The sequence below is a fragment of the Myotis myotis genome, unplaced genomic scaffold (assembly GCF_014108235.1).
Source record: "Myotis myotis isolate mMyoMyo1 unplaced genomic scaffold, mMyoMyo1.p scaffold_m19_p_3, whole genome shotgun sequence".
Taxonomy (NCBI): domain Eukaryota; kingdom Metazoa; phylum Chordata; class Mammalia; order Chiroptera; family Vespertilionidae; genus Myotis; species Myotis myotis.
Window position 1 is genome coordinate 179,295,961 of NW_023416335.1, and position 244,242 is coordinate 179,540,202.

Genomic DNA, 244,242 nt, shown 5'->3' on the forward strand with positions numbered 1-244,242 from the left:
GAAGGGGGCGAGCAGGCCAGCAGGGGCGACAGTTGGGGGTTATCAGGCTGGTGGGGGGGCATTTAAGGGCCAGCAGCCTGGCGGTGGGAGGCAGTTGGGGGCAAGCAGGCCGGCAGGCAAAGTGGTTAGGGGTAATCAAGCAAGCAGGCAGACAGGTGAGCGTTAGGAGCCAGCAGTCCCGGATTGCAAGAGGGATGTCCAACTGCCGGTTTCGGCCTTATCCCTATAAACCGGCAGTAGGACATCCTTCGAGGGGTCCCAGATTGGAGAGGGTGCAGGCCGGGCTGAGGAACACCCCTCCCCCATGCAGAAATTTCATGCACCGAGCCACTAGTAGATTAAATAAAGATATGGTCCATAAAGTCTCGTGGAAGTGATGGGTGTGACTCTGTAACTAGGCCATAAAAAGTCTATCTTGTCTCTTATATTGCTTGCAGAAGAAGAAGCCAGCTCCCATGTTGTAAGAACACTCAAGTAGTCTCCAGATGAGTTCCACTTGGAGAGGAACTAAGGCCACTTGCCAACAGCCAGTGCCAACTTGTCACCACATGAGTGAGCCACCTTGAAAACAGATCCTCCAGCTCCAGAAAAGCCTTCAGATGACTGCAACTTCATGAGAGACCTGATTTAGTAATACCTGCCAGGCCATCCCCAAATCCTGGGCTCAAAGAAACTGTCAGATAATGAATGTTTATAGTTGTTTCAAGTCACTGGTTTGGAAGCATTTGTTACCCAAAGGAAATATGTTATTTATGTAACAACAGGTAACCCATACAGCCTTGTAGGAATATTGAAAAGGGGGAAAAGGTGCATGAGAAGCCTAAAATGGTGCTTTCCCAGAGGGATGGTGAGTGACTAAGTTCCAGCAATTGATACTCAGTATTCCTATCTCCTATCTGTTTTGCATGCTTACCTGGGTTATATATATATTATTATTAACCATCACAGAAGCTGATAGCCCAATATAAAAGTAAGATAGCAAATCAATTCACTTGAATTCCACTTCATAACAAAGAATAATCTGTTAGTTTAAATTAGATTCTATATTGACGCTTAAACATATTAAATACCAGATATTATTACTCATAGAAAAATAAATATTAACTTGTTGTAGACATTTAAATACATCTTTCCTAGTAGTTAATACATTAAACATAAGACTTTCTCTCAGATAAGTGAGCGATTGAGGATTTCCGATATTATCATCTAAAGACAACTTTATTACATTTTCTAATTGAATTCTCTCTTTGAATATTGGAGATTAAACTTGATGTAGAATAATACATGAATACAATACATATTTTTTGATGTGGTACTTTTAACCTTGTTAAAAATCATTAAATGTTTACTATTTTTTCTGCTGTTATTCTCCAAGTTTTCTAGTTTTGATAATTATTACATACTTCTAATGAAGTCAGTTCAACTCTTTACTCCAATGATAACTCAGCAAATCATTGCAGGTGGCTCTGCCTTTGTTCTCGATGTGAGGCAGAGGGCTGAAAACCAGCAGATGCATGTTTGTTCATGGCCCCAGAGTTAACTGTGGTATGACTTCATGTACCTTCTCTGCACTTGATCTCCCTCAACTATAAATAAGTGCACAGTCCTAAAATTCTACAGAATTGGGAAAATCACTGAATATTGAATCTTCAGTTATCTACCTTGTAAACTGTCCGGTCAGAAAAATCACCAACATTTGTACATGTAAGGTAATAGATTTATAATTGCATTCATGTTCTTGATATCTACAATTTTGTTTTGTATGATGATTTCACTGTTGGAAAGATTTGGAAAATGGAACATTATCCATAGGTAAAATTAATGTTTTAAAATGCTGTTAAGAAGAAGTATATAAAGCCAGGAATGGGTCCATAATTATAAAAATGACAATATATTATATTTGAAAAACTCTACTTTTCAAGAAATTATGACTTAAAATACAACTGAGTTACATGTTAGATATGTGTGAATAATCTACACATATTATCCACAATAATCTTTTCCTTATGTTCTTCCTTATTCTTTGAGTATACAATGAAAAAGTTCTGGAATGCTAAATTGTCCCAATACTATAGCTTCAGATCTATAATATTTTATATCTCTATATCTATATCTATATCTATATCTATATCTATATCTATATCTATATCTATATATTTCTATAGCACACACTGTATATAACTCTCAAGTTAGCCAGCACTTTATTTATGAAGATGCTGAAAAATATTTACCTAAACCAGCAAAAATATTTACCTAAACCAGGTGAAATCATGACCAGTAGAGGTTTACTGTTCAGTACTTGATGTGACAGGAACCAACACTTACCTAGTTTCAAGATGCCAGTGAATTGCATTACATGCTCCATTTCATTAGAGCCACACATCAAACCTACCAAAGAACTGCCACCATCCCCATTTTCAAAACCAAAAAGAAAGGCAAAACAAAAAATAATTATGCATTTTGACATATCAAGAGAGAGGAGGAACTGAGAATTGAACATATAGCTCTACAAATATCGCTCAACCCTTTTGTTAAGCTATGGAATCTTTTCTTAAGGCAGACATTTCTGGGCCTGTGAAAAATAGGAAACAGATAAATTCCTGGATACACTGGTTGAGCAGCTGGTTTTGCTGCTTCCTTGGTCTTCCTGCCTGTGCCCCCACTGCCGTATTACATCCTCAATTTGAAAACTGCTGGATTATGCCCTTATGCCTTGTCATTCTAGTGTTTTTTCAATCGACAATATTCAGTGTCGATTTGGTACACCTATTTAGTGTACCAAACTATTCTCTAGTAACAATAATATTTGACAAACCAGAGCAATACACTTACGTAAGATAATATTTGTCGAACTTTAGATATTATTATATAAGGTAGATAAGATGAGGAGGAGGAGGATGCTAGGACTTATTCTATATAAAACCTGTGCATTTACTTCGTTTCAACATTAAATAATAGCATATGTGCAGGCCTTTTAAGGCACTTAGTCAGTTGTATTGCTCTCTCCTGAAAAGCACCAGAGAGGTTATTTTATAGGTGTGTGACAGGTGGGTTAACCTTGTATTTTTGCCATGTAGCCCTGCTAACTCAACAGAGATCGACATGACCTGAAGACTCATGGCCTATGATGACGCCTGGCAGAGAGGAGTGCCCGTGCTTCTATCTTACAGAGTTAGAGTGTGAAACATCCAGGGAGAGTCAGCATTGAGGAAATGCAGAAGTAGGGAGAAGGAAGACAGGAAACAGAAGCCATGAGTAAGCAAAGCTATGAGGCAGAGAGAAAGTGAGTAGTCAGTAGCAAGAGTTGGAAAAATAAGCAGGTAGAAGGAAACAGAGACAGGACAGCTGACTCATGTGCATGGCAAGAAGCCCAGGGCTCCTATGAAGTCACCAAAGGGTGGCTTATACTTCTAAACTGGAGCTATTACTCAGTTGTTGCTGAGCAGCTATAATGAAAAGTTAGTGTTTCATGTGCCTGCCAATGACAACTTTATCCATCTTTTCTTTTTTTTTTTTTAAAGGAATTAGTTATTTTTTAAAATATATTTTATTGATTTTTTACAGAGAGGAAGGGAGAGGGATAGAGAGTTAGAAACATCGATCAGCTGCCTCCTGCACACCTCCTACTGGGGATGTGCCCGCAACCAAGGTACATGCCCTTGACCGGAATCGAACCTGGGACCTTTCAGTCCGCAGGCTGACGCTCTTTATCTATCTTTTCTACTTCCCCATATCATATCCTTTTTAATAAACCTAAATTAATTGAGCCAAATGATATCTCTGTTCTTTGCACCCTGAAAGAATCTAATTAACACAATACTGAAAGCTTGCACAGTGCCTGGAACTTAAGAAGAGCACCTTATATCACAGCTATTATGGTTTTAAAAGAGGTCCTTTGAGCAAAAGCAAAAACTGCAGACTACCACTCAAATCCAAGCGTCACAGTTTGTTTGAAAGCTTTTTTTCTCTCCTGCTTTAAAGGTTTGTGGGGTTTTTTTAGTTCTAGGAGAAGGCCCAAATTGGATAAGTTTAGGTGTGGAAATAAAACACATGTTCTAACAGTTTGGGAGGGATGGATGAATCTCTTGGGATATGAGGTTTCACAAATTATTTAAATTATTTTTCAAATATTATAGGCTTGCAAAAACAAAATGAGTTTCTAAAAGAATTTCTCTTTTTAACATTCAAATGGCCTTAAGGGGATAGTAATGTACATATTTCTAACCATCTTACATAACTCAGTATTATTTCCTAGGAATTGATTGATGTTAAAAAAGTTTTGAACTCAAAGGTATTTCTGGACAGTGAAACTGTCTCCTCAGAAAATAGCTGAATTAGATGTTTTCTTAAAAGGGTTTCAATGCTTGGCTTCAAACTTTACCAAATTTTGTTCCTTTCTTTGTCTGACAAAAAAGAAGTAATCTCTAAAAAAAAAATCTCCCTGCCAGTTGTGAATAATAAGTGTAATTTGAATAGCAGAAAATTAATGGGCAACAAAGGAGAAACCAACCATATTCTTAATCTAGGTGTTTTAAAAAAGGCTCTGATTAAAACTTAGTGTTACTTTCTATTCTTTTCTTTTTTAAAAATATATTTTTATTGATTTCATAGAGGAAGGGAGAGGGAGAGAGAGACAGAAACATCAATGATGAGAGAGAATCATTGATCAGTTGCCTCCTGCATGTCCCACACTGGGGATCAAGCCCGCAACCCGGGCATATGCCCTGACCGGGAATCAAACTGTGACCTCCTGGTTCATAGACTGATGCTCAACCACTGAGCCACACAAGCTGGGTCAGTGTTATTTTCAATATCTATAGGGTGGATAGAGTAATGGTGCCTGCCTGAGTTGTTCGCTATAAAAATATTTCTTCCATAGCAGTGAAATCTAAGCATTTTTCTTAAAAAAAAATGAAGATTTTATAAAAGTCAAGTGAAAATAAAATGTTTAAAACCATCCATTGTGATTTAGCTATGCACGTTTTATCAACACAGCCTGAAGTATCACTGGTAATGCTCTCTTGAAAAGTCTCTGATTTTCTCCAATTGGCTAGTTGGCCACTCTCACTATTACTGAGTCATATGATCTTATTCATTTCTGGCTGAAATCAGTTGACTGTGGAGCAGGAATGCCAGACACTATGAAGGGTTGCAATTCTGGATTCTTTCAGCTTAATAAGTATGTCAATTGTCTGAAAGAATGGCTATGATTTAACGGTTACATAGTCAAGAATTCTTAAAATAAGATTTTTCTTTTTCCAACCCTGGCATGACTCTGACCCTGAACAGAGTGTACTTGGGTCACTCTGGAGATGTGGCCACTGCCCAAGTGTCCCTGGAACAGATGAAACAGAGACGGGAGAGCTGTAAATGACAGGCTATGAGTCCAGGGATGGCTCTAGTCTTTCACAGAGCTCAAGCACAGAGCTGGAGGGCAATAATAAGAGCTAGAATTTACTGAACACCTACCAAGTGTGCCATGTTTTATAAATATTATTTCTAATTCTTACACAAACCTATGAAAGCCAGCCCCCACTATGTTTTCCATTTTACAGATAAGGAAACCAGAAATCAAATAGGTGAAGTCACTTACTCAAGAGTTCACAGATTTACAATTACTGGACTGTACCATCTTCACAATTTTTATATAAAATTTATTTTAAAATTAAAAGATTTCTTTTGTGAATGAAATACCTCAGAAGAAAATTCATTAAAAAAATAAATTTCTAAAACATAGAATCTGGAAAAAAAATCACTGGACCTAAGAATAAACCCAGTTCTGTCTGTTTGTTTGTTTTTTAATTGATTGAGGTCAACATTGGTTAATAACGTTATATAAATTTTAGGTGTACAACTTTATAATATGACATCTCTAGTCTCTATTGTATGCTCATCATCCAAAACCTAGTCTCCTTTACCTTCTTCCTCCTCCCCTCACACCCCTTCCCTTCTGGTAATCACCATTCTGTTGTCTATATCTATGAGTTTGCCTGTTTTTTGTTTGTTTTATTTGTTCATTCTTTTGTTGTTTTTTTAAACATGTTTTTATTGATTTCTGAGAGGAAGGGAGGAGAGAGAGAGATAGAAACATCAATGATGAGAAGAATAATTGATTGGCTGCCTCCTACATGCCCCCCACTGGGGATCGAGCCTGCAACCCAGGTATATACCCTTGACCAGAATCGAACCTGGGACCTTTTAGTCCACAGGCCGACACTCTATCCACTGAGCAAAACCGGCTAGGGCTCCTTTTTTTGCTTTTTGTTCTAGATCCCACATATGAGTGATATCATATGGTTCTTGTCCTTTTTCATCTGATTTATTTCACTTAATACTCTCAAGATACAAATGGCAATATTCCATCTTTTTATGGATGAATAGTATTCTGTTGTATATATGTACCACATCCTTTTTATTTAATTTAAAATTTTTTAATTGATTTGGAGGGGGGGAGAGAGAGAGAGAGAGAGAGCAAGAGAGCTATCAATTCATTGTTCCACTTATTTATGCATTCATTGGATGATTCTTACAGAGAGGAAGGGAGAGGGATAGAGAGTTAGAAACATCGATGAGAAACATCGATCAGCTGCCTCCTGCACACCCCCTACTGGGGATATGTGCGCAACCAAGGTACATGCCCTTGACCCGGAATTGAACCTGGGACCCTTGAGTCCGCAGTCCGATGCTCTATCCACTGAGCCAAACCAGCTAGGGCTGGATGATTCCTGTATGTGCCCTGACTGGGGATCAAACCCACAACCTTGGCATAACGGGATGATGCTCTGACCAACTGAACTACCCAACTAGGGCTGTACCACTTTTTTTAAAAAAACCCAATTATCTGTCAAAGGACACTCCAGTTGTTTCCATATTTTAGCTATTGTGAATAATGCTGCAACGAACAAAGGGATATATGTGTACACATATATATCTTTACAAGTGTTTTCAAATTAATCTTTATAATAGACCTTCACCCTTTATATTTTAAGAACGATTTTTTATCCATTGTCCATCTCCTCCTCCTTTAACCCTTAATCTCCATTTCCAGATATAAAATGTAATCCTAATAGGATAGGAAATCTTCCACCACTTCAAGAAGAAAATTTGTATCTCTTAGGGTGACCTACCCAGTTACAACCAGCTCATTCGCTTCTGCCCAGCTATTTAAAGCTTATTATACTCTTAGGTGGTAAAAGGGGATTTCCTGGTACCTTTCAAATTACTTTTCTATGTCCATAACCACCCCTATTTCTGCTGAGCCACTATCCTGAGCCCATCTTTTACAGGCCATGCAACAGTGACCCTGTGCCACTCCTGCTGTTCTGCACTCGTGATTCATCATCACAAATCGTTCTCTCTTTGTAGGTTCCACATTACCTATGAATGGGACTCACAACAATGTATTGATGTTTTTCTAACTTTAGGACCGCCACAGACTATATGTCCATTAAACACAAAGAAACGGTTATTCAGTTCAATAAGTATGTGTTGAACACCAGACACTGAGCAAGACTGGGTTGGAACAGGGGCTGAAGACATGCAGAGGATAAGCGACATAGAAAACACAAAGCCACGTAGATCTGAGAAAGTCAGTGCAATAGAACACTGAACCTCTTAGACTAAAACGTACCTGAGGGTAGGGAGTTTGTTTTGTTTTATTTTTACACTGATGTGCCCCAAGTGCTTGGAATAGTGGCTGGGGATTGATATTTGATAATAGACATTTGATTCATGTATAATAGACATTTGATTAATATCTGTTGTGTGGATGAATGAATGAATGAACAAGATATGACTCTTGTTCTCAAGAAGCTTACACTCTAGTACACAATAAATAAATCTATGTAATAATAAGTGTTCCTATAGGAATAAGCAGATGGGAGCAAAGCACCAAGTTTAGTCTTGAGATGGTTTTAGAAAGTTAGGGACCTCCCCAGGTTGCTACAGGCTCCAGTAAGGCTGGGAGACTGCTAAAACAAATTATTTCTACCTCCTATCCAAATGGTTCCCAAATCAAAATTTTCATCTAAGTCAGTTTCCTGCTAGTGTGTCTGTAACTTTAATTTTCTTTCATGGCTAGGCATATCTTTAATATGTCTATTTCCATTGTATTGTTTGTCAGTGAAGTCCAAATATAAATATCTCTAAATAACTTTAATATAATCTAGTTTGTCATTAGTGTAGGCACTTCCCTTTCTGATCAAATATTAAAGTGAAGTAGAGAAGAGGGAAGAGAGTAGTGTAGGTCCTTAGGAATGACAAAACCAGAGAAAGGGAGTTTATGGATTGCTCAGTTCCTAAGGAGACCTAATTTCTGAAAATGGCTCTAAATACTTAAAGGAACATTTTACCATTAGAGAACAGACCAGAAGTTAAAAGTAAAGTTGCCAAAGACTTTCACCACATCATTCTACTATAAACATGTGAATGAGAAAGTTAAGGATCAGACCCAGTTGCTAGTTATGTTTCTATTTCTTACTGTCATAAAATAATCTGTGTGCTACCTTGAAAATCCCTTGGCTTAGGCTTTAAAAAATTGTTTTTACAGGAAAGAAAATTATCTTCTAAAGTGAAATCAAATAATTGCTATTGAATTTTACATCACAGGAGTCTTGTTCCCAAGTAAGCACAGTAGAACATTTCAACTACAAGAGTACCTCTGACTGTAAACATATTGTTAGCTCCCACAGATTCCTGCAAGAGCAATGCACAGATGGTGGATTATATTGAGATTCTTGAAGGGCTCTCCGCATGTTGACAATATTAGTTTATGCACGTGAGTAACATTGCTTAATTTGCAAAGAACAAAAAAACAAGAACATTTAGTGATAAAATAGAATGCCATTTGGACTATTATTGTTTTCATCATAGAAAATGCAAAGTTTGGGGTAAATATGTTTATCTCTGTTAATGGTATGGAAGCTTTGCAACAAAGACTGGCTGACTATAAATTGAGACTGATGATGGTCAGACATTATGTATAATATTGAAGCGCTATTCTACAAAAGCCTACATTTCTTGGGTAACAAAACTTTTAATATAGAAACTCCATAGATAATTTCTGAAGTCAACTCAAGAAACTAAAATAGACAGATCATACACTGAAATAGAGACATCTGAAATCATTCAATCTATTATTCCAGTAGAAAGGTAAAATATTCATTTTTTCATTCTGTTCATGCTTTAGACTAGAATTATTCTCTAAAAAGAGTTGGTGTTGTTTCACATGCCCATAAAAGTTTTCTAACTCTACATGGAACATTCATTTCTCTCAATCTTTCAGTTCAAGTAGCAGTGTTTCTAATGAAAAAATTTCACATTAAATGTATAACAAAATGACTTTGTGTTTCTCCTTTCACACACTGAGGAAATCACGCAGGAAAGGAAAATAAATCACTCTCTTTTGGGGTGAAAGCATTCATATTTGATAAGTGATTTGAAAGTAAAATGAGATTTTACATCAACATTTTACATTTTTAATGGACTTGTCTTTATTGGCATTCTTTTCAGGAAAGAGTTATTACTAAAAGAAATATGCACATAGAAAAATATGTATGACAAAGTATATTTATAGATAATTTGTGCTAGAGAAATGAAGAAATCTTGCAAAGTGAATATGAGAAAGAACCTAGTAATAAAAAGGTTCTAGGAGAGTATTATTAAAGACAAAAAACCCAAAAATGTTTTGCTTTATGTGAGCATAGGACTACAATTTATAAATACTATCTAGAGATATGAAGAAGGGGAAATAGCCAACTAGTCAGAGAGGGGAAAAAAATACAACAGAAAATGTTTTCTAAATTTCTGGTTTTAGAATGTTGTCTGTATCTTCATATGGCCCCCTGGATAGCTGTCAAGTCTGAGCTGGATTAGAAATGTGGTTACGGGATCTAAGATAAACTTTCTTTTACATTCCTGCTCCACCCCTGAAATTCTTTTCTACTGCATTTAAACATTGGTTGCCCATTAACTCAGCCTTTTTTTTTTATGTATTTAGAGGCCCTGGGCTCTAGTGAAATCTTATAAAACTGTTTATAACATATTCCACAGTGGAGAAAAAGCAAACTGACAAACGCCCCATGCCTTCACTCCCACCTCTGGCTTTGCATCCTTCTGGCTAGAGCTTTCTACAAAAACAGTGAAACTCTATTTCAGTGTTAACTGCTCTTGAGAACAGGCACAACACATGACCACCTTAGAGGATAACCAATTACAGATGTACTGTAGAGCATTTTGTAGGAAGGCATAGGATTTATATTCAGGGGATAATCTTGGCATACACTATATGCCAGGTACTAAACTACTCTCTGTCTCTATGGATGATGCAAAGATGAAAAGAACACAGTTATGTTTTCAAGGGGCTTACAATCATGTAGGGGATGTGAAATATTACAAGCAACTATAATAAAGATATATCTGCTAAGAAGCTTTGATTGCCTCATTTATTCATAGCCTCTTTCAAAGAAAAACAGCTTAAGATAGTTTCTTTATGCATATGGTATGCATATTCGTCACAGTGCTCTAAGATTGAATCTGAGACCAACACTGAAACCCAGAAGTGGTCTCAGGCACAGCTCTTCCAGAGAATGGAGCTGAAAACCGAGTCCTTCAGTGGCTCGCTTGATTACGTTCACCTTCCGAAAGTTTGAATGTGAGATATGTAGGGAGAGTCAGTTTGTTTGTAACATGGCTGGAGTTGAAGAAGCAGAGATAGAAGGTTATGAAGTTGCTGTGACAGCAGGAAAGTAGAATAAGGAGCGAGCAAGGATGTGCTATTGGAGTTGAAAGAATGGGTTTGGCCAGCTGAGCAGGTGGCTAGAACTTGTCAGCCTGGAGGGTCCCAAGCACTGCTATGTCCTGGATTCAGGTTCTGTTCTCTGCTGATTTGACTGTTGAGACTATTCTTCCTTTTAATTACTATGGAGCTTCACAATACATTCCTAGTAGCTGTGGGCTAACCTGGGTATGCCTATTCTTTGCTCACGGAGAAGGTCCCTCCAAACACTACAAAATAGTAGGAGGGATCAAAGGTTAAATGGTTGGCAGCACAATCCTTATCCTGCAATTTCAACATCAGACACTTAGAAGATCCACAGATATTTGAATGAATATTGAATAAGGGAAATGGGTCAAGTATAATGAGGGTTAAGAAGAGTGGAAATTATTTCTTGCTGAGAGAATCGGAGATAAGCTTTTATGAAGACACATCTGAGCAGGGCCTGGAAGTCAGAGGATGCTTAGTTAGGAGTGAAGGGTGGGACTTCTGCAAACATATGCTCTAAACATGGGACTTTTAAACTGTTTTTAAAAGTATTAATGTTGTCATGAAAGTTTTTAAGGTTACGATGAAAATACCCTGGAGAGAACATTATGAAAATAATAGTTAAAGGGTTGCATCTTTGAAGATATTCACTTCCCCCATAAACCCAAGGAATAGGTCTTACACCTCGGCCTATCCCTCTTCCCCATTACAACCTGTCTTGCATTTATACACATCTTCATTATTTATTTATTTATTTATATATAATAGCTCCTTATGATATGTAACACAGCAACGCTATGCACTCTTCTTTTAATTTATAGCAACGAGATTGCATGCAAGATGCAAAATCCCCTAACAGCTTGTTTCTTTAACAGCACATAAGGAACAATAATAACCACTCCACACATTGTTTACTACTTTGGGCAGTGGTGTTACCAAAACCTAGCCAGTCCCAAATTCTTTTTACAAAGTAATAATTTTTTCTCAGGTGCTCTGAAAATTCTTAGATTTGAAAGAAAACCAAAAGCAACCTACCTTGGGATGTGGAGTTTCATATGTTAATGTCTCAGTGCCTACCATTGCACCTTTGGGAATTTTATAAATTCACATTTCACACTGTGAACGCACATGCATGAAGCAGCCTGCCTCTGACCACCTGAAAGCAAACGCATGATGAATGGTTTTCAAATGTCCCACTCTAGAACTATTTGAAGAAGATGGGCCAACTGTCTATTGATAATGTCATCAAGGCTCTTTTTTTCTTTGTTTGGTAGGATTTTGGATTTTCCTTAGAAAAACGACCTGCCCAATGACTCTCAGTCTTCCTGAGACACAAACAATTGAAGTGATCACATCCATCACATCCTCCCGTGGGAACTAGCTGCCACTCCCACTCAAGAAAGCATATAAGAACCCATGTCAGCCTGAGAAACATGTGCCAGGAATAACTCTGAACATGAATTAAAATTTTTAAAGCCAACTTAAGAATGAAATACTTTAGTATTAATCACAAATGATTTGTGTATCTCCTCACAATTAAACACATCTCAACACCTTGCTTCGGTGAGAACTGCTACACTGATGATGTTATCACCACCAAGCATTACTCAGTGTCAGCAAAGTACACACACACACACCTTACTCCCCCACCATCCATACATGTGCACATTCCCAGTCGTAACCAGACACAGACTATGACACTTTCTCATTCTACCCTCTGTTTTCAAGCTCTATCAACAATTACAGACAATTGCATAGAATTTTGCTCTTTTATTTTTTAAAAAATTATTGATTGCTTTTAGGAAGAGAGAGAGGAAGGGAGAGACAGAGAAACACCAATGTGTTCCACTTATTTATGCATTCATTGCTTTATTTTTGTATGTGCCCTGACTAGGGATTAAACCCACAACCTTCGTGTATTGGGATGATGCTCTAACCAACTAAGTGACCCAGATAGGGCCAGGCTCTTTAATTTTATGTGTGAGTACAGTGAATCACAAAAAATTTTGATTTTGAAAATTAGTTTGGTTACTGAGGACTGACTTTGTTTGTCTGTGTTCCTGAAACTGATTTCAGGGTAATAGATATTCTAAGCCAGCGATGTTCAGCCTTTTGATTCATTCACACTGGACAGCTATTGTTGTGTTGGGTGTTTATTTGACAGACTAAGGGAAAAGAGGTCAGTGCTCCTGACTAAATAGTCAGGTTTTGCATGTTTTAAAAATTCTTGCGGCACACAAGTTTAAAATCGCTATTCTAAACCATCAAGAGAAAACAAGAAATATGCAAAATATGTTCCAAGGTAGTTAAATGCCTTCTCTCATATAACATCATGAGTATTTGCACACTGATCACCATTTTATCTATTAACAAAACACATTTGGGTAGTCTTGAGATTAACTTTTAACAAACAGTACAGCCCTAGCTGGTTTGGCTCAGTGAATAGAGGGTTGGCCTGCAGACTGAAGGGTCCTGGGTTTGATTCCAGTCAAGGGCACATGCCCGGGCTGTGGGCTGGATCCCCAGTGTGGAGTGTGCAGGAGGCAGTCAATCAATGATTCTCTCTCATCATTGATGTCTCTATCTCTCTCTGCTTCTCCCTTCCTCTCTGAAATCAATAAAAATATATTGTTGAAAAAAAGATTCTCTCTTTAAAACAAACAAAACAAACAAACAAAAGAAAAACAGTACAAGCTGCATACCATTCTGCAGCCAGGAGAAAGAGTGGGATGAGGATCCATTTGTCCGAGCTTGTGCAGGTAAAAGCATGTTTCAGGATGATTTTCTGGAAAAACGTATTTATATTTTAACATATTTTCTTGGTTGGCCACATTCTTATTTATTCAGACACACCGTCAATGTGCATTTTAGGATTTCTTTACTTTTTCATTCAACAAATGTTCTTGAGAATCTACTATGTGTTCTACTGTTAGGAATTCAACAGGAATAGAACACAAATCCTAGCTCTTGTATAGCTTAGTTTCTAGTTGAGGAAAGATAGATCTTGAGCAAATAAATAAGCAAAACACATATTGTGCGACAGATGGTGATTCTTTCCATGGAGACAAGAATGCAGGTAAAGGGAAACAAGAGTTCTGGAGTGAAAATTACAGTTCAAATAAGGTAATCAGGAACCTCACTGAGGAAGTGGCATTTCAGCAAAGACCTGAAGGAAGTGAGGGAGAGAATTCCGTAGTGATCTGAGGGAAAGAGCCTTCAAGTGAGTGTCTGCTGGTCTCTCCAGGGGGCAAGAGGAGGCCAGTGTGGCAACAAAAAAGCAAGCAAGGGGAAGAGGAGGAGGACACGTGATTAGGAAGCCAAGGGGGTCCCTGGTGGGCCATTGTGAGGGGTTTGCCTTAGAATGCAACAGGAACCTATTAGAGGAGTGACAAGGTTTGATTGTGACTGTCTTGAACATCAGTAGATGGGCTACAATATAAATACGATGTCACTTAGTGATGACTTCTATAGAGCCAAGGGGTTTTATGGAGCTGAGCTAAGATGTAGTGTCTGCGGAGTTTTACAGTTTTGGTATTTGTCCTGAAAAAAGGAAAGAAAGGAGGGAGGGAGGGAGCAAGGGAGGAACAAAGGAATGAAGGAAGAAAAAGAAAAGAAACCAACGATTGTTGAGACATTAAGAGTAGTAGCTTTCTGCTTGGGTGGTATGACTCAGTGGTTGAGTGTCGACCCATGAACTAGGCGGTCATGGTTAAATGCACATGCCCGGGTTTCGGGCTTGATCTCCAGTAGGGGGTGTGCAGGAGACAGTTGATGAATGTTTCTCACATCATTGATGTTTCTCTCTCTCTCTCTCTCTCTCTCTCTCTCTCTCTCTCTCTCTCTTTCTCTCTCTCTTTCTCCCTCTCCCTCTCCCTCTCCCTTCCTCTATGAGATCAATAAAAATATATTTTAAAAAAAGAAATAGTAACTTTACAACATTACCATGTTCCTGACAAACCTGGTAAATTAAAACAATCTGAAGAACATAGTGTATTTATAGTTACAAAAAAATACATGATAATTCTTTGGTTTTGCTCACAACTTTCCTTTAAGCCAACACAAATTGCTACTCTGCCAGTTAAACTCTCTGCAAAATGCACAAAATTTGTATTTGGAAACATTTCATTGGCATCCTGTAAGTTCAATTAATTAATGTCTGTAAAGTACTTTGAGATCATCAAGAACACAAAATTGACCTAAAAACAAGGGTTTCCAATGATTGCAAAGAAGTCCATTATTTGGGGCATCTGTTTTACCTCTACACATTATCTTAGCAATCATTTCTCCTGATCACCATTATCAACCGATGCTATCTCACAGAGACTCACAAGAGCTGGTCCTGAGAAGTAAAATGATAAATTTAGGAAAAGCTAATTATTGCATTGGTCTCTATTAAATTTGGCCTATTTTATTAGCAAAAAAATAAAAAATAAACAAATTTCTGTTGAACAGTTCTCAAAGTATAGTCCAGGCACCCTTGGGGATTTCAAGACATTTGTACTACACTTGATCTTAGTCAAATGTCTTGAAGCAATCAAGACATTTTTAGGTCTGCAAAGTCAAACCTGTATTCACAATAATACCAAGATGTTATTTTCTTTTTTCACTTTCATTTCTCTTATGAGTGTACAGTGACGTTTTCTAGAGGCTATGTGTGCTATCTAAACAGATGCAGGAGAAGATGTGAGACTTCTCTTTTCAAGCCAGACATGAAAGAGATTTGCAAGCCTGTTAAAGCAATGCTATTCTTCTCACTACTTTTTAAACTATAATTATTTTCATAAAGATGTTCTTCATGTTAAGATGTAATGAGTTTTTGTTATTTTAAGTGAATTAAATAAGGAAGTCAATACACGTTAAGTGTGTGAAAGGATCCTGAAATCCACTACTTTTGATAATCTTTGAACCATTACTTTTGAATGTACACTCCAAGAGGGCAGAGATTTTTGTGTTTTGTGAATCAATGAACAAATATTCCAAAGAGTACTTAGCATATAGTAACTGCTTAATAAACACTTGTTGAATGACTGACTGAATGAATGACTTATTACTATTAAGATGTTAGATGAACTAACATGGGCTTCTTAAGGGCAAATGGTAATATTTATGTTTGTTGAGGTTTGTGCATACATAGAATTATCTTATGCAGACATTACAATTATTTATGAAAGGGATTCAGAATAAAATGAAATAATCATTTATATTTCCATTTGCAACTTCTTCACACATTCACAGACCGCTAATATAAGAATTATGACTCTATCAGTGAAAACAAAGACGTTCCTCTGAGTTTTGAGCATGTGAAAGACTGGTCTTCTATTCTTTTTGGTACATTCACAAACTCCTACATCTTGGCTTTCAAGGGACACTTGACAAGACAAACAATCTTCCACAGAGACTAGAAGAATTCAGCAAAATAGTGACTTGCTTCTTTCAGTTGAGGACATATGGATACCAAATTAGATGTCTGATCCCAAAGGGACCTAATGCCTCTAGACTCTAAAATGTTAAATTGATGTGCACAAATAAAGCTCTATTTGAATGCACTTTACCATGAATGGAATAGAAGCACTTTACAACATATTTAAGAACTGTAATTAAGGAGAAAAGTCAAAAACTAGGAAAATCAGGCTTGTAAGCAATGGGTTGTCCAATGAGTACCTCCTTGGCGAATTAGAAGGAAGGGGTTTTAAAAAATACTTGTGATTTCTAATATTTCTAAAAAGAAAAACATTCAATGAAGTAATGTTGCGTTAGGGAGCTAGAAACAAAAGCAAGAGACTTTAATTGCAAAGTCCTTATTTTGAGTGGATTATGAGTCCTATTATTTTCTTTAGAGCAGCAAACCCACAGATTTTTATTAAGTGACTCCTACTCGCCTAGGTCTCTCTAGATATGGAGGATTCAGTGTTCCCTGGCTCATGAAATTTATATTTCAGGGAGGAAACAGACAAGCAAATACAGAAACAACCACGATAAGTTCAGGTATGATAAGCAGGATTAAACAAGTGTCTGTGTGAAGGAGTGATTTGTTGGAGAGTAGAAGGATAGGGTGGGGAGTGCTGATTTAGGGTAGGTGTTGGGGACTCTCTCCTGAAGTGGCAGTACTATTCTGACACCTGAAAGGCAAGAAGGAGCATCCTCAGCTGAGGAAATTGCTTGTTCAAGACCCTGAGGAGGGAATGAACGTGGTACATAGAGGGAAGAAAAAGGTGGCTAGTGTAGTTGGAGCCTAGTGAGGAAAGGGATCCATGATGTGTTCAGAAGTAGGGAAAAACTGCAGCATGAAATGAGTTAAACGCATTTTAATTTTCTTCTGAGAGCAATGAAAAGCCTTTAGAGAGCTTGATCTGGTCACATGATCCAATTTGCATTTTGAGAAGACTCAGTCTGGCTGCCCATGGGAAATGGATTGTAGGGAAGCTAGTATAGAGCCAGGGATCCATTAATGGATGACTGTCCCCCTGGGAGAGGGACAATGGATGGTAGCTTGGGATGTAGTGGTAGCAGTGAAGAAGAGAAGTGGACGGGTATGGATTGATTTGTTCTTTGTTGAAAGTAGTGTATGGAACTTGTTTGGCTCCTTGAAGGAGTTTAACAAATCGTAACTTATGTCACTGCTCCATTTTTAAGTGCATAGCTTGCAGAGACTCATGGATTTGTGCTAACTCACACAACTAGTAAATTTAGCCAGTGTACAATTCCCACTGCCACCAGGTACTGTTATACCATTCACAAAACCCATCCTCCGAGGCCTCTTCCCCTTCCAATCTTTTCTGCGTTTGTGACTGTTCTACTCTTCCTCAAGCATTGCTTTCATTGTGTTTACCTTGCTGATAAGGACATTATATGTAGTCATTGAGTAATTGCAGTGGACTATGCTTGTGTGGGTGGGTGGGGTTCACACACTTAAGATATGGCTCTCCCCTCTAGGATTTTAGAATTTACTTGGGGAGACATAAGTAAATCCGTATGGAATAATAGGCGGAGAAAAAAAGATGGCATAATTAACAAAGCTTTCATAAAGGAGGTCAGACTTGTTCTAGATCTTGAAAGAGAGGCAGAAAGACGCTGGGTGAAAAAGGAGCAAAGACACAGTAACCTAGTTTTGTACCACAGAGAGGAGGATTGCTTGAGGAGGAGAGAGTACCTGCTTTGGGGAGGTGGGAGACAAAGTCACAGGGCAGCATAGTGCCAGACAATGGATGCTAGCAAAAGCTAGGTACCGCCCTAGCCGGCTTGGCTCAGTGGATGGAGCGTCAGCCTGTGGATTGAAGGGTCCCAGGTTCGATTCCGGCCAAGGGCACATGCCTGGGTTGCGGGCTCGATCCCCAGTGCGGGGTGTGCAGGAGGCAGCTGATCAATTATTCTCTCTCATTGATGTTTCTATCTCTCTCTCCTTCTTCCTTCCTCTCTGAAATATATATATATATATATATATATATATATATATATATATATATATGTATATATACAAATATATATATGTGTATATATATATATATATATATATATATATATATATATATATATAGCTAGGTACCAAGAATTTGGCCTTGATTCAGTTGGATGCAAAGAGTTATTAAGATTTGTAAACAAGATTCACTCTTAGTGAAGGCTTAGCTAAGACCAGCGATCATTCTTCACTAAATTTCTAAGGTATTTATCATCAACTTTAGGTACTAAGCTTATTAATTCTTTGTACTTTTAAAATATATTATCTGTATGAGTGCAGCCTATATGGAGAAGGTACAGAGGAAATATTTGATGATGATGAAAGACATGTATAAGGAAGATTAATTTGGCAATAGCATATGGCCTGCATTGAAGAGAAGAAAGCCAGGACGTAGGAAAGTCATGAGGAAGTTGTTTCAGAAGTGCAGGTGTGAAGGAAAGAATGTGGAAGAGGCAGATAAGAAAAAATGCTTAGGAAACATAATTAAAGGGAGCTGTAATCAATTTGAATGCAGAGTGGGTTAAAAATTAATTTCAGTTTTTGAATATAAAGTTTTGAAGGACCATCATGCCCTTCAGGTAAGATGGAGAACTTGGGAGAGGGTATTAGTTTGGGAGGATTAAGAAGGGGAATTTGGCTTTGGACAGGCATTTGCTATGAGGACAGGGTATTCGTTTAGAAATGATCTAGGAACTGGGCTAGATGAGAATGAAGTGACTTTTAGAGACTGCTGAAGGTTCATTATGATTTCACTCACATGAACAAAAATGTATAGAGGTCCTACAATGTGCAAAGAGCTATAGGATATAGAGTTAAAATCAGCACGGACTTTGAGGAATTAACTGCCCACTAGGGAAAAGAGATATGCAAGAAAAGAATACAAAGTGAAATAAGAGTCAGAGGAGATATATGTTGGGTAAGTGAATTAAATAACACCTTAGTTAGTAGTACGAATTTCCCACGTGAGAAAACGGACTTCGAGTCCATCAAAGTATCCAGAGTTAGTTCCTCCTGTTTAACTTTCCCTGACTGTTGCGGAGCCTTATTCAAGCTCATAAGAGCTTTAATAGGCGAAATTTAGCTACATGGGCAAAGCAGCTGCCTGCTCCCAGTGGTGGCCTGCGAGGAGACTCTACCCCCTCCTGGGACAGGGTCTCTTTTTTACAGGGGGATAATAGTAAAAAGCATATGGTGGGTAGTCACGTAGATCACTACAAAGAACAATGCACTTCTAAGTTAACAGATAACATCACGCGGTTCTCCACACTCTACACATTCATTAACCTCCTTGCTAGGGCCTGACGATTATCTTTGGGCAGCATTCTGGCTTTCTGGGAAGTCAGTCAAACCTGAGGCTACAGGAAGTTAAACAGTCACAGAAAGTTAAACAGAGTCTCCAACATTTCCCAGCTGCCTTTAGTGCTGGAGTCATATTAAATCTATAAAGTGAGTTCCACTATAGCACCCAAAGGCAATGATCTCTAAACGAGGCACAAATAAGGCTGGCCACCAATTAGATGTCCCTTCAGGAAACTTGTGTCCAATAAAGGCCTTTCTTGTTGAAGAGTGAATGACAAGTGTATTCAGAGCCTCTCTCTTGGGGTGTTTTAAATTTAAGTCACAGAGAGTCGTCACTGGAAGCAGAGGTAGCAGAAGCTGAGACCGCTATGAGAAAGCAGCAGAGAGATGCTGATTCAGAAGAACTGCAATATTCTTCTAGTCTGGGCAACAGATGCTTGTTAACGAGGGGATGAGCAAGGCATCCCAGCCTGCTGCTGGATTGCAAGGACTGCAGTTGATTCTTGGAATGAGCAGTAGTTCTGGCTGATGCTATGACTTTCTGAAATGTCCTTATTGCCTTAAAATAAGCCCTCAGAGTCTACGGTGCTCTGAACATGTCCTGGCATTTTACATATCGTAAGAGCCCAACTAACACAAGGGTATTCCTGTGGTTTGCTTTGATTACATCTGCAGAAGAGGGTACCTTATAAAGGAAAGGGTCAGGGTGATCTTTATAAGGCAAGATCAAAAGCATGTGGGCATGTGCATGTGTGTATGTGGCTGCCTTCCCAGAAGAGTGTAATGGGAGAGGGTAGAAATACAGTTGCATCTTAGAGCAAGCCTGGAACCCCCGGGTTCATACTTTTGCTACCCTTCTCACTCTTTACCCATCGTGAGCACAGTCCAGGACTGTGTGCATGTCCTGGGGGAGAGCAATGAAAGGAAGAGCCAGGAAGACTGCTCAATGGAGTCACCAGGCGTGAGGAAGAGAAAGCCCCCAAAAGCAGAAAGTGCAGCTTCCCAGAGGAGAAGAGAGGAATTTGAGTAGTATCTAGATCAGTGGTTCTCAACCTTGGCTGCACATTAGAATCACCTGGGAATCTTTTTAAAATCCTGATTTCTGGGCCTCATCCTCTGGAAATTCTGTTTCTTTGTTATGGGGTGGGGCCACAACATTAGTAACAAAGAAACAGAATTTCCGGAGGATGAGGCCCAAAAATCAGGATTTTAAAAAGATTCCCAGGTGATTCTAATGTGCAGCCAAGGTTGAGAAGCACTGATCTAGATGAAAGTTTCCAATGTACAGACTGCTGATCACAGGTTTAAGATCACATGATTTGATAAAAATGAAGATTTCTGGTTCACCTTAGACCACCTGAATGGGATATTTGGATGAGGGGCCTAGGAACTTGCATTTTTCTAAGTATGTCAAGTGCTTCATGAGTACTTACCTTTGAAATCCACTGCTCTGAGCCCACGGTAAAGGACGTGTTAGGGAGGCTGCTGGCTTCTGAGAAAGCACCCAGGACTGACTGGCGGACAGGCTTGACAGAGCTTATGTGTGCATTGCTGTAGACGGGAAAGGAAGGAAGGATAAAGTGATCTGCAAATGAAGCTGGATGATAACTGAGACCACATGAATGTATTCGGTTTCTGCTAATGCCAGAATTTTCATAATCAGCATAAAAGTGCAATATAAAGCTGCTCCCTCCCCTCTATATTTGTCCTTTTAAGATTTATGGAGGACTAACTCCAGGGAGAACATTGTATTAACAGCTGAAAGAGAGGACAAAAGCTCATCATGTACTTGAAGCTGGACAAAATAAATCAGTGATTCATATTTAAGTGACTACAAAACAACACACAAGTAAGTGAAAATTCATTCACTTAACAAAAACTCACTGTGTCCATTATGCGCCGACTCTTTTCTGGACTTCCCAGGGTGTGGTTTTTCAGGTGGTGGCCTGGGTGAGCTTAAAGGCAGATTTTGTAAGAAGGTGAAAACAGAGATTAGAGAGAGTTTAAGGCACTGGTTCTAAGTGCAGATTTAGAGTCACAGATTTCAGGAGGGTACACCGTCAATATTCCACAAATATTTATTGAGTGCCTATTGTATTGTAGGCACTGGGAATACAGCTTTAGGTAAAAAAGACACCCCCCCTCCAAAAAAAAAAAAATACCTGCTCTCATGGAGCTTATGTACTGGTGGGAGAAATGAAAAAAAAAAAAAGCTTACATAGTATATTAGAAGGTGATAATTGCTCTAGAGAAAAAGCAGGAAGAGAGATAGATTTGGGAGAAGGAGGGAGAGATACAATATCATAGATGATCTTTTGGGAGGAACTCGTTGGGACACATTTGAACAAAGATTTGTAAGTAGGTGTTGGAGGGAGCTTTGGGGATTTATAGTGCATGTGTGTTCCGCTTCCTGTCTTCTGCCTCTTCCACCTGGTGCCAATCGGTAAGAGAGGGAGACCCAAACAAGCTTTGCAGATCACAGCCCACAGAAGGAGTAGGAAGAAAGGATGACAGGTGGTGTGAGGTTGATGAACAGTCATAATAGTTGGGGTTTAAAATAATTGTCTTATTCGTGTTGTAGGATGTGGGCCATTTACCTTTCTAGCTAGTTTATCCACAGCAGATTCTGGGTTAGTGCTAGCAGGTTTAATTGTCCCATTGTCCAATGTGTGAACTCCCTGAATGTTAACTGATGAGTCTCAATCTTCTAATTAATGTTTGAGTAATTCTCCTCGGGTCCAAACTATCAAGGACATTTCTGCGTAAAAATAATGAGCCTTCGGATGGTGCCCTCAGGGGCAATGGGTGTATTGGGGGTCCCTGCTTAGAGTGACCTGTGATGAAACAGCAAAAGCAAAACAACAGACCCGTGGAGTGATAAAACGGCTCGCCGGGTTTGTTAGGGCTTGGGGCTAGGTTCCCAGCCCCAGTGAGGCGGGTGAGAACCCAGCCGAGATCTGAAAGCCCTGGGGTGGGGGGGCGTCTGCCCCATCCCCCCCCCCCCCCCCCCGCGGTGGGCGCCTGCCTGTTTATTTACGTGCAAGCAATGGTAGTAAGTGAATGTGAACAAGTGTAGGCAGATCCCGAGGGACGACGAGATCTTCGCAGCTTCTCCGTGCAGAAGCGATAAGGGTGAGGCAGGCTCGCGGACAGCGTGCGTGTGGCCGACCCCAGGCGGCTGGGGTCCGAATCTGCGGCTGCGGGTTGGGCTCTGCGGCGAGAGCCTGGGGGCGGGGCGGGGCGGGCCGCCGCGTGGGTCCACCAGTAACCCCCCTGCCCCGCCGGCCGGCCGGCCTCGGCCCCACCCCCACCTCCCCGCCCTCCGCGGCCCGGCCCCGCTTCTCCTCCCCGCCTCGTTCTCTTCCCTCTTCCCACACCGCCCTCCGCCGCTCCCTCCCCGCACGCCCGCCCGCCGGAGAGGAATCGAGCGCCGAGCGCATCGATAGCCCCCGCCCTCGGCGGCCGCCCGGCCCGGGGCCCATCGGTGCGCTCGGCGCTCGATTTCCCTAGGCGGCGGCCGCGGCGGCGGAGGCAGAGCGGCGCGGTGGCGGCGGCGGCGGCGGCTGCTCGGCCAGCACTCCGGGCCCCCGCCATTTCCGACTGGGCGCGAGCGCGGTGCGGGCACTGAAGGCGGCGGCGGGGGCCAGAGGCGCGGCGGCTCCCAGGTGCGGGAGCGAGGTACGGAGCGGACCTCCCCTCCAGGGGCCCTGCCCTGGACCCGACCCTCCGCGCCCGCGCCGGGCGGGGCCGGCGGCGAGTGAATGAATCAGGGGTCCCGGCGGGGCGGAGAGGGTCGCGGGAGCCGGGAGGGCGGGGGCCGGGCGCGGGGGGCGGGGGGCTCGGGGGTGCGGCGACGCGGGGAAGGAGGACTGGGCGGTGCGGGGCTTCGGAGGGTGAGGCTCGAGGCGGTCGCCGCTGGTACTGCTTCCTGGACGGGGAACCCCTTCCTTCCTCCTCCCCGAGAGCCGGGGAGGCGGCCGGGCAGAAACTCGCGGGCCGGGCGGGCTGCCCCGCGGGGCGGCGGGGTGCGGTGGCCGTCCCTCCCCGCGCGCGGCCTCCCCTCCCCCTCCGCGCCCTCCGCTCCCGCTCCCTCCGCTCCCGCACCTCTCCTCCCCGCCCCGCGCCCGGGGCCTCGGGGCTGCCTTCTCCGCTGCACGGAGCATCTCGAGGGCGGAGGAATAAACTTCTCCCCGAGCGCGGACCCGGCGGCTGGTGGCCCCTTGTCACCGTGGAAGCGGGGAGAGGAGTCGGGGGAGATCACGCTGGGGAAGAGCCTAGGAAAGTGCTCGGAGACCACTGTTGGAGGTTATTGTGTTTGGGGAGAGAGAAAAAAATGCATCTGCAGCCGAGTTCCTGACGGCTCCCCTCCCCCAGGCCTGGCTGTGACATTGCCGTGGCCACAAAGGAGGAGGTAGGGACGGGGGTGGAAGAACAGGTGGCCCACACCCTGCAGTGGACAGCCCGTGACTTCAGGAAAAAAGTTCATCCCAGGAGGTCTGCTCTGCTTTGCTTTGTCAAGTTAAAAACACAACGCAGAAAACCCGCAGAGCAGCAGCGGGGCTTGTCCCTTGTGCAGACAGTCGGAGGGAGCACCGTCCTCGAAGTTTAATTGACCGGCTCTTGTCCTTTCCCTTACCTCTTCGATGTTACCCGCGTCCTGGCAGGTTTGACCCTCATCCCAAGAGGTAGTACTCTTAAACGGCACTCAAAAAATTTTTGCCTTAAAACTGAGCTACAGGAGGAGTTCATTGTAGCAATCTTCCCTCCAGCCAACTGCCTGGAATACCCTAAGGCAGGTGCATGCTATAGCTGAAGTCCTAAATGAACCTTACATCTTAATGTCCATCAAAACAAGGGGTTAAAAACGGAGAGGTGTTTTCTCATTTTTACCCAATGTTACATTTGTAATGGAAACATTCATTTAAAAAGAAATTGTAAAGGTGCAGAATCTGTTCCTAACAGTCATCTCAGAATCAACCATACGAGAGATGTCACTCTTACGCCCCAAATGCTGACTCCAACAGAGACATCCAGTATGGTTGATGGCAGTGCTGCTTGCTTTGAGACTAGCCATCCGCAGGCATACTTGGTTTTAAGAGGTAGGAGATGAGATGATAAATAAAAGTGATTTTTTTCTTCCCTTGACTAGATCTTGTGCTCTGATCACATTTCCACCCCTTGCTAGCTTTTGTAGCTTTGGGTGAGGGGGCTCCTTCTGGCATGTGATCTTCGGTAAGCTTCCTTGGGAACCCAGTTTTCTCTCCTGGACTTAAATATTACTTGACTTTATAATCCAGTTAAAGGAGTCCCCCGTCCCCAGAAACAACAACCACTCATCAACAAGTAGACCAGAAGGTGTGTTTCAGGGTTCACACATCTATAAAATTAAGTTCTAATCCAGCCTCTGTCCACGGGATCTCCGAGGCTAGCAAACTTTTTTGGTGTAAGGGTCCCTTTATATTCTTAAAAGTTATTGGCGATCCCAACGTGTGGTATGTCAATATTTACCATCACAGAAACAAAAACGGAGACTTTTAAACAGTTCTTAATTCATTTAAAAATAGAAACAAGAAGCCCATTATTTGGTAACATAAATAGCTTTTTTTAACTGAAAATAATTTTTTCAAAACAAAAACAAAAGTTAGTGAGAAGGGTGGCATTGTTTAACACGTTTGCAAATCTTGATTATATGACACTAGGAGATATCTGGATCCTCATACCTGCTTCTGCATTCAGAGCACACATCTGGGAAACCACCATACACTTGTGAAAGAACAAGAGTGGAAGGGGTAATTGATAATGTAGAATTTTTATGAAAATCGTTTTTAACCTCTTGGACCCTCTTCCACCAGAGCCTTGGGAAGCCTAATGGGTTCCTGGCCACTTTTGGAGATCTAGGCTATCCGAATTATTTTGCAGGGTTTGGTGGGCAGGGATACATTATGGTGTGATTCTCCTCACCTATTCCATTTGCTATAGTCTGTATTTGGAATAAAAAGTGGGAGCAAACAGAATGAGATACATGTTTGAAGTGGCTCCCACGGTGGCCCTAGACAAGAGCGAGTAAGGCTGTGGTGGCACTGCGCAGGCCAGGGGTCTGTAATATAACAGTCTCTGATAACAGTTGCCTAGCCTGTATGCTCTCTGTGGGAGGGCTCAGGAATAGGGTAAGGAGGTGGTTAGTATATTATCATTTGGAAAACCATATTTTATTTTCCTGTGACTATTTGGTGGATAATTTTTGGCTTTCAGTAAATAGGATGCTGTTTGTATATAGTGTTTATATCTGCACATTCATTTATTTGGGACTACTTTTAATAAAGTGTGCATTTACTGCCATTCTTTCCATGGTTCTTTATTTGTAATAGTATCATGTAGTTATTGAGGGAGAGAAGATAAAACTAAATTCATTTTATTTCAAAAAGTTTGAAACAACTGACTAAAAAATATTTTCTGTCTTGTACTGATAACCTTACAAATTGTCAATATTTATTGCAACTGTTGGGAGATGATGAGATGCAGAGTAAAAGTCATGTGGATTCCTAAGAACTATTCACTCACATCTTTTAAAAAATTTCTTATTAAAAGCAGTGCTTATTTTTAAATTTTATATAATTATATTTTTTTCTTGTGCAAAGTACTATTTTTCAGCACTAATATAGATTTATATGTTGTGATTGATGATTAAATCAACTGTGCTTAATATTTCAAAATTCTCAAAGTTCTCTTAGTTTTTATACCATTATTTTTCCCAGCAGATATTTTACAGATTAAATTGTTCATCAATTATTGTCTTGCCCTAGTCGGTTTGACTCAATGGATAGAGCGTCAGCCTGCAGATTGAAGGGTCCTGGGTTTGATTCCGGTCAAGGGCACATGCCCCAGCTTGAGGGCTCAATCCCCAGTAGGGGGTGTGCAGGAGGCAGCCGATCAATGATTCTCTCTCATCATTGATGTTTCCTTTCTCTCCATCTCCCTTCCTCTCTGAAATCAATATATATTATTTTAGTTCTCAATTTTATTTCCTTAATTATTTTTAATTGATTTTTTATATTAGTTCTCACTTTTTATTTTCTCACTATACAGTGAGATTTATTTGACAATTCTTCCACCCCCACCCCACTGTCTGATTCTTTCTAACTACTCAGGAGAACTATATGATGATTCCTTTTAAAAGTTTTCTGTAGCTCTTGGCTCCAACAAAGACACTCTGCATATCCACTTGTAACTCTTAGGGGCCATAGCCAACTAGGAGAGATAGCTGTCAACAGTCTTGTGTGGGTGTGTCCACAGGGTATAGAGCATTGTGCTAGACACTTGTACTGAGTAAAGTCGTGGCATGTTCCTTTGAGAGCCATTAACTGCTATAGAACAGCAGACTGGCTGTTTAGATAGAACAACCTGAATATATGATAAAAGAACTTTGTACTCTGAATGCATCTTTCTGAAATGTTGAATGGGCAAGTTTGTAAATATAGTGTGATTCATTACAATACACATCCGTACTCAACTGAAGTTTTTATTGAATTTTGTGAGATATTTTGAAATAATTTTCCATATAAAGGTGAGTTTGTGTTAAAAGGTATTGATAGAGTGTTTGGCTTCTATTAAACTCATGTGTGACACTTGTTCTAATTTAGTTACATTTTCATTATTTTTATTATAAGGCCTGCTGAAAATGACTGAATATAAACTTGTGGTAGTTGGAGCTGGTGGCGTAGGCAAGAGTGCCTTGACGATACAGCTAATTCAGAATCACTTTGTGGATGAATATGATCCTACAATAGAGGTAAATCTTGTTTTAATATTATGCATATTGATTTGTGCAGGCCCATCCTTTGGGTACAAAAAAAGTTGCATTATAAGACAATTATACTGAAAATAATTTTATTAAGTTATCAGAAATATATTTAGGCTTTAAAGCTTTACTCTGAAGTTATACATAACCATAGATATGGAGAGCCCTTCTTCTCTTGGGAAATCTCAAGTTTAATGACATTCCTTCTGTGTTTGTATGTGTGCATTTCAGAGTTTTGTGAGTGAAATGTGAATATACATTTTACCTATACCTAGCAGTAATTTAAAAAAAAAATGTGGCTATTATTTTTATGGGTTTTTTTGTTTTGTTATTTTGATGTCACATATTAGATTTGAATTGTACTGGTGAAGTATAATCATTTGAAGGCTGATTTAATGTAATTAGTATCTCCCTGTTTCCTCTTCATATTGAAGTAGTGGAGAATCTACAGCTACCTGATGCATTTTTAAAAGTTCATTCTTTGCATATATAGGTAACTGTATATCTCAGATATATATAAGGGTACCACAACCAATCCTTTGCTTTCCAGCGCTTTTTTAATTTACTCAAGGAAATGTTAGATTTTTTTTATTACAAATTGATTAATAATTTTCAGACTTTTTTATTTTAATGAAAAATCACCAAACTAAAGGCCAACAACAGATAGAATGAAGGCCTGAAGGAGACCTTAAGAGGTCAGGTAGTATCAAGCAGATAAGGATCAATTTAATCCCAAAGTCCTGTAGGAGGGAATGACACAACTCTCCTTGTTAACTCATTTCCAGAATTAATTTATTTTATGCATAATCTGAAACTTCATGTTAAGTTTCACATCAGTGGAGATGGAAAAAAGTATACTGCCTCATCTTTGAAATAGACTTATACTGTTGGATTATTTCTTAGACTTCTTTACCCCGGGTAAAGCAATCCAACCGCCTAGCTTTTATTCTAGGTCTGATATACCAGTTGTTTAAATCAACTTTGAAAAGATTACCAGAACTTTGTCTGCGTCCCAAGCTGCATAATGTCTTTGACTGCACTGAGGTAGGTTCTAAGGGCTTTGGTGGCCTGGGAAGATGTTTATGCAATTTAGAACTGAGGATTGATAAGTTTTATAAGGAAATCTATATATATAAAAGCCTAATATGCAAAGTGTCCCCTCGGGAGTTCGACTGACTGGGAGTTTGATCTCTTGCTATGATGTGCGCTGACCATGACCACCAGGGGGCGGTGTGGAACGAAGGAAGGCCCTGGCCAGCCGCCAGCAGCCAGGGAAGGGAGGCCCCGGCAGGCAGCTTGCAGCCAGCAGCCACTAGGGACCCAACCTGTGCATGAATTTCGTGCACTGGGCCTCTATGTTAAATATTTTTGGTACTACAGGGGAAAAATGAAGAAATAAACGTGTATTTGCAAAGATTTGGTTTAGACAGAGAAGCAACTTTTATTTGGCTTCCACGGTTAAGAATTTGCAGTAAAAGGGAAGAGCCCTACTGAAGTGAACCACCTATATAATAGTCTCTGTGTATTTGCTCTCGATAACTCTGTTCAATGCTGTATGATGGTTCTATTTTGTTTTCTTTTTGTCTTCAAGGAGGATTAAATAGTTAACTTATTTCTAAAGCCAAGGCTACTTGGCATACTTCACCATTTAAATCAGAAGTGGAAGGGAGTTTTAAATAGAATTCAGGTTAAGCATGGAACTGTTCCTGGGATTTTGGAAGATGGTTTTAGCAGAAGTAGCCTCATCTTCTCTGAAAATCTGAGGAATTTCATGACACTGTTTTCTACCAGAGGTCGTGAATGCTATATGTATTATAATGTGATAAAATAAGTTAGGAAACCTTTTGGTCACAACTGTTAAAGTGCAGTATAAATAGAATAGAACTAAATCTAAAAGTTCATCCTTTATTTTGGGGGAAAGTAGAAAATGTTTATAAACTCAAACCCATAACTCTGATTATAATTTCTGTCAAACCAGAAGACTTGACTCTGGGAACATTGATTACCTGTGGACTTTGAAATTGAGGTTCCTCACTAGTTTAGCCACCTAGGAAAAGGTATCATACAGAAATTGTCTCTGAGGCAACTAACACACTCAGCGGTTCTCAACCTGTGAATTGTGACCCCTTTGGTGGTCCAACGACCCTTTCACAGGAGTCGCCTAAGACCATCCTGCATCTCAGATATTTACATTACGATTCATAACAGTAGCAACATTACAGTTATGAAGTAGCAATGAAAATAATTTTATGGTTGGGTCACAACATGAAGAACTGTATTTAAAGGGCCAGAAGGTTGAGAATCACTGCGATTCTTGGTGTATAGTTCAACTACAAGAAAAGCAAAAGAATTAATTAGTTTATTCTAATAAACAGTTAAGCAAAAATGCTATCTTGTTGTTTTTGTAAAAAGTTTAAAAGGAGAATGGGGATATCAGTACTGCTGTTAGGTTTTGATTGGTGAATAATGTAGGTCAGAGAGAAAATGAGAGAGGACATAGACTTTGCACATTTGTACTTCTCATCAGTTTTCCTGCATTAAAACAAATGGAAAGAAATTGAAAAAAAAATTTAAATTAAGTGATACCATATTTTCTAGTGGTTTAAAATTTGCAAAGATTTACATATTATGAGATAGATAAGGAAGGTGGTCATTGTTTCTTTTTATAGATAAAAATGGTCTCTGAGAGGTGGTAACTTGCCTAAAGATTCTTTTCTAGTATGGTGGCACTTTAAGTTTTCTGAAACTAAGTTAAATGGAATTTCCACTCTATTCATGTATAACTCTTTAAGCAAAGAAATAGTTATTATTGGAAGCTGATTCATATCAGTATACCAAAATTTGATCTTAAATACTATCTAATGGCACCTTAATGATACAGAGTTAGATAGGAATGACACATTTGTGGAGTATGTTTATATTTGAGGCTATGCACATGATAACCACCTTCTATTCTGAAAGATTTTACCTTTATCTTTTATGAAGTCCATCAAAGAGTTGTAGAGATGATGAAATACCTCATTAGTGGAGCAATATTACTAAAAACTCAAAGCAATCCCCTAAGCATAATACCAGGCTAGAAATATGTATGTTTTTATAGTTTAGCGATCCCTTGCTATTATGAAAACATGTTCTCTCAGATGTATTTAGCAAGGGAAAATTTGATAGAAAAAGAAAAATCTTGTCTTAAAAATAAACAAGTAGTTACAGACATTGAAATCAGAATGATCAGTTGATCAATTAACAAATATATATTACGGATATAATATACTACTAAAAATAGATATAGAAAGTATTTTTTCCAAGCTCTTAATTTCATTGACATCTGCATGCTTCTGTTAGTGTTACATACTTATAATTCTATAATTCAGTCCGAGTTTTATGCCCTTCTTTGATGAAATAGTTTCCTCCTCAGGAAGAATGGATTCATAATTGGATTGATTTGTGCTATCTTTAGTGCTCTGAGCTGTAATCACCAAGATTTATCAGTTTCTGGTTTTTTTATACATAAACTTTATTTGTGGAATTTATTTTACTAACTGAATAAGATTTAAATTAGAGAAAATTTCTAATATTAAATTGTATTGAAAAGTGGTGTTAAAAAGCATTATGTAAACTTGCAAGCTGTTCTTTTTCTGGCTTTTCTATGTATTGGTAGTTATCAATAAGGAGTGACTTTGCCTTTAGGGAACATTTGGCAATATCTGGAGATGTTTTGTTGTCACAACTTGAGGGGGGAACTGCTGGCACCTGTGGTGGGTAATGCACAGGACAGCCCCACAACAAATAATTAATTACCTGGCCCCAAATGTCAGTTGTGCTGAGGTTGAGATCCTATATGGATAGCCTTAAACATTCTTAAATTGTTAAACTCAAGTCCCTGAATAAGGTGGATGTTAGATTTTTCTAACATAGATTTAAGCTTTACCTTTTCTAAACCAGTAATACGTTATTTATTTACTTAAATATACATACACGTGTGTGTGTGTGTGTGTGTGTGTGTGTGTGTGTGTGTGTGTACACACTAGCTTCCTATTAAAACATTCTGTTTTCAAAATAAGGTAATAGCAGTTTTGTAAATGAAGTTCTCTTCAAGGCTGTGACCAGCTCTTCCCCCCCTTGTAAATGAGTGCCCTCTGCTGGTCAGTTTATTTGCTTTTATAATGAATAATAGTAAAATACCTCCTAAATTTGGAGATTTTTCCTATTTGTGTGTGTGGCTATGATCATTTTATAAGTATATTAATTTTATTTAAAAAGTTTTATTTATTTGTTTAAAAATCTAAAGTATCATAATTTACTCTCTGCTAATATTAAGATGACTCTGTGGACTAGTTTAGCCCAAGTATGTGGGTGAATGTTTTTGACTAAGAAAGGAAATGTAGCCTAGTAAGAAAAAAGAGGGGAGTTATTTTGCTTGAGGGAATAAGAAGTGGCACAGTGGCTCTGAATTTCTTTACATGCATGCAGGAGTGATGTGTTAACTGGGTGTGAGGAAGGGTCTATTCAAAAGTGGCAAATTGTGGAAGTTCATATTTTGTAGATTTTTATAGGATTGTAGAATAGTTGTGATCACCTGAATTTTAGAACAAACACAAAATTCAGGTTCTGTATTTAGGTCAATTTAAGAATAAGTGTTTACTTAATAATAACTATTAGACCTAAATGTTAAAAATTATTGGACATGTGTTATTCTTATTTGAATTTTTATAAATACAAAGCTTTAGAGAAATACAAATGAAAGTTGATAATGGCAATAAGTGAAAGGAAAACAATGTTAATGGGTTAGCACAGCCGTGGGCAAACTATGGCCTGCCGGCCGGCCCGTTTAAAATGAATAAAACTACTGAAATAAAAGACCGTACCCTTTTATGTAATGATGTTTACTTTGAATTTATATTAGTTCACACAAACACTCCATCCATGCTTTTGTTCCGGCCCTCCGGTCCAGTTTAAGAACCCATTGTGGCCCTCGAGTCAAAAAGTTTGCCCACCCCTGGGTTAGCATCTCTTAAGAGGATTCTGGTTTAAACAATGCAATCAATTCTTTAAATTCCGTAAATATTTATCAGTGCCCACTTTGTACCATACAGTCTTCCTAGGGGCTGGAGACACATAAAGGAGCAAAGGGACCAAATCACTGCCTTCATAGGACTTATTAGTTTTAGATGTATTTTGAAGAGCAATGTTTCTAGACAGTGATGCTACTTACATATAACTTAATTTAGAGGCTTTATGCTTTAGGAGGGCAGTAGATTTCTTTCATCTCTTAACGATATTATTTATCATAGTTTCTAGGTTTATGGAACAGTTATAATATTGTGATCTTAAATTAGAGCCCTAGCCTGTTTGGCTCAGTGGTTAGAGTGTCGGCCTACAGACTGAAGGGTCGTGGGTTTGATTTTGGTCAAAGGCATGCACGTACCTTCGTTGTAGGCTCCATCCCTGGCCCAGGTTGGGGTGCGGCCCAGGTTGGGGTGCATCCAGGAGGCAACCATTGATGTGTCTCTCAAATCGATGTTTCTCTCTCCTACTCCCTTCCACTCTCTCTCAAAATCAATGGGATAAATATTCTCCAGGAAGGATTAACAAAAACTTGTAGATATGGGTAATAAAAATAAAATATTTGAGAGGATTAAATAGGGACATAGTGCTTATGTTACATAATTTTTCAACTTTTTATTTTGAAAACTTTCCAATTTATGGAAAAGTAGTAAAAAGTTAGTATAATGAATACCATTTACTCTTAAAATAGACATACTTGCTTTATATATGTGTGTGTATGGCTACTTTCACACTACAGTGTGAGTTGAGTAGTTTCACCAGAGACCAATTACTGTCTGGCCTTTTATAGAAAAAGTTTGTTAATCCTATTCTAACAAGAAGAGCATTCCCTTATATAATCACAATGCAGTGGCGAAATTTAGGAGATTCAACATTGATACAAAAAAATTATCTTATATATAGCCCATAATCTAATTTTGTCAGTTCCCAGAATGTTCTTTTTTAACAATTCCTTTACTTTTTTCTGATCTAGGATAAAAAAATTAGTTGTCATGTCTCAAATCTCTTAATCTAGGACAGTTTCTCAGCTTTTCTTAGTCATTCACGACAATGGTACTTTTTAAAGAATTCAAACCAGTTGTTTTGTCTGATTTTTCCCTCATGATCAGATTTGGTTTAAACAGGTTTGGCTGGAGAATACTACATGATGTTATGCCCTCCTCTGTGCATCAAATCAGTAGGCACAGGTTTGTCCCATTATTGATGATGTTAACATGATTATTAGGTTAAGGTCATGTCTGTTTTCTCTCTGTAAAGCTATCTTTGCTTCCTTTATAATTGATAATGTACTCTGTGGGGAGACACTTTGAGAATATAAATATCCTGTTCTCCAACATATTTGCACCCAGTGAGATGTAGCATACACTGATAATTCTCACCAGAATAAATGAACTACCATAGTGAATGTAAAACGGTAGTTAATTTTCTGACTCTGTCATTACTTCTACATTTATTGGTTAACATCTACCATGAATTTTCTTGTCACTCTCCTTTTTTCATTTGTTTGGTTTGTCATATTTGTACTAGTATGAACTCATGTATTACTTTTTTATTCAATGTGTTAAAGTCTAATACTATATTTATAGTGATTCTCAAATTTGGTTTTTATATAACCAGTGGAATCCCTTTCAAACTGGCCTCTGTATCCTTTTGGCATGTTTCCATCAGTTTTTGAGCTCTTCCTTACTCTGTCACAGTGTGTTCCAGGTTCACCTTGTTCTTTCCATGGTCACACCCTGGATTCAGTCACTGTCCAAAGAACCCGAATTCCTTTTATTTAAAAAAACCTGGATGTTAGGTACATTTATTGCAATTGAGGAGTCACTGCTTCTAGACCTTTCCCAATGGACAGAGCTAAGAAATATCTTGTATTTAAAAATCATGAGTTCATTCTTCCTCACCTCCCTCCATATTTTCATTCTACCTTGTGTAAATTTTAATGTTAAACATTAGACATGTTGAAATGAAAATGATAATGTTGGTCCTAAATTCTTTTCTTGGAGTATTATGTAAATAACACAAATTGAGTGAATTAACATTAAGTTAGCTTCTTTATTTGTATAACTAGAGGTCTGGTGCACAGATTCGTGCACCAGTAGGGTCCCTTGGCCTGGCCTGCGGGGATCAGTGGACCTCTGTGCCGCTGCAGCCTGGCCTTACCTGCCACCTCGCATTGGGCTCCAGCCCGTTATCTGCATTGATCCCGCACAGCGCGAAGTAGTGTGTGAAGCGGTAGGTGGCTGGGGAGGAGCCTGAGCCCGGGCTGGGCACTGTGCCGCTCCCACTCACCCTGGCCCTGCTGTGCCTGGTAGGCTTGCTGCCGCTCCACTGAGGTCTCTGCGCCCGTCCTAGGGCTGTACCAGTGTACCCATGACCACGTCATCACAGCCTCACAAAGAAGCAGTCGTGGGCTCGCACCCAGTCAGTCTCGATGGTGGGACTGGGAGCCATGAGCTTGGTGCCTGTTGATCAGCTGAGCGGCGCTCTACCACCAGGAGGCAGCTCCTGTGTTGAGTGTCTGCCCCCTGGTGGTCAGTGTGCATCATAGCTACCTCTTGAGTGGTCATTTAGTCTTTTATATATATATACACTAGAGGCCCAGTGCACGAAATTTGTGCACGTGGTGGGGTGTCCCTCAGCCCGGCCTGCACCCTCTCCAATCGAGACCCTTTGGGGGATGTCTGACTCTTGGTTTAAGCCTGATCTCTGCGTTGGGTATCCCTCTCGCAATCCAGGACCACTGGCTCCTAACCGCTCACCTGCCTGCCTGCCTGACCTCCCAAAACCACCTCTGCCTGCTGGCCTGATCACCCCTAACTGCCCTCTCCTGCTTGCCTGGTCACCCCTAACTGCCTCTGCCTTGGCCCCCCGCTACCGTGGCCTTGTCTGGAAGGACATCCGGATGGATGTCTGGAAGACATCCGGTCTAATTAGCATATTACCCTTTTATTAGTATAGATAGATTGGGATTAAATATTTTTCTCCATTGAGGAAAGTAAGGATCCTTTAATTTTCAAAATATTCTTAAACCATTTAGGAAAATATTTAGGAAAAGATTGAGCTATTTGACTACATAAAAAATTAAGACATCTTTAACAAAAATACAAGACAAATGGAAGTCTGTGAAAACTATTTGCATCATATATCAAACAGGAAGCTTTATTATATAACTTTTAGAAAACAAACATCAGAAAGGAAAAGGGGAGGGTAAGGATATAAATAGCCAACCTATCCACCAAAAATAAAGAAAGAAATGACATATAACATAAAAAGATGTCATTAATGTAGAAATGAAGTTCAAACAAATAACATTTTTACTTTTATATTGGCTAAGATTAAAATTATAACAGTGCTAGGAAGGTTATGGAGAAGTGTGTACTATTTATGCTATAAGTGGGAGTATGTAATCTTACAACTTTCTGGAGGTGTTTGGCAGTGTGTATTAAAATGTAAGCTGCATGTCCTTTGACCACTTCTAGGTCAATTCCAATTCTAGGAATTTATTGCAAGGATGCAGTCAGTTGGATAAGTGTTTAAGGTGAATACACAGGAATGCTTATTGCAGTATTTATGATTTTTAAAAGTGGAAATAATCTACATATCTACCAGGGAATAGATGAAGTAATTTATGGGTTATCTATAAAAATTATATTATATATAGTTGTTGAAAAGCATTTGGTAGATCTATGTGTACTGATGTTGAAAAATGTCTATTACATAAGTTACACTTCATAATGATAGCACATGATATAGAGCAGGGGTCCTTAAACTACGGCCCGCGGGCCACATGCAAATACAAATATTGTATTTGTTCCTGTTTTGTTTTTTCACTTCAAAATAAGATATGTGCAGTGTGCATAGGAATTTGTTCATAGTTTTTTTTTAAACTATAGTCCGGCCCTCCAATGGTCTGAGGGACAGTGAACTGGCCCCCTGTTTAAAAAGTTTGAGGACCCCTGATATAGAGTATGATTCCCTTTATCTAAAACAATGAATATGAACATAAAGTATTATAGGACATATGTCAAACTTTCATTCTTTGTGGTATTTGGTTTTTAAAAATGAACATGTACTGTTTGAAAGATAAAAGTAAATATTCACTTTTGTGGGAGAAAAGTCCCTCATGTATTAGATACAATTAGATTATTTCATATTTACTGTTTTCCTCCCTTTTAAAGCCTCAAATTGGTAATGGTGATGTATCTTGGGTAAAGAAATTAGTGTCAGGCCAATTAAAGAATAACATAGATATATAATACAAAACATGAAAAGTATGTTGGCATCTGTAATTATTAGGATTTGATCCATGATTGTATAGGCCTCACATTCTGACGTTGGCACCAAGTAACAGTTTATGGGAGAATACCACATGACTTCAACAGGTGACAGATGTGTGCTTATAATATCTTTTTTTTTTTAATCTCTTGTGCATATTTTCCTTGCATTTATTGGGATTTTTGGACCAGTTTTATCTCTGGGCAGTGGTACAAATTCTGTTCTCTCTAATCTTAAACTAAGATTCAATATTCTCATTATTTCAAGCATTTGTCATTGTAAAGATGTTTTTTTTCTTTATCTTTTTAATAAATGTCAATAAAAAATTGTGTCATGATAACGAGCTGTTTTAGCACCTTGCACCCTAGTTAAAACAGAAATCCTTATGACCCTCAGAGACTTAGTTTTCCTTCCCTGGAACTTGTCCTTCTCCATTATATTTACTTTGAAATACAGTGATTGGTTTTGCAAAATATATTCCAAGTGTAAATGTCCAGTGATCTTATAAAGTCAGGATACTATGGTTGTTTTATACATATAGTTAGTTCCTAGTAGCCAGTGGTCTGCCCCCTACCTTTTTGGCTTATAATAACATTTGCAATGTGTAATATATAAAATAATAGTTAAGTTTTATAGTACTTGTCATTTTATGAGGGGATTTTCATGTTATGAAATTCTAATCTGTATTCAGAGTCATGTGTGTTATTTACCCACTTTTACAACTGAAGGGACAGTGGTTAAGAGTAGATGAGAGATAAGTAGTTTGCCCACGCTCATACCACAAGTGAAGTTCGGTGACTGGCCATAGATTGAAGATTCAGGAGTATATCTCTAGCCTTGACTTCTGTCCTGAGCATCAGACCTATATATCAAGCTGCCTACAGCTCATAGCCACCAGAACAATCCACAAACATGGGGAATTCAACATGCTCCAAACTGAACTCCTCTTTTCCTCTACTCTTCCTTTTGTTTCCATCCCTAATCAGTTAGCTCTGCCATTTAAAAAAATTGAGATATAATTCACATAGCATAAAATTCATCCTTTTAAAGTATACAGTTGAATGGTTTTTAGTATATTCACAAAGTAATGCAACCATCACTACTATATAATTCCGTAACATTTTCATCACCTCATAACATTTTCATCCATAACATTTCTTCTTTCAGAAAGAAGCCCCATAACCCCACTTTGTCCTGCCAGCCCCGGCAACAACTAATCTACTTCCTGTCTCTGTGGATTTACCTATTCTGAACATTTCGTGTAATTGGAATCATACAATATGTGGTCCTTTTGTCTGGCTTTTTTAAAATGTAGGATAATGTTTTCAAGGTTCATCTTTGCTGTCATCACATACTTTGTTCCTTTTATGGCTGAATAATATTTGGTTGTGTGGATATATCATATTTTGTTTATCCATCAGCTGATGGACATTTGGATTGTTTCCTCTTCTGGTCTATTTTGAATAGTGCTACTGTAAACATTCATGTACAAGCTTTTGTGTGAATGTATTTTCAGTTTTCTTGGGTATACCTAGAAGTGGAATTGCTGGGTCATATGGTAGCTTTATTTTTAACTTTTTGAGATGTCAGACTATTTTGCACAGTGGCTGCACCATTTATTTATATTCCCACCAGCAGTGTGAAGTTCTGCCAATTTTACCCATTAAATATTTCTCAAAACTATTTATTTATTTATTTACTTATTATATGTACATATTATTGATTTCAAAGAGTAAGGGAGTTGAGAGAGAGAAACATCAATGATGAGAGAGAATAATTGATTAGCTGCCTTCTTCATGCCCCTCACTGGGGATTGAGCCCACAACCTGGGGCATGTCCAGGAATTGAACCGTGACCTCCTGGTTCATAGGCCCATGCTCAACCCCTGAGTCACACCAGTTGGGCACCTCAAAACTATTTAATTTTCACCTATATAACTGTTGCTGCCTTAGGTCAGATTCTATCATTTCTTATAATAGTTTCCTAACTAATCTCCCAGCTGCCAATCTGGCCCTTTTCTATAATTTGCCATAATACTAATGCTGACAGTGAACCTGGTATATCTGATCCTCCCCTCCTACTTAAAAAACGTTTATTTCATTGACTCAGTCTAAGATGAAGTTTAAAACTTAATATGGCATTCAAGGCCTCCCATAAGTTGGCCTCTGTGTGATTGTCCAGTTTTCTCTTTATCTGTGTACCTGTAATCCCTCCAAGCTAAAGTTGTATTGAACTTCTTGTGCTATGTATGTATTCAACATACTGTTTCATGTTTTTATGCATTCTCTTTGTTCCTTCCTGCCTGGAGTGGCCCTCCCCTCCCCTGTCTTTCTTAATTATGTTATAATTATTATTAACTAGTAGCCTGATGCACAAGCAAAGATGATCGCGCCTTCCTGTGTGTCACCGTTGCACTTTGCCCTGCATATAGTATTGCAATATTGCATTGTATTTTAGTTATCTGTTTGCATTCATATCTTTTCCACAGGCCTGGCTCCTTGCGCTCAGAGACTTTGTACTGTCTGGCACAGTATATGACACTTAAAAGACTTTTAGTAATTGTTCTATGATGTGAGGGAGAAAGTAGGTTGGTGGGGATGAATTAATAAACCTGTGTTTATATATCTCAAATTTTTTGCTTCTTCCCTATTATAATTCAAACCAGGCTATTGTACCTGTTTCTGTGAGAAATTAGCTGTCTATGACAACCTTTGGTGGCTTATAATCAGTAGTGTGGAACATATTCTATGATGGATTCAAATAATCTTTTAGAAGTTACACTTGAACATTAGAGAGTAAAGGTTTCTCATTTTTTCCTATAGGTATTAAGAATACATGAAAAATATTCTAATGCTTGACACATTGAGAAAATATTATAAACATTTCAAGAGTAAATCCCCAAATAATACTTTAGCTGGTATTTCCAACAGTCCTGTTCATATTTATAAGAGCATGAGGATGGAGATTAAATTGGATAATACTTATAATGTGTTTATCATAGTTTTGACATACAAGTAAGGGCTCAGTAAATGTTATAATTATTATTAACTAGTAGCCCGATGCACAAAATTCGTGCACGGGGGTGGGGGGGTGAGGGGGGGGGCATACCCCTCAGCCCGACCTGCACCCTCTGTCATGTTCTGGGACCCTGGCCGCTCCGGGCCTAGGCACAGGACTACAGACATGGGGCAGCCTGGCTCCTGAGGCCCCATTTTATCAAGAGAACAAAGTCGGCGTTAGTTATAGCCCTCACCGAACCCAGTACAGTGCATCTGTGTGTACAACTGCCTCATTCATGTGCCTGCTTCGCCCTACTGAATTACTAACGTCTTAAGGACATAGCTCTGTTTTATCCTGCTTCACCTTCAGTGCCTGGCCTGGTGCCAGGGACCTGAGAGGGTTTGCTGAGTGAGTGAGTGAATAATGAGTAAGTGAATGAGTGAATGAATGAGCAAGTAAGTGAATGAGCAAGCAGCTACAGGGTGGGAACTTCTGCCATGTCGCCATGGCAACGGGGCAGAAATGGCGACATGGCAGAAGTTCCCACCCCTCTCCCATCTGCTTAGTTCCTGCTCCCAGCGGCCCAGCTCCCCTCTCCCGGCTGCTTAGTTCCTGCTCCCAGCGTCCCGGCTTCCCTCTCCCGGCTGCTTAGTTCCTGCTCCCAGTGTCCCGGCGCCCCTCTCCCGGCTGCTTAGTTCCTGCTCCCAGCGTCCCGGCTGCATAGTTCCTGCTCCCAGCGGCCCAGCTTCCCTCTCCCGGCTGCTTAGTTCCTGCTCCCAGCGGCCCAGCTTCCCTCTCCCGGCTGCTTAGTTCCTGCTCCCAGTGTCCCGGCGCCCCTCTCCCGGCTGCCTAGTTCCTGCTCCCAGCGGCCCAGCTTCCCTCTCCCGGCTGCTTAGTTTCTGCTCCCAGCGGCCTGGCGCCCCTCTCCCGGCTGCTTAGTTCCCGTCCTGCTCCCGGCAACCCAGGCCCCCAGCCACTCCTTCAGCAGAGGCCAGGGCAGGGGGGAAGCTTGGCTTCCTCCATCGCGGGGGCAACCAAGCCTGCTTGCTCCAGCTCCGAGACTGCTGGCCGCCATCTTGGGTTTATTTGCATATAGTCACTCTGATTGGCTAGTGGGCGTGGCTTGGGGTGTAGCGAAGGTATGGTCAATTTGCATGTTTGTCTTTTATTAGATAGGATAACAATAGGGTTACCTTTAGTAAAAGTTACTAACTTCTTTTAGGGGTTTTTGTGTACTATAGTATGTCTTCCCATGTCAGGGTTACTGCCTGAATTAGAAAACTAAGCTGACAATGTTAAAAGATAACATACTGAGTAACTGGTTATTAATTATAATAGAAAAATGGCAAAACAATGTCCTGGTCAGTGAATTTAATCTCAGTTTGAATCATTTAGTCTTAACTTTCAAATTCCTCTAATGGAGCTACAGATAAGTTTCTATACATAAAACAACACTTGAAGGCATGTTAATAAACTGGTACAAGTTGAAGCAAAAACAATGAAAATTTTAAGTGGGCAAAGGACATAGAAGATGGGAATAAATATTAAAATAAAACTATACAATATTATTAGTCCTCAAAGAAATGAATATTAAAACAATAAGAATTTTCAGCCTGACAGGAGTTTAAAGAAAAATAAAAATATAAAACCCATGTTGTGAGTGGTGATTAAATGGGCACACTCTTAATGCTGTATGAAAAAGTAATATAATGAACATGTATGCACCAATCAGATTTTTCATATCGTAGCATTCTGCCACTTTTGGTTTAGATCCTTTTTCTTTTTTAAGATGTAAAACTTAATACAATTGAAGGCCCCTGCAAGTGTTTTTAAATCTCTGTATGTATTGTTTGGTTTATATTTTTACATTAAAGGTTTTATATTATCTAAAACTTGATTGACTGCATTCACTAAAATATTCAATATATTATAACTTAAAAATTTATAACTTAATTTTTAAATATAATTTAAACTATTAAACTTGTATTTTGATAAGACAGTTTTATAGTGTCTGCACTTATTTACATTGAGTGGATTCATTTATTAATGGACAGTTCTAATTATTTGCTATTTTCAAAACTTACACACAGTGTATATAATGGTAAGCATAACAGATGTGAGCTCAACCAGCATGGAGTTTAAAACCTAGTAGGGGATACAGACTTAAACAATTACACAAGTAAGTAGAGTTACAGATCATAATACATGATATGAAGGAAATATAGAGGTGCTAAGTTAAGAGAGTGCTAAGTCCTCTGGATTTTATTTTGGAGAATGAAGGGATACTATTCAAGGACTTTAAGCAAGTGGGTGACATTTAAAGTGAGTGACATTTAAAAATAATTACTAGCTGCTGTGTGGAGAACGTATCATTTAAGAGTAACCACAGGGGTCCCTGCTAGGAAGCAGTTGCAGGAGATTGCATAAGACAAAGTGGTATTATGGACTAGGGTACTGGTGCTGGTGGGTGCTTAGATTTAGAGTGTATTTTGAACATAGATCAATGGTGTAAGATTGTAGGTTGGTGTTAAATACCTATGTAATTTTTCTTTGTAAGATATTTTAGGATGCCTGCCATGTTAAGTGTATTTCTATTGTAACTATCATTTCAAAGGAAATAAATCATATTTCCTTAGCATAATTTACCAAAAATGGCATTACTGTGTCAAATGCTATGAGCATTTGTGTGGTTCTTGATAACTACTGGAATTGCTTTCCAAAAGGATTGTGCCTGTTTATTGTATCACTATAAATGTTTAAGTTCTATCTATGATTAGCTTCTGCCAGCATAGTATATTTCATTTAGAAAAGGTTTTGTTTTTAGTACTTACATAAGCATAACAATAGTACTGTAACTGAGAGCGAGAGAAAATATATGGAATAACTTTCTTCCATTTAATATTTTATTATGTTGAGTTAAAGTGACTTTATTTTATCCTAGTTTCCAAAGGATGTTAGTAATCTGTGTACCTGATCTAAAAGTTTATTTGTATTTGAATGGCTGGACATAATACTAATTAAGAATGTTAGGTTTTGATCCTTTTCTTGCTCTATTCCTAACTAGTTTCTTTTTAGAATCTGTGGTTTTTAAAATTGGTTGGACTTGAATAACCTGTACTTTCTCAGGGTGATGGTTTATATTTTAAGTATAAAAGGAATAAATAATATGCATTGAGAATACTTCATACTTGTGAAAAGGCATTTTATTAGCATGGAGCAGGATTGGCAAACTTTTCTATAAAGAGCCATATGGGTCTGTCACATAATCTTTGTTTTATTTTTAAATAACCATTTAAAAACGTAAAAACTATTCTTAGTTCATGAGCCAGACAAAAACAGGTGGACAGGATTTAGCCTGTGAGCAATAGTTTGCTGAACTCTTATTTAGACTCTAGTCTTGGGAAAGACCTTACACTGATGACTAAATTTTTTTCTACTTCCATATATTTCTTCCTAATGTCTAACCTGAAGTTGGAACAGAATCTTTAGTATTTATATACTGTTTTTGTTGTGCTTGTTTTCTGCTTTGTTTTTAAACCTGTCAGTTCTTTTTTTCAGATCATGCTTTGCCTTTTAACATCTTTGTTCTTAAGTTTTTACCAAGTGGCACTGCCTTTTTATATAGCTCAGTGACTACTTAAAATTAACTTTGGAAATAATGAAGTTTTAACCTTCACCTATTATTTTTAATCAGATTCTACTCATTGTTTTTATGTAGGTTGTAGATTACTTTTTTCAATAACTGAATATGACACAGAATTTAGCTGTTAATTATTTTAGGTTTTAGAAGGGAAAAAGTCATAGGAATGAGATAATGGGTGAATAGGGCGGGGCTGCTTTCCCAGTCCTTTCGATGAAATATTCATCATGGAAATGTGTTATGAAATACATAAAGAAACTACAAATATGCCACATTAAATACTTTTGAAACACAAAGTATTTGAAAATTCTATAAATGGGACTTTATTGAGCTACATTTTGGAGGCATTATATATGTGGGCAGATGGTGAGTAATCTCCCAGCCACACCTTAGGTCTAGACTTGTGTGGCTCCAGTCTTTTAATTTTATTGTTGGTAAAACATTTTATATTTAAAGACTAAGGAAACTATCAGCTCTAAGGTTAACTTAGGTTAGTATTGGTAAGTGAAGAACGTGAGGTGACAGCAACAGGCAAGGAAATCTTTTTGATCTCTAGCCATACCTGGGTAATGAATGGGTTGATTCTAAGACACTGTACTTTGCTCTCAATTCCTGCTCTTTATTATACTTCAAAAACACTGGTTTTTAACATATTATGGGAGTTCTTTCAAGTAGTTAATTAAGGGAGTAGGCGAAAATAATAAAATGTCAACCAAATGTTTGAATTTTTAGTAAAGAGCTTCCGGCTTAGAAAATAAATATCCATCCTTTTTTTCTGACTGGTGAAATAATTTTTATTATAGACAGTATGGAAAATGCAGTTTACTTTAAAAGATAAGCATTAGATCATAGTCTAACATGGTAGTCTTTCACACTTTTAAAAATGAAAAGCCACAGAAGGAATACATTTAATAGCATCGAGTACAAAAAAAGATAACAGCCTTTATTGACATTTTTATGTAATACCATAAGTTTTTTTTTTAATATATTTTATTGATTTTTCACAGAGAGGAAGAGAGAGGGATAGAGAGTTAGAAACATTGATGAGAGAGAAACATCGATCAGCTGCCTCTTGCACACCTCCTACTGGGGATGTGCCTGCAACCAAGGTACATGCCCTTGGCCGGAATCGAACCTGGGACCTTTCAGTCCGCAGGCCGACGCAGTATCCACTGAGCCAAACCGGTCAGGGCAATACCATAAGTTTTTAAATATATGTATGGGTACAGCTATACTGATATATACATATATTTTATTGGGATCATGTTACATATGCAGGGTGGGCAAAAGTAGGTTTACAGTTCATATGGAAAATGATACAAAAATAAATAATTCCAGAATAAACTTGCACACTGACAACTTTACACCTACCTTTGCCCATCCCTGAGATATATGTCTGTATTCTACTGTGAACATTTAAAAAATATTTTATCAAAAACATGACCATTAATGACCATTCTCTTTTTTAATGATGGAATGGTCTATAAAGTAATTCATCAAATAAAGACACTTTAGTGTTAAGCCCTCATGTAGAACAATAAGAAACAGTGCCCTTGGTGTATACTTTATACCTATCATCAGCCTGCCTCTTATTCCATGACTGCATATTGTACCATTCCATTTTCCTTATTTATTTATTCATTCATTCATTCATTCATTCATTCATTCGGCTTATTTTGGCAGAGAGTGTGTGAAATCCTTTAGGCATGAGTATAAATCAAAAGTCAAAGAAAATCAGATTTTCATTTTAAGATTCTGTTGATGTTACCCACCCCCTTTCCTTACTCAATCTTAGTGTTGCCTAGGTTTTTTAAGGTATCCATCTATTCTCCCCCACAGAATTTGCCGATAGAAGTTGTATTCATTAGAGTTATCATAATATCCACCTGGCTGTGAGATATTGTTCCCAGGATTTCAGAAATGGATAAGGGCATTAAATCCTCAGTGTAGACCATTTTCTTTGTATTCCTTTGACTATAAGTAAAATAGATGCATGACGTTTATTTGTAAGCTGATTGATTTTTTTTTCTTGCCATCTAAACCATCCTGAATAACAGAGGTGGTAGAGCTATCCCATTTTTGTAAAAACTATTTTTTATAGGAGTTTGGGTCTTTTTATTACTAATATGTGCGCTTCCATTGTTGAATCTCTTTGTAACAGCCTTTTAAAAATTGTGGTAATATATATAACATAAGATTTACTATTGCAGCCATTTTTAAGTGTACAATTCGGTGACATGAAGTAAATTCACAGTGTTGGGCAGCCATTAATTCTGTTTTCATTATCCCAAACTAAAACTCTGCATCTGCTGGACAATAACTCTCTAACCCCTCCTGCCCCAGACTCAGGTGACCCCTATTCTACTTTTTGTCTCTGTGACTTGACTTATTTTAGGTACCTCATGTAAGTGAAATAATAGTTATTTGTCTTTTTGTGTCTGGCTTATTTCACTTAGCCTACTGTTTTCAAGGTTCACCCATGTTGTACCATGTATCAGAATTTTCATTTTTATGACTGAGTAATATTTTATTGTATTTATATATCACATTTTGTTTATCTACTCATCCTATATAATAAAAGCCTAATATGCTAAGTGCCCGGTCATCCAGTAACCTGTTGACTGTTAAGACAATCAAAGCGTAATATGCTAATGATATGCTAAGGCTGCTCAACCGCTTGCTATGACATGCACTGAGCACCAGGGGGCAGACACTCCGACTGGTAGATTAGCTTGCTGCTGGGGTCTGGCTGATTGGGACTGGGCGAGATGGGGCTGGACATGCCCTGGAGCCCTCTCACAGTCCCTCCCCGGCCAGATCGTGCATTGGTGGGGTCCCTCGGCCTGGCCTGCACCCTCTCGCAATCCAGGACCCCTTGGGGGATGACGGGGAGCCAGTTTCAGCCCAATCCCACAGGCCACTCCCCTCGGGAGGGCGCCAGATGCCGGGCTCATGGCTGGCGAGTGCTGCTGTTGCGGTGGCGGCACGCAAGCCTCTCCCAATTGGAACTGATTGGACACGAGCCCGCAGCAGGCGCAGTGGGGCCGGGATTAGCGAAAGCAGCAGATAGGAGCTGCAGGCGGCATTGGACTGCGGGTTTCGACCCGATCCCCACAGGCCACCCCGAGGGACCCCACTCATGCACGAATTTGTGCACCAGGCCTCTGGTCTGTTAATAAACACTTGAGTTGTTTCTACATCTTGGCTATTGTAAATAATGTTGCTGTGATTCCCTGCTTTCAATGCTTTTGGTTATATACCAAGGATTGGAATTACTGGATCATATGGTAATCTTATGTTTTACTTTTTGAGGAACTACCAAATTGTTTTCCACAATGGCTGCACCATTTTACTTTCCCACCAGTGGTGGCCAGGGATCTAGTTTCTTCACATCCTTGCTAACACTTATTATTTTACTTTAAAAAAAAAAAATAATAGCCATTCTAATGGCTGTGAAGCTGTAACTCATTGTGGTTTTGATATGCATTTCCCTGATGATGTTGAACATATTTCCCTATGCATATTGGTCATTTGTCTATCTTTTTTTGGAGAGAGGTCTATTCAAGTCATTTGCCCAGTTGTGACAGATTCTTTTTCTTGAGTTGTGTCTAACACTTTTTTAAAAGTAAAAGGTATCGTAATAATCTAGACTGTGTTTCTCCCTTCTCAGGATTCCTACAGGAAACAAGTAGTAATTGATGGAGAAACCTGTCTCTTGGATATTCTCGACACAGCAGGTCAAGAGGAGTACAGTGCAATGAGGGACCAGTACATGAGGACTGGGGAGGGCTTTCTTTGTGTATTTGCCATAAATAATACTAAATCATTTGAAGATATTCACCATTATAGGTGGGTTTAAATTGAACATAGTAAATTGACATTGAGGACTAATTGTATCTTCCATTTATTGAATCTTCGCTAATCACCATACATAAATTATCTAATTTAAATTTTAGAATAATTATGAGGTAGGTAATATCCCTGTTTTATAGATGAAGTTCTTGAGAATTAGGTAAATTGAGTAACTTGTTCCAGCTTGCATAGGTGGTGGTGCTGGGATTGGAACCTAGGCCTGTTTGACTCCAAAAACTGTGCTTTTAACCACTCTACACCAGGGAAACAAGGCTGTAAGCTAGAGCTATCATAAAAATGAAAACCATCAACAAAAAAATAGGAAAATGTAATTGAGGCAGTGTCACTTAAGTAGCCTTAAAAATAATCAAGTATATTTAGTGTAGAATTTCTTGGAATTGGATATTAGCTATTTAAGAGGAGGAAAACACACCCACAACTTTAAAGTTGTAAAAGACAGGTATTAGAACAATTACAGTTTTTAAAGAAACTGATAAATCAGCCTAAAACTGACTTTTTTTTTTTTTAAAGATAATCACTATTAAGTATAGTTTATATTGTTTCTTTGAGGATTTACAGTTTTCATAAAACTACATCTTCAGCAAATATCCCATTCATTGGTTATGTTTTAACAGCGAGTTAGCCTAGTTAAGAGGTTTAACATTTCTTACAGCATGCTTTCTCTATAGTCTAGTAATACAGGAAAAGAAATTTGGGTGGTTGGTAATATTTTTGTAGAAAAATTGACGTTTTATTTCATGCTGCATCTTTGAAATTCACTTAAAATTTTGAAGGAATTTAACTTTACCACAAATTTTAGAGTTTATGCACATCTTATTGGAAAAGGAGGACTTTTACGGAATAAACAGGGTAGTACACATAGAAATAAAAATCTTTCCACTTGTTGCTCTTTTTTGTGAGAAAAATGTGAAAATTAATGTTATAATTCATGGTTTTATAAAAACATTTTTAATTCTATACAAACATTTAACAGCTTATAGAATATATGTTTCTAAGATTATAATTTTAAAAATTAGGCATACCTTTTTTGTTGTCTAGAATTTTCAATATTTTCTGTTTTTTCATGTGACCTAACTGCTTATATGAACCTTATTAGATTGTAGTTTTAGTATATTTCTAGGTATTAGATCTTGTAAGAGACATAGAAGTTCTCTCTTTAAGATGGAGAAAAACAATACTGGAAAGGAGAAACAAAATTTGGTGTGATGGGAAAAAAGGAATTAAATTAAAAGTCTTCGTTAGGCCATATTTTATAAGAAAAGGTGTGTCCAATTTTTGTATTTCTAATACCTGTCATGCAACTTTTTTTTTCCTCCCCAGAGAACAAATAAAAAGAGTTAAAGACTCTGAAGATGTACCTATGGTCCTAGTAGGAAATAAATGTGATTTGCCTTCTAGAACAGTAGACACAAAACAGGCTCAGGACTTAGCAAGAAGTTACGGAATTCCTTTTATTGAAACATCAGCAAAGACAAGACAGGTAGGTAAAACTGTAATAAATACAAGTCTATTCTCTTATCTGTATCAAGTGATTTTAATTAACCATAGTATACTAATATATCTCCTAATAACATCATTTTGGGGGCAGGAAGGCTAAACATAAATAAATGTACATACCTGAGAGCATAACTATTTTATTATTGAGTGTAATTTATCAGTTTTTCCTACTGCTATACTAAAATAGGAAGTAAAACTAATTATTTGGAAAATGCTCCTTTAAGGATATGAAAGGGCAGTCCTTCTTAATCCAGTCTCCATGCTATTACTTTTGGCTTTGGTTTCTTTCCACATGGAACATTCTCTTCAACTCAGCACATCTTACATTCAAGAAATGTGGGGATTTTTTATTTATTATTATTTTTTTTGCTGTGATGTTTATAAAATGAAAGAACAGGGGAACAAATATTGAGTTCCCTGTTTTGGAAGTGCTTTTAAGAGTCTTATGTCATATGTTTCTAGATTAAATTTTGTTGTATTTGAAGTATTTTACTTTGGTAGAGTTTTTGTAAGGATATATTTTAGGAGAAAGTTTTCAGTAAAGCAAGAGACTATTTAGAAAATAAATAGAAATTTGCAGTTATTCATTTACTGGGTTGTTCTGACAAACATTAATGCTAGTTTGATCTTTTATTTTTAAAATTACCTATAATTTATTTATTAGTTTATTAATTTTTTTGTTAATCCTCATCCTGAGATATATTTTCCATCGATTTTTAGAAAGGGTGGGAGGGAGGAAGGAGGAGAGGGAGAGGCAGAGGGAGGAGGGGGAGAGAGAGAGGAGGGAGAGGGAGAGGGAGAGGGAGAGGGAGAGGGAGAGAGAAACATCGATGTGAAAATGAGACATGGGTTGGTTGCCTCTTGCACACACCCTGACTGGGGCCGGAATCAAACCTGCAATCCAGATATGTGCCCTTGATCAGGAATCGAACCCATGACCCTCTGGTGCTTGGGCTGATGCTCTAACCACTGACAAACACTGGCCAGGGCCAAAAATTACCTAAATTTTAAAAGTAACTTTTCTCTAGGTAAAATAAAATAATTTCAGTGTATTATTTAACCTTACCTGTATGAAATAAAGAGCTTAATGTATTAAAAGGTCCTATTTTAAGTCTTTGATTTATAAGTTAAAGAAAGACTTGATAGACACTTGATATACAGCACTACACTTTACTTTAGAGAAATTAAGATCTTATTCACATTGCTTCCCAGGTCCAGAGGCTGGGAAGAAGTTTGGTTTTTGTCTTCTTTTTATTGATTGTCTCTGACTGGATTCCTTGTTTTCAGTTAGAGGGAAGGTACTCAAAAAACATGATTATAATATTCATAACTTTTTCCCCATCATTTTCTTTTGAAAAATTTACAAATATAAAATTAAAGGAATTTTATTAAAAACACTTGCAAACCTACTACCATTAACAATTTATTAACAAATATTGAGTTCCCTGTAGTGGTTTGCACTAGTTGTAACTTTTAAAAGATACTTTTTGAACTAGTTAACATTTTAGTTTAAATTTTATAAAGAAAAAAACCTGGGAGACTGCCTAATGTAAAGAATTGCAAATAGAGCAGTGTTTCTCATACTTTAATATGCATAGGAATCAACTGGGGTGTTTATTCAAATCTAGATTCTAATTCAGTGGGTCTAGGTTGGGACCTGTGATTCTGAGTATATCCAGCTGACTCTCAGGTGATGCTAACTTTGGTACCTGCACTGTAGTTGTAGTAGAAAGGCAATAGAAGACAGTAAAAGGAAGTCTTATTATACCCACAATGCTGCCTTCCACTTCTCATTTGATGACCCTAAAATAACTGTCTTCTTTCTTTGTTCTGTGGTTACTATTTCAGAAGTATTAGTTCATTCTTAGAGTTTGATATTAGTGCTTTAATATACCACAGCATTCATAATTAATCAGAAAACTACCTGGTTTCCTTTTAAAATAGATTTTTAGGCTTTATGCTATTTTTGAGGGGGGGAGAAAGGTAAGGAAGTTGTATGTAGTGTTTTTGATATGGAGGTGGATTAACTTAAATTTGCTTTGTAGACATTTATGTGGATCATCTAATGAAAATATAGAGTGATGTAAAGGAATTCTTTACTTCTTAACCTTCTAGTGCTCACCTTATATTTATATACTGTTTTATTGGTATCTTTATATAATTTATGTTGCTAAACTATAACAGATATTTAGTTTCTGATCTTTATTACATAGACTTGTTGATTTGCCTTTCAGAAGTTTATTCATCTTCTTCTGTTTAAATTAATTTGATATTTGCATGCTTTTGGAAGACTTTATAAAGCTCTATTCAAGTACTAATTGTGGAAATTATAAAATGAAATGTAAATCTTATAAATTTTGTATCCATTTTTTTGTGTGAAAATTTGAAGCCCTATTTTCTGCAGAGTATTTTATTTGTTGCTTATTTGCTATTATTTGTTATTTGAACAAAATAAATTTGAATATCCTTGTTGTATTTTATAACAACTACTAATTTTCATGCCCTAGATCTTGGCCTTGAGCAGAAACCTAAAACAAACACCAAAAAGCATTATATTTAAGGTAGTAGGAACAGGACATTCATTTAGAGCTTCTCATACAACAGGGGCTGGCACAATTTCTCTGTTCAGGGCCAGATAATAAGCATTGTGAGCCACAAGCGGTATCTGTTGCATTTTTTCTCTTATGTAACCCTTTAAAAATGCAAAAATCATTCTTAGCTTTTGGGCAGTACAAAGAAAGAATGTGGCTACATTTGGCCTTCTGGTTGTAGTGTATTGATGCCCAAATTCTTCGGGGAACTGTATTGTTTGGTTATACATTAGAAGTTAGGGCAGACTTTTCAACTTAAAATTACTAATGTTAGCCTGTAAAAATCTGAAGTAAAACATGCATTCTGTGAAAGGGAAGTAGGAAGGGGGAAAACAGGGAAATTTCTCCTAATATTTCTTTAAGATAAGGGTTGCAGAATATATATTTCATCAACTTTAAAATGCCCACTATATGGCTAGGGTATAGTGAATTATATTTCTTTACAATCATTTTAATCCACATCTGAAAGGCTAAAGGAATGTTTATTTTCTGCTAGTGTGCATTGTGTGTGGTTCCCATGCTCCTACTGTGTAAAGACTGCTACTTGGTTTACATTTATCTGGGCAGTTAGCAGTTGCCAGATTTTCCTGGCTTCTTTGGGCAGTGAATGGCAGTGTGGGCAAAGGCTGTTGAAACCAAAACATTGACACCGTGCTAGTCAGCTGTGTGTTTTCCAGTATGCTACAATCAAAAGTGGGAGGTTCAGTAAAGTGGATGACAGAAGCAGAAGTCTCAGCATATTTGCTACTCCTGATTCAGTGTTTTTTTTGTTTGTTTGTGGTTTTGTGGGGGGTTTTTTTTTTTTTGCTTTCTGGAGGTCTCAATTTGAGCAAAATGTGAAAATTAGTTTTATGAACTTAAAAATGTTGAGTGATCCTGGTTTTTATTGGTAATTTCTGGATACTGAAAATTAGTTGTTTTAAGACCTGCATTAAAGAAAGTTTTTGATCAAATCATTTTAACAAAACAAACCAAACAAAAAACCTTATGTACCATACTTTTGTTTATTAGTAGTTGAATTTGTGTACATGAGGTCAATATTTTGAACTTTAGCTTTTTATGAGTTAAAAATAGAACAGTTACTGAGCACCTCCGGTACGCCATATTTAGCTTCTTGATTAGTGGTATTACTGCATTTCAGTTTTCAAGGCTGTAGTTTGCAAAGTTTTTTGAGAAATTTGGCAATGCACAGTTCCTTTTCAGAACACACCTTGTTCCTCCCGTTCCTCTCCCCCTAAGAAGGCTAATATCTTGCATGTTACTATAATTAGGGTGATAGAATGTTATTTCCTTGAGTTTGCAAGAATTTTTGCAGGTAATAAGCCATTCAAATACTAGCTTAAAATGAAATCTTAGTTGAAAGTATTATAGACCCTAGGATATGGAATGATGCTATTAACAGTTCTTTAGTATGGAGTACTCTATTGCCTTAGTCTCACAAGTATGTTTTCAGATAGTAGCTGAGCTGAAAATATTGTGAAATATCTTGCCTTTTCAAAAATATTTACATGTATAAACTTGTACACATTTGTTCCTTCATAAATATTCCCATTCTTAATGAACTTAAAAATGTTGAGTGATCCTGGTTTTTATTGGTAATTTCTGGATACTGAAAATTAGTTGTTATAAGACCTCCATTAAAGAAAGTTTAATTATTAAGTGCCAGTTAATGCTTAGCAACTAGCCACAGTTGGGTATTGAATGTTCAGCTATAATTTCTTTAAAAATTACCTACAAATTTTGGAATGTGAAACCATTGTTCTGTGTCAATGCCAGTGGTTTAAGGTGCATAAAGGATAAATAATAATCACTGGATGTCAGTATGACCTTAAAGCATATAACCAAGAAATAAGAAGTATTTAAATCTGAGAAAATATGGTAAATAACTGATTCCTTAAAATACAATTTAAATTTTCTATTAGTCACATTTAATGAAAAAGTCATTTTGGAATAACTGTTTTTCTGTGTTAATCATTTTAGCAACTGAGGTGCTAATACTGAATATTTTGGTGGTGGGTAGTAATCTCTTCTTTTTAATCATTGGCTTCCAATTCTCTCTCTGCATTGCTGGAAACAAAATTATATATTCTGGTATTGGTGATGGGGATGTGCACACTTATAAAGTAGACTCTTTCAAACTGATTTTAGAAATAAGTTACAATCAAACTTTGCTTCTGCTAAATTAGTAGAGGACCAAAACCCTGTTTTTCTCCTCTCATAAAATGTTTGAGTACCTCTACATTGACCTTGTAACTTTTAAAAACAGGAGTAGTAAATCTACATTCTTAACAAATATGAGCTTTTACCTGGTTTGTTTTATTTATATATATGTATATTTTTAAATTCTTGCATTAATTTTCAAATTTAAGAAGTATTTTTATGATTTAAAAATAGAATAGTTACTGAGCAGATTTAAAAAGTATGTGAAAATATATTAAATGCTAGCTCATGCTTTACATTTTATGTGCTCTACAAAAGTCATTTTAATGCCTTAAATTATTTATATTATTTAGCAGTGAGAATTTCTAATATATAATTTTTTAAGGACTTAGGAGTAAAAGTAAATCCTCTCCTTGAGAAATAATGGTAAATATAAAATATTAAAAATTTTATATATAGGTACAAGTGGTAATGTAATTTAAAGTACAACATATTTAATGATTTCAGAAAATTATTGGATATTTTTATTTTGTAGTTAGCTAGTGGTTGATTAAATTGATTCCATTAAAAATAAGGTACACATTTTCTAGGGCTATAGTGATTTTTATATTAGATAGCTGAATAGAAATATAAGTAACTTTTGAGATGTACATTTTAATATATAATCAAAATATTATTTAAATGCCCACTTAACTGAAACTTAATTTTATGAATTTTAAGTTAAAGTTTTACTTTAATGGTAAATTACCAACTCTACCAAAGCAGTTGATATATTTTTAAGATAAAAATTAGTGAATTGAGGTACCTTCTTTTCCTTTATTACAAGCAATGGATATGCAGTGACTTTGGCATAAAGAAATTAAGCCTTACCTGTCAGTTTACTACAATTAATACTAAAATTATTTAATTTAAAACTACAAATCATACATTTGGCATGTATTAGCTTATTTATTTATTTATTTATTTATTTATAAATATATTTTATTGATTTTTTACAGAGAGGAAGGGAAAGGGATAGAGAGTTAGAAACATCAATGAGAGAGAAACATCGATCAGCTGCCTCCTGCACACTCCCCACTGGGTAGGTGCCCACAACCAAGGTACATGCCCCCTACCGGAATCGAACCTGGGATCCTTGAGTCTGCAGGCTGATGCTCTATCCACTGAGCCAAACTGGTTGGGCTGTATTAACTTATTAGGTGTTAAGTCCACTTGGTCACATTTGGTTCATAGAAAGACTAATATTACCAGTTTTAGAGAGTTAAAATATTCCAATCTCCATAGTAATTCAATCTCAAAAATTAAAATAAAAAAAAACCAGTAAGCTTGAAGTTAAATGTGCAATAAAGCAGACCAGCTTTCTTAAACACTTCATTCTTTGAGAAGACTACACACAAGTATTACATCTTTTAAGTTAATTTGCACTACATGTAAATGAATATTTGTGTGAGTTTCTCTTTTAGATGTAAGCTTCTGCTTTGATGATATATTTTTCAGGACAAAGCAGCAGTACAGTTAACTAAACACTTTGTCCCACTTGGCTATTGCGTAATTTTCTGGACTGGAAAATATATTGTTGATCTCCATATATAATTGTGTTTGTCGCCATAATTTTCTTCCCATAGCCTTAAGCAGAGGTCCCTTTCTCTTATTTAGAATATTTGAATTAGAATGCTAGAAAGGATAAGGTCAGTATAACTGGATAATGTTCTAGAAATTATTTTTAAGACTTATAAAGATACAGAATGCACTGCTGCTGTTTTTTGTGTATCTTAAACAATTCGCAATGTTTAGAATTTAAATAATGTAGTTATCCATCCACAAAAGTCCCAGTTTCAGCTTCACTTGTCCATCTTAGAATTTCAATGGACAATGTTGTAATTGAAGATAGAACTCAAGATTCCAGTCTCTTGACCTGACTGTATTTTGAGGTGTGTGTGGGGTGGTTTCTTTTTTAAGAAAAACACAAAGGTTAAAATCCTTTTTGTACCACTTTTCTCCTCCCCATCTGGGTTGGAGTGGGAGGGGTGGGGGTCAGTGCTATATAAAACATTTGTTTTCCCTAAGTCAAAGAAATAATTTAAATCTAACTTTAGGTTTTGATTAATTCTGATTTAGTTTAACAAACTAAAATGATTGCACTAATACCTGTACTTAAGTTTTTCAGAATCTCCCCTAATTGCTAATTTGAATTTTCTAAAAAAAAAATCTAATCACATTACAAAACAAAACTGACTTTAAAGAACAAACCAGGATTCAAGCCATATTTTAAAATTGCATCCCCAGTTTTATTCAAGCAATCTGATGTCTGTTTTAAAAAGAAATTTTTAAGAAAAGCTCATAATTTCAAACTTCTTGCACATGGCTGTCCCAATAAATTACTATTACCAATGAAACAGACTTTAAAGAAGTTGTGTTTTACAATGCAGAGAGTGGAGGATGCTTTTTATACATTGGTGAGAGAGATCCGACAATACAGATTGAAAAAAATCAGCAAAGAAGAAAAGACTCCTGGCTGTGTGAAAATTAAAAAATGCATTATAATGTAATCTGGTAAGTTCAGCATATTAATTTTGGCAGAAAGTAGATGTCTTTTAAAAGTAACAAAGGAGCAACCACTTTAGGACTACCTAGTTGTGGGCTTTTAATTTGAAATATTAAAAGACACCTCACGGGAGGAGGGTAGAGGGGTGGATAAAAAATGTGAAGGGGAATGAGAGGTAAAAGAAGAAATTAAAAAAAATTTTCTTGGAAGAATTCAAAGTAAAAAAATGTATCTTTTCTTGAAAAAAAAAGAACCGTGTGGTATGTTTCCATAATTAGTATATTGGAATTTTTAGTTTAATGGGTTTTAATTATAATTGAGGCAGTTTTGATTGCTATAGACTACATTTGTCACAGGGTCTAGGAAGAAAAAAGTAGAAGAAACTATATAGAGTTTATAATAAGGTTGAATGTCCCAGAAGGTAGAAGCCCTTTGCTAATAATTCTACTCACTGGCATCAACATCTTTTTTCACCCAAGTTAGAAACTGGGAAGTCTTCAGGTGACTCCTGCTTCCTTCCTTTTACCCCCATTTGGAGACAACCACAAATTCCGATGATGTTACATTCTAACTTTTACCACATCATTAGTTCAGTCCCCTTTCATTTCCTGCTGGGACTGTTATAACCTCTTATATGGTTTACCTGTTGCTGTTTTCATTCATGGTGCAACCAGAGAGATACAGTGGGGCCTTGACTTATGAGTTTAATTCGTTCCGAGACTGAGCTTGTTAAGGAGCTCATTAACTCAAATTACTCTATCAACTCAATGCAAAAAATCGGCCAAGAGACAGCTGATATCTCAAAAAACTCGTTAGTTGGGACACTCGTAAGTCAAGGCCCCACTGTATACTTAAATATCACTCTCTTATTTTCAAATCCAGTCTCTGACTTCCTATTAACTATGGAATAAAATCTCAAATTTCATAACATCCTATATAATAAAAGGCTAATATGCAAATTGACCAAACAGCAGAACAACCGGTTGCTATGATGTGCACTGGCCACCAGGGGGCAGACAATCAGTGCAAGAGCTGCCCCCTGGTGGTAAGTGCACTCCCACAGGGGGATCACCACTCAGCTAGAAGCTGGGCGAGCGCAGCAGCAGTGGCGGGAGCCTCTCCCGTCTCCACGGCAGCACTAAGGATGTCCGACTGCCAGCGGAGAGCGGGCCTAAGCCATCAGTCAGACATCCCCTGAGGGCTCCTGGACTGTGAGAGGGCACAGGCTGGGCTTAGGGACCCCCCTGAGTGCACCGGGCCTCTAGTGTTATATATGGCTCTTCACTCCTTCCTACCCCTAGCATTATCTCGAAAAACTCCTTGGAAATTACTTTGTCCTTATATAAATGAACACCATGTATTTTCTTACTGTCCCTTGAGTCTTAACTGTTGCTCTTGTTTGGAATACTAGTATTCTTATCCCCTAGTCTTATAAATTAGGTAGTACTTTTTTGTGATTCTGTAATCTGTCTTCTAAGAATCTTTCTTTAAACCTTTAGACTAAGCATAATGCCCTTCCTGTGTATTCCCAGTATCCTTTCTTACATGCTTACCATATTACTTGAAATAACCTTTTATATTTGGTTCCTGTCCAGTAGAATCTTAGCCAGAATCACATTTTTTTTTCATTTTTACATGTCCATGCCTAATGAGGTTCCTGTTGAATTTTATTGCGTGTGATTTTTCAATTTCCTTTCTAAATCCATATTAGATTGGTCTTGCTCAGAAAACCTATGACTCAATAGATGCCATAAATTTTATGCCAAAGCTTTATTTAGATTTTGATATATATTGTTTGTAATATATAATGTTCCGTGAGAACATGAAATAAAACTATAGGATATCATTTATTGTGCTGATTAAACTAAAGGTAGGTAGTCTTTATTATATAAATTTGAGGTCAGAAATAATGTAGCTCTCAAAAGTATGAAATATACATCTGAATAGTAGATTCCATACCAGAATATATCATGTGTTCTAGTACTAATGTAAATTCAGAAGAAGAAAGCATGCCTGACATTAATTTTTATTGAGATTTATGAACTCTTGATATTTTTAGTATCATTATCTAAAGCAGTATCATAATTTGGAAGGTGTGATAAAATTGAACATTGCAATGCAATTTGAAAAGTCAGACTTTTTAAATTACAGTAGCCATGAGCTCGATATAAATGATTAAGTATAATTTTCTATTTTAATTTTTTATTTTCTCCTATTATCTTACTATTAGGTGATTTTTAAAGTAGAACTATTTGGAATAAAATAAATTTTGTGCTTTAAATCTTTATTTAAACAAAGGTGGAATCATACTTTTCTAAAGTTTCTCATTGTGCAAACTATTTTCATTGACTATGTAGTGTGAATATCAAATGATTGTTGGGCATGATGAATTTAATTCATGTCTTTTCAGTGGACATGGATAGCATTTATGTAAAGAAAAAAGTGTATTTGTAATGTTTAACATTTTAAATAAGAATATTTTTATAAAACTTGATAAATAGGTACAAATTAGTTTTTCTTAGCCCTAAAATAGATGAGTTTAAATAAAATAATTACTGGATACTACTTTTGTCATATATGTGTGTATGAGAATAAACTAGTTTCCATATGAAAAAAAGGCATTTACTGCTCTGTTTTGATTAATTGTAACATTTCCCTAATCATTGAAATTATTTTAGTAAGATTGCCTAGTAAGGAGGGTTCTGTGCGATGTGAACCTAAAATATTTGTCAGAATCTTAAAAGAAGGTAATGTTAACAGATTAGGTTTTCGTTGTATCCTAAATACTTGTGTGTTGTTTTAACTTAGATTGTGTTTTTTTATATCCATCTTGTGATTTTTTATTGCTTCTACTTCACCAGTTTAGTACCATTGACATTTTTCTTCATTATAAAAGTTGAAATGGAGTAGATTATTTATGGAATTGTGATCAAAGAGCATTTATGAAAGTTAAGTGAGGTGGATTAGATCCTCTTTTAAGTATTCCATTTTAAGGGTTTATTTTCATAAATTAGTCAAGGGTTGGTGAGCTATAAAATTATTCTTTACTATATCATTGGAAATTTTTTGCTTTTTATTTAAGGAGATTAGCATGAAGGTTTATATATATTAGGCCTTGATTGTATTGCTTGATAAATTGTCTATTACTTTTCCTCACTACTTTGGATGAAACAAAAGCATATGTTATATCAATAATGATTTCAGAAAGTGGGGAGCATTCAATGAGTGCAGCTTGGGGGCTTTCTTGGAGAGCTTGTTTATTCACTAGTGTTCATATCAGTAATGCTGGTTTTTCTTACTATTTGTTTAAATGTGAGTAATCCTCTCATTACCACTCTGTATTCACTAAAAAGATATTGGTGATACTTCTCTGAATTTTAGATTTGTTGTGAAAATTAGATAAGTGAAACTTGAAGAAAATGTCCTGATTTAATTTTGCTGTTATTTTGAAATACTAATTTTGGAAGATTTTAGTAATACAATAAAGGAGAAATCATATCACTTAAATTTTAAATTATTTTTAGGATAACAACAAATGTGTTTATATGAATATCAACAGAGGTGGTTAAAATGAGTAAAAACCTAATGTTCATTGTTTTTAAGGTGACTTGATTTATATAACTTTAATTGTTGGGTATTTGTTTCTAAGATTCCCTCTAGTGTCCAAGCTAAAAAGTATCATTATATTAACAGGCTTTTAAAAATAGTACTACTGAGTTGAACAGATTTAAAAATATATAGAAGATAATATTTTTTCTTTAATTTTATTTTGCTTTTATATTTAGTTTGCTCTAATCGGTACATGACAAGAATTGACTATGTATAGATCTTGTATAATTTCAGTATTGCAGTTAAAAACTGTCCTGCTACTATATTCAGAGTGCCACTTTTCACGTAATGAATTATTAGATTGAAAATTATTCTGACCTAAAATCACTTTCCACCATTACTGATTTTGGTACATTGCTTTGATCACAAATAGATGTCAGCCAAAATGACCAAATATATATTTTTTTGAAGATACAGCATTTGGCTTTCTATGGCAAATTTTTGAATACCTAATATACCAAATAGAAACCAAATAAGTAAAATAGAATATTCTTTAAATTGGTAAATTATACCCCTATTTAAATGATTTCGCTCCTTTTCCATAAATCAGAGTATTACATTTTTCAAAGTAGTGTGTGTGTTGGGTCACTTTAAATTTCTTCCTTACATGATTAAGTAATAATTGAAACTAATGCCTTACTACAGTATATATTTTAAAACTGAAAGTATATTCAAATACTGTTTACTTCTCAGTAATTATCTAAATCTAACAGATTTAAACAAATATTGAACCAGAGCTCAAATATTATTACTGTGAATAATTATGAAAATATTATATACTTGCAGGCTTAATATTTAACATCTAGACACTCAGGGATAATTAAGTGTAAACACATTTTCAACACACGTACACATTTGGATTTTGGTTACCAAGGTGTGCTGATACGTAAAAATTAGTAGCAAATTAAGTTCTGGGAAAAAGCATTTGTGAAGCTTATGTAGGATTCTATGCCTTTGCTTTTCATTTCCTTTTGTTAAAATCAGTGTTTCCATTTATAACATTGACAAAATATCTATGAAGAAGACATTAAAAGAATGTTAAAGGTCTGATAAATACTCATTTGCCTATAGGTGTCCTCTCTCTCAGTATTAATGTTTTCATTAGTGATACACCTTTCCTGTTATCTGTACACCTCAAACCATCATATATATTCACATTGTAATACTTGTTTTATATTTCAGGGTGTTGATGATGCCTTCTATACATTAGTTCGAGAAATTCGAAAACATAAAGAAAAGATGAGCAAAGATGGTAAAAAGAAGAAAAAGAAGTCAAAGACAAAGTGTATAATTATGTAAATACAATTTGTACTTTTTTCTTAAGGTATACTTAAGTGATAATTTTTGTATATTACACTAAATTATTAGCATTTGTTTAACTTTAGCATTACCTAACTTTTTTTTTCTGCTCCATTCAAACTATTAGCTTTTATCTTGAATGCTTATTTTAAAATGACAGTGGAAACTTTTTTTTCTCTAAGTGCCAGTATTCCCTGAGTTTTGGTTTTTGAACTAGCAATGCCTGTGAAAAAGAAACTGAATACCTAAGATTTCTTTCTTGGGGTTTTTGGTGCATGCAGTTGATTACTTCCTATTTTTCTTACCAATTGTGAACTTCAATGTGAAACAAATTAATGAAGCTTTTAAACCCTCCCTATTCTGTGTTTTCACTAGTCACCTACATGGATTAATTACTAATTTTAACTTCAATTGAGATTTCATGATTGGTTTTGCCAGAACATTAAGGGAACACGAATTTCTGAGCTTCCTGTAGATTCATCTTGTAGCCATCATGTCCTGTAGTTTCAGTTGCCGTTACTTAATGTAAATGTACACTGTTCACAAAGGCTTTCTTCCTCTTTCACTGCTATTTGTCATAGTCATGTTCCCAAAAATAATATATTTTTTCTATAAAAGGGGAAAAAAGGAAAAAAAGACAAGGCAATGGAAAATATTAAAAGGCTATTTACTGTCCACATTAGATAAACTCCTATAATACTCTTAATAGCTTTTCCTGTTAATGCAGACCCAGTATGTAATGAGGATTCTAGCAACCATTTGGGGGTATATTTACATGCTACTAAATTTTTGTAATAATTTTAAAAAATTTTAACGTGTATAAAAATTCTCGTAGGAATTAAATATAGTCTCCCTGTGTCAGAGTGCTCTTTCCTACCATAACTTTCAATAAACCTTTTCTTGAACTTCAGTCTTTAAAAATAATTTTAATTCTGGTAGTGATATTAAAGATTATTTGAGTCAGTTAGAGTAGGTGTTAAAGAGACCAAGTTGAAGTCCAGGCCCTGTGTGAACCCCTGAGCTCCATTGTGAGTTTCACAGTATGGAGTGCATCCCTATGGTCTCCCCGTGTTGTCAAGCATTGGTTGGTCAAAAAATGGGGACTGGAAGAGATGTGGCTAGCTCAGCAAGATACGTTCTCACTATGTGGTGGTTCTGCTGACAGATCAGGAACATAACTTAAAAATAACAACAGAACTTAAATTATATGTATATATTTTAAATGAGGTTTGGGGGATGGGGCAAAACTTTAACTTTTTTAAATAATGAAGGGAAAAAGTTTCAAAGTCTCTAGTATTGTCTAGTTCTCTTAACATGCTAAAGTAACATTTCATAAACACTTTACAAGTCTGGTCCATTTTTGTTTAAAGAATAAGGTTTAAAAATAGATAAATTAACAAAATGATTCTTTCAGTGCATTTAAAATGTTGCTTATTTTAAGATATTTAAAGTGAGATGGTACATTTAAAGCAAGAGGTGAAAATATCATTGGACTAGGAGGAAGGTGACTTAGATTTTGGTGTCTTACAACTTTGATTTTGGGCAGATCACTTATCATTTCTTCATGTTAAAATAACTCATCTCAAGGCCATAGCTAGCCTTACAATTATGTGATTTACATTCAGTTTACATAAAAATATACCTGTTTGTCAATCTTGGCATAATTTTTACCTGTGTTATTATCTTCAATACCAGTTTTAGGCAATTATGCAAGAGGTGAAGTTCATTTTTGAATATCCTTTCTCCATATTCAAGACTTTTCCTCCCATATTAGTGTCATCTTGCCTGCCTACCCTTCTATATGGCCAATGACTTGATGCTTTTAATATATCTAATTCCCCCTAACCTCAAGATTTATTGCTGTTTTGGGTATCTCCTTGAAGGCTTCAGATCAAGTCACATCAGAATGCCTTACATCTTATTTGCTCAAGCTCAACATAATCTGACAGATACTACAGTGGGATTTGACCTAATGGCTAATTTTTGAGGTGGTTGTAGCAATTTAATCTTTAACCTTTGAATATCATGTTTGCTGACTGGTCCATTAGTGACTATGTAGGAATTTTCATACCTGCTATGAGTAGACAGAACCCTATCCAATGGAAGAAGAATTTAATAAAGGTAGTGCTGAAAGAATTCCTTAGATAATCTGTAATTAGGACTGTGCTGAAAGAATTCCTTAGATAATTTATCATTAGGATTAACTCTGGTAACAGTGACACATTGCATTGTTTTAATAACTAAAATCTTACAGTGAAAAATACTTCAAAATTTAATTTATAAAGCTTTTTAGCGTGGTTCATTTATTCAACATATTTGAGTGCCTTCTAAATGCCAGGCACTACACAAGGCACCGAGGATATTATGGTAAAAGGGACATAATCTTTATGCTAAAGTAGTCTTTATATTCTAGAGTGGTTTGTAATCTTTGTAAGGCGTTTGGCACATGACCCAGAAATAACCATGCATATTTTAGTTTTGTAGGGAAGGGAGTCGGTCTCTTGAAATTTCTTCCATTTTTGGAATAATTATTTTGCTCTGATTCCAGTGTAACTGTTTAATCAAGCTACTTTATATAAATCATTTTTCATTGTTTTAAAGGAGTAAGCTTGATTATATATTTTTATTTGGCATAATTGTGTGACTCTGTTGGGACAATTATAGTATACATTAAGTTGTATGTAATAATATTAAAATCCCCAAGTGTGTAATATTCTGGTTGGTCTCTTTGTGTAAGTAATTAAAATAGACTTTAAAATTAATAATGAATTCTGAAATAGCTATGTTTATTTAAGGACGATTAAACATATGCCTGAACTAATGGACAGAAAAGGACATTTCTGTGTAAAAATCATTACGATTTCTGGAATGGTTTGCTAAACTAAGGTTCATGGAATATTATCTAGGTGGAGTGTTAAGACTTATATAGAACCTCCTCTTGTTTCTACCCAAGATAAAGAAATGGCCATGCTTCAAGAATAGCAGTGCATAATTGAGTGAGGGGATTTTTTAGGACTCTTGAATTTTTGATGTAGCTGGGAAATTTTTTTTTAATGCAGTGGTAATTATCCTTTATTATCTAAATTTAGAATAAATTGACACAGGTTTGTTTTCATAGAGATTTTAAAAGAGGAAAGATGATCCTAGGAGTAACATAAATGTTATCTAATTATTACAGACTTAAGATAAAGTTGAAGTTGAAAAAATGCTAAATTATAGTCTTAAGACATAAACATGTTTGTGGAAGAATGTATCAGAAGTATATAGTAAAATTTGAATGAATATTCCCAATTGGGAATTCTAGGCTCTATTTTAACTGAGTCACACTGCATAGGAATTTAGAACCTAACTTTTATAGGTTATCAAAACCTTTGCCACCATCGCACAATTTTGTCCTAATATATAAAGAAATCTTGTGAGGCATGTTAAGTTGAAGTTTGCATAAGTTCATCTCATTTGTATTCCAGTTACTGTTTTTTCTTCTAGCCATTTTTCTACACATTGTTTTTGTAGGTAATAAAAGCTAGTATCATTTACATTTGTCCAAAAATAATACTTTCATAGTAATTATATATTGCTGATTTTTAAGAACCTAGCAGTTACTATAAAACTGAATTTAATAACTTCTCTGTTAATATTGGGTAGCATGAAATCTGCTTTGATAAATTGAACAGCATACAACTGGTAGCTGCAAATTCCTTCAGAAAATGAAATTATTTCTTTCTAAAGATATATTCTTAACCAGTTCTTAAAAAATAGTGATAACTAGATTAATACTTATTTTAGTTCAATAGTTTTAAGTGCCTGTTTGGGATGATGCTAGGTAATTTAGATGAATTTAGGGAAAACAAAATTATTACCTGCAGAAATGTCAGTTACAGAGATCGCCCCTCCCCATAGAGTTAAATGGGTAATGTAATGTTTTATCCAAAAGTTTCCAGTTCCACTGTCTTGTGTTTTCATGTTGAAAATACTTTTGCATTTTTCCTTTGAGTGCCAATTTCTTACTAGTACTATTTCTTAATGTAACATGTTTACCTGGAATGTATTTTAACTATTTTTGTATAGTGTAAACTGAAACATGCACATTTTGTACATTGTGCTTTTCTTGTGGGACATACGCAGTGTGATCCAGTTGTTTTCCATCATTCGTTTGCGCTGACCTAGGAATGTTGGTCATATCAAACATTACATTTAAAAATGACCACTCTTTTAATTAAAATTAACTTTTAAATGTTTATAGGAGTATGTGCTGTGAAGTGATCTGAAACTTGTAATATTTTTGTCATGAACTGTACTGCTCCTAATTATTGTAATGTAATAAAAATAGTTATGATGGCTATGCTAGTGTGTATTTTTAAAAAATATATATATTTTTATTGATTTCAGAGGAAGGGAGAGGGAGATATAGAAACATCAATGATGAGAGAGAATCATTGATTAGCTGCCTCTTGCACGCCCCCTACTAGGGATCAAGCCCACAACCCGGGCATGTGCCCTTGTCCAGAATTGAACCTGGGACCCTTCAGTCTTCAGGCTGACGATCTATCCACTGAACCAAACCAGCTAGGGCTAGTGTATTTCTTAACAGAAATTTGAGACATTTGCCCAACAATTGATATGGAATTGGAATAGTTCATAAGTCACAGATACTATAGTGTTTTAGTAAATCTTTTTTTGCAGCTTATAAGTTAGAAATATTTATGAAAGGTGCTGTGAACATTTTGTAAGGTGTGTTTGCTTAAGACCATCTTAGTTTTTTTACAATATATTTTTTATTGATTTCAGAGAGGAAGGGAGAGAGAGATAGAAACATCAATGATGAGAGAATCATTGATTGGCTGCCCCCTGCACACCCACTACTGGGGATGGAGCCCGCAACCTGACCCTTGGCCAAAATCGAACCTGGAACCCTTCAGTCCGCAGGCCAACGTTCTATCCACTGAGCCCATCTTAGTTTTAATTCCATTGCCATGTTAACTCATTTATAAGTAGATGAAAACAGATCTACCTTTATGACAAAAAAAATAACTTCATCACTTTTTATCAAAGAAGGTAATTGATACACAACAGGTGATTTATTTTAAGGTCCAAAGGAAGCTAGAAGCAAAATAATGGAGATATTGAATAGGTATGTATGTAATGCCAATCACTGGCAAGGTATTTCAAGTACAGAAGTAATCTTCATATGTATTATTTCTATAACTGCACTAAAATCATGACCAGGTGCTATTTGTTTTGTAGTGAACCTTGCTAATATACCAGATGGGGAAAAAAATAAGGTATTCCTTCAAAAATTAAAGACAATAAATGTAAAAGACATTATTTTGCCTAGTTTCATGTGAATTAAATAGCATTGTCAGTTAAATGGAAAAATGGACTAAGGATAATTGGCAAAAATCTATTAAGTTACAGTTGTTTTAAGTACATTATTTTTCATTTGAAATTAGGTACTCATTAATCTATAATTTGTAGTTGGCAACGTTGTGTTAGTATAAAATTGTGCATTAAGGGTTGCTGATAAAACACAGTATAAATATAAGTTAACCCTGTTTTAGCTCAGTTAAGGCAGCTTAAGTATTTTTTATATGTCATGTATATGTTGCCATTTTAAGTTAGAATTATTTTTATATTTATACATAAACAGCTGGCACTGGTTTTAGTGAAATTATAGTAATGATCAGTTAGTGTCTTTGGTATCTGAATAATAGCGCTGTTTCATAGCTCTGTATTTCCTAAGGAAATATAAGGCTTCTAGCTCTTTCATTACAAATTCACCCCGTGCAATCAGTTCTCTGATCTTCTCTGGGTCCTTCACATCTTTGTTTTTAAGGAAAACATTCTTCAGACGCCTTTTAAAATAGTCTGCTCCTTTTGGATAGTCTCGTCCAAGGTACAGCAGCTTAAAAAAGAAAGATTATATATTTCTAAACAATCCATGTCTAGGAACAACATTTATAAAGTTGGCAACGTAATTACTTACATTTTTATAAAGATTCAGTACTTCTCCTCTTAAAGAATTGGCCATTTTCATTTATGGAAAATATCCACTTATATATAGCATACCTAAAGAAAAAGAAAGTCTGTGGGTTTTGTTTTGTTTATGTTTTTTTTCCACATAACTGTATTGTAGTAAAAATGAAGAAAAACAGATTTTACATGGTGGGAAAATGCTTTTTTTTTTTTTTAACCCAATTAATATTTTGAGCATTTTTATGTTTCAGGCAATGGGATATACCTATGAACATTGGTCAGATAAGATACCTGCTTTCACAGAACAAACATCTCCTGGGGGAGACATAAAAAAACAAGATAATTATGAATTTTGACAAGTCCCATGAGGGAAATAGGATAATGAGAGAAAATGAATTGTCAAATATGTAGGTATACCTCCTTTTAATACCACAGTAGAATGAATTAGAACTAGATTGGCATGCCAGCTTTATAATGTATAGGTTACTTAACCTTTCTGAGCCTCAATTTCCTTATCATCAAAAGGAAAATTGTATTTTTTCTGCTCTTAAGGCAAGGTCAGATCTGTTTGGAGGACATTGAGAAGAGGCCTGGTCAAATGTAGAAGGGTGCTATCCTAAGAAAGGCCAAAAAGTAGGAGAAACTTGCTGTGTGAGTTGAGCAGGCTCACAATTAATGGTAGATGGGCAATAAGATTGGTGGTAAAGAGGCAAAATGAACAACTCATAAGGGGTTACATGAGCAGGCAACATCTAATGGGATAGATGATATCTCATGTATAATTGGTTAATGAACCAGGATATCCTAAACAGACAATAATTCCCAATACTTGTTATAATTGTGGGGATCCTATCTAATAAAAGAGAAACATGGTAATTAGCTGTACATCCGCTACCCTTCCCGTTGGCTAATCAGGGCGATATGCAAATTAACTGCCAGCCAAGATGGCGGCCGGCAGCCAGGCAGTTTGAAGCGAACATGAGGCTTGCTTGCTTCACTGACGGAGGACTCCAACGTTCCCCGCCTGCCGCTGCTGGCCTCTGAGCTTGCAGTTTGAAACATTGTTACAAATATGGAAGCTAAACAAAACCCCAGAAACCTGCTTTCAGCCTGCCGGGATCTCAGAGCTGGAGTTGATACAGTGTTTCGATTATAGAACCCAAACAAACCAGATACCTGCTTTCAGCAGCAGAGGCCTCAGAGCTGGAGATAGAGCTAAAGCTGGCCCAGAATAAAAAAGAAAAAAAGGAGCAGTTGGGAGCTTCAGTCACCCGCCAGCCTGAAAACAGCCCTCAGCCCCTCACCCAGACTGGCCAGGCACCCCAGTGGAAACCCCCACCCTGAAGGGTGTGTGACCAGCTGCAAACAGCCATCATCCCCTCACCCAGGCTAGCCAGGCACCCCAGTGGGGACCCCCACCCTGAAGGGTGTGTGACCAGCTGCAAACAGCCATCATCCCCTCACCCAGGCTGGCCAGGCACCCCAGTGGGGACCCCCACCCTGATCCAGGACACCCTTCAGGGCAAACCAGCCGGCCCCGACCCACGCACCAGGCCTCTATCCTATATAGTAAAAGGGTAATATGCCTCCCAGCACCAGGATCAGTGGAGCCGCGAGGCCTCCCAGCACTGGGATCAGCGGAGCCGAGAGGCCTCCCGGCACCAGAATCAGCGTGACGGGGCAGCGCCCAAACCCCCTGATCGCCCTGCAGCTCTGTGTGTGACAGGGGGCGGGGCCACAACCTCCCTATCCGCCCTGCTCTGTTCATGACAGGGGAAGGTGCCCCAACCCCCTGATCAGCCCTGCTTTGTACCTGATAGGGGGGAGCTCCCCAACCCCCTGATCGCCCTGCAGCTCTGTGTGTGACGGGGGGAGCTCCCCAACCCCCTGATCGGCCCTGCTCTGTGTGTGATAGGGTGCAGCGCCCCAACCCCCCCGCCCCCCCGGGCCCTGCTCTGTGTGTGACGGGGTAGAGCCATAACCTCCCCATCAGCCCGGCCCTGAGTGTGACAGTGGCGGCGCCCCAACCCCCTGATCGGCCCTGCTCTGTGGGTGATAGAGGGTGGCACCCCAACACCCCCCCCCAACGGGCCCCGCTCTGTGTGTGATGGGGTAGAGCCATCACCTCCCCATCGGCCCTGCCCTGAGTGTGACAGTGGCAGTGCTCCAACCCCCTGATTGGCCCTGCTCTGTGGGTGATAGAGGGCAGCCTGAAAACAGCCCTCAGCCCCCTGATCGGCCCTGCTCTGTGTGTGACGGGGCGGTGCCCCAACTCCCCTATCGGGCCTACTCTGTGAGTGACAGTGGGGAGCTCCCCAACCCCCTGATTGGCCCTACTCTGTGCGTGACAGGGGGGAGCTCCCCAACCCCCTGATTGACCCTGCTCTGTGCATGACAGGGTATGGAGCCCCAACCCCCTGATGGGCCCTGCTCTGTGCATGACAGGGGGCGGCGCCCCAACTCCCCAATCGGCCCTGCTCTGAGCCTGACCAGGGGCTGCACCTAGGGATTGGGCCTGCCCTCTGCCACTCGGGAGCGGGCCTAAGCCAGCAGGTCGTTATCTCCCGAGGGGTCCCAGACTGCGAGAGGGTACAGGCCGGGCTGAGAGACCCCCCCCCCTCCCCAGTGCACAAATTTTTGTGCACCAGGCCTCTAGTTAAATAATAAAATTCCTAACATAAATAGGCCCAAAGTAAATGTTAATGTCAGTTATTAACCTCCTCTAAAATTCTGTAATTCCAATTTTCCCAATGACCTATGAAAACAGTCCCTCATTAACAATTTTTATTTTGAAACTAGACCTTCCCCCAGCTGCTGGCACCGGCTTCCCTCTGGCACCTGGGATCCAGGTGTCCCTGTGGCTGCTGGCAGGCACCCGGAACCTGGGCTTTGTCTGGAAGGACATCCGGTCTAATTAGCATATTACACTTTTATTATTATAGATGAGACCCAGTGCATGAATTCGTGGCCGGGTTGGGTCCAGCTGGCCCAGCCCCAATTGGCGGATCCGGGCCGGGCCTGTCAGGAGGAGGAGATGGCGGGAGGTTGGCCAGCGGGCCCCGCCCCTGATGGGGGGGGGCCAACTGGGGGTGGGGTCGGCCATAGGGAAGGGCCATGGGCAGTGGGTGGGCTGGCTCCGCCCCTGATTGGTGTGGGGGGGGTGATCAGGGGTGGAACTGGCTGGGGGGAGGGGCTTTGGGCCCAATGGGGTGGTGTGGGCTGACCAGGGATGGGGCCAGCCATGGAGAGGGGCTGTGGGCGGTGGGCCAGCTGGCCACACCCCCGAATGGGCTGGGAGGGGCAAACAGGGGCCAGCGGCATGGGGGAGGGGCCATGGGTGGTTGGCCAGCCAGCCCTGCCCCTGATTGGAGATGGGAGGCTGATCAGGGGCAGAGCTGGCCAAGGGGAGGGGCCATGGGCCAAGTGGGGTGGTGAGGGCCCATCTTGGCGGGACTGGGTGGGGGGAGGGGCTACAGGAGGTTGGCTGGCAGGCCCCACCCCCTATTGGGGTAGGGAGAAACCAGGGGCGGGGCCGGCAGGGGCGGGGTTTGGTCAGCCAGCCTCACTCCCAGATCCACCTGGTTCGCTGGATGAAGTGGGCATCATAGCGATCAGTCGTTCCAGTGTTCTGGTTACTGGCTTTTTATATAGATACTAGAGGCCCGGTGCATGAATTTGTGCATGGATGAGGTCCCACAACCTGGCTGGAGATTGAAGTCCATTGGGGGGGCCCACCGGCCAGGGACCCTGGAAAGTTGGCCAGTCGGCCCCCCAATCAGGGCCTATCAGGGGGGCCGGCCAGCAGCAGGGAGAGGCCACGGGAGGTTGGCTGTGGGAGTGCACTGACCACCAGAGGGCAGCTCCTGCATTGAGTGTCTGCCCCCTGGTGGTCAGTGTGCATCATTGCGACTGGTCGACCAGTCGTTCCGGTCATTCGGTTGTAACGGTCACTTAAGCTTTTATATATATATAGGTAGACTATTGGCCTGGTGCACAAAATTCGTGCACAGGGGGAGTTGTCCTTCAGCCTGGCCTGCACCATCTCCAATCTGGGACCCCTCAGGGGATGTCCAACTGCCGGCAGTTGGACATCCCTCTCGCAATCTGGGACTGCTGGCTCCTAACTGCTCTCCTGCCTGCCTGCCTGATCACCCCTAACCACTCTTCCTGCTGGCCTGATCAACCCCAACAGCCCCCCCCCCCACCAGCCTGATCACCCCTAACTGCCCACCCCTGCCAGACTGATTGCCCCCAACTGCCCCCTCCCCCCCACCAGCCTGCTTCCCCCAAATGCCCCCCCATTGGCCTGCTTGCCCCCAACTGCAGCCCCCCTGCCAGCCTGCTCACCCCCAACTGTCCCATCACCCCCCTGCCAGCGTGTGTGCCCCCAACTGCCCCCCCACTGGCCTGCTTGCCCCCACCAGCCCCCCCCCCCCGCTGGCCTGCTCGCCCCCATCTGCCCCCCCTGCCGGCCTGCTCACCCCCAATTGCTCCCCCTGCTGGCCTGCTTGCACCCAACTGCCCTCCCCTGCCAGCCTGATCGCCCCTAACCGCCTCTACCTCGGCCCTGCCATCATGGCATTGTCCGGAAGGTCTCCGGTCTAATTAGCATATTACTCTTTTATTAGTATAGATGATTTCAACCTTGCAGGAAAGTTGCAACACACTACAAATATTTTTTCCAGAACTATTTGAGAAGTTACTAACATGCTGTTCCATCAGCCTGAATACTTTGCATAGCCATCCAATAGAAATATAAGAGGCACTTAGGTAATTTTACATTTTTTAGTAGTACATATCATAAAATAAAATCATTTAATAACATTCTTTATATTTAAAATATTATTTCAATGTATTACACTAGCTATATTTTAAGGGCTTACAGGTACCCAGGACTTAGTTGCTACCACACTGGACAGCACAGCTTTAGAGTGTATTGTCCATGAATAAGGACACTTCCTACAGAACAATACAATGATTGGCATCAGGAAGTTAACACTGCTCTATTACTCCCATTTGATCAACAACCCCTTCATGTTCTGGCACTTGTCCTAAAGATGCCCTTATTGCACTAGGTGCCCAGTGCACAAATCTATGCACCGTAAAAGGAACTGGGCCACAAGTCTGTGGTGGGCACAGGGGTGGGTTTTGGCCCATCTGCGCCCCTACCCAGCCCCTCCCACCACAGTCCCTGGTCCCCTGTCTGCTGTCAGCCCAGCTCCCACCGCCACCGCTCTCATGCACCAGCTCCGCTCACACCTGCTGACGGTACAGAGTGACTGGGGTCGGTGCCAGCAGTGGGGGCAAGTTGTGGCTGCTGCTCTGATTGCCCCTCAGAAGCAGGGGGAGGTGGAGAAGCCCTCAGGGGCTATCGGGCTGGCAGCTGCTGCTCGCATCCATTGACGGTGCTGAGTGATTGGGATCAGCACCGGGCGCCAACAGCAGGTGCGAGCGGCGGCTCCAGCACTGGCTGTGGGTGCGAGTGGCGGCTCCGGCACCGGCAGTGAGTGTGAGCGGGGCCATTGCCAGCAGCGGGTGCGAGAGGCGGCTGCCGGCCCCAATCGCCTCTCAGGAACAGGAGGAGGTGAAGAAGCCATGAGGGGTTATCAGGGCTGGCAGCTGCCACTCGTACCTGCTTATGGTGCTGAGCAATTGGGGCCAGCACTGGCAGTGCAAGCGGTGGCTCTGGCGCTGGCAGCGGGTGAGAACGGGGCCAGTGCCAGCAGCAGGTTGAGCACTGGGCGGGACCACAGCGCACGGGAGCAAAGAATTTTCAGTAACTACCAGAGGCTCATCCTAATGACAGCGACTGGCGCCCTGCCTTGGTCTGGGACCCCTGCTCTCCTCCATCATCCCGCCGCGGCTGACGCCCACCATGTTCTGCGCTCAGCTGCCTGCTGCCGATGCCCTCCATGTTCTGTGCATGCCCCCTTGTGGTCAGCACACGTCATAGCGACTGGTTGTTTGGTTGTTCAGTTGTTCAGCTCTTTGGTCTATTTGCATATTAGGGTTTTATATATAGAGATAACAAAAAGATCGAATCCAAGATTACACATTGCCCATGTATTTTGTAGAATGTGTCTCATTGTGATGTTAACTCATGGCTAGATTAAGGTTATGTAGTTTGGGCAAACATATTACAGACATGTTGGTTTGTTCATTTTATTGTATCTTATCAGGTGGACACAGTTCCAATTTGTTTATTATGATTGATGTTAATTTTGATCACTAGATTAAGGTTTGGATTATCTGTAAAGTTACTCCCACTGGTTTGAAGTTAGTAAGCATTTTGTGAGAAGTACTTTGAGATTACATATACATATTCCTGAAAAACCTTTCATGTTGCAAAAACATTAAAAATAACAGGGTTTTGGAGGGAAATAGGTTTGGGACAGACAACTCAAATCCTATGCAACTAAACAACTAATAAACAGAAACTGGTACTTGCAGAGTTAATTTGGATCACCTGAGTTTCTCTGAGCCTAGCTGGAGACTCACAGAGATGTTTAAACTGCTAAAAATAACAGAGTTAGGGGCTGGAGACGAAGAAAGGATCAAAAGAGGCAGGAGGAAGTCTTTGGGGATGATGGATATTTATCATGATTGTGGTGATGATTTCATAAGTTTATGTATATGTTTGGTTTATCAAATTGTATTTATATTTTAAATAAATGTAGTTTATTCTATCTCAATTATACCTCAGTAAAACTTTTTAAATGCTAAAAGTAGGGCTGGTAGAAATTGAGGTACCATGGAAGTAGAGAGCTATACAGCGGTCGCCAACTGGTGGTCCGTGAGCTCCGAAAGGTTGGCGACAGCTGGTTTAAGGAAACCTTTGGACTTGACACTTAGTGGTCAGAGTAGGTGGTCCAGTCTGCCACCAATCAGTAGTTGCATACAGTGGAGTACGCTTCTCTGGAGAAGGAGCCCTGAGTGTAAGCACCTGTTTAAAAATTTTAAAAAATATACCTGAACGACTCCTGCTGATAGTAGAGCAACTAAGTGAAGACTTTCATTTTATGCTGAAGTTCATAAATCACATAGGAACCAACATTACTTCCATGTTAAAACTTGTATAATCCTCTTCTTTACTAGTTCATGAACTAATTCACATAACAAGCATACAATGTAACAAAACAATTTCTATTCCTTTGAGTTCATTACTGTTAGTTTACTCTCAATTTCTGTTGTTTTCCTTCAAGTTGCTTCCCCCCCTCCCCCCCGGCTTGCTTTTGCTGCATCACTTCTGAGCTTTCCTCCAAAGACTGGTAACCTTTTCTGGCTATTCTTAGAAGTAAAAGGCCAAAAAATGCATTTTAGAATATCTGCATACATGGTTGCAACTTACTTTGACCTTTACCTAGGGAGGATTTGAGTGGGCCCTTTATTGGGGAACCGCTCATGTCGATCTTAGCTCTTTCCTCTTGGGCTGGTCAGATTCCCCAAAGAAGTATCTTCCAATCTTCTGAGGATTTGCCTATTCAGTATTAACAGGGGCCTTGCATTCAGTACTATGTATGCCCACATTCACTTCATTTCTTTTCACTGTAGTTCTCGTGTACTTAGTATGCCTAAAGACACCCCAGTTCAGATTTTGTCCATAAATAAACCTCCAGTCTTCTATGGGAGTGAGAGGGCACAGTCACTTGGAGTTGTTTCTCACATAGCTTTCAGTTAATCCTCTTTGCTTCATTTTTCAATTCCAATTCCAATGGCCCTGTTCCAGTGCCTTTTGAGAATGATGCAGTATAAATGGAGCTCTTCTGGTGTGCTAAGTCAGTCACCTGTTCCGCAGCTTCAAAGTCTTATTGCCATCTCCCCCCTCTAATTTTTCCAATTTATTTTTATGGCCCTTTTAATGAAAATTTAGTGGAGTTTTGGAAGGGAGTGAAATTAGATGGGTGTATATAACCCGCTATATCAATACCTAATTTCATTTAAAAAAATGTTTCTTGTTTGGCTGAGAACCATTTTCCAATGTGGTTTAACCTTATTGAAGAATGGCTCTTAAAACCATGTGCTTTTAAAATAATTCTAAATTCAATCTACATAGGTATAATTTCAAACTGCAAATGATTGCCTGTTTTATTCCTGGGAAAGGGCATAGTTATATTTAATTCACAATCTGTAAATCTGTGAAAGCTTTTAGAGATATGGCTTAAATTGTCCTTTTCAGCTGTTGTTCTTTTTATAAATTAGTAAAGGATTTTCCCAGCAAAAAAAGTAGCTGATATGACTAAGGTAAATTTTCCCCATTCTTTGCTATGTTAATTTAAACAGATTAAGGCAGTGTATCTTTATTATTGTACACTGACATTGAGGCATTTACATGTATTTTAGTTTTGGGGAAAAATTGGTCTCCCTGGGTTTGCAATTGGTGCACAGTTTAAGTGCAGCAGGGACCTGGGACTGCTCCTTAACCTTGCAGCAAGTATGGTGGTTTCTGTTCTTTGTAAAGAGCCAGATGAGTGAGGGATGAAAAGAAGTCCCCCTGTATTCTGAGAATGCAGATGTGCGTAGTAGGCAAAGGCTTCGGGTAACAATCCCCGCTGACAGCTTTTCTAGTGACTGGGCTAAGAAGCTAAGACTTAATCATTAACTCCAGTCCTGGGGTTAAGTAAGAATTGTCATTTTACTGGGGATTATGGCACTCAAAGCTGTTGTTAATCACGCTTCCCCATACAGTTCAGATGGCAATAAGAGCTGAAAGAAAGCTGGCAAAGAGGGCAATGCAATCTTATTATTTACTGGGCTCTGGTAGACTTGACTCAAATAGACGAAGCACGTATCCCCAAAGTAGTTAAACCTAAAAAGCTTCCCACAAAAACCTTATTCCAACACAACTGCCAGCACTGAAGGCTATGTAATCAGGGAGGTTGGTGGCAAGAGATGTTGCTCCCCAAGGCTGGCATACAGCTTGGTCTAGCCCAGTGGTCGGCAAACTCATTAGTCAGCAGAGCCAAATAGCAACAGTACAACGATTGAAATTTCTTTTGAGAGCCAAAGTTTTTAAACTTAAACTATATAGGTAGGTACATTGTTATTAACTTAATTAGGGTACTCCTAAGGCTTAGGAAGAGCCACACTCAAGGGGCCAAAGAGCTGCATGTGGCTCGTGAGCCGCAGTTTGCCGACCACGGGTCTAGTCCGACCTAGAAGCCAGATGATGTAAGTGAGTTGAAAGGAGACGGTTATGTATGTTCAGAACGGGTAGGCATTCCGCCTGTCTGAAGGAAAGAGGAACACTTTCTGACTCTTACGCAGCTTGCAAGAGAAGTACTGGAGGAGAACCAAGCTCACTGGCATAAGCTCTTACAGCGCGGTGACCCCTAGAACACAGTCCAGCTTGTCCTGTCACATCCATAGCAATTCCTGGGGGGGGGTGGGGGGGGGGCGGGGAGGTTGGTAAGAGTGAGAGTTTGAGCAAGTCCTCTCCCTGGAGGCCCACCCTTCTAAGGTAATTTGGAATTATCACCTCCTTTCCCCAATCAGTCCTAGTTGAGTGGACTGAGGTTTTGTACCATAAAAAGTCGTTTGGTTGAAAAACAATTTAAAACAAAAGCTTACTTCCATTCCAAACGGCTTCGGAAGTAGACAAAGTCAACATTTATATGTTCATCTTACTACCGGGGATTTGGAGGGGGATGTCAACCATTCCACAACCTGGATTTCTCTTACAAGGAGGAGAACACTGTAACCCACAAAGACTAGCTCAGTAATATTTATTAATACATTTAATCAGTGACGTTCGTCTGGAGGCCAACGTTGGTCAAGTTACACAAGCCTGCCCAGAGTATTATAAAATTAGAATTCAGAGATGAGAAATGGTGTCAACAATTTTAAAGTATTTCATGCCATGTTATGCTAAAACAGGGTTTGGGGTCCTAAAATCATGGAGAATTCAGCGAGGCTTTGGAAGGCACTTAATTTCTTATATCACTTAATTCTAGTTTTCTGTGGGTCTGAGTTGTCAGTGTCTCTTCATGTGGGGAGGAGTCACATTCTGAAGGTTGTGCTAGCGTTATCACAATTTTTGACCTTGGGCAAATAACGTAATGGCCCTGGCTGGGCTTCAGCGACCTTCATCTGTAAGAAATAAGTTCACCCAGGAATTGTTTCAGATCCTTCCCAGTGCTTGTTTACAGAGGCTCTTAGAAAAAAACGACACACACCTTGCACGGGAAATAAACAGAACCAGATGCAGGAAGAAGAATCCGAAGGTCATGCATTTAAAAATAACGAAGCCACTCGGGGCCAAGCCACCTCTTGTCTAAATGGCCGCACCCGCTGGCCTAAGCTGTGGGGACCCGGGCAGCTGGGCAGCAGCCGGCCTGGGTAGCTGGGGTGGCCCCTGTCCTCCTGGAGGCCCTGACACACATTCGCCCAGCACGCTCCGGGGACAGAGGGAGGGGGGAGACCCGCAACGGCGGCGGCGCTCGGACACTTTCCCACGCCCGCAGCACATCCTCGCCCGGAGCGGAGCGTAACTTCCCCGCCTCCAGACCCCAGGTCCGCAAAGCACAAGGAAGCACCCGGGAGCTGCACTCACGCACTTTCCGGCGCGCCGCAGCCGTAAAGCTTCGCACCGCTTCCACTGTGCGTCTGTCACCCACGCAGCGCCGAGGGCGTGCGGGCGAGCTGTCACGGAGGGGGCGGGGCGCCGGCCGGAAGGACGCAGCGCGACTGCGCGGACCGTGCGGCCGAAAGCGCTGTTTCCCTGGGGCGTCAGTGGGCGGGGCTTGTCGTCCTGACAACCCCAGAGCGTTTAGTCCGCACAGCTCGGCTTCCCCTCTTGCAGACGCACCGCGGAGGTCGTGCTTCACTGAGCATGGTGAGCGGGGATGCGGGGGAACCAGGCGAAGGGGCGAGCACTGATTCTCCTTCCCCGGTGTTCAGTGATGATAAGAGCCCGACTTACGTTCGAGGGGAGCAAGTCGGCTTAGGAAAGAACCCCTAGCGCTGTTGGGGAACGGCCTCCTCTCCATCCGTGGTTTTCCCGTCCGTCACCCGCGGACAGCTCAGAGGGGGCCCTAATCTCACACTGTTGCATGGTTTAAAACGTGGCCTCAGCCGAGTGAACATACTGATGTTTGACTCAAGGTGCGCAGCCTGCCCTGAATTTATTAGGAGAAAGCCTCTCGTTGTTGTGTCTTTCCTTACACTCCTCAGCTGTCTTCTCCAAGAACAGAGGCCAACATATAGCAATGAGATAATATCTTTCCCCATTTTTCTTACATGTGCTTTCCGTCTTCTATGACTGAAATCAGAGGAAGTGGGAATGTAATTAGTTAATTATTTAAAAATTATCCGAAAATATGAAGTTCATTCTTTGTACTTATGCCCTCTGAACTTTGGGCACTACTCGCTAACTGATGCTCTTACGATTTGCAGGGAGGTGAGGATATGTGTTTATCCCAAACCTGCTTCACATTAAAAGCACTAGTGAGGGATGACAATTTGCCCATCTTTAAAATATGGCTACTTGAGGGCAGGGGCAATGCTATTTATATAGTCTGCTGTATAGTACTTATTTCAAAATGAAAGTATGCTAACTGTTGATAGCAAATATGATAATAAAAATGGAGCCCGTTTGCAAAAGTTATGTGAGAGCGTATTCCTCGTGATATCATCTCCAGCATTTTAGAGTGTCATGTATAAATCATTAATAAATGTGCACTTTTCAAGAATGTATAATCTGCTTTGTGCCATTTTTAACATTTATATTTTATACTGTGATAATCTTATGGCTTGAACCAGTAATTTGCCCTGTGTAAGTGTTCACATATGGAAAGTTTATAATCTTATAGTCATGTGATCTCCTACAAATTCCTTGCCAGAAATCTAATGGACACATGGGCCTGATCAGGAAATTACAAATAGTGTAACAGAAAAATACTTCTAATTATTTATTGAAATACTTTGCTTTCCAAAATAATTTCCACATATTGCTGAATTCTGATTCTCTTTCTTATAAAAGCAATCATTTCACAGAAAGATTTTTCTATGAGATCATTCCTACACTTTCAAACTGGAATTAGTATCAACACTCAATGACTTACTGTTCTTTGGAACCCTTTAAACTAGTTCCTTTCTGACTGGTACTCTGGTTAGTGATAGGGCATTTGATTAAACATGGATCATTGAATGATTGTATTAAGAAAGAGTGTAAAATTTACTTATAAAAGATGCTTCACCAAGTGAACTATTTTAGTTTTTCCTAGACTTGCTTCTAGTCTTGTCTGAATTCTTTTTTAAAAGACTTTTGAGGTAATTTTAGATGTACAAAAAAGTTGCAAAGATGGTACAGAGACTTCCCTGATATTCTTTACCCAGCTTTTCCTAATTTTAGCATGTTACATAATCAGGGCACTTTTGTTAAAAGTATTTGATATTTCAAAAAATTTATCAATTCTTTTCTTTTTCCAAATTTTAGAGTACCAAAGCAAAGAAGGTAGGTAGAAATTTTCTCATCACAGTTTTATAATTACTGGCATTGTACAAACAGAATATTAAAACATTTTTAGTTAGTTTTCTTATAGTTTATAGAATTTGGTAAGCTTACTTTGTAGACATTAATGCTGTTTAAATCATGAGGTTAATCCATTCATCACTTCACATAATTACCATTGTGTGTGTGTGTGTGTGTGTGTGTGTGTGTGTCTATGTGGGTGGTAAGAACATTTGAGATCTACTGCCTTGGCAGCTTTCAAGTATACAATACAGTGTTATTAACTATAGTCACCACATTAGATCCCCAGAACTTACTCATTTCATAACTGAAATTTATACCCACTGACCAGCATCTGCCCATTTCCTCCATCCCTCCACCTCTGGCAATCACCAATTTACTCTCTGTTTCTATGAGTTTGGCTTTTTTAGATTTTACATCTAAGTGAGATCATACAGTTTCTCTGATTTAATTCACATAACATAATGCCCTCAAGGTTTACCCATATTAATGCAAATAGCAAGATTTTGTTCTTTTTTATGGCTGAATAATATTCTATTGTATATTTTCTTTTTCCTTATCTAGTCATCTGTGGATAGACACTTAGATGGTTTCATGTCTTGGGTATTTTGAATAATGTTGCAATGAACATGGGGATGCAGGTATCTCTTCAAGAAAGTGATTTCATTACATAAAGTTTACATTCTATCTGGGGATGGGAGGTGATGAAATAATATAAACCTATACAATAAAAGGCTAATATGCAAATTAACTGAATGGTGGAACGACTGGTTGCTATGATGCGCACTGACCACCAGGGGGCAGATGCTCAATGCAGGAGCTGCCCCCTAGTGGCCAGTGCACTCCCACAGGGAGAACACTGCTCAGCCAGAAGCTGAGCTCATGGCTGGCGAGCGCAGTGGTGGTGGCAGGAGCCTCTCCCATCACCGAGGCAGCACTAAGGATGTCCAGCTGATGGCTTAGGCCTACTCCCTGCAAGAGGCTCCCGGACTGCCAGAGGGAACAGGTCAGGCTGAGGGCCTCCACCCACCCCCGTGAGTGCATGAATTTCATGCACCAGCCCTCTAGTTTTAAATAACTTGGAATATGCAGAAAACCAAGGAAGGTTGCAGTGAGAAATGTGTGGTAGAGGATAGTGCTGTTACATATAGGGTGATTAAGGAAGTGAAATTTGAGAAGAGACCTGTATGAAGTAAGAAAGTCAATAATTAGCTGGCATATGACCACTTTAGACTGAAGAAAACAGTTATTGCGAAGTTGGCAGTGACCTTGTGAGAATACCGGAGTGGTTAGAATAGAGTGAGAGAGGTAGAAAGTGAAAGATAAAATATGGGGTGTGGTGGAGGAGATAACAGGAGACAGTTCATGGCCAAGTAGACCAAGATGAGATGTTTGGGTTTTTATTCTTAGGGTAATGGATAGCCCGAGAAAGTTGTAAACTGAAGAGTGACATGATATGATTTACATTTTTTAAAGGGTCAGTGGAAAATTCACTCTAGGGAAGCAAGAGTACCAGTAGGAGGACGAGTTGGGAAGCTGTTGCAGCAGTCTAGATCCAAGTCTTCGCACTGAAATAAATCAAAGTCTAGAAGTAAAGAGGACCCTTAGAGATACACAAAGGTTTTCTAGGGAGACAATGACACAGAGAAGTTTATGGATATCAATTTCCAGATAATCAACTTCCATATTGATCTTTTCCTGGGGAAAATATACAGTTTCAAAGTCCTGCCTTTTGCTATTACACTCTCCCCTTTCACAATTACCCTTTTGCTTTTCAAAACAAAGGCATATCTCTCAATCATTCTAATCTTACCCTCAGGCCTGGGCAATGAAACTAATGGATGATCCAAAACATTTATTCTGGCAAACCTTTCTTTAGTCATGGCACCAAGGACTTCTTGTTTTGTCTTGTAAGTGCTGAAATGTGGCATTAGAAGTTTTGAGATATTCTGTATTTCTTATATATTGTAGTGTGGAGTGGTGGGACTGGTAATAATTTTTGTTTAGTGACATCACCCATATTGTCAAACAATGATGCACAAAAAAACTATCACAATGTAATTCATTAATAAAACATCTAAACTCCAAAAATAACAATTTTTAAGAATAATTCTTTATTGTTGAAAGTATTACATAGGTTGTCCTTTCCTCCCCCATTGACCCCCTCCAGCCTGCCCCGGCCCCCGAACCCAGGCCTTTAGCACCCTATTGTCTGTGTCCATGGGTTATGCATATATGCATACTAGGTCTCAAAAATAACAGTTTTTTTAATGAAAAAAGACCGAATATCAGTAAGCATGTAAATGAGCTTAATAGTTTTACATAGACCTTAAAGTCGTTTTTGAAACTTCATACAACTTGAATTAGTATTACTCATTTCAAAAGCTAGGAAATTGTACAGGACTATAGAAAAGGTTAGAATATCAGGTGCATTGTTGAAAGATCCACCACTACCTTTACATCAATATGTTGTTTTTTTCCCCAAAAAACCACTGCACTTCATAGAATACATGAAATAGCAGAAGACTTTAAGTAGATTGTAGGAGAAAATTGCCTTACAGATTGATGAATACATAGATGATTCCTGTCATTCCAGTTAATTTATAATTGCTCTCCCAGTGAAGAAAATATTAAGAAATGTTGATATTTGAATTATTTTTAGGAATACAACTTGTGAAGAGACTTTACAGAGCTTGGTTTATTTTTATTAGAATTCATTTTATTTGAATAGACTGAGAATAGTAACGAAAAACCTTCAGGTATGGAACTGTACTTTAAATCCTATTGTCATTTAGGACTACAATATTCACAAACAAGCTTTGTTTGCCTAAAATTTTCTTGTGGAGCGCGAGTGACAGAATGACCAGGACTCCAGACTGATTAAAATATGGAGAGCCTTTATTGACTGGCCAGTGTCCGCTCCTCCACGCGGGACGCCCAAGAGAGAAGCGGCCACGACCATCTGCAGAGGCCAATATTTAAAGGGGACAACTACATCCGTGTTCAGGTTCCCATAGCAAGCAAAGCCAAGTTACAAAAGCTCATGCTCGTTGCGTAGTTTTAGCCAAGCTGTTCATCATCCTCCTGCTACTCATTTCTGGGTCACTTGAAGGTCAGGACTGTTCTTAATTGTGATCTGTCTGTGCTTTGTGGGCTGTTGGTCAGGTGTGTGAGCTCATTTCCTAGAGACTTTGCACAGGCTGCCTAGCGGCTGAGGTGGCTGGGTCATTAAGCAGGCCTAAACATTTTTTCTGCTCTGTAGCAATTTGAGTCCTGTTTTCTATGGGACATGCAATGTTGACCCTAAAATATAAATGATGTTAATTAAGTTCAGGTCATTAAAATTGCATCTTTTTAAAATACAATGTGTAAGGAAATGGAATAAACTCATACCTGACCTCATAGTACAAACTGAGGTAGCTTGTCATGAAGATGCATATTAACATGTTTATTTGTATTAAAATATGAAGTCAGACTGTCTTCTGTCATTGTGATGTGGCCGTTTGGTTGAATTGTGAGATGACCAATTGGTTTAACTTTGAAAGCCAGACTTTGCAAATTAGGTAAATAGTAGACACTTTTTATTCTTTGAATGAGCAAAATCTGCAGCTTTAAAGTTTTGATCAACTTAAAATTAAAGCAAGTGGTGAGATAAAATAATTTTATAAAAAATATTTTTATTTTTTTCCATTTCCAGTAATGTTGGGCTTAAAAGATTTTTTGGATCAACTTTTATGCTGAAAACAAATGGTGCTGACTAAAATATACATATAGATCAAAACTGTCATCTTAAAAGTATTTAGCGCTAATAAGATAGAAATTAACACAAGAAACCCTGTATGAAAGCAGAAACTGAAGAAGTAACAGAAGCTCTGCTATCGTGTGGTCATTTACAGACCTGGGCAAACTTGAACTTTGGTCTTAACAGCAACAATGGGAGCCAAACACAGTGGAATAATGTCTTCAGTAAATAACTGCCAATTTAGAATTCTGTAACAATTCAAATAGTTTTCAAAAATAAAAGGGAAATAATATTTTCCCCAGCAAAAATTGAGTTTCCACCTGCAAGACAGATTACATGTATAATGTATAAAACAATCATAATAATAATATGTGGATTCAAAAAATAAACTAAGATGCATGACAACACACAACCCAACATTTTCGTCAGTTGATATCCACATGTTGTAGGTAACGGGAGCAGCACCAGGCGTTAGGCCTGACCTGGGTTTAGCAACCTCAGTACTTGGAAAGAATTCAGAGCCAAGACTCAAACTTTAAGAGAACATTTATTTGGAAAATCACAGAGGAAGAATAAGTAATTTGTAGAAAAAATGGGCTTAAGAAACAAGTTATAACAGTAAAGGAAGGGCCCTTGGAGCTTAGACATGAAGAAGGCAGTGGTAATGCTCCTGGGAGAAGGGAGAGGTTGAAGGAGAGAGGGGAGGGAGAGGCAAAGGTGCATTGTGCTCCTGGGAGGAAGAGTGCACTGGGTCCTCGGTCCTGAGGGTTTAAGGGTGGAGATTTTAGGGGAGGCACCAGGTGACAATTTCAATAGAATATTCGGCAGCTTTCCCGGTGTGTCCATTCAGTGTCTAGGTCTCCACTGGTTGATTGATCCGTGCCAGGGCAGGGCGTCATTATCCAATGCAGTCCATCCTCAAGTCAGCCACGTCAACACTTGTCTGGTTTTGCTGCTTTTCTGGGCTTGGAGCTGAAATACAACTGAGGCCTGGATAGGGAGGAAAGGTCACTCTGGGGCAAGGTCCCATTCTACAATTGTCCTTTGCTACGCACCCAGGGCTTTTTGCCCTGGTGATCTTCTGTACCTGGCATGTCATCCGTGCTCTGCTCATGTCTGTCTAACTGCTTACCACACATACAGTGGAATATTTTTTTTTAGCTATAAAATGGAAATATCAGTACCTACTATGCCATGGATAAACCTTGAAACATTATGCTCAGTGAAAGAGACCAATCACTAAAGACCACACATTGTATTATTCCAGTTAAATGAAATGTCCAGAATAGACAGATCTATACAGAAAATAGATGAGTGGTTTCCTAGAGCCAGGAGGTTGGGAGGGAATGGGGAAGGGTGACTGCAAATAGATATGGGATTTCTCTTATGGGGGTGATAAAAATGTTCTATAATTGTGGTGGTTGGTTGTACAACTTTGTGACTACATTAAAGCCATGAATTGTATACTCTAAATGGGTTAATTGTGTGGTATGTGAATTATATATCAGTAAAACTGTTACAAAAAGATACATGATAACAACATGCATGATTTGGGTAGGGAGAGGGTAAATTGAGTTAAGATGTTCTAAAGTCCATGTAAGGTTTCATAGTAGGATAAATGTAATCATATATTAGTTATATATGTTGACTTTCTAGAATAGCAACTAAAACGATATAAACACAGTATATAAATTCCAAACTAGTAGAGGGAAAATAGTGGATTGACAAAAAATAACCAACAGAAAAGATACCAAGAAAGAATACAAAATGACTGCCAAACAATACCCCGAAATAAAAAAAAGAAAGCTTGTCAGACTGGATAAAAAATAAAATCCACCTCTTGGTTTCTTGGTTCTTTTGGGCTCTTGGCTTTCTTGGTGCGTGGTGGGGCTTTTTGTCCCTGCTCTCCTGCATTCTCCTACATAGCCCAAGGCTGTGTGGACCCCACACGCTATGGACTACAACTAGGCCGCTCCTGGCTCCAACATGAAAAGGAAACTGGACACTGGCTTTGCTTCCAGCTTTCCTGAAACCCCAGCTACACTTCTCTCAAAGGACTCCAGTGGGATGTTGGAAACACAGAGATTTAATTCCACGAAAAAAAAGTCACGAGTTCTCCCATGGGGAAAAATATTCAACAATAATCTTTTTACAAACACTATGCAAATAAAAACACAGAAAAGTTGAAAATAAGATAATGGAAAAAAGGCATGTTATGCAAATACTAGAAAAATGAAAGCTGATATAAAGCTATATTAATATTAATATCCAGCTATATTAATATTTTATACAATAGACTTTTAGGCAAAAAGCACTTCTAGAAATAAAGAGGGTCATTTGTAATGACAAAGATGTGACTAAGAAAATATAATTTTAAATTTGTGTGTACCTAATTACAAAGACTTGAACTATACACTAGAAATTTAGAGAACTAGCAGTAGAAGTAGGCAATTGTAGTGGGAGATTTTCTCTTTCAGTAATTAGAAGGTTGGAATAACATGAAGAACAAATCTAATGAATTAGACATGTTTAGAACATGGTACCCAACAAACAAAAATTTAAAAAAAAAAAAAAAATATATATATATATATATTATCTTAACATCTACCCGCAGTAGATGTTAAGATAATGACTATAAAGGCCTGTCTGTCCAGCCTGGGAAAAGGACCAGATTGGGTAAGGGACACAGAACTCTGGAAGATCTACAACATGGATTGGTTCCGGGCAGGATCCAGCGTCAGCCCACTAGAGCTTGGGAAGTTGATTGGTTAGTTTAAAGAAGTTCCTGGTCCTTCACAAACCCCAGGTAATATAACCCAAGCTTAACAAAGCGCTCTTGCCCAGTGGGAATGGCTCAGTTGGTTCTGTGTCCTCCTGTGCATCCAAGGGTTGCCAGTTTCAATTCCCAGTCAGGCATAGGCTTGCAGGTTTGGTCCCTGGTTGGGGCACCTGCAGGAGGCAACCAGGGCGATCTCTCTCTCTCCCCCTTTCTCTAAGCATGTCCTCAACTTAGGATTCAAAACAAAATAAAACTCCCTCTCTCTGACCCCATAACTCAACTCACACTAGCCGGAGTGCTCATGTATCCTCTCTGGACAGCAGCCATGTGACTTAGCAGCTGCCCGGGGCCAGGGGCGGACAGCAAGTCCTGGCACAGTGCTAACCAGGAGAGCAGCCTAAGCTATCCTGGGAAAAACTGGACTCTATTTCCTTCTTGGGATAGCTGCCCCTCATATCTGAATGTTAAAATTTTGGGGGCACAAACTTAAGTTATTATCTGCTCTGTAAATTTTACTTGATCCCAGCTATTGAAAATAATCTCTCCTTCCTTCAAACTTGCAAAATAATTCTTTGTTTTGTCTGCTAGTCATAAAAATTTCTTTAATCTTTGTAGACATGTTGCTGTATTAAAACTGATTTTACATATATCTTCTTTTAATCCTTACAACAGTAAAATGAGGTTCTATTTAGCACCACTTTAAAGATGTGAAAACTGGGAATGGGGGAGTTACTTAAATTGTACATACTTGTCAGTATTACTCTTGCTGTTGAATAATTTATATGCTTATTTTTTCTTTCTTGTTTTCATACATTGTCCCTTAAGGCACTGAGTCAAGGCTTTGCATATAATAGGTTGTCCTATTTGAATGAGTGAAAGACTGGATTCATGGGAGCAAAACTGTTTTTCATAATTATGTTTTGAGGGAATGTGATTGTAAGTTATTTGGGTATATGTTAATAGCCTTTTTTTGAATGTTGTGGCCTTTGTGAAGACTGGCAATAAGAAAAAGAAATTCTCCAAAATTGAACGACTGAAGCAGCTACAAGAGGAGGAGGAGAAACGACTAAAAGAGGAAGGTACAAAATACAGTTATATACACAGTTATACTAATTTCATATGTAGGTTATACCAACCATAGGTTGGTATTCCTGTAATGCAGTCAAAATATTTTTAAAGAATTTTCAAATTTCTTTAATTTTTCAAGTTTAATTTTTTATAACAGATGCCTACTATTTAAGGGTATCCAGAAAGTTGATAGTACACACAAATCACTTTCAGATATATCTTGAAGTAGAGTTGTCAGAGAAAATACAGGATGCTCAGTTAAATTTGAATTTCAGATAAACAATGGATAATGGTATAATTTGCCCCATGCAATATTTGGGACATACTTAAAAGAAAACCCAAGAAAACAAACAGTTCATTATTTATCTGAAATTCAAATTACAACAGAGTATCTTTTATCTTTATTTGTTAATTCTGGCAATCTTACTTGAAGTATTTATATTTACAGATGAAATAGAGGCATCGGTGCTGATTGTGCAGTGAGAATTCTGACACTGAAATTCATTAAGTATGGGAAATATATGTTAGCAAGAAGTACACACAACTACCTCAATTCTTATAGTTTAACTAGAGGCCTGGTGCATGAAATTCTATGGGGGGGGGGTGTCCCTCAGCCCGGCCTGCACCTTCCCCAATCTGGGACCCCTCGGGGGATGTCTGACTGCGGATCGGGCTTAAACTGGCAGTTGGACATACCTCTCACAATCCGGGACTGCTGGCTCCTAACTGCTCACCTGTCTGCCAGCCTGATTGCCCCTAACCACTCCCTGCAGCTTGATTGACGCCTAACTGCTTCCCTGTCGGCCTGGTTGCCCCCAACTGCCCTCCCCTGCCAACCATCTTGTGGTGACCATCTTGTGATGACATGAGGGCATCATGTGAGGGTGCGAGGACCACCTAGGCTTTTATTAGTATAGATAATACTTATTTGCCAAATTTAACCAAATTTCATTTGTTTAAAATATCTATTAAAATTAAAAAATATATTTTTTAAAATAACAAAAAATTATTTTAAAAATGTAAAGATTTCAAGTGGTTTTAGCTTTTAACATTAAAAACATCTGTGGATTTAGATTCAGGTTTTAAAAGTCTGTCTTCAGGTTCCATATTAATTATTTATGTATAATCATATAAATCCGTTTTAGGTGACTAATGATAAGACTAGAACATCAGGATCTAGGACTTGGGGAATGTTTTATTATATTGGGTTAAACTTATATTCTTCAACATATGTGTCACATTTTCCTTTTGATAGTGAAAGCAAGAGAAGATTAAGGTCGTTGCTTTGATGATGTAGATATCACAAGATTATAGAAATCCTCTGGAATTATTACCTCTCCTTAATTATTAATTATTCATGATATATCTATCATTTTTCTATTGGATAAAATCATTATATGGGCCTATTTTTTTTTTTTTTGCCAGAACATTTAATCATGTTACTTTTTTAAAAGAAATCTAGCTCTTGTCTTATTTCTATCTACTTATGTAAAATCCCTGGGTGACAACCCGGCTGCGCGCCCGGTCCTGGCCGCAGCACAGCCTGCACTGTATATTTGTACAATAGGATTGTTTATTGCCCACCCCTCCCACCAGCCCGCCCAAGCCTGGGGACCAGTCTGGTCCGGCAGAGTCACTTCCTGCATTCAGGTGCGCTGCCCTCCTGCTCCCGTTCGGGCTCCTGCTCCGGGGGTGGTGCCACCTGGGGAAGGGCTGGGAGGGGGACTGGATAGCTCCCCAGCACCCTTTAAAGCCCTACTCCCAGTCGCTCCCCGTATGACAAAAATTAAAAACAAAAAAACAAAAAACAAACCCTGGGTGTAACATCATGGCCAGAAGCCCGACCAACCGGAAGGAAGTCAGTCCTGCAGGGGTTGTCTTGGAAACAGCTGCACCCTCCCCCAGCTGTTTCCTGGAGGGTGAGGTTTCAGGCAGGAACCCGCCCTCGGAGCAGAGCATAGAAGTGAGATGATTTGTAATGGATCTATTATTGAAGCTACCTTTGGAAATACTATATCTATAGACCAGTGGTTCTTAACCTTGGCTGCACATTAGAATCACCTGGGAATCTTTTTTTTTTTTTTTTAATATATTTTATTGATTTTTTACAGAGAGGAAGGGAGAGGGATAGTGAGCCAGAAACATCGATGAGAGAGAAACATCGATCAGCTGCCTCCTGCATGCCCCCCACTGGGGATGTGCCCACAACCAAGGTACATGCCCTTGACCGGAATCAAACCCGGGACCCTTGAGTCCGCAGGCCGACGCTCTATCCACTGAGCCAAACCGGTTCTGGCCCATCGAATTTCTTAATAGTATTATTCCTTTGGGAATGCCATGTCATAAATTAAAATTGAAAGTGGGTGCAATCATCATGCTATTGAGAAATCTCAATACTAAATGGTTTTTTTGTAATGGTACCAGATTTATTATCAAAAGATTACGACCGAACATTATCGAAGCTGAAGTATTAACAGGATCTGCAGAGGGAGAGGTTGTTCTGATTCCAAGAATTAATTTGTCCCCATCTGACACTGGCCTCCCATTAAAATTGATTCAACAACAGTTTCCCGTGATGCCAGCATTTGTGGTGACTATTAATAAATCACAAGGACAAACTCTAGACAAAGTAGGCATATTCCTACCTAAACCCGTTTTTGCACGTGGTCAGTTATATGTTGCTTTCTCTCGAGTTTGAAGAGCATGTGACGTTACAGTTAAAGTTCTAAATACTTCATCACAAGGGAAATTAGTCGAGCACTCTGAAAGTGTTTTCACTCTTAATGTGTTGTACAGGGAAATATTAGAATAAGTTTAATCACTTTATCAGTCATTGTTTGCATCACTGTTGTTTTGATATCATGTTTTTGTTGTTTTGATATCATGTTTTTGTTGTTTTCATATCATGTTTTTGTCATTTTTATATCATGCCTCTGTTGTTATATCCTTTTGTTACTGTTTATTTATTAATAAATTTATATATTATTTTCATATACATTTTACTAATTTCCTTTCATCTCTCACACTTCTATTATAGAGAAAAGGCAAATAGCAATATTAAAATATCTCCACTAATTAATTCCCTTTTTTTAAAAAAATATATTTTATTGATTTTTTACAGAGAGGAAGGGAGAGGGATAGTTAGAAATATCGATGAGAGAGAAACATTGATCAGCTGCCTCCTGCACATTCCCCACTAGGGATGTGCCCACAACTAAGGTACATGCCCTTGACCAGAATCAAACCTGGGACCCTTGAGTCCGCAGTCCGATGTTCTATCCACTGAGCCAAACCAGTTAGGGCAATTAATTCCCTTTTAATGTGCATGAATTTCGTGCACCAGGTTACTAGTCACATAATAAAGGTCATTACTTCTGTTATCATGATTGCATCTTGCAAATATCTGAAGGAACTTTAAGGGCTTAAAAATAGATTGATTTTATCAGTTAAAAAAATGTCTTTTTGTTCTTTAGAGGAAGCCCGTGTGAAATCTGAAAAAGAAGAACTAGCAAGGCTTGAAATAGAACAAATTGAGAAAGAAAAATGGCAACAGCTTGAAGCAAAGGTAAATTAATGTTAATGATGTTATTAGTGAGGACAAACTATATGGCTATCAGATCTGTTGGGCCATTTAATGTCATTCTCCTCCAGAAGCTACCAGTAACATTTAAGCCTATCTGAACTGACTTAACTCACTTAATTCTACCATAAGATTAATGACATGTCATCCACATTTCACAGTTAAAGAAATTGAGAAATCAAGCTAAGTCAAAGCCAGACCTAGACATAAGTACTCTTGTATCTGAGCCCTTGCTTGTAAATATTGTTATTATTCTCAATCTGTTTTATAGATAATTAAACAGGGACCAAAAAAAAAAAATTCAAATTCTACCTCTTCTTTTTTAGTTTCACTTCTCTTTTTCACCAGAATTTTTCAGATCAGAAGTTCTGAAGTATTTTGATCTCAGGAAAAAAACAACCTCGTTACTCTTAAAAATTGAAGACCCACAAGGAGCTTTTTTAATATGAGTTATATCTATCAACATTTACCATAGTAGAAATTAAAACTGAGCGCCCTACCCTAGCTGGTTTGCCTCACTGGATAGAGCGTCGGCCTGCGGACTGAAGGGTCCCAGGTTCGATTCTGGTCAAGGGCATGTACCTTGGTTGCAGACACATCTCCAGTAGCAGGGGTACAGGAGGCAGCTGATCGATGTTTCTCTCTCATCGATGTTTCTAACTCTCTATCCCTCTCCCTTCCTCTCTGTAAAAAATCAATAAAATATACTTAAAAACAAACAAACAAACAAACAAAAAAACTGAGCGCCCTAGCCAGTTGCTCGATGGTTAGAGCGCCAGTGCTTGGACTGAAGGGTCTCTGGTTTGATTCAGGTCAAGGGCACACGTACCTCGGTTTCAGGCTCCATCCTTGGCCCTGGTTGGGGCATGTGTGGGAGGCAGCCAATCGATGTGTCTCTCTCACATCAATGTTTCTCCCTCCCTCCCACTCTCTCTAAAAAATCAAAGGAAAAATATCCTCAGGTAAGGATTAATGACAAAAAATAAGTAACTAAAAAATTTAAAAACATTATATTAATAGACTTAAACATTGTTAAAAAGAAACATTAATAAAAATTAATACACATTAACATTTTAAGGAAACAACTATATATAATTATTTGTACATAATATATATTACTTAGTTATAATTAACATAAAACATTATATTAGTTTCAGGTGTGTAGCATGATTTAATAATTGTATATGTTGTGAAATAATCACCACAATAGGTCTAGTTAACATCCATCACCACACATTATATATATTTTTTTTTAATTAGGAAAATGAGTGGCATTGGTTATGTTTTTAAAATCTCTTTAATGTCTGACTTAACAGAGGACAACTGGATTCTCATATCTACTTCAATATTCTGTTACAATGTGTATTTTTTACAGAAATATATGAAGAAAATCCAGCCTCACACAGATATGTAGTTGAAAAAAAAGGAGGAATATTGCATTAGACTTTCAAATAATTGTGCATATTTTTCTTTATTACTGTACCAAAAATCAATAAGTGGTAGTTCTTAATGTGAAATCTAAAACCATATCAATGGACTTTTTATACTCTATTACACTGAAACATCGATCTATTTTACACTGTGAATAAATCTTGTATTCATGCATGATTTTGCAGTTGGTTGCTTGGAAAAGTTTGGTTCACTGAATTATTTGCTTGCAAATGTGGATACATTTTTATTTATTTTATTATTACTATTTTTTAAATTCTCACCTGAGCCTATGTTGATTGATTTGAGAGAGAAAGGAGAGTGGGAGAGGGGGGGCATGGAGAGAGAGAAACATAAGTCAGTTATCTCCCATTCGCACCCCAACACTGGGGTGGAACGTGCAGCCGTTTAATGTACAAGATAATGCTCCAACCAGCTGAGCCACCCAGCCAGGAGAAATATGACACATTTTATTATTCACTGCAAAAAAAAAGAAAAAACCACAAGCATGCCTTGGCCGATTTACTCAGTGGTTAGAGTGTCAGCCCTTGGACTGAAGGGTAGTAGGTTCAATTCCTTATTAAGGGCACATATCTTGATTGTAGATGAGGATTAAAATTAATTAAATTTAAAAACTACAAACATTAATATAATTTCTAATCAAATCAGAAAAAGTTCTTAAGGATTTCAAAACTCTCACAGTGGTAGATACCAATTTTCTAAAATTTGAAATTTATTTGAAAGCTTGAATTGGCAACAAATGCTTTAAATTATCTCCTGGAAGTGACATGCTCAATTCATTCATTTTTGAGAGAATGTCTGCCATAATAATCAAATAAGTACACAAGAATTTATTCCTCAAGATGGTATTGTCTGTTGATATGCAGCAGACATACTTTATGCTTACATCCCATTTTATCACACAAAATATTAAAAAGACATACACTTAAAGGCTGAAATTGGATAAAATTAATAATCACTTTTTCATCTGGTCAATCTCACATGAAACTGGCAGTTTAATATCCATCCCCCCTGAAGAATATGGCCACTAGTACAATTTGTGCCTTGATTTACGCTAAGTCATCTGCAGTTTCATACCATTTTGCACTATCAGTGCAAATGTGTACACTGTGAGGAAGGCAGATAAAGTCTCAGTATTATTGTGAAAAGGTATTTGACCTCCCACCTCCCAAAAGAGCCTTGAGATACACCAGGAGTCTGCAGACCACACTTTGCAAACCACTGTTTCAGATGAAACCTTTTAGAAATATCAGTTACATTCAAGCTAATTATAATATTTGTTCTGAAACAAAATGCTTTGCCAAGTAAATTTTATGCTACTTATGAAACACAAAGCTGAAATTAAAAATCTATGTATTCCCATGCAACAGGATCTAGGAAGGAAAAATGAAGAACTCGAAGAACTTTATTTATTAGAGAAATGTTTTTCTGAAGCAGAGAAAATGAAACGAGAACATAGATTGTATTCTCAGGTAAGACTTATTGTTATTATTTTTTTGAGATAATACTTTTGTACCACAAGAGGGAGTTATAGTCTGATATCTTTTTTAGTCTTAAGAAATTCTAAATTTGTCTATAAAAAAATTTCTAATATGACAGATTGATTATAGCGAAGTAAACTCATATAGCTTTGCAGACAACTATTTGTCAATAATAAGGTCCTTGAAACATTTACATCCTTTGACTGATTTAATTTTTGGAATCTTTACTGAGGAAATTATCCTAAATTAAAATATAAAAACTGGATTTGAGGCAATCTAGCGTTGCTCAAAACGGCATTAACTTTAGAAACAATATAGGTGATTATCAGAAGAAAAAGGAAAAACTGTAATAGTATGACAAAATATGATTATGGTATAATTTTAAGCAAAATATTTTAAGTACAATATGGTTACAAATGTAGAATTTGCATAGATTACAAAATGACTGGAAGGGTTCATACTAAAATGATAATGGAAACGAACAGTTAGTAATCATTTAAGAAGTAGAAATTAGCCCAAGTGTTGGGTTTTGTAAATATAGGAGCTCTAGGATTAGAGAGGAAAGCAAAAACAAAGCCAGCCCATATATTGTTTTAAAATTAAAATGACAATAAATATGTATTTATTTGAATGCTTGAAAATTATTTTTCTGAAGAGGAATTTGGTTATTTTAGAGATAAATCAAGTAACTGGTTAAAGTCGTAATATATCTTTAGCCTAAATTGGGAAAACTAGGTTATGAGAGCTCATACTTAAACAAGAATTTACTCTTACTTAAACATAATTTACTCTTTGAATTGCATCAGTGTGAACCTTCAAATATTTTTACTCTACAGTGGATGCACTACATTCAATGTGATGGGTGTCCTGACCCCTCAGTAGCCCAGGAAATTAACACTTTCATTAGCTTATGGAAAGAGGAAAAAAATGAGACATTTGAGGACGTAATTGCAAAGAGTAAACTAGTGCTATATGTAAGTACTTGAGTATTATTCTATAATTTTAAATTACTTAAGTTACAAAATAATTCCAAAAATAGAAATTAAATAAAGATGATAGTTGCCAATTAATAACACTGTTGCTTCCTTGGCTATGGAGAAAAATATTTGCTAACCTTTTTTTTTTTTTTTTTAAACTCCTAAAATCCTCTTGATGCCTAAGGTGAGGTCAACATAACATAAATGTGAAGTATTAATTGTAATGTGTATCTAATTCAAGTGAAAAATTAAGTTGCTTCTATTTATGTAAATAATTTAGGGGGAAAGTGCATACTTTTATTATCAGCGGGCATTATTCACTATTCAGTGATGCAGTACACACGTTTTTATTGTTAACTCTGTGCCAGGCACCTACTCATTCAGGCAGGGAAAGTGTAAAGATGATTAGAAATCCTGTCTTCTATTTCTGCAAACAGGATGGACAGACCAGCCTGGAGAATTACCACTTTACAATAGGCTTAAAAATGCTAGAAAACATTTTTCATTTATTTTTATTTTTTAAAAGTTTTCCCCTTCTTTTTGTTGTATTTCCTTTAATCTTTATTGTTGAGAGTATTACATATGTCCCCCCACTTTTCCCCTTATTGTCCTCCTCCACCCAGATCCTGCCCACCCAGGCCTTCACCACCCTATTGTCTGTGTCCACAGGTAATGCATATATGCATATAAATTCTTTAGTTAATCTCTTCCTAACCCTCCTACCTCTTCTCTCTGGGATTCATCAGTGTGTTCCATGTTTCCATGCCTCTACTTCTATTTTATTCATCCGTGTGTTGTGTTCATTAGATTCCTTCATTTATTTTGATTTTTAGATTCAATTGTTGATAGATATATATTTATTGCCATTTTGTTGTTCATATTTTTTATATATTTTTTTCTTCTTCTTCTTAAAGAAGACCCTTCAACATTTCATGTAGTACTGGTTTGGTGGTGGTGAGCTCCTTTAGTTTTTTCTTCTCTGTGAAGCTCTTTATTTGATCTTCAAATCCAAATGATAGCTTTGCTGGGTAGAGCCTCCCACACACTGTGAGGTATTTCACACCAATGGATTCATCATACAGTGTTCTTGCCATTGCATGTGCTCTCTACCAGAGAGGCTGCCATGGTATGATACTGAGCCAGGAGTCTTGGTGCTCTGCCATTAGCAGGGAGGCTGTGGGAGGTAGCACTGGAGTTCGCTAGTGAGGAGCGAGAAGTGGTATCTTGCTGTTACAAATGTGGGAAGTAGCCGAAACCGGTTTGGCTCAGTGGATAGAGCGTCGGCCTGCAGACTGAAAGGTCCCAGGTTCGATTCCGGTCAAGGGCATGTACCTGGGTTGCGGGCATATCCCAAGTAGGAGATGTGCAGGAGGCAGCTGATCGATGTTTCTCTCTCATCGATGTTTCTAACTCTCTATCTCTCTCTCCCTTCCACTCTGTAAAAAATCAATAAAATATATTAAAAAAAAAATGTGGGAAGTACAAGTAATGACTAGTAGGGAAGATGAGAAAAGGGTAAGTGAAAGGAGACAGCAGAAGAGAGAAATCACAGCAATAGGAAACTAAAGCAGGAAGGCACAAGAGCAACAGAAAGGACTGGGTAGCAGAGAACCCATGGTAAACATCAAGTTCCAAGTTATCAAATTATTTCTTTGACAAACTCTGAGATAACGCTTACTATGCCAGGCTTTGGAAAGAGTAACTTGCTGAATTTTCATCATAACCCTGTGAGGAAGGCACCATCATTCCCATTTTACAGATGAAGTTGAGGCAGAGAGATGTTAAAGAACTTGCCCAGGATCACACTGGTAGTAAGAGGTGGCTAGAGCTGAAACCCACTGTCTGGTTTGAGTCCATACTACTCTACACTGTCATGTGGCCTCTCCTAATTTAGAAGTTTTCTATTTATCATCTGTGTCAGTGTTCAGAGCTAAATTCTGCCACTTACTAGTTGTTCCTTTATCATGCTGTGCCTCAGTTTCTCCCATTACTTTAAATATCTTGCCACCCTTTCCTCGCTTGTGTGGTTTATGAGCAGTTGGTTGTAACTATTTGCTCCTCTAAAGGTAAGACGTTTTTCCTATTGGTTTCCATCAGGATTTTTAAATTTATCTTTTGTTTTCTATAGTTTGAAAATGATATGTTTAAGTATAATTTGGCGGGGGGGGGGGGAGGGCATTTATCCTGCTTGATGTTCTTTGAGCTTTGTGGAACTGTGGTTTGACCTCTGACATCAATTTGGAGAAATTCTTAGTCATTATTATTTCAAATATTTCTTCTGTCCCTTCCTCTCTTTTTTCTCCTTTTGGTATTCCCATTATGTGGGGACTGCTCTTAGTCATTGTCTCTCCGTCCTGGGATATTCTGTTCTGTTTTTCTTCCAGTCTTCTATCCTTTGCTTTTGGTTTTCCGTTCTATTGATATGTCCTCCAACTCAGAGATTCTTTCTTCAGCTGCGTGTAGTCTGCCAGCGAGCCCACCAAAAGCATTCTTCAGTTCTGCTCCAGTGTTTCTGATCTCTAGGATCTCTTTTTGGTTCGTTCTTAGGATTTCCATCTCTCTGCTAATGTTATCCACCTATTCTTGCATGGTGACTTCTTTATCCACAGAGTCCTTAGCCTATTATGTTCAACACAGTTGTTTTAGATTCCCGGTCTGATCACTCCAACATCCCTGCCATGTCTAGTTCGAATGCTCTGTCTCTTCAAATTGTGTGGGTTTTTGTGTGTGTGTTTTGTTTTTGCCTTTTGGTATGCCTACTCATCCTTTCTTGAGAGCAGGACCTGATGTGGTGGGTAAAGGAACTGCTGTAAACAGGTGTTGAGTAAGGCGGTGGTGAGGGAGGGCAGGGAGGGGAAGCGTTCTCTAGTCCTGTGATGGGCCTCAGTCCTAGCAGCCCTGTGCCCCCGGGGGCAGGAACTGCACACGTGTCTTTAATTTATCGTACCTCCTTCAGGTGGAGGGGTGACTGCAGCCAGCTGGGGTCGGCTCTTTCCTGTCCCCCAGGTGAGGCAGGTCTGATAAAACTCCAGCGGGTCCCCCAGGTGAGGCAGGTCTGATAAAACTCCAGCGGGTCAGGGTCTGGTTAATTAGTTTCCGGAGCTCAGGCCTCGTGAAGGAGAACAGGATGTCCCGGCGCCTTTCACAACGGTTCCCTTTCCCCTCCCAGTGCCTGAGCACGAGGGGATGTTTCTCCTGCGTTTACTGTGGGGAATGGTGGAGCTCCTGCGGGTCCATGCCACAGTGCCGTGGGCTCCCGCCTCCCTCGACCCTGTCCTCCGCGCTGAGCCTCCAGCAGCTCGTTTCTTACAGCTCAGGGCCCTGGTTCCGGCCCAGGTTCCTGCTCAGTCCGGTCCCTGTATTCACCTGGGAGTCTCTCCAATCGTGGGGGGCAGGGACTTGCCCTGTGTCACCCCCCAGTTATGGATCAAAGAAGAGTTGCTGACTTTCCAGTCTGCTCAGCTCTTTACTTGCTGGGACAGAGCGGTGTCCCCCGAGCTTCTTACGGGCGGAGCCGGACGATCCCGAGTTTTCTCATCTATAAAGTGGGCACCATAACAGGACCCGCGTCACAGAGTTAGGAAGAGGATCCAGTGAATTAGAACACACACAGCGTTTAGACTAGTTCCTGGCACCTGGTAAACATCCAGTAACCGCTGGTGATTTTCCTCCTCCTTCTCGTTGTTCTCACGTTGGTGCGGTTCCTATTGTGCCCCAGCCTTAGGTAGCGAACGATCTGTTGTTACTCCTGCTTGAGAAGTCTTAGCGTGGAGTTCTGGGAGGAAATCACTGTGTTTTTCTGTGCTCTTAAAGAATATAAACATTATTTCCTCTATTTATTTTACTGACAATAAGATCTGTTCTTCGATTCAAAAATATTAGAATATCCCCCTTTTCACCTTTTCTTTGTTTGTCAGAATTGATTTACTTTTATAGCACATTTTTACCTCACAGTTTTTACTTTTTGCTTTATAGTTAATTGATAGGTTGAAATTAATTTTATTGGAAACACCATCTCATGACTTGCAAGAGAAAAGCATCATGCAGTACCAGGGCTCCATTGTGGAGCTGCGGGAGCTCCTCCACCTTAAGTTCAACATCGCCACGGAGCTGCTGCTCAGGGTGAGTGCGCATTTGCTCAGATGTTAGGATTAACTTCTATAAGGGCTAAAATAAGGGTATGCTATATAATTAAAAATCCAGTATTTTTAATTTTTTAATTTCAGAAAAGGCAGTGGAATAATTTAAGGCACATGTATTTATCCACTTTTAACAACTGTAAATATTTTATTTTTAAAGAAATAAAACATCAATATAGCTAAAATCTAGTTTTCTTTTATTATACTTGATAACGTTTACTAGGATCACTATAAAAATAAATTCACAAGACATTATATATTAGGTATTTTCTCTAGATCAGTTGGTACAGGATTACAATTATTGTAGTCACTATGTTTTTCTGAATAACTTAGCACTGATGGTAATATCCAAATAACCATAAAACCATTATTATACCTAAGAAAATTCATAAAAATTCTATAACATCTTCTAATATCCAGTTTTATATTTAAATTTTCCCTAATGCCCCATGGATATCGTCTATAGCTGTGTTTTATATTTTTAAGTCAGAAAACCATCTAAGGTCACATTGCTTTTGGCTATTCTGCCCCTTTTTCTTTTGGCCTAGAAAACAGTCCTAGCCTTAGTATAGTCTTGGTAGCATATGTTCTAATTCCTTAGAGAACTCCAAAGAAGGCTTAAACTTCACTAAATTTATTGTTAGCAATGATATTCATATTATAACTTTGCAACTATTTTATATTGTAAGAAAAAGCAAGTAAGGAAATATAATTATTAGTCAAGATGTTTATTGTAAGAGAAAAGTGATACAGTATGTAAAAGAAAGTATTAGAAAAAAATACTGTAATGTTGCCCTGGCCGGTTTGGCTCAGTGGTTGGAAGTGTCTCTGGTTAGATTCCCAGTCAAGAGCGCATACCTGGGTTGCAGGTTAGATCCTGGCACTGGTTGGGAGCCAATGTGGAAGGCAACCAATTGTTGTCTCTCTCACATCAGTGTTTCAAAGTCTCACACTCTCCCTCTCCTCCCTCCCTTCCACTCTCTCTCTAAAATATCAATGGAAAAAATGTACTCAGGTGAGGAATGACAAAAAAAAGTACTGTAATATATATAAAACAGATATATCAGTATGAACTCTATTTTTATTCCATATAAAAGAGTCAGGTAATTAGGGTAAATGGCTAATTCCAGGTCTGTGGCAAGGAAAGTGAAAGATAAGGTTGTTATTTAAAGACTAGTGGCCTGTTGCACGAAGATTTGCACAATAGGCCTTCCTTCCCCTGGCTGCCAGCACCCGGTTTTCCTCCGGCACCCGGGACCCAGGCCTTTGGTCCAGCTGCAGTGGAGAAGCCAAGCCTCACTGCTGCGGCCAGAGCAGCGAGGCTTGGCTTCTCCACTGCAGCCGCAACGAGGCTTGGCTTCTCCGCTCAGGCTGCAGCAGCGAGGCTTGGCCCCCAGTGACCCAGGCCCTCAGCCCTCCTTGAATGGAGGCCAGGGCCAGCAGGAAGATTGGCTTCCTCCGTTACCGGGAGTGACCCAACCCTGCTGGCTCCAGCTCTGTGGCCGCTGCCATCTTCAGTCATCTTCAGTCTTTGCTCCGTGCCTGCATATGCAAATTAACCACCATCTTTGTTGGATTAATTTGCATACTCGTCCTGATTGGCTGGTGGGTGTAGCAGAGTGACACCGATTTGCATGTTTCTCTTTTATTAGTGTAGGTGAGGTTGAGTTTTCTTGTGCAAGAAAGCAAATAAATGCTCAAAGTCAAATGGAGTCATATCTAGAGGGACATGACTAGCTTAAAGAGTCTCCCACTAGTTCAATTTGGGACAATATGAATATCAGGAAGAATAATGACTAAAATTGATTATAACACACTGAATAAATGAAAATCCATGAGTCTATAGTGATGCTCCAAAAGAAAGGAGGGAAGTGGGGTGGGGTGTGGGGGAGAACAGTTATATACAGAAGAATACTATCTGATAAATGTAGGAGAAATGGTCAGTTAGAAGAACCACCATTTTTCAATCCCTAATGTAATAATTAATAAGGATCATCAATGGCTACCTAAACAGTTAGTGAAAAGTTGAGTTGTTAAGGAACACATTACCTGGTATTCTCATAGTGCCAAATATTAGACCACAGATTACTCCTTACTGATTGGGAAAAATGTACTTTGCAATATGGAGTTGTGGGTAGTTACCACCCTAACCAAGTGATGAAATCTGCATAATTAATAGTAGGATATAATATACTTCCTGAAGAACACAACAAAACCTATGATGCCTTCTTGCTAAAAGTGGTTTCATCTGAATCTAATTAAACCTATCTAGACCTAACTTCCAATACACAAAAAATAAGGAGGTAGAGGAGCAAGTTAAACAATACCATGCGGAAACAATCCAAAATATCCACAATGTGGAACATTTAGACAAGGCAATTATCCTGGACACTTCAAAAAGTTAATTTCACAGGAAAAAGAAGTGGGGGTAAGGGATTATCTCTTTTAAAAAAAGCAATCAATCCCCAATACGTTTAAGTTTTTACTTTATAGCAACCAAATACATATTAACTTATTTAAGCCCTTTAAGAGAGCAGTAGGCATCAAACTATATTAGTCTTTATTAAAACATACTTAAGAACATTCTTAAGTTGTATGTTTAATGTTAGATACCAAGTATTGGACTAGTAAAATATATAACTCATTTGGATTTTATAAACTGGATATTTTGTTTCTAACCTTGATATATTCAGAAATAGGCAACCTTATGCGGTAGCATAATTATGTTTTAATAAGGTGCAGGTAAAGTAGCATGTGTATAGTTAGAATGAAAAGTCATGATAAGGTTAACATTGAAAAAGGTAACAGAATAGTACTCCACACATGCTACCTGGGTATGTAGGGCAACTTTAATCCTTAGACACCTAAGGAGAAACTGAGTGAAAAAGAGAAAGCATATTTAATTAAGTAAATAGATTTGTATCATTTTGAGGTTTTTGAAAGCAGTTGTTTGCTATTTTGATTGAACCTTATTTTTACTCAAATAACTCTTGCAAGTAATGAAGGGAATCCAAACTTAAGATGAAGTAACTTATCTAAGTTGTATAATCTATGAGGCCTCTGATCTTTTATGTTTTCTTGTTCTCTTACAGCAAGCTAGTACTTTAGCAGATCTGGACACTGGAAATATGGAAAAAGTCATTCAGGATGAAAATATTACCCTGTATGTGTGGGCAAACCTCAAGAAGAATCCAAGGTATTCCCACAGGAGATGCAGGAGGCTGAAAGACATTAGAGTCACATCATGGTGGCCAGCATATGCCTGTTGAATCACAGCATGGCATCCTTGGAAAAAAACCCATATTAAGAAATCAACCATGTGGGGTTTTGAATCATAGACCTGCCTTTTATCTTGGGCAAGTTACATAGCTTTGTTGAGCTTTAGTATGTCAACAGTACACTGATGATTATATTACTTAATAGGATCGGATTGAGGATTAAATATTAATGCATATAAAGGTCATAGCACTGTGTCTAATGCAAATATAAGCTGAATAAATATCAGGTCTTCCCCTTCTCTTCACCTCCTGAGGTAGACATGGTAGGTACTTTCTACATGGCAATCTCAAACTTAAAATTTTTTTTTTTTTTTTGTGAACTGTTAAAAATAATTCCACAAAAGAACACTTTCATATGTTTTACTAGAGGCCTGGTGCATGAAATTCGTGCATGGAAGGGGGGGCGCCCCTCAGCCCAGCCTGCATCCTCTCCAATCTGAGACCCCTTGGGGGATGTCTGACTGCTGGGGATCTGGCCTAAACCAGCAGTCAGACATCCCTCATCCCTCTCACAATCCTGGACCTGGCTCCTAATCACTCACCTGCCTGCCTGCTGGGTCGTCCCTAACTGCTCCCCCCCCCCCTCCCTGCCGCCGGCCTGATCACCCCTTATTGCCTCTGTGTGCCGGCCTGATCGCCCCTTACTGCCTCTGTGTGCCCGCCTAATCGCCCCTAACTGCCCCCTCCCTGCTGGCCTGGTCGCCCCTAACTTCCCCCTGCTGCCAGTTCAGGTCTCCCCCAACTACCCCCTCCCTGCCGGCCTGGTCACTCCTAAGTGCCCCTCCGCCCCCACTGGCCGGGTCGCCCCATGCAACCTGCTTGTTCAGTCGTTTGTTCGTCCCTCACTAACCCCCCTGCCAGCCTGGTCGTAGGCAGCCATCTTGTGAGGGTGTGAGGGTTAATTTGCATATTGCCTCTTTATTATATAGAATTTTTAGCTGTTTATGTTTTCCCAATTATTTTTAACAAAGTAATAGCTTCCTGAGGAATGATAGTAGTAATGCTAAATTCATGATCACTCAGTTGCTGCTTTATCTCAAATATTTCAAATTCGTTGAATTAGTACGGCAGTATGTTTTAAGAAAGAATTACCGGAGTAAAAATTAGGAGGTTCTGGTCTCAGCCCTGAAAATATTAGTCATATTACAATGAAAGAAACTGGATTTTATTTTTGACATTTAGTAAAAGGAAGCAAGAAAGGATTTTCCACATTGCATTTGCTACAAAGTTCTCTGTGGTTTACATCTAACTTAGAGACAATGAGCAATATAACTTTTTTTATTATGAAATATGTTATATACTGAAGAGTGAAGAGAATTAATCTTTATAATTTTAAAAGAGTAAAAGGAAAATGAATTGCCGAACCGGTTTGGCTCAGTGGATAGAGAGTCGGCCTGCGGACTCAAGGGTCCCGGGTTCGATTCCGGTCAAGGGCATGTACCGTGGTTGCGGGCACGTCCCCACTGGGGGGCGTGCAGGAGGCAGCTGATCGATCTCTCTCATCGATGTTTCTGACTTTCTATCCCTCTCCCTTCTTCTCTGTAAAAAATCAATAAAATATATTTAAAAAAAAAAAAGGAAAATGAATAGCCCTTTATTAACTATCCAGGTCTAAGAAGAGAATTAGGGGTCCTTTTACTAAGATAACAAGTAGTGGAGGCAGAAAACATTCTGTTTTATTTTGATGGTGATGGTGAGGGGGGTTGTAGGGAGGGACTTGTTGAGTTTGAAGTACCTATAAAATATAAAAGTGCAACTGTCTGAAAGACTTAAGAGAAATCTGAGATTGATTATGGGGAGTCATTAGCATATAAATCAATAGTTCTTAACTTTTGGGGAGTCATAAACTCTTATGAACTTTAAATTATTCTATATGCTCACATATATAGGGTGTCCCCCAAAATGCATCTATATTTTAACAGCTGAGAGCTCAATTTTGAAAATGAAATGTATTTTAATAAACACTGCCTTTATAATTATTCAAAGTGTGTACATACATGTTTTGGGGGCACCCTATATATATAAGGGCATTTTGGGACCTCTGAAAGTTCAGTTAGGATGTTTCTTCTCCCTACTCATCCCGAGGAAACATAGAACTCCTGTTAAAAACTGATCATTTAAATGATCATTGAAGCCATAGAAGTAATATCTAAGGATATTATGTAGAAGGAGAAGCAGAGGGCCTGGGATAGAGAGCTGAGTAATATCAACATTTAAGGGATGGTTAGGAAGATGGCCATATAGAGGAAACAGAGGAGGAGCTGCCCATGATTGAGAAAACAGTTGGGTTATGGATCCCAAGAGTGTGTTTTGAGGTATATAACGTTAGCAACTGGGTCCAAACCCTGCAAAGAAAGCAAGTCAGGGTGGGGATTCAAAACTGGCAAAATTAAAGTGGAGAGATACTGCTTAGGTATAAATTTGCAATGGTTCTAGTGTTTCCCTGAGCCTCATCTTTTTTTGTTACAATCAATTATTAACAGGCACAGAAGTATCAGATGCAATGAAATGCAAATTGGATTTGAAATTCCAAAGATATTAGCATCAAGTGACATTGCTCTACGACTCCTACATACTCGCTATGATCATGTCACGCCACTGTGCCCTGTTCCGATAGTATTAAACGATCACATTCCCCTGGAATCTCCCTCTGTCCAAGATGAAATTAGTGCTGAACAATCAGCAATCAACGAAGAGCTCCAAGAAGAGTATAAACAACCAGAAAATGAGTCTAACTTAGTCCAGGAGGAAGAAACAAAATCTGAAGAACAAGATGATGATACTGTTGGAGTACACTCAGTAAGACACATTTAAATGTATAATTTTTTTCTTTATGTAATAAATGTTTATTAGATTCCCCTGAAGCATTCTCAAGATTTTTTTCCCTAAACAACTAGAAATTGTCCAAAATCCATCTTCTTGCCAGCGGCCTAATTTTGAGTGTGTATTTTCTATTACCGGTCACTGTTCATAGTTGAGCCTGTTGCTTCAACATCCTGAAGTTCCAGATAGGAGCTGCTCAGTTAGTTTAGGGATACTCCTGAACAGCTTTGAAGCCATTTAATTTTTTTGTGTTTATTATACTTCAAATTCACTTTTTGTGTATTTGTTATATTTCAAACTCACTTAAGGGAACTTGCCATTAAATGGAACTTTGTAGTAAATACTTTCACAAACTGAGGGGTTAGCTTATATTACTGTTACTTCCTCAGCTTCTGGTTTTGTAAGAACGAATATTATAAAGTCAAAATTAGTTTTTTAAAACTATTGTACCCCTCTTAAAACTTGACATCTTTAGATATAATAACATATTGAGTAATTTAGTAATATCCCTTTAAGTTTCTGCTTTCCTTTCTTAAGCTACTTACTTATTAAGTTAGAATAAATGGTTTATAATTTAGCTCTTTTGTTTGGCTATAAGCAGTTTGCATTTTAGGGAGGACCAGGAAGAGCAGGTTTTCCTATAAGTGCTTAAGACATGAACTATATTGGTTTATTTAACACAGGTAAGGGTTAAGAATTAGATTGAATGTAAGTTTCAAATCAGAATAGGAATTAAGAACATAGTGAATTGAAAATTCCATTTTAAATATTATATCAAATTATAAAAATTCTATAGCATATAGAAAATGGACATAACATGATGGTCAGTACAAAGAATAGTATTTAGAATGTGATTACAACCTTGTAGAAATTAAAAAGGCATAAGGAGAGGAAACCCAAAAACCTGTATATAGCTGATATTTTAGGGAAAATAAGTGATTTGCTCTTTAAAAATTGGTCACTTAAAAATATTCTTTTAAAAATTTATCTTTATTGTGAAAATATTACAAATGTCCCCCTATTACCTCCCTCCACCCAGCTACTACCCCACCCCAGGCCTTGCCCTCTTTCTTATCTGTGTCTATGGGTTATGCATATCTATACTAATAAAAGGGTAATATGCTAATCAGACCAGACATCTTCCGGATGACCTTCTGGACGTCTTTCCAGACAAAGCCATGGTGACGGGGCTGAGGTAGAGGCGATCAGGCCAGCAGGGGAGAGCAGTTAGAGGGATCAGGCCAGCAGGCAGGCAGGCAAGCAGTTAGGAGCCAGCAGTCCTAGATTGCGAGAGAGATGTCCGACTGCCGATTTAGAGTCTAAACCGGCAGTCAGACATCTCCTGAGGGGTCCCAGATTGGAGAGGGACCATGCATGAATTTTGTGCACCAGTCTTCTAGTCTATAATAATAAAAGGGTAATATGTTAATTAGACTGGACATCTTCTGGATGTCCTTCCTGACGAAGCTGGGGCTGGAGGGAAGCCAGCCTGGGTCCCGGGTGCCTGTGGGCAGCTGAAGGAGGGAAGCAGCCCAGGTGCCGGCAGCTGGGGGAAGAAAGGCCTACTCTTGAACAAATTTTCATGCATCGGGCCTCTAGTATGCATAAAAGTTCTTTGGTTAATCTCTCCTGCCCCTTCTTCCTCCTTCATTCTGAGATTCATTAGTCTGTTCTATGCATCCATGTCTCTGGGCCTGTTTTGTTCATTAGATTCCACATATAAGTGAGATCATATGGTATTTGTCTTTCTTTGACTGGCTTATTTCACTTAGCATAATACTTTTCAGGTCCCTCCATGCTGTCTCAAAGGGTAAGAGATCCTTCTTTTTCACAGCTTTAAGCAATTCTATAGCTTTAAAAAAATAGTTTACCTCTTAGGCAGCATGTTAGCTTTACTAGTGGTCAACAATACTTCCAGTTCTCTTCCCTTTCTGGGACATACAAGACCATTGCATTCCTCGCCCTCTTGAAGTTAAGTGTGACTGTGTGATTTGCTATAGTTGATAAGATGTAAGTAGAAGTGACATACTGATTTCTAAATGGGGGTGGGGGAAAGGGGGTAAAAGTGAGTAAATGGGCCCTGGACTTAACATTATTTAAATATGCAGTAAACAAACACACACACAATCCATTAACTTTAAATTTGACAGGGTTTGTGATTGGCAATTCATGAAAACAAAGAATGAATTTAAAATGTATCAAAATCATATGAAAAGAGTATCTAAAAGTGTTTTGTCTTGATCTGATAAAAATATTGGATAATATCTCCCCTCCAGTTCCTTGATCATAATTAATATTTTACATTATTTTTTTAAATTGGGAAATAATAATTAAAAAGTACATAATGTGAGATATTGTATTTACATGGCAAACACTATTTTTTTCTTTTCACTGATATATTTGCACATATAGCTTATCAGAACCTGTATACTTTTCTATAGTAAGATACCTAAGATGTATTTTTAAGATATTATTTCCATGTTATAAAACTGTATTTGCAATAGGATTCTGCTTTTGTGAGGGGGAAAATAGTTATTTGTGAATGTATAGAAAAAATCTGGATGCCTTGTCATTAGAGGAAGGGAGATAGAAGGTTGGTATTTTACCAGTGATTAAAGAAATTCTATTTACACTTCTTCATTATTTTAATTTTCAGTAAATAATTTCTGAACACACATTACTTTCCGAATAGAAAATAAAATAATGTGTTTTCATTTTTGGTTTCCAAGGGGGAAAAAGCATGATAGGCCTCTAAGACACCCACTTGCTATTCTGTGAAGTTCCCTACCTCTGATCATTTCTTCCACCCTAACTTCTACTCATCTCTCAAGTCTTAAATTTTACATCCACAAAGTTCTGCCCTTATTTTCAGACTAAACCAGATACCTCTTTACTATGCTCATGTCATTCTGTTTAATTCTTTCTTACCTTAAACATGAAATTATGACTTTGAGGGCAAGAATATCTTGGTAGGCTTCAGACTTACAGTAAGCATAGGGCCTGGTACATGATAGGGGCCCAATAAATGTTTATTGAATGAGTAAAGGGATAAGTGAATGAATGGATGGTCAAATGATTAAAAGTAGACCCTGACTTGAGTCTGTTGTGAACAACTTGCATAAGAACAGTCACCCAATGGCAACTGTAAGTGAAAAACTAAAAAATAAATGAATTTTTAAAAAGGAAAAAAATTATCATACAGCGACAACAGCAGCAAAAAAGAACCCATATCAAGAAGTTCAGCCACTACCCGCATGAACATTGCTCTGTGTTTTGGAAAACATTTAAGACCTTTTCAATTACAGTCGGGTGTCCCGAGAGCCATATCTGCCATGTGCAGGGAATCTACCAGCTTGTCCCGGGAGATTCTTGGGACCCTCTGCTCAGCAGTCCTGCACCCCGTAGTGATCTGCCTGGCCCCCTTCAACCCCCCCAGCCGCCTCAGGAACAGTGTGCTCCCTGCATTCCATTTGGAACTCAGTGAATTTGAAGCAGTAGTTATGGATGGTGGTTAGGTTTGAGTTCCTTTATAATCACAGCAGTATCGGGACTATCATAACCCAAAATGTTATTCATACCTCTGTTTGCTTTGGGTGGCAAAAATGTATTCTAAATTTCAAAAACTGGCATAGTGACTCATGAAATGTAACTTGTCTGTGTGTGTTGTACTAGTATATGTGTTTCTCTGAGTGTCTGTGTAAATTGGGGGGCTCCCTGAAAGATCAGTAGGTGCACTTACTATGTTTTGGCTTTAGAGGAAGAGATTTCTCTACTTTTGCATCTTTTTTTTAAGGGTAAACCATTTACCGTTATAATTTTAGGTTAGCATATTTAAATATTACAATTCTCATATCTTTTAAATGAATTCAGAGGCTGATTGCAAGTTATTAGTATAATAAGGTAGGAATTTATGGTAAAAAAATAGCCAACTTCTAATCACAAATACAAATATTTAGTACTTTATAAGTTTAAAAAATAAATCTCTTCTTAGATTTAGAAAATGGTCCAAATTATCTTTTCTTTTCCATGGGTCTATTAAGAACTTTGCCACTAGAGGGCTCTTAATACCATAATTTAGTTAATTTAAATGTGTAATAATAATAACACAGTAACATTGTAGGTATACTGACTTCCCATTAAATAGATTTTACAAACTTTTAGAAAAGCATAATTTATACCACATTTGTGATAAATTTTTTTAAAAAAATTTAATCAACTTCAGCAATATTTTAGTGATCCTAAGGGGAATTCCTGATAGTATGTGGATCTTTGAACTTTTTAAAGTTCAAGTTAAAAAAAAAAAGTCCTTGCCTTTAAGATACTGTTAAACAGATACAAGATTTACGATAAATATGAGTATATATTATATATTTAATGAATGTATATTCATAAATGTATATATAAAAATATGAACATGTATTTATAGAGAGAAAGCATTTACTAAGTACCTCCTATAAGGAATTCAACATGATCATTGTTTTTAATGAGCTAACAATCTTGTGGAGGAGTAACAGTTATTATATGTTCTGATATGTGAAATGAGAGCGATTATGTGTGGGAGTTAAGATAAAAGTATCCAAAAGAAAAACTGGAGTGAACAGAGGGGAAGTCTTCTCTGTTGAGGTGGCATTAGAGCGAAGTCTTCTGATAGGCAAGGAGGAGCTTCCATGTGAAGGCGCGGCAGGTGTTCTGGTCAGAGGGAAAAGTGTAGAGCCAGGAAATAGCTGTAGAGATTTGGGGACTTGTTGGCATCATCACGGACAGATTAAAACTCCGGGACTAGCCCAGGTGAAAAGCCTAGCATTAACACTCAGCAGCGCCCACTTTCCACAAAGTCACTTCAGCCACCCATTTCCATGCTCATGCCCTGGATCTTGTTCTTATTCCTGGACCTTGTTCGTATCTTTTTACTTGGTTTAATAAATGCCTAGCTCTGTATACTAGGCACTGCTCTGGTCCTCAGGGGAGAGAGGTGAAAGGACGAATGAGATTTCTACTCTCATGATGTAAAGACAAGTCAGGAAAAACCAAGGGCAAATAAGAAAAACTGGACAATAGCAGGGAGTCATAAATTGACGTGCACATAATTATAGTAAACAGGCTTATGCGATAGGGAGTTACTAGATTGGGTGGTTAAGGGGGACTTGTATGATGAGTTATAATTTTTTTCTTTTTTTTTCTTTATTGAATAAGATATTACAAATGTGTCCTTATCCCCCCAATGTCCCCTCATCCCCCCAGTCCTGCCCTTCCCCTCCCCCCTGTTGTCCACATCCATCACTTATGCTTATATGCATGCATACAAGTCCTTTGGCTGATCTTTCCCCCTTACCCCCACCCCACCCCCTGCCTTCCCTCTGAGTTTTGAGCATCTGATCGATGCTTCTCTGTCTCTACATCTATTTTTGTTCATCGGTTTATGTTCATTATAACCCACAAATGAGTGAGATCATGTGATATTTATCTTTCTCTGACTGGCTTATTTCACTTAGCATAATGTTCTCCAGCTCCATCCATGCTGTTGCAAATGGTAGGAGTTCCTTCCTTTTTACAGCTGCATAGTATTCCATTGTGTAGATGTGCCAAAGTTTTTTAATTTATTCATCTGCTGATGGGCACTTAGGCTGATTCCAAATCGTAGCTATTGTAAATTGTGCTGTTATGAACATAGGGATGCATATATCCTTTCTGATTGGTGTTTCTGGTTTCTTGGGATATAGTCCTAGAAGTGGGATCACTGGGTCAAATGGAAGTTCCATTTTTAGTTTTTTGAGGAAACTCCATACTGTTCTCCACAGTGGCTGCACCAGTTTGCATTCCCACCAGCAGTGAGCAAGGGTTCCTTTTTCTCCGCATCCTCGCCAGCATTTGTCATTTGATGAGTTATTATTTAAGCTGAGACCCAAATGACCAGAAAGGATAAGCTCTATGATAATTAGGTAAAAATATTATAGTCTACAATTACTGTAAAGGTCATAAGACAGAAATGAAGCTCAGGAAAAAGGCCAGTGGACAGATGGATGGATGGTGGGTAAGGAAGTGGTATGTGATGATGTGAGAGAGGGAAGCAGAAGCCAAATGAAACAGGGAATGCAGGCCACAGTAACAAGTTCAGATTTTATTGTAAATGCATGGGAAGCCATTAGAGGGTTGTAAGTAGAAGAGGGGCATGATCTGATTTATGAAAGGTTATTCTGGCTGCTACGCAGAGATCGAGTTGTGAGGGGCCCGCGGAGGGAAAGCACAGTATCTAGTGCTTAGGAGGCATGAGAGGTCAAGGTGGCTTGGACCAAGGTGGTAGTAAGACATGGAAAGATGGATATGTTTGGGATTGGTTTTGGAGGCAAAAAATCTGGCTGAGTTTTTATTTTGGGAAACAAAGCAGATGGTGGTTTAATTTACTGAGATGGATAGGAATGGGTTGAGTTGGTTGTGAGTAACAGTGTAAAAAGAGTTTTGTTTTGGTCGTGGCAAGTTTGGGACACACAGATGGAAATGTCAATCAGGCAAGCAAATGTGAACCTGGAGATCTGAGAGAAGTCAGACACAGCTGAGGTCCCTGTGCAGATCCTGCACTTTTCTAGTTAAGCAATACAGGGTAAGTGAGGCCTACAGAAACTCACTAGCATAGATTTGGGAACCCCTCGCCTATGGATGGTATTCAAGCTACAGGATTGAATGAGATTTCAGCAAACTCAGGGTAATAATTCTTAGCTGTTACTCAAAATGAAGCAGTGATGCTAAATTTTCAAAATTCATCTTTAATTCCTTATCAAAAGCCAGTTAAAACAATTTATTCTGAAGCTCTGATACAATTTAAATTATCTTCTGATAAAAAAAATTGGATTTCAGATCAGCAAATTCTTTTGTATAGATCTTTTGATGGAATAAAATTCAAGACATTCTATCAAATTTGTAAGGTGTTCATTGCTGACATTTTGCAATGTGCAATATTGAGATCACCTACACCATTCATAATTGTTCATATCAGTCACCTAGTATCTTTTCAGATCCTTGCATGAATTTTGTCACCTTTGATTAGTTTAGTTATGTTTTTACATGTGAGTCTTTTATCCATCTGGACTTTATTTTAGTGTAAAGTAGGGAGAAAGAATATACATTTCTTTGATTTAAAATTTTAGCCAGCTATCTCAAAACACCATGTCAACCTAAGCTTTTCCCCACTGATCTGAAATGCCATATGCTAAGTTCCCAAGTGGATCCTAAGGTTTATATCTGGAATCTCTATTCTGTTTCCAGTGATCTTATTCATGATCCATGTCACATTTTCACATCAAATTCAAATTGCATATAGTCTAAAAGAATTTCCATGTGACAATATCTGCGCATTTATCAAACTGCAGTGAAAAATACTTTGCTATTGTTCCATGAAGCTCTTCCACATCATAAGCCAATTCCTATATCTATTGAGCTTTGTGTGATGGAAAGTTATACTTTTGCTACCTTTTCTGCTTCATATTCTGTCAATATTTCCAGGCAAAAATTTTTAGAAAAATGTTTATTTTTTAGTAGATTTATTAGAAACCTAAAATCCTATATAATAAAAGGGTAATATGCAAATTAACCCTAATGGCAGAATGATTGTAAACAATCAGTTGCTATAACGCACACTGACCACCAGGGGTCAGATGATCAATGCAGGAGCTGCCCTCTGGTGGTCAGTGTGCTCCTCGGCAGTGCTAAGGATGTCTGACTGCAGCTTAGGCCTAAGCCATCAGTCTGACATCCCCCGAGGGCTCCCAGGCTGCCAGAGGGATGTCTGACTGCCAGCTTAGGCCTGATCCCCCAGGGAGCGGGCCTGAGCCAGCAGGTGGACATCCCCCAGGGGTCCTGGACTGCAAGAGGGTGCAGGCCAGGATGAGGGACCCCCTGAGTGCACAAATTTGTATGCACCAGGCCTCTAGTACTTATCTAATAAAAGAGAAAAATGGTAATTAGCATTCAACCGCTACCCTTCCCATTGGCTAATCAGGGAGATATGCAAATTAACTGCCAGCCAAGATGGTGGCCGGCAGCCTGGCAGCTTGAAACTAACATGAGGCTTGCTTGCTTCAGTGACGGAGGAAACCAACGTTCCCTACCTGCCTTGCCGGACTCTGAGCCTGCAGTTTGAAACATTGTAACAAATATAGAAGCTAAACAAAACCCCAGAAACCTGCTTTCAGCGAGCCAGGATCTCAGAGCTGGAGTTATACATTGTTTTGATTATAGAACCCAAACAAACCAGATACCTGCTTTCAGCAGCGGAGGCCTAAGAGCTGGAGCCTCAGAGCTAAAGCTGGCCCAGAATTAAAAAAAAAAAAAAAAAAAATAGAAAAAAAGGAGCGGTTGGGAGCTTCAGTCACCCGCCAGCTTGAAAACAGCCCTCAGCCCCTCACCCAGATTGGCCAGGCACCCCAGTGGGGACCCCCCCCCTTCAAGGGTATGTGACCAGCTGCAAACAGCCATTATCCCCTCATCCAGGCTGGCCAGGCACCCCAGTGGGGACCCCCACCCTGAAGGGTGTGTGACCAGCTGCAAACAGCCATCATCCCCTCACCCAGGCTGGCCAGGCATCCCAGTGGGGACCCCCACCCTGATCCAGGACATCCTCCAGGACAAACCAGCCAGCCCCACCCATGCACCAGGCCTCTATCCTATATAGTAAAAGGGTAATATGCCTCCCAGCACCGGGATCAGCAGAGCCGCGAGGCCTCCCAGCACCAGGATCAGCGTGATGGGGCAGCACCCAAACCCCCTGATCGCCCTGCGGCTCTGTGTGTGACAGGGGGCGGGGCCACAACCTCCCTATCGGCCCTGCTCTGTTCGTGACAGGGGAAGGCGCCCAACCTCCTGATCAGCCCTGCTCTGTGCCTGATACGGGGGAGCTCCCCAATCCCCTGATCGCGAGGTTGGGCGCCTTCCCCTGTCACGAACAGAGCAGGGCGGATAGGGAGGTTGTGGCCCCGCCCCCTGTCACACACAGAGCCGCAGGGTGATCAGGGGGTTTGGGCGCTGCCCCCTGTCACTCTGATCCCGATGCCGGGAGGCCTCGCGGCTCCACTGATCCTGGTGCTGGGAGGCATATTACCCTTTTACTATATAGGGTAGAAGCCTGGTGCATGGGTGGGGGCCGGCTGGTTTGCCCTGAAGGGTGTCCTGGATCAGGGTGGGGGTCCCCACTGGGGTGCCTGGCCAGCCTGAATGAGGGGATGATGGCTGTTTGCAGCTGATCACACACCTTTCAGGGTGGGGGTCCCCACTGGGGTGCCTGGCCAGTCTGGGGGAGGGGCTGAGGGCTGTTTTCCGGCTGGCAGGTGACTGAAGCTCCCAACTGCTCCTTTTTTTCTTTTTTTTAATTCTGGGCCAGCTTTAGCTCTATCTCCAGCTCTGAGGCCTCTGCTGCTGAAAGCAGGTATCTGGTTTGTTTGTGTTCTATAATCGAAACACTGTCTCAACTCCAGCTTTGAGATCTCGGCTCACTGAAAGCAGGTTTCTGGGGTTTTGTTTAGCTTCTATATTTGTAACTATGTTTCAAACTGCAAGCTCAGAGGCCGGCAAGGCAGGCGAGGAACGTTGGTTTCCTCTGTCACTGAAGCAAGCAAGCCTCATGTTAGTTTCAAGCTGCCAGGCTGCCGGCCGCCATCTTGGCTGGCAGTTAATTTGCATATCTCGTTGATTAGTCAATGGGAAGGGTAGCGGACATATGCTAATTACCATGTTTCTCTTTTATTAGATAGGATATTCCTTTTACTACCCTCGAGTATAATGGGATTTTCTATTTACTTGGTACACAGCATCTTTCATTTCCTTGACAGGCTTACCCAAAAGTAGGCTTTGGAATTACTCTATCAGACAGCTGATTGCCCAAATCAAGCAAAATCTATAACTTGGCAAAACCCTAAATGCAAATGTAAACTATTTTTATAGCTTACATTGCTTCCTAGTGTCTCTGTTTTTCACAGGACAGTGTTCAGCAGAGAATCTGAGCAAGCTGGCTCCTGCTTCCGTGAAGTTCTGTGGAGATGTGCTCTCATTTTGATTGGCTTTTAAGCTGTTTTTTTAAGTCCATTTTTATGCCAGAGCAAGTGTTAATTGGGAGACTTAGAATTAAGGTAACAAGCGTCTGCAGTGGGGACTGAAACAGAGGAGAATGGATTTGGGCTGGAGAAGACACTGACAATCACACCCACCTGTCCTTTTGTTTTCTTTAGAGTTCTGTCGAGGAAGAACCTGAAAGCACAAAACAAGGCCTGGAGATGAAAATATTAAATGAAACAGTTCCAACAGGTATTCTTCTAACTTACATTTTGAACTTTATTGGGATTTTCCTGCTTACAAAAGAAAGGCAGGGTCATTGTAAATCCAGATGTTGCAGAAATACATTTAAAGTGAAAATTCTTCACAATCCCTCTTCTGAACTAACCAATGTTAACAATTCTTTTTATTTGTGCTTGCTTCCTCTCCTCTCTCTTTCTCTCTCTCTCTGTATTTAAAAAAAAAATAGTTTTATTGAATTCAGCATGGAAGGGAGAGGAAGAGAGAGACAGAAACATCAATGATGAGAGAGAATCATTGATCAGCTGCCTCCTGTATGCCCCCTACTGGGGATCGAGCCTGCAACCCCAGACGTGCCCTTGACTGGAATTGAACCTAGGACCCTTCAGTCCACAGGCTGATGTTCTATCCACTGATCCAAACCAGCTAGGGCTCTCTTGATTTTTAATAAAATCATGGGATCATATCATACAAATATTTTTTTTCCAACCTAACAGTATTTGTAATGCTAAATCACATTCTCTCTCTCTCTCTCTCTCTCTCTCTCTCTCTCTCTCTCTCTCTCTCTCTCTCTATATATATATATATATATATATATATATAGAACACAATACAGATGCTATTTAAATGAATAATATTTAACATTATTCTAAGTCAGAACTCATTGGTAACCTTATCTTTTTTAGTAGCACTATAATTCCATCCAATAATGGAACATTATTTAAATCGTTATTGATAGATAGTAAGGTTTTTTTTTTTCTTTTTTTAAAATAAACCTTTGTTGTTCAGATTATTACAGTTGTTCCTCTTCCCCCCCCCATAGCTCCCCTCCACCCAGTTCCCACCCCACCCCCTGCCCTTACCCCCCCCACTGTCCTCATCCATAGGTGTATAATTTTTGTCCAGTCTCTTCCCACACCCCCCACACCCCTTTCCCCCGCCAAGAATTGTTAGTCCACTACCTTTCTATGTCCCTGATTCTATTATATTCCCCAGTTTACTCTGTTCATCAGATTTTTTATTCACTTGATTTTTAGATTCACTTGTTGATAGATATGTATTTGTTGTTCATAATTTGTATCTTTACCTTTTTCTTCTTCCTCTTCTTAAAGGATACCTTTCAGCATTTCATATACTACTGGTTTAGTGGTGATAAGCTCCTTTAGCTTTTTCTTATCAGTGAAGCTCTTTATCTGACCTTCAATTCTGAATGATAGCTTTTCTGGATAAAGTAATCTTGGTTGTAGGTTCTTGGCATTCATCACTTTGAATATTTCTTGCCACTCCCTTCTGGCCTGCAAAGTTTCTGTTGAGAAATCAGCTGATAGTCGTATGAGTACTCCCTTGTAGGTAACTGTTTTTCTCTTGCTGCTTTTAAGATTCTCTCTTTGTCTTTTGCTCTTGGCATTTTAATTATGATGTGTCTTGGTGTGGTCCTCTTTGGATTCCTCTTGTTTGGGGTTCTCTGCACTTCCTGGACTTGTAAGTCTATTTCTTTCACCAGGTAGGGGAAGTTTTCTGTTATTATTTCTTCAAATAGGTTTTCAATATCTTGTTCTCTCTCTTCTTCTGGCACCCCCATAATTCGGATGTTGGTACGCTTGAAGTTGTCCCAGAGGCTCCTTACACTATCTTCATATTTTTGGATTCTTTTTGCTTTTCTGGTTGGGTATTTTTTCTTCTTCGTATTTAAAATCTTTGACTTGATTCTTTGGATCCTCTAGTCTGCTGTTGGATCTCTGTATATTATTCTTTATCTCAGTCGGTGTATGCTTAATTTCTAGTTGGTCCTTTTTCATATCCTTGAGGGTCTCACTAAATTTATCGGCGGTTTCCATAAAATTCTTGAAAAACCTTATAACCGTGGTTTTCAACTCTATATCCAGTAGTTTCTTTTCCTCCATTTCTGTCATTTGTGACCTGTTTCTTTGTCTATGTATTTTTTTGTGCTTCCTTGTGTTGGTAGAGTGGTTTTCTGTGCTAGGTGTCCTATAGGGCCCAATGGCTCAGCCTCCCCAATTACCTGAGGTGGACACTTTTGGTGCACCCCTTTGTGGGCTGTGTGCACAGTCTTGTTTTAGTTATGCCTTGATTGTTGTAGGATCACTGGGAGGAATTGACGTCCAGGCCAATTGGCTGTGAGAATCAGCTGTGTCTACAGTGGGAGAACTTCTGTGCTGGAGACACCCCTCTGGGGCAAGACTTGCTTCAGTGGGGCTTTGGTGCTCACTGAGTCTGCCCCCTGAGTGTGTCCCTTATGGATCTGAGAAGTTGTAATCTGGATGGTCCCAATCTGACTACTGGGTACACGGGCTCTTGGATCTCTAAGGAGGTGCTAATTTAGCCTCTGCCTGAGGCTACCCAGCAGGAGCTACGGAGAGATCTGCAGATTCCTCTTCCTTGTTTGGGGTTTGGAGGTGCCCAGATCAGGCCCAGCTGTGAAGCAGTGCAAGCTGCTGTGGGGCCTTGAGCCTTCTTTTGGATGTTCTGTGTCTCTCTGACCCAGCTGCAGTTTGTTAGGTAATTTTAGATCTCAGAGGGCCAGGTTATTCATATGCAAAAGCCTCTGCTCACAGCTAGGGTGGGGCGGGGTCTCAGGGAATCAACAGGGTGGAGCAAACAGCTATGGCTGATCCTCAGTCCTACCCTAAGAGGCCCCGCGTCTCAGTGTCCTGGTAATCACTGCAAGCACCTCTGAGAGAAAGCTGCCCTTGACCAATGCCAGACAGTCCAGTTTCTCCCCGTATGAGTCTGGGTCCCCAGAGACTCACCCGGAACTGGAGTTCAGAGCAGTCAGGAGCATGTGTCTCCCTCCTGATTGAAAAAGACAACTGCATCCTCTGTTGCCAGCCCTTTCCGCGTGCATGCCTCCGTACCTCTGCACTTTACTTCCGCACCTCCTCTGAGTCTCAGTGTGTTTTTCTCTTTCCTTCTAGTTGTAGAATTTCCACTCAGCCAGCCTTCCTGTGGTTCTGGATGATGTCCATTTTGTCTTTTAGTTGTATTTTTGAAGTGGCTGTGCGAGGCAGCAATTTCCAGTGTTTACCTATGCCACCATCTTGGTTTCTCCCCGACAGTAAGGTTATTTCTAATATTTTAAAATTGTAAACAATGTTGCAATGAACATTCACAAGTACACATATACACTCAGAGATTTATCAACACTTTTGTATTCAATCTTACCTGGCAAATAGCAATTGGATATACTTTAAAAGTGTCAAAATGATGGTGATATATCATTTGCAATCTTTTAGTTTGATATTTTATTACATTTTTTACATTAACTTTATTATTATGCTGCTTTCCCAGGAACTTCTAAAGAATCTATTTTCTATATATTTATTAGCATATTTTTAATAACAGTCTTCTTTTCTACTTCTTTACTTTTTTCATCACACTTTTATTTATGCAGTCACCTAAGTTTATATTTTGTAATTTTCTATAACCCTTACGAGGTAGTTTTCTTATTAAAAATGATACTATAGTCAATTCATAACCTCTGTCAATAATACCAAGGTTTTCTACATGATGATACACAATTAATATATCATAAATGTCTAAATTTGGACACAGTATTCTTTTTTTACTTTCTTTTCAGGTAAATGGGTTATTAATTAGACATAATTGAACATTAATTAAAATCTACATTTTATTAACTGTACACAAGGAAAAAAATGAAATTGCTAAACTGGATTTCCTTTGAATATTTCCATTAATTTTCAGTGCCTGATCTCCATAGGTTAAATTCAATGCCATCTCAGTATGCTTCCTATTATGGGAGAGGAAAATAGTAGTGATATATAGATAAGGCTAACAGTTCCTGAGTTTTTACCAGGTCAGACAGCAGTTCTGAACTCTTTACATGTATGAACTCATACCACCCCCAAATTCTATGATACTACTATTATATCCATTTTGTAGAAGAAGGAACTGAAATGTTAATTAGTATATATTGCATAAGGGTGGGACCTGTAAGTGGACTGATTTCCCTTTCTTACTCATTACAGTGTTGAAAGAATTTTAGTGAAAGGCAGGAATGGTCGTAGTGATATGTGACACCAGATATTCCCCTGTTTGTGCATTGAGCATTATGAAATCATAGAATTTTCCCATAAAATTTCTGAACACAAAGATTATCCAATCCAGTTTCTTCACTTTCAAGCCTCCATCCCTGTTTTCCTATGAGCTGGACCTATTTTTGTTGAAAAAAAAATTAGCTTTAATTTTGTAAATGCACCAAAATTAATTTTTTTTAATGATTTTGCTTCCCCCCAGATATTTAGCACCATAAGGTCCAATATTAAGACATTAATTAAGCAGTTATCAAATTTTATATTAAGCCATTTTTTTGACCTTTTAGAATAAAAGGTAGCAGAATATGCTGCCCTCAAATATACCACTTTGGCATAAGGATTATTTTGAGCTGGAAGTAACTGAAAAGCTTTAGATGAAAGAAAAGCTCCCTACCCCTCTGCTATTTGCCTAAAAGTTGGATATAAATTTTCAAAGTATCGCTACTTTCCTCACGACTAGGAAGGACAAAACTTAGTTCTCAGAGATAACTTTAGACCCCATCAGGAGAGGGCACCAGAGGAATCTGCACAACTAACTATAAACTAGCCTTTATCTCTACCCTCAGAAACCTCCAACTGCTTTCCTTTGCCCTGTCATTTTTCCACAACTTTACCATTCTTTGTTGAAAATGCGGTATAAAGCTGGAGTTCTATGCCACCTCTTTGAATTACTCCACTTCTCCCTGGGGCTATCCCATGTATACACGAGGCACTCCTTTTAATCAACTTGTGTTTTTCTCTTATTAATCTTTTTCTATGGAGGTCTCAGCCAAGAACTCACAAGGGTAGAGGGAAAATTGTTTCCGCTTCCCTAAGATATACTTTTAAAGTTTTTCTGTTAGTAACATGTGCTTATTATATACAAAATTCTAACATGTGAGCATATAAAATATGAATGTAGCCCTCCCCTGCATCCTACCATTACACAGGCCCATTTCCACTGGTCAGCTTTGTGAACAATTTTGAGTTAATCGCTTTTTGAAAAGTGTTAGTAGCTAAGTAAAAACTTCATGTGCCAGTGCTAGATATTTTTTGATTTCCCTCCTAAAAATATACAAAAATGTTATGATCTATTTAGAAACGGAATTAACCTGGTTGATTTTAGCACAGCTGTTGCTGCTGGAGAATGCTCCTGAGAGGCTACGTGCATTTGAAGACGATGAGGTTGACATATGCCAGTTCTCAACTCTGGGTGGAGTGTACCACTTGGATATTCTGGAGCTGCCCCCACAGTGTAAACAAATGAAGGGCTGGATGATTATGGAAGTAGGTTGATTCTTAAAACTTATGAGTAAAATAATTTCTCACACTTTTACTTTATATCAACGGCTCTAACACATAATGAATTTTAACTCTATTAAGCAAGCACAAAGGAAAATGTAATTTTATAAAATTTGAATCAGTATTAACAGGAAGGAATCTAAAATAATGTGGATTTTAGTCCAGCTGGTGTGGCTCACTGGTTGAGCACCGACCCATGAACAGGAGGTCATGGTTAGATTCCCAGGCAGGGCACACACCCAGATTGCTGGCTGGATCCCCAGTAGGGGTTGTGCAGGAGGCAGCTCATTGATGACATTTCTTTCTCATCAATGATTCTCTTTCTCTATCCCTCTTCCTTCCTCTCTCTCTAAAAATCAATTTAAAAAAACATAGAATAATATGGACTTTAAAATGAGAAATCATGCATGTTAATTGTAAACCTGTGACATTATGATTACACTAGAGGCCCAGCTCACGAAATCGTGCGGGTAGGGTCCCTAGGGCCTAGCCTCCTGTGATCAGGGCCATCTTCTGCCCATTCGCCAGTCCCCAGGCTGAACGCCGCCTCTGCTGCTGGGCTGCCAGGCCATTGGGATCACCAGCTCATCCCTGGCTGCTCAGGGGCTCAGGCCTGTGGGAAAGCAGGCCCCGGCGACTTCACCTCCATGCACCTGTGCCGACCGCTGATGGAACACGCTGCCTGCTCCGGCCGCTCATGTGGGCGCCCGCCGCTGCTGCTGCTTGAGGCGCTGATGGAAGCTGCAGGGCATGCCGCGACCTACCTGCCCCGCGTGAGCAGCCCCGATCGGGCAGCGCATTCCATCAGTGGCTGGCCCGGCCCACGCGCATGGAGGTAAAGTCACTGGCGCCTGCTTTCCCGGAGGCCTGAGCCCCTGAGCATCCAGGGATGAGCTGGTGATCCCAACGGCCTGACAGCCAGCCCAGTCCTCCTGCCACCCACCTGGGTTCTCCTGTTCACCATCGCTGATCCATCGGAGCCTGCAGGCCGGGGGCAGGGACCAAGAGGTTAGCCATTCAGCCCACTCGCCAGTCCCCAGTCCCGCCCTGCCCCGCTCGTGGGCCTGCGAAAGGGGAAGGGAGGGACCGAGAGGTGCTCAATGCCACCGCATGGTGACCGGTTGTTTGGTCGTCACAGTCGTCACGGACACTGACTTTTTATATATAGATTGTGCCAATTTGGCCTTAATAATGATAGTCTGTTTCAGAGGCTGGAAAATTGTTTCTGTAAAGGGACAGATGGTAAATATTTGCAGCCTTGTGGCTATCCCAGCTCTGGTGCAACTCCTCAGATCTACCATTGCGGTGCTAGAACAGCCATATGTACAGGAATGGGCATGGTTGTGTTCTCGTTAAGCTTTATTTACAAACACTGGTGGTGGGCCAGGCTTTCCAGGGACCATCATTTGTGGATTCTGGTCTAGATAAGTGGTTCCCTACATGTGGTCCCTGGACCGGAAGCGTCAGCATCATCTGGGAATTTGCTAGATATGCAGATTCCTGGGCCCCACCTCAATCTTAATGAATCAGAAATTCTGGAGGCGAGGCTCAGCAGTCTGTATTGTAGCAAAACACAACTAAAGCACCGGTCTGGATGCTTGCTATACAAAATGCAGCCCATTGGTCAGCAGCATCCACACCTGGGAACTTGTTATAAATGCATAATTTCGGGCTTCACCTCAGATCTACTGAAGCTACATTTTAACAAGACCCTCAGGTGATTCATGTACACATCAAAGTTGAGAAGCACAGATCCTGGTAATGCCAGTGCTCCCCCAAACTAATTTTCATGCAGGGACCACACTTGGAGTGGTAAGGATACTGACTATAGCAGCTGTGAGATCATCTATCGAGGACTTTCTCACTCTTGGTTTAGTAGGTAGTAGCATTTGCACTAGTACTGAATTGGTTTCACTTTACCTCACTGTCTGTGTCCCAAATATACCCAGTCCTGTTGTCATAGCCCTCCCCGCCCTGCTGTCCTTTTCCCTTTCCCTCTCCGTCTCCTCTAACACGTCATATTACATAGATTGCCAGGCACCTCTCACCTACATTTTTAGGTTGTTGGTGCATCCTTGTATTAGAGCAGTATTTCTCAGCTTCCCCCCCCCCCCATATCACCTCTCTTGTAAACATTTTTTCCTAGTCACCTCCCCATCATGGACTTTAATACCACAGATAGACTGCATATCTCTGTGTGTGCTGTATGCATATCTGTGCTTTATACATAAAAGAATAAGATTTTTTTCACGCTCCCCCCAAACTAATTTTCACCCTAATGGGGATGATATTGTCACTCCTTTCCCCTTCTCCCTAAAATGAGAATATTTTTATTAGAGCACATCTGGGGGAGAAAATCTGGTCGATAGCCACTTTGAAGAATCTATTTGAATCAATGTTCCCTATCTCAGGGACACTTGAAGGATAGTGGGGAGTCCAAAAACAGACATTCTTTTGGTGACTCTTTATCCATAGGAAGGTCTCAGCCTGATCTGGGGTTTTCAGGATTCACCCAAAGATCTTTGTGAGAATGTCCCGAGACCACCCGTCTGCACTCTCCATTTGAGCACAGGGTAGCCTGCCTCATACCTGTTTTCCTCTCCTGCAACAAAGAGGCCTTCCTACTTTTTTCCAATAATCTTTTTAAAAAATATATGTTTTTATTGATTTTTAGAGACATACTAGTAAGAAGGGAGAGGGAGGAGAGCACGAGAAACATCTATTGGTTGTCTCCTGTACGCACCCCCACTGGGGATCGAACTCCCAACCTGCTATGTGTCCTGACCAGAATCAAATCAGCGACCTTTGGGTACATGGGAAAGACACTCAACCAACTAGGCTACACAGGCCAGGACTTTATTTCAAATATCTTTTCAATAATCTCCCCCTCCTCCACAATTTTCCCCCATCCATTTTCTCTTTCTCTGTTTTGTAACATTGTTAGTCTTTCCCCTTCCCTCGATCTTTCTCTACATCTAGATAAGTTAAATTTAGATAGTGGATGGATCGCCTTTATCCCAGAGAAATCTGTTGGTTTCATTGACTTACTTTTTTCTCCCAGCTTTATTGAGATAAAATTAACATGCAAGTTTAAGATGAACAATGTGATGAGTTTTACTTTCATCCATTCATTTCTATACTTGTTATTCTGCTTATACTTTTTTTCTCTCTTCACCTACACAGCCTAGCAAGGGTATTGGAACATGGTATCTGGGGTCCCATAGCTCTGTTTTTGAGTTCTGATGCCTCCTTGAAGTAATTTTGTAATTATTGGCAAATTACTTGATTTATGGAAATCCCACTTACCTACTTTTTTTTATAAAAATTTTTTAAATTATATTTTACATTCAATATTATTTTGTATTAGTTTCAGGTATACAGCATAACGGCTAGACCGTCATTTACTCTGTTATTATTATTTTTAATTTAAATTCTTTATTGTTTAAAGTATCACATATGTCTCCATTTTCCCTCATTGACCTCTCCCTGGTCTCTCCCACCCCCCAGTACATACTGTTTGTGTCCATGGGTTATGCTTATATGCATAAATACAAGTCTTTTGGTTGATCTCTTACCCCCTCAAACCCCACCTTCTTTCTGAGGTTTGATGTAGATCGTCACATACTTTAGAAAGTGTTCCCCAGCTGGCACCATACATAGTTATTACGTAGGTAATTAAGTTTACATCCCCATGACTATTTTGTAACTGCCAATCTATACTTCTCATTTGCTTTACCCTTTTCACCCTGTCACCTGCTTTGTTAAACATATGCCTGTAGGATTGCTTGCAATAAAATGCAAAGTCCCAGCCTAGAACCTGGCCCATAAATGGGTTCTGTAATTACATTCAAATTTAGTGCTTTCCCCCTTAATCATTATCTTTTCATTTTGTTATAACATTTTGTTAGTCAATCTATAGTTGGGACCAAACTTTAGTACTTATGAAAAATAACTACATAGCTTATTCAGCAATATTTACATCTTTAGCTATAACACCAGTCAGCTTCTAACTTGATGTTGTTTCGGTCATTTTTACAAGATACTCAAAGATGGATTACAGAAATTTGTTTATCCTCCAGCAACTACAGAAGACTTAGAAACAGAAAACGTTTTCCCACCCATAGAGGTCATGCTTGAGGTTCATGAGAACGTGATCTTTTTTGAGAATCCCATGGTGGCAAGGTGGGATGCTGAAGGTACACCAGCTTTGATAATTATGTAATTAAAAGAGGTATGCTAAACAATCAGAAATAGAGAGAGAAATGCATTCTTTCCTCTGGGAGTGTTCAAAGTTGTAGGAGAGGCATATAGAGAAAAACGTCACAACATGATGCAGTGGTGTGCTATCAGAGATGGAAGTGCTGTAGAGCAGAATGGTGACCAAGTCAGTCTGGAAGGTTAAGGATGAAATATTGAACAGGTTCTCAAGAGACTAAGAGAGCATTCTCCTATGAGACTTTGCATGGGCATATCTCTTCATTTCTATTAGGCATATAGCTAGGAGTGGAATTGCTGAGTTGAATGGTAAATTTATGTTAACTTTTTAAGAAACTGCCAAATTGATTTTTCAAAGTAGCTGTACCATTTTACATGCCTGCTAGCAATACGAGTTTTCCCATTTCTCCACATCCTTGACAATGTTTGCTGTTATGTATTTTTTATTATAACCATTGTAGTGGGTATGAAGTGGTATCTTGTGGTTTTAATTTGTATTTTCCTAATGACCAATAATATTGAGCATTTTTAAAATGTATCTATTATCCTTGAATATATCTTCTTTGGTGAAATGTTTATTCAAATCTTTTACCCATTTTTAAACTGGGTTGTGTTTTATTATTAAGTTGTAAGACACACAAAAGACCACCTTTTATATGAAAAGTCCAGAAAAGGCAAATCTTTAGAGACAGGAAGTATCTTAATAGTTGCCTGGAGCTGGAAGGTGGGAATGGGAATGAACTATAAATGGACACAGGGAACTTATCAGGAGGATAATAATATGCTAAAAACTGGATTGTGGTGATGGTTGCAAAACTGGGTCAATTTATTAAAATAATTTAATCGTGTGCTTAAGACAGGTAAATGCCAAAGCTGTTTAAAAAAGATGAAAAGGGGTTCTGTACCAAGAAAGAGCACTGTAGGGAGAAAGAACTGCACGTGCAGAGGCACACAGGTGCATGAGGTTGTTAGGGAAGGAAAAAAGCGGTGGCTGAAACAAGGTGTGTGAGAAGTGGTAAGGGACGAAGCCAGAACTGTGAGCCAAAGCTTCATTTGAAGGTCTTGCATACCAAGCTTGACCTTGTAGATAGGAAGAAAATCCCAGCAAGGTCGGTTTTTTGTTGAGGTTCTATTCTAAATGTAAAAGAGACCTTTATATATATTGCAGTTATTTGGGTTTCATTCAACATATTTTTATATAGGAAAAGAGGAAACTAATGTCATTTGCTTTAATCTAAAAGGTAAACATTGGAAAACTGATGGCATCAGTAATGTAGTTTATAAATCAGAAGAAAGAATTATAACACTCAGCCTGGACACTTTGGGCCCTGTTACCTTGATTCAAGATGCTCATATTAACATGCCATACCAGTCATGGGAACTAAGACCACTCGATGAGAATAAAGTACTTTTGACTGTGACGACAGTATTTGCTGAGATTCAAATACAAATTAAGGTAAATCATTGTTATAGCAAGTCATATCCAAGAGGTAAGCCTCATTGATGACTATAAGAGAGTATGTGAAAGCAATCGCTCACTGGTCATTTACATACAGAAATGTCTTTTATTTTAAGAAACTTTATTTTCCATCAACCTTATTTCCACTTTCTGTCTAAAAGTCTGTGTAAGAATAGCTAAGACCATTGAGTGGTTGTTTCTACCCACTCAGTGGCCTAAGTAGTGAGGGCTGCAGCCCAATCTTCAGTAGGGAACTGCTGCTGAAATGTCTTTTATAAATATGTTTAATATATACTTTGAGCTATAATTTCTAAACAAAATATTAATTAGATAGGAAATAACATGTAAAAATCGAGGCACAAATTTATACCCTAAAGTTACTAGGAATATGCCAATTAATGAAGGTACAAGCCTGGTTGCAGTATGATTTTCAGAGTTTTTGACCCCCTCCTGAGAGGTGTCCGATCTTTATCACCAAGCCATTTGAAACCCCCTTTGTGAGATTTCTCTCTCAAGGAGCCTGTATTACTTGTCACTCATAAATTAGCCTGGAATCTAGAGACAAACAGTAGATTAGTGGTTGCCTGAGGCTGAAGGTGGGAATGGGGATTAACTACATTGGCATGAGGGATGAGAGGAGGATGGAAGTGTTCTGAAACTGATTTATGGTGATCGTTGCACCACTCAGTAAAGCTTTAAAAAAATCACTGTATTATGCATTTGAAATGGGTGAATTTATGATATGTAAAGTATACCTCACTAAACTTGTTTTAAGAAAGAGAGAGCCTGAAATTCTTAAGAATGTGGCCGGAAGACTGGATTTAATCCATCTTTGCTTTTGAAAGCCGATGAGATGTGTGAATTTTGTACACCTTCAGACTTCCAGTTTAAACTTTGCAAACTTCAAAACTGTAAAGTAATTTTGCATTATGTTAAATCTTATGTGTAAAAAATTATCCTTAAAACTTGTAGCATGATTGTTGCCAAATAGCTATTATAATTCAACAGGAACATATGTAGTATTCTTAGATCACAACTTACAAAAGAGGAGATCTGAAAGATCTTTTAGTTCAGTCCCTTTATTGTTCAGATAAAGCGCTGAAAGGTAACATGGAGACTTCGTGGCAGAGCTTTGAGGTTGGTCCTAAGACATACCTGCCCTGCACTCCTTTTAATATACACTGAGTGGCCAGATTATTATGACCACCCCATCAGTACTTCCAAAAATACTGAATATTGAAAACTTCCTAAGCAAATACTCTCAAGGTTTTATTATTATTATTATTTGCATAACTAATTCACTTCATTGTACTGATGGGGTGGTCATAATAATCTGGCCACTCAGTGTAGAATGAGATAGGGTTAAAAAAAAATGGTATAAAGAACCCAAAGGCTAGAACTGGAATGATAATGAAGTAAGAATTCCTTTAACTTGTATGAAAGCTTTTTTTTTTTTTTTTCTCATTGATACTAGGAAGGCCTCTGCATGTTAGCTTCAGTAAACATGGGTGACAAAAAGCCTCTCTCTATTTTGGAAGGAAAATGGATGACTCCTATTTATTTCATTATTACTTTGCAAGAAGCTGGATTGAATATCTTCCCTACTGAATACTCTCATTTTTATGTTGCTACAACCTGTAAGGTAAGCATGAATCTTTCCAAACTTAATGTGATGGACATTTCAAATGCTAGCAAGTATTAAATTGTATATAAATCTTAAAGTACTTCATGGGTTTTCTATATTCATTTATATAAGATTATAGTTAGAAAGGAAGGAATAAATGGCAAGACCAGAAATTCAGAGTTCTCTCAAGTTTAATAATCTTCCCCCAAAAAGTAAGCCTTTAGTATGATCTTCACTTGACAAAAGGAGGACACCCACAACTGGTCGGTGTTAGTGCAAGGGTAGTCAGAGCCACGTCACATTCCATATATGTTCTTGCTTCTTCCAGACTGGATATATCTAAGCCTTCTTAAAAGAGTAAATGACTGAGCAGTTTCCCAAACAGGATAAGTCAGATGAAATCATACACACATACAGACGACTGGTACACAACCCACTTCCTCCCGTGTCTTGGCAGAGGCTCCCTGTAGACATATACAAAACACAGCCTGCTTTGTGTTACTGGTAAGGCTTTAGCTAAATGAGATCCTTCCTTATGAAACCGTGAGCTCTTTGAGGATGGGAACTGTCTTTTGATCAATTTTGATGGATTCTTCCAGCACCTTGCATATTCCTAGAATACAGTAGATGCTTAGTAATATTTGACATATGAATGAAGACAAATTCTCTTCTAATCATGAGAGGTGTTTGGGGCAGAAGAAGTCAATTCTCAAGAACAAGTTGATAATATACCAGAAAAATGACAATATAGGTAGACATTCATGTAGCATCTGAAAATAATTATATCAAGAGTATGTACACGTGTGTGTGTGTGTGTGTGTGTGTGTGTGTGTGTGTGTGTGTGTGGCGGGGGTGGAGGGGGGAGAACCACCTTGGTTTTAGTAACTCAAATTGCCAGTTACTCTGCAAATGCTGAATGTAGTGTAGTCTTCATTTATTCAGAATATTCAAAAATTTCTTTTTCTGACCACCTATATCAGTGGTTCTCAACCTTCTGGTCCTTTAAATACAGTTCCTCATGTTGTGACCCAACCATAAAATTATTTTCATTGCTACTTCATAACTGTAATGTTGCTACTGTTATGATTTGTAATGTAAATATCTGATATGCAGGATGGTCTTAGGCGACCCCTGTGAAAGGGTCGTTCGACCACCAAAGGGGTCGCAACCCACAGGTTGAGAACCACTGACCTATATTCTAGTATTCTAGGCATGTTTTAGACGCTTAAGGATACATTAGTGATTTTTTTAAAAAAAGTTTCTGACCTTGTGGAGCTTACATTCTAGTAGAAGGAGACAAAAATAAGCAATAAGCATAAAAAATGATTTCATGTCAAAGGTAGATAAGTGCTGCGGGTAAAAGAAAAGGTAGATCATGAGCACTGGGGTTAGTGCTGTGTACAGTGTCAATAGGGCATCGGGGGCTCAGGGAGAAGGAAAAATTTGAGTAGAACAGGAAGGTGGGGAGTTTAACCAAGTGGATATCTCAGAAAGCAGCTTCCAGGCTGAGTGGCCTAGAGCAGTGGTCGGCAAACTCATTAGAACCAAATATCAACAGTACAACGATTGAAATTTCTTTTGAGAGCCGAAGTTTTTAAACTTAAACTATATAGGTAGGTACATTGTTATTAACTTAATTAGGGTACTCCTAAGCTGGCCTTTGCTAAAAATGTCCTCAATCTGATTGAGGTACATTCCCTGAGGTCGACCTCTTCCAACTCTTCCATCCACACTTGTTTTGTATACTTGTTTCGTCTATCTCCTTTCATTCATCCTCTCTATATGTCCGAACTGCCGGGAGCCGGTCCATGCTTGCTGTTTCAAGGGACCTGGCATATATGGCATACTGTTCTTAATATGTTTGCTCACCTTCTTGGCACTATGTGTTTTAACCAAGGTCTCTGAGAAAGGTTGTTTCCCCAGGTAGGGATTTTCCCCTGAAGTTAGGGAGGGAATAAAACCTCTTAACTAAGTGCCAGGTGGGTAATTAATCACTTTAACTACGAACAATCATGCTTAAGCTACATAATCTTTACTCCCTGGAATGGAGATAAGAAACGCCCTAACCTTTGTAATAGAGATTGATAGGATTGAATCAACTGGTATAAATACAGATGTAATAAGACAGCAAGAGACAGAACTTAGAACACAGAACTTAGAATACAGAGCTTAGAACACAGAACTTAAACACAGAACTTAGAACACAGAACTCAGAACACAGAACTTGGAACACAGAACTTAGAACACAGAACTTAGAACACAGAACTTAGAACATAGAACTTAGAACACAGAACTTAGAATACGGAACCAAGAGAGACAGAACTTAGAACACAGAACCTACTCAGAACCTAGAGACAGAAGAACTTCGCTGGAGAGAACATGGCAAAAAGATCCTGGACTGAACCTGACTACAGAAATTGGCAAGAGAAACTGACTAGAACCTGGTGACTGAACCTGGCTGGAGAACCTGGACAGAACCTGGCTGGAGAACCTAGCAAGGGAACATGGCTACAGAACCTGGCTGGAGAACCTGGAGAACCTGGTGAACTTCACTGGAGATCCTGACAAGAGAACCCGGCTATGATGATCACCTGAACGCTGCCTCTGTGTCATTCCTTCTTCGCCAATTCCGTCCACACCTACGGGGAACCCCTGGACCTGCTGGGGCTGGACCCTGGCATCTGGCGCCTGAACAGGGACCCCTAGGTAAGCGCCCTGCATTCGGGACGGATAGGACTCCACCGTCGGAAGAGGGTGGATAGTCTTCGCTGACTCCGTCCACACCTTTGGGAACCCCTGGAACAGGATTCCCCTAGGTAAGCCCCCCGCTTGAAAACTCCCACACTCGGGACGGATAGGACTCCCCCAGGGTGCTACAGACCCCCCTATAGAGGATAAATAGGGTAAGAAGGTGGATAGTACAGAACTTAGATTGAGAAGATGTGCCATACTGAGTACAAAGAAAGAAGACTCTGTATTGATCTTTAGATTAAGAAGATGTGCCATACTGAGTCTAAAGAAATAAGACTCTGTATTGATCTTTTAACACATATGCTTGCTAGCAGAGGAATTAAGGTTACTCCCAGTCAGACAAAACTTTTTATACAAGAAGTATGTCCATGCTTTTCTGAGGAAGGAAAGGTAAATGTAAAGGCATGGGAGGAGGTTGGCCCAAGGAGCCTTATCCTTAACCCCACTGCAGCCTTTCCACCCCGGGAAAGTGCAGGATTGGCAAGCTCTCCCTGGGGTGATAGATCAGGACTCAGGTAATAGCGGAAAGCGCCAATCCTACTCTTAAAATGGATACAAGAGAGCATTTCGGGGTTTTCTTTTTAATGCCTGCTTTTAAAAAATAAAAAAGGGGGAATTTGCCAGGAGCCGGTCCATGCTTGCTGTTTCAAGGGACCTGGCATATATGGCATACTGTTCTTAATATGTTTGCTCACCTTCTTGGCACTATGTGTTTTAACCAAGGTCTCTGAGAAAGGTTGTTTCCCCAGGTAGGGATTTTCCCCTGAAGTTAGGGAGGGAATAAAACCTCTTAACTAAGTGCCAGGTGGGTAATTAATCACTTTAACTACGAACAATCATGCTTAAGCTACATAATCTTTACTCCCTGGAATGGAGATAAGAAACACCCTAACCTTTGTAATAGAGATTGATAGGATTGAATCAACTGGTATAAATACAGATGTAATAAGACAGCAAGAGACAGAACTTAGAACACAGAACTTAGAATACAGAACTTAGAACTCAGAACTTAGAATGCAGAACTCAGAACACAGAACGAAGAAGACAGAACTCAGAAGAAGGAACCTACACAGACAGAAGAACTTCGCTGGAGAGAACATGGCAAAAGATCCTGCACTGAACCTGACTACAGAAATTGGCAAGAGAACCTGACTAGAACCTGGTGACTGAACCTGGCTGGAGAACCTGGACAGAACCTGGCTGGAGAATCTAGCAAGGTAACATGGCTACAAAACCTGGCTGGAGAACCTAGCAAGAGAACATGGACACAGACCCAGGCAGGAGATCCTAAGCAGAACCTCTCTGGAGATCCAGACCAGAACTTGGCTGGAGATCCTGGCTAGCCTGCTGATCAACTGAACGCTGTCTCCATGTCATTCCTTCTTCGCCGACTCCGTCCACACCTTTGGGGACCCCTGGACCTGCTGGGGTTGGACCCCGGCACCGAACCATCTCAACATACCTTTCTCAATCCTCAACACTACATCTTCTTTCACTCCACAGCGTTCCCTAAAATTAACTTAATAAACTTTACTTAAAGTTTTAAGTCTTAGTTAAACTATAGGTACATTGAATAAAACTTGATATCATACTTAATAACGATATTATTTATTGATAAAATTAAATTCCTTACAATTTACCTTACAATATCCATAAAATTAAATCATGACAATGACTGACAAACACTAATATGAACAATGGCCTTGCATCTCCTTGGAAAGTTTGGGTAAGTCAGGTTTGTATGTTGTTTTTAATTTTAGTCACGATTCCAGGTTCTCATCAATAAGACGACTCCTCAATTTACTCTTGATAAGGTTCATGCTTGAAAATGATTTTTCGTATAAATATGTAGACCCGTATAAGGAAAGAACAGCAAACACTAGTTTTTTCAGTTGATTATATGAGTCAGGAATACTATTCTAGGTGTTAAAAATCAACATATCTTCCTTCTACAGGTCTTTCAAAGCAGACCACTTGTGCTGTGAACTAAGTTCACATTTGTTTTTCTCCAATATTTCTATATCAGCACAAAGACGTTCAAATTTCGAGCTCCACAGTTCTTTGTTTCTTAAATCCAGCAATTACATTTCAAAGTTGCCAATGTCAATATTAAAGGGAGAAAAATGTTTCATTTTATAATAATAAAGCCACCAACACAAAATAATTACAATTCTTAAATTGATGACAAAAATACCTGTAGGATTTGCAGCTGGTTGGAAAAATACAGGTAACTTTATGCTTCGAGTAGGTACTTTTGTCATCCGCACACGATTTGCGGACGTGACTAGCACTAACCACTGCACATGAGACTGCTGACTGACTGGCTCACTCAACTCGTGCATGAATCGCACGTGCCTCCCCCCAGCTGCGTATTCCGTGGCCCCGCCTGCACCGCCTCTCCCATCGCCTGACCGACCGACACCCCCCACTTCTTCTAATGCCACTTCAAAATAGACTCGCCCAGGCTGAAAACCGACTTCTGCGCGTGGGCCACGAAGTTTCAATCACACTGTATGTGCGCGCCCGCATGTGGAAGAGCCACACTTAAGGGGCCAAAGAGCCGCATGTGGCTCGCGAGCCTTGGTTTGCTGACCACTGGCCTAGAGGAATGAAGGTACAGCAAGGAGGCCAGGTGCTTGAAGTTAGCAAAGGGAGAAGAAAAGATAGGTCAGACAGATAATGAGATGTATGTGGGAGGGTGTCAGATCACGCAGACCCTTACAGATCACTGTTAGGACTTTGGATTCTATTTGAGAGCAAGAGAAAGCCATTGCCCCATTTTGAGAGAGGAGTCATAGAATCTGACTTACATTTTAATGGCTTTTTCTGTTTTGAGAATAAGCCGTAGGAGGCCAAGAATGGAAGGGAGACTTGTTGAGAAGGCTCTATGATCAATTCTATTGACTTTTATATTGACAGGTTCCTTTGGTGGAAATGAAAGCTTATCGACAAATGGCCTTGCTAAGTTCTGCTTTTGCGTTCGGTTGGAGCAAGTGGAATATGCAGTGTGGTTCTGAAAAAGTTATATTTAAGGTAGAGTATGCAAAAACCCATAACACTACTTTGTCCTCCAAAAGAAAAGGTACTCAAAAGCTAAAAGAATATAGACTGTTTTCTCCTCTTGAAAAGGGGGTTGGGGGAATGACACTCAAAATGCAGTTTTAAAACCATTTTTTAAAATTTTGTCAAAAATATAAAGCTAAACTATGTGAAGGGTCATACCTGCATTGCCCATTATGGTACCAAATGCTCTTGATTTCAGACTAGAGTCCTTTTAACTCGTTATAGTAACTCCAGAACAAATGAAAGCCTTTAATGCGAATATGTATCAATGGTTCACGAACTCTCCAATTTAACTTTTTGGCACATTTGCTACTTACCTGATAAATTCTAAAAGCTGACTGATTAATGTTTGAGCATAAATTAGCCACCGTATTTATTTGTCTTGCTTACTGTGTTTCTCCCACTAGAACCTAAGCTCTTTGAGGACAATCATTAGTTACTGATTAATGTTTGGTTTGTTGTTATATTCCCAGCAACTAGAATAGTGTCTGGCACATGACAGTCCCTCAATAAATATTTGTTGATTCAATTAATACATGTTGGGGATTGAGTTGAGCCCATCAACTAATACTCTCCTGCCAATCTACTTCATCGGATTAACAGATTTCTCTAATTTTCTTTCTTTAGGTGAGTGAATGCCTCACTAAAGAACAGGAATGTATTCAGGATCCTACATGGACTCTTTTAATGTTTAGTGGCAACCGAGCACAAAGGCTCAAGATTGAGGAAGACAGTGAGGCATTCTCTGAGGCCCTGAAAGAGGAAACTGAGTTTCATTCCACTCTCTATCACATGATCAAGGATTTTGCTTCTCAAGAAGCAATGGAGAAAACCAAGGGCCCTGACAGCCAGTTTATTGACTCTGTGTGCCACATGCTACTCTGTATTAGAATATTCAGCTATTCTTAACCTCTACTGATAAACTTTATTCAGCGTGAAGAATCAAGCAACTTGAAGAAAAAAATCAGGTTATTTCCTCAATAAAATGTAGCAAGTGACTATATTTCAAACAGGCTCTTAAATAACCTAATCAGCATTTTACACTCAAATTTTATTTTGTAACATGTGGGGTTCTTTTCCTATGAACACTGGCCCACTGAGATTTAACGATGCTTTATTTCAACAAAAGTTAACAATATATATATAATATATCCGCCTCAATAAGCTCATTCAAAGGTCATGGGAAGGTAATCACAGAAAGAGGGAATTTAAAAATCTTAGTCATTCTGAGAACCTCTGGTTCCAGGCTCTCCTTTCCAAGCTAAATGTTACTCATTTACAAAATTCAGATACTGAAACTTTAAAAAAAAATCAAGATACATTAGGACGTCCTACAGTCACACTGGTGGTGGCCCGTTGTGTCGAAGTCTGGTAAATGGCCACAAGATATGTTCTAGAGACATCCAGGAGTCTCCATCCTGGGTGGGGGCGGCATCCACGGACTTCTGGAAAAATCTGCCTGTGAGGAAGCTTATCAAAGCTGCAAACAGTACAATCAACGCGACGGAAAGCCAGAGAGCCTTATTAGCCTTTCTGATGGAGGTCTTGAGATTTGTTGCCCAGGAAGCTATTGTGTCATAGCTATAAGGAAAATACAGATTCAGAATTTGGTCATCACAGTAATCCATTATTAGCAACACTTCTTTTGTCAACAATACCAGTCAAGTCATTGACCAGCACTGCTGTGTAATAAACGACATAATGTGATCTGTTGTCTTGGTTTGGGCCACAATCTGTCCCCTTTTATGATTGTCAGAATTAAAAAAATAACATGTTGTTATGGTGAGAATCTGAAAATGCTGTGATTCAGGCATCATTTAACTCCTAACAAGAACATACAACTATTTATCTCATTCAGGTAAGGCAGTGTGTTCCTACAGTGGAAACAATATTACTTATTGAGTAGAATAGAATATATGTGTATGAACATTTGTATAGATAGGTCATTTATTTCTCACCATACCTTAGCTGTTTGGTGTACTGATATTTAAACTCTTTTTAAAAATATATATATTTTATTGATTTTTTACAGAGAGGGAGAAGGATAGAGAGTTAGAAACATCAATGAGAGAGAAACATCGATCAGCTGCCTCCTGCACACTCCCTACTGGGTATTTGCTGGCAACCAAGGTACATGCCCTTGACTGGAATCAAACCTGGAACCCTTGAGTCCACCGGCTGACGCTCTATCCACTGAGCCAAACCAGTTGGGGCTAAACTCTATTTCTTTTAGAGACACCCACCCCAAAAGGTTATTTACAGCATCATTTAAGTCTTTGAAACTGTGCTAAACACTTTACATGTGGTAATTTATGTAATCGTGACCACAGAACAAGGACAAAGGTACTGGTATCACCCCTGTTTAATAGATAAAGAAATAGGTGCTCAGAAATGGGTGAACGTGCCCAGGCCACACAGCTCATTAGAGAGCTGGGCGTGGACCTAGGCCTCCTGACTGCAGGGCCAGGCTCCTTGCACGGGATGCTCCTGCCTGTTGTAACTCACAGGTTCAGCAATAACCCCTGCAGACCATTTGAAGTTTGTTATTCATCTTAAATTTAGCAGTTTGACAGGTCTTTAAATAAAGTAGTTTAATCCAGGGTAATACTATTAACCCTGCCTTGCCCTTCCCCATTCCACTGAAGTGATAGAATTTGGCAGGTAGACAACTTACATTGAAGAGACATCCCATTTCGATGGATTATTCCTCTTTTCAGAAAGACTTGGCTTTCTTGTCCTTTCTACTGTTTCTTCTCCAGGGGGCTCTGCATCGTCCTTAGTTCTGTAATAAGTGTTGTTGTTTTTTAAATATACAAAACTAAGAATAATGTGCTATGATTATAAAATATTGCTACATTTTACTGTATAAATAAAGATGCACACAAATATTTGTTTTACGTTAGAAATATTTGACAAATTTCTAGTTCTAAAAGCCAAATCACCAAGTTTATTTAACCATTTTGTTTTCACTAAGTATTCTTCTACCACGTGGACTGTAATAACCTATCTTAGTTGATTTTACTCTTTTCTCTGTAGGCTTTTTGATAAATGCTAAATTGGAGTAACATCAACGTGTTATTCTATTTCTCTAAAAATCTTAATTTTAAAACTTTATGAAAATATTCTCAGTGCAAAACTAGTTAAAATATGCTAGCAGTGTTTAGCGATCTGGCAAATGGCAACTGAATTGACTTTAAATAACTTCATATTATCTAGAGAGGGATGGCCTTACCCGAACAGAACCTTTCATTATTATGTTCACTGCTGAGTTCAAGCTCGTGATACCCTCACAATTGCCAAAGGGAACCGTCTCAAAGTGGTGGTGGTTGTTGTGTCAAAAAATACAGGGAATGTATGTGGTAGATTTTAGTTTAGTCTTAAAGGAAATAAACCAGAATCAACTGCATTCTTATAAGATTCTCAGTTTTAGTCTTTTGTTTGCAAAGACTTCGCAGTAAATATCATACTATACTAACAAAAAGCAAATAATACATTGTACTCTTTTGAAGGAAACTCTTGATCTTTTTTCTATCCCAGATCAGTAAATATCCACTATGGTAACTCTTAGAGTTTTCAGTACACGCAGCAGGCTCCGGGAGTATTTTAAAACACAGAGAACTTTAAAGGTAGGTCCTATGTCTTACTCATCTCTCTATTCCTTAGGACTGATGTAGTATCTGTCACACACTAGGCTCTCCAGGAACATGTATAACATGAACATAAAATCATTTCATTAACATCTCTGCAGATGAGGAAACTGAGACCAAGGAAGGTTAAAGCAATTTGTCCAAGGTCACCCAAAGACTTAGAGCAGCGGTTCTCAACCTGTAGGTCGCGACCCCTTTGGCGGTCAAATGACCCTTTCACGGGGGTCGCCTAAGACCATCCTGCATATCAGATATTTACATTATGATTCATAACAGTAGCAACATTACAGTTATGAAGTAGCAACAAAAATAACTTTATGGTTGGGTCACAACATGCAGAACTGTATTTAAAGGGCCAGAAGGTTGAGAACTACTGACTTAAAGGCATTTGTTCATGCTTCTCCTTCCTGCCCTCTTTCTTGTGCTATAGAAGTATATTTTATGTAACTTGCTAAATATAGAGTAGTCATGTAGAGTTTTATGTTTCTCCTACTCTTCATTTATGTAAAGGGAAGATATATATAATGCACATGTATTACATATATGCCTATGGTATATATATAATTCATGTAGTTTTTTAAAAACGATACACATTTCACTCCTGTGGCTTTTTATTCACCGCGCCCCCCCACCCCCACCCCATCCCTGATGGCCAGATAGCTGCCTATACAGAGAAAAAAATTATCTTTACAAATCTGGCAAATTACAGGGCCTTTTCTAACTTAAGACCGAAAACCTTGCAGTTCTGAGCCCTACAAGAGTGAATGCATTCACAAATAGCTTTTATATAGTGCTTTGCAGTTTATAAGTCTTAAACAATGAGTGAGCTTTTTGATGATGCAGCACTGATCTCCTCACAGAGTAAAAGTGATCCCCACTGTTTATGCCCAGCTCACATCAGGTTAACAAACACACGCTTCACCTACTTTAGCTCACATTTTTCTTCTTCACCGTCTGCCCAGGAATAGGTGCTGATAAACCGCTGTAATGAGGGACGGTGTTCACTCTGCTTTGACCCCAAAATACGCCTATACAAAGATGATCATATCCACTTGTCAAATCAAATACATCCATACCCATTATTAACTTATTTCCCACTACCTAACTCAATACAACAATTATACGTTCTAATTATTTTCTTGGCACTCGCATATTGCTTATTTAAAAAGATAATAAAACATTTCATTATACGGCAATATTTATAATTGTTCTGCTTATATCACTTATTTCAAACATTTACTTTAGCACAGTTAAAATTAGGAAAGTTCCCAAAGAGCAACCATATAATTACACTTACCAACTGCATGACCTCCTACTGAATCGGTCATTGTTTTCCATCCCAGCCACCTTTAAAGTTCAGGTGTTAAAGAAATGATAAAATAGGAATTTAATGAAATATTTTTGTATATTTTTCTTCTATGAAAATGAATTTGCTGTTTGAGAACATTTAGAAACTTGCTCACCGTTGCTGCATTGCCAATATTTCTGGGTAGAGAGGCAATCGTTACTCTTCGAAGAGAAGATGGCTATTCAAAGGGGGGAAACAAACATTTAGAAAGTTCTTACTGTTTTATTCTTATATGCAACACTGATGAATATCTTTGTACATACACATCCATGCACTTGACTACTGAGCTAAACAGTAAGCATTTTAAAAAGGATTTTGTTATGAGCAAATTGCCTTCCAGAAATATTCTACTTATTTACATTCACCTTCCCCAACATTGGGTGAGTCTGATTTTTGCCAATCAAATCGAGTATAAGCTTTCTCGTTTAGGTTTGCATTAATTTGACTTGCAAAATATTCAACACTTTTTTTCTATGTTAAATAACCATCTAAGAGCCACCTGTTTATGATCTCTGCCCATATTAATTTTGTTCATGATATTTCGGGCAGAAAATGTTTTCATTGTTAATACAGCCAATGCTCTTCATCTCTTCCTCTCTTTTGTTACCATTTCTTTTAGAAAGATTTTTCCCTACTAAGAGGAGCTATATTTTAGCTTTTTAAAAATTGTTTCATTTTTTCCACTTAATGCATTTAAGGATGGGCATATTACTTTAATGAATGGGTGTGTTTTTAGACTGACCTTGAGATTAGCCCAGAAAAAAAAATGTTATATAGTATTATGTGGTTCTTAAAGTTTGAGTAAGTACAGCTTCAGGAAATAAAAATATTTTAAATGTAGGAAATAAAGTTTTATGTGAATCCTTTTCTTAAACCATTATCCCTAAATTATTTTCATAGGTTAGTTGAGCATCAAGAATATCAACCTGTGGTCCATGAAACCTGGGTTCAAATCATGGTTCTACCACTACATATATCACAACTAATCACTGAACTTTTGTGCTTCTCTTTTTCCTCATGAGCGGAAAAGAGATTTGGATGAAATGATTTTAGAGTCACTTGCTCAAAAATCCTATCACTAAATCCTGAGCAATCCTGATTTTCAAACTCCCTAATTTTTAGTTAGGCATACAGCCTCCAGAATAAAAAACTGTATTTCCAGTCTTATTTGCAACTAAAGTGAAAAGGGAAATGTTTTCCGGGACTTCTAGGAAGTTATTTTTAATAAAGGGCGAGGGAATACCTGTCTTTCCTTTTTCTTGGAATGTGCCTGGGTGTAATGACCAGGACTTGGTGCCTGGGACTGCAGGGGCCTCTCACACCATAGTGTGGAACCAAAGGGCTGAGTGAATGAAGCAGCGAGTGAGGAGGAGACTGGCCCTGTGGATTTTGTGAAGCTACTTTGCTTTTGTTGGACTTCCATTTCCAATTCCCATTTTACATGAGAGACACTATTGTTTACAGCTTCCTTCTCACCACCAAACTTAATTGATAAACCAGCATAACAAGAAATGTAAAAGCATACACTTAAGCAAATATACACACACGTGCATACATGTGAATTACAATAATTGTTTTACGATCTACATTCAACGCTATGTTGCTTCAAATATTTAAAAACCAACCCCCTATAATATTTGATAGACATCTTTAAAGTGAATCAGTAGGTGAATCATTAATTACCTTGGAGTTTAGAGAAGCTGAGCGTTTTTTCACTTGACAGTCATCTGAAGGAAAAACATTTGCACATTTTAGAAACTACCTCTGTAATTTCTGTTAATGCAGTGGTCTTAATTCTTTACAAAGAAAAACAATGGTCAGAAAATACTTAAGATCCTGAAGACTGCTGATGTTATATTTGGTTATTGTTTATTCGGTGACTCATAAAAAATGACCATCTTAACCAAAAGAAAATAGCCCTCTCTGTTACTACATATGTTCAGAATGCTGACCTAGCACATAGTAGGTACTAAATGAATATCTTCTGAATAAATGAACCCAAAATTACAGATAGGAGATACCAAGTATGGTTACTTTTCTTGAAGAAGGAATAGAACATTAAGAATTCTCAGAAGTTCATACTGCTTATTTAACAGAAACTATTATAAGATTTATGCCGAAACCGGTTTGGCTCAGTGGATAGAGCGTCGGCCTGCGGACTGAAAGGTCCCAGGTTCGATTCCGGTCAGGGGCATGTACCTGGGTTGCGGGCATATCCCCAGTGGGGGATGTGCGGGAGGCGGCTGATCGATGTTTCTCTCTCATCGATGTTTCTAACTCTCTATCTCTCTCCCTTCCTCTCTGTAAAAAATCAATATATATATATATATATATGATTTATATACTAGTAAACCTTATATTAAGATATTTTCCATGGCCTTACATGTGTCTCTATTTTTCATTCATTAGTCAGCTTTACTATGCTAGTGTTAGTCCTTCTCTGAGGAATACAAAACCATGGTTGATGAGAACATTCATAGTTGTTCTGTCTTACTTTGTGTGGAGAAAGAACCAATTTTAACATATCCTAAGTAGGAGAACACTAGGGTCAACTTAATGGGTTGGATTATATATATTCTCTGATCTCATCAATTTAAATTTATTCAATGAATTTTTTAAAAATATGTTTTTATCGATTCTAGAAAGGGGAAGGGAGAAGGTGAGAGAGGGAGAAACTCTGATGAGAGAGAAACATCATTGATTGGCTGCTTCCTGCACACCCCTCACTGGGGATTGAGCCCGCAACCCAGGCATGTGTCCTGACCAGGAATCAAACCAGCAACCTTTCGGTGCATGGGATGGTTTTCAATCCACTGAGCCACACCATTCTGGGTGGGTTTAATGATTTTTTTTAAATGTTATTATCAAAGAATCTTTGTCTCCCAGCCTGTTATCTAACTGACATCCTACTTTTGACTATGCAGATGACAGGAATGAGTTCTTCTTTTACTATAACTTTAACCTAAGGGTCTTATATTTAAGACCTAACAAGAAGTAGTAAGAGAGAGAATGAAAGAGGTGAATGTCAGGAAATCATAACTGGCACATCTTTATCTTAAATTTGTATTACCTTCATCTTCCAGAGGGTTAAAAGACCTTTCATTTTGCAAAAGAACCTGTTTCAGTTCTTCTAATTCAGCGTGTTCTTTGGCATACATTCTCTTCAGGTTTTCTACGTGCTGAATCATTACTTCAACTGCTTTGCTAACTCGGCTTTCCTAGTAGAAAAAAAAAAGAAACACATTTATATTGAAAATATTACCCAGTTAAAAGATGGTGATTAGAAACATGCATTTATCTTTATCCCTAAATCCCACTAAAATGGCAATAAAGGTATTTCTATTTAAAAAAGGCCTGAGTCCACCAGGGCAAATAAAAGAGAAGATATAATAGCAATACAAATTTGAAAGCCTGCTAGGACGACTCTTGGTAAATGACTAAGATGTGAAAAAGCTGAACCCTAAAATAAGCAGTAAGAAAAGCCTAGAAGCAGCCTAGGAAAGTGCTAAAGGATCAGGGGATAGTGGCATCTCTGGAATTAAGCTCCAAGGTGGAAATGTGAACAGAAGAGATGGCTGAAAATCCATGTAAAAAGTGATTAGACCCACAGATGCCCTCCCTTACTCAAGCCAGCCGAGCAACTACCCTTCCACCACTTTGGTGAAAAACTACGCAGATTGAATAAAGAGGGTCTGTGGGTCAGGTAGGAAGAGATCGTTGATGGTGGCTCATCCTGAAACAAATGGTTGTAAGTAAAAGTCTGCATACATGCTGAATAATGAGATCCCTAGCCTTATTCTCCCTTCAAGCTCCCAAACTCTGGTAGCCAGGTTTATACCTCAAGGCAGGCAGCTAGAAGATCTTTCTCCAAGGAATCTAACATCCTAAGATGAAGGTCCTAAAACTGCTGACAGTAAGAGCATTCCAACGAAACACCTAGCTTGCGTGAAGCTCAGGGCCAACAAGAACCCTCCCCACTCAACATACACAGAGCTCCCAATCAGCTGTATAATGGTCCTTTAGATGTTGGAGGAAAGCCTCTAGCACAAAAGAAGAACATAAAAACAGAAAAAAGCAAGCTGGAGGAAACAAACCAGAGAAAAACAAAAACTTCAAGGAAACAACCAATATCTTCAGAGTTACAAATTATTATTGCATCTATGAAATAAGAATAAGGTATTAGTTAAAAGCATTCTGAAAACAGAGAGACTGAAATTTAAAAATATGACAAAAATTTTTTTTTATAGGAGAAGACAGGGAGGAGATGATGATGGTTTAAGGAGAAAGTGTGAAGTTGATATTTAGAAGAGAGGGAGGGTGAATCATGGGAGGCCCTAGGGACCCACATGAGGTTTGTGATAATGAATTTCAAGAGAGCTAGTCAGTATATAGGTGTGATGTTTTCTATCTATGCAGGTATGAGCAGGTGGGGAAGTGGATTTAAAAAGCATTGTAGATTTTCTAAATGAGTAAAATAAAACAAGAAAGGGAAAAGTGTTGAGGGGTTTATGCAAAGAAGTGAATATTGCGTTTGTGGAATTTAAGCTTGGTCAGGAGAAAAGAGAAGCCAACAGCAAGGTGAGAATCTGTGAAAAGATGCAAGGGAGCAGATCGATAGAAGAACTAAATATTCATCTTCACAGGGGAACATCAACACATATCTAAAAACTGAAAAGAAATCACTAAGTAACAGAATATGCATGTTAGAGGTATAGATAAAACAAAACAAAAAAACCCTCAAAGAGTTGAAAGCTATATCTCTTGAATGTGGAAAATCCTATCTACTAAAGAGGGAATATGCTAATTGACCCTCATGCTGTCGCAAAGATGGTGGCACCCACAGCCAATAAAGAGGGAATATGCTAATTGACTGCCCCACCCTCAAATATGGCGGTGCCCACAGCCAATAAGGCAGGAATATGCCAATTAGCTGCCCCACCCTCAAAGATGGCAGCACCCACAGCCACAAGATGGCCAGCAGGGGAGGCAGTTGGGGGAGGGACCAGGCCTGCAGGGGATGGCAGTTGGGGGCAACCAGGCCAGCATGGGAGGGCAGTTGCGGGCAATCGGGCCAGCAGGGGAGCAGTTAGGTGTCGATCAGGCTGGCAGGGGAGTGGTTAGGAGGTGATCAGGCTGGCAGGCAGAAGCGGTTAGGGGCAATTAGTCAGGCAGGCAGGTGAACGGTTGGGAGCCAGCAGTCCCGGATTGTGAGAGGGATGTCCAACTGCCGTTTTAGGCTAGATCCCATAGGGCCTAAACTGCTGACAGTAAGAGCACTCCATAGGGATTGGGCCTAAAACAGCAGTCGGACATCCCCCAAGGGGTCCCAGATAGGAGAGGGTGTAGGCTGGGCTGAGGGACACCACCCCCCCCCCCCGCACAAATTTCGTGCACTGAGCCTCTAGTGGGATAATAAGCCTTTATAGAACTACTTAACTTTTTATTTTTTAAATATGTTTTGTTTTAGAGAGAGAGGAAGGGAGAGGGAGAGAGAGAAACATCGATGAGAGAGAAACATCTACATTAATTGGCTGCCCCCTGCATACATCCTGCTGGGGATCGAGCCAGCAACCCAGGCATATGCCCTGGGTAGGGAGTCAAACCTATGACCTCTTGGGGCATGGGTCGGTGCTCAACCACTGAGCCACACTGGCCAGGAAAACTACTTAACTTTTTAAAACTATGTATACATAACTTTAATAAAAATAAAATATTATTATATAGTGAGGGGATAAAAAGCAAGTAGAATATTAAAAGTGTATAACAAATGATCAAACTAAAACTCTCTCTACACTTAAATTTCTCTTTCTTAGAAAAATATATTTTACCAAATTTGTTTAGGTATAGATTACAAAAATTAAAGTCTTCCCACAAAGAAAATTTGAAATTCTACTTCTCTATGAATAAGTGTGCAAAGCTGCATATCTGAGGATATTTATTATAGTAGTGTTTACAAGAGCAAAATATCAAGTATATTCTGAAATGACTAAATATAGGAAAAATAATTTATGATCTATTCAACCAATACCATAAAATAATGTCACTTATGGATTTATACCACACAGAAAGCTATCTGTGCTATATGTTGAGTGAAAAAGAAGCAGATTATAACACTGTATGAAGGCAGTGTCTACAAAACTATAACAACATTTTTATAATGACTGTCACTGGCTAATACTATTATGAGAGATTCTATTTTACATTTTTATTCACATATGCCATTTTTCATTCTTCTGTATTAAAGATATATGTCTTGTACAATAAAGAGTTTTCTAAAACTTATTCTTAGAAATATAATCTATAATTTCAGGGAAAATAATCATTTTAGTAATTTCATTATAACTACAGAAATAGAGAAAGATTACCTGATTAATGGCTCCCAACATCTCAGCCCTACTGGCCACTCGTAATGTGCACTGGCTGAGGAACGTTATACTGTTCTCCAGCTTCTTGATGATCTCCTGGGCCTGGTTGTCATCTTCACAAAGAGGTGTTAACAACTGCACAGAAAGCAAGGCATTAGGAAGCATCCAACCCCCAAATCCAGCAAGCGATTCTAGCGCTATATTGTAAGTGCAGACAGCAGTCAAATCTCAATTTTCTTGGTGGAGAATGAAAAGCACTGCTAAGACCAATAATGAAAGATACTGAAATATTAATACCTTTATTGGTTATCAAGTAGGCCTATGCAGGGCCTCACAAAGCCTTCTATATCTATTCTTGATCCCTTCATCTCAAATTTGCCCCACCTTTATGTGTATTTATATTTTTCTTCTACAATGGAATGGGCGTAATTGGTAATATTAAGAAATATGCTTATAAACGAGTTGAATATATTATTGAGGAGCTTAGTTTGAACTTTTTTAAGAAAAGTAATGAAAATATACTGAAATTAGGTATGGTTCTGACTACTACACTTGCTCTTCCATTGGTGACAAAGTGACTGGGCTGATTATGTGGGTATGCCTTCATTGCCATATGAATATTTCTCTCCAACCTGCGCCCTTCATGCAAAATGATGGCCTGCCCTTGGAGGATCATCCTTCTCATTGAGGTGGGGACAGAATTAAGAGAACAGCGAGTTTGGAAGCAAACAAGCTACTGCTCCCTAGCTGTGTGATCATGAGCATATTTTGAAGACTTGCCCCAATCTAAAACACCATACACTTTGTATAGCAAAAAAAGAAAAAGTTCTACCAATAAAATTATAAGGTAATATTGACTGTAAATTGCACCCTAATTATAGAAAGGTTATAGTGTCAAACTTTCTGATTTACTTTTTCCTCATCTGTCAGGAAAAGACAATTCTATCTCCTTTCCAGGAATACTGTGACATGAGAGGTAATAGATGCCAGTTGTTTGCTACACAGTAGATGTTCAATGAATGGCAGACACTTCTGAAGCAGACAGACATGTATGAGTTGCTAATCAATTGGAATAGCCATTATCAAACACACAATTTCCTTGATAGTTTAAAAAACCACCTTAATTGTAAAGGGGAGAGCATATATTAGTTCTCAGCCAAAGGAAATGGTTTAAGAAAACTGAATTGTGAAGAAATAGACTATTTGAATAAATCAATAACTAGTAAGGAGATTGAAAGAGTTATCAAAAATACCCCAACAAAACAAAGTCCAGTACCAGGCTTTACTGGAGAATTCTACCAAACAACTAAAGAATTAACACCAATCCTTCTGAAATTCTTCCTAAAAATTAAAGAGGAGGGAATACTTGCAAGACATTTCTTTGTAGCCAGTATTATTACACTGATACCAAAACCGGACTACAAGAAAATTACAGACCATTATCCATTATGAATACTTATATAAACATTCTCAACAAAATATTAGCAAACTGAATTCAATAGCACATTAAAAGTTCTGTACCTATGGCCAAGTAAGATTGGTTCTTGGAATTAAGGATGGTTTCACATATACAAATCAATTGATGCAATAAACCACATTAAGAGATTAAAAGATAAAGCCACCTCATCATCTAAATCATTGCAGAAAAATATTTGACAAGATTTAACACCCTTCATACCAGTAATAAAAACATTCAAAAAACTAGAAATAGAAGGAAACTACCTCAGTATAATAGAGGGCATAGATGAAAAGCCATCAGCTAACAATATTTAATGGTGAAAGACAAAATTTTTTCTATAAGATCAGGAACAAGGCAAGATGCCTACTCTCACCACTTCCATGCAGTTTAGTACTGGAAGTCCTTGCCAGAGCAATTAGGCAAGTGAAAGAAATAAAATGCCACATTGGAGAGGAAGAAGTAAAATTATCTCTGTTATATAACCCCAAAGATTCCACAAAAGACTGTTAGAATAAATGAATTTAACAAAGTCATAGGATACAAATCAACATACAAAAATGAATTGCATTTATATACACTAACAATGAACCATAAAAAATGAAATTAAGAAAACAATTTCATTTGCAATAGCACCACAGAAAATAAAATACTTAGGAATAAATCAAGGAGGTAAAGATTTGTACACTAAAAACTATAAAACACTGCTGAAAGAAACTAAAGACACATACAACAAGGGAATGACATCCTGTGTCATATGTTGGAAGACTTCAATTCATATATATATAAAAGTCAAAAGGTATACAGTGAAAAAAAAAAAAAAGATGCCCATACCACCCAAATCAGTCTACAGATTTAATGCAATCTCTATTAAAACGTCAATGGAATTTTTTGCAGAAATAGAAAAATTCATCCAAAATTCATCTGGAATCTCAAAAGACCCCCAAATAGCCAAAACAACTTAAAAAAAAAAAAAGGAACAAACTTGGAGGATTCGTACTTCCTACTTTCAAAACATTACAAAGCCACAGTAATCAAAAGTGTACTGGCACAAAGACAGACATATAGATCAATGGAACAGAATAGAGTGCCCAGAAATAAACCTATGCATATCAGGTCAAATTATCTTTGGCAGTGGTGCCAAGAGTACACAATGAGGAACAGGCTTGTCTCTTCAACAAATGATGTTGGAAAAACTGAATAGCCACATGCAAAAGAGTGAATTGGAACTCTCATCTTATATCATATATAAAAATCAACTCAAAATGGATTAAAAAACCAAAACTATGTAACTCCAGAAGAAAATATAGGATAAAGCTTAATGACGTTGGATTTGGCAATGACTGCTTGGATATGACACCAAAAGCACAGGCAATAAAAACAAAAATAGACCAATAGTAATACAGCAAACTTAAAAACTTTTGTGCATCAAAGGACAGAGTGAAAAGGCAACCAATGGAATAAGAGAAAGTATTTGCAAATCACACATCTTACTGAAAAGTTGACAAAGGACCTAAATAGACATTTTGCTCCAAAGATGATACACAAATGGCCAACAAGCATATGAAAAGATGCTCAACAAACCTAATCATCAGGGAAAGGCAAATAGAAAACCACAATGAGATACTACCTTTCACCCATTAGGATGGTTACCATGGAGAAAAAAAAATCAGAAAAGAACCTGTTGGCTAGGATGTGGGAAGAGCTCAGGAGATTTATCTCAGTGCAGTGGCAGATGCAATGGCGTGAGCGCACTCCGCCTATACAAGCTTCCTCGGCACACCGGGAAGTGGCAGCGCCGGCCTGAGCAAGCCCCCTAGAGCCCCTACATAGTACCCTGATCTTTCCTACCATTGGTTGCCCTAAGGATGGTGTAAACTTCTGATTGGTCTGGAATGTTATATATGTCCCTGTACTTAAACAATAAAGTTCAGACTGCGTCTTGAACCGGTCTCCGGAGTCAGGCATGCTTCGTTAGGACTCCGTCGGCCTCACCCCCGCGGGACCCCCTGCCTCACTAGGATGTGAAGAAATTGAAACCTTTGTGCACTGTTAATAGGATTGTAAAATAGTGTAACCACTATGCAAAACAGTATGGTTGCTCCTCAAAAAAAAACCCACATAAAACTAGAACTCCATATGATCCAGCAATCCCACTTCTGGGAATATTTCTAAAATAACTGAAAGCAGGGTTCTCAAAGAAATATTTGCACACCCTGTTCATAGCAGCAATGTCCACAATAGACAAGAGGTAGAAGCAAGTAAAATGTCCATCAATAAATGAAGAAACAAAATGTGGTATATACACAAATAGAACATTTTATTCAGCCTTAGGAAAAAAGGAAACCCCATCATATGCCACAACATGAATTAACTTTGAAGATAGTATGCTAAGTGAAAGAAGTCAGTTACAAAAAGACAAGGACTGTATGGTTCCACTTATATGAGGTAACTAAATTAGTCAAATTCATAGAAACAGACAGTAGAATGGTGGTTACTAGGGCTGTGAAGAGGGGGAAGGGAGAGCTGAACATCTGTTCACAACAATGTAAATATAGGTAACACTACGGAACTGTACACTTAAAATGGTTAACATGGTAAATTTTGCTAGGTGTCTTTTACCACAATAAAAAATACAGAGTATGGTTCCTAAACTTTTATTTTTCTTTCCCACAATTAGCCCTCTTAGTTTCCCAACCCATCTCTATATTTATTGTGACTTCCCAAAATGGAAGAATAGTAGTTACACTGCTCTGTAACCTTACAGAGGGCTCTCTGGCTTTTTAGTTAATTAGATGGAAATAGACTTTTGATTATTTTCTTTGAATATTAAAATTGATATGATCTCCTATTTCTCAGTTTTCTGTCTGATAACTTTTCTGCCTGAAATCTATTTGAAAATATAGAATGAAGTCAGAGAACTCATACGACTAACTTAAAAGGCATTTATTGTTTATTTCTTATTCTCTCCGATTAGTGAATCTTTTTTATTTTACCCTGATTCTGAATTCTTACCTCCTCTTAATTCACACTGAGAGTGCTTGGTACTTGGTGTCAGTTTCAGTCAAATCAGTAAACTTATATGCAATTTTAAAAACATTGCACAGTCCCCAAATGTTGTAATTCTTACCTCCAACAGCTTCACACAGTTAGTGATTTCTTTCTTCAAATTTTCTTCTGCCAAGTCACGGGTTCTTTCTTCAAGCTTCAGTCTTTTCTCTAAGGTGAACCAGTCACACTTAAATCCCAAAGATAATCTGAGAAATTCGGCCTGTTGTCAAATTAACATGAAGGTCAAGGGAGAAAATTGGATGTAGTCAAATATCTAGTTTAATACTGAATTATACCGAGGCATTTCTTTCTCTTCTCAGCAACATAGCGTTGACACGCATAGACTTGACCTGCACTTTGTCATCACCAAATGTATGGCAGCTGTGCAAAAGTGTGAAGCGACTATACGCAAATGAGCCTGAAACACTTTTTAAACATTAAAATAAAAAAACATTTACTTTAAACTCACCTCTACCTCCTTCTCATTTGCAGAAGTGCTGTAGGATAAGACAAAGAACTTATTCAAACACAGTTCAACAGAAAAGCAAAAAACGTTAGCAGGCTATGTGAAGAAGAGCTTACTTGTCGCTTTGTTTAAAGTTAACCAATTTCACAGTGGTTACAGGAGGAGAGGAAACGGCAGCGTCTATTAAAAGACAGTCAGATATTATTTGGTTAAAAAGGCTTATTAACAGCAACAGCTAAAGGCACATTCAATAAAATGTTATGTCCTCTCATCACTAAACAAAGGCGTTTCACTGAAATATGTCTGAGATGATAGCTAGCTAATAATGCATTTGCTGAAACATAGCATAATGTTATGCTATGCTACTCATTCGGCATGTGAATGAATAGTCTTTGACTCAAGAGACAGCTCAATTTTTTCTCTTTGCATTTGAATGTTGTTTGACTTGATCCTGTGGCTAAATGCATACCTTCCTCTGGTGCCCTGGTTCTTTCATAGCAAAGTGAGAATAGCAGCAGCAAGAGTAATAGTGATTGTAGTACTAGTAGTAAGAATAATAATAGTGTAATAATAATAATAATAACAATACTGATACTGTTAACAATAACATCAACAATACACATGGTCTCAACCATTCAATCACAGGTTTACTACATGCCAGTTCCACGCAAAGCTCGTTATCTGTACTAGTGACACTCTTAACGACAACTTCACAAAGAGGAGAAGTATCAACTTCATCAGGCCATTTACAAAATAAGGATGATATTATTGTTCTATACTAGCTAACTTTTATGGAAACTTCTCTGCCTAACACTTTCCTAAGTGCTTCAAACATAATTTATTCAATCCTCACAGTAAAACGTCTGTGATAGATACTGTTATTATCTGCAGTTCACAGACTAGGAAACCGAATCACAGCTTACCTACCACACATAGGTATTTGGGAGACCTAAATAAAACTATGTACATAAAGAATTTAGCACATAGAATGTTCTCCATAAAGGGTAACATCTTTTTACTCATCTTTTCCATTTTGCAGATGAGAAAATTAAGACTCAAATTACATAACTTCCCAAAGTCAAAGCTAGTCAGAGACTGACCCAGTATAGAGTCTGCATGACCACAAAGCCTGAATTCTGCCCACTACTCCCTCCTATTAAAGGTGAAATGGGGAGGGAAGCTTAGAGCACTTGTTCTTTAAATACTGACTCATGAACTTGGAGAATTTACTCCCAACATTGGCATGGTTCTTAGTTCACAACAGGGCAGTAGTCCTCTGGGGTCTAACAATCAGTGGCAACATTAATGTGACTTTTTGAAAACAATACAAACGGAATCAAGAATCAGTTCTATTGGCTAATTTTATCTAGTGATGCACAATTTGTAGATGCCACATCTGTACTCAGAAAGACTTCACCCATAAAAATGCCAGCAGGGAAAAAAAGTTCACATGGGGGTTCAGAGAGAACATGCCTTACCTCCTGTGACACATTCTTTTCTAGGCTCATTTATTGTTTTGGTTTTCTCTTTGGCTTCCTAAAATCATAAAGAGATTTTATTGTTGTACATCGAGTGGATATCCTTTATAACCAACTTCCTGTCCTCCCCTAACCCTCCCTGGTCAAAACACTAAAAACAAACAACAAACTGTCCTAGGGTTAAAGAAGAAACAGGACTGGCCCCAGGGGGGTTTCCAATCTAGTTGCAGCACGAAGGACAGAAATATATGAAAAGCTGCAAACAGGATACAAGTTACCACTAAGCAAACTAGGATGAATGGCTAAATAAATGGGATCTAGATAAGTAGGTGCATGGCAGAGGAGGAAGAGAGACGCCATGGCAGAGTAGCATGGAAAGTCTCTGCTGACACGCAACATGCGGAAGCCTGATGGAGTGGTAGGATCGGATGGATGAAGAGGGAAAGGGGGGTGGGGTGTTCTAGGACTATCGCATGCAATGGGTTATTGGAGAAACTGTGGCAAAAATAACGGCCAAGATGGTGCTGTTCGGCTTTTACTCCATATGAAATTACTTGGAGGTCACTGATCACCTCTCTTACAAATGTATCTATACAACAAGAATCTCCATAATAAGAGGGTTATATTGCACTGCCTGGGCAATCTGATAGGAAAGCTGTAGGTATACAATCATTTTATGATAATAATTACTCAACATTCTTAGAAATTTTCCATAAAAATGAGTCTAAGTCAAATTTCCTTCGTAGAGCCACTGATAACCGTATCATGTAATTTGAAGGCAGTTGAAACTAAGACCGATAAAATGTAACAATTGCAACACTACAGGTAAAGCACTGGATCGTTCTTGTCAACATTAAAATATTCTTGCCAAAACCGGTTTGGCTCAGTGGATAGAGCATCGGCCTGTGGACTGAAAGGTCCCAGGTTCGATTCCGGTCAAGGGCATGTACCTGGGTTGTGGGCACATCCCCAGTAGGAGGTGTGCAGGAAGCAGCTGATCGATGTTTCTCTCTCATCGATGTTTCTAACTATCTCTCTCCCTTCCTCTCTGTAAAAAATCAATAAAATATATTTTTAAAAAAACACATTAAAATATTCTTAAGTTTTTTGAATCCTCATTCAACCCCGTGACCACTTCCAGCTATGGCATTTTCTCCCTCTCCTGACCTTCATGGCCACGCTGTGGGAGGAGTTGTCCATGGTTGAGTTTCCAGTTCTTTGTGTCCCATTAGTCAACAACAAACTACTCTGCTCCTATACCCAACACACCAAGAAAACTGCTCTCTCAGTTATCAGTGAAGTCCCTACTGCCAAATCCAAAGGATATTCTCCAGCCTTTGTCTTACTTGCCTTCACTGTGGCATCTAAGACAATCCATTACCCTTTCTTTTTTGAAGATGTCTCTTCCCTTGGGTCTGCTCTCCCAACACCTCCCCATCACTACAACACCTTCTCCTCAGGCTCCTCTGCATTGCCTTCTCATATTAGAAAATGGAATCATTGAGAGTTAATTACCCTCAGTGCTCGTTTCCTGACTGCCAAATCCTTGGGAGATCTTATCCACAGACTTGGTTCTTTGCTGATAACTCACAAATGTGTATCTGCTTCTAAAAGTCCCATTGGCAAGTTTAAGAAAATGGGTTTATACTAGTAGTCACATATGAAATCTCCTTACAAACTATTGATGTCTCACATCGGCCTGAAACTTTATTTCCAACTGATCTTATTTTCCCCCACAAATTCTCCTCTTCTTACTCCCTCCCTCCTCTCATGTTCTTGTGTTCATACCTCCTCCATGACATCTCTTTTGGCCTCTCACCCCAAGCATTTTCCTTTCACATCACTCATCGCACTCCAATTATGGAGTAACTGTATGCTTCTTCTCCTAATTAGAACATATCTTTAAGATAGATATCAGTGTTTTATTCAACCTTGTTTATTAGTGCTTTCACTTATTTAAAAGTCCTCTACTGATTGATATTGGGCTTGTTTTCAGTAGACCTTTGAAGAATAAATGAGTGAATTAAAGACTCTGCTGTGTGAGCTGGGACAAGTCACAGGGATGCTTTGGCCTCAACTTTCTTATAAAATATTTGTACAATTACATTCTTCTAACCCCATGATATTTTGAAAGGAGAAAATGAGATAGTGCCTTTAAGAGTATTTTGCAAACTTAAAGGAACAGTTCCACCATTGTAATATATCATTACTTTTATTGTTAACTCATGTATATTTCCTTACCAGTTTTAACATGGTTTTGTTCTCATTCACAGAGCTTTGGAGTGCAATATTCTCATGAGCTGGACTTGCGTCTATGAGAAAAAGAAAACACACTAAACAGTTGGGGAGCTGTATCAAAAAAAGAGGAAGAAATAGTGAGGGTGGCAATATGAGCAGACTAGTGAGTAGCACAAGCCTTAACATGTGAGATAAATTCATACTGCATAACTTTAAAGGTGCCCATTGATTCAGAATCAAGACTAGAGAAGCGGAGGTTCCCAGGGAAGCTAGCCATATAATTAGTAGAAATTAACATCTGTATAAATGGCCTTCAAATACTCCAGATTTTAATATCTTTTTAAAGGCTGCTGCTGCTTTGTTAAAAAACAAGCACATTACTAGTATAATTATAGAAACTGGATGAAGGAAGGATGGGCAATTAGTAGCTTAGTAGCTTTTTTATAGCCTGACAAACAGGTTTTTTAAAATTACATACCTAAGGCTGATAACAGAAGATAGCCTTCTAAAATATGTATCTTTCTAAGTAAAATGTCATCAAACTAAGAAGAGAAGATGGCTTTTAAATTATGCCATTCCTGTGTGTAATTTCCCCTTATTTTTGTGTGCTTTATTTGCATTGTAATGTACTTAATAATGATTTTCCTCTTCACAGGATCCATTGTCCTGAATTTAGCTCAGTGTAGGCACAAAAGTTAACAGCTATAGGTAGGTTTTGTTCCTTTCTGTTTAAGAAAAAAAAAATAGTTGAAGACTGTGTTATATTTTCAAATTTTTATGGAAATAAGAACAAAATGGTAAACACTTCTTCAGAGGTATAAATTTTTTCCCTATGGAAATTTCATTTTCATTTTTCTTTAAGTTTTAAGACAGATAATAAATTCATATGGTCCATACATTTAAAAATTTAAAATGTTTCACAGTGAAAATTTGTCCTCCCATCCATGCTATACAGAAACCCACTTTCTGTTGTTTTAGCTACCCTTCCAAAGATATTTTATACATACAAAAAACTTTTTTCTGTCTTTCTTTTAATAAATTTTTACATGTAATACATAATTATTGGTGAGTGTGGTTTTCTTCTTCAAGAAATAATAGTTCCTAACCTTCCAAGAAAACAGGTTCCTTATATATGTTTTATGAATACATATAAGTATTTCATTACATGGGTATGTCAAAATATATTAACTAGTATTCTATGCTGATAGTTAACTTGTTTTCAATATTTTGTTATTACAGACAATACAGAAAATAAATTCATACATATGTCGTATTGTATGTGTGTACTTAGATCTATAGAATAAATTCCCTGAAATCAAATTGTTTTATCACAAGATATGCACATTTAACATTTTGGTACATATTGGCAAATTCCCCTCCATATTATTTATAATAAGTGGTGTCTCACTGGGAATGGTTGACAGTAACTACTTTATTTTCAGAGTCAAGTGGCAGAAAGGATCTAACATGTCATCTAGTTAGTTCTTTTGCCTCCTGAATGGGGCCATCACTAATTGGTCTATCTCATAACCTAATAGATTCTAACTAGGGTTCTGGAATTTCCTTTGGCTCAGATTCTACATCTGAGCCAAAGTCGAGACCCAGTTGTGGCTAATCAATCTTTGCCATAAAGAAAATTTTATTGAATATATTGTAATTTTGGTTTTATATACAAAATTGAAAAAAAGGGTTGGTAACATTACCATATGTAAAGGCAATACTCATCTCTTGGACTTAATTTCTCTAAATTAAGTCTCCAAATTCTTTTTAAAGGATAATGCTACTGAGAATAGTTACTCTACTAGCTTATAGGCCTGCTTAGTGTTTCAGATTGGAAACCATACTTGATCCCTTTAAGAGCTTACCTTTGACTTTTATCATAGCAGAATCTGATCTTCTATCCTTCTTTTTCTCACAGAGTGATTTACAAGCAAGGTAACCAGAAGCCTTATTCAAAGTTTCTGACAGGAAGAAACTAAGAGCACGAATACTATGCAAAAGTATTTGCCTATGTTCTTTTCATTTGCACACACGTCAGCAGGGCACAGGACCTCAAGCTCACAGTTATAATACTAACACTCTATGTGGATATCTTTTCCGAGTCCACTCACCACTTGAAGTTACAGTACTCTCAGTGGATGACGTGGGTCCAGGAGATGATAGTGTGGAATAGTCTCTGCCAAAGAAGTGGAAGAAATATTTTGAGGTGTCAGGCCCAAAGAAATCTCTCAAAAATTAATTGAATATGCACACAAATTCACACACATACAACAGACAAGGCAAACCTGGACTGTGGCAGGCTCTCAGGAGTCAAGCGTTCAATAGCATTCTCCTCAAGGGGAAAGAAAGGGGAAAAGGAGAAATAAGTCCAACAATTTGACATTTTCCATTCCAGAAAGGTGGTTTTAAGCAAACATTTTCATATAATTTTAAATGAACCTATATTGACTTAGCTCTTTTGGAGAGGATATAGAGATGGGATTACACAGGGCAGATGGATAGGCCTACTTCCTCAATGCTGTACTTGCAAAAAAAATCCAACTTGAAGTATACTTCCAAGTCCAATATTTAAATAAAACCTGACAAATTCTTGGGAAAAACAAATTCTAAACATAAAGGGCAGGTCGAGTTTGCTTCATGTTTTAAGTCAAGTTTTCTTTAAACAGAATATTCTATGTGGACATAAAACATTTCTACTTATGGAGATATTACTCAACCTAAAACTTTTGACCTGGTGGTTTTAAAATGGTTCTCAATTATCTAGCTTGACAGATCAGGCACTTTAAACTTAATCAAATTCTCAAAGATCTAAAGGATTCCCTCTAAGGCAGCACCTATTATTAGGTGCTCAAATGGGCTTAACAAGTCCCAGCCTGCTTGGCCAAATGTTTGAAAATCTCTTTTGAACTTAGTCTCTATCAGGAGTTCCTAATTTAGGGGGAACTTTGGGACATTAGGGGTGATGAGTTCACTTATTCTATTTCAAAAAATACAGTAGAACATAGGTTTCTCTGTAATAGTAATATTTTCTTTTTTTTTTTTTTTTTTTTTAAATTTTTTTTTTTTTTTTTATTGCTTAAAGTATTACAAAGGGTATTACATATGTGTCCATTTTATCCCCCCGCCCTAGACAGTCCCCTAGCCTCCCCTATCCCCCAATGTCTTATGTCCACTGGTTATGCTTCTATGCATGCATACAAGTCCTTTAGTTGATCTCTTACCCCCCTACCTCCTGCCCCGCAACCCTCCCCGGCCTTCCTGCTGCAGTTTGACAATCTGTTTGAGGCAGCTCTGCCTCTGTATCTATTATTGTTCAAAAGTTTATAATGGTCCCTATTATCCATGAATGAGTGAGATCATGTGGTATTTTTCCTTCATTGACTGGCTTATTTCACTTAGCATAATGCTCTCCAGTTCCATCCATGACGTTGCAAATGGTAAGAGTTCCTTCCTTTTTAGAGCAGCATAGTATTCCATCGTGTAGATGTACCACAGTTTTCTAATCCATTCATCTACTGATGGGCACTTAGGCTGTTTCCAGATCTTAGCTATGGTGAATTGTGCTGCTATGAACATAGGGGTGCATATATCCTTTCTGATTGGTGTTTCTGGTTTCTTGGGATATATTCCTAGAAGTGGGATCACAGGGTCAAATGGGAGTTCCATTTTCAGTTTTTTAAGGAAACTCCATACTGTCTTCCACAGTGGCTGCACCAGTCTGCATTCCCACCAGCAGTGCACAAGTGTTCCTTTTTCTCCACATCCTCTCCAGCACTTGTCGTTTGTTGATTTGTTGATGATAGCCAGTCTGACAGGTGTGAGATGGTACCTCATTGTTGTTTTGATTTGCATCTCTCGGATGATTAGTGACTTTGAGCATGTTTTCATATGTCTCTTGGCTTTCTGAATGTCCTCTTTTGAAAGGTGTCTATTTAGGTCCTTTGCCCATTTTTTGATTGGATTGTTTATCTTCCTTTTGTTAAGTTGTATGAGTTCCCTATAAATTTTGGAGATTAGGCCCTTATCGGATATGACATTGGCAAATATGTTTTCCCACACAGTGGGTTTTCTCGTTGTTTTGTTGATGGTTTCTTTTGCTGTGCAGAAGCTTTTTATTTTGATGTAGTCCCATTTGTTCATTTTCTCTTTAGTTTCAAGTGCCCTAGGAGCTGTATCAGTGAAGAAATTGCTTCGGCATATGTCTGAGATTTTGTTGCCTTTGGATTCTTCTAGAATTTTTATAGTTTCCTGTCGTACATTTAAGTCCTTTATCCATTTTGAGTTTATTTTTGTGTATGGTGTAAGTTGGTGGTCTAGTTTCATTTTCTTGCATATATCTGTCCAATTTTCCCAGCACCATTTATTGAAGAGACTATCTTGGCTCCATTGTATGTTCTTGCCTCCTTTGTCAAATATTAATTGAGCATATTGGTTCGGGCCGATTTCTGGGCTCTCTATTCTATTCCATTGATCTATATGCCTATTCTTGTGCCAGTACCAGGCAGTTTTGAGAACAGTGGCTTTATAATACATCTTGATATCTGGTATTGAGATCCCACCTACTTTGGTCTTTTTCAGGATTGCTGCAGCTATTCGAGGTCTTTTTTTATTCCAGATGAATTTTTGGAGAGTTCGTTCTAGATCTCTGAAGTATGCCGTTGGTATTTTAATGGGAAGTGCGTTGAATTTATAGATTGCTTTGGGTAGTATGGACATTTTAATGATGTTGATTCTACCAATCCATGAACACGGTATGTTCTTCCATCTGTTTATGTCTTCCTCTATATCTTTTTTCAACGTCCTGTAGTTTTCTGAGTAGAGGTCTTTTACCTCTTTAGTTAAGTTTATTCCTAGGTAGCTTAATTTTTTTGGTGCGATGGTAAACGGGATTGTTTTTATAATCTCTCTTTCTGAAAGTTCACTATTGGTGTATAGAAATGCCTCAGATTTCTTGGGGTTAATTTTGTATCCTGCTACATTGCCAAATTCATGTATTAAGTCCAGTAGCTTTTTGATGGAGTCTCTAGGGTTTTGTATGTATAATATCATGTCGTCTGCAAATAAGGACAGTTTTACTTCCTCTTTTCCAATTTGGATGCCTTTTATTTCTTCTTCTTGCCGAATTGCAATGGCTAACACTTCCAGTACTATGTTGAACAGGAGTGGTGAGAGGGGGCATCCCTGTCTTGTTCCTGTTCTTAGGGGAAATGGTGTTAGTTTTTGTCCATTGAGTATGATGTTGGCTGTGGGCCTGTCATATATGGCTTTTATTATGTTGAGGTATGATCCTTCTACTCCCACCTTGCTGAGAGCTTTTATCAAAAATGGGTGTTGAATTTTGTCAAATGCTTTTTCTGCATCAATTGATATGACCATGTGGTTTTTTTCTTTCAATTTGTTTATGTGATGTATCACGTTTATTGATTTGCGGATATTGTACCATCCTTGCATCCCTGGGATAAATCCTACTTGGTCATGGTGTATGATCTTTCTGATGTACTGCTGGATCCGATTTGCTAAGATTTTGTTGAGGATTTTGGCATCTATGTTCATGAGGGATATTGGCCTGTAATTCTCTTTCATTGTGTTGTCTTTACCTGGTTTTGGTATTAGGGTGATGCTGGCTTCATAGAATGAGCTTGGAAGTGTTCCTTCCTCTTGAATTTTTTGTAGTAGTCTGAGGAGGATAGGTTTTAGTTCTTCCTTGAATGTTTGGTAAAACTCCCCTGTGAAGCCGTCTGGTCCTGGGCTTTTGTTTGCTGGAAGCTTTTTGATGACTGCTTCAATTTCTTCCATAGTTATTGGCCTGTTGAGATTTTTAGATTCTTCCTGATTGAGTTTTGGAATGTTGTATTTTTCTAGGAATTTGTCCATTTCCTCCAGGTTGTCTAGTTTGTTGGAGTAGAGCTGTCCATAGTATTTTTTAACAATCATTTGTATTTCTGTGGGGTCTGTTGTTATTGTAATAGTAATATTTTCTAATAAGCATATTTTCATTATTATTTGATCTATTTAGGAAAATAAATTAAAATTTAATAAAACTTAAATTATTTGGACATATCAAAAACCTGCACATGTCCAGCCAGCATGGCTCAGTGGTTGAGTGTCGACCTATGAACCGGGAGGTCACGGTTCGATTCCTGGTTGGGGCACATGCCCGGGTTGCAGGCTTGGCCCCCAGTAGATGGTGGGCAAGAGGCAGCTGATCAATGATTCTCTCTCATCATTGATGTTTCTATCGCTCTCTCCCTCTCCCTCTGAAATCAATTAAAAAATACTTTTTAAAAAAATTGTCTTAAAAAAACAACTCTGCACAGACAATGAAAAAATGGACACATTTAAAGTATTCCATAATCAAACATAAAATGTATTAACTGCCACAACCAACAACAGGTTTCAGTGGCGGGATGCTGGGTATCATACACAGTAGTTAGAATCCATCCAAGGTAAGCCTGACCATAGCCACAGAAGAAGTGAAGGTCTACAAGAGTTTGCTGAATGTGTTACCCAGTACAATACCAGCAGCTTACATCTATCTGTTGAGTACATTAAAATTTACAAAAGCCCTTTTATGTATCATCTCATTTAATTTCCCAACAATCTGATGCAGTGGGTTTTAACAAAAAAAGGTTACTTTTTAGGTAAGGAAAGTAAAGCCAATGAATAAATGAATTTCCCAGGAATATTCAGAATGGTGGTGTCAGCCTATAAACCCATATCAAAATAAATATAGTGTCCTCTCCCCTGTAAACAAAATTGTTTCTGAGCCCTAGCAAAGTGTTGGCCTGCAGACTGAAGAGTCCTGGGTTCGATTCTGGTCAAGGGCACATACCATGGTTGCAAGCTCTATCCCTGGACCTGGTCGGGACACATGTGGGAGGCAACCAATCGATGTGTCTCTCACATCAATGTTTCTCTCTGTCCCCCCCCCCCTTCCACTCTAAGAAATCAATGGAAAGATATCCTTGGGTGAAGATAAATAACAACAACAACAAACACACACAACCCCCCCCCCCACAAAAACTGTTTCTGAGATACCCTAACTCAGGCTATTGGGGAGGCAAAGACTTCTAATAAAATTTTTACATGTTCACCTCAAATGTTTAGAAAACTCCACAAACTTTGCAAAGCTAGAATTTGTATCTAATTCTCCTACATATCAATACTGAGGAGTCCTCTCCCTTTTATTTCAGTTCTTCTCTGCTTTAAATATCTTTGGGTCAGATTATATGGGTCAGACTGAAGCCCCTAAAGACATCAGTTTAATTTAATTCAACAACGATCATCAAAGGCCCACTTTGTACTAGGAACAGTAACACACAAAAACAAAGTTCTTGCCCCAGGAGAGCTGGTAGGCCAGCCAGGAAGACAAATATATAAAACAAACACTTCATATATTACAGGCAGCATTCCACAGAGGAAAGTAATACGCACAGAACAGGACAGAGTGGGATAATATTTGAATTAAATTTTGTAGAGAAATTGTACCTTATACTCTGGGTAGTTAAATAATGATGGCCCTATCTTTTAAAAATATTTTAATAACTTGTGTTAGTAATTACTGTATGCTTATTTAACTATATTCCAATATATATAAGAAATAAAGCTATAAAGATAAAAAATAAATATCTTTCAGTTTCATTGAGTATCATACTTCATAAAAGTCAGCAAAGAATGATTCCTTAATAATAATAAAAATCAGGCCCTTTTCACACTCCATAACATAAAAAAATTTGTTATGTGTAGTTTGAAATAACACTTACTATTGGGCTATCATGAATAATGTTTGTTACATGTAATAATTATATTGCACTAACTAAAAGTTAATTTAGTCAGAAAGAGACGTCTTGTACCTGTCAGGGTCATGGATACTTGCGTTTGAATTTAAGAAGTATAATGAGAATGTAGTTATTTCCGCCGAAACCGGTTTGGCTCAGTGGATAGAGCGTCGGCTTGCGGACTGAAAGGTCCCAGGTTCGATTCCGGTCAAGGGCATGTACCTGGGTTGCGGGCACATCCCCAGTAGGAGATGTGCAGGAGGCAGCTGATCGATGTCTCTCTCATCGATGTTTCTAGCTCTCTATCTCTCTCCCTTCCTCTCTGTAACAAATCAATAAAATATATTTAAAAAAAAAAAAAAAAAAAAAAAGAATGTAGTTATTTCCTACTTAATTAAACTAGTTTCCAATATGGAAAGGAACCCACCATTTTGCACACACTTCGATTTTTTAAGAAGTCAAATTATTTAGTGTCAAGATAATGAATAGAGCAAAAATATAGTTTGTCTCCATCATATTACAAATGTCTCCTTTGTCAGAACCTCTGCATAAGCCTCTCCTTGTCCTAAACCTCATATATGAAACATTTTAATGAGAAGCCTTTTGCTAAGCATAAAATATATATTAATTAAATAAATAACAATTATGAGATTTTGGAGAAATGTCATATAGTTGGTAGTCATACATTACTGCATTGTTTTGGAACAGTTGTAAGTTAAGCAATTGGATATTGCTCCAATTTATTAATCTGTATAAATCTCACTGATCAGAAACACACCAATATACAACATATCTCAAACCTAGATTTTCATAAATTTGGTCTACCAAGATTTTTTCTTTTCTTATAAGAATAACCAGACAAAAGAAACATTTTTTTTCAAGTTTAGAGTTATCGTTAATGAAAGTTGGAGATAGAGCCCCTCAGGGAGTGGGGGTGGGAGATAACTCAGCAAAAACTTTTCCCAATTGTGCTCTTTTCTTCCAGCTTCAAAAGTCACCCCTATTGCAACCAGCAGCCTGGACCTCTAGGAGAATCTAACCCCCACACAACAACTGTGAGACCTGCAGATTGTCAACAAGGTAATCTAATGGATATGGTAAAACTAAGGAAAAGAAATTGACTAAAAGCAAGAAAAAGAAATTTCAGATGAGAGACTTACTTACATAGGAGACTGGCTCAAGTCAATGAGTCCAAAACATGCTGAGAGCATACACCAGGAAGGACGGTCTTCCTGTCCCAGCCATTCAAATACTAACCTGCATAACATTTACATGCAAATCCATGGTTCAGCCCATTTGCCTTTGACAGTAAGAATCTAATGTAGGGTGGGGTAGCCAGGTACTCATGGAACAAAGTGAGACAGATTCTCCCAGGGGTTGGGTTAGCAAATGCAGGACACACACACACACACACACACACACACACACACACACACAGCAGTATGATTTCAATATTTAGATAGAAAAATATGAAGAACAATAAGAAATAACCTTTAAACTATTAGTAAGGGCAATGAATAGACCTAGATGACCCCCCCCCACCCCCAACCAGGTTATTTTATTTTTGCTCTTCTAGATGCTGTTCCTTTATCTATAGATTTTCTGATCAGAAACCCTTCCACTAATTCATGTTACCAATTTTTACTATTAGATCTATTTTAAACACTTGATGCTATTCAAATAAATTAATACAACTTTTTGAGAAAAACAAAAATTGAACAAAAGGCACTTAGATGGACTTATTTCATTCTAACTTAAAAAAAAATAACTACCTTGACTTGATTCAGTGTTAGTTTCATATTCTAAAAAAAGAAAGAATGTACAATGAGTGTCAAGAGATTGCAACTGCTGTAACCTAAACAAAACTAAATTGCCTCACAGGTGGTTGGTTTTTTGTTTTGTTTTGTTTTTCCAATTTCTGACTAAAAGGACACCACACCCTCTGATCTCCAGGACACACCCGCCACTGTAAGGTTCCTTTATAATACAGTTATCAATCAACTTCTACATGTCCCTATTTTGCAACTGGCAGTGTTATTTACTCTCCAAGGTTATGAATGCTGCACCCATACACAGCTTGAGAGAACAGGATGGACAATAGCCAGAAAATCTTCTGAGATATTTTTAAATGGATTCTGCCCTTTGCCTCACAAACCACCTCCTCCTAGTGATAGTGCATCTTAAACAAAAACATGTTCTAGCATGAAGGAGACCTCAAAGCGAAGCAAAGCACACTATTTGGTGTATGTGATTTTTTAATCACAGCCAAAAGAAAAACAAAAACTCATCTTTCTATCCCCTGACCAAGATATCCTCTGAACTCCACACCACTGATAATTCCGATTCTGGGTGACAGTTTCAACTAATTTCTAAGTGTTTACTATGAATCATGCAGTACATTTATTAGAGTGTCTTGGTGCAGTCAGATCTGAGATTGGAGTAGGTACAGGGGAGAATTAGGTTAGTGCTCATAGAAATTTTCATGAAATATCTTAGCTCTTGAAGTGTTTGCAGACGCACACAGCTATCTAATCACAAGTCCAGCTTTGCAAAGGTCTAGGCACCCTTTGGTTGCAATTCAGACTTAATGGTAGGAACAGTAAAGAAGGAAAGGAAGATAGGCTATAAGGAGAGACAACTGGGCCCCAGAAAGAAATTGCCAAGAGTGAGGCAGAATTGAAGTGGACACTACGTACAGCTGGGTCTAGCTACTGAGGGAGCAACAATACTTGATTCAGTGGGAAGCTGGGCTCCGACCACTGTTTCTACCAGCCCTACTGGATGATTGACATGCCTTGAAAAGTAGAGGATAATTTTTAAAAATGCATCTCAATGGGTCTACTCAACTAACACCATGGTAAGACCCTGCTCTCCAAGTGCTGAGACCATCTCTCTACTGACCAAGGAGAGATCACCAAAGGCCCCAACAGAGAGTTTCAAGGAGGTGAGCAGTGGAGTAGGCAGGGCCTGTGGACAGTGTGCATGATGAGCAAAAAAACTGTAGAGATGTGAGTGGTGACACCAACTGCCTTCCGTGCCCGTCTCTCAGGAGGTGAAGTATCCCTCCATAGGATGAGGCCTTTAGGACATTGGGATATATTGGGATATACCCCTAGACATACTTGAAAATGTTAAAAAAAAAAAAAAAGGCTTCCTATCCATCAGTAAGGGGAGAAATTGCATCGAGATTTGTCTTTCTTCTAAATAAGAACTACTTGGTATGTTTCCATGGACTAATTAAACCAGAACTTAGTCATTGCAGATATGTATATGGGTATGTATATACATAATTTTTGTATCTGTGTACATGTCTATTTGAATCCTCAAAAGAACCCTGCAAAGTAATACCTCTGTTTCACAGGGGGTAGAACAAAACTGAGAGAGGTTCCCTTTTCCAAGTTCACACAGCTAAAAAGCAACAGAGCCAGTCTGAAATCCAGACCTGCTCAGTTCCAAAGCTTTTGCTAAGTGGCTAAAGATTTTAAGTCCTTATTTGAAAAAATTTCAAACAAATACAAAAGTAGAATGATTAACCTTTGTGTTCAATTATTTAGATTTAACAATATTCGACCTATGCCCAACATTGTTCCACCCATATTATTACCCACTAAACCCACCTCTACAATGTTCTGAAGCTAATCCCAGATATCACAGACATTACTTTCATAAATATTTCAGTCTGAATCTCTAAAAGAGAAGGACTGGAAATAATTGACTACCTTCTTTCCTCTTTACACTAAAATGTCCCGAATAAATAAATTTCCCTGGGTCAATAAAGTACCTTTATCCTCCCCAAGAATGCCCCAAATTGGGCCCAAAATTATGGGATGTTCTTTTTGAGATATTAATCTCATGAGAGTCCTTTTCTGACCAAAGATCCTCTTATGAATACTGATGTTCATCTTTTTTTTTAAAGCATGTTTTTATTGATTTTTAGAGAGAGAGGAAGGGAGAGGAATAGAGAGATATAAACATCAATGAGAGAGAAACATCACCAATCGGCTGCCTCCTGCACACCCCCTACTGGGGATCGAGCCTGCAACCTGGGCATGTGCCTTGACCAGGAATTGAACCAGTGATCTCTTGGTTCCTGAGTTGACACACAACCGCTGAGCCACACTGGCTGGGCAATGGAAAGTTGTGTGTTTTTTAATTGATTCTAGAGGAAGGGAGAGGGAGAGAGACACGTCAATGTGAGAGAGATGATGTTCACTTTTATCTTACACTGTGCTTTCCGAATAAGAGGCTACAATATAGCTTCCTCTATGAATGTGGGAGAGGAACAAAAAATAAACCTCAAGTCCTAGCCATTTTGACTCAGTGGATAGAGTGTTGGCCCATGGACTGAAGGGTCTCGGGTTGCAATCCAATCAAGTACATGTACCTCAGCTGCAGGCTCGATTCCCAGCTGAGTCAGGGTGCATTCAGGAGGCAACCAATCAATGTGTCTTTCTCACATCAATGTTTCTCTCTATCTTTTCCCCTCCCTTTCACTCTCTCTAAAAATCAATGGAAAAATATCCTTGGGAGAGGATTAACAAAAAAATATGAAATAAAACAAAATAAACCTCAAGCTCTCAGGAACACCAGTCTAAAAAAATGAGTCAGAAAGCAATAGTGTTCACTCACAATATCTTAAATAGACCGTGAAGGAAGTACAAAAATAAGTAAGTAAATGGGCATTCAATAATTATTAATGGGAAAGCCACTGTTCACCAAATTCATGTAGGAAGCTAGATGCACATTGGTCAATGGCCAAACAAGGGCACTCTCCACCAGAGTAATCTACTACAGAATTAAATAGAAGAAAACAAAGAACTATAAGGGAACCAGAATATAGGTGACAATAGGGGAGAACAAAGAGAGACTGGGGTCTAAAAGAACTTATATTTTCCCGAGTGGGATAGTTGAGAAATGAAGGCACCACGGCCTGAAAGACATGACCTTTTCATAGTTACACAGAAAAAGAACCAGGGAAAAAACTGGTCTCTTGACTTCTGATGCATTATGATGTCCACCTCAAGGAAGACTAGAGATGCTCACTGTGGACATTTCTTGCTTCCACAAGACAGGTTTTGTGGCAATGTTGGTTTCTGAAATGGGCCTGACAGTCGAATATAATGTGAGAAATGGAGATGTGTACATGTTTCCGGTTAACAGCATAAACAGGTTTGTGTGATATATTCTGACAAGACACTACCTGGCTTGCCTGACATGTAGGGACAAACATAGGCAGTGATGAGGAAAGGATGGAAAGTTAGGTTGTGACCAGATAACACAGGGGCTCAAATGCCAGGTCAAGTTGTTTGTTATGAAGGCTCTCAAGAATAACAAAATTCTGTGGTTTGAAGGCAAAGAGTGAAGAAAACACCATGATTTATGGGTCACTGGGATGAACACAGATTATGATTTTATATATTTCATCTCATATTTAATTCTAATTCCTTGTACTTATTATTAATGAGAATGCTTAGGAAAGCATTTTCTAAGGAGAGCTTTCCACTTGTTTGAGAAATGGGCGTCGGGGCATGGTGGGGTGAGAGGCAGGGATTTACTCAAGGGACAGGCATGAGGAAGTGAATTGTGCAGCGAACAGGCTGTGCAGATTTCAGTGGATCAGAAATCTGGAAATGGAATGGTGAGAATTGGTGGTAACAGCTACAATGTGCAGCCGACAGCCTCATTCCTGGGACTGGAGAAGAAATGTCACAGAAGACAACAGGTAAACCTTCAGGGACCTCCTCCCCCGACCCCACCCCCCACAGTATTTGAAATGAGTTTCTATTGTGATCTCTGTTAGCTTCTATTTTTTAATAGATATCAATACCATAGACAAAACAATCCAGTCACATATTCTAAAGAGAGTGGATTGGGAGGTCCTTTATATACATAAGCCAGAACACTTCTTAGCCAAAAAACTACTTCCAAGTTTACTATGGGTGATTATTATGATTGAAACGCCCAAACTCAATGTTCTAAGAGGGGCAGTGAGAACAGCTTATCCTGTGAAGCTAGACAAATTTGAATTTGAATCCCATGTTTTCTGCTTACTAGTTGAGTAATCTTGGGCAAGTTATTTAACCTCTCTGAACATCACTGTGTCATCTGTAAAGGTAGAGAATACCTACGATCAAGGTTACAGAGAGGATTAATAACACGATGTGGAAATGCTTTCCTACAAAGTACCTAGTTCACAACTGATGTTTGTTTCTTCCTTCTTGGTGAAATCAGTGCCAGATAAAAAGGAAATTACTAATAAACAAACATCCTGTAAGCTTCCCAAATATCCTATATGCTTCCAAGTTCAACTTCCTTTACTAAAACTTTACAACAACTGTTAATAGAAAAAGATTCATTTCCTTTTTTTAAGCTACTCAGTAGGATGGGTACTAAGGAACACAAAGTGTCAGGCACATACACTTAAAAAGAAGAATGAGAACAACTTGTATAACCCAGTAGTAAAAAGAAAAATAACCCCTTTTTTACAATAGCAAAATATCTGGGTAGGCATATTTCTAAAGAAGACATACAAATGGTCAACAAGCACATAAAAAGATGATCAACAGCATTTGTCATTAGAGAAATGCATATCAAAACCACAATGAGGGATCATTTTATACCCACTAAGATAGCTATAATCAGAAAAGATAGACAAGTGTTGACAAGGATGTGGAGAAAATGAGAATACTCATACACTGCTGTTGGAAATGTAAAATGATGTAGTCACTTCGGAAATCTGTTTTGTAATTCATCAAAATGTTAAACATAGAGTTACCATATGATGCAGCAATTCCACTCCTAGATATATACCTACAAAGAACTAAGAGCATATGTTTACACAAAAACTTACACACTAATGTTCACAGTATCCACAATAGAAAAAAGGAGAAATAACCCAAATGCCTACCAACTGGTTAATAGGTAAATAAAAGTGGTATATCCATACAGTGAAATATTATTCAGTTAAAGAAAAAGAATAAAATACTTATAAGATAGATGAACCTTGAAACATTATGCTAAGTGACAGAAGCCAGGCACAACAGGTCACATTGTATGCTTTCATTTATATAAGACTAGAGGCCCAGTGCATGAAATTCGTGCACTCAGGGGGCGGTGTCCCTCAGCCCAGCCTGTCCCTTCTTGCAGTCTGGGAGCTCTTGGGGGATGTCCGACTGCTGGCTTAAGCCTGCTTTCCACTGCCACGGAGGCGGGAGAGGCTCCCGCCACTGCACTCGTTAGCCGTGAGCCTGGCTTCCGGCTGAGCAGCATGCCCCCTGTGGGAGTGCACTGGCCACCAGGGGGAAACTCCTGTATTGAGCATCTGCCCCCTGGTGGTCAGTGCGCGTCATAGTGACCGCTCGTTCCATGGTTCGGTTGATTTGCATATTACCCTTTTGTTATATAGGATATCCAGAATAGGCAAATCTATAGAGATAGAAGTAGATAAGTGGTTGCCTAAAGGTTAGAGTTTGGGGGAGGGGTAGTAAGGATAGACTGTTAATAGGCATAAAGTTTCTTTTTGGGGTGAACAAATGTGTTTAAATTGATTGCAGTGATGGTTGCACAACTCTGTGAATATATTGAAATGTATTTAATTGAATAATTTAAATTGATGAATTGTCTGGTATATGAATGAACGTGGATTATCAGATCCTAAAATAGAACTGTCGGCTCCATTTGATTGAGAAGCTCGTGGAGCTCAGACTGTAGATCAAGGAAGGAGCTCAAGATACATCTTCATGACCTGGAGAGCTCGCCTAAGTGACCTCAGTCCTTTAGTGTTATTCTTTTCTTGGGTGAAGTACCGTTAGCACGTCACTGCAGCAAATATGATATTTTCTGGGTCTTGCCCTACTGTATGATTTTTTACAAAGTAGCACTTCAAAGATCTAGCCTTAAGCTCAATTCTTAAAGAGTCAGTCAATGGGACCTGAGACTTCTTATTAGTCATTAGTGGATTTAAGTCCTAAACCAGCCTGCCTCTCAAACAAAAAGTTTAGCACACTTCATTAAAAATTTTTGATTATATATTCTTGAGATTCTACTACAGAGGGGTAGAAAACCCCCAAATAACTGAATCTTAATTTCCTGCCCTCCAAGATTGACATTTCTTATGCATTTGAGTTTTGTGGTGTAAGACTCATACTTGCTATAAGAGTATCTTTAATGCCGAAACCGGTTTGGCTCAGTGGATAGAGCGTCGGCCTGCGGACTGAAAGGTCCCAGGTTTGATTCCGGTCAAGGGCATGTACCTGGGTTGCGGGCACATCCCCAGTGGGGAGTGTGCAGGAGGCACCTGGTCGATGTTTCTCTCTCATCGATGTTTCTAACTCCCTATGTCTCTCCTTTCCTCTCTGTAAAAACTCAATAAAATATATTTAAAAAAAAAAAAAGAGTATCCTTAATACAGTTGACCCTTGAACAACTCAGGGGTTAGGGGAGCCAGCAACCTGCACAGATGAAAATACTCACATAACTTAAGTCATCAGTATTTACAAAAACAAAAACAAAAAAAAAACAAAAAAAAAGAAAGAAAGAAAAAGGAAAGACTAGCATAGAAAAGGACCAGGATATGGTAGTCCTAAAAGTGAAGTTAAAATATAGTCCAACACTCACTTCCATACTTAGGTCATCATTCATCCTGATGCAATTAGAAAGATCTGTTCCCGGGTGGGGGCCAATTGTAGGGCCTGGGAACCTGGCAATAGAGAAGTTTATTACTACAGGTAGAAAATTGCCCCTTTCAGCAGATACCAAATTACAGCATAGTTCCCCTGCCCCCCGCCCCCCGCCCCAGTTTTACAAAATTCCTAATTGAGTTCTATGGATTCATGGATGTCATAAGGTATAATGAAAGAGAGCTCCAACTGTCATTAGAGAGAGGTTACAAACTACAGAGAATCTAGCCAAGATGAAAATGAAGAATTTGCAATTCAAAGTCCTGCTTCCTCACCCTTAATTCAGGAGAGAAATTTCACTGGGGTGGATAGCGCCCATAAACTCCACTGCCATTCCTGAGCTCTTCCCAGGGAAGGTCAGTCTGTTCACTGAGAAAGGTAAGCGAGTGCAGATGAGCTTCAGAGGAGGGCGAGTGTGAGAACAGGGATGGGTTCCCAAAGGCTTGAGAACCCTGAGTGCGAAGGAATAAATGTGTGATCAAAACCTAGCTAAGCGAACGTAGCAGTGCATAGTATATTTCCAAACACTGAGAAACATTTTAGGTAGCCTAATTTTTTGTCTATTACATTTCCAAGTGGATATTATGAAATTCAAAAGAACAAGAAAACTGCACTTCAAGAAAACCACAGAGCCATTTTTGTTTTAAAACTCAATGTTCAAAAAGTTAGAGAGTTTACACAAGCAAAGTTCCACAATAAAGATGTTATGATCTCAGGATATGAAAACCTAAATGATTAAAAGGTCAGGCAATAGGAACAGGCCACCCAAGAAGAGGAGAGTAGGTATATTTGGTATATTTTGCTCTTTTAACTTACTTGTGTGTTCTAGTCACATCCAAGGCACCATCCTCTATTTTTCCATATGTGGGCCTTTCACCTGAAGCATGGATTTGGTTAGCTATACATGAGAAAGGTGTCAGTGACAGTCTTGGAATCAGTGTCAGACTATCCAGATCCAAGGCATCTGTAGCAGAACAGAAAAGAATAAAAACAAATTTACTTTTGGTTTAAACTAATATGTGTATTTTCTTTCTCTCTCTTGAGATGGGACCATTTCTGAAAAAGCAGAAGTCAATTCAATTCTATTAACACTTGAACATAACCCTTTCCTCCCTTGATGTCTCATTATATAGGGTAGAAATGCCAAGTGTTTGTTTGTTTTTTAAAGCAGGGGGAAAAGAGGTGGGGTGGGTTCAGAAAACCCTACTAAGCAACTAGGTGTGGGGGGGGGGGGTAGGGGGGTCAAGGATCTGCAGCCAGAGGGCAAAATCCAGCCAGCTGTCTGTTTTTGTAAGTAAAGTTTTATTGAAACACGGTCACACCCATTCATTCACTATTGTCCATGGCTGCTTGGGCGTACAACAGCAAAGTTGAGTAGTTGCTGCAGAAACCATATGGCCTGTGAAACCTAAAATATTTACTATGTGGCCCTTTACAGAAACAGTTTACTATCCCTAAAGAGAAAAGACACTGTGGTTGGAACCTGTCAGAGTAACAAACAGTTTTTGTTTGTTTTAATGACTATAGAAAATAGGGGGAAAATCTAGGCTTTGGAGTCAATCACAAATTTTTAGTTCAAATACTGGCTCTGTCACATACCCATTGCGTGATCTTGGATATATAACTAAACCACACTGAGCTTCAGTTTACTTACATATAAAGTGACACATAAGCTTAGGCTAATTAGTAATTCAATGCTTCTTATCTTTAAAATGGGAATTAAATTAGCACCTACCTCTTAGGGATGCGGTGAGACTTAAATTAGTTAATAAATATGTGACGAGCAGAGAACTGTGCCTGGCACATAGCAGTGCTGTCATAGTTGTTGTGTAGCTGTTACCACTGAGTTAATGTTAGTAAAATCACCTCTAGCACTAATTATTGTCTGATACCAAATGGCTGTTCCATTGGGAGTGGCAGTAGTTTTCCTTTCTGCACTTGAGATGATCCACAAATCACTTTCTTTTCATTCCTTCTTAAGTTTATTTTGATAATCATCCTATTTTGTCATTTCCGAACCAGCCATTACCTTTTACTTTAAACACATCCAGGTGGTGATGAGAGATGGCGCTACTTTGAGCATTTCATAATATAAAACCTTTTTTCTTTAGCCTAACATTGAGTAGTAGTCCACAGTTTAACCCACTACCTGCCCCACATGTAGATTCTATTGTGTCCCAGTCTAACTCCTCTTTGTCCAAAATGACTTGTCCAGATTTGACTCTTCTTCAAGCACTTAGGAAATTGAATTCTTCTGGGCTTGCATTCTTCCTCATTCATTGTCCCCAATTGAAATAATTTTTCCACGAGCTTTACTTTTCCAAATGCAACCCATCTTTCAAGGCCTGGTTTAACTCTCATTTCTTTTACAGAGCCTTCTCTGAGCTCAAGTCTATCTTACCAATAATCTGTAAGGGCTTAATTTTAGGACTTAATCTCTATTATACATAATATGGGGCCTGGCATAGAGTAGGTGCTGAAACATAAATTCAGGGATAAATACCCAAATATTCAGCAACTCTTCCTATACAAATAGAATTGTGGTTATTTTCCTTTCGAAAATAACCCTACCCCAGCTCTGTCTGATAAGGTCTGGGAGAGGGGCTATCCAGGCTTACCCAGCAGGGGTGTGTACCAGCATGTATGTTTGAAGGTCAGGGAAGTCTTATGTATTCTTGCTTCTTGACCACTATGTTGTTTATGGCCACACTGCTTCTGAAAAGAAAGTCAAGTAATATTAGCTATCTAAAGTGTTGTAACATAACATTTTATAATCTACTCTCTTCATCTCTAAAGGTAGAAAGAATATAACTGGTCTCAAATAATTCTGCAAGATAGGTCAGGAAGAAAATTAATGATGCCAAGTAACAAAGCTTTCATGACTTTGATCAAAGAGTATACTCTATGCATAAAGTATAATTCTTTTTTTTTAAATTTTTTATTGATTAAGATATTACATATGTGTCCTTGTCCCCACGTTACCCTCTACACCCCCCCCCCCCGTTGTCCATGTCCATTGATTAGGCCTATATGCTTGCATACAAGTCCTTTGGTTGATCTTTCCCCCTTACCCCCACCCTCCCCTACCTTCCCTCCAAGGCCCGACAGTCCAATCAATGCCTCTCTGTCTCTGGATCAGTCCTTGTTCATCAGTTTATGTTGTTCATTATATTCCACAAATGAGTGAGATCCTGTGGTATTTATCCGCTCTCCAGTTCCATCCATGCTGTGGCAAATGGTAAGAGTTCCTTTTTCTTCTTCCTCTTCTTAAAGAATACCTTTCAGCATTTCATATAATGCTGGTTTGGTGGTGATGAACTCCTTTAGCTTCTCCTTATCTGTGAAGCTCTTTAGCTGACCTTCAACTCTGAATGATAGCTTTGCTGGATAAAGTAATCTTGGTTGCAGGTTCTTGCTATTCATCATTTTGAATATTTCTTGCCACTCTCTTCTGGCCTGAATGGTTTCTGTTGAGAAATCAGCTGACAGTCGTATGGGTACTCCCTTGTAGGTAACTGACTGTCTTTCTCTTGCTGCTTTTAAGATTCTCTCTTTATCTTTTGCTCTTGGCATTTTAATTATGATGTGTCTTGGTGTGGTCCTCTTTGGATTCCTTTTGTTTGGGGTTCTCTGCGCTTCCTGGACTTGTAAGTCCATTTCTTTCACCAGGTAGGGGAAGTTTTCTGTCATTATTTCTTCAAAAAGGTTTTCAATATCTTGCCCTCTCTCTCCTTCTGGTACCCCTATAATTCTGATGTTGGTACGCTTGAAGTTGTCCCAGAGGTTCCTTACACTATCTTCATATTTTTGGAATCTCTTTTCTTTTTTCTTTTTCGGTTGGGTATTTTTTGTTTCTTTGTATTTCAAATCTTTGACTTGATTCTTGGGATCCTCTTGTCTGCTGTTGGATCTCTGTAAATTATTCTTTATTTCAGTCAGTGTATGCTTAATTTCTAGTTGGTCCTTTTTCATGTCCTCCATGGTCTCACTATACTTATTGAGGGATTCATTAAATTTATTGGCGGTTTCCATAAAATTCTTGAAAAACCTTATAAACGTGGCCTTGAACTCTATACCCAGTCATTTGCTTTCCTCCATTTCTGCCATTTGTGACCTGTTTCTTTGTCTCCGCATTTTGGCAGCTTCCCTGTGTTGATAGAGTGGCCCTGCACGCCAGGTGTCCTGCAGGGCCCAGTAGCTCAGCCTCCCCAGTTACCTGGGGTGGACACTCTTGGTGCACTCTTGGTGCCTTGGTTGTTGTAGGATCACTGGGAGGAATTGAACTCCAGGCCAATTGGCTGTGAGAATCAGCTGTGTCTAAAGTGGGAGAACTTCTGTGCTGAAGACACCCCTCTGGGGCAAGACTTGCTTCAGTGGGGCTTTGGTGCTCACTGAGTCTGCTCCCTGAGTGTGTCCCTTATGGATCTGAGGAGTTGCAGTCTGGATGGTCCCCCTCTGACCACTGGGTACAGTGGCTCCTGGATCTAAGGAGGTGCTAATTCAGCCTCTGCCTGAGGCCACACAGCAGGAGCCACGAAGAGGCTCAGCTGTGAAGCAATGCAAGCCCCTCCGGGGCCTTGGGCCTTCTCTTGGAAGTTCCGGGTCTGCCTGGCTTGGCTGCAGTTAGGTACATTCACATGCAAAAGCCTCTGCCGCAGCCTGGGTGGGACGGGGTCTCAGGGAATCAAAGGGCGGATCAAGGAGCTATGGCTGATTCTCCGCCTGGAGTCGCGGGTCTCAGTGACCTGCTAATTGCTGCAAGCACCTCTGAGGGAAAGCCGCCTTCAAGTTCGCCCGCTGCCGGACAGACCAGCTTCTCCCCGTATGAGTCCTGGGTCCCCAGAGACTTCCCGGAACCAGAGTTCAGAGCAGTCGGGAGCTTGTGATTCAAAAAGACAGCCGCGTCCTCAGGTGCCACCCCCTTTCCTCGCGCGCGCGAGCCACCATACCTCTGCACTTCACCTCCGCAGCGCCTCTGGCTCTCAGCGTGCTTTTCTTTCCTTCTAGTTGTAGAATTTACACTCAGCCAGCCTTCCTGTTGTTCTGGATGATGTTTGCTCTGTCCTTTGCGGTAATTTTCAATTGTTGTGAGAGGCGGCAATTTCCCAGTGTTTACCTATGCCGCCATCTTAGTTTCTCTCCCATAAAGTATAATTCTTACTAAAAGCCACAGTTCCATAACTGAACAGAATGATAACATAATCAGTTCTCTTGTCCTTTGAGACAGCTTTGATGGACTTGGGGATTATTATGCTAAGCGAAATAAGTGAGTCAGAGAAAGACAAATATCACATGATCTCACTCATATGAACAAAAAGGTCCAGAGACATGGAATTATGCAACAGACCGACAGATCTCAGAGGGAAGGATGGGGGGAAGGGATTAACCAAAAAATTTATATGCATAGCCCAGGGACACGGACAGTAGTGCAGTGAAGGCCTGGGATGGGTGGGAGCCAGGCAGAGGGGGGAAAAGCAGGGGAAAATGGGGGACATCTATACTACCCTCAACAATAGAAATAAAATCTTCAAAATCACAGTTAAATAGTTTAACAGAATGTTAATATCATCAATTCCCAGTGATTGACACTTTTATATAAACAAAGGCTTTGATGAAAGAGTTCTGGGTGCCCTAACCAGCTTGGTTCAGTGGATAGAGCATCAGCCTGCAGACTCGAGGGTCCCAGGTTCGATTCCAGTCAAGGGCATGTACCTTGGTTGCGGGCACATCCCCAGTAGGGAGTGTGCAGGAGGCAGCTGATCGATGTTTCTCTCTCATCGATGTTTCTAACTCTCTATCCCTCTCCCTTCCTCTCTGTAAAAAATCAATAAAATATATTTTTAAATTAAAAAAAAGAAAGAGTTATGGGTGAGGGGCAAGCTTAGTCATATAATTCTTCACAATACTACAATAAAAATATTTAAACATCACCTTTTTTTAGGGTCTACCAGGATTGTATTCATGAACATGCTCAAGAAAATAAATAGGTTTCCATCTGCCTATAGAGTTCTAGGTCTATTAATATATACTGGACTTAACTTTCTATTTTGGCATAGAATTGACTCACAATGGCACTTACACCGTTTCAAGAAGCTTAAACTTACCAGTTCTTTAAGACGTTGTTGAATTATATCTGTGCAGGACAAAGGATCATAATGAGGAAATTCCTCGTCTAAACAGCTCTGTAAAGAGAAAATTGTGGAGTGTTGTCAAAGACAGAATGGTGAAAAAGAGTCAAAGATACAGAACATATTAGACTTAAGAGAAGATAATGCTACCTGAAGAGGGTGAAAATGACCATTCTTTATTGTGTGTTCTGCTTTAAGGGAACAAGTTTGTAATTGCTAACCTCTCATTGCTATTTTCCCCATTACTAAAGAAATAAAGGCCAAAGGTCAGGAACAGGAAACTGACTGGTCATTGAAATCTTTAGGCAGAGGCCAAAGAAGCTTGTTGGGAGACATAACTCAGAATAATAAAAATGGTACCAATAAAAATTATATAGCAATAAAATCATGGCCTTAGTCCAAGAGGTAGCTACATACTATCATAGTTACGTTATAATAGAAAACTTTACTTGTGTTCTTAAAATGATTAAAGCATATTTATATAAGGAGGTTTTTTCCAGTTCAACTTATTGCAGAGGGCTTTTTAGGAACTCTGCCTAGCTTAATCTCCCACATGAATAAAACTTTTTTTTCCCTGCTTAACCAGATGTGCCTACATTATGGCCTGGAAACAGATATATGTGATTACCACCCTTCTCTCCTCCCTCCTTCAGTTCCTTATGTTCTTCACTTATGAACAAAAAGAAGAAATTCACCAAGTGTCATCAGGAAAAGAAAAACATTAAACTCTCCCATGGATCTCTTGAGATATCTAGACAGGAGTCGAAAGGTTAATTCAAACAGGAGAAAAAAGAGGCAGTAAATATCAAAGCCCATTCAAGTGTGTCAGAAAGGAGGTGCCTGAGACTGAAAACTGGCCTTTCCTAACGGATAATGAATTCTGAAATGCCTCCTCTTTGAAAGATGTAATGTCTCCAACAAGCCATTCATTAATGTGAATGAATGGTTTTGCTAACCATTTTCAGTGCATAAGACAACAAAGTCCACCATTTTCTTCTAAGTTGGTTACTTAAGTTTATGATTAAAATTACTGCCCATTATAAGTTAGCCTTGGAACCTTACACAGTTTGGACATCATCCCCCACTAAACACTTATTGCAGAGGTTTGTTTGTTTTACCTGAAACAGCAAGCCATGGAGTTGCCTTTGGATTAACTTCTTTCTTAGTGACTTGATTGTTGCTGTAAAGAGAATTCATAACCAGCTGAATATTTCGTTTTCCCTTAATTCATTGCGTAAACCTTTAGCAGCTTTAAACTGGGGGCCGGAGGAAAGGCGAGAGAAAACTAGGCCTTCTGCGAGTGGCATGCCCAACTGGCCACTTGTGAAAACAAAGCAACAGGAGAACAAGGCAGGTGGGAGCAGCAACACCATTACCACCCTTAGGTATTTAAGCTTGACCTGGAGAGATGCAGGTGAATTGTCTTCTAGATGTGAGTCTTAGATTATTCAATCTTAAAATGGGAATACACCTTAGAGGTCATTCGGTCCAACCCTACCAATATGGACATCCTCTACAATAAGCCTGCACGTGAGCTATAAGGATGGGAGCCCTAGAAGTAAGGCCTAGAATCCCAGAGTCCTACAAGCAGGTCTGAGATCATGCAAGCACTGATGCCCAGAGGACTTAAGTGATAACTGGTTTATTCCTGGAACTGAGATCAGACTCACAGTTCGGTGCTGAATTCACTGTACTCTTCTGTGAAATTAAAAATATGTGTCTGCTTAACTAAAATCTGCTTCCCAATAACTTCCAAATTCTCATCTCTAGAATAATGGAAATGGGAAAAAATACTATTTAACTCTTTGAACTACATAGTAACATATTACTTACATATTACTCCACACTCTTTGGAGATATAGCCAAGAACCAGAAAACAGGCCCAAAGCTTTTGAACAACCAAAATAGATGTTGATATCCATGCCTTTTCTTCATGTGGGAATGCCTCGCACTTCCACTCAGAAAGTGGGCTCTGAATTTATACATAATTCTCACAAACTGACTGTGTTCTCAGCCTACAGATGATTAAAAACAAAAATTAAACTAGAGTAGGAAGCTCTGCTAGATGGAGGACTATTAATAGCTGCCACTATTTTTTTTTTTTTTTAATCACTAACAGCCAAAAAAATTAACAGCAGCTACTCTGGTGTCCAAAACACATCTTAAACTAAATAAAAAATGTTTGATATCGCAATCGCCTGAAGATATTCTGAGCTATGAAAACAATGCTAATATATATAAAAATAAATACATAATCTAATTTAAAGTCTTTTCAGAAAAAAGGCTTTAAAATTTTTAATTATGTGGAAATTTACCCACATAAAGTTCTATTTTGTAAGAGTATTTTTAAAAAATAACTAATTTCTCAACTAAGCTTGAGATAGTGTTACTAGCCCTACTAAGAAGAAAGTCTATATTTTTAAAACTATCTCTCTATATAAAAGACTAAGTGTCTGTCCTTCCCTCTGACCAGTAGCTATGACGAGCACTGACCACCAGCGGGCAGATGCTCAACGCAGGAGCTGCCATGACACACACTGGCCATTTAAAAATAAACAGGACTGTGGACCTGGCACCAACAAATCAACATTCAGCTTCCCCCAGGTGGGACACAGGCCCTGTCACCCCTCTGGAGTGACACCCCACCAAATTGCAGCCAATGTTGCTGAGACCCATGGTGCAAAATGCGGCCCACAGCCCAGCCCAGCCCAGAACAATCACTGTGGGCGCAGGGTAATGGCATCATGTAGCAACGCCCGGCTTCCTCTCCCTAGAGACTAGCCTCCTTGGAGTTTCTTCAGCCCAGGAACCCAACTTGCTTTATAGCCAGGTGCAAACATTTTATAGTTCAACCAAATGTTTGTGAAGCATTTTCCCGTGCCTCATCTCATTTGATCCTCACAGAAGTCCTGGAGTAGGTAGATAGGAGACTCAGTAGAATCCTATTTTCTTTTCATAAGCCGGAAAATGGAGATTTAGAAAGTTTAGAAAGTTGACCCGACTGAAAAGAAGTAAGAAATGGTGGACCTTGAAAATGACTTCAGGTTTTCTCACTGTGCAGAATATAGTCAAACACTGCTGCAGTTAAATATTTTACCCTTTTTTCTCCCTGCGTGATCTACAACAGTAATTTGCTTCATGTTGATATTTATTGCTGTGTTGCTGACAATTACTTAAAAGAGAAGTTGGGGTGCTTCACTGGGCTGGAAAAAGTTTAGCTAAATCAGAAAGCAGGTCTAACTAAGTAAGTCTATCTACATATATAAAAGGCTAAGTTGACTCATGCAAGCACGATACATATAAAGCTCTCGCTGGCGCCAATCACACGCGTGTGTTTCGATCTGTCATTGTTGATTGTGAATTTGATTGACACTTCTATTATAGAGAAAGGGCGAATAGCGGTATTAAAATATTTCTTCTAATTAATTTCCTTTCAATGTGCATGAATCCATGCACTGGGACATTCGTTTCTAACATATTTGAGTAATTTAAACTTTAAAAATATTCTTAATACTTAGAACTCTAACAAATATTCAATTTTTAAAAATTCTCTGCATCCATTATATTAAGAAATAAGGTCCCATCCTCCTCTTGACCTACATCTAAGCAACAGCAACCAAAGCTTTCAAAAGCGGCCGGGAACATTATGTTTCTGAAGGTTGTATATCTCCAAAACACTGTCTTTGAATTTCCAAATTTAACTTGTGTTTCAGAAGAAATAACAAGTTAGTATAAGACTGTCTAAATTGCCCATCTGCCTTCCTACGAGGCAATCTTGGGTTTTAGAAACAGTCCGTCTCCAAACATTCAAATTGTAAACCTTATTTCAACAGATGCTTTGTGCAATGTGTAGCAACTATTTCCATATGTTTCACAAGGCAAAACAAGCTGGTTTATGACCCTAATTTGCATTCACCTTTGCATTCTCCTTCATGTATCTGGAGCTGGACCTGCCATGTCTCTAGGACATGTAGGCTTTGCATGGAAGCAAGAAAAAAATGGGCACTGCATCCCCTGCTGTTGCCATCTGTGATGTAGGCTGGGAGCAGGTGTCTTGGATACATTGCCTTTGGAAGAAGCTGAGATAAAACAGTTTTCTAAATGACTGTGCAATGAGGCTTTCAGGCAAAGGCCTGCAATTAATTGACTGTTGAAAATCAAAACCATAATATTAGAGCTGAAATAATTTTAGCTATCAATTATGGTTGACTTTTAGGGAATGAGGACTTTTATAACAATATATGTTACATCATGTTCAATAAAATTGTGCATTAAAAATACCAGGGTTCATTGAAAACTACAATGATTTACAAGACATATATCTGTCAAAAGACTTATATACGTTATGTAAAAAAAAAATCCTGCAACTGCAACACAATAACAAAAGGACAAATGTGCTCATTTGAAAATGGGCAATGCCCAGCCGGTGTTGCTCAGTGGTTTAGTGTCAATCCATGCACCAAAGAGGTCACCAGTTCTCTTCCCAGTCAGGGCACATGCCCAGGTTGCAGGCTTCATCCCCAGTAGGGGGTGTGCAGGAGGCAGCCGATCAATGGTTCTCTCTCATCATTGATGTTTCTATCTCTCTCCCTCTCCCTTCCTCTCTGCAATCAATAAAAATATTTTTTTAAAAACACATATGTCCACACAAAGACCCATTCGTGAATATTCATAGCATCTTTCTCTATAACAACCCAAAACTGTATGTAATTTAGATGTCCAATAGGAAAAAAATAACCAAATTATGGAATGTTCATACAGAGACATAGAACTAAGCCATGAAAAGGGCATACTGCTGGTGAACACAACACGGATAAATACTATGCTGAGGGAAAGCAGGCAGGCACATACGCAGTACATACTGTATAACTCAATTCCAGAATCGGCTGAACTAACCCGTCAGTGACAGAGATCAGATCGGTGGTTGCTCCTTGTGGTGGTGATGGCGGGGAAGGGGGAGTGACCAGCAAGGGCAAGGAGAGCTCTCTGGGGCTATAGAAATTCTGTGTTTCCATGCATTTGTCAAACTGGTTGAACAGTAAAGTTAAGATCTGAACTTTTTGTGGTATGGTCATTATTTACCCATAAAAAATAATTTTAAAACTTTAACAAGAACAGAAATAGCAGGGTTGATGAGTTTGCATTAGGTAGAAACCAGAGCACTAACACACATAGTTATTGAATTATTAGTACCTAGGAAGGTAACTTGGATCACTGAGACATGCATGTGAAAATGGCCAAAGGCTGCCTCGCAGGATACCAGATACTGTTGACCCTTGAAATGGCCTGGTGCTGGCGGGGTGCTAAGGAAATGCTGGTGGCAGTGGGTCTCTGGGGCAGGGCAGCCACAAAAGTGAATGCAGGAGGTGGTACAGTCGATGACAAGCCAGAGCCCCGCAAGGCAGGGGCAGCGATTCTCTGGGGAGCGAGGCCCAGGAGCAGACACTTGTTTTTAATTTTCTTAAAAGACGGCAGAAAGGGCTCCTGCTGCCTGTCAGCAGCCAAGGGAAGTTATAGTTCTACTAGAGGCCCGGTGCACAAAAATTTGTGCACTCGGGGGGGGGACAGGGGGGGTCCCTCAGCCCGGCCTGTGCCCTCTCGCAGTCTGGGACCCCTCGGGAGATAATGACCTGCTAGCTTAGGCCCGCTCCTGGGTGGCAGAGGGCAGGCCCAATCCCTAGGTGCAGCCCCTGGTCGGGCTCAGAGCAGGGCCGATTGGGGAGTTGGGGCGCCGCCCCGTCATGCACAGAGCAGGGAGATTGGGAGGTTGTGATTCCACCCTCAGTCACGCTCAGGGTAGGGCCAATTGGGGAGTTGGGGCACCGTCCCCTGTCACACTCAAGGCAGGGTCGATGGGGAGGTTGTGGCGCCACCCCCTGTCACGCACAGAGCAGGGCTAATCGGGGGGTTGGGGCGCTGCCCCCGTCACCCACAGAGCAGGGCCGATCAGGGGGTTGGGGTGCTGCCACTCTCACACTCAGGGCAGGGCCAATGGGGAGGTTATGGCTCTACCCCATCACACACAGAGCAGGGCCCGTTGGGGGGGTGGGGGTTGGGGAGCTCCCCCCTATCAGGCACAGAGCAGGGCTGATCAGGGGGTTGGGGCCCCGCCCCCTGTCACGCTGATCCTGGTGCTGGGAGGCATATTACCCTTTTACTATATAGGGGAGAGGCCTGGTGCATGGGTGGGGCTGGCTGGTTTGCCCTGAAGGGTGTCCTGGATCAGGGTAGGGGTGCCCACTGGGGTGCCTGGCCAGTCTGGGTGAGGGGCTGAGGGCTGTTTTCAGGCTGGGAGTGACTGAAGCTCCCAACTGCTCCTTTTTTTCTTTTTTCTTTTTTTTATTCTGGGCCAGCTTTAGCTTGAGGCTTGGCTCCAGCTCTTAGGCCTCCGCGCTGAAAGTAGGTTTCTGGCCTTTGCTTACAATGTTGCGAATCTGCTGCCTGAAGTCCGGCGGTATTTGTTACAATGTTTCTTAAACTGCCCACTCAGAGGCCTGCAGCCGCAGGCGGGGAACGTTGGTTTCCTCCGTCACTGAGGCAAGCAAGCCTCATGTTAGTTTCAAGCTGCCTGGCTGCCAGCCGCCATCTTGGCTGACAGTTAATTTGCATATCTCGCTGGTTAGCCAATGAAAAGGGTAGCGGTTGTACGCCAATTACCATGTTTCTCTTTTATTAGTGTAGATTCCTTCCAACCAGATCTTATCCCCAGGAAAATCGAAAATAAAACAATCTAACTCCCATAGTAAACTAACATGCCTTTACCCATCTGCCAATCATGATGAGGCAATCAATGTGACAGGAATATGCCCTAGCACAGCGATGGCGAACCTTTTGAGCTCGGCATGTCAGCATTTTGAAAAACCCTAACTTAACTCTGGTGCTGTGTCACATATAGCATTTTTTTGATATTTGCAACCATAGTAAAACAAAGACTTACATTTTTGATATTTATTTTATATATTTAAATGCCATTTAACAAAGAAAAATCAACCAAAAAAATGAGTTCTCATGTCACCTCTGACACATGTGTCATAGGTTCGCCATCACTGCCCTAGCAGAACAGACGGCACCAAGTATGACCAAGCACTAGTTATTGTTTTGCATTTGTTATGTTACTTATAAATGAGTGACTGCTGCATTTTCTGGAAGAGGATACTGAGGCTCCAACAGGTAAAGTGATTTGCCCCAACTCTCTCCAGTTTCTCCTTTGCAGGAATCAGAATACAGGTTTAAACTTCAAATCCCATGCTTTTTATCATCAAGCTATACTGCCTCCTAGGTTACTTCATCCATACCAGCACCCTTCATTGGGGAAAATTTAGGCCCCCATCCCATTAGAGGTGTTGCAAAAGCTATACTTGACTTTGGTTTTCTCCTTGGCTCACATTTCAACACCTACCCTAAAGTGTCTCCATCACCTGAATGCCCCTTCCTTGTCTCATTTCCCTCTTGTGTACTGACTGCTGAGGACATGGGGCTCTCATCTTGCATCCATCCGCAAAGTTGTAAGGCTGTTGTCTGTCCCACATCTCATGACCTCCATGCTAAGAATAGCAAGCTAGAAGAGTTTCCAGTGAGATCATCTAGATGAAAGCCTTCTCTAAACTATACAGTTCATACATAGACATTGTTCCAAAAAGGAGTTATGATTAAACAGAACCTTCTCAGGCTCTCTCCCCAATGAAAAGTTCTTGGTTTCTAAAGGTAATTCCCTCATTGTCTATTAAATGAGTGACTCAATGATAATTTCATGTCAGATAGGAAAGAAAAAAAAGGATGAATAGTAAAGAGGTTATGGTTTAGATGAGATCAATTAGTGTATGTTTCATGTATATTAGATTCACCCTAGTATGTTGAGTGCACACCCTAGATCTAAGATGTTTTTATTCCGTTTTTAAAGTAAACATCAATTTACTCATCCAGTATTGCCTTTGTAACAAGATAGTTAGGTGCACACAAAGGCAAAAGGCAGCAGAAAACATACAAGTAACCATTCAAGAAATGTAGCCGTTCTAATGACACCGCTCATGGAGGCAAGCACGTATGCGGGTTATGTCGCAAATCAATCCAGTCCTGGTGGCACATTGAAAAGTTGAACAATATTCTCCATTAAGCACTAAATTCTGAATTTCTAGTCAAATGGCATAAACAGCTTCCTGGTTCCAGTTTGTGACCACTGTCATTGACCTGAGCAGATGAACAAAATAACTGCATCCCACACCATTTGCTAGCGAGCCCTTCTTAGATGGAACAGAAAGTAGTTGCTTTACATACTTAATGACTTTATTAAGCTAACTGGAAAGTTTCAGAAGAACCAATGGATTTCAATATTTGTATTTTCTGACCCAGAATTCAAATGTTGACTCAGAACTCAAATAGCATGTGGTGGCAGTGGTCATGGCAGGAGGTGTGAGGATGTTTGTGTGATCACCGTCTTACCTCAGTGACATTTAGTCAGCCTGTCTGGAAAGTCTGCTCTATAGAACTTGTCAAAAATATCTGCTACCTATCCCTGACCGGTTTGGCCCAGTAGATAGAGCGTTGGCCTGCAGACTGAAGGGTCCCAGGTTCAATTCCAGTCAAGGGCATGTACCTTGGTTGCGGGCACATCCCCAGTAGGGGGTGTGCAGGAGGCAGCTGGTCGATGTTTCTAACGCTCTATCCCTCTCGCTACCTCTCTGTAAAAAAAAAAAAAATCAATAAAAATATGTTTTTTAAAAAATATCTGCTACCTACATTTCCCTCTTCTTGCAAAGGTTGATTTTTTAAGAGAATTATTAGGAAGATCTTCAGAAACAAATGGTTGTAAGAGTACAATCTTGACACATTTCCCTTCTTTATGTAGCAAAAAATACCATTAAGTAGAAGAGTTCCTAAAGTCAAGCAGGTTGTGAGCACCTAGAGACAGAAAGGGGTCATCCACCCTACTTTATCCACCCAAAAGAAAATGCATGCATTCAACCCCGAGCAGTTGGGTTGAATATTTTAATAATTTTAATAATACTTGGACCAATTATCTCCTGAGGATAAACTGGGAAGACAGTAGCAAGTTCATAATATCAGAAATGTATATTTTGAGATAAGTTACAAAAGTTGACTTCAAAGAAGAAATCATGGGGGTTTGGGAGAAGTGATAAATTCTTAGTTTTATAAAATATGGGGAGGGGGGTGTATAGTATTGATTTAATCAAAAGATAAATATAACTGCACCAAAAGATTAGTCCTCTTAGCATAGTGTCCAAAGCAAACACACCATAAACCAAATTTGGTTATTATTCATGCCTCAACCTGAACACTTCTAGTCCTAAAGGGACCTTCTCTGAGGCCCTCTGGGCAATATTAAAATAACACACAGATTGTGTCATTCAAAGCAAGCCTTACATTGTGTGGCAGAGTGAAACAACGTAACCCAATACTTAGAGTTATTAAAAGCTAGCAAGTTTAAGAAGAAGAATAAAATGTTGCATAACCACTGCTACTTTAAAACTAGCCAGTTCCTTTAAACTCTTAGATAGCCTTCTCAGATAACAATAGAAAGGGTACAAGAAATCCAAAATAAACACATCAAGAAGTTCCATCTCTAGCTTGCCTTAAGCTTATAGTTTATTGTTTATTGTCCAAACCAACAGCTTCCTATAAAAAGAACATTTATACTTAGAACAAGAAGCTGGCTGAACAAAGTCAGTTGTCTGATAAATGGTCAAATAAATAAGCTTTATATGTTTATGGTGTTGTTGTTTTTTTACATTTTTAGAATAAAAATTTATACATAATCTGACATCTGTAATTTGACAGTTGTCTTCTCACCTAAATCCTTAGTAAACACTCACCCACTTTTAGGTAATGTAGAAAAACGAAAAAAAATTCTAACTTGTAAAACAAAAATATATAGGTAAAGAATACATTTTAAAAGGATGTTCACACATATTTAATATTTTGACACACATTAAATTCATAAGCATTTTGTCCAACCCTAAAATAACCGCTTAAAAGAAAACAGGGAGGAAGGGTCTTTTCTACCACAAGATGGGTCCAAACTAGCTAATAAAATCAGGGCAGGATCCACAAACAATTTGCAGGCTCAAATATCCCAGGTGAACAAGATTTTTCCTCCTTGTTTACTGTTTCAGATATTGAGACGTTTTATTTAATTTTTAAAGCATTAACAGTCTCGGACAAGTTTAGCAACTGAAAGGAAAGCCAGTGGTTAAAGCAATCTACCTAGCTACTAGGCAAATGCCTCTGAACGCCCACAGTACGCCTTCTGGAACCATTTCATTGTCACAACTGTCTCACTAATACAGCAGCTGTAATCTCTACAAATGGCTGCAGTCCTTTCACCCCACCTCAGAGGGGACGAAATTAGGCCGTAACAAATACTTGCTACTCACTTTTCAGTTTCCTTGTCTTCTGCTCGAGGGCCTGGCAAGTGTTCACTAGCTCGGTATTTATAGCCTGGAGACTCAGTTGTTCTGAAATTGCTTCCTCTGATTGATGCAGCAACGACTTCGCCTTTTCCCTGGCAGAGTGGGCTGTGCCCTCTCGGTCCTCAACCTGGAGACATACAGTTAATACTGGATTTTCACAGTGTGTCCCGGAAAGAAAGCCATTGAGCGCACACTCTTATGCACAGGAAACTGCAAATGTGCTTTTGTTCTCAGGGAAGTGATAAGCCTCCACTGAACTTCTGCTATTCTGTGTTTGCATGGGCTTCGTGCGCCCCAGCTCTATCCCCAGCCCTAACAGCCCTGATATGTCAAGTTGCCTCTTTCTGCAGAGCTGCCTCCTTTCGCAGCAGACTGTTGACACCGCCTCTTTTACAACGCCCCCTTTACTTCCTCCGCAAACTGCTAGTCTCCAGGGACTGAACTTCACAGTTCCTCTTTGGGTTTTTTTTCTTTCTTTCTTTCTGTTGTTGTTCCTTCTCCATTTTTATCTCATGGTTTTAAGGACATCGGAGGAGCCTTCCCCTAAATATAATATAGTCAAAGGCCGCCCTACCTGCTCCTCTGCATCCTCTAGCCGTTGACTGGCTTCTTGGACCTTCTTCCTGAGGATGGCTTCCTGGTTGACAGCATCTTCTTGCAGTTGTTTAATGGCTTCTAGTTGTTTCTGCCTGGAGTTAAAAAAAAAAAAAAAAAAAGTCCAAACCACAAGCTGTCAGTGACATTTCAACTAAGAGTCACCCCTGGGAAGTTGTGACAAATTCAGACTTCATACATTTCCTCAGAGATCAGAGGAAAGAGTGAAAGTGTTTACTTCATACAAGTGCTTCTCCAATATAGAATTTAAATTAAAGCCATCGTCTTGATCACTTAGCCTGATGTCCTCACTTTACAGATCAGGATGTGTAGTTTCCTGTTTTACAGTAGAATATTTGGTTTCCCACAGGCTGCATTCATAGCACTTTGCATCGGTGGCCAACTGCCTGCAGTGGTTCTCAACCTTCTGGCCCTTTAAATACAGTTCCTCATGTTGTGACCCAACCATAAAATTATTTTCGTTGCTACTTCATAACTGTCACGTTGCTACTGTTATGAATCGTCATGTAAATATCTGATATGCAGGATGGTCTTAGGCGACCCCTGTGAAAGGGTCGTTCGACCGCCAAAGGGGTCGCGACCTACAGGTTGAGAGCCGCTGGCTTAGAGGATGGAGCTACAAGGGGGTCACAGTAGCAGGTGCAATATTGACACAGCACAGCTAGCTTTTGCAGAAAATAAAATAGAGTGAGTGAGGGAGGAAAAAGAGAAGAAATAGAAACTTTATTTCATGACCTTAGCCTTTCTCCTTAAAAGTTGCCAATCATGCTAGAAATGTGTGCCATGAGGACAGGAAGGGCACTCCCAAGCTCACACGAAAGCCAGATGTCAGTATTTCCCCTGAAGTCTTTTCTTTCTGAAGACCTTCCCCTCCCTTTCTTCCTCAGCCCAACCTCTTAGTGTTGTTATGTCACCTCTCTTTCGGATCTGACCTTAATTCTCAAAATACGTCGAAATGCATCTACTCTGATAACAGAGGAGATTATTTGAAGTATGCTATGTATCAATATATCAATGACTATCTGGAAACAACTTGCCCTGAATAAGGATCTTAGCTCAAAGGGATGACAAACTTTGGGAGTTTCAAAGCAGAGGGGGGGAAACATTGTCAAGTTTAGGCCATTTGTGTTCCTCTTCAAATGTTAACACACAGAATCCCATTGTGCGTTGTCATAAATCCTGCCCTGATTACAAAAAGGACCACACAAAAGACAAGGATGGGTGAGAATGCTTTACCATTATAGTAAACCAGCAAACAAAACCCTAAACAAAATTAAAACCACCTGAACACATATTCTACTAAGATGGTACAATAGCTTATAGTCAGGGTTTTCTTTTCTTAAATCGTGGTGAGAACATTTAACATGAGATTTACCCCCTAACACAGTTTTAAATATATAACACAGAGTTAACTATATGCACAATGTTATACAGCAGATCCCTACAACTTTCTCATCCTATGTAACTAAAACTATACCCGTTGAAGAATTGCAACTCCCATTTCTTCTTCCCCGAACCCCTGGAAACCACCATTCTACTCTCTGCTTCTATTGGTTTGATAATTTTTAACACCTCATGTAAGTGTAATCATGTAGTTTGTCCTTGTGTAACTGATTTATTTCACTTAGAGAAAGGTCCTCAAGATTCATCCATGTTGTCGCATGTGGCAAAATGTCCTCCTTTTTTAAGGTTGAATATTATTTCTAGACCGCATTACTTCATTCATCCACTGATGAACGTTTAGGCTGTTTTCACGTCTTATTCTGAATAATGCCGCAATAAACAGGAGTGTGCCAGTATCTCTTCGAGATTCTGCTCTGACTTTTTTTGGATATATACCCAGAAGTGTGATTGCTAGATCATGTGGTAGCTCTATTTAAATTTTTTTGAGAAACCTCTATACTGTTTTCCATAGCAGTTGCACCATTTTATATTCCCATGAACGGTATACAGAGTTTCAATTTCTCTACACCCTTGTCAACACTTGGTATTTTTTTTGGATTTTTTTTTTTAATGCAGTCTTCCTAACAGGTGTGATTCATTCATCATTGTAAATGACTCATTGTGGGTTTTATTTGCATCTCCCTGATGATCGGAGATTTTGAGCATTTTTTTCACATACCTGCTGGCCAATTGTGTATCTTCTTTGTTTCTGTTTTTTTTGAAAAATGGCTATTTAAGTACTCTGATCATTTTTCCCCCCAACTACACACTTTTTTTAATTCCCATCCCCCAGCCCCCATTTTGCAATGATCAGCTTGTTCTCCATATCTATGGTTCTGTTTGTATTTTGTTTTATTAATTTGTTTTGTTTTTATAGATTCCGCTTATAAGTGAAATCATATAATATTTGTCTTTCTTTGACTTATTTAACTTAGCATAATACCCTCTAGGTCCATCCACATTGTCAATAATGGCAAGGATATTCATATATAAAATAATATTCCTTGCCGAAACCGGTTTGGCTCAGTGGATAGAGCGTCGGCCTGCGGACTGAAGGGTCCCAGGTTCGATTCCGGTCAGGGGCATGTACCTGGGTTGCGGGCATATCCCCAGTAGGAGATGTGCAGGAGGCAGCTGATCGATGTTTCTCTCTCATCGATGTTTCTAACTCTCTGTCTCTCTCCCTTCCTCTCTGTAAAAAATCAATAAAATATATTTAAAAATAATAATAATATTCCTATGTATATTCAAATATATATATATATATATATATATATATATATATATATATATATATATATATAAAACCTCTTCTTTATCCATTCATCTATTGATTGACATCCATGTTCCTTCCATATCTTAGCTAACACTAGTAGTGCTGCAATGAACATAGGGGTAAATATCTTTTTGAGTTAGTGTGCTTTTTGTGCATGTGTTTTTGTTTTTAATAAATACCCAGAAGTGGAATTGCTGGATCATAAGGCAGCACCCCTTTTAATTTTTTGAGGAAACTCCATAGTATTTCCTATAGTGGCTACACTAATTTACAATCCCACCAATAGTGCACAAGGGCCCCCTTTTCTCCACATCCTCTCCAGCACCTGTTCTTTGTTGATTTATTGATGATTGCCAACCTGACAGATGTGAGGTGATATCTCATTGTGGTTTAAACTTGTATCTCTCAAATGATTAGTGACATTGAGCACCTTTTCATATGTCTGTTGGCTAGTCCTCTTTGAAGAAATGTCTATTCAGGTCCTCTGCCAATTTTCACACTGGGTTATTTGGTGTTTTTGTTTGTTTGTTATTGAATTGTAGAAGTTCCTCATGTATTTTGAGTATTAACCCCTTATCAGATATATGGTTTGGAATATTTCCTCTCATTCCATAGGTTACCTTTTCACTCTGTGGATTCCTTTGCTGTGAATAAGCTTTTTAGTCTGATATAGATCGACTTGTCTATTTTTTTCTGTTGTTGCCTGTGCTTTTTGGTGTCCTATCCAAGAAATCATTGCCAAGACCAATGTCATGAAGCTTCCCCCCACCCCCACCCCCCAAGATTTTCTTCTAGGAGTTTTACAGTTTTAGGTTTTATGTTTAAGTCTTCACTCCATTTTGAGTTGATTTTTATAGATGGTATATAATAAGGGATCAAATTCATTCTTTAGCATGTGGATATCCAATTTTTCCAATACCATTTGTTGAAAAGACTATTGTTTTTCATTGTGTATACTTGGCACACTAGTCAGAGATCAGGTGGATTGCTTCATTCTCTTCTCTTGGTCTCTATGTCTGTCTTTAGACCAGTACCATACTGTTTTGATTACTGTAGTTTTATGATATATTTTGAAACCAGGAAGTGTGATACTTTCAGATTTGTTTTTTCTCAAGATTGTTTTGACTATTTCAGGTGCTTTGTGGTTCCATATGAACATTAGGATTGTTTTCCTCTATTACTGTAAAAAATGCCATTAGGATTGCCCTAACTGGTTTGGCTCAGTGGATAGAGTGTTGGCCGATGGACTGAAGGGTCCCAGGTTTGATTCCAGTCAAGGGCATGTACCTTGGTTGTGTGCTCTCATTGATATTTCTAACTCTCTATCCCTCTCCTTCTCCCTTTCTCTCTGTAAAAAAAAAAAAATCAATAAAATATATATGATATATATGTTTTAAAATGCCATTAGGATTTTGATAGGGATTACATTAAATATGTAGGTTGCTTTGGATAGTATGAATATTTTAACATTATTAAGTCTTCCAATCCATGAACATAGGATGTATTTCCATTTATTTACATCTTGATTTCTTTCAGCAATGTTTTGTAGTTTTCAGTATACAAGTCTTTACCTCATTTGTTAAGTTTATTCCTAAGTATTTTATTTATTTGGATGCTATATTAAATGGGGTTGTTTTTTCAGGTTTCTTTTCAGCTATTTTATTAATAGTTTTATAGAAATGTAACTGATTTTTGTATGTTCATTTTGTATGATATAAAATTAAATTTGTTTATTAGTTTTAACAGTTTTTTTTGGAGTCTTTTGGGTTTTTTACATGTAAAACCATGTTATCTTCAAACAGAGATGACTTTACTTCTTCCTTTCCAATGTGGATGCCTTTGTCTTGTCTAATTGCTCTAGTACCATGTTGCATGGAAGAGGTGAGAGTGGGCATGCCTGCCTGCCTGCCTTATTTCTGAACTTAGAGGAAAAGCTTTCAGTTTTTCACCATTGAGTATGATGTTGGCTGTGGGTTTTTCGTAGATAGTCTTTATGATGTTGAAGTAGTTTCCTTCTATTTCTAGTTTTTTTGAATACGTAGTTTTATTATGAAAGAGTGTTGAATCTTGTTAAATGGTGTTTTTTTTGGTGCTCTTGTGATATTTATTCTTCATTCTGTTAATGTGCTGTATCACATTAATTTATTTGTATATGTTGAGTCATTCTTGCATCAAAGGGATAAATTTCACTTGATCGTGATATATAATCATCTTTTTAATGTGCTGTTGAAATTGGTTTGCCAGTATTTTGTTGAGGATTTTTACATGTATATTCATCAGGGATATTGGTCTGTAGTGGTGGGTGTGTGTGTGTGTGTGTGTGTGTGTGTGTGTGTACAGTGTTTTTGGTGTCAGGATAATGCTGGCCTCATAAAATAAATCGGTAAGTTGTCCCTCCTCTTCAGTTTTTTGAAAGAGCTTCAAAAGTTTGCATTAATCTTCTTTAAGTGTTTGATAGATTCACCAGTGAAGACAACTGGTCCTGGGCTTTTCTTTGTTGGGAGGTTTCTGAATATTGTTTCAGCCTCTTTACTAGTTATTGGTCTGTTCAGATATTCTGTTTCTTCTTGATTCAGTCTTGGTTAAGTTGTATGTTTCTAGGAACTTATTTATTTCTTCAAGGTTATCCAATTTGTTGGTGTATAATTGTTCATAGAAGTGTTTTATGATAGTTTCCCCTACTGTGGCATCAGTTGTAATGTCTCCTCTTCCATTTCAGATTTTACTTATTGGAGTAGTCTCTTTTTCTAAGTCTAGCTAAATATTTGTTGATTTTGTTTATCTTTTTTTTTCCCAAAACCAACTCTTAATGTCATTGATTTTTTAAGATTTATTTTCCTATTTTGTTTACTTCTGTTCTAATTTTTATTATTTCCTTCCTTGTGCTAAATTTAAACTTTGGTTTTTTTTCCAGTTCCTTGAGAAATGATCTAAGCTCTCAAGAGTCCACTATCATCTGAATGAAAGCAAAATGACTCTGCCGACCAATAGAAATACATACTTAATAATATTAAATTTTTAATAACTTGTATGTGTATGCATATATAAGATAATACATTGTATGTACTTTATAAGTCATAACAATCTTAGAAATAGCTTTTAAAAATTAGATAGAACCATCTGTTAAAAACATTTAACAGCTGGTCATTATGGCTCCATGGTTGAGCATCGACCCATGAACCAATAGGTCACTGGTTCTATTCCCAGTCAGGGCACATGCGCGGGTTGCAGGCTTGGTCCCCAGTAGGGGGAGTGCAGGAGGCAGCCAATCAATGGTTTCTTTCATCACTGATGTTTCTAGCTTTTTATCCCTCTTCCTTCCTCTCTACCCTAAAATCGATAAAAACATTAAAAAAAGAATTGTTTATAGCATTAAAAATATTTAACAGCTGTTGAACCACTGAAGATTTTTCTTTTATTGAGATTATTATCACAGTAAGAGGTAAATATCAGTTTTCAGTGTGTATTTTTAAATTCAGCAACTCTCCTTGCTAACATGTTAATGCTACATCTTGATTATTACTCCTGCCAAGTCTGAGCCTCCCCCAGACTTTGGCATCCAAAATAGATTTTAGTTTCAGGCCACAAACCTCTAAGACAAGGGTGCCTCTTCTCTTTCTTGCATTCCCACAACTAATTCACTAGCATGTCAGATATGATCCATCCTCAAAACATAGTTTGAATCCAACCATTCTTTACCACTTTTACAGCAATCACCCTGACTCATGTTACATCTCTCACCTGGACTATTGCAATAGTTCTTAACTCAATGCTTTTGTCTTGTTTTTTTACCATGACTCAGTAAATATAAATAGTTTATATTTCAAGCAATTACACGTATACACACACACACACACACACAGTCACAGCTGAAACAAAAATGTTATGAAACATTACTTACTCTTACTATATGTAATACACTCGGATATTTCATATATATTTTTTAATGGGTCATAATCCAGTAAGTTGATTTCAGGATCTCTAACTGGCAATCTATTATTGAAAAGCTCATCTCACTAGTCCACTGCTTTAAACCTTGCCCTCTATAGATAATTTTCTACCCAGCAGCCAGAATAATCTTTCAAAACTTCTCTGCTTATAACCCTATGATGGCTTCCCATCCACTCAGAATAAAATCCCCACTCCCAAACGTGAACTGAAAGGCTGTGGACCTGACCCCTGACTGTCTCTCTGGCTTCATCTCCACCACTGCTCAGAACTCACTCCACCCCAGTCATGCTGGCCGCTCAAACATACCAATCTCATTACAACCACAAGGCCTTTGCACTAGTTAGTTCCTCTGCCTCAAACACTGCTGAGATCATTACATAGCTCCCTCTCTCATTTCACTCAGCTATCCACTCAATTGACCACTCCTCAGACAGGGCTTTCCTGGCCATTTTTCTAAAATTAGGTTCTCCTGACCCTGTCATTCTTGGTCTTTGTATCCTGCTTTAATTTACTTCATATCAACCTGGCATTACAGTATATAATTATATGTTTATTTGTTCATCATCTGTGTCCCTCAATAGATCTTAGTTTCATGGAGGCAGAGATTTCTGTCTCGTTTCCTATAATTCCCTAGTACCTATGCGGGAGGGACTGGGCAATGGAGTCAGGCAAAGAGCTGACACTTTGATGTTGCCCAATGATGACATGCTTTTCAAACCAAGCCTTTTGGGGTACTTTTTTTTTTTTCTCACTACCTCACCTTGACTTTTGGGCACGTGCTCTGACTGGGAATCGAACCATGACCTCCCAGTTCACAGGTTGACACTCAACCACTGAGCCACAGTAGCTGGGCTTGACTCAATTCTTTGCATTCCTCGGCTCTGGAACATAGTTATCTTTCATCCTAGTCAGAATGGAAGCCTTCTCCTCCTAAGTTTATAGCCTCTGAAAGTTGCCTTTAAAAAAGTATTTCCTACCTCATCTAAAGACAATACTTTTATTCTCACAAATTTCTCCACTCATTTTCTCATGCATAGTTAAAACCCATAGCCAAGTCATTTGGTGTATAGTGTCCGTATGAGTTTGTCTATTTTAAATTATGTCTAGAAGTTAGGGGCTAACCCTTTCTTACATTTATAAATAGCACTTTTCCCACTGCTGGGTTTCCAGAATACTTTTAATGAGCATTATACCAGATTTTAGCAAGTAGATAGTGGAGGATTAATAGTTTCAAGAACATGCGTTTTGAAGCTGAACATATCTAGATCTGATCCCAGTTGTCACTTAATCTATCTGGGTGACCTTGGGACGTTATTGAACCTCTCTGGAGATAAATACACGTTAAATTCTTAGCACTACATCCAACACAGTAAGCTTTCAACAAATTGCACCTACTCTTATTTTCTTGTGTGTCTAGTAGATAATACAAAAGATTCACATATTCAGAGATGACTCTAGTAGTAGAAGCCTCTCTCAAAATAGTTCTTTGTTGCTAAACAGAAGAATTTCAGTACTCCCTTTTGTGGAGACGGTATCTGGGTAAGGAAGCTGCATATCTCCTTAACCCACAGCTTTACCACTAAGGGGAAGTCTTGGCTCACTGCTTCTTAGGAAAAGCAGAAGATTATTTTCTTGAGAGTTCCTTCTGGTATTATCTCTGGCATCTAGTTTCCTTACTTAGGGGGAAGAAAATAGTTTTTCTCCTGGCTATTTTTTAAAGCAACCTTGGCCTCTAATGACATTTTTTTTTTTTACTTTATTAAAATTCAGTATATACCCATGTTCATTCATTCCTTTGAAAGGCACTTCTTAAGGGAACACTTAGTATGGTACTAGCAGCTATAGAAACAGAGGTTGACAAAAGATATACTCACTGCCCTTGTGTTTAGTATATGTGCTTTACAAGCTACAAATTTCAAGAATCCCCCATAATCATAAGAATTAAGGTGAGAGAAAGGGTTAGTTGGTAAATTATTTTATATTTAGAACCCTTTATTCCCCAGACTCTTTTCACTTGAGATTTATTTCCTAGTGTCCAATGTGATGCATTGTATCCTAAGGTGGAACATGAAGCCCAATGGGATAGGAGTTAACAGACCCAGCATCAGATTCTTCCATTAATAGATCTACCTGTGGATTTTCCATTAACTCTCAGATCTTGATCAATTCACTTTACATCCTTATGCCTTGGTCTTGTGTCATTACAGCGGTAAAGCTGTGGGTTAAGGAGATATGCAGCTTCCTTACCCAGATACCGTCTCCACAAAAGGGAGTATTGAAATTCTTCTGTTTAGCAACAAAGAACTATTTTGAGAGAGGCCTCTACTACTAGAGTCATCTCTGAATATGTGAATCTTTTGTATTATCTACTAGACACACAAGAAAATAAGAGTAGGTGCAATTTGTTGAAAGCTTACTGTGTTGGATATAGTGCTAATGATGAGGTTTTACTAAATGGTCTCTAAGGCCCCTATGGTTAAAAGGACTCTATATTCTGTAATTCCAAATTCCTCCTCTAGAGAAAATAACTCTGATACTGGTTTTCCACAGATTTTAAAGTTCACTATTTGCGATTTTGAATATATTAGTCCATTTTACACTATTTCACAATTCGAGACTGTCAGACAAAATGTCTTCCCTGAAAAAGCATCATCTGAAATCAATACATAGAACTTGGAAAAAAATGAACTGAAGGCTATGGCACAATCACAATGGTGTCAGGTTCAGAAAGCATGGGTTTCTTAAACATAAATGATCGTCACCTGGAAAGATATTCTTTTCCGAAATAAAAATATTCCAGCCCGAATCTCTTCAAAATCTCTATCAACTTGACAAATTCTTTATCAAGAGATTCTTTGTGGTTTCCCAAGTTCTTTAGCATTAATACGCAAAAATTTAGTTTCTCTTCCATGGTATATTTGAATTCCTACAAGGAAAATCACAAAACAAACTCCACTATTCCAGTGTTAAATATAAACATGACAGAGGCAATATGAAATGCTGTGGCCATTCTCCTTCAATAGTACTCCCTGCTATTGGACCCTAAAATTCTAATTGAACACATACTAACTCTTAATTGCCCAAAGACTGATTATCCTATAGGTTGATTATCTCAATTTAACAAGTAGATATTGGGTACTTATCAAGTGCATGGAATTGAATTTCATTTGTTTTTCTTAAGATTGTGGGTTCCTGACCATTTCACCAATCATCACAATTGCTTTAGAATAGCATGGGACAAGGAAGTGCGATAAAATCAGTATCTGTTGATTAGCATTTTCAAGAGCAACTTTTTAAAAAAAGGTTTGGCAAAGGGGTTGAAATTAACATTCCAGAGTTTCCTTCTTGCTTTAGTGTAATTTAGGGGCTGATGAACATTAATAGTTGTCTGGCAATCAAGAAGTAGAGATAATGAGATTTATATGGTTCTTAACAAAACTGGAAATGGCTACCTAACAAGCTCATGGTTTTCCAATGTTCTGCAAATATTGGGAATAACAAAACTGTCAGAATCTCAGGAATAAGATTCTTTTGCACACAACCATCCTACCAAAATCAGAGAATTGTAATAAGCCAATGTTAAGTGGCTTGGACTAGCCAATTCTCACAAGAATTCAAATAAAATACACTCTTTCATTAAGTCATCTTATTTAGTCTTTGTTTCTCCAACATATAACACATATCTTCAAACTCACTCACTCACTCTCACCTTTTCCTCACCCTCACCCTCAAAGACTTTATCCTAACCGTCACGTTCACCCTCACCCTCATATGCACATTTATACATCCCCCACAGACACTTTACACACAGCATCAGACTGAGATAGCAGAAGACTTCAATAATGCCTGACATGGTACTGCACATAATGAAGTATTACCTGGGTTTCAAAGGTAGAAGGGAAACCAGGAAAATCACAAAATACAGAACACTTACAGTAAGCATGTTCTCCCACTTTTCCTTCACAGTTATTTCTGGACTAGTTACCCACTGGAGAGGACTGTCAATGAGGGCTTCCACTTCAGAAACATCTTCATGCTGAAAAAGAGTTTCACATCTTCAACTAGGAATTCAGGGGGAAGACATATACTATTACATAAGAACTAAGATAGACCAAAGTTCTATTATAGAGTAACCTAGAGAAAGTTCCTTCTCAACTAACGCCTCTCACTGACTTGCCTTTACCCCAGGACGTTGCCATGGGTAGATGCTACCTCTCGTCGGGTTCTCTATTTATGCTGAATGTGCAGAGATAGAATCATTTTCCAGAAAAACCTATCCATTTTTATCTTCCTCTCAAATAGAAGGAAACAAGCATTTTTGTGGATTTTTTCATCTGTCAAACTAAATACTACCTAGCATACATGCTAGGCACTGTGGAAGGGACTGGAAATATCAACATGAAGATTCTCTGCTTTCTCTGACCATCTAGAGCTTCCAGTCACATATCAAAATGAAGAAAGAGGTGCTAGTCATTAGCTAGAAGGAAATTGCTCAATAGATACCATGTCTTCAGCCCTTTGATAATAAAGATTAACCTGTAGGAAAACTATGCTCAAGCAATCCATATCCAATGGTCAGTTAGTCCTGACTGACTCAGAACTAGAAGATCAACTTCAGGAACATTTGAGAAAAATTTTCTCTTTCATAGTAGGATGATTTGGGAGCTTAACAACACACACATATGCTTGTGCTCAGCAAACAGGTGCAGGTCAGTTGTCTGCAGACATTCCTAGTCAGTGAAACCCCGTGATAGGCGTGTGCTATGTAATACCAGCTTCTGGAGAGTAGCTGTGGATCCCACTCCCTTCTGCTCGAGTTCTCTCAGTGACAGCAGCATTTCTTGGTCCATCATTGTGTCCAGAGATGACAAGCTGATTAAACTGCACTGCTGCTCAATTTCAGTGTTCTGGAACAATTACCAAAATGTTCATGACTCATCATTCTAATAATGAACATTCATTTTTATTTTATAAAAATAATACCCAGGGCTCAATGTAAGTGTCCCCATTCTAAATAGTCTTATGGAATCCTTCTATGTCCCCCTAAAAAACATTTTTACATTTTCTCTTTAGTATGACCTTAACTTACCATTTATTTGGTTCTTAAGAAAGTTCCATTTATCCCATGGATAACATTTACACGTGGTGATATAAACTGCTATGGCTCTAATTTTATGAAAATAAGGGAACGTATAGAAATTCACAGGAAAAAAAATGTTGGGATGGGGTGCTCAATAAATCCTACTAAAAACAGATTGATTTATTCAGTTTCCCTTCCATGTACAGAATATAATGTCCCACAAAGACTATTCCTTATACTTCTCTCAAAGTCTCTGTCTCATCATATGGTTGATATATGACAACAGTACATTTAACTTCCTTCTTGTTGGAAAAAGGTCAGAGGGCTCTTATCTCCAGATTCTAATTAAAAGCAAACTTCTTCATCCTTCTGTGGGGTATACCTCAGAGTCAGGACTTGGCCAGCTGTTGAACCCCGGCTGAGAGGTGCAGAACTTCACAAGCTGACACCCTGACACTGTCACCATCTCAGAGGGCTGAGGATGAAACACACTGCCGGGGCAGGTTTGCCATCAGTTCACTCAGTCTGGCAGTTTGGCTTGGTTTCAAACCCGCAGTAAAATGATGAGTATTTGAAACAATGTCAGGAAAGCACAGCCCCCGGCAGAATGTCCAAGGCTGCCTGAGAGCACGTCAGATGAAGGCAGCATATGTTGCCCCTGCATCCTTGGCAGAAGAAATTCAAACAGCATTTGCCCCAAAGACATTCTTCCTCCCCTTTCAAGGTCATAGCACAGCTGTCAACAGGAGGACAGTCTGACATATCCATTGTCCACAGACATGGAGAGACCATCAAAGTGGTGAAAAGAAAGCAATTTAATAATAAAGCATTTCCTAACATAATAAACACAAAACTGGAAAGTATAAAAGAGTGGAAATATAGCAATGGGGGGAGAGGGAGTCCCAACATTTAATTCCCCAAAAGGCTCTTGATTGTTCCCTACCACGCTGTAAAGAATTGGGTCTACCTAACAAATGGAGATTTTTTGAAAGTAATAATTCATTTTGCTATTTAAAAATTAGTCAGGCCATATCCATATTGTCTCAGTGGATAGAGCGTCCGCCTGCAGGCCAAAGGGTCCCAGGTTCGATTCCAGTCAAGAGCACATACCTTGGTTGCAGGCTCCTCCCCAGCCCGGGCCCTGGTCAGGGCTTGTACAGGAGACAACCAATCGATGTGTTTCTCTCACATCAATGTTTCTCTCTCTGTCTTTCCCTCTCTCTTCCACTCTCCCTAAAAATCAATGGAAAAATATCCTTGGTGGAGGATTAATAAAAAACAAAAAACAAAAAATTAGCCAGGAGGTGGGGGGTAACAGGGTAGGGGGGACATGGGAGATAGCTGTAACACTATTAACAACAAAATATATACTTAAAAATAAATAAAAATTAGCCAAAAACATATAAAATGCTAATTTCTGTTCAGAATGTAATCACCACTGTCAATAAATTGGCTTGGTTCAATGACATCCTAAAGCAAAGAGACTGCGTGCTGTTTCTGAGAACTCTGTGTAGGGTAGACACACTGTGAGGGACGGGGAAACACTGGAAAGTCGCTCATGGATCTCTACTGCACCTTTAAGACCCCAGGCTGGCGAACATGTATTTAGTTTGTCCTGAGAAATACAAGAATATAAAGATTTCTGAAATCCGGGTTCACTGAATGCACAGTTCCACAACCACATGCTTGACAGTTTTCAGCCATAACTTGAAACAGGTCCGTTCTCCCAGGCTGAGACGTTAGACTTGGATTCCAAAAACAGTCAGCAGATTCGCCTCAGAATGTCACAGGTGCTTTTCTGCAAGCTATGGACCTTCACTTCATGGTGCGTTATCCCACGTGGTGATTGTTTTTTAAAACTTCCCATTGATGATAGTTACCTACCTCTGCAGCCTGAGCAAGAATGAGTTCACAACGTAAAGATTTTTCTCCTTCGGAGATGATCCTCTTATGTTCTTCACTAACATTCAACTGGATCCCATTCCTTGAAAAACAAAAACACAAAACAAAAAAAACAAGAACAGTAATCCCATCTGGTTAGGTGTGCCTCCAACATTGTTTTCTTTCTTTCTTTTTTTTATATGCTTTTTATTGATTTTAGAGAGAGAGAGGGAGAGAGAGAGAAACATCTATCGGCTGCCTCCCACATGTACTCTGATTGGGAACTGAATCTGCAACCTAGGTATGTGCCCTGACTGGGAATCAAACAGGCCACCTTTTGGTGCATGGGACCAATTGAGCTACACCTACCAGGGCCCTGACACTATGTTTTGAGTCAGCAGATTAGGGCTTATTTATGACCAAACAATCAGTAAGCCTCCATGTGTACTTAGGATTGCGTAAGGTATGTAGGAATACAGAGACAAGAAGAGTCTCTGCCCAGACTACGCGCTGCATAGATTAGTGATGCTAGGTGGTTGCAAACAAGTAGGCCACACTTTTTAAAACATTTTTAATTTTAATTAATTAATTTTTATTTTTATTAATCGGAACCAGTAGTTAAAAATTAGAGCCTAGCTGGTGTGCTCAGTGGTTGAGCACTGACCCGTCAACCAGGAGGTGGCGGTTTGACTCCTGGTCAGGGTACATGCTCTGGTTGTGGGCTCGATCCCTAGTGGGGGACATGCAGGAAGCAGCCGATTGATGCTGATATTTCTTTCATTGATGTTTCTTTCTCTCTCTCTCCCTTCCTCTCTCCCTAAAATCAATAAAAATACATATTTTAAAAATTAGCAAATTTCACCAAAAACCTAGATTTCTGGCTTTTCTTAAAAAAAAAACGGAAGATGTGGCCACATTGGGTGCATATATTCTTGATGTAACCATTAGCTAGAGCTAAGCAGAGCAGCCCCCTCTGCCCTTGTTGGGGTAATGCACTTACCTCATCAGTAACTCTCATGATGCAAGTGTGTGCACTCACACCACTGGCTTTGTCTGCGGACTCCTGGACTAGATTAGACATGTTCGACAACAAATGTTTATAATATAAGGTGATGTATGTTAGAAAGGAGATAAAAACATGCACTCAAAAGGGTTACTTTGATCTCAAGGTAAGAGAAAACCAAGGGAAGGTCATGATAAAATTGTGAAGGAGTTCTGTTGGGAAAAAAAGCAGAGAAAAGAGCACTTACAAAAGTACAGAGGAAAAGAATGTGGCACATTCAAGAACTGCAGAGAGCTCAGTAGGCCAGTGACGTAGGGTAGAGGCACGTGAGAGAAGGCATGGGGGTTGCTGTGTACTACTTACATGATGAGTTCCTGTTGCAAGTGCTGTAACTCATGAGCCAGTTTGGTTTTTTCCCCTCGTAAATTCTGGAATCACATACAACATTAGGCTGTACATGCCCCTCTAGTGGGGAAATTACCTTTTATTTAACAACCCACCATTCAAACTCTGAGATTATTATGGTATACCTCTATAATGCTTCCATATTCTATGATGGTTGACTTAAGTTCTTCTATACTTAAATCTTTCTGAAAAGTAGAAGAGAAAATTAATAGCTAATAAATGCATGAGTCCACCAAATCATGTTTATTAGAATAATTATCGATCTGAGCCACAAAAAAATTATAATGCCCAATGAGATGAGCTCTTCTATCAATCATATTATTTAAAAACTGAACCAATCTGTGTTTGTGATTAAAGCCACACAAAAAGTATGGGGCAGTGAGGCAGCTGTACCTAACTGGTGATAGTATGCTCTGTGTCTGCCTAGTCCAGTGATGGCGAACCTATGACACACGTGTCAGAGGTGACACGCAAACTAATTTTTTGGTTGATTTTTCTTTGTTAAATGGCATTTAAATATATAAAATAAATATCAAAAATATAAGTCTTTGTTTTACTATGGTCTCAAATATCAAAAAATTTCTATATGGGACACGGCACCAGAGTTAAGTTAGGGTTTTTCAAAATGCTGACACGCCGAGCTCAAAAGGTTTGCCATCACTGGTAGTCTAATTGAACCAAACCCTGAAAGGTATATCTTAAGTCCAAGTCAAAATTATATTTGTTATCATTATACATTTAAGAAAAAAAATCAGTCTTTAACTGAGGACTAATGAATTATTAAGGCATCCAATTTTATTCAACTCACATGATATCTCTGTTAAAATCACAGTATTACACTAGAACACCAGAGAGGACAGGCAGTGTCTGGTCTACAATTGTATCCCATGATTAGCATGATGCCTGGAATGTGCAAATTGCCCCAAAAATGCCTATGAATACTGGGGAGGAGTGCAAAGTAGTGGAAAGATCAGAGGTATGGAGGAATTGAGCCACCTCTACTACCACAATGTCACTGTATGTCAGTATCTGGGTCAATGTCTACAAGCCATCAATGACTTCTTAAAAATGTCAAAACATGAATGGAAAGGAAGATAAATATTGCACTTTCTTTGCCTCCTTATCTTGAAATGTGGAAGTTTACTAACTTAGGGCTGTGTCCTTCTTATGTCACCATAACCAGAATCTCTGCTCCTTGTTACCAGATAGGCTATGATCATAGGATACAAGGATAAAGAGAATCTCTATTTATCATCTCTCTATCTGATCAATCAATGAAACCAGGAAGAAAATAACTTAGGGATATTTTTTTCTTCCCCCAAATGAATGACTGCGCACACATTTGTGTTGTTATGAATTAAAACTGCATCATTGTATCTAGCCTGATCGACTGCATCATTGACTGATAAATTGGCACACCAATATTGGTTGTGTAGATTAATGAACACCACCAGAATTTAGAGAGGATATGATGAAACTTATACTAGGTGAGTAAGTCAGTATTCTTTATTCAACAGAATATTTTTGAGAAGTTTATAAAGGAAATCTAATATTCTTAATAGAATATTATAATCAGATACTTTAATAGGAGTGAAGGTACACAAATGATCATCTCCTTTCTAATTGGGAGAGAGCTAGCCAATCCCACAGGACTTCATGTGAAGGGACAGACCAACCTTCTGCAAACTTGCATCTTTACTAAGCAAAGTGTTCTCATACACGTGTAACTCCATCTGAAAAGAAACAAAGTTAGTGAAGGCCACTGGGACGTTGCTTTGGTAAAGGGCAGTGCCACAAAATCATTTCAATAGGGAAACATGTTTCTGAAACACTTTTAACGTGTATATGTATTTCACTTTTTAAAGAACTTTCACATAAGCCTCAAAACAACCCTAGAGGCTGGGGTCATTGCTCTCACTTTATAAGTGAGGAAACTGAGGCTCAACACTAGTAGAGACTTGCCCAATGTCACACGCACAGTTAGTGACAGAACCAGAGCCTAGAATTTGAGTCTCCAGCTTCAGCCAAGTGCTTTTCCCGCCATTTCATATTTCATATAATAAGAGGACTTATAGAGTTTTTATTTTTTGGTGAAAATAAAATTCTAGATGTGACATTAACAAAGACTGCATGGGACATATAGAAAACTTCTCTTTTGAAAATTTAGTTTAAAGATGTTCAGGATTTCCTTTAGCAAGGTGAACAGTAAGGATACATCAGTTTATTCAAACCAAAAGCAAGCTTGTTGCTATAGGCTTCTAAATATAAGACAACAGATAGATATGTATAGTGATTGCATTGAAAACCTGAAAAAATAATCAGCATAGTCAGAAATAGGATCATCATCATAATCATATACTATTGTATTTGATATGCCTTTATAGATCTAAAGGTATTTTCACACGATCATCTCATTTGAGTTTGTGTATTAGGTAGAAAATATATCCATTTAGTAGATGAGAAAATTGAGACTTAAAGAGGTTAACTAGTTGCTTCAGATTACAAAGCTTCTAAATAAAAACACAGGATTTGAACCCGTGTCTTCTAGCTCTTTCCACTAGAGTATGACTAGATTAATTATGCTTTCCAAAGACAGCCATTCCTAGAATAAAATTAATTAATGTCTAAATTATAACTGCTATAATCCTATATAATAAAAGCATAGTATGAAAATTATCCCCTCGACCAGGAGTTTGTCTGGGAGTTCGACCAGGGGGCAGGGCCAGCTGGGGGAAGGGAGGGAGGCCCCAGCCAGCAGCTGGTAGCTGCTAGGGACTCTACCAGTGCACAAATTTCATACACTGGGTCTCTAGTATATGTATAAGTGTATACACACATGGAATTTGAATATCTGCTAGGAAACTTGAGTCTTCCACATATAGACTTGAAATTTAAGTACATCATCATTTCAAACATGTTCTACAATAAAAAAATATTGCTCAAATAAACCGTTAGAGGTTACAATAAGCATGACACAAATTCCTGAATTTATTAATAGTTGTCTTCTGTTTCCTGATAAGAATGTATAGAGAATAGAAAAAATATATATACAAAATATAGACTTTTAGATAAAAAATGATTTTTCTCTATATTGCAAGGTATTATTTCTTAATTTAATCAAGTAACGATTTATTTCCCCAGCTCTCCTCATTTTCCATGTTAAAAAGGTACAATTGTCCTGGCTGGAGTAGCTCAGTTGTTAGAGCATTGGCCCACACACCAAAAGTTCACAGGCTTGACACCTGGTCAAGGGCATGAACCTAGGTTGCAAGTTTAATCCCTGACCAGACACATGAGAAAGGCAACCAATGGATATGTCTCTCTCACATCAATGTTTCTCTCTCTCTCCCCCACTCCTTTCCAATCTCTCTAAAAAAAATTAATGGGAAAAATATTCTCAGGTGAGGATTAATGGGGGGTAGAGGAGGAAGGTAAAATTGCTGAAATCTTTCCTGACTTAGACCTTTAATTGATCTACCAAGGCTCAGGGTTGGAGGACACCCAGGCCCAGTAGATCCAGCCACAAATAGTGAATAGTGTGGTCACTTCAGACAGGTATCCCAAGGCTGGTTAATCACAATGTCTGACATTGACCTGCACTGGAACCCTGCCCAAGTGGACCCAGAACCAACACAACTAATGGTAGGCTTCAGGCACACCAGAACTCAACCCAACTAGCCATACAAGTGGCACACCTAACGGGGGACTCAGACCCTGTTGGGAACAACTCTGCTTTGGGAGGGGGGAGGGCAGCCCCTGCACAGAGACTCATACGTGGTGATTAAGATCTATTTTTATAGTCAGCCAGTCTGAGGGTTAACTCTTCCCACAAATGGACCAACAGCATTCAAAACTCAACTACGCAGGAGGGCACATATAACCCACACAAGAGATATTTCTGGAGAACTTAGCGCAGGTGATCAGAAGACTGTGCCACTGAGTCCAAGACACCTACATCATAAAGCCATCATAATAAATTTGAGAGACATAGGTAGTAAAATCTGAGACATTTCTCTTAGCAATATTTTTTTCTGATATATTTCCTGGGTCAAGAGAAACAAAAGAAAAAAGAAACAAATGGGACTCTCTCAAACAAAAAGCTTTTGCACAGCAAAGGAAACCAACAAAATGAAAAGACAACCCACCAAATGGGAGAACATATTCACCAATGATACAACTAATAAGAGATTACTATACAAAATTTATAAAAAACTTATAACACTCCACAAAAAAACTCAAACAATCCAATTAAAAAATGGACAAAGAACCTGAATAGACACTTCTCCAAAGCATACATACAGATGGCCAATAAAGATATGAAAAAGTGCTCAACATCAGTAATCATCAGAGAGATGCAAATTAAAACCACAACGAGATGTCACCTTACATCTGTCAGAATGGCTATTATCAATAAACCAACAAACAATGTGTTGGCAAGGATGTGGAGGAAAGGGAACCCTAGTGCACTATTGATGGGAATGCAAATTGGTGCCGCCCTTGAGGAAAACAGTATGGGGTTTCCCCCAAAAATTAAAAATGGAACTGTCTAATGACCCAGTGATTCTACTTGTGGGAATATATCCAAAGAAATATGAAACACTATTTTGAAAGAATATGTGCACCCCTACGTTCATGGTAGCATTATTTATAATAGCCAAGGTTTGGAAGCAACCCAAGGGTCCATTAGTAGATAAGGGGATAAAAAGTCCATGGTACATTTACACAATGGAATACTACTCAGCCATAAACAAGAAGAAAAACTTACCTTTTGTGACCACATGAATGGATCTGGAGAGTATTAGGCTAAGCAAAATAAGCCAGTTTGAGAAAGACAAATACCATACGATCTCACTTTTATGTGGAATCCAATAAACTAAGAAAAAAAAATAGAAACAGACCCATACAGACAAAGAACAGACTGACAGCTCTCAGAAGAGAGGGTGTTTTGGGGATTAGTGAAAAAGATGAAGGGATTAAGCAAAAAATAAAAATAAAAAACAGACATAGACAACAGTGTGGTGATTACCAGAGAAAGGAGGAGGCGGGCAAAGGGGGATACATGGTGTGAAAGAGACTTGACTTTGGGTGTTGAGCGCATGATGCAGTATGCAGAAGTGGTATAGACTTGTACACTTGCAACATGTATAATTTTATTAACCAATGTCACCTCAATAAATTCAATAAAAAATAAAACTGGTTTTGATGATGGTTGCACAACTCTGAACATATTAAAAAGCACTGACTTGTACATTTTTAAGTGGGTGGATTTAATGGCATGTGTATTATTTATCAGTAAAACTGTTACATTAAAAAATAGAGATTGCCCTTTATATAACTCAGACATCTTGAGGAGTACAGATTTTAAAGCTTATAGCAAAAGGTTATTGTACCAATAAGTCATACACACCTTTATAGAGTAATATTTAGCTTGATGGAAGAAAATGTTTTACCAGTATTTGGGAAATGCTTACTTGGTGCTCTGTCTCAGTTTTAGACAATTCCTCAATATTCTTTTCCAATGCATATATATCCATAACATTCTTGGTATTCTAATGTAAAAAAGATAGTATTCTTTGATTTAGTCCAAATATAAAAAATAAGAGACCATCTTAAAGTCTTTTTTAGGAAGAAGTACTTTCATCATTATCATCATAATCCATTTTAAGTTAAGGGACAAAACTTTAGATAACATGGGCCTTTTAACATAACATCTAGGAAGCCCCTTATTATCTTACATTCCACCACAGCCATTCACTCCCTAGTTCTCACCTTTTACACTTGTCATTACCAGTAAGTGTGGCCCTTTCATTATATTGACTGCAAGTTTCTCCCTCTTCAACCACCACTTGTCTTCCCAGATTACTTCTTTGAGCACCAACAAACCTCAATCTCCACTGAAGCCTGCAATCTGCTGATCTGACCACCTTCTCATTATTCTTCCACTTTTCTTGTGAACTTGGCCCATCTTTACTCGGCTTAAATTATTCTGTGGTCATTCCATACAATCACCCTCTTCCACATCCGCTCAATTCCCTTGCCTCTCCCCTACTTCTTAGTATTTGCTTAATTTGAGCTTTCCATTCACTCTGTGCCAGCACCCTTCCAGATGAACATTGTTAAAGAAAAACACAAATGAACCCACAGCTCACATGTTAAATTTATCACCTTTCACCTCTATGTTCACTGGTGATCATATCATATATAATCCTATTCCATTCTTCTGGCCATTTTTGTAAATCAGGGATTTGCAAACTACACTAACTTTCCTACCCCAGCCACACAGGCCAGCTCTAATTGACACCCTGGTTTGTAAATAAAGTTTTATTAAAAAACTACTGTGTCCATTTGTTTTTATATTATCTCTGGTTGCTTTCACACTACAATGGCAGAAGTGAGTGGCTGTGTCAAAGCTTTTTAGCCAGGAAACCCTATAAATACTTACTATCAGGTCCTTTACAAAAAGTTTGCCAACTCCTTGCTTATTTTATCCCTTCTCTCGTCTTGAATTTCCAATACCACTTCCAACATCCTCACTCTCAGTTGATAACTTCATATTTCACTGAGACAATTTTAGAAACATAAGAGAACTTTCAGAGTACTGCAATATATAATAAATACCTTTGGATATACTACGAAGCATTTGCTGATCTGCACACTTCTTTCCAGCACTACTGCTTTTGCCTGGATTATTCCAAGGGCCTCCTAATTGGTCTCCCAGTTTCTATCCCACTCTGTAAACAGCCGGAGTCCATACAATGCCCATATAAGACCTTATGGGTTTGGCTCCAGGCAGCTCTCTGCCACACTTCTTGCTACTTATTTCCTCTGATCCAGCCATACTGATCTTCCTGTCCCTCAATAACAGCAGGCATGCTACAGCCTGAGGTCCTTGAGCTGGCCATTTCTTCTGCCTGGAATGTTCTTCCACAGATAAACCTCCTTTCCAATTTTTAGCCAGATGAGTAATTTCACGGGCTACTTTTATCCTAACCACGCTAGTTTAAATTCTACTCCCCACAATTGTTTTCACTTCTCTTTTCTCCACAGCACTAGTCACCATCTAACATGCTAGCTCCACAGGAGCTATTTTGCTTAAGTTTGTTTCCTCGGCGTCTAGAACAGTGCCTAGCACGTAAAGGTCTCCCAAAGATATGTGTTAATGAATGAATGAATGAATGAATGAGTGTGAATACCCAAACCATTGTGCTGTTACTCTTCACAATGCATCAGATTTTTGCCTCCAAAAGGAATCTTAGCTAGCAGTGACATTGACGTGCCTTTTCTAATGGAAATCAGTCATTGCAATGCTGTGAAGGGTTCCAAATCTCCTTCCTCCCATCTTAATTCTAAACTGATTTGGTACAATTCTTTGATGCTAGTCAATCATCTTATATGCGAGGAGAAAAGCATCTGACCTTGGGAGCTTAACTGTAAAGCACTAGTTTTTGTAGCTATAACATGTCTGAATCTAAGGTAGGGTTTCTTTCCAATCTTTGTTTCTTTTTTAACCCACCAAGAAATTTTTTAATGTTCATTTGGTCCATAGTTTGGATAACTCTCCAGATTTTTCATCACAGCTTAATAAATAATAAACTTTTATAAAGCCCCAATTTTAAAATGTGCATAACACTTGCCATTCAAAATGTACCTACATAGAATTTCTCTCCAAAATAGTAACGAGTAGCTTTGTTACCCATTCTTTCATTGCTTTGATTCTGTTGCTTAAAAATATATATTGCATAGAATTATTCATTTTTTAGAGATCTTACTCATATTTCCTAACATATATGAGGTACATTATAATTAAACAAATGGGTTCACCTGCATTATCTTTATCTCTAAAATAACTGAGGGAACAGGTATTTTTAGCTCAAAAAAGATAAATGTCTTTTCCAAGGTCAGACTTGCAGTGAATTTAAGATCTGGGTCTTAGATTCAAGACATTTGCCACCTAGTTCAGTAGAATAATAACAGAAAGGTAATATATAATTTCTACATTTTCCTTCTCGATTTGTATAGTTTTTAGATGCGTTAATTTCACTTCATCTTAAATCTGAATTTTTAAAACCCCACTTCTTCCATGGACATATACAAAGGTAATAAGATACTTCTGTCCAGACATGAAAATCCTATCCCCTCTCCCTCATTTGTCATTTGACAAAGCAACCTGGGTTTTGGCCCACGGGAGTTTGAATACTCACATCATTTCTATTTAACCCGGGGTCAGGACCCATGATTGATTGATTCTATCAGTTTATTGGTGCCCATGTTTAATGATTTTAACATACCTCCTCTTGGAGAATCCGAACCTTAAGAATCAGAGCCCGGTTTTCTGCCTCCTGATTCATTAAAAGAAAAGTCATTTAAAAATATTTTAGAAGTTTATGAAAATACCACATATTTACCGCAAAGACTATCAACATTGTTTCTCCTTATTAGTTTTAAACATGGCATTGACATATCACAAATGAGCCTAGCCTGAAAATATTTCCAACATGGGCTTAAGTCTGTGGCTAACAGTTTCTTGGGATCTGTGAGAAGTCACTCTTCTCCTTGACTTAATCTATAACAATAGGAAGGAAAGACTAAAAACATAAAAGAAAGTGCCTGGCTTCTTGCCCTGCTACTTCCCGCCATCCACTTATGACAGGTACTATGAACTCATCTATTTAAACAGCACTTTGAAATCTTAAAGAAATCTAGCTTTCTACTTGAAGCTGTTGATATTCCCAGATTCAACATTACCATATGACTATAAAAAAATTATTTTCTAATGAAGAGCCCCAAACTCAGAACCCTCAGAAGAAAAAAAATATTCCAGGACAAAATAAATGCCAAAATGTTAACGATAAACATATTGTTATGGTAGGATAAATATATTGATATGGTAGGATAAGAATTTAGTGGGAGTTTTTTTGTTAATATGCATTTCTTTATTTTTATAGAGTAACTAGGAATTACCTTCCTATATAATAAAACCCTAATATGCAAATCGACCGAATGGCAGAACGACTGGCAAAATGACTGGTCACTCTGATGTGCACTGACCACCAGGAGGCAGACACTCAATGCAGGAGCTGCCCCCAGCCCGCAGGCCCTGATCAGTGGCAGAGGCGGGGGGTGGGGCCAGCGAGCAGGCAGTGCCAGGTCTGCCAAGGCGGGTGCCAGCGGGGGCCCCCCATTGTCCCACTGGTCACCCCGCAGATCAGCCCTGATGACCGGCCAGGCCTAGGGACCCTACCCATGCACAAATTTCATACACCAGGCTTCTAGTTATAATATAAAAATAAAAGGGAAAACATGTCAGGCTAGGTTGTCATTAATACAAGAATGAAGGAACACCCCTGCCCCATGCACACATAATTGGAATCAGAAGACCTGAGTTCAATTCTAGCTTTATCATTTATTAGACAATTGACTTTGAATAATCAAAACATCTCTGGACTTTACCTATAATTATATTAATTTTTACATGAAAAATAGCTACTTCTGTTTCTACCTCAATGAATTTCCATGATTACCAATGAAATATTCAAAATTATTTTAAAATTTAAAACACTATATAATGCAAAGAATTAGAATTGCATATCTAGGACTCTTTGCTTTTAATAATAGCTAGTATTACCCAGCCCTAGGAGGAAAGAGGACATTACGTGCTTTCCATATATTAACTCATATAACCTTCTCAGACCTAGGGTCTCAGGACACTGAGGCTTAAAGAGGTATGTAGTTTGTCTAAAGTTACACAGCTCCAGGAGTCAGGACTTGACTGCTGGCCCTCTGATTTTCAAGGGTAGGTTCTTGATAATTTCTCTACATTACATCCAGATAAAAGCTCTTCATTGGCCCCAAATCGAATATTTCCTGTAGTGCATTCATAGACACTTACAGAGTCACCTGACACTCAGTGAGTCTAGTCCCACATTTTACTATTGAGGTAAGAGCTAAGCTAAGCTGTGTTGGTTGTGGGAGGTCACGAGTGACTGACACAGACCTGGAGCCCGTCTCTTGACGAATTACAGACCTAAAAATAAACTAGTCTGAATGACTTTCAGCTGACCCCACCGTCATTAGCAATGCTAGAATACTACTGCTGTAATATATCACTAAAAATAACAACTTAACATTCTCAATAAAAATGTTTATGTACTTCTCTGTTTAGTTAAAGCTTAGCTTAAATAGCAATTTGCTCTAAAAATTACAAGCCTGTACTGATTTAGTATAAGGACTGATTTATGGAGCTTCTTAGTAATCTGGAAGTATTGGGAAACTTGATCTTTTTTTTTTTAACTGAGAAAAAGTTGAAAGTTTGATGGAGAATTAAAAAAAAATTCAAGTGGATTTTGGTATTAGGTACTTATGAATTCACCTATCAACTTCAGGATGCATTTTAGAGATCTTCTAGATCTTCACAAACCATTGTGAATATGACCAAGCCATTTTTAAATAATTTTAATCTTGGTTGAAAAGGAAAATACAGGTTTTCATCCTACCTGCCTTAACTTTTTAAAGGTGTTACCGTTATTCATTTATCAGACTATTGGCTGACTTTTGCCTCCAAAACCCTCTTGGTGTTTCAAGGAACTTGGATGACTTACTAATTGTTTGTTCTGGGCTACAATTGTGGTCTTCTGCTCTTCTGCAGCACTCATACTAGTTTTCAGTTCCTCTAGTTCTTCTTGTAACAGATTTGTTCTCATCATAGCCTGGTGGGCACTGTGGAGGTGGGGGTGGGGGGGAAGAAGGTGATGAGCAAAACCTCAAGTGTAACTGTCAAACATGCTAAGAAAAACCAAGGACTATTTTTAGATCCAAGTTGAAAACCACTGAAAATATAAACCAGATGCCAACAATAGTAAAAATATACCCACTATCTTTCATAGTCCTTGGTAAAGAAAGGGATTTCGGGGCAGGTGATGGTAGGGGAAAGTGATAGAAGGAAAAAAACATATTCCCAAAGATAAAGATTTGGAGACTCCCTTTGAAATCCTCATTGGCTGAATCCCACAGTTCTTTCCTTCTACTAATAAGATGTAATATTAGTTAGTGCAATTCCACAAATATTTATTCAATAATAGCATGTTCCAGGTGCTGTACCCTGCAAGGGGCCCATGATGGTGGACAAAAGGGACAAGGCCCTTGCCCTCGAGCAGATTAACACTAGTCAAGGAGATGACAGCTGAAATGTATACACACTTCAATAGTTGATAACTCCCTTTTCACTCCTTTTCAGGTTTAACTGATTTGAAATAATGGGTGAAGCCAAACTAAGGTTTGGACAAAGAAAATTTATCCTAAAGTGCCACTAGACTGTTTTGGTTTTTTTAATGGGGATACATAAAAGATAAAGTTTACAGTACAAAACCAACAGCAGTCGAGTTGGAGGCACACAAATACCAAATGAAATGATTCTTGAAGTTTGTAATTCCGTTGCTTCGCATTATCAGCAGTGCCTCGACCAGAATGGTCATCAGTTTGAAAACAGACATTGACAAAAAATTATTCATTTCTGTAGATTATTTTAAATTTTGAAAATGAACTGTATGTTAATAAACACTGACTTTATAATCATTCAAAGTATGTATACATTTTTGGGGACACCTTGTATTTTATTTTAAAGGTTATTATAGCATTGTTTACAGTAACAAAGCACTGAAAACAGCCTAAATGTCCAACTAAGAAAGCTTATTAAATGTATGATGGTAATCCATATCATGGAATTACCTAGTTGTGCTCCCACTAGATTATAAACTGTTTTCTGCGCAGAGTCTCAAAGAAGGTACAATGTGTGCCTTATTAAAGAATTACATTGGTCATTCAACATATATTTGTTGAGCTCCAACTCTGTGCCAGGCATTATGCTAGATACTAGAGAGAAAAAAAGTAAATCCAGTCACGAGAACTCTACCCTCCTGGAATATATGGTCTAGTGGGGGTAAACAGAAAATCATCATTTACAATACAGTGTGACAAGAACTAAGGTTGGAGTGAACCCAAGTTCTGCAGACACTGTGTTAAAGGCAGACAGTTCAGATCATGATAAAGAAGAAGAGGAAGGGAGGGAGAGAACAGAAGCTCGCTGGGGGGCTGCAAGCAGTTAGATACTGTTAGAGCCTAGAGTGGAAAACGAGAAGTAGAAATAAGGCAACAGAGGCCCCACCATGAAAGGCTTTGCAAACCAGATGAAAGAATTTAGATTTTTATCCCGAATATGTTAGGGCTCCATTGACGTGTTTAGGGCAGAGGCATAATGTAGTCAGATGGGCCTTTAGGAAGAGCATTCCCCTAGGTGTGACACTTTTGGAAAAGGCAAGGAACCTAATCAGGAGGTTGCTGTCATGATCCAGGAGAAAGGTAATGCTGACTTGAACTACGTGACAGATGTAGGAATGAAAAGAAGTAAATCTATTTGAGAGACATAAAGTAGGTCCATTGAACAGGCCTTGCTATTTGATTTAGAAGCGAAGGCTGAGGAAGAAAAAGGAGACGAAGATTTCTGGCTTGCAGGCAACTGGAAGGATGAGAGAGCTCTTCTGTGGCAGACATTCTCCTAAGCACTGGGGTAATCAGGGTGGGTAAGATTAAGTTCCTCCTGTTAACAAGGGGCAGTTCATATAGAAGACAAGTTATACTACAACCAGACACCTGTACAATATCAAAAATAGGCTGTGAGCGATGAAAGGAAACAGAGGCCCTTTCTGAAGGATTAGGGGAAGGAGAAAAGCGAAGGACAAAAAGCTTAATTTTGGCCGAAACCGGTTTGGCTCAGTGGATAGAGCGTCGGCCTGCGGACTCAAAGGTCCCAGGTTCGATTCCGGTCAAGGGCATGTACCTTGGCTGCGGGCACATCCCCAGTGGGAGATGTGCAGGAGGCGGCTGATCGATGATTCTCTCTCATCGATGTTTCTAACTCTCTATCTCTCTCCCTTCCTCTCTGTAAAAAATCAATAAAATATATTTAAAAAAAAAAAAAAAGCTTAATTTTGTCGACATTGGCATTCTGGCTGCTCATCTTGATTCTCTAGCCTTTCTGTCCTTCTGTGAGGAATCCAATTCCCTTCTAACACATTTCTTTACTGCTTCAGTTAACCAGAGTCCGCAGTAAAGAAACGTGTTACAACCAAAAGCCCTAATCGACACGTTCACCCAATGCATAGTTGTTTTTAAAATCAACTTTAACTTCTTATATTTCACATAAATAATAAATAATTCAAATGTGGAATGGCAAGAGCTTGAGGTAAGCATATTGTTACTGTTTATACTTTGGTTTGGAGGCTGGATTGGCTGGTCAAAAAATTACGAGGATATGTGTCCACGGTCAAAATGCTCTACCGTCTTTTCAAGTAAACTTACAACTTTCCATTCAGAATATTAGCACCTGCATCTTAAACACAACTCAGTGAGAACCTGTTGCTTCTTTTCTGATGGTCAAGCATCTTCCTGCAACCACTTCACCAGTGTCGGGCACTACCTGGTAGTCTCCTAGGTGCTTTTGGCCTTTCCAACTTAAGCTAAGGTCAGGAACTTCCTTATCATCCTTCTAGGGTATAGGTACCGTGAGGGCACATTTTAAATCTAACTCATCAACAAATCTCTCATAATACTTAGCATGTGACAGCATAGAATAAGGGCGTAACAAAACCACACAACTTCTCTGGATACGTCCACATCTGGCCCCTTGGTGTCATGGTGTTCCCTAGAGAACACGACCTTGAGTGACTTAGAGAACATCATTGCTAGAAAATAACTGACAGAAATTACTCATGGGAATATAAAATGGTACAGCTGCTTTGGAGAACAGTTTGGCAGCTCCTCAAAATGCTAAGTGTAGGTTACTACCCAGCAAGTACACTCCTAGGTATAGACCCCAAAGAACTAGAAACATGTCCACACAAAAACTGGTACACAGGTGTTCAGAGCAGCAATGTTCACGGGAGCCGAAAGTGGAATAACCCCAGGGTCCATCCTCTGAAAAATGAATAAACAAAATGGCATATATCCATACAATGGGCTGTTTTTCACCGAATAGAAAGGAATGAAGTACTGGTGCAGGCTACAACATGGGTGAATCTTGCAAACATATGCTAAGTGAAAGAAGCCAGTCACAAAGGACACAGATTGTATGATTCCATTTATATGAAATGACTAGAAAAGGCAAATCCATAGAGGCAGAAAATACATTAGTGGCTGCAAGGTACAGATTGAAGCAGGTACTGAGGAGTGACTGCTATTTCATGTGGGATTTCTTTTTGGAGGAATAAAAGTGTTCTGGAATTAGATCATGATGGTGGTTGCACAATCTTGTGAATATACCAAAAAAACACTGAATTGTACAGTTTCAATCGGTAAATTTTATGCGATGGGAATTATATCTCAATAAAAAGCATATTTTTTAAAGTAAAAGCCACCCTGAAAACTCCAGCATGCAGCCCCACAGCCGTACTCCTCAAGGGCTCACCTTTTTATCTGCAGGCGCAGTTCAGTACAGTCCTCCGATAACCGGCTGTTAGCTTCTTCCAAGGTTTCCAATGCCAGCTTGAGCTGATTATTTTCCTCTTCCAGTTTCTGCTTGTTGAAATGCAGCTCTTCTACATAGGTAATCAAGTCAGACACCTCTCTGCAGAGGAAATAAGGAGTAAGAATAAATAATCTTCAATATATCTAATTCCTTCCCATCAAAATAAGGCATATAGTTAAGCCCAAACAGGCTTACATATTCCCGCAAGATTTTCTACTTTATCACCTTCCATCCTCATTAATGGAGTTTATTTATACAATAAACATTCATTCAAGCATCGATTATAATAGCATCAAAGATTAGTCCAAAATTGTCGGGTATGCATCATCTGCCAGTTATCAAGCCAACTTGCACAGCTTTTGTTCATTCCTTTCCACTTCACTCCCAACTTTTGTACCATCTACACTGGCGAGTTCCTATTTCTGCCTGTGTTATGGACGATCCTGAAATAAATGGACACATTACTCTCTCAGTCAAGGGATCGTGGCAGGTTTTAATAGGCCTTTAACTAGGAAACAGTGTTTGGAGTTTTACATTTGTAGCCTGTACCTCTCGACTTAATGTTCATGTTCCCTAATATTTTCTACAGCTTGTTAATGTTTGTGTCTCTCTCGCCACCAACATTAGATCATAAACCCTGTGAAAGCTTGGATTGCATATTTCATGGAGTTCCCGGCCTCCTCTTCTTCTTTGCCAGCTTACCACAGGTCTTAGCAAAGACTGGGTAGATGGGTTTTAAACCACCTTTTTGCATGATGAAATCTGAAGTGGCAAAGATAAACTAAGGGAGAGACAGCATCACCTCCCCCTGATATTTAAAATACACATTTAGCCAAAATGCTAAAGTTGTATCTATTAAAGAAGTGCTTTAAAAATAACCCCTCACCACATGATCTCACTCACTTGTGGAATATAAAGAACATTATAAACTGTTGAACAAAAATAGATAGAGGCAAAGAAGCATCAAACAGACTGTCAAACTTCATCAGGAAGGCCAGGGAGGGTTGAGGGGGTAAGAGATCAATGGAAGGACTTGTATGCATGCATATAAGCACAACCAATAGACACAAGACACTGGGGGGGAGGGGGGCGGGTGAGTGCAAGTGCTGGGGGTAGGGGAGGTCTAGGGGAGGTCAATGGGGAAAAAAAGGAGACATATGTACTACTATTTGTAATACCTTAAACAATAAAAATAATAATAATCCTTCAACCAAAGAACTTGTATGCATATATGCATAACCCATGGACACAGACAATAGGGTGGTAAAGGCCTGGGGCAGAGGGTGGTGACGGGCTAGAAGGGGTCAATGGGGAGAAAATGGGACATATTTAATACTTTCAACAATAAAGATTTTTAAAAAATAACGCACCAAAGAACTTAAGGTCAATGTCATACTCTACTTCAAATGGGACTTGTTTTCCATGGAAAACACATGATGTCAGTGAAGGAGAAGGGTTTCATGAGTGAGAAAATGTTAATTTATGTCTTACATAAATTAGTTCAAATACAATTAAGATAGAATCATTAATAATTAAAAATAAATGATGGCAACACTAGTACACACACACAAAAAGGGCTAAGTGACTTCATCATAAGTAAAATATATAAATCTATAAAATAAATAAAAGTTGGGGCACTTGAGAAAGCATGACAGCTAAGAATGCTTACAAGATTCCTCTAGACACGTCTCCGCCCAAAGCCTTGAAGTTCCCTGATGCAGACTCTGTTATATTTGTGATCATCTTAACTGAAACACATACAAGAGAGAATAATGAAAACCCACTTCTTCAAACCACAAGACAGTGGCAGAACAATAGCAAGAAAACCCATACATACTTGCTCTCCCTGATTTTATGCTGTCCTGGTCAAGGGCAGAATCATCCATGCTGCTGCCTGGTCCACTATTCACTCCTTCACTGTGGGCAAAAAAAACCCCAACAAAACAAAACAACAACAACAGAAACCAATGAGCTAGGATTCTTTGCCAGATCAAAGCTTAGCTAACTTTTCAGATATACTCTGGATTTTCCTATTCAGGTGTTTGTTTCTGGATTTTAAAAACTCTATTCATTCAGCAACTAAATGGAGCCCAATATGGTGCTTAAATAGGGTAATAGAAAAGAAATGTAAGGCATTCATTCCTTTCACCTTCCGTAACCTTTTAATTTAACATGAAGAAGAAAATGAGAAAGTTCACAAAAAAAGAGAAAAGTTAAAACCATCATGGAAAAGATAATAATGTTGGAATATATTCTTTTCAACTTTTTCCTATGCATATTTTTACAAGTATGGGATTATACTGCAAATATGGATTAATTGCCTATTATTTGAAATACATACATATACATGAATATTTCTCTTGTCAAATATTGATCTAATCATAATTCTGAGTGACTATTTAAGATTCTAGTGTATGGAAGTATTATAATTTATTTGTCCAACTCTCTGATTTTAAATAGTTAGGTTGCTTATATTTATCACTATCATAAACAGCATTCTACACATATATTAGAGTACATGATTGGTTATTTTTCTTAAACTTACATTACTAGCTTGAACATATCACATATTTTTAAGGGTTTATATGCATTCCTAAATTGCTCATTAAAAAAACCAACCTGCACTACTACCAACAATGTATGAGGGTGGGCTTAATTCTCCACCTGCTCTGACAACATAGGAGAGAGTAATTCTTTTACAGCTTTGCTAAACCAATGGGCAAATATGGTACATTGTCTTTATTTGCATTTCTTTGATTACTAATAAGATTAGGTATCCTATCTAATAAAAGACAAAAAGGGTAATTGACCGTACCTTCGCTACACTTCCCATTGGCTAATCAGGGCAATATGCAAATTAACCACCAACAAAGATGGCGGCTGGAAGCCACAGAGTTGGAGCGAGCAGGAGGCTTGCTTGCTCCAGTGATGGAGGAAGACAAGGTTCCCGCCTGCTGCGGCCTGGCTCTGAGCTCCAAAAGCAACAAAGTTTCAATTATAGAAGCTAAACAAACCCCAAATACCTGCTTTCAGCAAGCCGTGGCCTCAGAGCTGGAGCGAGCAGGACCCCAGCTCTCAGCTCCAGTGACGGCAACAAAGTTTCAATTATAGAAGGTAAATAAATTCCAGAATTTAAAAAAAGAAAAAGAAAAAAAGGAGAGGCTGGGAGCTTCAGTCGCTGGCCAGCCTGAAAGCAGCCCTCAGCCCCTCACCCAGACTGGCCAGGCACCCCAGTGGGGACCCCCACCCTGAAGGGTGTGTGACCAGCTGCAAACAGCCATCATCCCCTCACCCAGGCTGGCCAGGCAACCCAGTGGGGACCCCCACCCTGATCCAGGACACCCTTCAGGGCAAACCAGCCAGCCCCCATCCATGCACCAGGCCTCTATCCTATATAGTAAAAGTGTAATATGCAAACTGACCCTAACAGCAGAAAGACTGGGAATGACTGGTCACTATGATACACACTGACCACTAGGGGGCAGACGCTCAATGCAGGAGCTGCCCTCTGGTGATCAGTGTGCTCCCACATGGGGGAGCTCTGCTCAGCCACAAGCCAGGCTGATGGCTACCAGTACAGCAGTGGTGGTGGGAGCCTCTCCTGCCTCCTCAGCAGCGCTAAAGATGTCTGACTGCAGCTTAGGTCTGCTCCCCGCTGGCAAGTGGACATCCCCCGAGGGCTGCCGGGCTGCCAGAGGGATGCCTGATTGCCAGCTTAGGCCCAATCCCCTGGGGAGCAGGCCTGAGCCAGCAAGTGGTCATTCCCTGAGGGGTTCCAGACTGCAAGAGGGCACAGGCCGGGCTGAGGGACCTCTTCCCCCCCACACACACCCAAGTGCACAAATTTTTGTGCACCGGGCCTCTAGTATTTATATATTTATCTTGCTTTCATGATTAACTCATGTATGTTAAACACCACTTTGGTAGTCTTCTTTTTTTTTAATATAGTTTATTGATTTTTTACAGAGAGGGATAGAGAGTTAGAAACATCGATGAGAGAGAAACATCTATCAGCTGCCTCCTGCACACTCCCTACTGGGTATGTGCCTGCAACCAAGGTACATGCCCTTGACCGGAATTGAACCTGGGACCCTTCAGTCTGCAGGCCGATGCTCTATCCACTGAGCCAAACTGGTTAGGGCTGGTAGTCTTTTCTTAAGTCATCGATATATCTTAACCCTATGTGGAATCTAGCAAGTGTTACCACTCTCTGGGCTTGAAGTTTTCTTTAAGCAAATCCCTAGCACCTATCAGCTGATAGCTAGAGATTGGTGGCTAAGTGAAAGCCACATGAATTTCCTGTGAAAGAAGGTGACTCTTCAGTATTCACCAGGGGCACCTGAGATCATGGTGTCATTCTTCTCCATAATTTTTTTCTATCCCACTATATATTTCCTTTTCCCTTTAGCTTCCCTATATCCAAGGCTTCTAAATTACACTCACTGCCTAAACATCCGCACTGACCTCAAAAGGGTGTTCACTCTGAGTGTAAGTACATTTGGAGATTTGGTGGTCAGTATCAATAATTTGCTTGACCCCTATGCCAGCGCAATTCTTTTTGAGAACACAGTATGTGCTGCCCCCTAATCACAAAAAATAAATGTTATTAGAAATAACATAGTTAACATAGTAGGTTCTCAAAGGGTGCCCATCATCGGCATCACCAGGAAACACATAGAAATGCAAATGATCAGGCTTCACCCCAGACCTACTGAATCTTGGCAAGGATGGTGCGGGGGCATTGACCAGGAATCAGATACAATATTGTTCAGGTGATTGCAATGCATGCTCAAGTGTGAGAAGCACCAGATCACAATATTTCCATCCACAAAGAAACCAGGGATTAGCATTAACTGTAATCAGTTGTTAAAACAACCTGAAAATGCTTCCTGCTGATGACCATTTGATTCTACAGCAAGCCATCCATCCTTTCATGATGGCGTGGAAAGTTTCCAGATCCACATGCAGGTCTCTCCTGTCAGGATCAAGCATGTTCCATAGCTCCTCAAAGCCACCGTCTTTAGAATCTTGACTAGTTATTTGTCTGAGGTAATCTATTATTTTGACAATTCTTACTGAGCCTTAGGAAAAGAAAAGGCAAATTAGTTTTGAAAGATGGGTTAAGAGCATTTTTTATAAGTGAGGTGTTTAATTCTCCCAGGTTCCTTGGATCCTGTGAACATGCCCTATGACAGTGATGGCGAACCTATGACACACGTGTCAGAGGTGACACACAAACTCATTTTTTTGGTTGATGTTTCTTTGTTAAATGGCATTTAAATATATAAAATAAATATCAAAAATATAAATCTTTGTTTTACTATGGTTGCAAATATCAAAAAATTTCTATATGTGACACGGCACCAGAGTTGAGGTAGGGTTTTTCAAAATGCTGACACGCCAAGCTCAAAAGGTTCGCCATTTCTTTGTTACTAATGTGGCCTCACCCCATAACAAAGAAACAGAATTTCTGGAGGATGAGGCCCAGAAATCAGGATTTTAAAAAGATTCCCAGGTGATTCTAATGTGCAGCCAAGGTTGAGAACCACTGTGCTAGAGGGCCAGACCATTATAGGGAAGCAGGTTGTTTACCACGACAGTAGAAGTGATTTTTTTCTGAAGATATGGGTAAACAACGTGATTTAACAGCCTTTGAAAGTGGGATATATTTGAACGTGAGTGGCCAGATTATTATGACCACCCCATCAGTACTTCGTTGGGCCACCTTTTGCCTTCAATACTGTGGTGATTCTTCTTGGCATTGACTCCACGAGATGTTGAAAGGTGATGCGAGGAATCTGACACCATGCCTGATGAATAGCACTGTCCAGTTCTGTGAGATTTGATGGTTGTGGAACCAGCTGCCTGATGGCTCTTTTAACTTCGTTCCACAAATGCTCAACTGGATTGAGATCTGGTGATTATGGGGGCCATCTAAGCAAGGTAAAGTCTCCCTCATGTTCTTGAAACCACTCCTGCACAATACGAGCACCGTGGCATGGTGCATGGTTCCTTGTTGGAGGAAGCCATCTCCATTTGGATACGCCATTAACATGATAGGATGAACTTGATCAGCAATGATACTTAGGTATGTTGTGCTATTCAGACGTTGTTCCACACGAATTAAAGGGCCCAAATCATGCCAGGAAAACATGATTATGTTTTCCCAAACCATGGTATGCCCCAAACCATAACACTGTCCCCACCAGCTTGAAGGGTTGTACTCATGCAGGAGGGGTGCATGCTTTCATGCTGTTTCTGCCAACTTCTCACTCTGCCATCTGCATGATGCAACTGGAAACGTGACTCATCAGACCACATGACTTTTTTCCAATGCTCAACTGTCCAATCCTTGTGTTCCTGTGTGAATTGGAGACGTTTTATCTTGGTAACTGCAGACATTAAAGGTGTTTGAACAGGCCTTCGGCTTCCATATCCCAAACGATGCAGTATACAGCCAATTTACCTGCAAACATCAGGTGGTCATAATAATCTGGCCACTCACATCCAAATATATCCCATGTTCAAATGCTGTTAAATTGCATTGTTTACCCATATCTTCAGAAAAAAAATCACTTCTACTGTCGTGGTAAACAACCTGCTTCCCTATTTATAATGGTCTGGCCCTCTAGCAACTTCAGCGTGAAATTATAGCTAATTTGCCTACAAATGTCAGGTGGTCATAATAATCTGGCCACTCAATATATATATATATGCCACAACTTTTATTCTCAAATGATGAGAAACACAATCAAGCTTTTATCCTGTCTCCCCTATGAGAAAGGAGACTGAGGACAACAAAATAGTTGATGGAGCAGAGTAGAGTTTCTCTTGTAGATTATTCCAGCTGATAAATTAGGAAGGAATGCTCCAGCTGATGTGGCTCAGCTGGTTGGAGCATAGTCCCATGCACCAAAGGGTGGTGGGTTTGACTCCTGGTCAGGGCACATACCCAGGTTGTGGGTTCAATCCCTGGCTGGGGCATGTGCAGGTAAGCTGTGCCCAGACCCCTAATCCACAGAAGTTGTGAGGTAATAAATGTATGTTGTTTTAAGCCTCCCTCCCTCCCTTGCCCTCTCTAAAAAAAAATCAATAAAATTAAAAAAAGTTCCTAGGAAGAAATGATAGAATATCACCAATGAAAGGAGATTTAAGCCTTCAGCATCAATAGTTTTGCCTTCTGATAAAAATACATAACACATCTATGTAGAATTCTTGCCAAAAAAATAAATAAACCAAGGTTTTATCTGATCAAACCTCTAAATATAGGGGACAGAGAAACAGGTTAAGTGTTCCTACAGTCACACAATCAGCAAAATTCAGAGATAAAAGAACCAGTTTCATTAACAAATAACTTAAAATACAATAAAAATGAGAGATAGAAAGGGAGCATAGATATAAGCCAGATAACTAATTACTATGAACAAACCTTTCTTGGATATTGACTTAAAAATCCAACTATTAAAGAAAAAGTAAATTTCTCATACAAATGAGAACTTTTGAATATTGGCAAGATATTTGATATTAAGAAATTGTTGCATTTTTAGTCATAACAACATGGTAGTTGTGCTTGAAATCAGTTTATCTTTTAGAAATATGAATTGAAATATTTACAGTGAAATATTGTAATGTTTTGAATTTTTCTCACATTTATCCAGAATGGAGAGAAAAATGGTTGGAGTTAAAAATGAGACATAATTGGTTATGACATATATATATATATATATATATATATATATATATATATATATTCCAAATAAAACAAAACCACATTGAGAGAGGAAATGGTTGAAGGTTATAAAACAAATCACTAACAATGGTCACTTACGGGAATAGGATCACTGATGGTTTTCTCCTTCCTTTTTGCTTACCTATATACTATTGCATTTACTACAATGAGTATGAATCATTCATGTACTAAAAATTACTTGCGGAAATTTTAAAAAAGCAGAAGTGAAAATCTCAAATTGAAAAATTTGAGCTAAATGTGTATGTGGTTTTATACATTATGAAGTATGCATTTCTTCTGTGGCAGCACCTATGACATGTCAATAGTTCCATCAATAATTGGAGTTTGTAAACCAGTTGATAAGCTCAATAAAATCATTCAAACACTGGTGAAACATGCAAAAAAACACACAAAGAAATTACAAAGACATAACCAATACCTAAATAGCCATCCTTCCTCTCAAATTAGGTTGCATCCACCACATGTGTGGAGACAGGTCCACAGAGCACAACAGGTAAACCATTTCCCTTTCTCTCACAATAGAAAGCACAAGGATTTGATGAAAACCACAAACATTTCAGTAGGTAATTTTCAACTTACCTCTGCAGTTTGTGTCACATGCATGAAAAACGCTTGTGAAGAACTCTTCACAGGTCCTGTTGATGCCATCACCCGTGTCTAGTTTCCATCCTATTAAATGAAAAAGTTTGTAAATTCAAACATGCTTTTCTGTGCTACAATGATTAACTAGTTTGTTTTAATTTTAACAAAGAAAACATTTAAATAAACAGCAACATACAGTACTGGTTACTTAACTTAAATAGGCCAAGCAAAAAAAGTGGACTTGAAAGGTCTATTATTCATTTTTTCTTTTAATTTATGTTTGATAAAAGTAGGGGGGGGGGAGGATAGATGAAAGGAGAGGGAAATGAGCTTTCTTTTTATTTTTTTTATTTTCTTCTTTTTTGCCTTGTAATATTAAAAGTACTCAGAAAAAGCAAGTAGTATAACAAATAGAAAAGTAGAGGGGGAAAAGAAACTTAGCTATACAGAACATGTGTCATTTTGCACTGCTTTTTCACTGTTTTGTTTTCCAGTGCCTTTCATATAGTGGACTCTGTAAGCAATCCCCTAAGCAGAATTCCAGAAATTTCTATTGAAATTGGCCTGAAAACTTTACATTCTCCTCTGGCCTGACTTACTGGCTCTACTGGGAATGCACACTTTCTTTTTACACATTTTATTCTCACAAAATAACTAAATAAATAAATACATTAATGAGTTACTTTTTAAAATGCTAAAATGCTAGTTTTTAGCAAGGGACCTGGGAACTATATGGATTTTACCTCTCCTGGATCTATGTATTGCCATCATGACATTCTCATTTGCCCTAGAGAAAGTTTGTTTTCAGGTCAGTAGAGAAATACCAACAATTATGATTATAAATGCAATCCAGAATTTCTATGAGGTTTTTACTTGAAATCATAGAAAATACATTTTACATATAAAATGTTCTTTTAAGACAGAAAAAAAATTAAATAGGGAAAGATGGATGTTTCTATCCAAGCTTTAATAATGTGAATTGGCTGTGTGTGTGTGTGTTTAGTTCAGGTATCCTGAAAGTGATATGTTTATTGCTTTATTGAAAGAACATTAAAAGATGAATATTTACCATCTTCATTCAGAGACCAATTTTTCCCCACTGAATCCTGAGGAGTAAAAATTTCAGAGCTTTGATCAGAGGTGGAATCAAAGTCAAGTCTTAAGATACTAAAATGATTTTCATTCCCATAGTTATTCAAATCCTTGTTAGAGAAGGACTCCCGCTTTCTGGTCTGTGATACCAACGATCCGTAATTCTGGGAGCTCTGTGATCTCAGCCTTGAGATGTTTTCAGAACTTTTGAGGATGGAGTAGGTTGCATTCTCAGGGGAGCTGAGCTGAGAGACAGATGGGGTTCTCGGAGACCCTGTTTGGGGAGATGAGATGAGTGCATCATCTTTTTCAGGAGCTGAGAAGTGAGTGTTGGGTGTAGGAATGTGAGCAGCAGCCATTTTCTTCAGTATCCCTTCAAAATCTTTCCTGGTGTTAGCCTGTGGACTATCAAAACTGCTGGATTGGTACTTGATAATCTGTTGACTCTGATTGGAAAGCTCTTCCCTCTTTTGGATGGCTCTGATTTTCCTACAGATGCTTTCCACTGGGTTATGCCGCCTCTCAGTTCCCTTCCTCCCAGAGGCCATCGCTGACGTCCTCGCGTTCTGCAGCTGAAATGGCTGAAGTGCAGACAGAAGTAGACATGTGTCTTAAAGTCAACATTGTCCTAAGTACAGTTTAGCAATAGGCGATTTATTCTTAAGTCAGCTTTGGAGGGATCAAGATAAGATATCTTTAACTAACGGTTCTTAAACAATTGCTTTAAACAACTTTCCACGGGTTTAACTTTGGCACTCAAATTTCTAGAGAATCTTAACAGTTAACATAATTAAAATACTTATCACATGCCAGGCATGGTAGTAAGTTCTTTTTCAATGTCAACTCATTTCATCCTCAAAACAAGTCGATGAGGTAAGCCTTACTATCATCTCCATTCTCAGGCAAAAAGAGAAAAAGGGAGACACCCACAGAGTCACCCAGTTAGTACCAGAGCCCAGATCTGAACCCAGGGGTTCCTTCAGAAGCTGATTCCTAAGCATATTGATTTCCACTTATAATTATTGGCCAAATAAGATGATAATGGCGAAGATGCTAACGGCTCCCATTTGAGTACCTGTTCTGGTTCTCATTTATTGAGAACTTACTACATATGCCCTATGTCAGGCATTTTACAGGTGCTATGTCTAAACTTTACACAAAGCCTGTCAGATATATGAAAATATCCTCTTTTAAAAGATAATAAAACTAAGGCTCTATAAGATAAAGTAACTTGATAATGGTCACATCTTTAATATTTGAGCCAAAAGCTGTCTGACTCTAGCATAATTTTATTTAATGGCAGAATATATGACCTTAAACAAATGACTGCTCAAAAACCAGAATCACAGATACAGAGAACGCATTGGTGGTTGCCAGAGGGGAGAGGGCCTGGGGGCCAAAATGGGTGAAGGGAGTTAAGAAGTTCAAACTTCAAGTTATAAAATAAATAAGTGATGGGAATGTAATGTAAGATGACAGATGCAACCAGACATATTGTGAAGAGCTTTGCAATGTAAACAAATGTCAAATCACTATGCTGTATACCTGAAACTAATTCATGTTGTATGTCAAATACACCTTAATAAGATAAGAACTTCTTATGAGACACTACTTAAGGAATTTGGAAATAAGTCCAAAATTTTGTCTAAACTGATAAAATCTAAATTACTCTAGGCAAAGAGTTACAATAGTTTGAATAGTTGCAATGAGTTTGAAAGTTATGATTTTTTACGACCTTAAGAAAAATTTCTACTCAGAAATTTAGGGGGAAAAATCCATAATTGAAAATGAACAAAAGCTACAGGATTTTTAAAGGAACTATAATTGGAGAAGGTACTTAGACTGGGAAGAAGAAGGTATTCAAAGTCCTCTTAATCTGCTTTCGTTTTACTTCAACATGATGGCCATCAGCTCCAGCCCATAAAATTTCCACCAACAGAATCCTTTACCATTTAATAATCACTTTGAACCTTTTTGTTATCACTTGACAATACCCATCTTTCTATGTATTCGAAGGTTATCTTTCAGTGCCAAGTCTAAACACCTTCCTCTATTCAAATCCTAGAAGCAGTATCTCATTGGACTCAACTCTTTCTGCTCTTTCCTAGTGTGTATATTGTACTATATATTTTATCATTTAATTGACTTTTGTCTTCTATTCTTGGATTGTTTCAAATGTGTATACATGTTGTTTTCTCAAAAACATTTTTAATGTTTGCATTCAAAAGTGATTATGTGATTCTTTCTAGATACTCAATGCAATATTGGCATAATTGATAACCCACAATTCTATATCATGCAACTACCAGGCTTATGGACTTGTTCCCCAGCTGTAGTGACTGTTGACTCTCCACTAAGCAGCTACTTCCTTTTCTGCAGAATTTCCCCTGGCCATCCAGGAGCTGCTCATTGCTCAACAGGGAGGTGAGAAGTGAAGTAGTGGCAACAACAGGAGAGAATTCACCTGTGAATACAACACATTCCAAATCTATGGCCGACTATGATGGTGATGTAACAGAAGCCACCTGACTTTCCCTGTCCAGTGAAGAAGACTGGTTAAGTGTCTGTCCTGTTCTCAATGTGGTGCCAGAGAACTGAAGCACAGGCTGAGCACAGGGATAACAGAAGCCTTGGGATCAGAACCTCAAAATCCCAGATCCCGTCTACCCTCCTTGTTGAACATTAATGTGATGTTCAAGTCACCATTGAAAGACCTTGCTTTGTGGGCCTTTGTGACTGATTCGAAGGATCTCTTCCCTTTGAGAGGGACCTGGAGAGTATTATGCTAAGCGAAATAAGCCAATCAGAGAAAGGCACGTATCACATGATCTCACTTATATGTGGAATCTAATGACCAAAATAGATCTAGAAACAAGGAAGCATGGAACAGACTGACAAATCTCAGAGGGAAGGGGTTGAGAATAGGAAGAAATTAACCAAAAAACTTATATGCATGTGTATGCATAACCATGGACACAGACAATAATGCAGTGAAGCCTGGGGGTAAGGATAGGGTGGAGAGGGTCAATGGGGGGAGGAGGGGAAGGGGACATCTGTAATACTCTCAACAATAAAAATAATTTTAAAAAAATGTTCCTAGCATGTAAGACACACATTTCTATTTGCTTTTCCAAGGCATTTTTCTCCTACCATCTGGTTTCTGAACTTCCCTAACTCACCTAAGTGAGCCTGCTCTAGAGTTTATAAACTAAACCTTATAAAGAGTACACTTAAGTGAACTCTTCATGAGCTAGCAGAACTTGACAAGATTCACTTGTTTTGCTTTTTCTAATATAGAGCAGAACATTTGTGGGAGTTCAATAAGTACAATGTGATGATAAAGTTTTCAAAATTTGTGCTACCTTCTTCATATATGGCCTGGAAACATCTCCTGTCTGTCCTGTCCAAGCTTCTTTTTTAGTTTTAGTTTTAGTTTTAGTTTTAGTTTTAGTTTTAGATTAGCTGTAATCAGCCTAACACTTAAAAATACAAGTCTACCTTGATTTGTGCACTAACTGTCTTTGAAAAAATATGAACTGGAAATTAAACACTGAAACTTAATTGTACCAGCAGAATCAGTTGCTTGGAGTCTCTCTTTTAAAGGAACTTCCTCCTTATTTATCCATTTTAGTTGATTGAACAGTTACTATGTAGAGATGGGACACTTGTAGAAACCCCAACGGCAAGGATTCTTGTTTTTAAGTTCTTGGCTCTTAGTGGCATTCCATATCATTCATCACTCTAGGCATTCAACCAATACTTAGTATCTAAAGAGTGCAAAACCCTATACAGGTACTAGAGATACAATGATGAGCAAATGCTCTCCTAAAACTTGTACTCTGTGAGAGATACAGATATGAGCAAGTAACTCAGCAGGATAACCAGATTAAATCCAGGGTGCCCAATAAAATTTGAATTTCAATGGGAGCATGAGTGTGTGTGTGTGGGGGGAAGGTTGGGGGTTAATGGGGGGGATGAGGACACATTTGTAATACCTTAACTAATAATAAAAAAAATTTGAATTTCAAATAAACAATGATTATTCTTTTATCATACGTATGTCACAACAGTTGCATAGGAAAAACTTACATGGAAAAATTATTTGTTATTTGTCTGAAATTAGAATTTCACTGTGTATCTTTATATTTTGTTATCTAAATCTAGCAATCCTAAAGTCCCCAGATAAATAATTACACATTGGAAAAGAAAGGTGCCAGGGACTATGAGAACATATAATAGGGGGTTATTCTAGTTTGGCAGTGAAGACAGAAAAAAATTGGGGGGCATCTATTATGTGTTATGCACTGTGCTATACAGATTGTTTGCTAAATCCATGGTTATAAACTGAACATTAAAAAGTAGAGTCATAAATCCCATTGGATTCCCATCAGCTAAATGTAGTATAAAATAATGTTGGAAATTATCCAAACCAATTATTTCACCTACTTAATATTATTTATCCTACTGATTGAACTATGCCTCCTTCTAATTTCTACAACCTGAGTCCTGTTGTTATTATTGCCTGAATTGCCTTGTTGTTGTAGTAAAAGCTCTTGAATCAATAATTTTCAACCATCTCCTTGATATAAAACTATAAAGCAACAACTAAAAGCTGCAAAGCAATAATTAAAAGTCTCTGGTGCACGGCAGCATAAAACAAGTTGGATTTGTTTCTTACCTAAAGTTAAGCTACTCATTACATATCAATTTCCACCTGTGATGTAACTGCAGCATTCAGCATTAACCTTTAAGAATTTTTCACTCTTTGAAACTTACAGAAATAGTCAATAGGTTAGAATAAATTCACCATGTGTGTACAGTATAGACAATACTTCATATTCTTTTTAGAATTTACAGACAGACATAAGATCATTGTGTTTTTTAATATTCATATCTTTCAATCACTAAGAAAACAGCTGAATTTCTTTGCAAAGAAAGACATATGATACAGACAGAGAGAGAAAAAATAGGATACTTGAAAAAGTCAGCAGATTCAAAAAGATCTTTAGAAAGCATGAATCAAACTCAGACTAAGAAAAAAAGTTATGTTGACAATGTTATCATCGTTCTTTTACCAGCCATTTACAATGCTCTCCCTTTACTAATAGTTGTTTCTTAAACATTGAACTTACAAACTTTAAATTAGGTAGTTTATTTTAACAATCATTCAATACTTATGAAATCCATGCAAAACTTTCACCTAAGTGAATTCCACTTGGTAGTTTAATTAAGGCAAAACCCTTAATCAATGTATGTAAAAAATTAAATATATATATATATATCTGGGCACAGGCATACCTTGGAGATATTGTGGGTTCAGTTCCACGCCACCACAACAAAGTAAGTCATAATCTTCTGGTGGAGGGTTTTGCCTTTAGTTTGTAAAAAACACAACATTCATAAAGTGCAATGAGGCAAAGCATAAGAAAACCAGGTATGCCTGTGTATGTACATAGGTAACCAAGGGATTCCTCTTGCCGAAAGAGCCCGTTGCTAGCAATTAAGTGCCAGCAAACTCTTCATCAAGACATAAGAAGGAACATCTGTTCACTGAGATGTTCCCAGGAAACTTATCTTTAGCTAACCCAGAGGGAGAGCAGAGCATGGCTTTCTACTTAGCCAGTAAGTTTTACATTTGCCAAAGTACACCCTCTTCAGTCTCTTTGTGACTTGAATTTAATGTGATAAACTAATAACACTTACTTTTTCCTGCCTTCTGTAGGGTAGATGAGAGCAGCTGTTAAAAAATGATTTGCAAACCACAAGTTCCAGATTTAGCAATGCCCAGTGAGGCTGCCATCTGCAACCCTTTTTGATTACTAATAAATGCAAGCTGGTATAGAGTGAAACCCTCTCCTCCCACCATTCCCTTCACCTTGTTATATTAAGCTCCATGGCTGGGTCACACCCAATGTATTATAAACATCTCACATTGGAACAATTCCTTAAATAGCACAGTCACACACATGCCTCTGAAAACTGACAGTGTCCTTCTGTTTCAGTTCTTATTCTGTGAAGTCTGCTTTTCTTCTCAGAAACCAGGAGAAAACCTATGATGCATAAATCTCTGACTCCAAGCACTCAGGTGCTTCCAGATTCTTACCGTCTACAGAACCACATGACCAGTTCCCACTAACACACATCCAAACGATCAAGGCTGAAAATGACAGTTCAAGACTTTAGGTAGCTAAAGCCCCTTTGAAAACAACTCTGGGATTTGCCTGTGGTGAAAGCTACATTTCTGGGGAACCTAGCTTTATCACTTCCAGCCACCCATCTTTTCCCCAATTTTCTCAGTGTTTAGGTTTTATTCCCAGATTTGTTTCAAGATTCCAATGAACTTGGAATATAGACTGATATGGGAGGTTGGTCTCATTTGCCACAAGCATGTTGAGCTTGGGTTTGGGGTGAGGAGACAATAGAGAGGCTACATCTGGGATTGCTTTTCCCTCTGTAGGGCAGGACTTGTTCCACCATAAATGACTAAGGGAGCTGGCATCCACCAAAATGTACTTCCTTGGGAGGAAAACTTACCACCTTATTTTCACGTCACCAGCATTCCAAGAACCATCTTCGGAGAACTGGGAATTGGGAATGAAGGCCCGGGGGATCAGGTGGTGTGGGTGGAGCTAACTTCTGCAGGGTTATGTGGAGTGAGGTGAAAGGCCGAGGCTGGAGAACAGGGAAGCCGCTGATGAGCTACACCTGCCTCTTTGGTTTTAGCCAAGATCATGAGAAGACGGGTGTGAGGGAAGACACGTGGGAGGAATGAGGGCGACCTCTTTGGGTGCATCCATGCCATTTGGGGGCACTCCCACCAAGTCGATCACAATGAACTAAAGATCATTCAGAATATACTCTTTAATTGGGATGAAGAAAAAGTCACTTTTTAAGTTAAATGTCAGACATTTCTATTGGGCCAGGTGCTGCGTGGTTTCTAAAACATTAATGCTATTAATCATTGTCTTTTATGGGACCATGGCTGGTCTGGGAGACAAGATATATAAATTATATAAAGAAGTACGTGAGTGGTACATTAAGCTCCATGGGAAGTCAGAACAGAATGAGCTCGGTGTGGGTTGCGCAGCCTTTAAAAATAGATGGGACACAAGCTGGGCTTTCAGTAATGAAATATTTTGGGAAGCTGGAGGCTTGGACAAACATGGGAGGTGGGGTGGCAGGCAACTTGTGGTTTTGGCAGCACGAGGTGAACAGTCTGATGAAACCTGGAGATAGTTGGGAGGTTGTGGAGTAGTAATAAAATAAAGTAAATATATGTGTATATATGTTTAGATCGGTAGCATACAGATTCAGAAATGAATGAAATTTTCTATAATTCCATTTCCCGTTCCACGAAAATATGTTCAGCTGGGACAAACATTTTAAAAACAGAACAAAATAAAACCTACCCCAAAACAAACAAAAAAGCACACGAGGATCAGGATTGTAAACACACCGCCCAAAGCATCGTAACTGGAACTGAAATTCTGTTCTCCAACTGGCAGTTTTACTTCCTACGCAAGGGGCTTCTCCAGCCACACCACTCCGGCCCCTAATCACACGCTTCACAGACCCCGCTTCGGTGCTTTCCTACTTCTCCCCAGTTTTCCGTCTCCCCCTTTCCTACTTCTCCCCAGGTTTCCGTCTCCCCCTTTCCTACTTCTCCCCAGGTTTCCGTCTCCCCCTTTCCTACTTCTCCCCAGGTTTCCGTCTCCCCCTTTCCTACTTCTCCCCAGGTTTCCGTCTCCCCCTTTCCTACTTCTCCCAGGTTTCCGTCTCCCCCTTTCCTACTTCTCCCAGGTTTCCGTCTCCCCCTTTCCTACTTCTCCCAGTTTTCCGTCTCCCCCTTTCCTACTTCTCCCCAGTTTTCCGTCTCCCCCTTTCCTACTTCTCCCCAGGTTTCCGTCTCCCCCTTTCCTACTTCTCCCCAGGTTTCCGTCTCCCCCTTTCCTACTTCTCCCCAGGTTTCCGCCTCCCCCTTTCCTACTTCTCCCCAGGTTTCCGTCTCCCCTTTCCTACTTCTCCCCAGGTTTCCGTCTCCCCCTTTCCTACTTCTCCCCAGGTTTCCGTCTCCCCCTTTCCTACTTCTCCCAGTTTTCCGTCTCCCCCTTTCCTACTTCTCCCCAGGTTTCCGTCTCCCCCTTTCCTACTTCTCCCCAGGTTTCCGTCTCCCCCTTTCCTACTTCTCCCCAGGTTTCCGTCTCCCCCTTTCCTACTTCTCCCCAGGTTTCCATCTCCCCCGCTCCTTTTGGGTGCTCAGCAGATCTCTTCTATCTGATCCTATGCCTGTGGGTCATCGTTTCTGTCACCAAGTGAGAGGGAAGGGCTGTCATAGTTAAAAGTTGGGCTCTGGATTGAAATAACCTGACTTAAAATCCCAGCTCTGCCCTCACCAGTTCTGTGACCTTAGACAACTTAACTCCCTGTGCCTCAGTTTCTTCACCAGCAAAATTGCATCAATCTCATGAAGGACTCCTGGGTTATCGCAGGAATGAAACGAGATCACACACGCATGGCGCACTTTCTGAAACGCCTTTGACTTACTCAGATATTTGATGTCGTCTTAAAGCCCAGCAAGAGATGACCAGCTAACTCATTCCTCACATTAGTCTTGCTCTGTTCGATTTCCCATCAAATGAAATGTCACATCCATACTTGTGATCTTCCTATCACTACACAGATGTCGAAACTAGCAACACCCAGGGAGATTTCCCTCCTAGTCATAAAGGAAGCCGGCGGTGGAGCCAGAAATAATATTCAAGTTCTGAATCCACTAGACTATGTCACCTGTCTGGTAAATTATACTCTTACTTCCTGTTCCAACTAAGTGCCTCACACCTGATGTGTCTCAGAGCAGTGAAAGGAATGACCTGAATAAATATCAATGGCTCTGCAATGAACTGAATAAAGATGTTATTTCATTATTTACTGATTGATTGCCTCGTGCTTATTCTAACACAGCAATTTTCAACCGTGTGCCACGCCACTCTAGGCTGTGCCACAAAAAATGTAAAACATACAATACCTGACTATTTGGTCAGGGGCACTGACCTTTTCTTCCTTAGATTATCAAATAAAAGAAATGACAACAGCCAACACAACAATAGCTGTCATGTGTGAATGAATCAAAATTATACCTTTTTTTGTCAGATCGACAAAACATATATCTTTTGGTGTGCTGCAGGATTTTAGTAACTAGTTTGTGTGCCATGACATGAAAAAGGTTGAAAATTGCTGTTCTAACAGAACACTTTCCTCAGCTTCTCTGCTGGGAACAGCACTCATGAGTATGGGTTCCTCTGGTACCTGCCCCAGGCAGGCAGCCAGAAAGGTTCAGTCTCACCCTGGCCAATGTGGCTCAGTGGTTGGAGCATTGGACTGTGCACCAAAAGGTCTCAGGTTTGATTCCTGGTCAAGGGCACATATCCCCACTCCTTGCACCTGTCCTGGCAAGTGCTGGGGGCAAGTGCAGGAGGCAACTGATAGATGTGTCTCTATTACATCCATGTTTCTCTCTCACACCCTCCCTCCTTCTCTTCCACTCTCTCTAAAAGCAGTGGAAATGGGATTAACAACAGCAACATAAATAATAATCTATGTATATAAAAGCCTAAGCAATTATTACCACCATTGGACTGGTTGCTATGACGACATACTGACTACCAGGGGGCAGACGCTCAATGCAGGAGCTGCCCCCTGGTGGTCAGTGCTCTCCCACAGCCAACCTCCCGTGGTCCTTCCTCCTGACCAGCCAGCCCGGATCAGACCCTCGATCACCAGCCAGGCCAAAGAACCCCACCCATGCATGAATTCATGCACCGGCCCTCTAGTAATTAATAAAGTATGTAAGCCAGAAAGGTTCAGTCTCTGCTGAAACCGTTTCTCCACCCCCACCCAGGCTCTGTTAAGGCTTTGTTAATGTGGGATAACATGCAGACTTCACTAAAAGAAACCCAAGATGGGGCTTTGGCTTTTGGATATACTGTAGGTAGAGATGATAACAGCATGTTCACTTGGCAAGTCCTTTCCTCTTAAGGCACATTGACCAGAAGGAGCCCTTATGTTGCCAGACCTGAAAGCAGTTGTCTGTCTTGTTATAATCAGAGAGCCTCTGAGAGACTCCCTCCCCAGTCTTCAAAATAACCTTTCAAGGAAATTAAACCATGCCATGTAAATAGCATATATATGTATGACACAGCCCCTTCTCTCTAATGCAATCTGTGATGTTGTTAGACATTAGCCAGTAGCTAGATCTCTGGGATTCATCTCTGGTTGATCCAAGAGACCATTTCATCTAACCAAGAGTAGATTGGAGGGGGAGAGGGGCACCATGAGAAGAAAACCAGATGGTGGAACCCTCCCTTAGTATAGGTGGGCCCAAACATAACACTTTTTTTTAAATCTGCTCTGTGTAAGAGCAGATTTCTTATAAGGTACTCTCTAGTGCCCTTATATTCTAGAAATCGTTGCCTTTAAATTGCTTTCTGTTAATCAAATTTTAATAAGCAAAGGCAGTGTCTTCAGGAAGCCAATTTCATAAAGATATTGTCCCAGAAAGAAAGGGATTGGGAATTCTAGTGATCTATGGGCTTCATTCTGAAAAGGAAGAACTCAGAAGTGAATGCTGAGGAAGGAAAATTGGCAACATAGTTTTGGAGGGAGTTTAAAATAAAGCAAGGCTCTGAAGATATTAACCAAGGTATGTATCTCTGAATGAAAATCACCTGTTGCCCTTCCAGATCTACCCTCTGGAAATAAAGCAAGGTCTACTGACCCCCACTGACAGCCTCCCTGTGCCCCTCCCCTCCTGCCCTTTGATTTCCCATTGAACTTGGCCAGGAAGAGGAACCAACAGAGAATAGGTGGGCAGGAAGAGACAGGGCCTGAGCTCTGCATTCTCCTGGCTCCCACCCTCCAGCCCTGTCTGACAGTGGCCCAGGCTTTTCCTCAGCTCCTGTCGCGTGACAGTCCTCACTTGGTTCTGCACTTCTTCCCTCCCTTGGCCCTTGCTGGGATGGTAATGTCTCCCTAAAGCCATGATGCCTGACCCCCACTTTTTATTGTTTCCTATAACCCTGCCCACACCTTCATGAATGAAACTCTTTTTAGTCCCCCTTTTAAAAAATGTGCCACCCATTTCCTGATCTCAGAGGTTCTTTCAGTTGTCATGTTAATTTCCATAGTTCAATACAGTTGTCATTACATTATTCAAAGGGCACAATACTGCCCTTAAATTATTGTTATTATTTTTAAACTCGTGTAGACTTTTCTTCTAGTTGAATACATGCAGCTAAGGCCAAGAGAGATTTGACTGAAAGTAAAACAACAACAGCAACAAAAAACAACTCCACAAGATTTCCTTTAAAACTTTGGATAGCTATTACCAACTTGGTTTCCATACTGTTTGTATCAATTTATCATCTCACCCACAATCCGTGAGACGGCTTGGCTCCCCACACTCCCATCAGCACAATGTGTTGATCTTTGCCAATCTGATAGGTGAAGTGTGGATGGCATCTCATCATTTTAATTTACATTTCTCTTCTTATGAATATGGTTTATATGTCTAAAGCTATTTGTATTTCCATTTGTATACTCTATTTGGTTGGATTCTTGGTCAGTTTTTTAATAGGCGTTTGATTTTATCAATTTACAAAGGCTGTTTATATATTAAGAAATTTAGGGTTTTTTTGTATTTCATGTGTTAAATATGCATTTTTACAGTTTGTCATTTTTATTTTTTGTTGACATTCTTTTTCATGCAGACTTTTAAAAAACACAGTCAAATTTGAATTTTCTCTGTGTGACCTCTGAGTTTGTGGTAGGCATAGAAAGGCTTTCCTGACTCCAAAATTATAAAAACATTCCCCCATGTTACTTTCTAGTATTTTTATGATTTGATGCTTATTTGGCTTATAAGGAGATAGGACTCTACCTTTAATATTTTCCTGATGGCTACCTGTTTTTCTCTAGGAAATGACTCTCCATATATATTGCACACATTTACAAAGATACATGTAAAATATATTTATTATAGTATGCTTGGAATGGATGTGAAATATAGTATGCTTGGATGATGTGAAAATATTGAAAAATATGAAAAACAACCATTGCATCCTTCAATAGGGAACTGGTGATATAAATTACAGTTCATTCACACACTGGAATAAAATACAGCTGTTTCAAAGAAATGTTCTTTAAGGCTAATATGGAATTCCAAAATTATGTGGTCAAGTTATCAATCAACCCTAAGGTGAAGAATAGTGCTTATACCATTTGTGATTTAAAACATTAGTATAGCCTTGGCTGGTGTGGCTCCTTTGGTTGGGTGTAGTCCTGTGCATGAAAAAGTTGCTGGTTTGATCCCAGTCAGGGCACATGCCTGAGTTGTAGGCTTTATCCCTGGTAGGAGGCATGCAGGAGGAAGCTCTCACATCAATGTCTCTCTCTCTCTCTCTCTCTCTCTCTCTCTCTCTCTCTCTCTCTCTCTCCCTCTTTCTCTAGAAATCAATTAAAAATATTTTTAAAAAGATATAGTACAAACCAAAGCAAAACAAACACACATGTAAATACAGAGGAAAGTAGAGACAATGGTAACCTGGAAAAGAGAAACTGGGGGACTAAGGAACAGGAGTAGAAGAGAGATTTATTTACTTCTGTCTATATTTTTGTACTGTATTAATGTACAATATTATCAATTTAAACAAATGAATAAATAAAAGAGAAAAAAAGAGGTATTAAAAACTCAAGTAATTATGTTTTGGTAGTTGATTTAGTATTATAAAATGTAGATTTGTAAGATAATGTCATTTACAGTATTGAAATCTGCCCCTTAGTTCAGCAAAACACTCTTTTAACACATAGGTATGAAAATGTGGATCAGTAGCACCCTCTGCTGGTAGCAGGTTGAAATTTGATGACCCAGAAATCATTAATAAGCCTGTGATTTGGAATTATCATGTACTCAAATAGTATATCATGAGTAATATTTCATATCATGAATTTGAAAAGTCACTGGGAAATTTCTACAGTTAAAAAAATCACCAATTTTTGCCCGGCCGGCATGGCTCAGTGGTTGAGCATCCACTCATGAACTAGGAGGTCACAGTTCAATTCCAGGTCAGGGCACATGCCTAGGTTGCTGGCTCAATCCCCAGTTTGGTATATATATATATATATATTAAAAATCACCATTTTTGTAGAAGTCCACAATTCTAGTATTTTTTATCTGTGGTCTGTGTACAGAACTCTCTACTTTTGATGATGTGGAAATATTGAGAATAAAGTAATAACTATTTTTAACAACAGTTATCACCAAGTTGTATAAAAGTAAGCAATACACTGTACATGTTTGTCTTATCAGTCTATATTTTTTATTATGTCCATCTACACTAATAAAAGACAAACATGCAAATTGACTGTACCTTTGCTACCATGCCCACCAGCCAATCAGAGCGACTATATGCAAATTAGCCCAACCAAGATGGCGGCCAGCAGCCAAGGAGCTGAAGCCAGCAGGAGGCTTGGTTGCTCCAGTGACGAAGGAAGCCAAGCTTCCTGGCCAGCTCTGAGCTCTACTGAAGGCAACAAAGTTTCAATTATAGAAGATAAATAAATCCCAGATACCTGCTTTCAGCTGGCCGTGGCCACGGAGCTGGAGCGAGCAGGAGCCAGCTCTGAGCTCCACTGAAGGCAACAAAGTTTCAATTATAGAAGGTAAATAAATCCCAGAATAAAAAGAAAAAAGAAAAAAAGGAGAGGCTGGGAGCTTCTGTCACCGGGGTGCTTGGCCAGCCTGAAAATGGCCCTCAGCCCCTCACCCAGGCTGGCCAGGCAACCCAGTGGGGACCCACACCCTGAAGGGGGTGTGACCAGCCTGCAAACACCCATCAGCCCCTCACCCAGGCTGGCCAGGCACCCCAGCAGGACCCCCACTCTGATCTGGGACACCCTTCAGGGCAAACCAGCCAGCCCCCACCCGTGCACCAGGCCTCTATCCTATATAATAAAAGGGTAATATGCAAACCGACCCTCACAGCAGAAAGACTGGGAATGACTGGTTACTATGACACACACTGACCACTAGGGGGCAGAAGCTCAATGCAGGAGCTGCCCCCTGGTGGTCAGTGCGCTCCCACAGGGGGAGCTCAGCTCAGCCACAAGCCAGGCTGATGGCTGCCAATACAGCGGTGGTGGTAGGAGCCTCTCCTGCCTCCTCAGCAGCGCTAAGGATGTCCGACTGCAGCTTAGGCCTGCTCCCAGGCTGCCAGAGTGATGTCTGACTGCCAGCTTAGGCCCAATTCCCCAGGGAACGGGCCTAAACCAGCAGGTGGTTATCCCCCAAGGGGTACCAGACTGTGAGAGGACACAGGCCAGGCTGAGGGATCCCCCGAGTGCACAAATTTTTGTGCACCAGGCCTCTAGTCATTATTATAATTAATTCACTCATTCAACAATTAATGAGTATTTTGTGTGTGTCAGGTATATCCTAGTGCTGGGAATACACTGGGGCAAATTAGATAAATTTCTTGCTCTCATAGAATTTACTTCCTACCAAAGGAGACATAAAATTAACATAACTGACTGTAAAGATAGTATATTACGTCTTATAAGTGCTTAAGAAAGAAAAATAAAAAGAATGTAAAAATGAGTTTAGAGGGAGGGTTGCAATTGTAGATGGGGCAGCCAAGGAAGGGATCACCAGAAGGTAAATTTGAATATAGCCCTGAAGAAAGGGAAAGAACTATCCAGAGGACACCTGTAAAAATATAGCAAGGCAGAAGAGCAAGTGCAAAGGTCCTGAGGTACAAGTTTACCTGACATATTTGAGAAACAGCAAGGAGGTTAGTGTAGCTGCAGTGAACAGAATAGGGGCAAGTAGTAGGAAATAAAATCAGAGCATAAATGGGGTATAAATAACTATGTAGGATCTTAGGGTTATAAAAGGACATTGGCTTTTACTCTGAGTGAGATGGGAAGCTATTGGATGATTTTTAAGGAGGACAGATACAAGCTCTGAAAAATGAATAAACTGAAGGAGTCAAGGATAGAAACCGTGGGATTAGACATTTATAGCAATAATCCAGGAGAAGAAATGATGACAAAAAGTTATAGATAGACAGGTACAGAGATACTAGATGGATCAATAATCCTATATAATAAAAGCCTAATATGCTAAGTGTCTGACCTTTCATTAGACCATTTGACCAGTCACTATGATGCAACCACCAGGGGGCAGATGCTCTACTCTGACCAGTAGGTTAGCTTGCTGCTGGGGTCCGGCCGATCGGGATTGGGCAAGATGGGCCAGACACACCCTGGAGCCCTCCCTCAGTCCCTCCCTGGCCCTGATCGTGCACAAGTGGGGTCCCTCAGCCAGGCCTGCGCCTTCTCGCAATCTGGGACCCCTGGGGGATGTTGCAGAGCCAGTTTTGGCCCAAGACCCACAGGCCAGGGAGAGGGACCCCACCAGTGCACGAATCCATGCACCAGGCCTCTAGTAGATAGATAAAAAATAAGTAGACAGATAGATACTGTTAGATGAGATGGTACATGCTGACAGACCAAATGTAGGGTAGGAGAGTAACAGAAGAATCAAGAATTACTTCAAGATTTTAGCCTGAGCAACTGGAGGAATGTAGTTTCATTAATTGAGATTGTTTAGAGCAGCGGTTCTCAACCTGTGGGTCGCGACCCTTTTAGGGGTTGAACCACCCTTTCACAGGGGTCACCTAAGACCCTCAGAAAACACATATATAATTACATATTGTTTTTGTGATTAATCACTATGCTTTAATTATGTTCAATTTGTAACAATGAAATTGGGGGTCACCACAACATGAGGAACTGTATTAAAGGGTTGCGGCATTAGGAAGGTTGAGAACCACTGGTTTAGAGGAAGGGATGACTATTTTAGATAGGTGAGTTTCAGATCTTATTAAATATTCAAGTGGAGGTTATCCAATAGGCAGTTGGATATACGGTCTGGATTCAGCAGAGTGATTTGTTTTGGAGACAGAAATCTGGGAGTTGTCAGCAAAAAGGTGGTATGTGAGGCCGGTAACCCTATTGAAACCACCCAGGAAGTGAAGGCAGAGAGGAAGGGAAAGGCCAAGGCATGAGCCCAATGGCACGTCAACATTGATAAGCCTGGGTGATGAGGTAACCAGGAACTAGCAAAAGAGACATAAAGGATCAGCAGGAAGGTCAAAGGTGGAGAAAGGTAGAAAATCCGGAGCCCGCATGAGCCTGTGGAGAGCTGCTGGGACAGAGGACAGGCTCTCCCTCCCGAGGCTGGACCCTGCTTTCCCAGGGAGCCTGGGGGTGGTGGCTGGGACATGGGCGGCTTCTTCCCGCTGCTCTGGGGGAGATGACACTACCCAACCCTTTCATTGCTGACCCTCTTCCCCGAAGGAGGCGGGGAGAGCGGGAGACCTGAGGACGTCTGTGCTTGTGAATCCTGACCTTGAGCCCGTGCTTTGTTTTGTTTTATTCCCCTGATCATGAACGTGTTTTAACTTGCACAAATAAAGATAAAATCCACAAATCCTTCTTGTCTCCGAAATGTCTACGTTTCCTTTCCCTCCCACAGTGCTTTGTGTCACCGAGCGGTCTGGCACCCGCTCACGCGTGTTTCCTTCACGTGGTCTCTCTCCCAGGCTCTGCTCAGACAGGAGACAAAACCAAATCGCCAGAAGCAGCTGGGGAGCGGCTGCCAGGACATTGTCCGCATCGGTGCGGGGTCCCACACTTGCCCTGAGGGGGTGCTAGGCAAGCGTTTCCAGGGGCAGCCGAATTGATCTCCAAACCTTGTGGGGTGATCCAAAGGATTGGCCATTTTACCCAGAATCCCTAGAACCTCAGCACCCCGGGCAAGCACAGAGTGACAGCCGGTGTTGTCCGGGGAACTAAGCAGGCTTATGGGGAGGGAGGAGACCCATTCCAATTTTCCCTGTGGGTGCAGGGTGCTGCAGAGCCCTTCATGACAAGGTCCATGGTTTCCCTTCAAAGGGTCATCACCCTTCACAGCACAACTCCTCTGGTGGTGTCTACAGGGCTTCTGGGCTCTGCTAGGCTTGCCCCCCTGGCCACTGAGACACCCAGTTGGGGCAAAAGCATACAAGCCCCACTGTCCCACTCTAGTGCAGAAGGGATGGTGTCTTCCCCTTTGGGTCACCTCCCAAAGGCAAAACGACATCACACCCACCCCCTCCACCACACACACACACACATACACACACACACACACACACACACACACACACACACACAATGTTTTATTTCTCCGCACATTTCCTTTGGCCTTTCCAGAGACAGAATCCAAAAGCACGTTGGTGTGTGTTTCTGGGAAGCTTTGTGACTTTAGGAGAGTCGGCAAGTTCTACTTCATGCCAACATATCCTCTTTCTGACACTCTTCTTGGCCAACTGGCTACCCTTATCACTCAACACTGACCCATGTGTTCCCTATGGCTATGATGAGAGACTTCCCAAACTCATGTTCACAAACTAAGTAGGAACAGGGAACCCTCCCCCTCCATGTTCCAGAGCCATGATGAGTCAGATGGCAGTTCGCAGTCCACTGAGGAGAAGAGCCAGAGCAGTGTGTTCTGTAGTTCTGCGTGTCTCTATCTATGCGTTTAGCAGCCATTTCACAAGGGCCGATAACGCGACCAACCCACTGTGGAGTACCCAGTCCTAGGAGACCTGACTTGAATGACAGTGATGAGAGAAACAGAATCTCGAGGTCCAGTCCTCACGTGGGGATTCCTCTTTAGAAGGGGCAACTGCCCCCTTCTACTTTCCTAACTCTTCTCTTCCTGAAACGCACCCTCCAGATACCATGTCCATGCTGTAGATAGAGAGGGAGTGGGTCAGTGACAGACCCTGTGGCCCCTCCTCCTCAAGGGTGCCCCAGGTTTCAAGGGACCTGTCGTATATGGCACACTGTTCTCAGTATGTTTGCTCCCCTTCTTACTGCTATGTGTTTTAACCAAGGTCACCTCTCCCTGTAAGGTTGTATCCCCAGGTGGGGATTTTTCCCTGGAGTTGGGGATTAACAGGACTAAGGAAGGGACTAATCAGTAAAACCCCTTAACTGAGTGCCAGGCGGGTAGTTAATCACTTACACTAGGAATAATCACCCTTAAGCTACATCATCTTTACTTAGGATAATCTTCTTCAGTTACTTCCTTGTAGCTTAACTGAATAATAGGGC

General features: G+C 39.2%; 6 protein-coding genes and 1 long non-coding RNA gene across 20 annotated transcripts; 3 read left to right on the top strand and 4 right to left on the bottom strand.

Annotated features, from left to right (window-relative positions):
• Positions 1 to 10,742: 10,742 nt before the first annotated feature.
• On the bottom strand, positions 10,743 to 22,766 carry LOC118651332. The gene is made up of 7 exons (XR_004966199.1): positions 22,555 to 22,766; positions 22,115 to 22,275; positions 21,402 to 21,472; positions 20,951 to 21,068; positions 13,465 to 13,547; positions 11,798 to 11,918; positions 10,743 to 11,219 (listed from the first exon to the last, which is right to left on the bottom strand). It is a non-coding gene; the product is annotated as an uncharacterized LOC118651332 (long non-coding RNA).
• A 267-nt stretch (positions 22,767 to 23,033) lies between these two features.
• On the top strand, positions 23,034 to 65,210 carry KRAS (KRAS proto-oncogene, GTPase). 4 transcript variants are annotated; one of them, XM_036296736.1, is made up of 7 exons: positions 23,043 to 23,195; positions 27,185 to 27,306; positions 46,965 to 47,143; positions 48,488 to 48,647; positions 55,845 to 55,960; position 56,097; positions 60,752 to 65,210. In XM_036296736.1, the coding sequence occupies exons 2-7, from the start codon at positions 27,196 to 27,198 to the stop codon at positions 60,866 to 60,868; spliced, it is 684 nt and encodes a 227-aa protein (XP_036152629.1). In that variant the 5' UTR covers positions 23,043 to 23,195; positions 27,185 to 27,195; the 3' UTR covers positions 60,869 to 65,210. The 4 variants fall into 4 exon arrangements, with proteins under 4 accessions (XP_036152628.1, XP_036152629.1, XP_036152627.1 ...); XM_036296735.1 differs by lacking the exon at position 56,097 and having other exon boundaries at positions 23,034 to 23,195; positions 55,845 to 55,968; positions 60,752 to 60,841; XM_036296733.1 differs by lacking the exon at position 56,097 and having other exon boundaries at positions 23,163 to 23,182; positions 55,845 to 55,968; positions 60,752 to 60,841.
• A 686-nt stretch (positions 65,211 to 65,896) lies between these two features.
• On the bottom strand, positions 65,897 to 77,510 carry ETFRF1 (electron transfer flavoprotein regulatory factor 1). Of its 3 annotated transcripts, XM_036300928.1 has the most exons (4): positions 77,391 to 77,482; positions 68,018 to 68,062; positions 66,852 to 66,934; positions 65,897 to 66,770 (listed from the first exon to the last, which is right to left on the bottom strand). In XM_036300928.1, the coding sequence occupies exons 3-4, from the start codon at positions 66,900 to 66,902 to the stop codon at positions 66,549 to 66,551; spliced, it is 273 nt and encodes a 90-aa protein (XP_036156821.1). In that variant the 5' UTR covers positions 66,903 to 66,934; positions 68,018 to 68,062; positions 77,391 to 77,482; the 3' UTR covers positions 65,897 to 66,548. The 3 variants fall into 3 exon arrangements, with proteins under 3 accessions (XP_036156821.1, XP_036156819.1, XP_036156820.1); XM_036300926.1 differs by lacking the exon at positions 68,018 to 68,062 and having other exon boundaries at positions 77,391 to 77,510; XM_036300927.1 differs by lacking the exon at positions 68,018 to 68,062 and having other exon boundaries at positions 77,395 to 77,507.
• An 85-nt stretch (positions 77,511 to 77,595) lies between these two features.
• Positions 77,596 to 134,312, top strand: CFAP94 (cilia and flagella associated protein 94). Of its 2 annotated transcripts, XM_036299222.1 has the most exons (16): positions 77,596 to 77,672; positions 79,275 to 79,292; positions 86,826 to 86,910; positions 90,373 to 90,464; positions 93,299 to 93,400; positions 94,246 to 94,383; positions 98,362 to 98,508; positions 101,618 to 101,721; positions 104,287 to 104,602; positions 114,841 to 114,916; positions 120,083 to 120,243; positions 124,298 to 124,454; positions 125,715 to 125,929; positions 127,407 to 127,574; positions 133,227 to 133,340; positions 133,998 to 134,312. In XM_036299222.1, exons 1-16 carry the CDS (start codon positions 77,670 to 77,672, stop codon positions 134,277 to 134,279), a joined length of 2,178 nt encoding a protein of 725 aa, XP_036155115.1. In that variant the 5' UTR covers positions 77,596 to 77,669; the 3' UTR covers positions 134,280 to 134,312. The 2 variants fall into 2 exon arrangements, with proteins under 2 accessions (XP_036155115.1, XP_036155116.1); XM_036299223.1 differs by lacking the exon at positions 79,275 to 79,292.
• Positions 134,313 to 134,400: 88 nt separating this feature from the next.
• IRAG2 (inositol 1,4,5-triphosphate receptor associated 2) lies at positions 134,401 to 186,625 on the bottom strand. 8 transcript variants are annotated; one of them, XM_036299228.1, is made up of 21 exons: positions 186,395 to 186,625; positions 177,122 to 177,183; positions 175,980 to 176,057; positions 172,494 to 172,590; positions 170,692 to 170,839; positions 169,814 to 169,895; positions 155,705 to 155,751; positions 155,531 to 155,595; positions 153,423 to 153,493; positions 151,182 to 151,239; positions 149,820 to 149,883; positions 149,707 to 149,734; positions 149,317 to 149,457; positions 144,731 to 144,865; positions 141,436 to 141,583; positions 140,049 to 140,092; positions 138,481 to 138,543; positions 138,315 to 138,364; positions 137,944 to 138,045; positions 136,045 to 136,152; positions 134,401 to 134,951 (listed from the first exon to the last, which is right to left on the bottom strand). In XM_036299228.1, the coding sequence occupies exons 6-21, from the start codon at positions 169,835 to 169,837 to the stop codon at positions 134,708 to 134,710; spliced, it is 1,392 nt and encodes a 463-aa protein (XP_036155121.1). In that variant the 5' UTR covers positions 169,838 to 169,895; positions 170,692 to 170,839; positions 172,494 to 172,590; positions 175,980 to 176,057; positions 177,122 to 177,183; positions 186,395 to 186,625; the 3' UTR covers positions 134,401 to 134,707. The 8 variants fall into 8 exon arrangements, with proteins under 8 accessions (XP_036155121.1, XP_036155120.1, XP_036155118.1 ...); XM_036299227.1 differs by having other exon boundaries at positions 172,494 to 172,587; positions 186,395 to 186,527; XM_036299225.1 differs by having other exon boundaries at positions 155,705 to 155,748; positions 186,395 to 186,527.
• LOC118650822 (inositol 1,4,5-triphosphate receptor associated 2) lies at positions 186,625 to 226,574 on the bottom strand. Its single transcript, XM_036299224.1, has 17 exons — positions 226,004 to 226,574; positions 224,932 to 225,021; positions 221,503 to 221,683; positions 218,440 to 218,519; positions 218,272 to 218,350; positions 216,543 to 216,701; positions 212,683 to 212,800; positions 210,373 to 210,423; positions 207,556 to 207,633; positions 203,761 to 203,817; positions 202,210 to 202,269; positions 202,043 to 202,107; positions 200,680 to 200,779; positions 198,488 to 198,622; positions 197,650 to 197,751; positions 196,478 to 196,641; positions 186,625 to 187,119 (listed from the first exon to the last, which is right to left on the bottom strand). Exons 1-17 carry the CDS (start codon positions 226,572 to 226,574, stop codon positions 186,936 to 186,938), a joined length of 2,274 nt encoding a protein of 757 aa, XP_036155117.1. The 3' UTR covers positions 186,625 to 186,935.
• Positions 226,575 to 234,706: 8,132 nt separating this feature from the next.
• CUNH12orf77 (chromosome unknown C12orf77 homolog) lies at positions 234,707 to 236,018 on the top strand. Its single transcript, XM_036299023.1, is given in 2 exon segments — positions 234,707 to 234,853; positions 235,956 to 236,018. Coding segments are annotated over 2 exon segments (210 nt in total).
• The last annotated feature ends 8,224 nt before the right edge of the window (positions 236,019 to 244,242 follow it).

Coding starts and splice junctions, on each gene's coding strand:
- LOC118650822 (XM_036299224.1), bottom strand. CDS start 226,574: ATGGCCTCTGGGAGGAAGGGAACTGAGAGGCGGCATAACCCAGTGGAA. Junction 221,684..224,931: donor ATGTGACACAAACTGCAGAG/GTAAGTTGAAAA, acceptor TCTTTTCCTAAG/GCTCAGTAAGAATTGTCAAA. Junction 212,801..216,542: donor CTGCGCCTGCAGATAAAAAG/GTGAGCCCTTGA, acceptor CCACCTCCACAG/TGCCCACCAGGCTATGATGA.
- KRAS (XM_036296736.1), top strand. CDS start 27,196: ATGACTGAATATAAACTTGTGGTAGTTGGAGCTGGTGGCGTAGGCAAG. Junction 47,144..48,487: donor GAAGATATTCACCATTATAG/GTGGGTTTAAAT, acceptor TTTCCTCCCCAG/AGAACAAATAAAAAGAGTTA. Junction 48,648..55,844: donor CATCAGCAAAGACAAGACAG/GTAGGTAAAACT, acceptor TTTACAATGCAG/AGAGTGGAGGATGCTTTTTA.
- IRAG2 (XM_036299228.1), bottom strand. CDS start 169,837: ATGAATGATGACCTAAGTATGGAA. Junction 138,046..138,314: donor AGTAGGAGGTCATGCAGTTG/GTAAGTGTAATT, acceptor ATCTTTGTATAG/GCGTATTTTGGGGTCAAAGC. Junction 134,952..136,044: donor AAATGGGATGTCTCTTCAAT/GTAAGTTGTCTA, acceptor TTTTCCTTATAG/CTATGACACAATAGCTTCCT.
- ETFRF1 (XM_036300926.1), bottom strand. CDS start 66,902: ATGAAAATGGCCAATTCTTTAAGAGGAGAAGTACTGAATCTTTATAAA. Junction 66,771..66,851: donor TACTGAATCTTTATAAAAAT/GTAAGTAATTAC, acceptor TTCTTTTTTAAG/CTGCTGTACCTTGGACGAGA.
- CFAP94 (XM_036299222.1), top strand. Junction 120,244..124,297: donor AGGGCTGGATGATTATGGAA/GTAGGTTGATTC, acceptor CATTTTTACAAG/ATACTCAAAGATGGATTACA. Junction 133,341..133,997: donor CTGAAAAAGTTATATTTAAG/GTAGAGTATGCA, acceptor TTCTTTCTTTAG/GTGAGTGAATGCCTCACTAA.